This window comes from Physella acuta, unplaced genomic scaffold, assembly GCF_028476545.2.
Source record: "Physella acuta isolate Inbredline_101_S28 unplaced genomic scaffold, ASM2847654v3 ptg000213l, whole genome shotgun sequence".
NCBI classification, from domain to species: domain Eukaryota; kingdom Metazoa; phylum Mollusca; class Gastropoda; family Physidae; genus Physella; species Physella acuta.
The window spans coordinates 84,929-328,587 of NW_026731732.1; the positions used below are offsets into that span (position 1 = coordinate 84,929).

General features: G+C 35.7%; 15 protein-coding genes across 23 annotated transcripts in view; 6 read left to right on the plus strand and 9 right to left on the minus strand.

Annotated features, from left to right (window-relative positions):
* Positions 1-1,891, minus strand: part of LOC131937554 (galactoside 2-alpha-L-fucosyltransferase SEC1-like) — a 2,714-nt gene extending 823 nt beyond the window's left edge. The window contains exons 1-2 of the mRNA XM_059295085.1: positions 1,815-1,891; positions 1,256-1,594 (exon numbers count right to left, since the gene is read on the minus strand). Of these exons, the coding sequence (XP_059151068.1) occupies positions 1,256-1,594; positions 1,815-1,891 (416 nt within the window). The remainder of the gene's footprint in view (positions 1-1,255; positions 1,595-1,814) is intronic.
* Positions 1,892-24,108: 22,217 nt separating this feature from the next.
* Positions 24,109-32,206, plus strand: LOC131937534 (uncharacterized). The gene is made up of 5 exons (XM_059295039.1): positions 24,109-24,242; positions 24,332-24,629; positions 29,012-29,899; positions 30,278-30,387; positions 31,960-32,206. The coding sequence occupies exons 1-5, from the start codon at positions 24,151-24,153 to the stop codon at positions 32,135-32,137; spliced, it is 1,566 nt and encodes a 521-aa protein (XP_059151022.1). The 5' UTR covers positions 24,109-24,150; the 3' UTR covers positions 32,138-32,206.
* A 6,648-nt stretch (positions 32,207-38,854) lies between these two features.
* LOC131937583 (galactoside alpha-(1,2)-fucosyltransferase 2) lies at positions 38,855-40,496 on the minus strand. The gene is made up of 2 exons (XM_059295122.1): positions 40,125-40,496; positions 38,855-39,527 (listed from the first exon to the last, which is right to left on the minus strand). Exons 1-2 carry the CDS (start codon positions 40,397-40,399, stop codon positions 38,897-38,899), a joined length of 906 nt encoding a protein of 301 aa, XP_059151105.1. The 5' UTR covers positions 40,400-40,496; the 3' UTR covers positions 38,855-38,896.
* A 2,835-nt stretch (positions 40,497-43,331) lies between these two features.
* On the plus strand, positions 43,332-48,173 carry LOC131937555 (galactoside 2-alpha-L-fucosyltransferase Sec1-like). Its single transcript, XM_059295086.1, has 4 exons — positions 43,332-43,413; positions 45,633-45,728; positions 46,038-46,298; positions 47,546-48,173. The coding sequence occupies exons 2-4, from the start codon at positions 45,640-45,642 to the stop codon at positions 48,156-48,158; spliced, it is 963 nt and encodes a 320-aa protein (XP_059151069.1). The 5' UTR covers positions 43,332-43,413; positions 45,633-45,639; the 3' UTR covers positions 48,159-48,173.
* Positions 48,174-51,131: 2,958 nt separating this feature from the next.
* On the plus strand, positions 51,132-58,674 carry LOC131937556 (beta-1,3-galactosyl-O-glycosyl-glycoprotein beta-1,6-N-acetylglucosaminyltransferase-like). The gene is made up of 5 exons (XM_059295087.1): positions 51,132-52,042; positions 53,029-53,112; positions 57,433-57,572; positions 58,077-58,187; positions 58,479-58,674. Exons 1-5 carry the CDS (start codon positions 51,132-51,134, stop codon positions 58,667-58,669), a joined length of 1,437 nt encoding a protein of 478 aa, XP_059151070.1. The 3' UTR covers positions 58,670-58,674.
* Positions 58,675-70,726: 12,052 nt separating this feature from the next.
* On the minus strand, positions 70,727-75,822 carry LOC131937582 (uncharacterized). Of its 2 annotated transcripts, XM_059295121.1 has the most exons (9): positions 75,782-75,822; positions 75,513-75,691; positions 74,185-74,310; positions 73,880-73,990; positions 73,317-73,606; positions 72,908-73,012; positions 72,603-72,761; positions 71,807-72,018; positions 70,727-70,902 (listed from the first exon to the last, which is right to left on the minus strand). In XM_059295121.1, the coding sequence occupies exons 2-9, from the start codon at positions 75,526-75,528 to the stop codon at positions 70,731-70,733; spliced, it is 1,191 nt and encodes a 396-aa protein (XP_059151104.1). In that variant the 5' UTR covers positions 75,529-75,691; positions 75,782-75,822; the 3' UTR covers positions 70,727-70,730. The 2 variants fall into 2 exon arrangements, with proteins under 2 accessions (XP_059151104.1, XP_059151103.1); XM_059295120.1 differs by having other exon boundaries at positions 75,513-75,816.
* Positions 75,823-79,335: 3,513 nt separating this feature from the next.
* LOC131937588 (uncharacterized) lies at positions 79,336-82,981 on the minus strand. Its single transcript, XM_059295137.1, has 5 exons — positions 81,751-82,981; positions 80,834-80,938; positions 80,399-80,568; positions 79,865-79,964; positions 79,336-79,717 (listed from the first exon to the last, which is right to left on the minus strand). Exons 1-5 carry the CDS (start codon positions 82,960-82,962, stop codon positions 79,490-79,492), a joined length of 1,815 nt encoding a protein of 604 aa, XP_059151120.1. The 5' UTR covers positions 82,963-82,981; the 3' UTR covers positions 79,336-79,489.
* A 4,977-nt stretch (positions 82,982-87,958) lies between these two features.
* Positions 87,959-92,907, plus strand: LOC131937585 (universal stress protein in QAH/OAS sulfhydrylase 3'region). Its single transcript, XM_059295131.1, has 4 exons — positions 87,959-88,170; positions 90,679-90,759; positions 91,174-91,280; positions 91,404-92,907. The coding sequence occupies exons 1-4, from the start codon at positions 88,110-88,112 to the stop codon at positions 91,602-91,604; spliced, it is 450 nt and encodes a 149-aa protein (XP_059151114.1). The 5' UTR covers positions 87,959-88,109; the 3' UTR covers positions 91,605-92,907.
* Positions 92,908-104,871: 11,964 nt separating this feature from the next.
* LOC131937566 (protein transport protein Sec61 subunit alpha) lies at positions 104,872-110,526 on the plus strand. The gene is made up of 13 exons (XM_059295099.1): positions 104,872-105,020; positions 105,777-105,844; positions 106,193-106,258; positions 106,348-106,426; positions 106,654-106,785; positions 106,869-106,978; positions 107,160-107,313; positions 107,835-107,995; positions 108,099-108,239; positions 108,738-108,794; positions 108,878-109,069; positions 109,189-109,336; positions 109,425-110,526. The coding sequence occupies exons 1-13, from the start codon at positions 105,014-105,016 to the stop codon at positions 109,538-109,540; spliced, it is 1,431 nt and encodes a 476-aa protein (XP_059151082.1). The 5' UTR covers positions 104,872-105,013; the 3' UTR covers positions 109,541-110,526.
* A 1,144-nt stretch (positions 110,527-111,670) lies between these two features.
* Positions 111,671-120,799, minus strand: LOC131937584 (gelsolin-like protein 2). Of its 7 annotated transcripts, none has more exons than XM_059295124.1 (14): positions 120,706-120,799; positions 116,737-116,780; positions 116,513-116,593; positions 116,211-116,284; positions 116,033-116,107; positions 115,837-115,908; positions 115,189-115,319; positions 114,693-114,801; positions 114,409-114,519; positions 114,059-114,142; positions 113,578-113,663; positions 113,377-113,449; positions 113,150-113,245; positions 111,671-112,525 (listed from the first exon to the last, which is right to left on the minus strand). In XM_059295124.1, exons 2-14 carry the CDS (start codon positions 116,741-116,743, stop codon positions 112,430-112,432), a joined length of 1,095 nt encoding a protein of 364 aa, XP_059151107.1. In that variant the 5' UTR covers positions 116,744-116,780; positions 120,706-120,799; the 3' UTR covers positions 111,671-112,429. The 7 variants fall into 7 exon arrangements, with proteins under 7 accessions (XP_059151107.1, XP_059151108.1, XP_059151111.1 ...); XM_059295125.1 differs by having other exon boundaries at positions 120,696-120,786; XM_059295128.1 differs by lacking the exon at positions 120,706-120,799 and adding an exon at positions 117,512-117,533.
* Positions 120,800-125,015: 4,216 nt separating this feature from the next.
* Positions 125,016-135,431, plus strand: LOC131937565 (uncharacterized). Of its 2 annotated transcripts, none has more exons than XM_059295097.1 (5): positions 125,016-125,188; positions 129,412-129,718; positions 130,131-130,320; positions 131,013-131,137; positions 134,719-135,431. In XM_059295097.1, exons 2-4 carry the CDS (start codon positions 129,414-129,416, stop codon positions 131,121-131,123), a joined length of 606 nt encoding a protein of 201 aa, XP_059151080.1. In that variant the 5' UTR covers positions 125,016-125,188; positions 129,412-129,413; the 3' UTR covers positions 131,124-131,137; positions 134,719-135,431. The 2 variants fall into 2 exon arrangements, with proteins under 2 accessions (XP_059151080.1, XP_059151081.1); XM_059295098.1 differs by having other exon boundaries at positions 125,016-125,183.
* Positions 135,432-135,890: 459 nt separating this feature from the next.
* LOC131937564 (transmembrane protein adipocyte-associated 1 homolog) lies at positions 135,891-142,629 on the minus strand. Its single transcript, XM_059295096.1, has 11 exons — positions 142,547-142,629; positions 140,284-140,594; positions 140,016-140,148; positions 139,807-139,896; positions 139,464-139,536; positions 139,274-139,353; positions 138,432-138,569; positions 137,777-137,837; positions 137,175-137,277; positions 136,800-136,880; positions 135,891-136,656 (listed from the first exon to the last, which is right to left on the minus strand). Exons 2-11 carry the CDS (start codon positions 140,460-140,462, stop codon positions 136,395-136,397), a joined length of 1,200 nt encoding a protein of 399 aa, XP_059151079.1. The 5' UTR covers positions 140,463-140,594; positions 142,547-142,629; the 3' UTR covers positions 135,891-136,394.
* Positions 142,630-145,419: 2,790 nt separating this feature from the next.
* On the minus strand, positions 145,420-179,000 carry LOC131937540 (dynein axonemal heavy chain 3). The gene is made up of 65 exons (XM_059295055.1): positions 178,915-179,000; positions 178,625-178,692; positions 177,997-178,225; positions 177,463-177,615; positions 177,030-177,168; positions 176,418-176,616; positions 175,853-175,961; positions 175,438-175,557; positions 175,065-175,235; positions 174,546-174,683; positions 174,314-174,457; positions 174,019-174,183; positions 173,277-173,411; positions 173,023-173,110; positions 172,725-172,855; positions 172,311-172,411; positions 171,765-171,879; positions 171,432-171,565; positions 171,080-171,346; positions 170,623-170,767; positions 167,838-167,981; positions 167,609-167,703; positions 167,195-167,344; positions 166,515-166,731; positions 166,152-166,265; positions 165,852-166,001; positions 165,230-165,409; positions 164,317-164,455; positions 163,997-164,187; positions 163,693-163,788; positions 163,390-163,581; positions 163,002-163,135; positions 162,666-162,828; positions 162,311-162,493; positions 161,857-162,015; positions 161,630-161,701; positions 161,233-161,433; positions 160,939-161,094; positions 160,429-160,524; positions 160,224-160,328; positions 159,676-159,809; positions 158,710-158,881; positions 158,450-158,536; positions 158,122-158,238; positions 157,161-157,346; positions 156,798-156,935; positions 156,402-156,506; positions 155,835-155,995; positions 155,351-155,522; positions 155,115-155,240; positions 154,853-155,030; positions 153,339-153,446; positions 152,046-152,122; positions 151,500-151,586; positions 151,106-151,312; positions 150,236-150,373; positions 148,982-149,242; positions 148,745-148,837; positions 147,798-147,896; positions 147,472-147,654; positions 147,152-147,244; positions 146,725-146,898; positions 146,403-146,513; positions 145,802-145,862; positions 145,420-145,577 (listed from the first exon to the last, which is right to left on the minus strand). The coding sequence occupies exons 1-65, from the start codon at positions 178,993-178,995 to the stop codon at positions 145,432-145,434; spliced, it is 9,183 nt and encodes a 3,060-aa protein (XP_059151038.1). The 5' UTR covers positions 178,996-179,000; the 3' UTR covers positions 145,420-145,431.
* Positions 179,001-179,140: 140 nt separating this feature from the next.
* LOC131937558 (dynein axonemal heavy chain 3) lies at positions 179,141-234,864 on the minus strand. The gene is made up of 25 exons (XM_059295088.1): positions 234,499-234,864; positions 198,344-198,436; positions 197,616-197,784; positions 196,925-197,030; positions 192,821-192,975; positions 187,732-187,926; positions 187,233-187,416; positions 186,930-187,068; positions 185,865-185,969; positions 185,401-185,531; positions 184,955-185,150; positions 184,398-184,604; positions 184,048-184,185; positions 183,556-183,671; positions 183,066-183,270; positions 182,592-182,795; positions 182,168-182,298; positions 181,752-181,947; positions 181,409-181,603; positions 180,826-181,014; positions 180,569-180,628; positions 180,180-180,308; positions 179,654-179,755; positions 179,372-179,470; positions 179,141-179,290 (listed from the first exon to the last, which is right to left on the minus strand). Exons 1-25 carry the CDS (start codon positions 234,514-234,516, stop codon positions 179,141-179,143), a joined length of 3,612 nt encoding a protein of 1,203 aa, XP_059151071.1. The 5' UTR covers positions 234,517-234,864.
* Positions 234,865-236,110: 1,246 nt separating this feature from the next.
* Positions 236,111-238,187, minus strand: LOC131937537 (gastrula zinc finger protein xFG20-1). The gene has a single exon (XM_059295043.1). It carries the CDS (start codon positions 238,165-238,167, stop codon positions 236,398-236,400), a length of 1,770 nt encoding a protein of 589 aa, XP_059151026.1. The 5' UTR covers positions 238,168-238,187; the 3' UTR covers positions 236,111-236,397.
* Positions 238,188-243,659: the final 5,472 nt, after the last annotated feature.

Consider the following 243,659-nt stretch of genomic DNA (forward strand, 5'->3'; position numbering starts at 1 on the left):
TTATGATTAACTTAGACACATTTTTTTCTCTTTTAACTCAATTTTAGGCTTCTAAATAGTTCGTGATCTACTGTATTATCTATCTATCTATCTATCTATCTATCTATATATATATAATTCTCTACGTGGGGAACCGGATCGAATTAGTGACGGCTATTAGGGGCAGATAATTTAGTTTTTAAACGATTTGAAACTTAGGGGAAGTAAGTTCTGGTTTCAAGTGGGTAGGAGGGAAGGGAAAGATAATCGACTTTCACGAGTTACTGATAATGTCTTAAAGCAAAATATTTTTAGTCGCAGAATGAGTAGTTTCGAATACACACATTCTGAATTACTAAAAATAGAAAATAAAACAACTAAATAGCGGCGTATGCTACGTCGCTGGTCGGCTCATTTTATATATTTGACAAAACTGCACCATGGTTAATACGAGAGGGAATGTATTTAAAAATGTTTTCCCGTTCGTGCCTAAGACAAATGGGTCAGATTAATTAAGTTTATCTGTTTCAATGACCTCGTCAAAAAGGATGAAAGTGTGGTCAGCACAATAGATACCTGCCTATTGTCCACCAACGTGAGCCCGGTACCCATCATAGTTGGGTGGACTTATGGATGCTTCTAGATATTCGATACCTGGATCTGAATTTGAAATTTTCAAGTTCGCAGCTGTATCTTTTACCCTTTTGACAAGACCTTCCTTTAGATTTAGAAGTGATTCTATTGAAATTACTTATTTTTGTGTTACATACATCTGCATAGGGGCGTTGCTCCAGAGTAAATAAATTAAATACAAGTGGCTTTAATCTTGTTTATACCAACGTTTATCTCAAACATTTTAACCAATAACCCAAACACTGCTTTAACCAATAAACCAAACACTAACCCAGTGGCTTTAATCTTGTTTATACCAACGTTTATCTCAAACATTTTAACCAATAACCCAAACACTGCTTTAACCAATAAACCAAACACTAACCCAGTGGGTTTAATCTTGTTTATACCAACGTTTATCTCAAACATTTTAACCAATAACCCAAACACTGCTTTAACCAATAAACCAAACACTAACCCAGTGGCTTTAATCTTGTTTATACCAACGTTTATCTCAAACGCTTTAAACAATAACCCAAACACTGCTTTAACCAATAACGCAAACACTAACCCAGTAGCTTTAATCTTGTGTATACCAACGTTTATCTCAAACGCTTTAACCAATAACCCAAACACTGCTTTAATCAATAAACCAAACACTAACCCAGTAGCTTTAATCTTGTTTACACCAACGTTTATCTCAAACGCTTTAACCAAGTCCTTTCCGTCCTCAAGTATCGGGATCCTGTTCTGCTTCCTGGCTATACCTAGCAGGGATGCGCATATAAACAGCTGGTTGCCTAATCTGTGGACGAAGTTTCCAGACGTGACTAGAACATACAGCGCTGGCGTGGCTGGTTGAGTACTAGGAGCGGACGTCAATGGATGGTTTGTGCTGGATATATTTATCAGTGTCACTCTGGCGTCTGTAGAGAACGACCCACGGGCAGTAAGCGATTCCTTCGTAGCTATATGAGAACATGTCTCTTTATCTGAGTTATCCCTAAAAATAGATCGAAGATATACAGCGTTAACGTTTAAACGACAAATTTGACATATTTCAAAAGTAAAACCAAAATCAATCCAAAAAAAAACTATAAGCATTTTTTGTTTCAACCTCAATGTGTTGTGTAATTTTCTTTGTTTAGTTTAAATATGTCCTTTAAGTTAGCTGATCTGTTGAAATTTAAAACACAGTATATACAAACATAAAAATTACTCACTTGAAATGTTTGCAGAAGATGAACACAGATATGAAAAATGTGATGATGACTATTGCTTTGATATGAAGGCTTTTCATGATGTTGATGTCAAGTTGAACTGCAAGTATTTTGGTGAAGCGAAAAGACAGATATTTCACACATGAGTATATATGAGTACATATTACTGAACTATTTGTATTGTATTCATATAAATTATAATATATATATATATATATATATATATATATATATATATATATATATATATATATATATATATATATATATATATATATATATATATATATATATTAATATTCATATACATATATATATATATATATATATATATATATATATATATATATATATATATATATATATATATATATATGGGGCCATCCATAAATGACGTCACGCTTTTTTGACGATTTTTACCTCCCCCTCCCCCGAGTCACACATCATCACAAAAAGCCAGACCCACCCCCCCCCCCCCCCCCTTAAAATGACGTCACACCTCAGCATACTACCTCCCTCAAAATTGCAGTTGAATTTTTCTTAAAAACTGAAATTTTTTTTAAACTGTGACTGAACTCTGTCAACATTGAGTATTTTAATCAATTCCTGTTACAACTTATTAAAACAGTTTTTTAAAACTCGAAATAACGGCTAAAATTTGTTTTCTAACATTTTTTTATGCAAAAGTGTGACGTCACACCATCTGAACCCCCCCCCCCCCCCCCCCCCGTCTCCCCCTCATCACACACTCAAATACTTACAGACCCCCCCTCTCCGCAACGAGTGTGACACGCTTTCCTTGGAGTCCGTGCCCAAAGATAGCCTTTCTTGCATTAAAAATTTGTCACATAAATAGACCCCAGTGACGTAGCTATGGCGGGTGTCACCTGTTGCGGCACTTACTGGTGTCATCCCTCCCCCCCCCCCCCCCCCCAGAGGCGTAGCGACCCTTCCCGGCGCTCAGGGACACACTTTCAATTTTTGATTTGCACCCCACCCCCGTCCCTCAAACTTTCTATGTTCATCCCTCCCCCTCAAACATTCGATTAGCAACCCCCCCCCCCCTCAAACTATCGATTTTCACCCCCCACTCCACTATTGTCGGGATTTGTCAAATTTGCTCTTAAAAGACTTTTTAACACGGTAAATCTTTTTTAAGTGTACCAACTTGGGAACAGAAAAAAAGTAAAACAACACAAACGAACGCAAAAAAAAAACACAAATGAAAAACAAGCACAACACTCACAACATAAAAACAATTTAAATGCAATCATAAAGGCATATTGCTCACAGTCTAGCCTGTTGCGACTAATTGCGCCCTTACCGAGCGTCGGCGGACGCACCTGACTCAGTGAAGGACTCTAAAACAGAGGCGTATCGACCCTTCCCGGCGCCAGGGGACAAACTTTCAATTTGCAACCCCCCCCCCCCCCCCCTCCACTTAAACTTTTGATTTGCACCCCCTCCCCCCTCAAACTTTCGATTTTCACCCGCCGCCGCAAATTTTCAATTTTTCCAACACTTTTTGGGGCCCCCTAAGGTCGGCGCTCGGGGAAATATGTCGTCCCCCCTCGCTACGCCTCTGCTATAAAACCCCTAGCTTGTCTGCAAACCGAAAGATAGAATAATAATTTGTAAACAGTACGTTCAGTGTATAAAATAAATTAATAAAGGCAGTATTTAGAATTTCCGTGTTTTACCGACCATATTGCACTTTATAAATTCATGCATTTTTGCAGTTCTTTTTAAAATTTACAATAAAGTTTCATGACTAAAACTATTGCGCACCTAATGAACTTGATGACTTTATATAATAGTGGGAAATAGTTGATTAAAAATTATAATTAGTAAACAGTACGTTCAGTAAATAAAATAAATAAAAGATAGCCTTTTATCAATCAATGCTAATTATAATATTCCAACAATAATGTACTCTTAAACGTCTGCATAATTTGCATTCACATTTTGCTAATTATATTATTCCAACAATTATTCCGTCTTGGAGATTTTGCATTCACATTTTTACTTTCTCGTATATACAAAGTATAGAGAAAGTCTTGTAATCGTGCAAAAAAAACGAGATTTTTACGAATATCGACGTTTTACACCTCACTGATACGGAAAAACATACTTTTGCAATCTTGTTCGTATGTCTGTGTGTCGGTCTGTGTGTCTGTCTGTGTGTAAACACAATAACTTGAGTACCGTTACAGCTAGATTGATGAAATTTTATATATAAAAATTTTATCAAAATCGTAGATCCGTATCAACTTTTCAGCGATTTCCGATAACCGGAAGTGAAACTTTTTCTACTTTGAATTTTTCAAAAGCCTAAAACTTGCGTACTATTTTAGATAGATGCATGAAATTTCACAATTAAGTAAACGATCTAATTCTCTACCTTCTTTCAAATTTTGAGTGATTTCCGTTGACTGAAAGTACTAATTTACGCTATTTCCGATTTCTCAAAAAACGCATGTAAATTTATAAAGTACTAATAATATCCCACACTTTTATTCGCATTTTATTAGGCGTTCACTTGGTGTGCAATTCTTTTTTTTACGAGATTCTATTCTATTATAAAATGTTTAAGTAATTAAAAATGGATAACAAATATTGTCTATGTCCTGAGTTGCCATCCCTCGTAATTTTATATTAGAATATTCGAGAAAGTTTAGGGAAGATCACTCCCGGTTTATTTAAAATTACTTTCCTTCGCAAAATTACTAAACAGTTTTAATTATATTTTTCTACCCTACTGTTATTATGTTATTAAAATATATCCACCTTTTCTGAGAATCTAAACTTTCTTAATGCGGGGTGGCCCCTTTTATCTAGTTCTAATAATATAAAAATAATTGTAAAAATTATATCAACACTATGATAATGGAGTAGAAGCCTTTTTGTACATTTTTCATTTCACTTCATTTTTATTTGATTTTCCGTGTGTACAGTATGTGTAAAACTAATGTGTGGATATAAGCACAGTATTCTGTTGTATTAAAAGATGGGACTTAAGTGTCGAAGGTAGAGGAGCTTTAGGCGGGCAGGTGTAGAAGACGTCGTAGCAAGATTAATGTGGGAGCTGGGGGAGCGAAAAGTGTGGGGGTAAATTGTATAGAGTAATCTTTCTTTTTTTTTAAAATTAATATGGAATTTAGATTTTTTAAATTATTTTCTTAGAATCTTTTTTTTACAAATAATTGTATATTAAAGAAAACTTGTAAAGCAAATAAGTTTGCTTCAGATTTTATTGCCATACCAATTCCGGGAAGACTAGTCTTCTTATTATAAAAGTTAAAATAAACCGGGAGTGATCTCCCCTAAACTTTCTCGAATATTCTTATATGAAACAACAGGGAATGGCAACTCGGGATATAGACATGACTTTTAATCCATTTTAAATACTTAAACTTTTAAAAATAGAATAAAATCTCGTAGGAAAAAAAATTGCACACCAAGTGAACGTCTTATAAAATGTGCAAAATAGTGCAGAATATTATTTGTACTTTATAAATTCACATGCGATTTTTTGAGAAATCGGAAATAGCGAAAATTATTAATTCAGGTCAACCGAAATTACTCAAAATTTTATAGAAGGCAGAGAATTAGATCTTTTACTTACATGTGAAATCTCATTTATCCATCTGAAATAGTACTTACGCTATAGGCTTTTGAAAAATTCAAAGTAGAAAAAGTTTCACTTCCGGTTATCGGAAATCGCTCAAAAGTTGATACGGATCTACGATTTTGATAAAATACTTATATAAGAAATTTCATCAACCTAGCTGTAACGGTACTCAAGTTATCGTGTTTACACACACACACAGACATATGGACAGAATTGGGTAATCCAGTTTTTCCGACTTCCGACTCCATTACGCATAAAACGTCAAAATTTTTATATATCTAGATTTATAATTTTTGCCCGATTAAAATAAGTCCTCTACATCCCGGATGTGATGAAGGACTGGGGAGTAAAACGGTGAAAACTGTCCAAATTTAATGTGATTTTTGTGCACGATTACAAGACTTTCTCTATACTTCGTAGGCCTATATACGAGAAAGTAAAAATGAAGCAAACTAGAGACACTGCGAAAAGATACGGCCGATATTAGAACACATCATTGCTGGTCGGCGTGGTCGGGTCGGTGAAATGAGACTCGACAGCTGGAGACAGCAACTCATCTAGGAGAGACAACTCGACAGCTGGAGACAGCTACTCATCTAGGAGAGACAACTCGACAGCTGGAGACAGCTACTCATCTAGGAAAGACAACTCGACAGCTGGAGACAGCTACTCATCTAGGAGAGACAACTCGACAGCTGGAGACAGCTACTCATCTAGGAGAGACAACTCGACAGCTGGAGACAGCTACTCATCTAGGAGAGACAACTCGACAGCTGGAGACAGCTACTCATCTAGGAGAGACAACTCGACAGCTGGAGACAGCTACTCATCTAGGAGAGACAACTCGACAGCTGGAGACAGCTACTCATCTAGGAAAGACAACTCGACAGCTGGAGACAGCTACTCATCTAGGAGAGACAACTCGACAGCTGGAGACAGCTACTCATCTAGGAGAGACAACTCGACAGCTGGAGACAGCTACTCATCTAGGAGAGACAACTCGACAGCTGGAGACAGCTACTCATCTAGGAGAGACAACTCGACAGCTGGAGACAGCTACTCATCTAGGAGAGACAACTCGACAGCTGGAGACAGCTACTCATCTAGGAGAGACAACTCGACAGCTGGCGACAGCTACTCATCTAGGAGAGACAACTCGACAGCTGGAGACAGCTACTCATCTAGGAGAGACAACTCGACAGCTGGAGAAAGCTACTCATCTATGAGAGACAACTCGACAGCTGGAGACAGCTACTCATCTAGGAGAGACAACTCGACAGCTGGAGACAGCTACTCATCTAGGAGAGACAACGACAGCTGGAGACAGCAACTCATCTAGGAGAGACAACTCGACAGCTGGAGACAGCTACTCATCTAGGAGAGACAACTCGACAGCTGGAGACAGCTACTCATCTAGGAGAGACAACTCGACAGCTGGAGACAGCTACTCATCTAGGAGAGACAACTCGACAGCTGGAGACAGCTACTCATCTAGGAAAGACAACTCGACAGCTGGAGACAGCTACTCATCTAGGAGAGACAACTCGACAGCTGGAGACAGCTACTCATCTAGGAGAGACAACTCGACAGCTGGAGACAGCTACTCATCTATGAGAGACAACTCGACAGCTGGAGACAGCTACTCATCTAGGAGAGACAACTCGACAGCTGGAGACAGCTACTCAACTAGGAGAGACAACTCGACAGCTGGAGACAGCTACTCATCTAGGAGAGACAACTCGACAGCTGGAGACAGCTACTCAACTAGGAGAGACAACTCGACAGCTGGAGACAGCTACTCATCTAGGAGAGACAACTCGACAGCTGGAGACAGCTACTCATCTAGGAAAGACAACTCGACAGCTGGAGACAGCAACTCATCTAGGAGAGACAACTCGACAGCTGGAGACAGCTACTCATCTAGGAGAGACAACTCGACAGCTGGAGACAGCTACTCATCTAGGAAAGACAACTCAACAGCTGGAGACAGCTACTCATCTAGGAGAGACAACTCGACAGCTGGAGACAGCTACTCATCTAGGAGAGACAACTCGACAGCTGGAGACAGCTACTCATCTAGGAGAGACAACTCGACAGCTGGAGACAGCTACTCATCTATGAGAGACAACTCGACAGCTGGAGACAGCTACTCATCTAGGAAAGACAACTTGACAGCTGGAGACAGCTACTCATCTAGGAGAGACAACTCGACAGCTGGAGACAGCTACTCATCTAGGAAAGACAACTCGACAGCTGGAGACAGCTACTCATCTAGGAGAGACAACTCGATAGCTGGAGACAGCTACTCATCTAGGAAAGACAATTTGTTCTTGGTTGGACAAAGGCAATGGTAAAAAAATCCAAAAAGAAAAGCTGGCTAAAATTGGAGTCAACGGCTTATAAGCCGCATAAGAAGTTTACACGTAATAGTTGTGTTGGAGGGAATCCCTTCCAACACTAAAATTAAGAGCGAAGAAGAAGAACACAGCATTATTTAAAACTGGAAAGCCTCAACAGATTACTATCACCCCACACAAAATTTCAATAGTTTTATTTTTTAATAACATTAATGTCATAATGTGAGGGCGGGGGTGCGATCCGCACATGGTGACACCACTTTGGGGATGACACCAGATTGAAAAATGTAAAATGTAGTTATAAAACAAAGCTTTATCTAGTTAGAATAGTAAATAGCATGGAGAGAGTTGTGGCAAAAAAAATGTTTATTTTGAGGGGCTAGGGTGACACCCCGACCAAGTGACGCCACTGTATGAATGTATTTGAAGTATGTTGAGTGATGGTCTACTGTATAACGTCACATAACAATTTATTACAATTTTGATTCTGCTAAAAGTTCTCACATAACAGACATTGCATTGTGAGATACATTGTATGACGCTTCATGGACCAACATTAATAAAATAGCCTTTTACTAATGTGATATTTATATCTAAATTGTCATATATTTAACATATATGGATGGAGTTCAAGTATAGACCTACTTCAACTAACAAATGTAAGGGAGGAGGGCTAAAAAAAAGTTCAGCTAAAATGAAAATTTGCTCTCATTCTATTTTTTCCTATTCTTACAATGATAAAAAATATTTTTTAATTAATTTTTTTTTTCTTTTAAAATGTTAGTTCAATTAATATCTAATAATATCTAAATTATGGTCGTTTTAATTTAATTTTTTAATTGTAATCTCGTACTTACAGCGTAGTCGTGTTTTCTTTTAAAACATCATGAAGCTCTTCATGATCAAAAGGCTTGGAATTTGCATTAACGACATCTACAATTTCTATTTCGAATTGTCTTCAAATTTATTTACCAACGCAATCATTTACAACGGATAATAATACGACGCGGGACTACTGTAAAAAAAAAACGTACGTATTTTCTGGATAAGCTAAAAAATATTGAACAAAGAGTTTTTCTTTAAGGTTGAACAAGGCTGAAATACCATACATATTGATCCCATTGCTATTTCAAATTCAGCCATGTGTGTAATTATGCGATATGCAACAAATTACTTCTGATCATTAAGAGGTTCAACTGTTATAGCAATATAACAATCAATCATTCCCCCGCTGTTCCCCCAACCCTTCCCCGCCCCTCCCCTTTAACCACACTCAACCGGGCTCCTGCTTGCAACTCAGAGAAAGGTTCTCTTAAACTATACACGGTGACATTTTAAATTACAACTGATTGAAAGGGTAATTTTTTTTAAATTTATTAACTCCTGTGAATGTTAAAGTATGCCTGCCTGCCTGCCTGCCTGACTGCCTGTCTGCCTGCCTTCTGTCTGTCTGTCTGTTTGTCTGTCTGTTGTTGTTTTTTTTAACTGAGGGTGTTCGGAATCCCATGGTTTACTCAAACTGTGTCATTTGTTTGCTAATTTTAGAACCCCTAGGCAAATACCTTATTCTTCAACAAACGCCTAGATAATCGATTAACTTTGACATTGTAGAAATCCTTTAAAAAACTATTTTTATTTAATCTATTGGAAAAAATGTTTACAGACACATGAACAAAACAATTCTAACTAACCACTGCGTAATTACCGCAAGACACAATCAGGGTCAACACAAAAGAACGTTATTCTCTGAGAGGCATGACGTGGAGTGGAGTTCTGCTCGTTCAATGACTTAATAAGACAGAACCAGGTAAGCTCGGTTAGCTAACCAAACCTTTGTTAACCAAACAAGATATTAAAGCTCTTTCGAATTAAATAAAATGAACATATAATGCATTTTACAGACCATTCACCAAAACTCCCAAACACTTGATAACAGGCACAGACACATTTAAAAAAGGGGATAAGGACAAAAGCCGCCAGAGACAAAAGGCCGATAGAGACACAAGACCGACAGGATACTTTTGACAGAATTTATTATATTGTCCGGTCAAAAGGTCCACTCAACTCATAACAGAGGGCCCATTAAAATTATAACAGAGGGTTCACACAAGTTATAACAGAAGGTTCCTCTAAACTTAAAACAGAGGGCTCACTCAACGTATAATAGAGGGTCCTCTAAACTTATAACAAAGGGTCCATTCAACTTGTAACTGTGGGTCCACTCAAAGTATAACAAAGGGTTTATTCAACATATGACAGAGGGTCCACTCAACTTATAACAGAGCGTCCACTCAATTGAAACCAGAATGAGACGCTTATCATTTAACATAAAGTAAATAATACAGAAATAAAGTTAATATCAATTAAATACATTTTTATAAAAGCACCAAACAATTGAAGTATTATAATACTGTCAACTTTAATACAAATGTACTTACATAAAGATATATACATTATATATATGTATATATATATATATATATATATATATATATATATATATATATATATATATATATATATATATATATATTCTTCACGAGCTGACCCGCGACGTTGCATACGCCGCTATGTATTTGTTTTATTTCCTATGTTTTATATTTTGTTTATTTAACACTACCAATGCTGAGACTGAAAATAATTTGCTTTAAAACACTATCAGTAGCTAGTGAAGGACGATTACCATCACCCTCACTTTTCACTCCACTCCCTCCCCCCTGCCCCGCCCCCCCCCTCACCCCCCCCCCCTCCCCCCTCCCACCTCCCTGAAAGCAGCCGTCTGTGACGACAGTTTACAGGCGACATTGAAAAGAGCAAGCAGAACATGTTATTATCTCCCCTTAGTTTCAAATCGTTTAAAAACTAATTATCTGCCCCTAATAGCCGTCACTACGAATGTAAACAGCTCACCAGACTGGTGGGGGTGGCGGTGGTAGCGATATGGTCTTTTGGGCTTATGTCTTAGTGATGTCTCGCATGTTCCCAATGAAGGGAATCTTATATATAGATGCTTTGCTACATTACCATGAAACTTTGGGAAGTTTTTGAGAATGCTCAATGAAATTTTTTTGCGAAAAACAAAAATTAAATTTCAGAGGAGAGGCGCCCCGACAGGATAAGAATAGTTTCTCCGTGAGCACTAAGGCGTCTACTTTCGTTACAAAAGGCGCTATACACTAAGAATACAATGTGCTACTATAACCAATTTACTAAATTGAATGAGGTGTGTGATTAGGCGCCCCAACTCCACATTGAACTTTATGATGTCTATGTTTGATAAGGGGTCATCCATTTATGACGTCCACAAAAATCTCGATTTTAAAGGCTTTTTTACCCGCTATTTCTTATAGAGTCAGAGATTGCAGGCGTTCGTGCAGAGGCGTAGCGACCTCTTTCAATTTGGCGCCTCCCCCCCTCTCATATATTTATATATTTTTTTTATTTATAATTCAAAACTGCAGCTAAAATGAGCTTTTAATTTTTTTTTACAACCCATTTTGGCTCCCCTGGGGTTGGCGCCCGGGGACATATGTACCACCCCCAACCCCTGTCTCTACGCCTCTGCGTTCATGTAGCTTTTTTTTAAATTGAAGATGCTGTAGACCGAACTTTTTACTGTCATGGGTATATGGGTTCGGGTGAATTCGGCTAATCAACGTGACGTTTTTATATTATTCTTACTCAACTTTAAGTTGCATGTGTTTCCATAACCTCTACCTCTCTCCCTTTTTGTGGTCGCGCCGATCGTTAGCCCTACACACCTACACACCTACACACCTACACGCCGCGATTACTGCCCCATCGCCTACGGCTTGTAATTTTTTTTTAAATCGATTTTTTTTTCTTAGGCACGTGGTAAACAGCTGCATGCATTTCTGCTACATTTACCACGAGAACTGACGATTTAATGTATAATCTACATTTTATATGCAGTTTTCAAATGTATTTTTTAAAATTATCAAGTTCAAGTATTTAGTGATTTAATTCCTCATGTTGACGTCCACATTGCCCCGAACCTCCACCCACACCCCCCCCTCCAGTCCACACGCGTTTACAACAGTCGATTTTTTTCGGACCCCCCCCCCCCCCCGTCATCAATGGATGACCCCTACAGAGATCGATAGACTGTGGGGATAATCGATCAATGAATTGAATCATGCGCGTCTTCAGATTCTCGACAGGGTGCTAATTGGCGTACCGGGCTCTCTTGGTGGGCTATTATAATCGTTGGCTAAATCGAAACGGGAGTGTCGTCTGGCACCCCGTAGCTCCATGGCGCCGACATTTGTTTTATAAAATCACTCTAACATAGGGACACGGTGGCAAGCGACATTCAAGAGTTTTAAAACTGTTTCTCTAAATAATAAAGGATTTTTATAAGAGTTATGTGATTATCATTCGTATAGAAGAAGAATGGAGGTTGGCTCATTAAAATGTGTAGTCTATTCAACGAATTACTTCATTTAATTAATAAAATAGAGCGGTCAAGCGGGTCCTTCTTAAAACCTAAAATTCCACTAACAAAACCTACAACTCCACTAACAAAACCTACAATTCCACTAACAAAACCTACAATTCCACTAACAAAACCTACAATTCCACTAACAAAACCTACAATTCCACTAACAAAACCTACAATTCCACTAACAAAACCTATAGAAAAATATATTCTAGAAAATAATAATTTCGTTTCTTCTGCTGCGATTTTCTTTTCTTAAGTTGGTATATTATTAATTATGATCTAATCATTTCTTTTAATTTTATCTCGTACTTACCGTGACGCCACATTATATTACAAAACATCCTCTAGCACCACTTTATCTACAGACTATGGATGTATATTACCAACAATTACATTTTCTATTTTAACACGTCTTATAATTTGAATTTACTAACACACTATATAGGGCTGGTAAGTAGGACACCAACCAGTTCTACGGCTCAATAAAACCTGCATGAGCCATAGAACTGGTTGGTGACCTACTTACCAGCCCTATTATTTATATCCAGATAAAAAGAAATCTGAAAAACAATAAGTCTCTTTTCGGTACAAGTAAAAACAAATCCTCTAAATCACATATGGATAAGATACAATCCTTAACAGAAAAGCACAGATTTCAATGTTTCGGGTTGAACCAAAACTCCAGACATGTTATATCAATTAAAGACGGTCTCAGTCATGCGTATTTTGTTATTCCTGTCTACCTGTAGGGAAACGCATGGCAGGGGGTGACGATGTTCTTAGTCGCGCTTTTAATTCTTGCATAATGTATCAACTCAAACTTAATCGAATCTAACAGTGAATCTGGAGGCATAGAATAGGCGAATGAAGAATGGTTTACTTCGAGACAATTTACTAGAAACTAAGTTTTCCAATTCGTGAGCTTTTTAACTGTAGTTGATCTAAATTTAAGATCTCAGTAAGCATTGAGTCTAAAGCATTTAATACTGAACCTTTAAATTTGTTGGTAACAAAAAACAATAAATATAAAAAAAACTGACCAGGGAGAGATGTGGAATGAGAACGGTTAGAGTCGTTAAACAAATGCGGGATGGGAAGCTACATTAGAAGGTGCCAGAACAATTACAGAGGGGAACCAGCCGCTTTATTTGAACGCTGAAATGGCTGTTGTTTGTAAAACAAACTGCTAAATGTATCCTTACTCTATTCCTCCGTCACTTCAATCCAAAACACATTCTCTTTTCGGCCCCTGCAACTAACAGTGAGGAATTTAAATCTCCTAAATTACCTAAACAGACCTACCTGTGGTTTACAAGTACAATACCATCAAGTCCGTTACCCTAAAGTAATAGTCCCATAACATTGCCTTAAAGATGAACCACCAATCGTACTCATCATAATAATTACCCCCCCCCCCCCACAACTATATACATATTCCTAAACCTAAAATTAAACTTACGGTGAACCCTAACACGCTTACCTAGTCCCTATATATATATATATATATATATATATATATATATATATATATATATATATATATATATATATATATATAATCAAACATAACAATACCTATGAGCCTATCTCTGTAAGTGCCCCTAACCTTAACTCAGTGGCTCTTAACCTGGGTTCAATCCGACCCCAGGGGTTATGTCAAGACACACTCATATAATTTGCGATCGGATTTTGTAAATGTGGATGATAGAACCTTGCGGTCGTGGCCGATGACATATCAAACAAGACAGCGTGACAACACGACAGTAATACAGCGCGCCACAGGGAGGTAACACGTAAAGACAGGTGCGCGTTGATCCTGCTGTGACGAACATACTTTTTATTTCTATATAGTGGCCCAGCGGCTTCTCATGATCGTATGTAGTGTCATTTCGTTCCTAACATTTGAATCCATTCTTGTAATCTGGATAAAAAGGGGAAAATGGTCGGACGAATATGTACAATATGGACTCACATGCATAACAATTCTTCAAAACTTCATTAGAACCTAATTTTAGGCAACGGCTACCTGGTGCAATGAAGTCATACTAGATGGAAATTTAATTGCATTATATGGCATGACCAAATGTACTTCTATCTGTACTTTCACTCAGTTTTTTAAACCATCTTTCCGGAGCGAGGGGGGGGGGGAGAAAATAAATAAATACTCTAAATAGAAAGTATATACTTTAGGGGCGGTAAATTAAAGGCGGCTGGGCATAAAGCTGACCACGCTATACCCTCGTAAGCCGAGTTCGCTGAAACAGGTCAACTCTACTTCACCTGCCCTTGGACAGTAATATTTGAAAGGGTAATTAATTTTTTCAGAGTTCGCCTGCTTCTGTGACCTCGGCACATGAAGGGATAGAGTGGTCAGCACTATATCCAACCGCTTTTATTTTCCCCAAAGTGAGTTAGGTACCCATCAGCGCTGTGTGGACTCATGGGCGTTATACTGACTTGAACCCGGATTCGAACTCGAGACTTTTGATTTAGAATTCGGCAGTCTGTTTTCTATCTTTGACTAAGCATAATGCAGTTTAAAACTGGCTTCTTTTTTTGTATATCTTTCGGCGCGCCCAAAGGGTCGACGTAGGTCACCCGCCCACACGCACTCCCCATGCTACGCCTCTGCCCCGGTCAGAGGCGTAGCGAGGGGGGGCGTAGCGAGGGGGGGAGGACCGCACCGGTTGACACCATTTAGGGGGGTGACACCAAGGCAAAAAATAGCAAAATATATAGAGAAAAATTATAATTCCACTTAATTAAGTGATTCATCCGAGAGTTAACTAGTGTTTTAAGAGGTGCAAATCGAAAGGAGGGGGTGCAAATCGAAAGTTTGCGGGGGGGGGGGGTCTAAATCGAAAGTTTGGGAGGGGTGCAAATCGAAAATTGTAAGTTTGTTGTCCCCGGGAAGGGTCGCTACGCCTCTGGGGGGGGGGGGGGGGTGACACCATTAAGTGCCGCACCGGGTGACACCCGACCTCGCTAAATGTGGCGTAGCGACCCTTCCCGGCGCACCCCCACCTCTCTCGAACTTTTCATTTCCACCCCCCCCCCCCTCAAACTTTCGATTTGCACCCCCCTAGAACTTTTCATTTGCACCCCCCCCCCCTCAAACTTTCAATTTGGCGCCCCCCTAAAGTCGGCGCCCAGGGACATATGTCCCCGCCCCGTCCCCTCCCCCCTCTCGCTACGCCTCTGCCTCGCTACGCGACTGGCCCCGGTGTGTACGTTCACAAAAAAATAACACATTTCTTAAACCGTGTGTTATTCTAATGCAATAACCTGTTGTGTATGAGTAGCTTCCAATGCTAAGCCTCCCCATGTAGAGTATTTATAGTTACGAAATTGATGTTGTTAAATATTCTCGGTAGAATCTATCTGGAACTTGTTGAGAAAAATCAATAAATTATTTTAAAGCACAAAAATACGACGAGCGGTTGTTTTTATCTATATATATAATTCTCTTCTGGGAGACGCTAGAAAACAAGCTGTAAGCGCGCTTCCTACCACCCCCACCCCTACATGGTCTGATGAGCTGTGGTTCACGCTAAATGTTTACAATCATATAGCGGGTTTAGTATCGGCTATTTGGGGCAGATAATTTAGTTTGAAACTATTTTAAACTTAGGGGAGGTAACTAAGAGGAGGCTGCTTTCACGGGGGGGGTGGTTTGTAGAGTAGGGGTTGGGGGAAAGGATGGTGGGGGTAGTAACGTCCTTAACGACCTACTGATAGTTTTTTAAAGCAAATATTTTCAGTAGCAGCATTGGTAGTGTCGAATTCACAAATTATGAATTACTGAAAAGTAGAAAATAAAACAACTAAAAAGCGGCGTATGATACGCCGCGGGTCGGCTCGTATATATATAATTCTCTTCTGGGAGACGCTAGATAAGGAGGGTGGGGGTAGTATCGTCCTTAACGACCTACTGATAGTTTTTTAAAGCAAATATTTTCAGTGACAGCATTGGTACTGTCGAATTCACAAATTATGAATTACTGAAAAGTAGAAAATAAAACAACTAAATAGCGAAGTATGATATGCCTCGGGTCGGCATATTGTAATGATTTTCTTTCATGTCAAACAAGCACTGATGCGGGCTTTTACATTTTTCTCTTTACCTTGAAATTACATAAAATTAAAAAAAAACAATTTTTGCTGCAGTGGTACACGCCGTAAGGCCACACCCAAACGTTTGTCTTCTGTGTCTGTTGTCTTTCCTGTACTTTAGTACTGCAGATGTGTATGTGAATAACGCGAATCAATAACATGATAAATCTGGTTTTCTTTTTGTAAAACTTACACTGCTGTTAAACTGTATATTTTTTGCGTGCAGGTGAAAATCAAAAGACTTGAAGACTTTTGTCTGACCATAAAAATGTGATTCTCGCATTCATCAAGCCGTGTGATGTGAAACTTAAAGTATTTTGATTGTATTTTTCACATGTCGACCACAACAAGGACACCCCCCCCCCCACACACACACACACACACCACACACACACCACACAATCTACACACGTCTACGAAAGTTATTTTCTTTCAGACCTTCCATTCCCCCCCCCCTTTCCACCGCCCCTACCCCCACCCCCATTTGTGTTGACGTCGTATCTTTTTCATGTTTTAAAATCAAACAAAAGAGCGGCTTAGATAACAATCAATCAAAGTGTGCTTGGGATTTGTACCAAAAGACTTTAAGACTTTTGCCTCTCTATAAAAACGTCATTCATACATTCATTAAGCCGTTCCTGTAAAACCAATTTATTTTTTCTCGATCTGGGAGTTTTTTTGTAATTCTTATTGTAATCAGGTTGTTGAGTTATATAGTTCATATTTGCTCTTACAAAACCAATTTGATTTTAGTTGTAAATAAATATAAACGATAACATCGCCAGTCGCAAGAAATTTAGAAATTTTCAAAGACAAACAAAATAATAAATGTTAAGTATTGTGGTGAAAAGATTCATTTTTTAAATTTTCTAGATTTTACTAGATTTCCCCAGATTAAGGATTACATTTTTAGTAGCATAAGTATCAGCAGATGTTCCTTTTGTGTCACCAGCTGTCTATTTAGTGTCACAAGCTCTCCATTTAGTGTCACCGGTTGTCTTTTTAGTGTCACCAGATGTCTATTTAATGTCACCGGCTGTCCATTTAGTGTCACCGACTGTCTATTTAATGTCACCGACTGTCTATTTAGTGTCACAAGTTGTCTATTTAGTGTCACCAGCTGTCTATTTAGTGTCACCGGTTGTCTATTTAGTGTCACCAGCAGTCTTTTTAGTTTTACCAGCTGTCTATTTGTAAGTATATTTTTTAAAACACAATTTCACAGGTTTTGATCGCTTTAAACAAACAATTTAGTAAAACACTGCGTTTTTATCATTGTAAATTTTGTGCGAAAAACATTTGTTTAAAAACATTAAAAATAATTAAAAAACCAATTGCTTAGTTACAAATTAATTAGATATGGTACATACAACGTATTTTTCGGGAAAAGGGAATTATACAAGTATTATATATTTGTTGGTGTCTAGTAATTATAAATAAAGCAAACACGATGCGATTAATAGTTTTCTTTGCCATTTAATTTTTTCGATAGATTTAATCAATACATATCTCAAACAAATTTTACACCAAAAGTATTCAATTATATTAAACTATTGTCAACTTACCACAGTTTTATATTCCCTTGGATAATACAACTTATAATGAACTGAAATTCGTTTAAGACTTGGGACAACAAAAAAAAAAAACTATTGTCTGTCAATTTCAAAGCGAGGCTCAGCAAGTTACGTCAAAAAAAAACAGCTGAAGGTTTTATTTTGTTTGGCTGTTTGTTTTACACTTATGGCCATGTATGGTGATTTATGTAAACTTTTGTTTGGTTGTTTGTTTTACACCCATGGCCATGTATGGTAATTTATGTAAAGTTTTGTTTGGCTATTTGTTTTACACCCCATGGCCATGTATGGTAATTTATGTAAAGTTTTGTTTGGTTGTTTGTTTTACACCCATGACCATGTATGGTAATTTATGTAAAGTTTTGTTTGGTTGTTTGTTTTACACCCATGACCATGTATGGTAATTTATGTAAAGTTTTGTTTGGCTATTTGTTTTACACCCATGACCATGTATGGTAATTTATGTAAAGTTTTGTTTGGCTGTTTGTTTTACACCCATGGCCATGTATGGTAATTTATGTAAAGGGGAAGCGTAACGTTTTTTTATATGTCATACGGTAAAGTTCACAAAACCTCGTAAGCAATTACACTCGCACATACACACTTATTTGAATAAACATATACACAGACTGTAACACACACACACACATACACACACATACACACACGCGCACAAGCTAATACACTCATGAAATTATTTGTATTCATGTGAGGCATGGAAAAAAATGAAAGAAATAAGTGATATGTTTATTTTTATTTTTTTTTTCTCCTAACATTCTTTAAGGCTTTCAAATTAATGCAAGTTCAACAACAAAGGAACAAAAGACAACAATAATTAAAAATTTAAAAAATCGAAAGACTTATTATCCAGCTTTAATTTTTAATAAATTTCTAGTTGGTGAGGTTTGTTTATTTGTCTGTAGTTTATAATAACTGGCGTGCCGGTCCCGCATTGCTGCGGTCTAGTCCTACACACCAGTGTTTTTATAAGGTTTTTATAATTGTTTTAGACGCGCGACCTTATTTTCTAAAGCGGAGTTAATTAAATGTAAACAAGGCCGGCGTTGTATTTCCTGAATCCTAGTGTCGCTGGTTTGTCCACAAAGCGTTGTTTATGAAAGCCTTGATTACACCTTAATGACACTACGTTATAGTGAGGTAGAAAAACCCAAAGTGTCAGCCCAGGTGTCAATGCAGGGCGCACAATCAACGGACACCATGTCCCCAGGTAGCCACACTTAAACCGTACACAACTGTGGGGGCGCCGGATGTCGACCCTGCTGCAATTTAGGTATTCATTATGGTATCCCATCGCATCCATAGCAATGGGCGCGCGTTATAGCGGATGTAGGCGCCATAGAGCTCATATGACACCCCTAGATCCACTGGGTAATATGATCCACAGGGCGCTGGCAGAGGTGTCTGGTTATTTTTTGTCAACGATTAAATTAGCCCACCGTACTCAGAGTGCGTGGCGTTATTTAGGTGTCATCATCGTGCTCAAGGAGGAGCCGGGGGTGCACCGGGTCATACAATCGCTGGGGCGCCGGCTGATGTAGTTTTCTCCAAACAGATCCCCATAATGACGTCCTTTGGTCTGTAGGCTAGCAGTTTACACACCCAACTTCTACAGATCCCCATAATGACGTCCTCTGGTCTGTAGGGTACCAGTTTACACACCCAACTTCTACAGACAGATCCCCATAATGACGTCCTCTGTTCTGTAGGGTACCAGTTTACACACCCAACTTCTACATATCTCCATAACAAACATTGTGCAGGCTGAAAGCTAAATAAGAAAAAAATGTATGCTTTTCTTAATTACTCTCTCAAGTTATGACATCTCTAAAAAAAACCAAATTAAATTTTTCATACAAACTTTTTCCAGGCCAACGAAACATTAAAATGTATTTACGCAGAAGCATTAGGAAGAAATTGTCTACAAGGTTTACATCCGATCTTTACTTACTCTAAAAACTATTTGATTGACTGTGTTGATTTCTAAATTAGGTTTTAAAATGTATCATTCTTATATTTCTACAGGGTATGAAGTGGTTGAGAGACCTCACCGTAACTTTTCTGTATAGATGGCATATGCTTTATATCTATTCTTTGTAAAACAAATGTTACACACAAGTAAATAAATGAACACACAAGTAAAATCTTACAAAAATGCAATCCAACCGTTTAAACTATCTAACATAATATTTTGCAGATATTAAAATGGAAATTTACCGTACAAGAAAAATAAATTTCATTAAATAAAAACATGACGTTGATATTGGGGTTATTGTCTTTTTCACGGAGTAAGGGCAACAACCAGTGTATAGAACTCACTTAAAACTTGGTTATCTCGCTTTACTCATAAACTTTAAATGTACTCCATTAGTCGTTAGAAAGTTATCTCCCTTTGTTCACACAATTGCAAATGCAAACAAGAGTTTCCTTGTTAATGTTATTTTAAAAAACCTTCCACCCATCGCTGAAGGTATGTACAGTAAGGGCGGTTATCAATGTTGACGACAATACAATCCTTACACCAAGAAACTGGTACGTTGTTATTCATTTGAACATTTCAATGTAAAATGGTGCATCAATTGAGATCAGTCATTGAACTTAAGAAAAGCAAACTTTTAATAAGTAATGAAATCAAAGAGCTGTTTACCGGTATGGTCATGAGTAAGGAGATTAATTAGATAATCTATTCTTCTGAGTAAGGTCGAATTAGATAAATTATTGGAAGTAAAGTTTAGGATTAGGTAAATTAGAAAAGAAGGTTTTGGGTTAGGTGAATAAAATATCCTACAGGGAGTAATGTTTGTAGTTAGGTAAATTAAACGTCTCGTTGGGAGTAATGTTTAGGATTAGGTAGATGCTATGGGAAAGAAGGTTTAGGGTTAGGTGATTTAACCATCCAACAGGGAGTAATGTTTAGGGTTAGGTTTGGTTACGTTTGCCTGTCGCCCCTCCTGGGACATAAAACAATCCAGAGTTTTGGGCCACAATAGCGACGAACTTGTCACTTTATATATTCAAACTAAGGCGGACTCACTAATAGTGCTGGGACAATATAGTCAGAAACCATTATGTTAGAAGATTTAAACTAAACACAACACATCAGTAAAGCTAACTTCACCCACAGTCCGCTACTGACCCTTCCCTAACTAATTTATAATACGGCATCAGTGTTACAGAAATAAAGGTTGTGTGACTCTCAAAAATAAAAACAGATAGGTTACAAAAATGTCTAATTAAAAAGATTTGTTGAAATAAAGTTCTAACAGAAAGGGCAACATTTTTTGTAATATTTAAATCGATCAAAAGTCTAAGAATGTATTAATTTTTCAGCAATATAATTAAAACAAATTCAACCTAAAAGTTAAATGAAACGAAAATAAACAGAAGACGTTTGCTGTTGTTGTTTCTGATAGGGCATTGGCGTTTAAGTCAGGATTTTTTTAATGAAACCAATAAAATACTTAAAAAAAACTTTTTAAAAAACCACGTTTTTCTTGTGGACTAAAAAGTAGAAAATAACTATTTACATACATTTGATGACAAAAAACGTGGGTACGTTCACCATCAAATTTCCCGACCCATCTGCCCGACCCACGTTTTTTGTCATCAAATGTATGTAAATAGTTATTTTCTACTTTTTAGTCCACAAGAAAAACGTGGTTTTTTAAAAAGTTTTTTTTAAGTATTTTATTTTCTCCTTTTTAGTCCGTTGCTACACATGAAAAACGTGGTTTTTAAAAAAGTGTTTATAAATACACGGACTAAAAATCTTGAGCGACCAGGATTCGAACCTGGGTTGTCGCGGCCACAACGCGAAGTACTAACAACTATACGATCACGGCCAGCGCGCTCACATCGATTGGGGCCGAAGTAACTGTGTCATTAGGACTCCAGTCTTGTCGGTATCTTTAGAAATCATGTCCTCAATTTTATGGTCCTTGGGGCGTAATTAAATTAAGCTAATTACGGTCACTAATTGCTAGTTTTTATGATTGCATCTGAAATTGTTAGGCGAAAGTAGCATGCATGCCAAATTTCAGGTCTCTAGAGCAATCAGAAGTGGGCTAATTTTCGATGTCAATTTTAACAACAAACATCCAAATAACCAAACAAACAAACGCGAAGCTGAGTTAAGAAAAACGTTTTAAAAAGACTCATTATTATCTCAAGTGGCTTTTAAAAGACAGGTCCGGGTATTGTAATCAGAATTAAAACAATTCACCCCCCCCCCCGCACACACACACACACACACACACACCTTCTACCTGTCCTAGCCCGTGTCGTCACGTGATATCAAACACACGGCCGCCAATAGTTAATACCGTGATAATCCACTTCAGACGTCTAAAGAAAGAAACGTCAACACGGTGTGCTGAACTAACTTTGAGCGTTATCGCGAGGGCTAAATTTAAATGTGTCGAACCGCTGTGCTAAATTTTTTCACACAAAAATCTCGTTGGTGCCAAACGTATTTGTTTTTAATTAATCAAATTAAAAACTTAATATGAGGTAATATTTTTTTCTAATAAAAACCGTGCAGAAAATTGTAAACGACCACTAAATAAAATACTTTCGTTTATTTTTCATATTAACGACGTTGTATTTCAATCTTTGCCTGTCATTATTTTTTTTGTTGATATTTTTTCACATAATTTATGACATTTTTTTTTATTTGCATATTCTCTATATGTTTGTTTACAAAGTATTATAATATCTTACACTCTGAATCTTGCGCGGACTAATCATATAACGCCCATTTCTTTGAGTAATGTGGGAAATATTTCAAAAGCATATTCAAATAGTACAGGTAAATGTAAAATGTTATTAAAATAAATATGGTTATTAAAAAAATCTGGTTTATTTTGGTTTGACTTTACTAAAGATTGGATGCGATGGGTGTTTTTAGTATGTTAGGTAGCTAAACAATTTTTTAAAGCGCCAAACACAATTTAATTGCTTATATTTACCACAGAAATTGAAAACAAAAATGGCTAAACTAGGTCTCGTATCGGTTAAGTTTTCAGTACCAATTACTATGACTTTTTTTTAAAGTGGGGTTTTCCAAATATCGATCACAGAGCTCCTTTAAAGCCAGTCAATGTTTGTCTTAAGAAAGAGAGATATTTAGTTTATAGCTTAGGCTTGGTCGAAATAAATAAAAATCTGGACTCTTAACTCTAAACATTATTTTAGAGTTCTCTGGATTTGCAGCTTCTATAAAATGATTTCTAAAAATATTTTATTTCTGATTTATTCATAGGTTTAAGTGTGTTTTTGTTGTTTTCATAAATTTCCTTTAAAAAAAAATTACAAGAATATATCAAAAACATTTTTTTTAACTCTTCGAAATAGAAAAAATATATAATTTATATTGGCAATATCCCCATCACAATCCCACGAAAATTTACCCCCCCCCCCTAAAGTTTCAATACCCTCCCCGCAACATGAGTAGGGAATTCTCTGAAAGAGAGGGGGGATATAATGTGAGGGCTCTACTGACATAGAGATCACACTTAAACATAGGTTGGGTTATACTTCACATCACCCACCACTCCCCACTCACCACCCACCACACCCATACAACACTCCCCACCCCCCCCCCCCACACTCCCCACCACTCCCCACCCACACACCCCCACGCCACCCGACACTCCGCCACACCACTTACCACCCACTTCACCCCCTCCTTTACATCACCCACCACTCCCCACTCACCACCCACCACACCCATACAACACTCCCCACCCCCCCCCCCCCCCCACACTACCCAACCACTACACCTCCACCCCCACACCACCCACTACACCCCCACACCACTCACCAACCACTTGACCTCCACTCCTCAGTTCATACCACTGTCCTAGATGCCCATCCTACCACTGCTGTGGCCTGATGGTAACGCTGCTCACCTTTATGCTACACCTCCACCCCCACACCACCCACTACACCCCACCCCACACCACTCACCAACCAACACCCCTCCACTCCCCAGTTCACACCGCTGGCCTAGATGCCCATCCTACCATTGCTGTGGCCTGATGGTAACGCTGCTCACCTTTATGCTACACCTCCACCCCCACACCACCCACTACACCCCACCCCACACCACTCACCAACCAACACCCCTCCACTCCCCAGTTCACACCGCTGGCCTAGATGCCCATCCTACCATTGCTGTGGCCTGATGGTAACGCTGCTCACCTTGATCTACCTGTTGCTGCCATACGTCATCAAACTCCGCGTCCAGCTGACCGCGACCTACCTCGCATCTAACAGGTTTGTCTTCGCCCACATTCACAACAAGCTGACCTCTTCGTACCTCCGCCATCTTTATTAACTTATTTTCATTTGATATGTCCATACAGCACCACTAAACTATCTAACGAAACAGAGTCCCCAAACAACCAAGCAGTCAACAGCAGTCAAGAAAGTTTCAGGAAAAAATATTTGATTTATCTGTGCGATGATAAAGTATATTGTTTTGGCCTGGGGGACAGGCAAAGGGGGATAATCAGCGTGTACCTACTGGCAGAGGTCACGAACCGAACGTTTGGCATTGTCATGACGTCACCGGCAGATTTTTCAGACTTCTACAGGCCGGCACAAGTTGACTGGGCTATCCCAGAAATAGAACTTCAGAACAAAAGTACAATAGAACTACAGGTAACTTTCACCTCGGCTTTGTATGACTTCAAGAAAGGTATACGAAAAATTTAAAATGTTAATTTTTTTTTAAGTCGGGGATATTTGCATTATTTTATTTGCATTAGGACTTCAACAGCTTTACATCCAACTACTTGTCTCACACAATTTACGATCAGTTTCCACTTATCATCATCTACATTTTTACTTTCTCGTAAATTCGAAGTATAGAGATAGTCTTGTAATCGTGCAAAAAAAATCGAGATTTTTGCGAATCTCGACGCTATATATCTCCCTGGGTCGGAAAAACATAGTTTTGAAATCTTGTACGAATGTCTGTGTGTGTGTGTGTGCGTGCGTGCGTGCGTACGTGGGTGTGTGGGTGTGTGTGTGGGTGTGGGTGTGCGTATGTGTGTGTGTGTGTTTGTGTGTGTTTGTGTGTGTGTGCGTGCGTGCGTGTGTTTGTGTGTGTGCGTGTGTGTGTGTGTGTTGTGTGTGTAAACACGATAACTTGAGTACCGTTACAGCTAGGTTGATGAAATTTCATATATAAGTATTATATCAAAATCGTAGATCCGTATCAACTTTTGAGCTATTTCCGATAACTGTAGGAAGTAGTAATTGTTCTATTTCCGATTTCTTAAAAAACGCATGTGAATTTATAAAGTACTAATAATATTCCGCACTATTATGCACATTTTATTTGGCGTTCACTTGGTGTGCAATTCTTTTTTCTGCGCGATTTTATTCTATTTTTAAAAGTTTAAGTATTTAAAATCATGTCTATGTGCCGAGGTGCCATACCTTGTTGTTTCATATATGAATATTCGAGAAAGTTTATGGGAGATCACTCCCGGTTTATTGCCATTCAAATTTTGGCTTGCGGAAAATTCAAAATCGTTCCTACATTTTTCCTGGGCAATGTCACTCTCTTTCTTTCCTCAGTTTAAACTGTCCATCTCATCTTGACTATGGCTATCTCTCATGAACTTACACATAGCCTCCATACGGTTCCATGACAAATAATCTCAGGACAAATCTTATAAATATTTTGCTATGAGATATTTTGTTAGGGATATTTTGTCTGAGATCATGTATCCTCAGATCATTTCTCCGTGAAATATTTTGTCCGTGAAATACTTTGTCAGTGAAATATTTTGTCCGTGAAATATTTTGTCCTGAGATCATTTGTCATGTGATTATTTGTCCTGATATATTTTGTCGTGATGTATTTTGTCCTGATATATATTGTCCTGATATATTTTGTCCTGGTATATTTTGTCCTGATATATTTTGTCCTGATGTATTTTGTCCTGATGTATTTTGTCCTGATATATATTGTCCTGATATATTTTGTCCTGATATATTTTGTCCTGATATATTTTGTCCTGAGATCATTTATCCTGTCAACTTCCATACACCTACACTCCATTTACATACACTCCGTACACATACACTCCATACACCTACACTCCATACTCCTACACTCCATACACCTACACTCCATACACAAACACTCCATACACATACACTCCGTACACCTACACTCCATACACAAACACTCCATACACATACACTCCGTACACATACAATCGATCAATATACATTCCATACACATACACTCCATACACATACACTCCGTACACATACAATCGATACACCTACACTCCATACACATACACTCTATACACATACACTCCGTAAATATTCAATCGATACACATACACTCCATACACCTACACTCCATACCCCTACACTCCATACACATACACTCCATACACATACACTCCATACACCTACACTCCATACACATGCACTCCATACACATACACTCCATACACATACAATCCGTATACATACACTCCGTACACATACAATCGATACACCTACACTCCATACACATACACTCCATACACATACACTCCATACACCTACACTCCATACACATACACTCCATACACATACACTCCGTACACATACAATCGATACACATACACTCCATACACATATACTCCATACACCTACACTCCATATACCTACACTCCATACACCAACACTCCATACACCTACACTCCATACACCAACACTCCATACACCAACACTCCATACACCTACACTCCATACCCCTACACTCCATACACATACACTCCATACACATACACTCCATACACCTACACTCCATACACATGCACTCCATACACATACACTCCATACACATACAATCCGTATACATACACTCCGTACACATACAATCGATACACCTACACTCCATACACATACACTCCATACACATACACTCCATACACCTACACTCCATACACATACACTCCATACACATACACTCCATACACATTCACTCCATACACATACACTCCGTACACATACAATCGATACACATACACTCCATACACATATACTCCATACACCTACACTCCATATACCTACACTCCATACACCAACACTCCATACACCTACACTCCATACACCAACACTCCATACACCAACACTCCATACACCTACACTCCATACACCTACACTCCATACACCTACACTCCATACACCAACACTCCATACACCTACACTCCATACACCTACACTCCATACACCAACACTCCATACACCTACACTCCATACACCTACACTCCATACACCTACACTCCATACACCTACACTCCATACACCTACACTCCATAAACCTACACTCCATACACCAACACTCCATACACCTACACTCCATACACCTACACTCCATACACCTACACTCCATACACCTACACTCCATACACCAACACTCCATACACCTACACTCCATACACCTACACTCCATACACCAACACTCCATACACATACACTCTATACACATACACTCCATACACATACACTCCATACACATACACTCCATCCATTCACCTACACTCCATACACATACACTCCATTCACCTACACTCCATACACCTACACTCCATACACCTACACTACCTACACCTACACTCCATACACGTACACTCCATATACCTACACTCCATACACCTACACTCTATACACCTACACTCCATACACATACACTCCATACACCTACACTCCATACACCTACACTCTATACACCTACACTCCATACACGTACACTCCATACACGTACACTCCATACACCTACACTCCATACACCTACACTCTATACACCTACACTCCATACACATACACTCTATACACCTACACTCCATACACCTACACTCTATACACCTACACTCCATACACCTACACTCCATACACCTACACTCTATACACCTACACTCCATACACCTACACTCCATACACCTACACTCCATACACCTACACTCCATGCACCTACACTCCATACACCTACACTCCATACACCTACACTCCATACACCTACACTCTATACACCTACACTCCATACACATACACTCCATACACCTACACTCCATTCTCCTACACTCCATACACATACACTCCATACACCTACACTCCATGCACCTACACTCCATACACCTACACTCCATACACCTACACTCCATACACCTACACTCTATACACCTACACTCCATACACCTACACTCCATACACCTACACTCCATGCACCTACACTCCATACACCTACACTCCATACACCTACACTCCATGCACCTACACTCCATACACATACACTCCATACACCTACACTCCATACACCTACACTCTATACACCTACACTCCATACACGTACACTCCATACACGTACACTCCATACACCTACACTCCATACACCTACACTCTATACACCTACACTCCATACACATACACTCTATACACCTACACTCCATACACCTACACTCTATACACCTACACTCCATACACCTACACTCCATACACCTACACTCTATACACCTACACTCCATACACCTACACTCCATACACCTACACTCCATACACCTACACTCCATGCACCTACACTCCATACACCTACACTCCATACACCTACACTCCATACACCTACACTCTATACACCTACACTCCATACACATACACTCCATACACCTACACTCCATTCTCCTACACTCCATACACATACACTCCATACACCTACACTCCATGCACCTACACTCCATACACCTACACTCCATACACCTACACTCCATACACCTACACTCTATACACCTACACTCCATACACCTACACTCCATATACCTACACTCCATGCACCTACACTCCATACACATACACTCCATACACCTACACTCCGTACACCTACACTCCATACACCTACACTCTATACACCTACACTCCATACACATACACTCCGTACACCTACACTCCGTTCTCCTACACTCCATACACCTACACTACCTACACCTACACTCCATACACATACACTCCATACACCTACACTCTTATAATCTCCACAGGCTCTAGGCACCAGCCAAAACCTACACCTAGAGGTCATTGACTTTAACTCTGTGTACCCACAAGACGTCGTCTTCCTACGAACCAACCACAGGTTCCTGCACAGCTTAAGCAAGAACTACATGTACAAGAGACGATTCCCTCCCTGGGCTCAGGGCACGAGGTGGGAGCTCTACCAGCGGGGGTGGACGCGACTTATGACCCCAACAAAAGAGTTAAGACAAGAGCTGAACAACGCTCTTGTGAACATCGTCACCGTTATTCAAAACGAGGCCAGGGTCTTAAGTCAGTTAGAGAAGTGTTGTAGCTCATATAACAAGACTCATACAAATGGGTCGCATTGTTTCGAGGGAGATAAATCTACTTCGAATAAATCTTTAATTTTTGACGTTAAAGACTATACAAACAACCAATGCCTTAATCAAACTTGCATCAGGAGAGAAATGTGTATATCCAATATCTCTGGTGCCTGTATAAACAGCTCGTGTATAGATTCAAGAACTAAGTTTTGCTACCGTGATTTTTGCATCAATGACTCATATGTTAGTTTTACTCCAAAGACACGCGATCGGATTTGTACAGCTAGCAACGCTACAAATTCTACCACATCAGTTTCTTTAACTCTCTGGTCGGAAGAGATGGTGTGTAACCCGGATGTGAGAACATCTCGTGGAAACAACGTCTCGCTGGACGCGGTCCGAGACCTGAAGAACTATGACGTCATCGACGTGAATCTCGTGTGTGTCCACATCCGGTTGGGCCACAGCTCGTCCTTGCCCTTTGAGAACAACGTCAGGAACAAACCGGAAACTGTCGCAGCCGTCTGGGATTTTCTGGCCGGTTACGTCACCAAGGGATTCCACGTTTATCTGGCCACAGATTCTCAGACGGTCAGTGCTGTAGTTTGGTTTCAACTTTTGCGTTGTGTTTAAACTCTTTACTTTTATCTTTAGTTATAATTTGGTAATTGACGGGGGGGGGTAATTTACAGAGGGGGTAATTTACAGGGGGGGGATAATGCCCTGTTCGCATAAATATACACACACGTATATATATATATATATATATATATATATATATATATATATATATATATATATATATATATTTTATATATATATATATATATATATATATATATATATATATATATTATATATATATATATATATATATATATATATATATATATATATATATATATATATATATATATATATATATATATATATATTAGGCTTGTATATGTAAAACGTGTATATACATAGGTACGGGATGAAGCTAAAACCTTGTTTGGCCATAGACTACATGTCAGTTCCAGTCCAATTGTTCACATCGCCAGCGTACAGAAAGGTCAAGACAAGCGAGAAGGTTTTAGGTAACACAATACGTCTTTGGCTAGGATTATCAAGACAATTAAAACTTAAACTTTTAGTTTCATCTTTTCCAAAAAAAAAAGTAATTTTAATTACACGAATGCCTATCCTAAAGAATATAAAATATTATTTTAAAATATAGGAGTTGTATTTACATACTGCTAAATAATATCCTCTGTTTCTTTTTAAAATTAATTTTTAATTAACGTGAAATATTAAAGGGATAAAATGTAATGAACTTTACGTACTTTTTGCAAGTTCAAATACTTTTTTTTTTCAATATCGAATCTAAAGTTTTAAAAATTGATGTTTCCTTGATAAGCTTAAAACTTGATCTTCCACTGACGCACGTTCTGATATTAAACTAGATGTTTTAGACACACTTATTCTAATAAGTTAAAAACTTGATGTTTGTATGATATAGAAAAGCTTAAAACTTTATATTTAAATGACATATAAAACCTTAAAATTTAATATTTGAATGACATATAAAAGCTTAAAACTTTATATTTGAATGATATTTTGAATAACGTTGAAAAACTTTATTCTGATATTTCAATGACAAGGAAAACCTTAAAACTTGATAAATGAAGGTCACATAAAAGCTTAAATCTTTTTATTTGAATGACAAAGTTTAAATTTTGATATTTGTATGACATATAAAAGCTTAAATCTTGATATTTGAACGACATACAAAAGATAAAATCTTGATGTTTGAATGACATAGCTTAAATCTTGATATTTGAACGATATACAAAAGCTAAAATCTTGATGTTTGAATGACAGCTTAAATCTTGATATTTGAACGACATACAAAAGCTAAAATCTTGATGTTTGAATGACAAAGCTTAAATCTTGATATTTGAACGACATACAAAAACTAAAATCTGGATGTTTGAATGACATAGCTTAAATCTTGATATTTGAACGACATACAAAAGCTAAAATTTTTATATTTGAATGACATAGATTAAATCTTGATATTTGAACTACATACAAAAGCTAAAATCTTGATGTTTGAATAACAGCTTTAATCTTGATATTTGAACGACATACAAAAGCTAAAATCTTGATGTTTGAATGACATAGCTTAAATCTTGATATTTGAACGACATACAAAAGCTAAAATCTGGATGTTTGAATGACATAGCTTAAATCTTGATATTTGAACGACATACAAAACCTAAAATCTTGATGTTTGAATGACATAGATTAAATCTTGATATTTGAACGACATACAAAAGCTAAAATCTTGATGTTTGAATGACAAAGCTTAAATCTTGATATTTGAACGACATACAAAAGCTAAAATCTTGATGTTTGAATGACATAGATTAAATCTTGATATTTGAACGACATACAAAAGCTAAAATTTTGATGTTTGAATGACATAGATTAAATCTTGATATTTGAACGACATACAAAAGCTAAAATTTTGATGTTTGAATGACATAGATTAAATCTTGATATTTGAACGACATACAAAAGCTAAAATTTTGATGTTTGAATGACATAGATTAAATCTTGATATTTGAACGACATACAAAAGCTAAAATCTTGATGCTCCCCCACAGACTGGCCCTGGTGGAGCAGCTACTACTGACCACATCCTGTCGGGTTCTCGTCATCAGCTACAGCGGGTTCAGCATGAAGGCCGCCAAGATCCGGGACTTCCTACAGCCAGCGGCTAAAGAACTGTATATTTACCGTAATGGTCAGGTCACGCCTGCCGGGATGTGGATGTTGCCATAGCAACAAGCGTTAAATTAGAAGACATTAGTTTTAGTCATTTTGATGATGTGATTGTGGTATTAAAATATGTGGGGAAATTGGTGGGGCTTTGTTTTGTTTTGTCACCGTCATATTCAAAACTATTTTTTAATCCACCTTTTTAGCTAATAACTGTAATTATCTGCGTTATAAATGCTACAATGAATATACTATAAGCTGCCACTGTAGTGCCGCCACTAACGTTTTGCCACTCTAGTGCCGCCACTAGCATTTTGCCACTGTAGTGACGCCACTGGCTTTATGCCACTGTAGTGCCGCCACTGACGTTTTTCCACTCTAGTGCCGCCACTGGCTTTATGCCACTGTAGTGCCGCCACTGGCTTTATGCCATTGTAGTGACGCCACTGGCTTTATGCCGTTGTAGTGCCGCCACTGGCTTTATGCCACTGTAGTGTTGCCACTGACGTTTTGCCACTGTAGTGCCGCCACTGCTTTATGCCACTACCATGCCGCCTCTGTAACAGGACGTAGCTGTGTGTAAAACAATGTCTCCCACTCCCACATGTACCAGGACGGCATGTCACCATAAATCTCATCTAACACCAGGACAATGGGGGGGGGGGGGTAATTTCATGCTAAGTTTAATAGCAGGTTGGAGCGTATGTTAATTGAGTTCATGCTAGTGATTTAGAATGAAGGGGCATACAGTGATTAACTTTTATATAGAATGTAAAAGCATGCAGTAATTAAGTTATATAGAATAATGAGGCATACAGTAATTAAGTTATATAGAATGTTGGGGTATATAACATTCATAATCATGTTGATTCGATAGGATAAAGGAACATACAGTAAATATACTTGTGTTAATTTAGATAAGATATGTGCGTATGCACAGGGTGATTTAGATAGATGGTTGAGCATACAGTTATTATTCACAGGTTCATTTAGAATGTAAAGGCATAAAGTAATTAAGTTATATAGAATGTAAGGGCGTAAAATAATTAAGTTATATAGAATGTAAGGGCATAAAGTAATTAAGTTATATAGAATGTAAGGGCATAAAGTAATTAAGTTATATAGAATGTAAGGGCATAAAGTAATTAAGTTATATAGAATGTAAGGGCGTAAAGTAATTAAGTTATATAGAATGTAAGGGCGTAAAGTAATTACTCCCATGCTGGTTTATAATGTTTAGGCATCAAGTAATTGTGCACATTTTGATTGAAGTGGAACGTGGGAGTACCTATGCGGAAGTTGATTTCAATAAATGATCAGGTGTACCGGAGCTGTGTCGGAGTTGACATGCGATGAGACGAGTGAATGTCACCCCGTTCAACTGGATCTTGTTTCATTCCAATCTAATCACACCCCAGTGTGGGGTTCTAAGCACCAGCTCCTGTGGTGCATAAATTACATTTCTATTACGTCGTTGGGTCTAGTAATCTGACACGCCACTTAACAACAGACTTTTGGTAGTCAGCCACCCCCCCCCCCCCCCCACGCTGTGATAAACGCCTGCCGAGCACCTCACCCACACAGCCGTCTTACACTCAGACACCCACGTCCAATTAAAGCCCATCCATGTCCCAAGGTCGCGGGGTCAAGGTTACCGGGATAAAAGGTTCCTAGTGTCCTGGGGAGAGTTGGGACAGTGCCAAAGGGTTAGAGCAGTAAAGTTGCACTGAAGACATGCAGATATACGATGACGTCATTCGCCAAACGAAGAAACTCGAACTGCCGATGTCATAAAAATCCTTTGAATCGAGAAAGGTTTGAGAAATACAGTGTGACTGCAATGTTTTTTTTAAAAAGTAAAACATCCTTATTTAATTTATTCTAGGCAAGAAAAGACATGGGAGTTAGAGATGGTGTGGGTAAAGTTATTTGATGGTGTGGGTAAAGTTATTTGATTGTATGGGTAAAGTTATTTGATGGTAGGGGTAAAGTTATTTGGTGATTTGGGTAGAGTTATTTGATGATGTGGGAAAAGTATTTGATGATTGTTTGATGGTGTGGGTAAAGTTATTTGATGATTATTTGATGGTGTGGGTAAAGTTATTTGATGATTATTTGATGGTGTGGGTAAAGTTATTTGATGATTATTTGATGGTGTGGGTAAAGATATTTGATGATTATTTGATTGTGTGAATATTTGATGGTGTGCGAACCACGCTAACCCCTACAAAACAACCTGAAACGCCTTAAGCGGAAGTAATAGAAGTTGGGTGCCAAATATACTGCACCACCTGATGTAGTCTTATTTTAGAGCATTTCAAAGCCTGTTATCACCAGTTTTAAACCTGTTTTTTTTTTATATATATTTATTCTGATTAAAATAGTACTAAGAAATCTATTGTAACAAAAATTTTAAAGTAATGAAAAAAATTCATTAAAAACGATTTAATAACAAGATTTTATATTATCATGGTATTGAATACCGTGACTAATATCTAAAAAGCGATCCAGGAAACAGAAAATGAATATTACAAACGGTTTTCTGTTTAATTATTTGACTCTGATGCTTATGATATTTGTGTGTATAATATTTTGCTTTTTTAATGTTGGTATTTTACCGTTTTACTATTTCGTTATTGAGTCGTTAAAAATTAAAACCAGGCTTTGGTGGGGAACAAAGGCACAACATAAACTTCATTCTGTGGTTAAGGCCTCTAAAAAAAAAATCTCGGGCCTCTTTGGCATGCCAGTCCACCCCTGGCTTAGTGAGTTCATTGTTGACGTAAGGCCTAAGTTAACATGACTTACTTTGACTTAGTCCTCTTTTCTCCTTATGGAGCATATTGCCTCCACCATTTCCTTCCATTTCTTCCTATCCTCGGCTATTAATTTTGACATCTCCCAAGACATCCCTATTGGCTTCAGTTCTTCAAGAAGACTCCGCCTCCAGGTCTGTCTTGGGCGCCCTCTCTTCCGCTTTCCCTGGGGGTTCCACTCAAGCGCTTGGCGTGTAACATTTGTGTGAGCCTTTCGCAGTGTGTGACCCACCCAGCGCCACTTCCTCCTTCTTATTTGCACACCTATAGGCTCCTGCCTAGCTTTCCTCCATAGTTCCAAGTTCGGCACTTTGTCCTGCCATCTCAGTTTCAGTATCTGTCTAAGGCATCTATTCATGAAGGTCTGTATCTTTGCTGTGCTTGCCTTGGAGACTCTCCATGTCTCTGCTCCATACAGCAGAACTGCCTTGACATTAGAGTTAAATATCCTAATTTTTGTGGTAATGGAGATGGCCGAACTTTTCCATATGGGTCGCAGGACTGTGAAAGCGCAGCGGGCTCTATTAACTCTAGCGCGTATGTCCTCCTCTGTGCCTCCCGTTTTGCTGATCTTGCTGCCAAGGTAGACAAACTCTTGCACATCATTTACCTGTCTTCCGTCTATTGACACTGGAGCCTCCTGTTTATTGTTAATTCTCATCATTTCCGTCTTTTCTTTGTTGATCTTCAGACCTACGCGCTGCTAGATGGCTCCTAATGCATCAACTTTTTCTTGCATGTCCTGTAGCCTGTGCGAGAGTAAGGCAAGATCATCTGCAAACTCCAGATCTTCTAGTTTCCCCGTGAGTGTCCACTGAATACCTTTTCCAGAACTGGCATAGGCTGTGCGTGTCACCCAGTCGAGAACCACCAAGAAGAGGAGGGGCGACAGCAGACATCCTTGTCTCACACCTGTATTGACCTGGAACTCTTTAGACAGTTTCCCTGCATGGCTAACTTGGCATGAAAATCCATTGTAAAGTTGCTGGATTATTTCCACTAACTTAGCAGGTACACCATAGTGTCTCAACAGATTCCATATTGTTTGCCTATCCACACTATCAAAGGCCTTCTCAAAGTCAACAAAGCAGATGTAAAGCGGGGCTTGCCATTCTATCGTCTGTTCTACAATAATTCTAAGAGTGGCTATCTGATCTGTACAAGATCTTTCCTTCCTGAATCCTGCTTGTTCCTCTCTTAGCTTAAGGTCAACCGCCTCTTTCATTCTGTCCAAAATAACTCTGGTAAGGACTTTACTTGGTATGGACAACAAGGTAAAACCCCTCCATTTTCCACACTGAGATAAGTCACCGTTCTTAGGCAACTTCACAAGGGGGCCCCTTTTCCAATCGGTTGGGTTCTGTCCTGTGTTTCAGACCAGGTTAATTAATTTATGAAGTCGATTTACTACTTCTTCCCCACCTTGTTTTAATGCCTCTGCTGGGATATTATCCGGTCCAGCTGCCTTGCCACTCTTCAAACTATTTAAGGCGTTGAGAATTTCCTGTCTGGTGATTTCCTCAGTATTGATGTTAAGGGGTTCCCCTGGCTCCAGGTCTGGTGGATCTTGAGGTGCTGGACCGTTTAGTAATTCCTGGAAGTGCTCTCTCCATCGTGCCAATTGTTCCTCAATTTACGTTAGAAGTTTACCATTTTTGCTCCTCACTGGCCTGTTGGGATTGGTTTTCCTCCCACTCAGAGCTCTGGTTGTTGCATAGAGCGTCTTGAGATCTCCCTTACTGGCAGCTGTTTCGGCCTGCTCTGCCATTTCATTTATAAACAATCTCTTGTCATTTCTTAGTTTCCTTTTCACCTCTTTAGCCTTTTCGTTATATCGAGCGGCTGCTGCTTGTTTTTGTTGCCGTGTTAAGTTAACATAATGAGCTGAAAACGGTTCTGATACAGTCCCGCTAACGAGACTAAGAGATCAACTGATTCTAAATGTGCATTAAGAGGGAGAAAAGCGTTGGTCTCCTCCTAAATATTACTAAAGGTATCCAATAGATAATGTAGTGAAATACGATTTTCTTTAAAGTAATTTAAATACTAGTGTATTATAATATATTTAAAGAAAATGTTTTATTTTCCCTTTTTAGAGCATTATTACAATAAAAACTTGTTATTAAAACGGGTTTTAAGCAATTATTTAAATGTTTTATTTAGCTTGCATTTGCATCATCTGTCGTCAGTCTGTCTATCTGTCGTCATGGATCGAAACGGGCGAGGGAAATTTCGGGTACTTCTAACTGAGAGATTCGTTAAAAAGTTGGCACGTAGGTCAAGACTTGAAAACAATGCAATCTGACATTAAATTTGGCTTAAGTAGATGACTTATTTTTATGAATGAAAAAAAACTTTCTGAAATTAGTAGAATGTCTCACTACTAATATTATGCAATATTATGCGCGTACTGTAATGTTCATTTGGTTCGCAATAGTTTTTATGAATGCAACTCTATTGTATTAAAAAAATCAAAATTCTGAAAAAAAAATGCATATAAACACGTTTTAATGGCAAATACTAGAAAGTAAAGGTATCCAATAGATAATATAGTGACCCACGCTTTTCTTTATAGTAATTTAAATAATAGTGCATTATTTTATTTATTTAAAGAAACTCATTTCTTTTCTCCTTCTTAGTGCATTATTACATAAAAACTTGTTATGCAAACGTTTTCTTATGCAATTTGTTTTGTGTGTAAACTTGAGAAGACCGCTAGTCATAAATGTCACACCACCTGGGATGCCTTTACACATCCTGAAGGGTTGACAAAGCCGTTCTGTTACGGTCGACTCCCTGCAGCTCAGATATTGCACCGGAAAACGCCAGCATTGTTCCACCGGTTGATGGTGGAAACACATACTCCTTTAGCCCGGGGGTGGAGATGGAGCCGGCGGTAAAATGACCTGATATCTGATAGCTTTGAGATTACCCAAGCCTATGTCCCCCGTGATTACGTGATGAGATTTTTACTTTTATTTTGTATCAAGTCTAGAGACGGAAATACATTTTTAATGTCGCTGATTCATGCGCAATTTTTCTCTGTCTTGAAGCCAATTGGAGATTTACACGATGTTATTTGAGACGTAGTCGCGGGATATCGGGGAGACAAACATGGACCGCGACAACTTGGCGGCGACCAAAATTGTTTGGTGGACTCTTTGTTGGGTATTTCAATAAATATTTATGATTTATGAAGCTCGTAAGTCTGAATTTCGAACTGATTTGCATAATCTAATGCAATGCCGACATGTTACCACAATGGATAGATGAGAAAAAAAAAGAAAATTGAAATTTTTTTTCGCTGATTTTGTCCTTGTCGACCTGTTAATCGGCAAGTTAGTTCAGGTTGAACAGACCGGTCCATCTGAGGTCGCTGTCAGGCAAGTGGTACGTTGGTCAGAGATCGGCGTCAGGCAAGTGGTACTTTTGTCAGAGATCGGCATCTTTTCCCGTCAGTGTCTAGGAACAATGGAGCCATCAGTGTCCTAGAAAAATAGCTAACTTTATACCAGTGTGGGTATTTGCCTGTTAAACCCATGTAACAGTTAACTTTACACCAGTGTGGGCGTTTTTCCGTTAAACCCGTGTATCAGTTCACACCAGTGTAAGTTTTTGCCTGTTAAACCCATGTTTAAGTTAACTCTACACTAGTGTGTAATTTGCCCGTTACACCCACAACAGAGCAATGAATAATGCAGGTTGTATTGCCAGTAGCAATCTACACCTAACCAAAAGCATATCGTTAACATTCACATAGCCCTCGACATAATTATACAACACTAACTCTAATTATAACCCTCGCATATTTATCGTGTAAGGCATCACCAAAAACAAAAAACCCCGTGGAATACATTTTCTACACAAGCCAAGTTCGTTTATTTTAACACATATATTTTATAAACGTCCGTATATTATATTTATTAAAATGCAAAAAAAAATTAAAAATGCATAAAATAAATACATAATAAAATGGATTATTATGAAATTACGTTTCAAGATAATTTCAGTCTCCTATTCCAATCCACGTCGGGGGATAGTAATCAGCTTTATTGAAGCCTCTATCAATCTTGGATCCAGCTATTGGGTACCTGTTATAATACACCGTGATCCCATTGGCCAGCCAAGCCGCCCACCACCCGTACGTCCCTGTGGAGATGACCGAGTGAGTTGTGTTCGATAAAATCGCCAGGTGAACCGTCTGGACGTCAGGATTCAGGACGATGACGTCAGTCATATTTAAATTAACCCTGCACCAATCAAGATCGTCGCTGCCGACGATGAAAACAATTTGATTGGTCAATATCGATCTGATTAAGTTGAAAGCTTTTATAAAATACGATCGTGAAGCTGTTACAAAACCTTCCCCCTTGTTTTTAGCAGTTAAAAAATCTCCTCTCCTGACATGGACCCCAACGAACGTACAATTTTGACAATCTTTCAACAGGTTCTTGTAGAAGGCTTCTGATTTTTTCCTTATATGTGGGTGGAATGTAAACTCTCGTCTGATCTCGTCTTGAATGTTAAGAAAATACTTCCACGACTGAAATAATCCTTGGAGAGAAATGTTGGTTTTCGGTAGGTGGAAAACCTCGGGGTCAAAGGTTGCGTAATTTTTCACCGCCTTGACTTGCCAACTGAAATAATTATGTTAATTCTTTGTTGATGAAAGCAACAAAAACGCGTCGTTGTGTGAATATAAAGAAAAAATAATTGTATGTATTAAAAGACTCAGTTGTTTTATGATTGTAATATTACTCTAATGAATGAATGGATTCTAAATTAAGTTACAATATAATTACGATTCGGCTATAGCGGGGAGGACCATACAATAATTTAAAACGTATGGAACAGTGTTTCTTTCAGGTATCTCTTCGGGGGGGGGGGGGGGGGGGGCACGTCTATCAGAAGCACGTCTAGCGCCCCTCCCCCATTCCTCCAAACGAAACAATATATAAAGAAAAAATATACGTTTACCAGTGTCCCCCCCCCCTGCCCCCCCTCCCCCCACCCCTCAACATTAAGACACCCACACATGGTTTTATAAATTATTAATATGAACATTTAAAAAGTGGAAAATTTTTGACGATTAAATTTAAACATGTATTCGAAGATATCATTATATCAGCGTTCAAACGGGGAGATAACAAATGTAAAAACGTTTGCATAGGGGATAAAAAAAAGTGCGGAGAACGTCTGGTCCGATATTCTCGTCTGCGATAAGAAAAACCTACCCGGTCACGTTGACCCGGCTGTTCACGTGACTGACTGCAAACGTCTGCCCCAGGGTCTTCCCGCTCTCAATAAATGCCTCTCTGTGTTGAGCTCGTGCAATGCCCAACATGGCGGCATAAATAAACATCTGGTTGCCTAGGCGATATTTGAGGTTCTCTGTTTTCACAGCTATAAATAATTTCCCACTCTCATCCTCCACAGGATTCGAAGATTTCGTGGGACTGATCTGAGTTTGTGTGTCACTTTTTTGGATATCCTTCACCGTGTTGTTCATGTATATTATCCTGATGGTGTTCAGCGTCAATGCTAAAGTAGGCGATGGAGGAGAGATCGCCAAATGTCGTGAGGTTACTGAAGACGCTGATCTTTTCCACGTCAAACTAAATTAAAAACAAGCAGATACAATCAATAAAAATTCCGTCTGCTTTGATTTGATTATCAACTTCTACCTATAACTAACCCACGTTTTGCTTAAATGAATAAGATTTGCATGAATGTAATTTTTTGATGAATGAGTTTTAAAAATTTTAAAGTGCTTATAATTTTAAAAATTACCGTACTTAGTATAATAAATGGAGGCAGACAGGAATATGACGGTGGTTAAAAACAGGAAAGTGTGTAGTTGTGATCTCATAAGTCGTGACAGATTCATGTTTTACAATGTCGCTGTCTAGCAGGAAGCAGTTCACCGGCAGTCTGTTAAGGTTAGAGGAAGAAAATAGCACGTTAATTTAAAAAGCAACACAACATAATTCACTATCAGTATTTTATGGTTATGTATGCAGCATAGGGTAAGGGCTGGAGCCCAAATCTCCACAACAGCTATCTTAGCGCGTGGGATCCAGAGTTTCTTCCAGGCATCTTCCTGGGGGGGGGGGGGGGGCTCTGCCCCTCCGAAAAAAGTTTACCGCCCCCCCCCCCCTGGACGAAATAAAATTTATATAGAAAATATATACTTTTAACAGTGTCCGCCCCCCTCCCCCAGAAGAAAGTCTACCGCCCCCCCCCCCCCCTGAAAATTTCAAGTGCCCCCCCCCCCCGGAGAAAAAAAGTCTGGAAGAAACACTGGTGGGATCCGTTGATTGGGCGCCTTGCACGGTGGAGCAGGGGTACTACTTTATTCAACGGTCAAACTGTTCCCCAACAAGAACTGTAACACCTAACATCGTTTTAAAGAGCGCCATACAATCGGTCCACGGTAGGCCACAATACTCAGAGACTAAACCCACCCACGGGTTGCACACTGCGCCCCTACAGATATGTAAGTGGTGGCTCTCGAAAGTGTTCGGCGACGCCTCTGACACTTGAGCGGTGATATACTCAATATTACAGAGAACGATTAACGTACTCTCAGGTCTTTCATACAGTACGCCGTAGGGCATCTAAGAGCCAACATAGTGCCAGTGCTGTTTACACTTGGAAAAAAAAGAGATCGCATATCTAAAAACACAAAATTGATAGTATTTATACTTCGTCACTCTGGTGTGTAGGACTAGATCGCAGCAACACACGATGGGTATGCTAGCTCTATATAAATCACAATAGACTTACATTAGTCCTATATGATGTCACGTGCATGTCCATATAAGCATGCAGCAATATTATCCAATTGTGTGCGCACGGATCATATTTTAAATCCACCACCACATCATGTGCAGTTTGTCGCCACACCCTAAGTTATCGCCACCCACACAGCCACACCCTCATGTTGTCACCAGCCACACAGCCACACCTTATGTTGTCACCAGCCACACCCTCCAGTTGTTGACTCCGCCCATGTAGGCCTACATGGTACAACCTACCTAAACAAACACTGAAACAGACTCGATACGTTCATTTGTCTAACCTGTGCACTCGCTAACGTGTCTAACTAAAAGTGTACACGAAGAATTTTACGTTCAAATGAACCTAAAATTACACGTTACATTTCTTATCAACCCTCAATAGTTGGACTACAAAAACAATTACATTTCCTCTAAACCCTCAATAGTGTAACCTTACACAACACATTACATTTCCTCTAAACCCTCAATAGTGTAACCTTAAACAACACATTACATTTCCTCTAAACCCTCAATAGTGTAACCTTAAACAACACATTTCATTTCCTCTAAACCCTCAATAGTGTAACCTTACACAACACATTACATTTCCTCTAAACCCTCACCTTACTTCATTACATTTCCTCAATTCTTTCAATAATTGAAACAAATTACGAGGCCATGAATAGTGAGTTCGTGTGTTAAATGAAACCAGAAAAAAATATTTTAATTATTTTAACAATGTGGGTTTTTTTCGTCGCATATTGTATAAAGCGATCGACTTCATTGTTAATATTTGTTGTGTTATGTATCGTTATCACTGAAGAAAGTTGGCGAAGACTGAAGCAAACCCTGTAGAAATTCATGTACCCTCATCCAATCTTGTCATACACACTTCCATATTACCTCGGTTTTTTTTCTTTTAATTTTATTATTAAATAAACTATAGACATAAAAAATGTCCACAAAACAGAAAAGTTTTAAATCGACAATTGTGGCTGGACATTGGGTGTAGTGATTTATTTATTTATTATTGTTTTCTTTTATTCCTTTATTTTGTTGGTAAATTAACATTGATTTGAAAACCTTATCAAAATGCCTAGAGAAAAAATAAACCATTCACCAATACGATTCATGGTTTGCTGTGCGTCGCATGAATATACGTAACTACAATAGTGTGTGTGTGTCTGCGTGTGTGTGTCTGTGTGTGTGTCTGTGTGTGTGTCTGTGTGTGTGTGTCTGTGTGTGTGTGTCTGTGTGTGTCTGTGTGTGTGTCTGTGTGTGTCTGTGTGTGTGTGTGCGTGTGTGTGTCTGTGTGTGTTCCAGTCAGTAGATGGGTTTGTTCCAGTGCATGTGGAGGTGGGGGGGGGGGGGGTGGCTGAAGGGTGGTGGTGTGATTGCCTCAGTGGGTTTTTTTAAATGCCATACGACGTGTAAAAAAACTGTCTCGATTTCGCAGAATAAAATCATTACCATATATGGCCATAGGTGTAAAATAAGCCAAACTAATCAATCTTTCCTTTTTATGACGTAACTAGCTTAGCCTCGCTTTGAAGTCGACAGACAAAAGTCTGGATTTTTTTTCTTTTATTTCCTATATTCTTTTACATATTTGATTTCATTAGAAAATAGTGCAATCTGTTTTATTTTCGTTGTTAGATAAAGTTCTTACATTGTTAAACTATTTAAAGAACAAACTTACCAAGTAGACCCTTTTTAGTGTAATCCAAAGGAATATAGAATTATGGTAAGTTGGTACTTGTTTAATATACTTGAATACTTTAATTTTCTAAATTGTTTAAGACATGTAATGATCGAATCTAATGATGTTTCTTAATAGCAATATAAATCACTCAATCAATCACAATGTTTTATTTGATTTATTAAAATCGAATTATACCTACAAATATAAAACACGAATATTCTTTAGTAAGTTAGTAAACCAGTATGTGCTTTTATCTTTGTAAATCTTGTGTAAAGCATGAAATACGCTCTCCAGTTTAAGAGATTAAAAAGAATATTCTGACACTAAAAAAACAGCCAACGATATAGGAATTACTTTGGTTTGTTTCGTCGTGTGCACAGATTTACAACTTTAACGCTGCCAAGACTGATCACATTGTATAAGATCTTGTTACAAAAGACATGCGGCTTAAGATTTGTCCCGTAGTCTGGGGTAACTTTATTACATCTTGTTAGCACGAGATTTCTCTAACTGAATAATTTACCTAAACAATTCACGACATCTTAAAATCCTATCAACATTTAATAGTTTAGACTTCAAAAATAGGATACATTTCTTGTAAAAATGGCGATAAAGTCGTTTAAATTACTGCACTATTGACAAAAACGCTTTGTTGCAGTTGTTTGCGTTTAGATAACAAGTCAAGCGTCTTAATTCAACTCTTAAATTCACAGGTTTTTTTGTTTTTTTGTCCAACTTGTCTATTTTTAGATTAAGATTCCAACTGTGAAATAGGATCATACACTTAATACGTCAAGCCAGGTGGGGAGGGGGGGGGGGGGGGGGGGATAGTAGGGAGTGTTCAGCAAAATGTGACTTTTGTGAACTTTTCGTGCGGCGTTGGTGTGAAAAAGTACGCTCACTTGTTAAAAATAACACCAAAATATTTTAAATCACACACAACGTTTTACCTGTACACAACATACGAGCTGTTAAACAACAGTATTCGTTTTTAAAAGAAAAATAAAATTAGCAATGTACAATAAAAACAAGCTTTCATCGTATTTTTGTATTTTTCAAACATTTTGTTTTATTTTCTTCAATATATTTTATATTCTAATTTCAACATTTTAAATAAAGACAATTCGAAAAAAGAATTCACCAACGTGTAAAGATTTGGTGAAGTGCCAGCTACCCACACACAACACGCTATTGAATTGAGAATGTCGTAAACTTTTAGAAAACTTTTCTTTGGACGCTTACATCCGGGACAACGAGTGTCAAAATAAGACATGTGAGGGAAGGTCGAAAATTGTTGGGTGGGGGGGGAGGGGGGGGGATAATCTCTACACACATTTTATTAAAATATCCGTGCAAGTAAAACAAAACTTCAAACAGATCTTGCAAATCCTATTAAAGACTCCTGCTCTTTCATAAATTACTGTATTATAGGCTGTTTTTTTTAGTGTAAGAATAAATTCCTTTATGATTGGATGTTGTTGTTTATTTTTTTTTAATTGTAATAATTAATTCCAGTATTATAGTCTGTTTTTTAATGTCACCGTCAGTGAATTTAGTGTCACTTGCTGTAAATTTAGTGTCACATGGTGTAAATTTAGTGTCACATTCTGTAAACTTAGTGTCACATTCTGTAAATTTAGTGTCACATGCTGTAAATTTAGTGTCACATGCTATAAATTTAGTGTCACATGGTGTAAATTTAGTATCACATGGTGCAAATTTAGTGTCACATGGTGTAAATTTAGTGTCACATGGTGTAAATTTAGTATCACATGGTGCAAATTTAGTGTCACATGGTGTAAATTTAGTGTCACATGCTGTAAATTTAGTGTCACATGCTGTAAATTTAGTGTCACATGGTGTAAATTTAGTATCACTTGCTGTAAATTTAGTGTCACATGGTGTAAATTTAGTGTCACATATTGTAAGTTTAGTGTCACATGCTGTAAATTTAGTGTCACATGCTGTAAATTTAGTGTCTTATGGTGTAAATTTAGTCTGACATGGTGTTTATTTAGTGTCACATGCTGTACAACTATCAACGTGACTTCAGATTTGTTTGATGAAGGTTCCTTTTCTTCTTCAGCGATAACAAATTCAAAAGTCGCTTATTATTTAGGCTACAGATGTGACATATCTCAAATATTTCTTGCTTTGTTTTCAGATAGCTATTGTCTAACATATTTTTTGTTAACAAACATGACATCCCTAAAGCACTTTTGTTTACACATGCCTAAAACATTTTCTGTTTTTATTTACAGACATGATATGCCTATAAGGTCCCTTGTCAAAAGCCGAGTTAAGTTCACATTCATCACTCTCAACCTTTCGGTGTTGGCGTTTTTCTTTCTTCTACTGTAAGTCCTTAAAATTATTCGCTTTATTTTTAAGGCAAGAGAATTTAACGACACGGGTAGATAAAATTAACATTCATAGGGATGTTACGTGTGCTCCTAGAAGTATATAATTTTTACTCCATGTATCAGTTACATTGTCGTTTATTTTGAAAACAGAATTGGGCAACCTGGGAATTTAGCCTCTTATCTTTGTGATCTATTTATACATTAAGATTATTCAGAATTAAAATTATTATCATACTTTCGAGGACGTGAACAATTATTATGGCAGTTGTAGTTCCTGATTAACCGTGTCCTGTTCTCATTTAGGTTCAGCGACAGTGACAAATTTCTGACTGCTAGACTAGCATCTGTAAGAAAATATGGCCCACCAGCCCTCACAAATGAATCTTTGGAAGTTCAGACAAGGGAAGACTATTTGGTGTCTCTCCTGGGTGATCAAATGTTTCTGTACGCTTCACTGCTAGGTATAGCTCGAGCTAAAAATAGACAGCCCTTGATTGAGGGTGGTGAAAATTTACGAAAAATATTCAACATTTCCATTACGAAAAACTACATTCGTGCTTCAGGGTATGTTATGTTTGTGAAAGGGTTTCTTTCAGATATTTTTCTACGAGAGTGAGGGGGGCACTTTAAACTTCTCGGGTGGGAGAAGAGGATGCTTATAAACTATATATTTCCATTAAGTATATAATATATATATATATATATATATATATATATATATATATATATATATATATATATATATATATAATTTCGGAGACACCCCACCCCTTCCTCCGGGAGACAAGTCTGGAAGAAACACTGTGTGAAAATCCAGCTAGACTACATTTAGTTCTCCCACAATCTCCAGTTTTCTATCACCAACCCTAGACCACATTTACTTCTGCCACAATCTCCAGTTTTCTATCACCAACCCTAGACTACATTTAGTTCTCCCACAATCTCCAGTTTTCTATCACCAACACTAGACTACATTTAGTTCTCCCACAATCTCCAGTTTTCTATCACCAACACTAGACTACATTTAGTTCTCCCCCAATCTCCAGTTTTCTATCACCAACCCTAGACCACATTTAGTTCTCCCACAATCTCCAGTTTTCTATCACCAACACTAGACTACATTTAGTTCTCCCAAAATCTCCAGTTTTCTATCACCAACCCTAGACCACATTTACTTCTGCCACAATCTCCAGTTTTCTATCACCAACCCTAGACTACATTTAGTTCTCCCACAATCTCCAGTTTTCTATCACCAACACTAGACTACATTTAGTTCTCCCCCAATCTCCAGTTTTCTATCACCAACACTAGACTACATTTAGTTCTCCCACAATCTCCAGTTTTCTATCACCAACACTAGACTACATTTAGTTCTCCCACAATCTCCAGTTTTCTATCACCAACACTAGACTACATTTAGTTCTCCCACAATCTCCAGTTTTCTATCACCAACCCTAGACTACATTTAGTTCTCCCACAATCTCCAGTTTTCTATCACCAACACTAGACTACATTTAGTTCTCCCACAATCTCCAGTTTTCTATCACCAACACTAGACTACATTTAGTTCTCCCACAATCTCCAGTTTTCTATCACCAACACTAGACTACATTTAGTTCTCCCACAATCTCCAGTTTTCTATCACCAACACTAGACTACATTTAGTTCTCCCCCAATCTCCAGTTTTCTATCACCAACACTAGACTACATTTAGTTCTCCCACAATCTCCAGTTTTCTATCACCAACACTAGACTACATTTAGTTCTCCCACAATCTCCAGTTTTCTATCACTAACGACTTCTCCCTTCAGGTGGCCCGTGTTGAGTACTTGGAGAACTGAAGCTGCTCACGCGGAACTCCCGAGGATAAACCTCACCCTCAGGGGTCAGTATCAGTCGTGGAAATATTTTCATCTCGTCCAGGAGGAGATTCGACGAGAGTTCACGTTTCACCCAGAGATCCAGAATTTCGCCAACCAATTCTACAAAAACCTCAGGAGATTGTATCCATCGTTGACGTTTGTTGTGACGTTTGTTGGTGTACACATCTACAGGGGGAAGGTCCAACGATCGGTAGCCAGGAAGTTAATTATAGCCCCCTTATCTTACTTTACTAAAGCCATCAAATTAATGAGGAGCTTGCTGTCCGGTACAGCTTTGTTTATCATCAGCAGTGACGACCCGCTGTGGTGCAGGGAGAACTTCAGTGACCAACAGGACCTGATTGTCCTAGACTCAGGTCCTGCTGCAGGACATTTGGCCATTTTAGCCAGCACAACTCATCTGATCATCTCGACTGGATCGTTCGGCTGGTGGGCAGCTTGGCTCGCTGATGGAGCTACCATCTATTATAACAACGTAAACAATCAGACGTCAACAGAAAGTGAATATTTCCCTCACAAATGGATTGGTATAAGAGATTAAAAAAATAGTTGAAACAATAAGGTGAATACCACATTTTTAACCTACAGTTATTGAAAGATAACTAACAATCGTATACTTATTTATTAACAATTTTTTTCAAAAGTATTATTAAAATAAGTTATGTTCGTTGAAGAAAACACAAGAATATATTTGACAAATTTATAAATGGTAATTTAAATTATTCCTAAACAGAAAACCAAGTTAGCAGTTAGAACATAAACATAGCTATGAAGGCCTTAAAGGAGTAGGATTTTCCTAGACCATGTATTTTATTCATCATAACGCTATAGACTGTGTCCAATCCAGGGCACAACATAGCAGTTTAAAATGTCTACTATATTAAAGCTGTGTCAAATTAGCTGTGACCATCGATAAGAGAATCTAAAACAATAAGGCTGATGAATTCGAATACTTTTTTTATGGTTTCGCTTTAAACAATTTTCTAGCGGGTTAGAGTCTTTTTGTTTAAGATTTTGATTTAGACTAAAGCATTCGGTTACAACTTGGTTAGTTCTGCATTGGATTTTGCTCAGGGGAAATTTTTTTAACTTGCAATAAAGTTACAGCAACTGTAAACGCAGATCAAAGTAGATAAAAAGAATGTGGGTGTTCTTTCAAACGCTCTCACCCTAAGATTTTAGAAATAAAAATATTGTAAAAGTGAGAATAAAGCAGTGGCATAGTAAAGGCGGGGCGGGGGTGCGGACCGCACCGGATGACGCCATTTAGGGGGGTGACACCAATGCACAATATTACAAAATGTTTTGGAGACAATGCTCTTTTGCCAGTATCATAATGATTAATTAAAATTAAATAGACTTGTAAGTACTAATAGACAATTATTACAAGAGGCTGGGTGTGACACCATGACACCTTAAACATCGTTATTATATATATATATATATATATATATATATATATATATATATATATATATATATATATATATATATATATACTTTGTTTCTTGTGGGGGGGGGGTGACACCACTGAGTGCCGCACCGTGTGACACCCGACCTAGCGTCGCCACTGGAATAAATCATGCGTTTTTACCACTCCGTCGTTGTGGTGTCCTTGTGAATATAGTTCACCGACATTGCTCAATAAAACAAACTCAGACCACTTAAAAAAGAATTTTATGTACCATAAATTTAACGACAGACAACGAGAAAACGTTTTTTTATTTTTTTACAAGCTTTTATTTAACATCACTTCCTCTTCATTTTGCCGTCAGTCTGTCTAGATCGCATTGCCCTAGCGAAATTGCGGGTCCAAATTAGTAGTCTTATCAAGCTATTCCGCGCTATTATACACAAGTTATCACGTTCAATAGGGCGTCTATTAATCATGTAACTGTATTGTAAATAAAACATGTAAAGTACTAAAAAAAATTATAAAAAAGGTTTTAATGACAAGCTTTTATTTAATAATGCACTAAAAAGTAGAACAAAATTATACACTACTATTTAAATAACTATAAAAAAAAATATTAGTAGCGGTATCCAATAGATACTTAAGTGACGCACGCTTTTATTTATAGTTATTTAAATTTTAGTGTATAATTTATTTTCGCCTTTTTAGTGAATTATTACATAAAAGCTTTTTATTAAAACGTTTTTTTATGAATTTTTACATTGTTTTCGTTATGACTTAGATTAGAATTTGAGTGGCGTAATGTCGCAAAATGTTGTATATTGTGCCATCTTTGAGATGTAACATTTTACTGCTATTTTATTAACACTTAAAATGTATAGATAAACAAGTCGGCAGTCAATTTAAAATATTCGCAACTCGTTGTATCGTGGTTTCAGCTTTTAACGCTTTTATTTATTAATGTGTCCTTGACATTTTCAGTGTGGATATATATTTACAGCTAGGCCTATATTTATTTTTATATTTTATTCCTTAGCTCTAAAAATAAATTCGTTTCTTTCGCCAAAAGTTTCACCTTCACAAAAAATACCCACTTACACTCAGAGAAAATTCAGGCCTTGGTATTTGAATAGACAGTTAAAAATTGTAACCTTTGGATGAGAAATCCAAGAAAGCATTCTCAAATACGGTAACTTAAAACCCTTAACGCGGTGTTGATAAAGAAGTCAAACATATTCTCAACTGTATCTTTTTACCCCTTAAGTACATACCTCTCATACCTGCTTTTTTGTGTCTGCCTCATTTGAATCAATACACGCTTTTATGTCCGCTATTATGTCAATTTTCTTGGAAATATTAATTTTATAACAAGTATTTGCAGTTTGTGACTTTTACCCGAATATAACAATGCAGAAATTCAATACACAAAACTTGGAATTAATATGTACGTAAAATGTAATAATCTTATTAAAAGTGTACATGCACCTGCAAAAGTAGATGCACAAGCACGTACACATGTAGAGGGGTCTTCAGTGTATGACGTCCAAGCGGAAGGGGGGGGGGGGGGGTGAATCCAAAACATTGACTAGAAACGACATGAGATACGGCACATATTATTGTTATAATAACACAATATATTGGTTCTAACTCTGTCGTAGGTATGCTCATGAGTGCTTGTGTATGCTAGTGAGTGTGTGTGTATGTGTATATTTATATATGTGTGTGTATCGTTTTGTGTGCTGATTTCACCTTTGTTTTTTTTTCACATTATAACAATATCTGTTCAACATCCCCCGCATCCGGTTGGTTTTTTAACAACAAACTGCCCTAATTCTCAGAGCCAGAAGATGTTTTTTTTATGGTTTTTTTTCTTGTTTCGGGCACAAAATTGTTTACCTGAAAAACAATGAAAAATTTAAGCATCGAGATAATGCAAATCTTACTCACATAAACATGTTATGAGGGGTGTATTTTTAAAATATTTTACCTAATTTAAAAGTAAACTACTGTACATGTTTTAATATTTAATCATTTCTCTATTATAACATCTCGCTATTTTTCTCATGTTTAGTGCTGGTTATTAGTCAATAAGCTGTACAAATGGCGGCTAACCGACTGAATTGGAGGCCAGCTTTAACATACATCAAACTTTTTGCTGTCGTTGCATCGTTCTTAGTCCTGCTGACGCCCTATTTGATGCTGCTACACTTTGTGATGCAAAGTCAAAACAACGTTCAACATCATACAAGTGGGAATCGAACCCACAAGGTTCAACATTATTTAAGTGGGAATCGAACCCACAACGTTCAACATCATACAAGTGGGAATCAAACCCACAGCGTTCAACATCATCTAAGTGGTAACCGAATCCACAACATCATCAAACCGCCACTCGCCACAGCAGCTGAATGGTTACTTAACATGTCCACAATCTACAGCGTTAAGGACACAAACTGTGCTGCACTTATAGCTGGAGACAAGCAAATCTTACATCAGACTTTACAAAACAATCTCACCAAATCGCCAAAAGCTTTCAATGACGATTTCTACATTGATTTAACTAGCGACTGTGTTCACTTCAAGCGATACCGCGGATACATCGATTCCTTTTTATCACAAGAAGAACGGGATTTCCCGTTAGCTTTTTCTATATTGGTCTACAAAGACGTAGAGATGGTCGAGCGCTTGCTCCGATCTATTTATAGACCACAGAACTACTACTGTATCCACGTAGACAAGAAATCACCCATCAAGTTTTATCAGGCTGTATCTGCCATAGCCAAATGTTTCCCTAACGTCTTCATGACGTCACGGCGTATTGACGTTACCTGGGGTAAGTTCAGCGTCCTGGAGCCAGAAATCTTGTGTATGGAGGACCTCTGGCGCTACAAGAAGTGGAGGTACTACATCAACCTGACGGGGCAGGAGTTCCCTCTCAAGACCAACGGTCAGCTGGTCAAGATTCTCAAAGCTTTCAACGGCAGCAACGACATGGCAGGTAGCCTGAAACGGTCAGTTGATACAAAGTTAGCTGGTGAATTCTTGTTACATTTTCAAAAACAAAACATTGGGTACATTAATTCTTGAAAACCGCAAGCGTGTATGGTACCCTTGTAAACTCGCACTTGTATACAACGAAGAAGTGACATTGGAATCACAACATAATTTGATATCTATTTACAGTCACATACAATTAAACGGGTCTAGGACATTACCCCCTCCAGCTGTCAACTACCCCCCGGGCATTCCCCCCCCCCCCCCCCCCACACCGACATCACCACAAGGATCTATTACCCCCTGTGTATTACCCCACTGAGTAATTACCCCCCCCCCCCTCCCACTAGCTCAAGAATCATGACCCTAACCCTAACCAAAACTCCAACCCTATGATTAAACCTAACCCTAAACACAACCCCAAACCAAACTCCAACTTGTAGACCTATATCTTAACTTAATCCTAACCTTAAGAAAAAACCTAAACCAAACATCCATCTCAACCAAATACTAAATCCAAACCCAACCCCAACCCTAGATATTAGCCCTAGCCCTAGCCCTAGCCCTAGCCCTAGCCCTAGCCCTAGCCCTAGCCCTAGCCCTAGCCCTAGCCCTAGCCCTAGCCCTAGCCCTAGCCCTAGCCCTAGCCCTAGCCCTAGCCCTAGCCCTAGCCCTAGCCCTAGCCCTAGCCCTAGCCCTAGCCCTAGCCCTAGCCCTAGCCCTAGCCCTAGCCCTAGCCCTAGCCCTAGCCCTAGCCCTAGCCCTAGCCCTAGCCCTAGCCCTAGCCCTAGCCCTAGCCCTAGCCCTAGCCCTAACCCTAGCCCCAGCCCCAGCCCTAGCCCTAGCCCTAGCCCTAGATCTAGCCCTAGCCCTAGCCCTAGTCCTAGCCCCAGCCCTAGCCCTAGCCCTAAATAATAAATATATGGATCGACTTAACTGTCGCTCAATAAGCCTCTTTTTATTTTAAAAACACAGTTTGTATAAAGTTTAAATCATTCCTCAGCGTCATCCCTGGTCGGTTCTATGGAACAATGCCGCCCTTGGGAATCCGCCCAGTGAAAGGTCAAGTTCATGTGGTAGTAAACAGGTAGTTACTGCTTTTTAAAGTATCCGATTTTCTAGGAAACTTGTCCTCTTTATGTGATCATTACTTTAAAAAAAAAGCAGTACTCGTGCATGATGAAATACTCAACAAAATTTCACACCCTTTGTTGATTACACCCTCATTATTATTACATGCACTTTGTTGATTACATCCACACATTATTACAGACACTTTGTTGATTACATCCACACATTATTACAGACACTTTGTTGATTACATCCACACATTATTACAGACACTTTGTTGATTACATCCTCACATTATTACATGCACTTTGTTGATTATATCCTCACATTATTACAGACACTTTGTTGATTACATCCACACATTATTACAGACACTTTGTTGATTACATCCACACATTATTACAGACACTTTGTTGATTACATCCACACATTATTACAGACACTTTGTTGATTACATCCACACATTATTACAGACACTTTGTTGATTACATCCACACATTATTACAGACACTTTGTTGATTACATCCTCACATTATTACAGACACTTTGTTGATTACATACACACATTATTACAGACACTTTGTTGATTACATCCACACATTATTACAGACACTTTGTTGATTACATCCACACATTATTACAGACACTTTGTTGATTACATCCTCACATTATTACATGCACTTTGTTGATTATATCCTCACATTATTACAGACACTTTGTTGATTACATCCACACATTATTACAGACACTTTGTTGATTACATCCACACATTATTACATGCACTTTGTTGATTACATACACACATTATTACAGACACTTTGTTGATTACATCCACACATTATTATAGACACTTTGTTGATTACATCCACACATTATTACAGACACTTTGTTGATTACATCCACACATTATTACAGACACTTTGTTGATTACATCCACACATTATTACAGACACTTTGTTGATTACATCCACACATTATTACAGACACTTTGTTGATTACATCCACACAATATTACAGACACTTTGTTGATTACATCCACACATTATTACAGACACTTTGTTGATTACATCCACACATTATTACAGACACTTTGTTGATTACATCCACACATTATTACAGACACTTTGTTGATTACATCCACATATTATTACAGACACTTTGTTGATTACATCCACACATTATTACATGCACTTTGTTGATTACATCATCACATTATTACAGACACTTTGTTGATTACATCCTCACATTATTACAGACACTTTGTTGATTACATCCACACATTATTACAGACACTTTGTTGATTACATCCACACATTATTACAGACACTTTGTTGATTACATCCACACATTATTACAGACACTTTGTTGATTACATCCACACATTATTACAGACACTTTGTTGATTACATCCACACATTATTACAGACACTTTGTTGATTACATCCACACATTATTACAGACACTTTGTTGATTACATTCACACATTATTACAGACACTTTGTTGATTACATCCACACATTATTACAGACACTTTGTTGATTACATCCACACATTATTACAGACACTTTTTTGATTACATCCACACATTATTACAGACACTTTGTTGATTACATCCACACATTATTACAGACACTTTGTTGATTACATCCACACATTATTACAGACACTTTGTTGATTACATTCACACATTATTACAGACACTTTGTTGATTACATCCACACATTATTACAGACACTTTGTTGATTACATCCACACATTATTACATGCACTTTGTTGATTACATCCACACATTATTACAGACACTTTGTTGATTACATCCACACATTATTACAGAAACTTTGTTGATTACATCCACACATTATTACACACTTTATTGATTACATCCACACATTATTACAGACACTTTGTTGATTACATCCACACATTATTACAGACACTTTGTTGATTACATCCACACATTATTACAGACACTTTGTTGATTACATCCACATATTATTACAGACACTTTGTTGATTACATCCACACATTATTACATGCACTTTGTTGATTACATCCTCACATTATTACAGACACTTTGTTGATTACATCCTCACATTATTACAGACACTTTGTTGATTACATCCACACATTATTACAGACACTTTGTTGATTACATCCACACATTATTACAGAAACTTTGTTGATTACATCCACACATTATTACAGACACTTTTTTGATTACATCCACACATTATTACAGACACTTTGTTGATTACATCCACACACACATTATTACAGACACTTTGTTGATTACATCCTCACATTATTACAGACACTTTGTTGATTACATTCACACATTATTACAGACACTTTGTTGATTACATCCACACATTATTACAGACACTTTGTTGATTACATCCACACATTATTACAGAAACTTTGTTGATTACATCCACACATTATTACAGAAACTTTGTTGATTACATCCACACATTATTACAGACACTTTTTTGATTACATCCACACATTATTACAGACACTTTGTTGATTACATCCACACATTATTACAGACACTTTGTTGATTACATCCTCACATTATTACAGACACTTTGTTGATTACATTCACACATTATTACAGACACTTTGTTGATTACATCCACACATTATTACAGACACTTTGTTGATTACATCCACACATTATTACATGCACTTTGTTGATTACATCCTCACATTATTACAGACACTTTGTTGATTACATCCACACATTATTACAGACACTTTGTTGATTACATCCACACATTATTACAGACACTTTGTTGATTACATCCACACATTATTACAGACACTTTGTTGATTACATCCACACATTATTACAGACACTTTGTTGATTACATCCACACATTATTACAGACACTTTGTTGATTACATCCACACATTATTACACACTTTATTGATTACATCCACACATTATTACAGACACTTTGTTGATTACATCCACACATTATTACAGACACTTTGTTGATTACATCCACACATTATTACACACTTTATTGATTACATCCACACATTATTACAGACACTTTGTTGATTACATCCACACATTATTACAGACACTTTGTTGATTACATCCACACATTATTACATGCACTTTGTTGATTATATCCTCACATTATTACAGACACTTTGTTGATTACATCCACACATTATTACAGACACTTTGTTGATTACATCCACACATTATTACAGACACTTTGTTGATTACATCCACACATTATTACAGACACTTTGTTGATTACATTCACACATTATTACAGACACTTTGTTGATTACATCCACACATTATTACAGACACTTTGTTGATTACATCCACACATTATTACAGACACTTTGTTGATTACATTCACACATTATTACAGACACTTTGTTGATTACATTCACACATTATTACAGACACTTTGTTGATTACATTCACACATTATTACAGACACTTTGTTGATTACATCCACACACACATTATTACAGATACTTTGTTGATTACATCCTCACATTATTACAGACACTTTGTTGATTACATCCACACATTATTACAGACACTTTGTTGATTACATCCACACATTATTACAGACACTTTGTTGATTACATTCACACATTATTACAGACACTTTGTTGATTACATTCACACATTATTACAGACACTTTGTTGATTACATTCACACATTATTACAGACACTTTGTTGATTACATCCACACATTATTACAGACACTTTGTTGATTACATTCACACATTATTACAGACACTTTGTTGATTACATTCACACATTATTACAGACACTTTGTTGATTACATTCACACATTATTACAGACACTTTGTTGATTACATCCACACATTATTACAGACACTTTGTTGATTACATCCACACATTATTACAGACACTTTGTTGATTACATACCAACAGACACTTTGTTGATTACATACACACATTATTACAGACACTTTGTTGATTACATTCACACATTATTACAGACACTTTGTTGATTACATACACACATTATTACAGACACTTTGTTGATTACATCCACACAATATTACAGACACTTTGTTGATTACATCCACACATTATTACAGACACTTTGTTGATTACATCCTCACATTATTACAGACACTTTGTTGATTACATACACACATTATTACAGACACTTTGTTGATTACATCCACACATTATTACAGACACTTTGTTGATTACATCCACACATTATTACAGACACTTTGTTGATTACATTCACACATTATTACAGACACTTGTTGATTACACCCTCATTATTATTACATGCACTTTGTTGATTACATACCCCACAGATATTTTGTTGATTACATCCTCCACAACGAAACTGCTCACACCTTGCTAAACTGGACACGGTCCACTCACGTGCCAGACGAGACTTTCTTTGTAACGCTCAACTACAACCCCCAGCTGGGCATCAGGGGTACATTTAAAGGTCAGTCTATTCAAGTTCAAGGTCATTCCGTCTTTCTTCACTGTCAGTCCATCTTGGTTAAAGGTCTGGAAATGTCAGTTTCGGTCACTCTATCTTTGTTTTAGGTCAATACCTCTTTGTTCAAAGTAACCCGTTTTTGCTTAAGGTCATTCAATCATTGTAAAAACGAAGCGAGTAAAATATCCTTGTGTTATTACTCAATCATTATAAAAGACCAGTCCACCTCTAGTTAAAATCAATCGATATTTTGAAAAGAACAATTCATATTTGTTAACTGTCCTCAAATCTTTGTGATATGCTATTTGATCTTAACTTGTCATAAGAATTTCGATACATATTACATTAATAAGGTCATTCAAGTATATTACAGTCCGGCCATCTGTTTAAAAGCTCAGTCTAATATTACTTTAGACGAGTTTACTTTTTCCTTCCTCTGTTTTGCTATTTATCCTTTATAATGACGACCTTCCTGCATTAGTTACGTGCAACCACTTTATTTTACAGGAGACCCTGACCACAGTTCTTATGTCAACCGATACAAAGTTTGGCGACAGAACATCAACAATAAAACATGTGCCGGACAATTTGTTCGGGATATTTGTATTTTAACTATAGGTACATCAAAACTACACAGGGCATTTCAGCGGCATAATTTTTCAACAATCGGTTTTAAAAGACTATTTTAGCTAGACTAGTTATTTATTGCTAATAAAACTAGTATTTTTTTTAATTTAATTCAATTATTTTATAATAATTAAAAGTGTAATTTATAAGTAAAAGTATAGACCTATAGCATTTCCATATTATGTTCTACAAACAAAACAAATTTAATTTTTTTTTGTTCATTGTTTCTTCTTTTCGCATTCACAAACCTGACATTTCGTGACAACGTCTTTTCGCCTACAGGTGACCTCCCATCACTGACACAATCGATGCAGCTGTTCGCCAACAAATTCTTCCAGGACGTGGACAGTCTGGTCATCGGTTGCCTGGAGGAAAAACTTTTTAACGAGACCAGAGATGAATATCTGGGACTCAAGACATTTGACGCTTCTGGTTATAAGAAGTTGAGAGCGGTTCTCAATCAGGTCACATAAGACTCCTCGAGGCAAATAAAAAATTGTTTTAAATAAAAATCGTGTTTAAAACTTTGAATAATGTTATTGCTAATGAGAAAAACAATACTTTGATTGCTTAAAAGGACATAGTTTTTTTTTGTTTCCTACAATAGCAATATAAAGTCTTACCAAGTAGACCATTTAATTAATATAAGTGTTATCAGATAAAGGTATGCAAAAACCATTTGCATCAGACAAATTTATGTTTAAAGGATAAAGTAATACATGCCTGCCTTTTTTTTTTTGCTAACCGTGATTTTGGTATGATAGTGAAATGATAGTGAAATCTTCTAATGGATTGTTTGAACGCATATGATCGAAGATTTTAAAATTTTAACCGGGGATTAATAATTAGCTTTAACAATTAATACAACTATAAAATATATTTTTTAATCACTGCTGAAGTTACCTCTATTAAAAACGAGAGATAATTAAATTAATCAATTTAAATTAACGTTTTGTACATGAACGTATTCAATACAACACATTTGGTGATAATTTAGTGAAGATATGTTTCAAAGTGGTTAATTACATGGAGCACGTATTAATGTAAGTGCTCACAAGACTAGTCAGACTGTAATGATGTCTTCACACAACATTTACAAGATTGTAAATTGTGTTGTAGTATTGTAGTAAACTGCTCCCGTCAACATCACATTGTTCCAGCATCAGGGACGAATAACAACCAGTGTTTCTTCCAGACATTTTTCTCCGGGGGGAGGGGGTGCACTTGATAATTTCGGGGGGGGGGGGGCGGACAAAAAATTTCCGGGGGTTGGTCGGACACTGGTAAAAGTATGTTTTCTAAATATATTCCATTTCGTTCGCGGGGAGATGCCTGGAAGAAACTCTTATAACAGCAACACGCAGCTGGCTGAATACACTAATAAACAGATTGAAAAAGCTACACATTTTCTTCATACCACATTTTGGCACTAGACAACAATTTTTTTCTTAAATAGTTAATGCATGTTATTGCTCGAAAACAGACAAAAATGTTTTTGGAAAACCCCGTCAGTACTTAACATATGTTTGTAGACCTGCTGCCCCACCATAAATCTGACACAAGATGTGGTTAAAGAGTATTTTTCTTTATTTTTATATATAAGCCAAACTCCAAGATTAATGTAAGCTCCACTGCAATGATAAACGAAATACTTTCTTATTACATTAGTGTGTATGTATGTGAAGCGTTTCTTTCAGGCGTCTAACGCCCCCCCCCCCCCTCCCACCCCCACCACCCCCTCCCCCCGAACAAAATAAAATTTATATAGAAAGTATATACTTTTACTAATGTAATCTTCCCCTCCCCGGAAATTTTAGACGCCCCCCTGAAAATTGCAAGTGCCCCCCCCACCTCCGGTGTAAAAATGTCTGAAAGAAACACTGTGTCTTTGTGTGTGCGGTCGTGTGTGGTAAGCATTACAGTTTGGTATTTTGATAGTTTTATGTTTAAAGATTGAGTTTGCTTTGGATTCTAAGAAGCGTTAACTAATGTTAGTCCTCCTTTGCATTAACATGTTGGGGGGTTACACGTAAGGTACAATTACGAGTGGGATTATGCTAAATTTTCGTTACGTTTGATTGTGCTAACTACGGTAAAATGTAATGTGTAATGTAATAGCCTATTCATAAATTTTCCGCTCAGCGTGAATTATATGAAGCCATTAAAATAAAAACGTGTCCCCGGCAGCGAAGGGTATTTCAGCTAGTTAACATAACAAAGGCGCTTTGGTTGTGATATGTTCTTAGTGGGGTTTTTTTTTTGTTTAGTAAAAATAAAAGTAAAAGAGAAATTCATATGATTAGACCTAAAATTTTATCAAATAATAATTAGATTTCTTTAAATTTTTACCAACTGGGCATTAAAGCTAGTTAACATAACAAAGGTGCTTTGGTTTTTATATATTCTTAGTGGTAAATCTTTTTTTTTGTTTAGTAAAAATAAAAGTAAAAGAGAAATTCATATGATTAGACCTAAAATTTTATCAAATAATAATTAGATTTCTTTAAATTTTTACCAACTGGGCATTAAAGCTAGTTAGCATAACAAAGGTGCTTTGGTTGTGATATATTCTTAGTGGTAAATCTTTTTTTTTTGTTGTTGTTGTTTAGTAAAAATAAAAGTAAAAGAGAAATTCATATGATTAGACCTATAATTTGATCAATTAATAATTAGATTTCTTTAGGTTTTTTACCAACTGGGCATTAAAGCTAGTTACATAACAAAGTTGCTTTGGTTGTGATATATTCTTAGTGGTAAATCTTTTTTTTTCGTTTAGTAAAAATAAAATTAAAAGAGAAATTCATATGATAAGATCTATAATTTTATCAAATAATAATTAGATTTCTTTAGGTTTTTACCAACTGGACATTAAAGCTAGTTAGCATAACTAAGGCGTTTTGGTTGTGATATATTCTTAGTTGTAAATCTTTTTTTAAGGTAAAAATAAAAGTAAAAGAGAAATTCATATGATTAGACCTACAATTTTATCAAATAATAATTAGATTTCTTTAAATTTTTACCAACTGGGCATTAAGAACAATCCAATGATTGACACACCATTCATACATGTGTTATCTTCTCTGTCCATTACGAAAGGTGTGCTCAAATGGATTGCGCATCAGAAAAACTTTTTATTTCCTTTTTGAAATATAACCTAGTCGTTTTACCTTGAAGAATTATTTTATGTTTCTGGAGCTTTTAGTTATTTGCGGTCAGGGTGGTGGTTATGCTATTTGTAAATGAGATTCTCCCTTTGATAATTTTATGTCAATACTTTTTAAAACAAATATCGTGAGAGACTCGCGTAACGTTGATGCACCTGTACCTATCAAATCTTTAGTAACTGGTGCGGTTTTATTGTCATAGTCAACGAGAAAAACCTCGATTCAACATTTACGCTATTAGTATCTGGTGTGAAAAGCGTCAATGTTGCAGTTTAAAGCTTTTTAATTGCCCCTTCCTTTTTTCAATCGTGTACACATGTTCCGAGAAGAATCTATTTAGAAAGTTGTTTAGAATGTTCGCCCACAACTACGATTTTGTTGTTCTCTTAACCCAACTTACAAAATCAAAAATGTTTAAAACTTGAGAATTTTGGGGAAAAAATTATGTTTAAAGTTTAGAGAGGTAACGAAATGCCCTAAAGTCACGTATTAAGATACGTAGCGTTTCTTAACGTTAAAATGTCAGTTTGATTTTTAGTGTGCGTCATGTACGATGTTTTTATGGGTCAAAGTAGTGCGGTCTGGAGCGTAAAAAATCCGTACTCGTACCCACACTAACACTCACACTCACACTCACACCTACACCTACACCTACACCTACACCTACACTTACACTCACACCCACACCCACACCCACACCCACACCCACACCTACACCTACACCTACACTTACACTCACACCTACACTCACACCTACACTCACACCCACACCCACACCCACACCCACACTTACACTTACACTCACACCCACACTCACACTCACACCCATACCCACACCCGCACCCACACCCGCACCCACACCCACACCCACACCCACACCTACTCTCACACCCACACCCACATCCACACCCACACCCACACCCACACACACACCCACACCCGCAGCTACTCTCACACCCACACCCACATCCACACCCACACCCACACCGGCACCCACACCCACACCCACACCTACACCCACACCCACATCCACATCCACACCCACACCCACACCTACACTCACACCCACACCCACACCTACACTCACATCCACACCCACACCCACACACCCATACCCACACCCACACCCACACCTACACTCACACCTACACGTACACCCCCACCCACACCCAAACCCATACCCATACCCACACACAGACACACTCACACTCACACCCACACCCACACCCACACCTACACTCAGACACTCACATTACAAACCTGTGAATTATTTCAGGACCATTCCCACTCACCTCAACCCGTAAGATACATCCACCATCCCCAACTCAATAGCAACATGTACATAAACCCTCCCAAACAACTGCAGTAGGCCACTACTAGAAAGATGTATGTAAGGGATATGAACAACGATAAGGAAATAGTAATTGAAAAAGGAAATATAAAAGGGAATCTATACGGACAGTATAGGGAAAATAAACCTGGATATGGACAGATACCGGTAAATGGCTAAGTTTAAGATAGACATAGCGAGAGAGATAAGGGCAAGGATAGCTACGAGTATAGGTAAGGGATAGGGATAGGAAAAATGAAATGGGATAGGGAATATATCGGGACATGGATACGTTTTTCTGTTTACGCTTTTTTCCTTTGCGCTTTTTTATTTGCGCTTTTTTCCGTTGCGTTATTTTCCGTCGCGCATCTTTCTGGTTACCGCCTAGCACCGGTCTTCGTTAAATAATATTTTATTGCGCTAGTCTTTATTTTATTTTTAAAATATGCCATCCTCAGAACAACAATAATATTTGAAGATACTTGAATTATTCAGGAACCTTTTTTTTGTGACCAGCTCATAGACGATATGAATAGAATACATATTTGACCATAATTTAAACATATCCACAACTCCAGACAAAACAATACTCAAGATTCTATCTTCTAGAATCTAGATCTAGCTAGATACTAGATCTATATTATTTAAGTACACAACAATGCAAAAACTTGATTTTACAGATGGACTTGTATCGTAAACAAATTATAGAGCAACTGCTTGAGCCACATCCTGCTAAAGAGGTATTAATTGCATTTAATTGCATTTTTCAAATAGAAAAAAAGTATTTTCTTTATCTGGTGTCCGCTCCCCCTCCCAGAAATTTTAAGCTCCGCCCCCCCCCCCCCCCTAAAATTTAAAGTTTGCGTTTGTGTTTCTATTTGTATTTGCGTTTGTGTTTGCATTTTTACGTGCGTTTGTGTTTTTTGTGTTTGCGTTTGTGTTATGTTTGCGGTTTTTTTTTTGGTTTGGTTTTGGTTAGTTGTGGTTAGGGTTCATTCGAAAAGTAATATATTTCCTAAACCTGTGCAATGTCTGGTATATGCTGATTAATAAATACACAAGTCATGGTCCTTTACAGGGCCTGGCGGGGACGGCTAGTAGTAGAATAGTAAGAACATCAAATTGGATAGGGAATAAAAGGTGGATTAAAGGGAAGTTCCCGAATTTAAAATATTAAAAAAAATAAAAACCCAAATAAAGTTATATCAGATTATATCAATTTATCAACGAGAAACATATTCACTTAGTTTTTTAACCACATGGCGTTGAGTGAAACGATTCGTTGATTGACATTTCTATAACTTGCTTCGCCATTGATACGGGAAATATCACCTCGTGTATTAAAAAAAACTAGTTTCCTGCTTGACATGTAACTTTCTTGAATCAACGTTATTAAAACCTGTCATACTTCTGAAGCTATTCACTGTATGCGGTCAGGGCTGGGGTGATATTACGATATAACAGAGCTTCTCTCTGGTCTCATTATATTTCAACACATATTAAAAGGACAGCGAGACAGGACCGTAACGTTGACGCAAGCGGGCCTTACACAATCTTAAGAAACTGCGGCGGTGTTACTGTCAACGAGCAAAGCCACTGTTAGACTTTTCTTTTAACGAATTGTCTTATGTTTAAAAAGTTTCAGTTTGAAGCTTTTTTTAATAGCCCCTTACTTTTTTAACTGGGTGTGAAACTCCGTGAAAAATCTATTTAGAAAGTTATTTAAAACAGTCTCCCACAGCTGCAGTTAGTTTTTTCTCTGTGCGTAACTGTCTCTTTAGAATAACGAATAAAATAATATAGTTATGCACTTAAAAACTCGGATCACAAGACGGAGCGGTGTGCAATATAACGTTAAAAATGAATTATGTACTAAAGACTTGGATGCATGTTTTTATATAGTTTCCTGTGTGAATCATCGATTCAGTTTAGTTATCGTCAGTTTGTCATTGTCAAGTTTATGTCATAAATAAAGTGCAATAAATGAAAAAGGAATTTATAAAACGACTTCGTAGTAATCATTTCCAACGTCGACCATGTCCTATGAGTGATAAAATAAAAATTATACAAGTCAAGTACAATCTCCCCCTCCCTCGTCATAATACTCTAATCAGTTACTCCATGTAAATTACCTAAATATTTTTTTGTGAATTAATAAAAATTTTGACCAAATTAGTAGTCAGTCTTACCAAACTAGTCCACACTATTATACACGCGTCATCACGTTCATTGCAATGGTTTTTAGTCATGCAACTGTAGTGTAAATTTTAAAAATTTAAAGTACTGAAGAAAAATTCATAAAAAACGTTTTAATAACAAGCACTACTAATGCACTTCTTCTTCTTCTTCTTCGTTCTTAATTATTAGTGTTGAAGGGGATCGAGATTTATCTGCCAGTGGGTTTGAACTCGAGACTTTGTTCGAATTTGTCAACCATGAGCTTTTTTGCCGACTCGACCACGCCTCCAACACAATTAAGCGTTACGTGTCAACTGGTTATGCGCCATTGAGGCCATTGACTCCGATTTCAGCCTGCTTTTCTTTTTGGATTTGCTTCCATAGCCTTTGTCCAAACTACAAGGCAGCAGTTGTTTAATTTTGGAGTTGTCTCTCCTAGAAGAGTGGCTGTCCCCAGCTAACGAGCCTCATCTGCCCGTGGGTTCGAACTCGAGACTTTTCGGTTTAGCAACCATGAGCTTTACCGACTCGACCACGCCGACCCCTACTAATGCACTAAAAAGTAGAAAATAAATTATAGATTACTATTTAAATAACTATAAAGAAAAGCGTGGGTCTCTTCCTAAATATTAGTAAGGGTATACAATAGATACTAAAGCGACCCACGCTTTTCTTTATAGTTATTTAAATAGTAGTGTAGAATTTATTTTCTACTTTTTAGTGCATTATTACATTAAAGCTTGTTATTAAAACGTTTTTTATGAATTTTGTTTTTGGTGTAATCGCTGTGAACATCAAGCACAACATAATAAAAGCAAGCAAAACGTGTATTACTTTATTTAATATTGTTAACATACTCAAAAATACTTTAAACTATAGTAAATTGTATATTGCGTTCTACTAAACTAATTTAATTCTTTTTTAGCGCAATTTCCATACTGACAATTGCGATTATTAATTCGTTATTTCTGGATGGATGGATGGATGGATGGATGGATGGATGGATGGATGGATGGATGGATGGATGGATGGATGGATGGATGGATGGATGGATGGATGGATGGATGGATGGATGGATGGATGGATGGATGGATGGATGGATGGATGGATGGATGGATGGATGGATGGATGGATGGATGGATGGATGGATGGATGGATGGATGGATGGATGGATGGATGGATGGATGGATGGATGGATGGATGGATGGATGGATGGATGGATGGATGGATGGATGGATGGATGGATGGATGGATGGATGGATGGATGGATGGATGGATGGATGGATGGATGGATGGATGGATGGATGGATGGATGGATGGATGGATGGATGGATGGATGGATGGATGGATGGATGGATGGATGGATGGATGGATGGATGGATGGATGGATGGATGGATGGATGGATGGATGGATGGATGGATGGATGGATGGATGGATGGATGGATGGATGGATGGATGGATGGATGGATGGATGGATGGATGGATGGATGGATGGATGGATGGATGGATGGATGGATGGATGGATGGATGGATGGATGGATGGATGGATGGATGGATGGATGGATGGATGGATGGATGGATGGATGGATGGATGGATGGATGGATGGATGGATGGATGGATGGATGGATGGATGGATGGATGGATGGATGGATGGATGGATGGATGGATGGATGGATGGATGGATGGATGGGTGGATGGGTGGATGGGTGGGTGGGTGGATGGATGGATGGATGGATGGATGGATGGATGGATGGATGGATGGATGGATGGATGGATGGATGGATGGATGGATGGATGGATGGATGGATGGATGGATGGATGGATGGATGGATGGATGGATGGATGGATGGATGGATGGATGGATGGATGGATAATAATATAATAATAAAACTAAATAGTATTATCTAATCAATAGTGGCTCGCCCAGGACAGGGTGGAATGGCGGAGATTTGTTGTTGCCCTATACTCCACAGGGAGTGATGAGGATTAAGTAAGTAAAGTAATCAATAGTAATATAACTTTTACATCTTGTATTAACAATGACCGATAAAAAACTTTTACTTCGGCGCCCCACGTTTTTCATCGCTTATAGTCGAGTGATCGCTTGCATTATTGTGATGTATAGAATTTATTCTCTACTTTTTAGTTCAATCAGAAAACGTGGGGTTTTTTTAACTTTTTTAAAGATAATTATTTTCTACTTTTTAGTCTTTGTCTGTTTGTTTGCATTCAAATCTTGCTATCCATTTTATCTACTCGCATTCACTTTTTTTTTGGTAACACATAGATTTGAACCCGTGTCGAGTGGGTTAGCAATCGAGTGCCCAACCACTCGACCATATCGTCTCCCCCATACTGGCCACCAGTTGTTACGTTCCGGTTGTTTGTACACAAACACCGCGTGACCACTACTCAGTAAGCCAAAAGAAGGAGAGTACCGAACCTTGTTTTCATCAAATTACAATTACTAGGTTATGTCCCTTTTTCCCACGTTTTTTGTACAAATATATAGGGATCTAAAATGATCAATAAAATGTTTCCATGGATCAATTTAGTAATAATAACAATTGAATATTCTATTGTCATCGGAAACAAAGCTTCCCTGAAAATTTCAGCGCGCTAGCTAACTGGGAAGAGCCCGAAATTTCGATCGCAAGAAAAAAAGAAAAAAGAAAAAATAACTTCATCGAGACAACAGCTAACTAAGCCCGCTTTTTTTGTCCGCCGTGTATTTGAATCGGAAGAAATCTAGCAGACCACACATTTCAAATGAACAGCAGTGAACGGTCAATTGTATCACAACAATACTCTTTAAAAACTGACACCTACCCCCCCCCCCCGTGTCAGTCATTTCATCGTAGCCATTTAAAACAAACGCGTTTTTTTTTTCTTTCACAAATCGTTTTCTAGACTACCGATTTAAATTTGATAATTAAAATAGGTATCGAATTAAAGGTAGATAAATGTAGTTTTTAATTGTGTAATTGATCTTGAACAATAAGGAAGTTAAAAAAGTTAGGGCGACACCCTAACGATAGTGGAACTCGAGCTAAACAAATATAAATACACCTAGCTTTAACATGTTGTCAAAGTTTGCATGTGTTAGATTTCTCAATGGGAGCGGATATTGCTTGTGTATAATTAAGAGCTTAGTGGAGCTCTTTAAGTAAACACCGATTACATAGTGGCAGAAAGGTAGCGAACGAAGCGGAACTTTTTTGTTGGGTGCAGCCTTCCTTGTTAAGACATCGAAAATATACAATTTCTGATAACATTGTTGTAAGGGAAGGATGGGAAAGGTTGCTTGTTAGTTGTTTTTTTATTGGTCGCCAGCTTCCTGGTAACAGCAAGCTACGTGTCACTCCTTGCCAACAGATCTCTCCCAACATTTGAAACTTTTGGGGGAAAGGTTGGGGCACTTAAATTTCATGGTGGGGGGCGGGGGGATGGAACGGGATACTGGTTAAAGTATGCTATATATTTTCTAAATAAATTAGCTATTTTTCTATTTCGTTTGTGGGCTGTGTACGTGTTACGAAAGAGTGGGAAAATGCCCCCCCCCCTCCCTCCCCAAGAGATGTCTGAAAGAACCGCAACATACCAGTAACGCAATGCCAGAAAGACAGAAACAATATTTACCAACCGATAACGTTGTGTTGACAATCACTGGAACTTTACCACCAGCCAGCAACTGCCCACTACTCAAACACTCGGGTGATTGGCCAGAGTCAAGGGTTCTGCCCGTCTTATCTAACTGGGGAGGCTCGCTAACCAGGCTCAAGCAAGACAGAACCGTGCAGGTTGTAACTTCACCCATTTTGGGACGGGCAGGTCTAGAGCCCATGTTTCAAACACTTAATTTTTTTTTCACTCTACTTCTAAACCACGCCATATCCCTGAAGACATGCTTATCTGGTTCAATTAAAAATTCTATCGCGCATCCCCCCCCCCCCTCAGGTAGCTCTGCTCCAGACACTTTCATTATTCATAAAGCACCTGTACGATTGTTTACCGTGGAGTCACTAGGTCAGGTGTCACCCGGTGTGTGAACTAAGGGTGTCACCCGGTGCTTTAACTGAAGGTGTCGCTCGGTGCGTTAACTGAAGGTGTCACCCGGTGCGTTAACTGAAGGTGTCACCCGGTGCGTTAACTGAAGGTGTCACCCGGTGCGTTAACTTAGGGTGTGAGCTGTCAACCCAGTCCCTCTTTAAAAATGTGCATTATTTGTTTGACTTCTCCTCTCTATTCTGCTATTTTTACTTTCCTGTGTAAAGGGTATCGTGCACAAAAATCATAAAATTTTGACAGCTTTCACCCTTTTACTCCTAAGTCTTTCATATTTATCGGGCAAAACTTTTAAGTCCAGATTTATCAAAATCTCTGCGTTTTATGCGTCATCCAGTCGAAAATACCGGGCTGTACAAATCTGCCTGTGTGTGTGTGTGTGTGTCTGTGTGTATGTGTGTGTGTCTGTGTGTGTGTGTCTGTGTGTGTCTGTGTTTGTGTGTCTGTGTGTCTGTGTGTGTGTCTGTGTGTGTGTGTCTGTGTGTCTGTGTGTCTGTGTGTGTGTCTGTGTGTGTGTCTGTTTGTGTGTCTGTGTGTGGCTACAGCCATTGTTTAACACTAACCCCAAACAGAGGCGCCCGGGGCGGACTATCAGTTTTGCGCCCCCACCCTCCTATTTTTATGAAGTTATTCCTGTCTGTGAAAAAAGTGCCCCCCCCCCCCCACCGTAGTTGGAAAGGTTTTTGGCACTTCTTACAAGTTAACTTTTTTTTAATTTCGGTGCCACAAAATTGATAGGCTATAAAAACAGAAAAATCAGTATGTAAAGCCTTATATTCGTTTATTTTCGTAAGTTCGACAGTGTATAATTCTATACTTTAGCTTAAAATGAGCTTTCAAATTAATTTCTCTACCCCTTTTGGCGCCCCCTTAAAGTCGTCGCACGGGCAGCCGCCCCACCCGCCCTCCCCATAACAATAACCAAATCGATACTTTAATGCAGTATGGAATCTATCACGTGGTCAGTGATGCAGATATTTTTTCCAGGGAGTGCTTAAATATTTCTTTATAATAAATTCTATTTATATAGTAGACAATAGACGTGAGCAACTCCCCCCCCCCCTCCCACACCCACCCACCCCGTTCCTAAAAAGATGCCTTGAACAGAAAACCTACCCACACTGCCATCCTATCTCCACCAGAACTTACCGCATTAAAAAATGTGTCTCGGTAAAGCCCCTCCCACTACAGTTCACACAGGTAGACAAACTTAACCCCACCCAACAGGTAGGTAAGTCTGCTGGGCAGGACTGGTGCGACCGGTTATCTGACAAATCCTGCACGGTTGGCGGACCTACTAGAAGAGACCGTGAAGCGCCGCGTTAGTCTATGACGCTCTGTGGTGTGGGGATGGGGAGAAAAGTGGGCGGAGTCGAAAACTTTATAAATTAGAAAACAGAAAACATACGCCTTTTGCGAAGGAGTTTCAAACAAGGTTTCTTTCAGATGTGCTTCTCCGGGGGCGGGGGTGGGAGATTTGAAACACCTCTTTGGACATTCTTTAAATTTTCAGGGTGGTCTGTGGGGGGAGGGAAGCCGGATACTGGTTAAAATGTATTTTTTTCTGTAGAATTTTTTTTTTAAATTCGTCCGGGGTAGTGGTGGTCGTGCACATAAGATTGGGGGGGGGGGGGGCATTGCCGAATAAAACAATTTCTAACAACACGGGAAAACCAAAGATTGTGTGAATAGAGAAAACCCAACATCCTCCTCCCACCACTGCACATCTACACACACACAGAACGACTTGTCTAAAAATAAATCAGGAAAAAAAACGCCTAGATTTCTCTTAGTTTTATTTTGGTGCTATCGCGGTAATAGCTTTATCTATGGTGCTGTTGAAGTAATACGGGTTTTTGACGTTCCTTTTGATGTCAAAAAACTGCGTCATGTTTGGCATGAGGATCTTGTAGATATCACTGCCGTACAGCTTGGCTGTCATAATACCAAGGCTTGACTGGTCAAATCTAAAAACACAAACATCAAGATTTGTGTTCAATTTACAAACAAATAAGATAAAGTATAAAGTATTACAAGTTATTTTTTAATCATTTTTTTTTAAATTCAAGGGAAAAGTTTCACCAACGCATAAAAAAGAATAATTTACCTTTGACATTTGTAATCTTCTCAGAGAAAGTTGTATCTTACCTGTAATATTTGTAGTCTTCTCAGAGACAAGAAGTATCTTACCTGTGGTCATCTCTGAGACAGGTTTATCTTACCTTTGACATTTGTAGCTTTCTCAGAGACAGGTATATTTTACTTGTTAAAAGCTCTGAGACAGCAGTATGTTACCTGTGATCGTCTCTGAGACAAGTGTTTCTTACCTGTGGTCATCTCTGAGACAGTTGTATCTTACCTGTGGTCATCTCTGAGACAGTTGTATCTTACCTGTGATCGTCTCTGAGACACGTGTATCTTACCTGTGGTCATCTCTGAGACAGTTGTATCTTACCTGTGATCGTCTCTGAGACAGTTGTATCTTACCTGTGGTCATCTCTGAGACAGTTGTATCTTACCTGTGATCGTCTCTGAGACACGTGTATCTTACCTGTGGTCATCTCTGAGACAGTTGTATCTTACCTGTGGTCATCTCTGAGACAGGTGTATCTTACCTGTGGTCATCTCTGAAACAGTTGTATCTTACCTGTGGTCATCTCTGAGACAGGTGTATCTTACCTGTGGTCATCTCTGAGAAAGTTGTATCTTACCTGTGGTCATCTCTGAGACAGGTGTATCTTACCTGTGGTCATCTCTGAGACAGGTGTATCTTACCTGTGGTCATCTCTGAGACAGGTGTATCTTACCTGTGGTCATCTCTGAGACAGGTGTATCTTACCTGTGGTCATCTCAGTGACAGGTGTATCTTACCTGTGACATTTATGGTCAGCAGGTGCCACGTTACAGTGTATGACCTGATACGGGTTGACTGGACACATGCACGTGGCCTCTAGAGCACACCTGGCCCACGGGTTTAAAATAGTTTTAATGATGAGATCATCTCGCTTGTATAAACCAGTGTAAGCGTTGATCTCAGGGAATGGAGCGAAGGCACAGACTGTCTCATGGCTGTATTCAAACATCTGGAACAGGGAAACGTGCCAAACAATGGAATCTAGGATATTTTCATTCAGATTTTAATGTCCTAACAGAGAACTAAGCACTGAGTGGTCGGGTGGTAGAGCTTACAGCCGTGAAACCGAAAGTCTCGTGTTTGGGTCCCGGGCTCGAATCTGTAAGACGTCCACCCAGTTCTGATAGGCAAATGACAAACGTTAAGGAAACTAAGCTGGTTTAACATAGTGCAGACCAGAGTATCTCCCCCAAATCCCGAGGATGTTGAAACAAAAAAATGAACTCTATACACCATCCTCCTCATGTGTATTTGACACCGCCGGGGAAAGGTGAACAAAGAAATGCGATGGTAATTATAAAAGTTCCCGAGTTTTATGCTTTTGTCTTCATTTCATAAAAGTTCTGCTTTATAGACATTTTGTATAAATAAAAGAGCTAAGAATTGCATTTTTATTAACTAATTTAAATAGGTGTCAGTTTGTATGCTGCGTCAAAAAATAGATTAAAAGAACATTTTAAAAATATACTGTTACCTATCTATTCAACATATTTGTAAATTAATTTCATTGCTTAAAGATAATACACTGATTACTTCTCTCATAGTGTGCACCGTGATTCTTGCAGAACTTGTGAATCTAGAAAGTTGAAGTCCGTATTTGTCGGCCCGTTTCATTACCACATCAATTTTCTTAGTCCACCGTATGGAAGCGTCCATGTATACCAACATCTTTCTCGCCTTCTCGATAACAGCCTTCGGGAAATTGAAGGAAAATAGTATTTGCAAGCTGGGAGTTATAATCTCTACTGCACATATTTAAAATAAAACTCTACATTTGTAACCCCCAATAAGAGAATCAGTAGGTAAATTATGGCGGATAAACCGTCTATAAATAGTACCCGTATGATGAGCGGCTTCCAGGAGTAGCAGTGCGTGTCTCTCACGTGTTTTGGGAAGTTTTCAAACGGAAATGTGACAACAAGACAGCGGCAATGGTGTTCAGTCTGCGAGTGCGTTCATTTGGTGCATGTAAGAATTTGAATTTGATACTCAAAATTTTTAAATATAAAAAGTGTATACATAGAAATGTGTTTATACATATATGCAGCGATTGCTGAGCCAATATAAATTGCATGATAAGCTAATCTCTATCTGGTACTTTTCTTTTTTTTCACATATTGCAAACAAATATTCAAATATATAGTATACTAGACGACCCGTGTTATCCAATGGTCATGCCAACATACAATGAGTTAAACTCTAAAACGTAGATTTTAATTCTCGGTGAAGAAAAAACACACAACTCACAATATTTCTTTGTTGTTTCGTCAGACCAATATCAACGAGAACAAATGTAAAATTCTCGACTTTTGGATAAACATTTGTGTGAAGGTTCTCAAACATGGCCTGCATTTCCTCATAGTGGTTGGACGAGCTAGCGGACAGGAATATGACGTCACTTTCTGGAATGTGGTCAACCATGACTGACAAAAGGTCACTTTGGTTTCGGTGTAGTGTAAGACTTCTTGAAGATAAGATGTTTTTTATTCTCTCTTTTGTATTGGTACTCAGAGGATTTGAGCAGTTCTGTGTACACGCTAAACGGAAATATTTCAAAAAACTAAAAAAAAAATAATTAAGACAGGGGCACAGAATAACACACAACTTTGTATAATTAAGAAACTTAAGCCTGGGGATACCAAATCTAGTGTAAACTTTCAGTGTACATATCTGTACAAATGTACTTAAACCTTTTTTTTAGGCAGAGTCTTACTTTTTAAAAGCCACTAATAGTTATAGTCAAAACCTAACATAAAATTCTAAAACACCACATTATACAATTGTTGCTGTCAATAAATCAACTCGCCTACCATAGTTGCTGCCGTCACAAGGATTCAAGAACTGTTGTTTGGGTGCATCGTTTTCCAACATAAGAATGGCATCTAATTGTTTCGATAACACCTGCGATTCGTCTTGTATTTCTATGGTTTTAAAAATGCAGCAATAAATAAACAAAATTTACAAAATTTAAACTCACGTTCACATTTAGGTCAACATACAGATAAGTACATTGTTTATTATATATATATATATATATATATATATATATATATATATATATATATATATATATATATATATATATATATATATATATATTTCAAAATTTAATGACCTAAACCAAAGCCTAGTCGTAGATCTATCATATCATGTGAAATTACAGCGTAGCCAACACAAAGGATCAAAACTCCTGCTGCAATATTCAGAACCAATCGGCTTCTTTTTATACCAAATGATGCACCTGTTTAATTGAAACAGCAGCAAAGAGTTAATTGTAAAACAAAACAAAAAGAAAAGAAAAATCAAATTCATACTGCTTGTATTATTTGTAAAAACATACATTTAAAAAGTTTCAGTCAAATAACAGATGACATTAAAAATGTGTAGAAAAATATTGTATACAAAAAAATGTGTAAATAAATATATCAGTTTCTTATTATTTTACATACATAATAATGTCAAATATATTTATAGTTAAACAGGCCTACACTGAAACACCAGCATTGCTCAAGGCCGTACAGAAATAATGACATGCTTTTATTGCCGATCGATTTTTTTACCTCACCTCTGACCTTTGTCACATGACCCATCGTCATAGCACTCAATATGATGTCACACTTCAGCCCATCCACGTCCCTCATTCCCCAATATCAATCATGTCTTTAATTTTAAACGCAATAGTGTGACCCCAGCTGCGCGAATGCGCGGCCGCGCAGTAGTTTTGAGCTGACACGCAGTGATTTTGTAAAATAAATATATCCTTGTATAATACGTTTTGAACAGCGCGCACAGAAAATACATTTTGCACACTAGTTTTTTCTCCTTAGAGGGAATATTGGAAGTCACATCTGGTCATTTCCACATTACACTTCCTCTTCGCCACAGTCACATAAGTAAAAACATTCCTTCATCTAGTAGAGTGACGTCATTTATGGACTACCCCCTCCCCCCCATACCCCATTCCCCCCTTTCGTATAATTTAGTAATTGTTTTAAAAGACTGCAACTTATTTAATCAAATACCCCCTCCCCCCATCCCCCATTCCCCCTTTTCGTATAATTTAGTAATTGTTTTAAAAGACTGTAATATATTTAATCATATAATTCCACGGATATGGAGAGACATACATGTACTATGCATTGACATCATGTATGTGTGTGCTACATTTAGGTAACTCTTCGCACTTTACCCTAACTAGTGACCAGCGTTTATTTCAGACATTTTTTTCCGGGGGGGGGGGGGGGTTCTAAAAACCTGCCGACTGGTAAAATCATATTTCTTATTTAAATTATATATAATTTCATTTCCTATCCCACTCCCTTCCGGCAAAAGCATGGGAAAAAAATCTACTGCGAGTCGCCAGTTTGATGTAAATGACTCGAATAGAATGTTATAGTTTTAAACAGCAGAAAAGTAACTGTAGAAAAAGTATAGAATACTTACAGCTGATTTTCGCCATTTTAAGTCAAATCTTAGAAGTAGTAGATCTAGGTGTAAATAAAAACTGCGATTAAATCTGTACTTGTACGTTGTGCACAGTTCTCTCAACACAACATAGTCTCCCAGCCATCTAAACCTCTTTTGGCCTAGATCTGTATTCGTTTGTGTTTTGTTACGCAATGCTAAATAGTTAGATTACATTGTAAAATTGCATGGCACTGTTATGTTTATAAAACGTTCTATTTTAAAATGTTACACAATTATCGACTCACATTTACAGTGGTGCGGCAATTGCTGGTCTTTTTTTTTTTTTCAATTTGTTTATCAATTAGATATTTGAACCGGCAGTCAAGTCCGTAGTCCGCCTTTTTAGCACTTGGCCTCCATGCTAAACTTGGTGGCTGCGTGCAGCGATTAGACTGGTGTGCTGTAACCTAATGCGTCAAACTAGAAACCTCTACACCCCCCCCCCCCCACGCTACACACGTCAAGCAGTCCTAGCAGAGATAAAAAAAATTAAAACTTAATCCAAGAAATATTTTACCAGAACATTATTAAATTTATATTATTATCATTTTGCTGTGTTTCATGCAACATTCAAAGGGCTGGGTCAAAAAAATGAAACAAATAAAAAACCTTAATAATATCTAGATTCAAATGCTTTTAACGATCTAATATATAAAGCTGAAACGGATTCTGTGGCTCTGTATGTATGTGGCGGCGGACGGAACTCGACATGATCGCTATAGTGTAATACACTTAAAGTGTTTATTATCTAAATTAATAATTTAAAAACTTATTACATAACGGTATGTAAAACAAATTTCATTTCCTAAACGTATACTTTTAATCAAAGTCATGTGGAATAAACAAAGTAAATGAATATGTATCATCCTTAAAAATTAAAAAGTGTACAATTTACTTCACTTAGTTTCTTTATGTCCAATTACTTTTCTTGCCAATGACTTCCCTTGATAGATCAAACAAAAAAATTACTTCTCTTTAAAAAAGTGGAATCCAGGGCGTCCTCCGGCACTCCCACATGGTGCTATTGGCCTTTCCGTGAGCGCTATGGCAACTACGTTCATTTTAAACAGTGCGATAGACTATAGATAAGATTGGGTATTATAGTCATTTACTAAGTTGAATCAGGTAGTTCCGCCGGCGCCCCGGCAGGGTGCGATTTCGCGCCCCGGGCCATACTGTGAGCACTATGCTTTTATGCAATTGCGTTGGTGTTTGCATTTTTGTTTGTGTTTAAGTTGGTGTTTGTTTTTGCTTTTGTGTTTGCGGTTATGTTTGTGCTTATGTTTGTGTTTTTGCTTGCGTTCGCTTATGTTTTTGCGTTTGTTTTTGTGTTTGTGGTTGCGTTTGTTGTTGGGTTTTTTCGTTTGTGTTTGTGTTTGTTTTGTGTTTATGCTTATGGTTATGTTTGTGTTTGCGTTTATATTTGTGTTTTCCTTTTTGTTTGCTTTTATGTCTTGGTTGTTTGTGGTGAAGGTTAATTTGAAAAGTAATATATTTCCAAACCGAGCACTGCCGGGTATATGCTGCTTAATAAACACACATGTCGTGGTCCTTTACAGATTGGTTTTTCCCAGAAGCCAGAGCAGGGCTTGCCGGGTCGGCTAGTATAAAAATAAAATACACTTTCTAGATCTACCTTCTCGACGACAGAGTAGCCTACAGCAACGTGAAAAAATTCGATATCTACGTTTTTACTCATTCTTGAATCGGAAAATACCAGTCTTGCAATCTAGTCCCCTCATGAAAGTTACAAGCACCCCCTCCCCCGCCCCGAAGAAATATGTCTGGAAGAAACATGTGTCTGTATGTCTCTGTATTGTATCTGTGTGTTAACATGATAACTTGAGTATTGTTCCCGAGGAGGGGGGGGGGCAGGACGAGAGTAGCGCTTTTTTGTTTGTGAATTGAATTACTTATTCCTGTGAAGCCTCATAGAGGTAAAGACTGAAACTACACCTCTCCACCGGACTTTGTTTTAGGCAGCTCTCTTTAGTTGTGCGCACCTAAGCCCAACAGCCTTTGCTTCTACTTCTACTTTCCTTCTCCAAGATTGCTTTGGCCGGACTACTTTTGTTTTCACTTGGGCGTTCCAGTACTACGTTTGCCTTGCGATTTTGAAATCTTCTCTTATCAAGGCAGTGCCCTATCCATCCCGAATAGCAGGCTTTAATATCCCTGTCAATCGCTCGTTGCTTTGTAGTTTGCCATAAGTCTTCATTCATTATTCTTGTCAGTCGGTTGTTTATTTTGTTTGTTGTTGTTTTTTTTTGTTGTTGTTTTTGTTGTTGTTGTTGTTGTTGTTTTTTTTTTGTTTTTTTTTTTAATTAGTTTTAAACACGTTCTTACAGGTTCCATTTGAAGCGGGAATTTTTTTTTAACTCTACGTAACAGACTGTACTTTTGTATATTGAGTTTGTACTGAATCGTGTGTGACATTTGAATACCTGGCCAAAGGAAGTGAATGCTGTGCGATCAATCATTGTATTTTCAAGCTGTTTGGATCTGAGAGTGTATAATAATATAACCTGAAGGAATGAGAGGCGCAGGAGGCCACTTAGAGAATGCAGGGGGGGGAGCTTTGTGCCTGTATAGTACAATGTAGGCCATCACTATGTCAGTCCATTTGTGAATTATTCTTATAGTTTACCAACTATGGATATATTATTTGTATCAACTTCAAGGTGTATACAAATTTGAAATAAATTTATAAAGTTAAACAAAGAACTGTTACTGTCACGTTGATATCACAAACACACAAAACCAGTGTTACCAACCATTAAACACTGTTACACTTCACTTTTCAGAAACTATTAACTTGAACCTGCATATTTCTTTTGTTCTGTTAATGTGGCTGTGGGTGGGTAACCATAACAAGAAGCGTGGGTCACTATATTATCTCTTGGAAACCTTCACTAATATTTGGGAAGAGACCCAAGCTTTTCTTTTTGGTTATTTGAATAGTAGAGTATTATTAAATATTTAAAGAAAATAATTTATTATCTCCTTTTTAGTGCATTATTAAATAAAAGCGTGTTATTTAAACGTTTTAATTCATTTTTTTTCAGAACTTTAAAATTTTTAATAGAGTTTCATGACTAAAAACTACTGCACACCAAATCAACATGATAATGCGAGTATAATAATGCGGAATAGTAGTAGGGAACCCTACTAATTTCTGAAAATTATAGTTAGTTCATGAGATAATTATTTAGTGATCCAATTAAGTCAAATTTGATGTCAGATTGCAGTGTTGTTGGGTCTTGACCCAAGTGCCAAGTTTGAAGTGAATCGGTCAGTTTGAAGTGCTCGAAATTTCGCTCTGAAGTTTTAATCTATGACAAATAAAAAGCAAGTTAAATAAAAGCTTTGGAAAAAAAGCGTTTCTGTAGCCCTGAAACTGCTATACTCTTACTGTAATATAAGAATGTACGCTAAAGTTTAGGGGCGATCACTCTCGCTTCATAACTTTCTCGTATAGAGAATATAAAGAAAATATTTAAATCTGGCACAAAAATCACATGCAATGTTGAAAGTTTTCACCGTTTTACTTCTCAGTACTTCATCATGTACGGAGTATAGGCGAATTATTTTAATCGGGCTAAAATTCTAAATCTAGAGGTATCAAAATCTCGGCGTTCTACGCTTCATCAAGTGGAAAAAAACTGGACTTTGCAATTCTGTCTGTGTGGATGTCTGTCGTTCATGCTTTTATACTAGACGTATTATTACTCCATTTTTTTTAGTTAATTAATTGCAAATTTTAGGTATATGATTCACTGATAAACACATCTTAGATTAATAACCAAGGCCTAGTAAACTGATAGAATGCTATGTTTTGACAACCAAGATTATTTGTGGATTTTTATACGATTTTTAAAAAAATATAAAAACACATGATTTTTTTTTTACTTGAGAAAAAAAAATTAAACCTAAATTTTAAAAAACGTTAACATCTATGTTGATACTGGCTTCTGCTCCAGAATATCAAGTCTGCCACTTCTTTCTAAAATCATCCTCCCCAAAGTGCTGAAAATATCGGAGCTGTTTTTGATGGCGTTGGGGGACTCTAGACTCGACACTGGTGTAGGATGTGTAAAATGTAAGGCTAGTCCCTTTTCCCAAAACTTCTCATCAGGACCTGCGTTCCATATGGGATGGCACTTTCCTTTAAAGCAAATTACCTAAAACGAAACAAATTATTTCTGAGAGAGAAACGTAAATGTACATATATTAACTAATGTAAGTATGGAGCTCAGAATGTTTCTATCTACAAAGTTGTATTGAATAAATCACATAAGATACAATGGAGATATGAATTAAGTACAAACTTGTAAATAATCGTCAATGAGTAGCTGATTTGGTTGCTGCTCATATGCTTTGTATGACATCATGATGGCATTTAGAAGCCACTTATCCCCCATATAGTATCTTTAAAAAAATAAAACAATTTAGTTATACAATGTGTATCTTAGTGCAGCGAATATTTCAACCGCTTAAAAATTCTATTATTTTTCCAAACAGTCTATTTTCAAACGATTCCATTTGTTTATGTATAAATAATAATAAATAATCTCTTTTTATAGTTTCCTTACACGTGTAAGTAATTAAAATTTTCTATTATTTTCAATTATACAGGTTTAATACACACGTAAACAATTAGAATTTCTATGATCCAGTTTTCATACACATGTAAATAACTACAATCTCTGTTTTATACAGTTTTTATTCTTATAAAAATATATAATATTGTTTATATAATACTGTTTATTTATACATGTAAATAATTATAATCTCTGTTATACAGTTTCCTCACGCATGTCAATAATAAAGCTATACAGATTCCGTACACACTCCACAAGTACCTGTAGAACTTCAAATGATTCTGTAGGTACATGTTGCCAGCTTTAGCCAGCAAGACGCCCGTGTTCAGACCAGCGGGGTAGACGCCATATTGTGGCCAGTCGATGCTGGACACCGCAGGGTACCAGCGGAGATGCTCTGGTATCTTCTTGACCCATATGACGTCACGGTCCTGTTCGACAAAAGTTAAAAAAAAATAGGCATCTTTCCAGGCCTGACAGTAGAGGTTTTTTTTTGTGAACACGGCATAATAAACGGATACTGTGGTCAGCACTTTCCGAGCTGTCTTTACTTTCCCTGACTTAATATCATGTACCCATCAGAGCTGAGCGCACTCTAGCACTGTTAGGCAAGTGATGTATGCTGATAGATATCTGCTAGGCAAGTGATGTATGCAATAGCCATCTGCTAAACAAATGGTGTATGCTAATAGCTACCTGGTATATGCCACCGTACTTATATAAGATCAAAGCTCTCAGTATATCAGACTGGTGTGAAGCCCCATTGATTACTTGCTGGTAGATCGTCTCCGTTTTATCAATCTGTAATTAAATAAACCGGGAGTGATCTCTCCTAAACTTTCTCGAATATTTTTATATAACTTGAAATATAGACATGATTTTTAATTTCTTAAACTTTTAAAAATAGAATAGAATCTCATAGAAAAAAGAATTGCGCACCAAGCGAACGCCAAAATAAAAATGTGCATAATAGTGCGCAATATTATTAGTACTTTATAAATTTACATGCGTTTTTTGAGAAATCGAAAATAGCGTAAATTAGTACTTCCGGTCAACGGAAATTACTCAAAATTTGACAGAAGGCAGAGGATTAAACCTTTTACTTACATGTGAAATTTTATTTATCTATCTGAAATAGTACTCAAGTTATAGGCTTTTGAAAAATTCAAAGTAGAAAAAGTACCACTTCCGGTTATCGGAAATCACTCAAAAGTTGATCAGGATCTACGATTTTGATAAAATACTTACATATGAAATTTCATCAACCTAGCTGTACGGTACTCAAGTTATCGTGTTTACACACAGACAGACAGACAGACAGACACACAGACATACGGACAAGATTGCAAAATTATGTTTTTCCGTATCAGTGAGGTGTAAAACGTCGAGATTTGTAAAAATCTCGATTTTTTTTTTTTTTTTTTTTTTTGCACGATTACAAGACTTTTTCTATACGAGAAAGTAAAAAACTGATAGTCATTCAAGTGAACCGTTATTTATTCATATAAGTGCGTATAAAAAGAATAAATTGACAATCTTCATTGGCAAAACAATAGCAGTGAGTATTACACAAAGACACTCCCACTTGACATAAGAAACAAGTATTGACTGACCTTAACAAAGACGACATTTTCTCCGTCTAGTTCATCCCACCAAGGCCCGTGCGGCTTTTGGTCTCCGTGTATGTAGACCGTGTGTACCCCAGCGACGTGGAGGGCGGACATAACACTCAGAAAGTGGAGGAACTCGAACGGATCAGACTTGTGTTGTATCCACACGAGATGTGAGATCAGTGGAATTAGGTCCTGGACGTCGGTGGACGGCTCAACAAATTGGCGTTCACGTTTTCCGTAGGTCAGCCATCTTGCAAGCTCCGCAAAATTTGATGAAACGTTCCAAATATCTTTTGGCTGCAGGGAGTACCAGACCACGGCGCATGGTTGAACATCTTTAAGATCTTTGTATCCCAGGGGAAATGGCAGTGCATTCAATTCATCTAAACTAAAACAGTTGTTTTTTGTATTTAAAATATCTTTAAGCTTTGTTTCCATGGTTGTTGTGGGAAAACCCTCTCTGCTAAAAATAACTCCTTGTGTAACGTCCTCGCATATTTCGTTTTTCTTAAAGCTGTAATAAAATGATACATTTTCCACCTCTATTGGGATCCCTGTTAAAATCGTTCTCTCTCCAACATAAACGCCACCACTAACAGAAAGTTTGTCTAAAATAAATCGTAAAACCTCCTCACTTCCACAAGTAAAATTTCCTTTTGTTTCTTTCAGGACAAGATTTGGTACAGACTGCCTCAGCTCCTCAAACCACAAGTGGTACCAGTCCGGGTCAATGTACGGGATTGTTTGGTAATAAAATAAAATTTTCTGTGGTTTTAAAATTCTGACAACACTTAAAATACTGAGATAATCCTCAAATTTAAAAATCTTCTGACCACACCAGAAATAATGAACAACATTGTGGACCTCTCCTGGAGCTATAGAACGATCTTCAACACCCGGCCAAAACTCCTGACTGTAATAGTCTCTAAACAAATGCATGTTCGTAGTTTTGTTGTCATGAACCATCCTTTCATTGTACTTTCTTTTGGAACTCACATAGCTAACTCCGGGCCAAGCTTTTCTAGAATGTTGTGTTGTGGTCATCTTGTCAGATCTAGATTGTTCTGTTGCGTTAATCTGTTGGCCTGATCTAATCACCTCGCCGGTGGTCAATGATTTAAGGTCAAGCACGGCAAACAGCACAAATAAAACACAAACAGACGATATGATAACCCACATTGTTTGATATTTCTTAATTATGGTTGATGCCATAAGTTATTGACGAGATTCCTCATATCTGTTGATTTAAGATAAAAGCTTATAAGAATAAACCGGGAGTGATCTCCCCTAAACTTTCTCGAATATTCTTACATAAAACAACATGGGATGGGAACTCGGTATATAGACATGATTTTAAATCCATTTTTTAAATACTAAAACTTTTTAAAATAGAATAAAATCTCGTGGAAAAAGAATTGCACACCAAGTGAACGTCAAATAAAATGTGCATAATAGTACGCAATATTATTAGTACTTTCAAAATTTACATTAGTTTTTTGAGAAATCGTAAAAAAAATTTGAGAAAGCGTAAATTACTACTTCCGGTCGACGGAAATCAAAATCGAAAGTTCGAGGGGGGTGCAAATCGAAAGTTTGAGGGGGGTGCAAATCGAAAACTGAAAGTTTGTCCCCAGGGAAGAGTCGCCACTCCTCTGGGGGGGGGTGACACCATTAAGTGCAACGGGTGACACCCGACCTCGCTACGCCACTGTTTCATATAGCTTTCGATATCTATGTCGATGTCGATGATGATGTTGAGGTTGGGGTTTTATTATTATGAAGATGAGGCTGTGATTTTATGACGAGGATGAGAGGTTGAGAGTCAAGGTCGAAGCTGAGACTGAGGTTGATGATGTTGATATTGGTGTTGATGTTGATGTTGATGTTGAGGTTGAGGTTGAGGTTGAGGTTGAGGTTGAGGTTGAGGTTGAGGTTGAGGTTGAGGTTGAGGTTGAGGTTGAGGCTAAGGTTAAGGTTAAGGTTAAGGTTAAGGTTGAGGTTGATGTTGATGTTGAGGTTGAGGTTGAGGTTGAGGTTGAGGTTGTGGTTGAGGTTGAGGCTAAGGTTAAAGTTAAGGTTAAGGTTGAGGTTGAGGTTGAGGTTGAGGTTGAGGTTGAGGTTCAACTACCCCACCCTATAAATTAGCTCGCTTTAAATTTTTCCTGGGCAATACCTCTCCGTTTGCAAACACATCATACCGATGCTAAAAGTACCCCTATCCCTTACTATATCCCTTACCCAATCCCTAACTTATCCTTAATATATACCTATCCGTTTCTCTATTTCTATATGACCGGGGTTAATTGACAGGAGGTGGGGGTGGGGGAGTTGGTAGTGCAGCAGTTTTGTTGGACGGGGGTAATGTAGCGTTTGGATATGTCGTAGACCATGTATACACTACGCCTTAACAATTAAACACGTATAATAACAATCATTACTTATAATAGAGTAAGTAAAACAAAATATAAGCCATAAAAACACAAAACTTACATAGTGCAAAACACGAACTTACATGAACGGGGTTAAATTTTTTTTCAAAAAGATAAACCAACGGTAACACATCTTTCAACAAGAGAAAGCAACGCTAAAACATTATCAACAAGATCAGCTAACCAGAGGCGTAGCGACCCTTCCCGGCGCCCGGGGACAAACTTTCAATTTGGTGTGGTCCCCCCCCCCCCCCCCCTCATCTATTTTTACTTGTATAGAGAAAGTCTTGCAATCGTGCAAAAAAAAATCGAGATTTTTGCAAATCTTGACGTTTTACACCGCCCTGAGGCGGAAAAACAAGAAGTTGCAATCACCATAACTTGAGTACCGTTACAGCTAGGTTGATGAAATTTCATATATAAGTATTATATCAAAATCGTAGATCCGTATCAACTTTTGAGCGATTTCCGATAACCGATATTCTACTTTGAATAGTACTTGAGTACTATTTCAAATAGATAAATAAAGTTTCACATAAAAGTAAAAGATCAAATTCTCTAACTTATATCAAATTGTGACTAATTTCCGTTGACCGGGAGAAGTAATTTACGCTATTTCCGATTTCTCAATAAAACGCATGTAAATTTATAAAGTATTAATAATACTCCGCACTATTATGCACATTTTATTTTGCGTTCACTTGGTGTGCAATTCTTTTTCCTTCGAGACTTTATTCTATTTTAAAAAGTTTAAGTATTTAAAATGGATTTAAAATCGTGTCTATATCCCGAGTTCCCATCCCCTGTTGTTTTATATAAGAATATTCGAGAAAGTTTAGGAGAGATCACTCCCGGTTTATTTTATTTATAATGAAAAACTGCAGTTAAAATGAGCTTTTAATTTTTTTCAACTCATTTTGGCGCCTCCTTGGTTCGGCGCCCGGGGACATATCTACCCCGCCCCCCCCCCTCCCCCCCCCCCCTCGCTACGCCTCTGAAGCTAACTCATCATTCAACCAACAAAGTATACTAACGCTAACATTATTCAAAAAGATAAACTAACGCTAACACATTATTAAAAAACTAATACTAACACGTTATTCGACAAGGTGAACTAACGCTAACACATTATTGAACTAGATAAATTAACACTAACACATTATTCCAACAAGATAAACTAACGCTAACACATTATTCAACAAGATAAACTAACGCTAACACATTATTCAACAAGATAAACTAACGCTAACACATTATTCAACAAGATAAACTAACGCTAACACATTATTCAAAAAGATAAACTAACGCTAACACATTATTCAAAAACTAATACTAACACGTTATTCAACACGGTGAACTAACGCTTACACATTATTCAACAAGATAAACTAACGCTAACACATTATTCAAAAAGATAAACTAACGCTAACACATTATTCAAAAACTAATACTAACACGTTATTCAACACGGTGAACTAACGCTAACACATTATTCAAAAATATAAACTAACGCTAACACATTATTCCAACAAGATGAACTAACGCTAACACATCATTCAACACGAGAAACCAATGATTTTAAAAAATTCAACAAGATGAACTAACGCTAACACATTATTCAAAAAGATAACTAAATCTAACACAGTATTTAAAGAGATTAACTAATACTAACACGTTATTCAACTAGATAAATTAACGCTTACACATCGTTCAACAAAATATACATAAGCTAACACTCTTTTTCAACGAAATGGCGTAACCGTGAAACGCACTCAGCCCACTTGTTGAACATAGCGACACAGCGTAATCGCCCCTACCACAACACCAGTCGGCGTATGATAGACACACTTAAGGACTAAACATAGTTTGTACAGACTCGTAGATTTTAGTTTAAAATTTTTTTAGCTCAAATAAAAAATTAAAGTGTTAGCTAAATTACTATTATATAAAACCAGAAGTCATTTTGCACTAATTACACAAATGTTAAAAAAAATATTCAATTATGGTTGAAAAATATGCTTTCTGGCAACAAAAAATTTGAATCATTTGGAGCCACCTTTTCAAGCCCATTGTGAACAAACCATTTACATAACAAAAGGTGTAATCTATAACAACAACAAAGAAACAAAAATGCTAAAATTAAGTTTACTATTTTTATTTTTCATCCCATCAAAAGTAGAATCGTAAATTCATGTAACCCGTTTTTCCAACATTTCACATATTTTGGTTATGGGGCAGGAATCCTAAAATTTTCATATCAGCTAACATGAGGAGATACTGGTCTACTGAACTGTAAGTAATGTCTTATGGGAATTTGATTTGTAACAAATGGCACATTCTTGTCCAACATAATGCGTACACAATCCTTTAAGCATATATTGTTATTTACTCTCGAGAACCCAATCACATCTTCCCACCATCTCCACTACCCCCCCCCCCCCTTTAATCGCAAATGTATCAGAACAGGTATTTTTTTTTTAGTAGGCTTATGTACAACACTCCTTAATTATTTTTTTTTGACAAAATGCTATGATGTAATCATCGTAATAAATAAAAGACCGGGAGATCTCTCTCCCTCTCTCCATCTGTCTCACTCTCTCTCTCTCTCTCTCTCTGTTCATCTCTCTCCATCTCTCCATCTCTATCAATCTATCTTTCCTTTTTGTGTACGAGGCTATGAGATTAGCATCTAATATGTACAGGACGTAATGCAACTGCCTTTTGTTGAGAGCAATATGTTGGTTGTATTGAATGGTATAAACTTAATGCTATTTAATCAAATAAAGTACATATTCGAATGTAGAAACACATTATGCAACCGGAGAAGTAATCCTCATTATTCATCATTATTGGAAATTGTCTACAAAGCAAACAGGCTGTTCATGAGTTATCGATTAAAAAGTTTACTTCTTTATATTTATGTTATAAAGTAGTAAACTTTTAAAGATTGGAAGATCTGTTATAAATATATATAGTTATTATTATATTTCCGCTACAGCTTTAACTATAGGATACATTTATTTTTTATTCCTTTTAGCGAACAACCATATTTTTAAAAAATTCACTATTAACAGATCTTTCAATTCGAGAAAATGAAGAAATTGATTAGCGCTAGACCAATAGTTATATTTTGTCGGATTTTAACTGAGTTATTTAAGGAACTGAATCAGAATGGGCATTTGATAAAATGTTTTGCTGGGGTTTTTTTTTCATATTGGTAGTTTCTCTGATATTGCAGCAACTCTAGTTTTTAAAATCGGCCAAAAAATAATTGTATTTAATAATTTATTGAGAGGGGATAGTAAAGGGAGACAAGCTTTCTTTTTATCATCAGGTTATATTTGTTTTAGTTACCTCTCTTCAGTTGTTTGGCTGTGATGGTAGCAGACATTTGTGAATCGAAATATAAGTAAATTGCGGGAAATAGATTGCTTCGTGAAATTAGCTTTTGCAGAAAAAATGTAATAACTTTTAAATAGTATGTCTCTAAAACAACAGTGTTCAAGAAACTGTTTATTTCAGAAAAAGAAATTAGCGCACTTAATTTCAGAACCACTGTTTTATATGTTTTACGGTAGTCTAAATGTAAACCAACAATGTTTGGAATCTTTGGCTTATGTGTTTAAAGTATCGAAAATAAGATTTTTGTTAATAAACTATAATTATATAAATATTTATTCTCTAATCTTATAGAATGTATGTCTAAAACTCGTTAAATTAATTAGATAATTAGATTATTAATGTAATACGTTCTTCCAGCATGTCAAAAGGGGAAAATCTGGCCAGAGATTAGTATATAATAGACTGAAGTAAAGGCTTTCCTAGACGCTCCAAGTTACCGATATAGATCTAGATTTCAAAGTTTGAATATAAAAAACAGAGTGACTGTATTTTTGTTTAAGAAATTTGTACCTTGGCTAGCTGTAGAAAATGACTCGTAAACATCTGATAGCAGTTGATGGAAGTGATGAAGCCCTGAAGGCTTTCAACTGTACGTATCATTTTAGTAATAGTAATAGTTTAAAATTAAAATTAATTAGGCCCTAGTTAGTTATTAACTTATGACTTAGATCTAATCTATATTAATTTAATAATTAGGCCTAGTTGTTAGTAGTTAAATCTAGAATCTAGATCTTCTAACTAAAGAGTAGAGTCTAGAGGTTTAGAGTAGAGTAGTAATCTATATCAGATTTTCATTATATTATTTATATTATGTACTACTCCTAGGCCTAGATTTAGAGTAAAAGATCGTAGATCTAGATCTATAGAGTATAGATCTAGATACTATTAGTAGGGATTTTGGTAAAAAAGCACTAATCATCATATAAAAATAAAAATTACATATTCTTGTAGAGCTCAACAAAATGAAAACAAAACAAAAAAGATTTTTTGTCTAGCTCAAATAGTTTTTTTTTTGTGAGGGGTGGAATCCCCTTGTTTTTGCATTGGCCAATTGTGACAAGTCATGGTATACCTGAATAAATTGAGCATAGTTAATTTAATTGCAGTTGTATTTTGTTCATATTTGCAGAGTTTAGCTAGAATGATATATAGAACTTGTAAATGCTGTTGAAATGAATAAAAATAATACAGAACTTATATTTTTGTGTTGGCTTCCTCCCATAACCCCAAAAAACTGTGTGCTGCGCAAATATGAAAATGTTTCTAAAGCCATATTTTATATAAATACAGCAAATGAAAGAACTACAAAGTTTGAAATCTAAAGTAAATGACTTGAACACTGTTATGTGCATATAATATTATAATTGCCTCATTATTTTGGGCAGATGAAGTAGAGTCCATCTTTAAGCCATTTTGTTATAAAACTGCTGCGCAAATATGAAAATGTTTCTAAAGCAATAATTTATATAAATACAGTGAATGTAAGAGCTACATAGTCAGAAATCTAAATGACTTGAACACTGTAATGTGTATATAACTGCCTTGTTATTTTGGGCAGGTGAAGTAGAGCCCATATAAGCCATTTTGTAATAATTTAAATGAAATTATCAGATCAATGTTTTTATGTGTGAATTGTGTATGGATTCTGATTTTCAGCATATAACTATATCTAAGGGTAAGTAGAACTTGAATACTTAAAATTACAGTTAGCACTATGCTAGTGTATAGCAACAGACAGGTAACCTAGATCTAGAATCTAGGTCTGATTCTTGTCAGTCTAACTCTGACAAAATTGGATTTTAGGAAAAACATTCTACAAAACTAGAACTAGAGCTTAAAAAATTAAAGATGGGTGTGTAAATATATTATGAAATAAAAAATTAGGAGATGTGTTTGCACATTTCATAAGAATGCTGTTGTTAGTTAATCAAACTTAAAGGCCGGAAGATCGGGATGAAAAAATATAACAATGGTGGCAACGCGACCTACATACAGTGACCACCTCTAAACGAGTATATCTAATGTCAGAGTCAAAATATCCAAAAACAAATATCATTTCCACATATATAAGATATGTCTGCTCAGTAATCTTCACTCATCTAGAATAACCTTTTAAAAAATCGTGATTCCAACGTATTTGAAACTAGCCTTCATACAGGGGGAAGACCAAGGCAGAGACAGCGTGCAATCAGATCGCTAAGCCATCAAAACAATGGGAAAACCATTCTACTTTTCATTTAACATTAGGAAATGACCTTTTAAACTTAATTAATTACCATAAATTAATAACTTATTAGTATGCAAAACCAAATCTCGTGCGCCCGGTATCAGAAAGTAATGGGCGATTTCGGGTCATGTTTTTACCGCGATCTCGGCCGATACCGACAACCCTAACTATATACTAGATACTATATAGTATATAGTATAAGTATAGTAATAGTATAGTATATAGGCCTACTAATAATCTAAAAAAATCTAGATCTAGTGTAGGCTAGATCTTGTAGTAAATTACTAAGTAATATAACATAAAGTCAAGAAGATTAGGCTTAAGTCTAAAAGGTATCACGTTCACTCCTTACTAGAATAGTCATTTTTAGATTTATTAATTTGTAGACAGTAGCTATCTAGTTAAACTACAATATTCGAATATTTGGCATAACCATAAAAGTTATTAAAAGAGGCACAACTGATTTAATTAAAATTAGACCCTATGGATTAAAGTATTTCTTACAACATTTTTGAAAAATAATGCATCCTTATATATAAATAGGAGTTATAGGCATATATATTAAACTATAGGCCCCACTTAAGCCATTATGAGCATTTTAAAGTGATTTCTTGTACTTTGCTTGTTATGGCTGTTTGGTAAAGAAAAATCATCTGGTCAAATGAGACATGTCCACTCTAGCTGTAACAGTATTGATTGCATAACATTGTCAGTCATTGTCGCATAATGATTCAAAAGTAATATTAAAGTGTTTACAAAATAATGTCTCGGGACTAATTCTTAGATAAGACCCACTAATTTCATTCTTCTACCATCTTTTTCCTTTGTTTATTTAAAGTTAATTAGGCCTAATTCACTTTTTTTTCCTAGGGTTTCTGGATAATATGTACAGAAGTGGTGACACTGTCATTCTCGTCCATGTAGCTGAATACAATATTGATATTGGTTTACGTAAGTTATGTTTTGTAATATTGACTGTAATCTTTTGTCAACCTAAGGCAGGAACTTTCACAAATGTTGATGTTGATAAGAAGCCTTTAATTAAGAAGTCCTGTGTGTAGTGTAGTGTACTGAATGAATGAATAACATAAAAAAAAAAGTTGAAATCTGATAACTTGTGTTAGCAGCATTTTATAACTCCATTTTTCTCACATTTAACCCAGCAGTTTTTCATGCAATTGTTTGCTTATCCTTATAGCCACACCAATCTACCTTTTATGATGAATATGAGACGTTGTTTTAAATGTGTGTTGTACCGTACTTCATATTTTCCCCTAGCATAGTGATGTTTCAGCCTGTTTTTCCTGTTTTATTAGTATTTATAGTCTATACAAGTTGTATATGGTCGGTGGTTTTGTTTTCTAGCTGGACGCAATGTTGATGTAAATGCCATTTGTGCCGCTGTTAAAAAGAGGAATGATGAAATTGGCAATCTGACAGATGGTTTCATGAACGTACTAAGAGGAAAACATGTAAGCTGCTGAACTTTTCTTTCATATTTTTAAATCTTACTTCTCTATGCTTTTTACTTTTAAAACCATTGGCTTTAGTTTTTTTTTTTGTTTTTTAATTATGTATTTTACTTTTTTATTTAGATTACATCAAAGCTTTTGACATTGCAAGGTGATAAGCCAGGGGAGGTAATCACAAAGGCAGCCAGGGATGAATTAGCTGATTCCGTTGTCATGGGTACACGTGGACTGGGCACAATTCGACGCACCCTGCTAGGTAGTGTCAGTGAGTACGTGGTTCACCATGCTCACTGTCCAGTCACCATTGTACGTGCTGACCAGTAAACTCACCTGCCTACTTATGTCATTCATGTTTCTTATAGCCACTGTTACTTCGATCTTCCACTGAAATGTTTTAAAAACTTTTTGTTTGTTTTATTGCGCAAGAGTGTTGGTGGTAAAGTTTAATAGACTTTTGCTTGACTTGGAAAATAGATATTTCTATATCAGTTTGTTAAATTTTTCTGTGACTGTGTCAGCTCAAACACTGACTATACTCAGACACATTGTTGTGTTGGCTTGGTATTAGTTTCAGTATATTTTTATTACGTCTTTAAATGTTATCTGCATTTATTCTTGCATTTCTTTTTTACATTTAATTTTATTTACAATCTTGTACTTTATTGCATTTTCAAATGGTTTTCATATATCCGAGGACGATAGTATTTTGTTTTATTAAATTGTCATTGATCATTTAGCTAGCTTTGATATACCAGTTAGGTAATAAGTCTCTTGTTTACAATAATTTCTCATTAAGCATTTATCATTTTATGAATAAGTTTGTTTAAATTTTAACATGAGTATGTATCAAACTATTGTTGTGATGTTGTTTTGGATTGAGAATTAGTTATTATAAACCACAAACTAAAATCTAGGCATTGGATAGCCATATTAAGACAATTTTTAAACTAGTAACACATAAGTAGTCCATTTGATTGTACATTTTTACTACTTAAAACTATATTTGTATATTTAATCAGAATTGTGTTTGTATTTAGCAGTTCACATTTTTACAGCAGATGGCATTTATTAAGTCCAGTTGTATGGTGCTTTTGTTAACAGAATTTCCTTCAAATTGTAAACTGTCTTCAGCTTTTTGTGCAGTCATCTTCTGGTAAAGTCTTCTATGACTTGATTAAGTGCAGTTGGTGCCAGCCCTAGTCTGTATAGATCCACCCCTAGCAGCACATTTTTACACTATTTTTATATTTTTATAAAAAGAGAATTATTATAACTATCTGTGAATCTTACTACCACATATCATGTTTTATTTAAAGAACTGTAGATTTCTTGTACATAAGCAAAACATTCCATTTTGATTTAATTCTCCAAGTGTGATCTAGCGAGGTGTTCAGTTTTCTGTAGGTTACCATGATTTTTGTCCTACACACGTTTAGCATGTTTACAGTAGTTTTGTTTAGTCTAATCAAATGTACTTAGGACTTGCCATACCACTCAAACTATTCTATGTATAAGAGGGCCAGTGTGATATGTTGACTGTTGCTAAAACCAGGTACAAATTGTTTAGTTGATCGCACTGTGATTTCTTCCTCCACAACTTTTTGATAAATAAATCTATTAACATGTATCTCTTTGTGTTTGGTTTCTATTAGACGTCATGTTTGTTAGTTTGTTATTTAACCTGCAGTCTGACATGGATGTAGACAAGAACTTTCCTGGCCACTCAGTTTTGAGTTTGTCTCTCCCATTGGCCAGGGTGGTAGCCCATCTTTCTGGAATATTCTCCACTGAAGTCAACTGGCTTGTGTTGCCGGTCTAAAACAGGCGGCACAACCTAAAACTTAGTGCAAATAGCTGATCAAGAATTGATCAAGTAACATGTCACCTCGGAAAACTTGTTTTACAACTTTATTTTTTTAAGCACCTTATAATGAAAAACACATGTTATGTTAGATATTTTTGTAGTTAACATCCTGCAAACTGGTTACAAACTAGGGAGTTTGAAAAACGTGGGTGGGTTGTATACTATAAAGCTGCTGAACATGTGTTTACTAGGGTCATATAGCTGTATGTGTTCATCGTGTTGGTGAGAAGCACAGACCTACTTGCATTCCACTGATGAATAAGAATATCATTGGCTTCAAGTAAAGAAATCTCAACGTTATGGCCATCATTTTCCCCCCGCCTAAACTATGGTCCAAATCACAGCGATAAAAGGTAATGACGTCAGCACACGTCAGGTCGCCAAGGTGACACCGTTGGCAGGTTAGGGCGTCTGTCTCGGTTCACTGATTTCTGATGAGGTACAAACCCTACAGGCTAACAGCCTTTTCATACCCGACCGTGTTTTTGGCACGTTCGTTTTCTTATTGTCAGCTAGTCGTAAACAAAAGTCACATGATTTCCGTTTTTTTTTTTCAAGAAGGGATCATGATAAAAGTAGAACGCTTAGACTAAAGAAAAAAAAACAACTTTAAAATCTGTAGGCCTGTATATATTTACCTCAAGAAATGACCAGGACTATATAACACGTTGGTCAGCTGATTATTTGGTTGCCTGAAGTAGCGCTTACAGCAGGCCCTACTAGCAGAGTTTCTTCCAGGCATCTCTTCGGGGGGGGGGGGTGGGGGGGGGCTAAGCCCCCTCCCCGAAATTTTTTTATCGCCCCCCCCCCGAACGAAATGAAATTTATATAGAAAATATATACTTTTAACAGTGTCCGCCCCCCCCCCCCCCCCCGAAGAAAGTTTACCCCCCCCCCCCCCGGAGAAAAAAGTCTGGAAGAAACACTGCCTACTAGTACACGGCAACATTCCGGGCAACACGAGCTTACATCAGTAAACTTGTGATCCAGCCTGGGTTAAATATTTATATGATCACCACCACCATGTCTCTATTCCAAAGTCTCACCACCATCCCACTTGCCCCGAATCTAATGTATCACCCCACTTGCCCCAAACCCTATGTATCACCACCACCCCACTTGCCCCGAATCTAATGTATCACCCCACTTGCCCCAAACCTTATGTATCACCACCAACCCGCTTGCCCTAAACCTTATGTATCACCAACAACCCACTTGCCCCAAACCTTATGTATCACCACCACCCCTCATGCCCCAAACCTAATGTATCACCACAACCCCACTTACCCCAAATCTAATGTATTAACCACTATTGCCCCAAATCTAATGTATCACCACCAACCCACTTGCCCCAAATGATCACCACCACCATGTCTCTATTCCAAAGTCTCACCACCACCCCACTTGCCCCGAATCTAATGTATCACCCCACTTGCCCCAAACCTTATGTATCACCACAACCCCACTTGCCCCAAACCTTATGTATCACCAACAACCCACTTGCCCCAAACCTTATGTATCACCACCAACCCACTTGCCCCAAACCTAATGTATCACCACCAACCCACTTGCCCCGAACCTAATGTATCACCACAACCCCACTTACCCCAAATCTAATGTATCACCCCACTTGCCCCAAACCTTATGTATCACCACCAACCCACTTGCCCCAAACCTTATGTATCACCACCAACCCACTTGCCCCGAATCTCATGTATCACCACCAACCCACTTGCCCCAAATCTAATGTATCACCACCACCCCACTTGCCCCACACCTTATGTATCACCACCAACCCACTTGCCCCAAATCTAATGTATCACCACCACCCCACTTGCCCCACACCTTATGTATCACCACCAACCCACTTGCCCCAAATCTAATGTATCACCACCAACCCACTTGCCCCGAACCTTATATATCACCAACAACCCACTTGCCCCAAACCTATGTATCACCACCACCCCACTCGCCCCAAATCTATCACCACCACCCCACTTGCCCTGAACCTTATGTATCACCACCACCCCACTTGCCCCTGAACCTTATGTATCACCACCACCCCACTTGCCCCAAATCTATCACCACCACCCTACATGTATCACCTCCTATAAAACGTGTGTACGTGATATAAAAGTGTCGAGTCAGCCGATCCAACGTTAATCTCAACAACAGATGTGTTAAGACCCTCAACGACGATCATAAATGTATTAAGTTTTAAATATTGCAGTTTCTGTTGTAAAAATTGTATTTTGTAATAATCACTCCTGATTTTAACCGATTATTTTCTTTTAAATTTATGCATAAATTATTGCCGTTGCACTTATTAATTTCCTTATAGCTTTTAAAAAAATCATTCGAGTTTTTTTTTTATCATTTAGACAATCTAAGGTTATTTAAAGCCATTAAAAAAATACATTCTAAGCCTATTTAAAGACATTAAAACACAATGCAAGTCTATTTAAAGCTATCAAATATCAGTTAGCCTAGTCAGCATGACCTACACATGAACTCTGACACATGAACTCTGACACCTGTTTGTGTGATTACCGTAAAGACAATTGAAAAACTTCAAAGTAATGAAGTTCACGGTGTTTTCAATATTTTTAAGTCTGTGCCTTAACTACTGGTGCACAATATTCGGCTAATTATACTTACCATCGGTCCTCACTCTATAAGAGAAGAGGTATACTTTACTTAATATCATTCTTCAGGTAAGGTATACTTTACTTAATATCATTCTTCAGGTAAGGTATACTTTACTTAATATCATCCTTTAGATATATATTAGAACATATTAGAGTTTATCTGAATCATGAATCACCGGCGTCATCCTAGTTCGTGGAAGGGGGGGGGGGTATCAGCCTCACTCAGTACTCTTGGAACCACTGATACCTTATACATAATCTTATGGTGAGGGAAGTTGATCATTATAGCAACATCCACCCCCCCCCCCCTCTTTCCAAAGATAAGCATAAAGAAGTATGTGCTGCCAATAACATCTCAAATTTTACAAAAATTTCTGCCCAACAACAGACGGACAATCTTTTTAAGTTACAAGGGAATAACTATAATATCTAGCAAGCTTTTCTTTTCCGCCGATCTTTGTTTTCTATGTGTTATACAAGTCAGTGACGTAGCCAGGATCGTCACAAGGGGGGGGGGGGGGGGGTTCCAATTTTTACCCGGGGACAAACTTTCGATTTGCACCCCCCCCCCTCATACTTTTTATATAAATACCGAGGGGTCTATGGAGAGGTTATGACCCCCCTAATCCCCCCCCCCTGCCTACGCCACTGATACAAATGCCCAAACATGCCTACACTTGAAACGTTAACAAACACCATCAGTACAATGAAACCATTTGAGATCCGCTGGTCTATTTTCGTTTCCAGCACCTACTTTTGTTCCTGGCACAACGACACGTCTAGCGGTTCATTATGCTGCGACACGACACGACAATCTCCGGTACAGGGCGGTTCAGTTTGTATCCCATACACATTAGTTCAACATTTTCTTTCTAAACTTTTTTTTTTCGTCCTTCAATTTGTCTAACTTACTGATCTCTTCTTTTTTTTTTACCATTAATAAAATATCTTTAGGTAAAGATATTTTTATATAAGCAAAACAACAAGAATCCAGATCTGAAACATAGGCACACTGGTATAGCTAGGGGAGGGCGGGTGGGTCGGACGGGGGGGGGGGGCGCCAATAGGGTAAAAAAAGTAATTTATAAGTTCATTTTAAGCTGAAGTATTGAATTATATAAGTAAAAGTTACGAAAATAAACGGAAATAAGGTTTTACGCGCTGATTAGCTGTTTTCTATATTAATTTTGTCGCACCGAAATAGAAAATGTTACGGGTTAGTAACTGGTAAGAAGCGCCACCAACATTTACAACTGGGGGAGGGGGGGGGAGTGCTTTTTCACAGACTGGAATAACTATAAATAGAAATGGGAGGGAGGGGGCGCAAAATTGAAAGTCTGTCCCGGGCGCCGGAATAGGTGCTACGTCTATAAAAAAAAATTTAGGCAGTATTATAGCTTATAATAGTTAAATCATAGACAAGGCTTTGTTATAGTGTGTGTAAGAAATTATAAATATTAAGAAAATCAATATATAGACCAATACTTGAACGGTATAAAAAGAATTAGGCCTACATTCAGACCAACCACAATCACTACGGTGAAGCTACCCTTTGGTGCCTGGGTAGATGAAGTAGAGTTCACGTTTTTCTGTGACCTCGGCACATCAAGGGATTGTGTGGTCGACACTATGTCCAGTCGCTTGAGTCAGGTACCCATCCGAGCTGGGTGGACTCAGATCCGAACTCGCGGCTATCGGCCGTGCGCTCTATCATCTGACCATGCCTCCAGTGTTTCTTCTAGACTTTTTTCTCCGGGGGGGGGCACTTGATATTTTCGGGGGGGGGGGGGGGGGGGGGGGTGGGGCGGTCAACATTTTCCGGGGGGGGGGGGCGGACTAGTAAAAGTATATGTTTACTATATAAATTCCATCTCGTTGGCGGTAGACTTTCTTCGGGGTGGGGGGGTGTCTCCGTCCCCGTCCCCGTCCCCCCACCCCCGAAGAGATGCCTGGAAGAAACTCTGCATGCCTCCTATACAATTCCCTTATGTTACATTAGAAATTTTTAGTCTATTTATATAGCCATCATTCATCAAACACAGTAGTGTTTATTTCGGCCAACGATAGAAGGAATACGTCGCTGAGCTCATAATTATCTTCTCAGAGTTGAGAGGAAATAATCACAGTGTTTATTTTTGAGACCGGATGTGAGAGGATATAAGCTTATTGCGTATTTCATATACCGTTGGCCGCAATAAGCACTTTCCATAAACATCAGTGTTTCTTTCAGACTTTTTTCTCCAGGGGGGGGGGGGCGAAATTTTCGGGGTGGGGGGGGGGCGGAAACTGTTAAAAGTATATTTTCTATATGAATTCCATTTCGTTCGGGGAGGGGGCAGACTTTCTTCGTTGGGGGGGGGGGAGCCCCCCAAGAGATGCCTGGAAGAAACTCTGATAAAAGCATAGCAGCATGACCTGTAGTTTGTCCTTGCCTTGCTAAGTGCGTACATGAAAGGAAACTATTTTCATGCAGTTTAATTAACATGGCTTAAATACTTCACATTTTTAGATACCCTTTCACCCTTCATTTCAATTTCATCTTTGGAAAACCGACACCTAATCTGGTATTTAGATAGCATGCTGTTAGGGAGATCGGGGTTATGGAATAAGTTAAAATTGGAAAACTGGATTACATCGTAGACTACGAAACAAAACTTGGTAGGCTACATTACATTGTTGTTGAACAATGAGTTTATTCGAAACACCTAAAAGACACATTGTAGTTTAAATCAGAGGCGTAGCGACCCTTCCCGGGGACAAACTTTTCGATTTGCACCCCCCCCCCCTCAAGATTTTGAATTGCACCCCCCTCAACCTTTCAATTTATTTTTCCAACCTATTTTGGCGCCCCCTAAGGTCGGCGCCCGGGGACATATGTCCCGCCCCCCCCCCCCCCCCCCCCCCCCCCTCCCTCGCTACGCTACTGGTTTAAATATAAGCATAACTAATGTCATTCTAGTTTAACTGTAGTAATATATAAGCTTGAAATAAATATGAATCAAACAACTCAGTATAAATTAAATAAATTACAAGTCCCGGCTAACGGCCAAAGTTGGTTGCATCATCAAAAGATATAACAAATTATACCTTTTTATATTCATTAAATTAGGGGTAGAACTCGTATTAATTTGGATAAACACAACACAAATAGACATCTTAATTATTTTTCTAAAAGCTTCCCATTTCCCGAAGTACCTTAATAATACGTGTATTGCCTTGGCACTAGTATAGATTTCTATTCTAAAATAAAGTTTCTAAATTTGCACACTCGGGCCTATGAAACTTGATCCTAATGTAAGCTGTTTCCTGGTTGTGACTTGGTTCACGAAACGCTACCTCGCCATAGCTGTCGTCTAAAAATAATTATCATAAATTACAAGCTAAGCTGGCAAGTGCCCCACCTTTTGACATGTTCAACTTCGCGTTCCCCCCGGACCCTTTTGTCCTCTATTTGACCGAAATATCGGGCCGTATCGAGGTGTTTCATCATCGTTAACGCTGAACTTTATTACTGTAAAACTTAAAATAATTGAAAGCTCGGTTTGTTTATATAAAAAAAACAGGTTTCTTACTTCTGATTTTTTCAATTACCATTGGTAGAAAGTAGAATAGGGTAATATTTAAGTCTAAATAAAATATAATAGAATACAATCAATCAGTTACGACAAGATTGGATCAAATTAAAGTAGGCCTATTATAAATGAACTGGTAATGCTAGTCACCTCACAAAGTAGGGACACATACAGCTGGTAGTTCTACAATGTACAGTAGCGACTTACCACAGTTGTAAAACTTGTAAGTAAGCACAGTAATGAGAAAAAAAACAGACTGAGGAAATTAGTATTACTAATAATAAGTCTTAATAAGCTTATATACTTTTCTTTTATACAAGCTGTCTAGTATTTGATTTTAAATTTTAATTAAGCCTTATTTAAGCAGTTAACACCATCTATTTACGTCCTTAATGTATTACGTATGACAAAAATAAGACTTAATTGCCCCATCCCCCCTACCCTACACAACGTTTCTACAAGCCATCTTTCCTTATATCAAATAACAAATACATCTCCAGGAAGCCTACATCCCCCCTTCCCCCCTCCCACTCACACGAACCACGGTATAAGTTGGTATTACGATTGGTACTGAGATTATTTTATACTAAATATGTAGGCCTATATAATATCACTTAAGCGAAGCTACCCATTCATGTGTGTACGATCCTCTAGGCATATTCTTGTTTATGTCATTATTTTAATATACAGTTTTAAACAATATATTTAAAAACCAACAGGAAAATACGATCATTACTATAGGGCAGTATTGGGGTCTGTCTGTCATATACAGAGTTTCTTCCGGGCATCTCGTCGAGGGGTCTGAGCACCCCCCCCCCCCCCCCCGAAGAAAGTCTACCGCCACGCCGCTTTTTCTTTTTCTTTTTTTTTTTTTTTTTTTTTTTGCGATTTTGTTAACTTTTGTTTACAATTGACCATAACAAAACGAAAGAGTAATGTCTACCATAAAATTTCAGTTAACAAAAAAATTTAAAAATTTAAAAAGTATCTTTTTCAAGTGCAAAATTTTAATGTTTTTTATTAGGTTTTTTCGCCTTGTTACACATCCTCACCAAACTTCGGACAACCCTCCCCCCCCCCCACACACACACACCTCAATTAAAGATAACCGTTACCCTTCTTTTATTTAGTTTAAAGTTAAAATAAATGATGGCTTATTATAATAAGTCCATCGGTAACTGACGGGCACCAAATTACGTTGCAGGGGAATTAACTCTTTAAAAGAACTTACTAATTCTATATTACGTAGTTGTCTTCCATGAGGAAAATTGTTAGCTAGGATTTCAAGTAATATTAAAAAGTTTAAGATATGAGTGATTAACTCGCATTCTAAGTCAGAGGTGACAGAGCTAAGGTGCTTTTTTTAAACTATTCTATTTCAGCCGTGTTATAGTCTTGTTGTTGTAAATAGTTTAAATAATTTTAAAACATTACAAAATTTGATATTAGAAGACTTTCAAACGATCACCATGGCTACTCCTGCGCCGAATAGGGTTCAACCCAAAGTTATGTCATGTTTTTCAGTAAATTATTACCCCTCCCCTCCCCTCATCATCGTCACAAACAGCCAGACCCTCCCACCCTTAGAGAGATGTTTTTTTTAAAAAAGAAATCGATGTTTAAAAAATTGTTTAAGATTTGTTTTGTTGTTTTTTGTTGTTTTTTTTTCTGAGCCCGATAATCGTTGAGTAGGCCTATCAGTATCTATTACAATTTATAAAAACCGTATTTTTTAAAATAAATTAATTTAAAAAAAAAACTTTTTAATAACAAGCTTTAATTTAATAATGTACAATAAGAAGAAAAATAAATGATTTTCTTTTCATATAAAAAAAAAGTACTATAAAAATAAGCTTTAGACGCTTCTTAAATTTTAGTATGTAGACATTTTGTAGGTAGATTACATGTTTTTAATGTGTGCTGTACATGGAGCCGACCCCCCCCCCCCCCCCACCCCCACCCCAGCGCATACGCGTTCACAGGAGTCGATTTTTTTAACCCTCCAGGTTTGCCCCTACCCCCTTCCGCGTGGACATAATGAATGAATCACCCCTAATCAATAGTTTGTTGGACATAAAATGGGGGGGGGGGGGGCACGTGACATTGTGTCAAAGGTCGAGTTTTATTTGGAGAAAGTAAACAGAGCTCTACAGTTTCTTTGTATTTGATGATTACAGGGGGCGGTCGACCAAACAAAGGTATTAAAGGCTCGGGACAAATGGGTCAGAAACAGGAGAACAAGTAGAAAAACTTTTGATAACAACAGGCACAAATAATATGAAAAACGAAAATACTCGCTAACGACAGTAATAGTTAATAGTAGTTATTCTAACATATTTTCACTATAAGAACTATAAACGACATTTTGCAATTAACGCTTTTTATTGATGCTTTGCAAATGGCTATAATCATATTTTAGACTTATTTTTATTTTATTAATTTTTATTTTATTAAAAGCATTGATAATATGATAATATTAGATAACTTGCGGTATAGCCTATTATGTGTCGATTACATCGGGAATTATCCAAGCTATCAAATTTTGATTAGAAAATATTATGAACAAAATTTTAAACTAGAAATAATATGCCAATACTTTGAAAGTGTGCTGAAAATTCAGTGGGACAGTGTAAGCCTGTGTTCGTGTCATACAAGCACAGTACCAGATTATTCATGTATCAACAAGAAGCAAGCAAAAGTGTATCACTAAAAGGCTTATCTATACTAAGCTTTAGGGATTGGATTGGAGGCTCGGAGTCAACGGTAATGGGTTTTCAGATAATGACAGAGTTTCTTCCAGGCTTCTCAAGGAGGAGGAGGGGGGCTTTCCTGAAGAAAGTCTACAGTCTCCCCGAATGAAATCAGAGGCGTAGCGAAGGGGGGGTGTCCCCGGGTGCCGACCCTAGGGGCGCCAAAATGGGTTGGGAAAAAAATTAAAAGCTCATTTTAGCTGCAGATTTGAATTATAAACATAAAAAATATAGGGGGGGGGGGCACACAATTAACGGTTTGTCCCCGGGCGTCGGGAGTGGTTGCTACGCCTCTGAATAAAATGGAATTTATATAGAAAATATATACGTTTAACAGTGTCCGCCCCCCCCCCCCCCCCCGAAAATTTCAAGTGCCCCCCCCTCCGAAGAAAAAAGTCTGGAAGAATGGAAGAAACACTAGATAATGAAGACCAAGTAAAGTGTGGGTTTTTTTATCCGATGTTATATTTATAGTAGGGAAGGTAATGTGTGGTATTTTATCACATAAGCCACACAAAAAATCACGTGTAGCCTAAACTAAATTTTATACCAATCCTGAAAAAAAAAAACCAATAAAATAATGTCACGTCAGTGTTGAGTAACCCTAAGCTAGCAGTAGATGTTGTACAATATACGCTTGCACGATTGGTGGAAAACAGATCAACAGTAAAAAGGCTCAGGAGCCTTAATAATATAAACAATTTCTAGAATCATATGTCAAAAGTCGTTTTGTTTTCTAACTTCAGACCCGCCCATTTTAAAACTCAAATTTTACCAACCCGGAAAGGTATAATCCGGAAAAGTGGTACCCCTGAAAAAAAAATTGGAAATTGTAGTAACGATCGCAAATCGTGGGTGATTATAGTATAGTTTGCTCCACCAATACCATCAGATAAGTTTTGTGCGCATTAACTCTAATCCACGAGAATTGGCGAGACTACATTAGGCTAGGCCTATGCCTAGTCCAAATCTCGCACTATTTTGGGAAATAAAAAAATTCCCGGTTATAATGAAAATTTCACGGCTATTCGTCGGACTCCCGGCTTTCCCGGCCGGGAAATTTTATCCTAAAATTCCCGTTTATTTCCCGGCTCCGTGGGAACCCTTCTTGATTGTAAGGGGTCGGCGTGGTCGAGTCGGTAAAGCTCATGGTGGTTAAACCGAAAGTCTCGAGTTCGAACCCTTGGAGACATGAGGCTCGTTAGCTGTGGGGACAGCCACTCTTCTAGGAGAGACAACTCCAAAATCAAACAACTGCTGCCTTGTTCTTGGTTGGACAAAGGCTATGGAAGAAAATCCAAATAGAAAAGCAGGCTGAAATCGAAGTCAATTGCCTCAATGGCGCGTAACAATTTGACACGTAAACTTCATTGTGTTGGAGTTGAATCCCTTCCAACACTAACATTAAGAACGAAGAAGAAGATGAAATAATTGTAAGGAAAAGCGTGGGTCGCTTCTTAAATTTTTAGTAAAGGTATTCAATAGATAGATCTAGATCTAGTATAGTATATAGATAGTGAATTTAACCATACTTAACATGTGAAAATGCCATTAAATAAAATATCAGTGGAAATTTTGGGAGTGATGTATAGGCCTATACATTCAAATATGAATTTAAGAATTAATATACAAAAGATAGGCCCTACTCAAAACAGTGGACGATCGGGTAGTGGTAAAATGCGAAACCATTCGACAGCCTCGCCATATCCATATTCCCTAAAACTAAATCATATTAAATGAAATAGATGTAGATCTAGGTTAGGTAGTTAAGGTAGTCAAGATAGAGTAGATTCTAGAATCTAACTTAGTAACTAGTTAGTAGTAAAGTGAATGTGGTCGCAAAATGCATTGCAAAATATTTCAAGAATGACCAACACTTTGACCGTTATAGCTTAAGAAAGTGTATAACAGAGTTTCTTCCAGGTATCTCTTCGGGCCCGAATATTTTTTACCGCCCCCCCCCCCCCCGAACGAAATGAAATTTATATAATTTATATAGAAAATATATACTTTTAACAGTGTCCGCCCCCCGAAGAAAGTCTACCCCCCCCCCCCCCCCCCGAAAATTTCAAGTGCCCCCCGGAGAAAAAAGTCTGGAAGAAACACTGGTGTATAATTATTTCTTATTCATAAAGGCAGGGGTGGCCACTCTGCGTAGCAATATCGCCCATTAAAAGTTTGTTATTTTAATTTCTATTGTATAGATCTAGATCTAGGACTAGCTACTAGATCTAGCCAGGGGCGTAGCGAGGGGGGAGGCGGGGGTGCGGACCGCACCGGGTGACACCATTTAGGGGGGTGACACCAAGGCAAAAAAATAGCAAAATATATAGAGAAAAACTTGAGGGGGGTGACACCATTAAGTGTCGCACCGGGTGACACCCGACCTCGCTACGCCACTGGATCTAGCTAGCTCTATCAGTATGATTCATTCTACAGAATTTAGTCTTAGATCTATATTCTAGATCTATCTACTTGGTTAGCCTCGCATAGCCTAGCTACTTGCTAGCGTATCGTTTACTTTTTACTTTACTTTGGTGAGGGGCCAAAAATATAATATTAAAATTAAGCAAAACATTTATTAAAATAATATTTTTTGAAAATACCAAAACGTTCATTAAATTTTAAAATTAAGATCCGTACTAATACAGTTTTTTTTAAAACAAAAAAAAATTCTCTAATCTCTTTTATACGAGAACTAGATTCTACGATTAGATCAGTAAACGTTCATCCTAGAAAGAAAAAAGCGTCCACGTCAACGTTTCGGGACTGTTGTCACGTGACTAATTCTTACACGATTACGGCTAAAGTCTTTCCGGCATCTCCAACTTCAGTACTGAGTTGGGGATTCATTAGTTCCTCACACATTTTCATCATTCAATAAAAACAGGCTAATAAAATGGCGAGTAAGTATCGAGACGTGTTCATTGTTATGTTCGACATCAATTGGTTTTTTAAAGTTATGTTAATTTATAGTAATCTTTACGTGGATGGGCGAATTTTCCTGTTAGCTCTATGTTTTTGACAACGCACCAACTTTACTGTGTTGGGTGCAGATAACATCTGTTTATGTGCCAATGTGTGTCGTTTATACTTTATAGTTTATACTTTATACATCGTTCATCGTTGACCCATCTTTAACATTGTTAAAAATGTAGTATACTTTTGATTCCTCCTAGCCTATTTTAATTTAACTAACATCAACAAGCCCTTGATTATCCAGTAGCTCCCTTTTTTTTTTTACTTCTGACTAGAATACTCACTCAAGTCCTCAAGTGTCTTTTGTGTTGACTGTTAGAATCTAGATATACTCTTCTTGGTGTCTAGACACAAGTCTAGAATCTATAGGTCTATAGGCCTAATAATCTATATTCTGGTATATTCTTATCATGTAGATCCTGCATATTGGAGGGAAGGGGGGGGGGGGGCATTGACAAATATCAACTGTCAAGAATCAGTTGATTAAACTTGGTGTTTTTTCTTAATCAAGTTTTTTTTTAGAGCTTGAATTGTCTTGTAAAACCTGCAATGACTACTTATTAGTATTTATCAAGTGTTGAGAAACAAGTTGTTTTTGATTGTTTCACCTAGACTAGAGAAAATGTGCCATTTCTGAGCCTACACATTTTAATCTACCATAACAATTCCATTTTTTTTTTCAGTCCGATTTCTTGAGTTTGTAAAACCATTCTGCGTTGTTCTTCCTGAAATAGCCAAGCCTGATAGAAAGGTGAGTTGAATAAAATTGTTATGCTCTTCTTTTTACGAAGGATTGTACTTATTGACATTATGGAAGAAATATTCAAATATTCCTACCCAAGCCATGATAAACTGAAAAAATCTCATTATCATTATTGTATTGTCCTGCTCGTGTTTTTATGATAAAACAAAAAAAAAATTATTTTCTTGTGTAACTACGCAAAACTTTTCATTACCTGTAAATGTGCCTAATATTATTGCCACTTTGTGTCTGTTCATTTATTATATTGATTTAGTTATGTTTATTAATAATGTTAATAATTATTTAACCATTTAACTACATGATAGTTTTGTATATTTTTTTAAAAATTTTCATCAGATTCAATTCAGGGAAAAAGTACTATGGACAGCAATAACTCTTTTTGTCTTTCTAATCTGCTGCCAGGTACGGTCTTTCTTCAGCTTTTTATAAAATGAAGTAAGTCAAACATGTTGAAAAATAATACTTACATATGAAATTTTCTTTTCCTAAAGATTCCTTTGTTTGGCATAGTGTCATCAGACTCTGCAGATCCTTTTTATTGGATCCGTGTCATCCTTGCCTCAAACAGAGGTAAAAAACAAAACACCTTTTATTTAAGGGTACTATTAGGGTTGTGGGTCCAATTAAGTATGGTTTTTATTTTTTCTTCGCCTCATCGCTGTCCTAACAGCGATTTAAAAAGAAAATCCTTTTATATGTTAAAGATTATATCGTATTGCATTTTACAAGAACTGGTAAATGCTCTATATGCAACACTTAGTCCCATAGAACTTAACTATTTTGTTAATTTACTACAGGTACCTTGATGGAGCTCGGTATTTCACCTATTGTTACATCTTCACTGATTATGCAACTCCTGGCTGGCGCTAAAATCATAGAAGTTGGTGATACTCCAAAGGACAGAGCTTTGTTTAATGGTGCCCAAAAATGTAAGATAATTAATCATTCAGCTCTATTTTTATATTTTTGTACATATACAATTTTAAACAAACTATACTTTATTATTGAACAGTGTTTGGAATGGTCATAACTGTTGGACAGGCCATTGTCTATGTGATGACTGGCATGTATGGAGACCCAGCTGATATTGGTGCTGGAGTTTGTCTTCTTATCATCATCCAGGTTTGTTTTTGCTTAAAAATTCACTTTTTATCAATGCCTTGCCATTGTTAGTTATTAAACTAATTTGCACATTGAGAAGAAATGAGTTATTAGAAAGCTTTTTTTTTTTTAACCAACTTTAAAACATTTTATTTTAGCTTTGACGTAAACACAAGCTCTAATGTTTTTATTTGATTTTCAGCTTTTTGTTGCTGGCATAGTGGTACTTTTACTTGATGAACTGCTTCAGAAAGGTTATGGGCTTGGTTCTGGTATCTCCCTGTTTATTGCTACCAATATTTGTGAGACCATTGTCTGGAAGGCTTTCAGCCCTGCAACTGTCAACACTGGAAGAGGTTTGTCAATGAAGCTTGGTTTTTCCAAGCTTTTGTTTAACTTGCTTCCTCATTCTTTTGTATGTCACACTTTGTCATGGACCGAAACTGCCAAGTAAAAATTTCGACCACTTCAAACACACCAATAGGTTTCAATTTTGGCAATACCCAATGACAATTCCATCTATCATCCAATTTAACTTAATTAAATGCTTAATTAATTTTTAAAGATTTAATTTAAATTTCCTTAAAAGTACTTTTACCGCGTTATCACTTGTTTTCTCCTTCAATCCAATCCCTAAAGCTTAGTATAACGATAAGCCATTTGGTGATAACACTTCTGCTTCTAGTTGATCCATGACTAATCTTGAACTGTGATTGTATGACACGAACACAGGCTTACACTATTATTTCTATTTTTAATTTTGTTTATGATACTTTCTAATGAAAAGGTTTTTATGCTTTTTTTTTTTCACTAGTTACTTTTATAATGTATTTTTCTATTTATAGTTGCACATACCATTTGTTTTTGTTTCACGCAGGTACTGAGTTTGAGGGAGCTGTGATTGCATTGTTCCATTTGTTGGCCACCAGACAGGATAAAGTACGTGGATTAAGGGAAGCTTTCTACAGACAAAACCTGCCAAATTTGATGAACCTTTTGGCAACTGTTCTTGTTTTCGGGATAGTTATATACTTCCAAGTAAGTAGACATTTTAATTTTACATACTTGCTGCTTGGTCTTTTTAATGTTGTTTTTTTCCATACCTTTAAGAATTTTAAAATGTTTTGTTTTTTATCAACAGGGATTCCGTGTTGACCTTCCCATCAAATCAGCAAGATACAGAGGACAGCAAACTTCTTACCCAATCAAGCTTTTCTATACATCTAATATTCCAATTATTCTCCAGAGTGCTCTGGTGTCTAATTTATACATGATTTCTCAGGTAATCAATCTATTCTTTGTTCTTGTCTTTTTACACTTTTTTAAGGCCAGAAAATCTTTTTCCTTTAAGAAAAGTTGCCTTCAGATATTTCTATGTCTATCAAATTATTTATAATACAAGTGAGCACAGTCAAGCTCAGGGTGTCTCAATTCTAATAATGCTTGAAAATTTAAGTATATATCTTTAAACTGATTTTTTGGAGATTTTTAAAACACATCAGTTATGGTTTGACCCATTAGGAAGCTATTATGATACCCATGAAGGGTGTCATTAAATTATTATTGTAAGATTATTATTGTAGTGTAAGATATAATCCTACTATAATTTTGTTACCACTAGTTATTAGGCCCAAATATTTTTAAATTTAGGGTATATAAAAATAAAATCTAGCATTGTTTTTTAAAAACCTACAAATACTGGAGAGCATTGTATCTCTGTTGGTTTCTTACCTATAGTTTTTTATTCTCCATTATTGATGGGTAAACACCTTTGTTTCAGATGCTGGCTAATAAATTCAGTGGCAACTTTTTCGTCAATCTTTTGGGTGTTTGGGCAGTAAGTACTGTAATTTTTAAAAAGTTAGTTTTGTAATTTTACAATTGTTGAATGTTTTAACATAATTTTTCAAATCTTTATAGGATGTTGGTGGTGGGGGTCCAGCAAGATCTTACCCCATTGGAGGTCTTTGCTACTACTTCTCTCCTCCAGAAACATTAGGACATATATTGGAGGATCCTATACATGCAGTCCTATACATAGTTTTTATGTTAGGTTCTTGCGCCTTTTTCTCAAAGACATGGATTGATGTGTCTGGCTCTAGCGCCAAGGATGTGAGTAATTTGTTCAGCTGGAAATATGTCTATGTATTCATTAATTACTTCGGTTTTACAAAAATATTGAGTCAATAGCAACAGTTTTTTTAATGATGTGAACTGTTGCAAACATTTAGGTTGCCAAGCAACTGAAGGATCAACAGATGGTCATGAGAGGTCATCGTGAGAAATCCATGATCAAGGAACTGAACCGTTACATCCCAACAGCAGCTGCTTTTGGTGGTTTATGCATTGGAGCTCTATCTGTGCTTGCTGATTTCCTGGGTAAATATACAAACAAAAGTTGGATAGTTTCTAGAAACTCCATGCTTTGTTTCACAATGTAACTCATATTTTACTTACTCGCTTTCAGGTGCCATTGGAAGCGGAACTGGAATCTTGTTGGCTGTGACCATCATTTACCAATACTTTGAATATTTCGTTAAGGAACAGAGTGAAATGGGAGGAATGAGCACGCTATTGTTTTAAACTTTTAAACTTTACACCTCATTTGTTTGTTGTCTCTGTGTATTTCTTTCGTTGTTTTTTTTAATGATGAAATTTTGTAGAAAGTTGTCCCACTTTTAAATATGTTAAAGTTTGCTGGTTTTGCAACATAATTCCATTTTGTTAGATAAAAGGTTGGATATTTATTTGATAAGGTGTTAAAATTTGCAGTAACTGTTTAGCTCATTGGATAAGTTTGTTGAATGTGTATTTATAACCTGAAATCAAAGCGTGACAAACTTCCAATGTTTTTTTTTTAAAAAGTGCAATTGCACAATTAGTTATGACAATTTAGTTGTGACTATATGATTTTTAGATGTTGCTTATATCATTGTCTGACTGTTGAGTTTGATTGCTTATTCAGGCATTCTTCATTTCACAGCCTCTTTTACTCATTTTAATACATATAAGCAATGCTGAATCTCATATAGTTTTTGAATTGATAGTGTGATACTCAGTTAGGTAAGAGAATACATACAGCAAACTATTACTAGAAATCTTTAAAAAATGCATTCATTTTTTTCAACATGCTTATTGACTTGTGTGCGAGTTGTGGAATGAGTGTTACATTTTCTTTTCCTTTCATCCTGTTCATTATATATGGTTATGGGTGTAGATCATCTAGCATGTCAGCTGATTGAAAGATGACTGTATTATAATTACTTCCCACCTCCCTTGGTTATCAAAAATTAGTCTTGTTCACCTTTGACTTAATTTTTAAAGCCACACTCTATTGTCACAATACATTTTCCTTCAGTGTAGCTCTATCAAATTGTTTTTTTGTATGGCAGTGCTAATTTACTGAATCTTCAACTGCTGTTAAAGTTTAGTTTTTTGTTTGTAGAATGGTTAACTGCATTTAAGTCATGTTGAATAAATGGATGGTTTTTTGAGGTGTGTTGTTTGGAAGGATAAAATGTTTGCGGCTCATGATAATGTAATTTAATTAAACAAATTATTAACTTGCCTTCTTTTGACTTTTTTAATGTCTTTGGAATGATATTCTGCTATTTTTCCAAAACTACTCAGTTTTAGGAAACTACATCAGGATAGGGTGAACAACTCACCTGTCTCAAGTACAGTGCGCCCTGATATACAACAATATTATTTAGATGCTGCATTAGTTACCTTTACTATTCAAGGCAAAGAAACTCCAAAAAAAGTTTCTTTTTATTGTACATCAGAGCTATTTAATGACGATTACCTCATTTCCTAAACATTCTGATAGGGAAGAATAAACAAGCCTAATTTGACAGGGTTAAAGGCTTGTGAGGAAAGCATGGTGAAAAAGTGAAGACAAGTGAAAGTAACAAAACAGTAAGATCTGGCTTCAATTATGTTCTGTTAAGAGTTCCATTAAGTTTAGAGAGGAAGTGTAGTGTTAAGAATGTAACTAGTAAGTGAAATAAAGTGATGGAGCTTGGCATCAACAGTAAGTGAACGAAGTGAAGCTCCTATGCTTGCATTTTCCATAAGCTCGCATATGAAAAATATACTCAATATAACCAATTTATTTCTTGGCATTATCCCAAATTATTGTGTAACACATGTCATGTTTAAAAATACTTCTTAAGAAATCTTATTGAAAATGGGTGGCTATTAGGGACTGGAACAGATTAAATGGATCTTTTGAAATAAGAGCTATGTTACTGAACAAATAAACTCAAAGTACCATTATGAATATATACATGGCTCCATAGTCTTAATAGACAATTGCACATTGGCAATGCAAGCGCCACGCCTGAGCAATAAGATAAGCAATGAGCCACATATTATCAATGTGTCAGACCCCTCTCTCAACACTACTGATGGACCCAAGGAACAGGGCGTTACCTTACAACATAGAATCAGGACTGCTAAAAGGAAACCACAGTTGGTAATCCTATCATCTAAGGGGGTCTTCTGTTGGATTTAATTTTCTCCTAGATATGTTGCTGTCCCCAGCTGATGAGCCTCATTTGGCAGAGGGTTCGAACTCATGACAATCAGGCTAGCCCTTATCTGCCTGACCACTCCAACCAATGGGGAGGAAAAATTAAATTGATTCACCCAGTAGTCCCACAGAAGCATGCTCAAAAATGTGAGATTAAATAATTAAACAAGTACAATACAATTTTTCCCCATATTTTATTTAATTAGTACAAAAAATTACTAGCTAAAATATCTTTCACCAGCGAGACAAACATTGATACATTATTGGTTACAGTTTTTTGCATAAAAATCACAAGAAAAAATTAATCTAACAAAGTAGTGTAGAAACATGCAAAAAAAAGATCACAATATCAAGCTTTTAAAATAAATTGAACGAAAATTATTTGCGTGTAAAGAAGTATGCTGGTTACCTTAATGTAGAGTTAAAAATAAGTAAAAACAAAGATGAGTATTTGTTTATTTTAAGCACAACTTTAGTACCTGTCTGGTTTTCTTACAAGCCAGCCAAGATTTAATATCACTCAGATACTTGAGAATTATCAGTGATTGTAAACATCTGATCAAAATGTAGGCAGCATACTTTATAGTAAACTTAGGTCTTTATCTTAACAGTTATTTCAAAATGTGGTTTGAATATTTCACTTACAAACAACAAAATATAAGATACTATCTTGGTAAATAGTACAAGTACAGTGTAAAAGTTTAAACAATAAAATAAGCTCACAACTAATTGAGAATGCCAGCCTGTAGATTGCATAGTTTTCACAAATATTTCACATAAATGCAAGTAGTGGTTAATAAGAAAGTTTTTTAGTACAATACAATTGACAAGAAAGTAAATTTTTAAAATGACCAGATCTGCATTTGACTTAAGAGATCAATTTTTTTTGTAAAAAAAAATAAGGCCAAAGTTTTTGAGTTTTGTATCTCAGTAACAAACTAGGCAGCCAGTGCGGAGTCGAACTGAGGACATCTCTGGCCTTCCCTCACAACTGTGATAGATCTCCATGGACGGCCACTCCCTCTCAGGTAGTTCTGGTAAAACAAAAATGGTGAATTAGTTTGGTATCCTAATGGAGCATGATACAGACTTTAATCTAGTTCAAGTAAAGATATGCTTAAGTCCTGTTGATATGGCAGATTATTATGTAAGATGCTGGGATGGCCAGGGCAGTGAACAGCTGTTGTTGGCAACAGTTATATGAGAGGTTTTTTTTAATGGATTTTAGAATATCTCATAGAACAACCAGAAAACACCCCCCCCCCCCCCCCCCCCCATCCCTTAACCAAAAAAAGATAATCAGAAAAAAAAAGACTTAGGAAATAAACCCCTCCCCCCCCCCCCCTCAACAGACAAAAAATAACGAAAATGTGTCTGTCCCATGCCAAATGTACTAATAAATTCCAATTTAAACCAAAATAAAAAGAGAATGTGGCAAATCACTGGGATTTAACAGAAGTTTAGCTGCTGAATAAAAACTTGTTTATCACAAGATAAGGTACAAATACAATGCAAAGATAACACAGAAACTTACTTCTGTCAGTGGCTTGTGATTTTAAAAAAATTTATTCCCATAATATTTAATTTAAATACCTTATTGATTAAACTCATTTAAAAACATTAATAGACAGTACTGGGCAGGAACACAAAGTTCTTACATGAGCATAAGGCAGTCCATTTCTCTTCTCAGCTCCTGAAGCATTGGCACCTACCCAGACAAAGACTGTTTCACCACTATCACAGATGAACACATCCTGGCAGAGTAAGTGATAACTTATATCAAGACACTGCTACACAATAGACTATGAATGATTTGAATTAAGGTAACTGTTATTAGGTCTATTTATTACACGAGAGAGACAAATATTTATAAAAATGGTCTTACATCAGATTTCAGATCATTAAGTGCGAAGTCACCATCCTTAACAAGTTCAGACTGGGCAGTATCTGTGTTGACTCTGTAACAAAGATAAAATTATAGCATTTTCAAAGAGAGCTCAATGCATTTTCTGTGATCTCATATTTAAATTGAGATGAGATAACCAAAATATTGCCAAATGATAGTCTCTGTAGAATGAAAGCGTACCTGAGCAGTTTCTTGTCTTCTATGCCATCGTCATCATCATCAATGTCTTCATCTGCACTTTGGTCAAGTTTTGTCCAGAATTCATGCTAAAAATAAAAAATAAAACATCTTTATTAGCTAAGTAATGGTGTAGTATTGGAATTATGTAGGCATACATGTATTATGTGAGAAAAACTAATACAATATCTGACTTTCTTTTCTCTAATAATTGTATATGTGAAGTAATCCCCTATTTTCATAAAATTGCAAGTTAACAGCATGAAACCCAGAAATTACAAAAGTTGAACAAGAAAACAAGGCCACATAATAATCAGGTATTTTAGAAATGAAACAGTATCTTCAGAACCTAATTTTAAAGGATTCTGCCTTGTTTTTGTATGTATGCAAATTAAAAATGTATTTTACTGCTATTAACTGTAACCACATCTTAACACACAGTGATAGTAATGACAGAATTGTGATAACATTTGGTTGAACTTACAGCTGTGCTAGTTGTAGCACCTTCAAGTACTTGAGAGGTTGCCTCCCCTCTTTCAGATTTAATGGTGCCCACATACTGCATGGCCTAGATAGACGAAAAAAGTTGTAAATTACAAATGTTTAAATGAGGAAATTTTGTTACACAATAATATCTATTGTTTAAAGGTTGAACTTGTAGTGTATCTAAGTATACAAAGTAAAAATATTATGTGAAACTGACATTTCTTGTCTAACAATACTACATGTAATTAAATGTAATTTTTCTTTAAAAAAAAGATATAACAGATGTACGAAAATTTACAGGCATTGGAAACATCCTTAAAACAAATATTTTATGTAATTTGAACTGACCTTTGACCTCTCCATTGGACTGGATTCCTCACCATTGTACTGGTAAATCTTCAGGCCCAAATCAAGGATATACACATCACCAGGCACAACCAGAGCAGGACAGCGAGGAATCTTCATATACAAAATAATGAATGCAATCAGTGAAGGTTAATTAATCTTTAAGCTAATTAGTCTGCATTCATAGCAATACAGAAAATACAAACCTCTTTAATTGATTATCATGCAACATATTGATTGTTACTATAAAAGGCTTCTTAGCTACATTGTTGTTTGTTAAAACTTACCTGTCTAACTACAACATTTCTTTGTTCTTTCACAAACTTGAAAAGTCTGGCCTCATATTCTTCTGGTGCAACATGCGAGAAGCCACTTTCAGCCCCTCCTTCCATGGTACTGGATAAAATATACATTTCAACAGCTTCATCAAATTAGAATTTAATATAGCAATATAATATTTAAAATTCTTACTTGGTAAAATATAAATTGATTTTTACTTTAAAAAAAAAACACTTCAATCAAGTAAACTAATAAATTTCATTTTTAAAATTGTGCATATGAATGTAGTTTTACTGTGCAAAAAGAGTGTGTGCAGCTAAAATAGTAAAGTATACTTCTTTATATTTAAACTATTTTAAATCAACTTTAAAAAAAAAAAATTTTCTCACAGAAATATTCCACTATAGTTTATCACAGTTGTGAAAGGTCACTGTTTTCAAACATTAATCAACTCTTTCTTGGTATTATTTTTTGTACTTTCTACAAAAAAATATATAAACATACGTGATGCCATTAGGAAAATAGGATTTAAACAGGCTGCTTTCATGACCTTGACATTCACGATGTTGAATGGGTACATCATCTAAATAGGTATCAAGCTCAACGGTCTTGTATGCAGCAGTTCCATATTCATCCTATTATGATGGAATTAAAATCATGGTGAAAACTTTCATATAGGAGCTTAAAACAGAAATATTATTACATTGTAAAGTTGAGAACAAGTTTTCAAAACTCATTCCCATATTAAATAGAGCAAAGTGTTATGTTCGAACATTTTTAAAAAATTGGCATTCAAGTCAAATCTAGTCTTCTGGCATTTTATATGTGCGTCCTGGTAGCTTGTTTTATTGCTATTTTAAGTACAAATATATATTGATTTCACACAAAAGTGGATATACAAAATTTATCTCTATATAGTAAAATTGAATCAAATTAAGAAATAACTCAAGTTAGTTTACTTCAGACAAAGTTGATTTAAGTACAATTCTTACTCAGTTTTTATGTTAATTTAAAAAAAAAAAATCTGCATTTGCTAATCTATTAATTGGTGTAATTTTTTAAATGGGATCATTTCATCATCCTTATAAGTATTGTAATAAAAAAAAAACTTAATTTAGATAACATTTAAAGTAATGGCTAAAAAAATCTTACTTGAGTGCTATTTTTGCCAATCCAAAAGTGAACATCATGAAGAAGATTATCACTTTCTTTATCTTTGTAAGTCTGATGACATTAGCATTGAAAAATATAAGGATAAGGTTCATTTTTATTTTTAAATGATAAACTAGTAAATACCAAAGAAAATTGTGTAATTAATTATTAGAATTAATCATTAGAATATGCTTACGTTTAAAACAATGTATGAATCTCCATTGTAGAACTGTCCATATTTTGATGTTGGCCAATCTTTTACTTCAAATTGCTGTTTAAAAAATATATAATTTAAACATAAATACTTGCATTTCTTTTAACAAATTTAAACTATCCCATGTTTAAACAGAGAAATAATATGTTTTATTCATTACCTCAATGCGCCAGATTTTCAGTCCTGGAGCAGATCCAGCACCCTGCCAGGCTGGCTCAGTTTGTGCAGATTCCTCTACAGGATTTAAGAGAACAAAAGAGATTTTAATTAAAAGGAACAAAAGATTGTTCTGGTAAATACTAGAGAAATGGTATACTATAAAATAACAAGGTTTTCAAGAAACTGGTATATTGTTTATCCAATTAAAATAAATAAAAACTAATCTGAACTTACTCCCAAAACCAAGGTGGCAGAATACATCACCCTGTCATATAATTAAAAAATAAATAAAGTAAAACTCACTTTTGACTTGTTTTTCTGTGTCAGAGCCAAACAGAGCCATGTTGCTGTCTGTCCAGTCATATTTCTTGGCTTTAACTAATCCTACAATGTATATGATGACATTTTCAATAACACATAATTTTATTCATCTTTTTTATTTTTAATTTTATAACTATCACGTAATAAAAGTATAAGATGATGAATACATGGGTAAAATGTATAAAATACAAAGAAGTGAAACTTACCAGTCATGGTTGAAAGTGATGATCAACACAAGTTTAACAAAGCTCTAGAAGAATATAAAAAAAAAAAAAAATTCTCTAATTCTCATATAAATAAAACTAAATTTTTTTTTTTTAAATTTTTAACATTAAAACACTGAGCAAGAGCATTAACAATTTTACAACAAACACAGATGTCAGACCTGAATTTGTTACTAGCAATATTTTAAAGAAACATATGCTTCATAGTATTACGCAAAAAAATATTGAATAATGCTTTAACATATGTCTACATGTATATACATTGACAAGTCTAGATATGTCCAAATGCCCAAGTCTAAAATGATGAATTTCTTTTAATTAAGCATTTATAACTATTGCTTTTGAGTTCATTTTTATTCAAAAACCATGTTAGATTTTTTAAAAATGCAAATGCTGATGGCATTTTAACTTATTAGCTAACTTACTTACAACATGTTAAAATATCTCAAACTTAAATTTAAACAACTTATTCACTTTATAACTAGTTGATTAAATACTCTACAACTTCTAAAAAACACAGATTAAACAAGAATATGCTGCCTTCTTTTTGTGATATGAATGGAAAACAACAAGCATAGGTTAAGCCTAGGACTATAACACAAACAAGCCATAAATATCCTGTTGTGTTTAACTTTTAAAAGCAGTCATTCAGGATGTTTTCATAAAAACATGAAACCAGCCAACCTCTCCTACCCCTCAAATGTTCTCTTAAATAGACATTAAATATAAGCTGAACAATAACTCAGTAGTGATTTACAAACAAAACTTCTTTCAAAAATCCATGAAGAGTTCTGTGCAAGTGTAGCTATAATAAGAGGCCTAATTATATCAACAAGCTGGGTGACATCAACAGTTCAGGATGACTAATCACCCTGAGGTGGCCCTCCATCACCACCTGGCACGCCTTACAGAATTATTTCACACCTCAGCACACACAGATTGTGAAAAGAAACACTCCACATAAAGGAATAATCAGCAAGCCTTAAAAAGTTACAATTGCAGTAAACAAGACTTAAAAAAACAACCTTTTAACTTTAACTTCTATTTTGCATGTACAAAAGCCTATACAAATCTATAAAAGTGGGGTTTTATTTTAACTTTTAATTTAAAATAAATAAAAACTGTTATGTATGGCTAATATAGTAACAAAACATGGATAGGATAAAATGATGAAAGAGAATATATTATTAAGTGTAGCAAAGCACACAGACATCTTGCATACCTGCTGCTGACTTAACTAAAACTTTACCTAGACACACCTGGAAATCCCTAAAGGTGTGTGCAAGGTAAAAAAAAAATGTTCACATGCCAAAAATATGCACCAAGCAGAAGCCAAGACAGCTATTTAGTAAAGAAAAAAAAATCTTTTGGCTAATGGCTAAATCAAGTAGCCAAAGCAATTTTCCTTTCTGCACCAGAATGTGGCTACTGAGTGGTCTACCTTTCTGTCTGTTCAAATACCTTGGTTAAGTACAGACATTCATTTAAGGCAGTCTGAGCTAACATTACATATTTCTGTCTGTTCAATACCTTGGTTCAGTTCAGACATTTATTTAAGGCAGTCTGTTCAATACCTTGATTAAGTACAGACATTTATTTAAGGCAGTCTGAGCTAACATTACCTATTTACACGCTGTTCAAAAGAAAGCAATGCTGTAAAAAAAATACTTTAAAATATTCACACCATTCACACACCTCTTCCCATTTGCTATTTCACCAACCAAGAGATCTCATATTGTAAGTGTGCAATAAGCTGAAGAACTACTATTTTATTTGGCACCTAAACTTGTTTCTAACACATTTTAACATGGATACTCTGTTTTGGTCCCTTGTTGGGCTGTCAGTCAAGGGAGAGAATCTTTATATATGATTAGGTCCCCATTTAACTTATGTGAGTGTGCCCACTTTCAGCTTCGTTAGTCACCATCTAACATCATGTGTGGGAGGTTCTACTTCAAGAGTAGTTACACCATCTAACATCATGTGTGGGAGGTTCTACTTCAAGAGTAGTTACACCATCTAACATCATGTGTTGGAGAGTCTACTTCAAGAGTAGTTACACCATCTAACATCATGTGTGGGAGGTTCTACACCATCTAACATCATGTGTGGGAGGTTCTACTTCAAGAGTAGTTACACCATCTAACATCATGTGTTGGAGAGTCTACTTTTAAGATTAGCTGATCACCATCATCAGGTGTGGGAGAGTACTTTTAGAGTAGTTGGTCACCATCTTGGCATCAAAACAAACAATGACAAAACGGCCCGGTCAAACGTCTCCCACCGAGACGTCCTCATTGAGTATGACACCTGCCAGTGGGACAGCTTCATCAATACTCTTTTAGAGTTAGCTAAGCCAACAATCTTAAGTAATACAAAGTATGCTTCTATTGTTCGGTGGGCCTTATTTATGTAATATTTAATCTAGTATAAGAAATAGTATATTTTGAATTAAAGGGTCATCTAGCTATGACTCCCATAAATGAGTTAGTTGTAGGTTGCTCCAACTCAATGTGTGGGGAGAGAGGTCCACGCTTTACATTCCTACCGTATTCTTGTACACTATCAAAACAAAATGTAGTTATCCAGTAAAATGTATATCATACATTTAAACTTCTGTGCTCGCTTTTAAGCAACAGATGTTTACTGTTTTAAATTAAACATCAAAAATTTTTAATTGGTGGAATTTAACTGTTAAGGGCTCAATTTGTTTGTGAAGTGCTGTTGGTTTGTGAAAACTGACTGGACTATTTTGACTGGATCATTTTGTCTGGGGTTGATTTGATGGGGCACCTCTAACATCATATGTAGAAATTTAAGAATTTAGACAATTTAAAATAATTAAAACATCACTGTTTTAAATTTCCCAATTTTTTAACTGTTTTTCACTATGTATCCAGACAAATCATCCCATCAAGAGTGCATTTGAGAGAAAAACATCCCATAAATGATTTTAAATTATGATAGCTCCCATCAATATTATTCAATATGGTTCCTGGCAAATCTTAAACTCCTTGTATCTCATTCTATAGCAGTGTTTCTTCCAGACTCTTTTCTCCGGGGGGCACTTGAGATTTTTGGGGGGGGGGGGGGGACGGTAGACTTTCTTCGGGGGGGGGGGGGGCGGACACTGTTAAAAGTATATATTTTCTATATAAATTATATAAATTTCATTTCATTCGGGGGGGGCGGTAAAATTTTTTCGAGGGGGCTTTGCTCCCCCCCCCCCCCCCCCGAAGAGATGCCTGGAAGAAACTGTGTTCTATAGTATTAGTAATCTATAATCTATAGCCTTGCATTTAATTCATTTATCTTTGGCCTTGTGCTAAGCTTCAGCAAACATTAAGCCTTAATAAAGTTAATACCTAAGCCTTAAGGCTTAAGGCTTAGGTATTAACTTTATTAAGGCTTAAGCTCTTGTTGTTCAATAATTCCTGCCTTGTACATACTACATAACAATGCTTAGTTAGTTAGGCTTAGGCTATGCAGCTAGGCCTAATTTTAATTTATAATTTCTTAAAACTTTTGTCAAAATCATTAGGCCTAAATTCAAAATTGGACTCACTGTAGGCCTATAATATTAAATTAATCATAAATAGGCCTAGCCTATATATTTATATTTATGCAATAGGCCTAATTATTAGTAATTAATTATAGTAGGCCTAGATCTATAATTCTTCTAGAATCTATATACTAAAGTAAGTATATAATAATATATACACTTCCGCATTGACAAAAATGGGCGTGTCTCGCCCGACCCATGATTCAACTAAAAACAAGATAACAGGCTGCCAACATTATCCTTTTTTAATAATAAAATCATAAGAATATAATCCACATATCGTCTCTGATACAATATTAGCTTGTCAAAAAATGATTTGGCTACTTAGTATAAATGGTTGTTATTTACATTTATAACTATTGAGGACTACACTACTTACGGTTACCCACCGTTACACCAAGGCAGTTGACCAAGAATGCTCCCCACAAGAACTTTCACTTAGCCGGTAGATCTATAAGTGTAGGCCTATGAGCTCACTTACCTTTTTTGCAGGCTAAACATTTCCGGGTTGCCCCTTTGTTGTGGGCGTAAGGGCGTAGGCTTTCATTTTTTATAACTTGCTATAAACTGACTGAAAAAAAAAACGTTTTTATAATAAATGTTGGTTGAGACTATTGTATTTATGTATCCATCTATAGATCTAGATATAGATCTAATAGTTTTAAAAGAAATAATTTGAAAATTACAATTATTCGTCCCACCATTCTCAATATAACTTTTTTCAAATTTTAATTAAATCAGAGACAACATATTTATTTGTGATATGGGGTCATCCATAAATGACGTCACGCTTTTTTTGACGATTTTACCTCCCCCCCCCCACCCTCCATCACACGTCGTCACAAAAAGCCATACGCCCCCCCCCCCCCCTAAAATGACCTCACACGCAGAGGCGTAGCGACCCTTCCCGGCGCCCGGGGACATACTTTCAATTTGGCGCCCCCCTCGGGAGCAAATTTTCGATGTGCACCCCCCTCGAACTTTTCATTTGCACCCCCCCCCCCCCCTCAAACTTTCGATTTGCACCCCCCTCGAACTTTTCATTTAAACCCCCCCCCCCCTCAAACTTTCAATTTGGCGCCCCCCCCCCCTAAGGTCGGCGCCCGGGGACATATGTCCCCCCCCCCCTCGCTACGCCTCTGCTCACACGTCAGCTTACAACCCCCCCCCCCCCCTCAATATTGCAGTTGAATTTGTTTTAAACATCGATATTTTTCTAAAATCTTGTCTGAACTCTGTCAAAATAGAGTATTTTAATCAAATCCAAGTACAATTTATTAATACAGTTTTCTAAAACGCGAAATAACGTCTAAAATTCGTTTTCTAACTTTGCTTTTTTATAATGCAAAACTGTGACGTCGCACCATCTGAATCCCCCCCCCCCCCCATCCCCTCATCACACACCGTCACAAAATTACGGACCCCCCCCCCCTCCCCCCTACGAGTGTGACGTCATTTATGGACGACCCTTATAACTTTGTTCTATATATCATTATAACAAAAAGATAAACATTCCTCCCCCTAGTCGCGCTATGGAAATTTTTCTTGTTTTGTGTGGACTGTCTGAACAAGGTAACTAAAGCGATAAAATCCTTTAACTTCAAATAGAGTGCTATTGTAGTGAATCGGCCCCATAGCACGCGAGGAAAGCGATTGTTTGTGTTAAAGAGCTACATATACACACTGGAAAAAATGTCATGAAAGCCATGTGAAGAAAAAAAAACGGGCGGAGGAAAAGGCTACATTTTGACTGATTATAGCTGTTGTCAACAAGTGACGTCACCTACCTTAGTGAGGTTAAAGCGATTTCACAATTCCTCATCATCACAATTGTCCAGACTCCCTCCCCCTCCCTGTCCGGGGTTCCAGCAATTTCTTTCCACGCCCATCCCCTCTTTATGCCCATATTTCTAACAAAAGTGTGAGTTTTCCATTAATTTTGTCTTTAAGATAGTTCTAGGTCCATAGATGGTGGTCACAAACACAAGTCTGCTTCTCACTTCCTGGACTCTATATGTGTTTTATTTAGGATTCAATGGTAGAACGTGCCGGTTATGCAACCTACACGGACTCGGCTCTGGTCACTAGACTGTGGGGTGGAGGTACAGCGAGTTTCTTTCAAGTTTCTATGCGGAGGGGGGAGGGGGAAGTACATCTACCACCCACTATCCCCAATAGTAGAAAAAATGTTTTAAAAACCACTGTGTAGGTGTAAATAAAGTATCCTTCAAACATGACCGTCCATGGGGCTTGTGCAGAGTTTCTTCCAGTAATCTCTTCGGGGTGGGGGGGGGGGGGAGGTCTACCGCACACCCCCCACCCCGAACGAAATGGAATTTATATAGGCAATATATGCTTTTAACGGTGTCCGCCCCCCCCCCCCGGGAGAAAAAAAGTCTGGAAGAAACACTGGCCTTGTGAAGTAGAGTTCCCCTGTTTCTGTGACCTCGGCATGCGAAAGGATATTGTCGGCACTGTGCCCAGGCGCCCCTTTTCTTGCTCCAACATGAGTCAGGTACCCATCAGAGCTGGGTCGTCTCAAAGAAACTTTCGGTTTGTACGCAGGTGTAGTGACACATATTCAGCGCACATTTTATATATATATATATATATATATATATATATATATATATATATATATATATATATATATATATATATATATATATATATATATATATATATATATATTGTGCGCTGAATATTTGTCATTACACCTCCGTACAAACCGTATAGCCTTTATATGAAGAGGTCCAAATAAGTGACCGTATGTAAATGTAATGTTCGCTTTCAATAAGCAACTGTGAATTACTCACGCAATAAACTCACAGCAAAGATAATTAAAAGCCTTCGGTAATTGTGATATTTAATACTTGCCCTTGTAACGTGTTATATTTTTTAGTTTTTTTACATAGTTGAAATACGACTCCACTGTCCTAAAAATGCTTCCAAGGGGTGCGCTTCCCTCCCCACCTCATGGGTGCCCTGTCACTAAACGTTTCCAACAAAACGGCCCTGACTTATTCGTTATTGGCCCTGACAAAACGACCTAGAAGAAAACGACATTGTCAAAATAGACCCGAAAAAAAGGGGTCCTTAAAATAAGGCAAAATGGAGAAAAGTATTGCCGAAAATAGATTTTCAACAAAAAGGTTCTCATCAAAATGACCGCCGACATATTGTCTCCCCACAAAATCAACTCCAACATATTGGACACAGATACATAAACTATCAACTACACGCAGTTCTTGCATCCACTACCAGTGTGACCAAGTGTTGGAATAATTATAAGCTGTGAACAGTTGCGTTCAGATACAGTTTACCAAAGCGTACCTCTCTTATCAAAGCTTAAGTAAACGACGTTGTGTTTTGGATCAAATACAAGCATAAAAATGTAGGTGATAAACTACAAGCATATTGAAAGTACATGCCTTTCGCCCCCAATCCACTGCCACTTACCTAGAATAAAGTCGACCTTAGTTGAACATCCCATCACCTCTTTCTAACGGGACATCATACGGATGAACATTAAAATTTGAATAAAAAATACTATTTTTTAATAGTCTAATTGTTGGGACCGTATTAACGAAGACCCTTTTGTCGGGAGTCGTATTTACTGGAGCCTTTTTGCCGGGAGTCGTATTTACGGGAGCCTTTTTGCCGGTAGTCTAATTATTGGTGAGGTCCGCTTTGGGTGGTTTCTGAAATGACGGAAGCCCATTTGGCTAGTTTATTCCATGCATCTCTTCCGGGTAGGAGGGGGGGGGGGGTGTGACGACGACACACACACACGTCCACTGCCACCCCCCCCCCTCGAGAAAATAGAAGAAAATAAACTTTTACAGAAAATATATAGTTTAGCCAAGGTCGTCCGGAAATTTTAGTTCGCCCACTCCATAATTTCAAGTGCCCTTCCTTCGGAGAAAAATATCTGTGGAAAAAACACTGGATTTAAAGTAGCTATTTTTTTCGGGGCCCCTTCTTTTGTCACGGTGCGTCTTGACGCTCACCCATGTGCCTCCCGTATCTCCGCCTATCTTTACCCCCCCCCCAAAAAAAAAAAAACAGCCGCGTAAGATTTTCGGTTTTGGGGCATACATTTTTGACTGAATTTTCGTTTTATAACTTACAATCTATTTAGCCTTCAAGTAATTTACAATATAGGCTATTTACCTACATCTATATACAGATCAGCACTGACCAGTGTTTCTTCCAGACTTTTTTCTCCGGGGGGGGGGGGGGGGGCGGACTTAAATTTTTGGGGGAGGGAGGCGGGGCGGACACGGTTAAATGTATATATTCTATATAAATTCCATTTCGTAGTCCCCCCCCCCCCCGAAGAGATGCCTGGAAGAAACTGGCACTGACCAACTAAGCACTGGCCGTTGGGTCTTATTGGTAAGTAAGGAATGGTGACTGGTTGCTTTTTTTTCTCTCTAAAAATAAGCAAGCCTATGATTTTATTTATGTCCTCTGTTCCATTTATAACGTCTTTTGCCAGTGTATATATATATATATATAAATAAAATATTGGCCTAGATCTATATGTGGCAGGCAGTTTACAATAGAACTTGTAGTAAAATACAAATCCCTTCCCTTATATTTTATTACCGGTAATTAGATTAGTTCTCGTGGTTATTGATAAACTTAGTTCAAATAACGGATCAAACGAGGCTGAGACGACAAGTAGCCTAAGTAGCCTTAGCGACGCTTACACCACGTGACCTATTTGAAATGGGCTATATTGATAACTGACTCTTAACAGTGGTTTAGTCAGAGAGCTGATAAGAAGTTTGTTTATGGCTGTGTAACAATAAAAGAGCTCGTTGAACAGAGGGGAAGATTAAGTGTGTTCAATATTACACAAGTAAGGTAAAATATTTAAGTTCCTACTGTTTTCATACTTATGAAACTTATTTTAAATTTTACTTTATTTGGTAATCTATCCGACTATCGTTTTAGGTACGTAAAATCGCCCGCGACTAGTAATGTGAAAAACAGGTGACTCCTTAAATTTTAATAATTATTTCACATTTTGAGGAGGATTTATGTTTTGAAAAATACAAAAATGTTTCCTTGTTTCTTTTATGTACCTGTTTTTAAAAAATTGAATTAAAACTTTTCAGTAATAAATGAAGACTAGCGATGTTTACAACAGATGCAACCATGCTCATTTACTATAGTAGCCATCTTGTTTATTTTTTTATAGTAAACTTATAGCGCAAGATTCAGGGGAAGCCACTCTAACTTACAGATGGCCGCTTTTATATAGCAAATCCTGCTCACAAACACTGCTGTTTAAATATAATTTCTTGCCTATATTGATATATTTAGCCATTGATTTAGGTTTATTATTCATTTATCTATAATATTTGACACCAAAAAAAAAATATATATCACAATATACTTCTATTAAAGCCTTGACAATGAGTTAACTTTTTAGCGCAATTTCCATACGGACAATTGCGATTATTAACTCGTCATTTCTGGATGTATGAATGGATGTATGGATGGATGGATGTGTGTCCGCAGCTTTAAGTGGTATCTCCTCCTCAACGAAGCAATATCGAGGACTAGTTCCAAAAGCAAATATGTTAAGCAAGTTCCAAGGATGATTGTGGGCCAAAAAAATTCCCGGAATTCCTTCCTGGATTTCCCGGAAAAGCCAAAAAACCTCAAACAAATGCAGTTTTTGCTCCATATCTCGGCAACCAGACCACTTAGCGACTTGAAACATTTACCAATCGATTCCTGCCATAATTTAAACCAATATTGTCGAAGAAAGTTTTCAAAAATATCCTTTTGTTCGGTCACAAAAATTTTTAAAATATATTTTAAACTGAGCATCTTGTAGGCCTAGTTTTAATTTAAACTGAGCATCGTGTAGGTTTTTAGCGCAAAGTGCTGAGGTTCGAAAGGATTTTACCATAGCGAATGAGCGGAGGTTCGAAAGGATTTTTACGTAGGTCTGTGAATTCTAAAAAATTAATTAAGGAAATTGCGCTTAAATTGTCACTAGACTTTTTATTAACTTGTTTGTACATTACTAGCCGCGGGCGATTTTACATACCTAAAACAATAGATTACCCTTTATTTTAGTCAATTAGTAAAGTGTAAAGTAAAGTTACTTTACTAACTAACTTACTAAATTAATAAAACAAGTAATACTAGATCTATACCTAGAATCTAGTATCTAAGTATATCTACTATATATACTATTACTATAACAGTATTAGATTCGACTGTATTGAGTACTACTATCTATTATTATTGATATTAATAATATATTATTATTATTACTTTATTATTTACTTAAAGACTTGGTAATAGTAATGATAGATGATAATTAATAATTATTAATTAAGCTTACTAAAACTAAAAGTGGGACGGCATGGTCAAATCGTAGAGTGTTTGGCTGCTAGCCTGAAGGTCTCAAAATCAGATAGAGATTCTGGCTTTAGGAAGTCCCCGAATCCACCCAACTGTGATAGGTATGTGACTTACATTGGGAAAAGTAAAGTCGTCTGAGCATAGTGCTGACAACACCATCCCTTCATAAGCCGAGGTCATGAAACATATGTACTCAACATCATCTTTGCAATGGATCACTAGGACGACTAGGTCTCAAGAGTAATCTTTACTTTACTAAAAAGAATAAAATATTAGGCTATTAGCCAATATTAGCTTATGTATAATAACCCGATCTTGTCCAGATAAGCACGTAAAAATGTTAACCCTCATCCATTATAAAAAGAGGATATGAAACTTGTACTTTTAGATTTTATTGAAGAGTATGAAAGTGGGACATGTGATTAATAAATTGCATGAAAAGGTCTGTATGTTGTATCTAACCCTAGATGGATAAGAATTTTTTTTATGCTGTACTTTTCAATATTCAAATCCCTGGACATCAGAAATAGGTCACAAGTGGTGGTCTTAACTTTTCGACAGTGCACTTTATGCATTAGTGGCGGTGCTTATCTGAACAAGATCATAACAACCTAGTCATTAGGATTACATAGCCCTAGCCAGTAATACATCTAGCCAATAATACTAAACTACCACTCTGTAGGCTAAATTGACTTTATGAGGTTACGTACAGTCATACATAAAACAGAGCTAGTTGCAATGCCAGTCTGTTATTTATAAGGAGGGGAATGTTGGAGGAGTTGGGAGCTAGAACCTTCCATGGACCCTCAAAACGCAATGTTGTCTTACTCTAAGGTACAGCAATTATGCATAGCCTACATGATGATTTTAAAGTTTTGAACATCATAAAAACAAGTTTTTAGTCTAATAATTGTTATGAAAGATATAAAAATATAAATAAATTAACATTTATCCTATTTTTGTGTGGGATGACGTGACCTAGCAATAGAGTGCTAGACTGTTAACCTAAAAGTTCTCAAGTTCAAATCCTGGGCTCCAGCAAAGAGCTCATTTGGCATGGTCAATAAACAGATGAACTCTACTTCATCTGCCCTACCCTATGGATTATGTCTCAAAAGGGAGCTTTCCTTTTTTTTTTATCCTCCTTTTATCTATGTACATATAATATTCATGGGAAGCAGAAGCTTGATAGCTTAAAATGAATCCAAATATGCTTGGGAAATGCTGATACTAATTTTTAGCTGGTGGGACTCTGTGGTAAAGTGGCAAAGCACATGACTGTCTTGAAATCAGATTTTGGGCCCAAGTCCCTATAGAATGTCTCTGAGTCCAATAGCTATGTTACTGCTGTGTCTTTACTACTCAATTGCTTTTTTTTAAAATGCTGTTATTACATTGTTTTTTTTTTTAAATGGCCAATGTGAAAAAAGGCCTCTGTGCCTACTGTTGTTACCGTTATTGAATAAATTGAAATTGAATGAATTGAACAAGCATTGATTTGGGGAGATTAAAGGGGGCTGGCCATTAGTGCTGTGTGCTGACCATTGGTGATGACCATAAGTGCTGGCCATTAGTTCTGGCCATTAGTCTGTCATCACTTAAAAGGAAATAACCTAGGTGCATGTCATTTATGGACACTTTCCAAAGCCTAAAAATAACTCAAATGGTTGTTTTTTTAACACATAATAATTTAAAATCATTTCAAATAAATTTGCAGTGATGTTTATGATTAGTAAAATTTGATTAAAATATGTAATTCTAAAGTAGGATTAACATCATATGATTATGATTTTTGTGTGTGTGGCATATACCAGAATTTTTAAACAAACTCTATTATCAACTTCATATAGAAAAATACATCATACACTTTTTATGCGTGTATAATTCTATTAATTGGAATGTGTGTTATCTTAGCTAATACGTTAAAAAATAGCTGCCACTTCTTATTTAACGTAAAATAGCAGACAACATTCCACTTTATCAAAATCCCTGTTTAAACCTGAAGTTATTGAACTCATATCTGTAAGAGCCTTTGGCTGTATTGATTATTTCACTAGGCCTCCTTTGTATGGATTATTGATTTTTACTCAATGAAAAGGAGAGTATTGAGCTAGGGTATAATATTTTCATTAAATGTGCACATGTGTTAATCAATCTATTCTTATTGGTTACAATTCAATGAGTTCATAGCATGAGCAGCATAAGTAATGAAATACTGCATTTTTTACCATAGTAGGACAAATAGCTGCATCTGTTTCTTAGCCAACAAGTTTAAGGCTATTTAATGATTCCATATTTTAAATGCTGCCTATTTAAATAATAGATAACAGTATTATAAAAACACACCAGTAAGTCAAGGTTGCGATTGACAATAACAAAAGATGTGAAATACATCAATTTTATCGACAAATGATAAATCATTATCTAAATTCATCACACAAAACTCTGCAATTTATGTTTGGTTATCTTAGGTTTTAATTTAAATGTTTTTAATTGAGAAAATTGCTTAAATTGAAAATTCACTCAAATTTTGTTGAAAGTTACGTTAGGTGTTTTGATATAGCATACAAATTTAAAATATTGTGATAGTTTTTAATCTAGATTAAGCTCATGATAATGAATTATAACTTGTTACATTTACAAATATAAGATTTCAGTTAAAGTATCTAAATACTAAGAGGTTTTGAAAAACTTTTTTCTTCCAGCCATGTCCAAATTACCCAGAATTACCCCAACTTGCACCCCAAGATCTGTTTCTGCTGCTGCTTCATACGGACCCTACCCACCTCCAGAATTAACATCCACATGGAACCAGATGAAATTCCCCCCAAAAATCAACCCCCTAGCTCCGCCCCCACCTAGGAAGAGGTTGTATGCCAGCTGGGAGACCACCCCACAACACTGGCACAATGACAGGAGGAGACTGATGATGCAGCAGAAGGAGCATGAGAGATATCACTCGGCCTGGTCCACACCTTTCTACGGCCCCCCAGCAGATAAAGAAGCTTACAGGTGAGGTCTTTTTGTTTTTCAATTTGTGTAATAGAAGCTTACAGGTGAGGTCTTTTAGTTTTTAAATTTGTGTAATAGAAGCTTACAGGTGAGGTCTTTTTGTTTTTCAATTTTTGTAATGCCATTTATTTTTATTATCACTGCGCAAGAGTGAATTCAATCAATGTTAATGACTTAGGTAGCTGTTCACTGATTTAAGACAAGTACATTAGGCAAACAGTCAAAACTTTCCTACACTGCAAAAATAATAAAAAAATATTTTGTAGTAAGAAAAACAATGAACAAATCTGCTTTTATAAAGTGAACTGAAATGTTTAAGAAACAAATTAGATGAACTATAGGAAATTATAGCTAAACTTATTTTAAAACTCTAATTTATTAAAAATGTTCAAATTTTAAAATGTTCTTTTAGACGACATTATCGCCAAGTACTAAAACAGCAGATGTCAGATGCTGATGAAAAGAAAAGAACTGACTTACAGTCCAAAGTACATGAAAGTGAGGCTGCTGTAGAATTTGATAGGCAGTGCAAAATGAAAGACTTTCAGGATATAGTTAAAAAGTATAATTACCTCAAAAATTTCAGAGATGACAACAAAATGGTAAGTTCAGTTTTGATACAGAAAATATCCAGTTCTGTGTAGTAGAACATTTTCTTCCATTATTACATAAATAAAAATAAAATATTTAATAAGTTTAGCATGCCGTAAGCTTAAAAATAAGTACATGTTAATATTTTGTTTCAACATCCAAATAGAAAATTCCCTTCTCTCCCCATTCTTTACTACATTTTCTGCATTGATTCACTGTGTTTAAAAAAAACGAACAGTTTTTCAATAGTGCAACTAGTGCTTGTTGTTTTGTTTAGCAGCTGAGGTAATCTCCAATACCAAATTGGTAAAATTATGTTGAGTTTAACATTGTAATAATCATTTATCACATTTAGGAAAGCAGAGAATATATTTTGATGAGGACATTGGGCTTCGATCCTCATGAGTCTATGATAAGCATCATATCAAAATCTTTGTTTATTGACTATTTCATTATTGGTCTCTAATTAGGCTACAATTATATTATTATGAATAGCAGCATCACTCATAAATCAAAAAATTTAATTCAAAATAATTTGTGATGTAAGCCTTTTTTCCTCCTGACCCACTAGGTGCAAAGAAACATTCAATAATGGCTGGTCTTTAAATATTCTAAATAAAAATACCAATATTAACAATACTATGTTTAAAAAAAAAATTTTTTTTAATCCAGATAAATAAAGATTATTTTTTTATGTTAACAGTTCATGGAAGAAAGCTGGGAAAAATCTAGAATAAACAAGATAATGACAGATAGATATGACAGAGAAATGCTGAAGTACAATCCTATCAACTGGAGTGGTACTTTGTCTTAAAAACTGTTTGATAGGTAATTGGTTCTACCATTAAGTGTTATACCTTCAAAGCCACATTGATCAACCAATTCAAAGCCACTTTGATCTGCCAAAACTGTCTTGCTTTTTTGAAGCATGAGAAGAATCTTTTTTTTTTCAAATAGTGATACATTGTTTTCTCAAATGATGTGGTGAATATTAATGCTTAAATGTGTTCATTTTAAAATCATTTTAATGATTATTATTTTAAAGTCTGTGTTTGCTAAGTGTGTAATTGTGCAAAAATAATATGAAAGCTATGCTAAAAATAAGTCTCATGCTTATTAACAAAATTTCATATCAAGTATAATTTTCTGTGTAACATATTATTTAACTATTATAATCCAATTCAAAATATTAAACTGTTACCAAGCTGTATCCTGTGATATATACATTATTTTTATTTTTTAAATCTATTTTTACTATTTGCCAAATGAACCACACAGTATTTTTACTTTTGTTTATCATTCTCTATATAATTCAAAAGATTAAAAATGCTATATTATTTGCACCAAAATTAGTCTTTTATACTTTTTTTTTACAATGTATTTATATATACAGAATAAACCACTAAAGTATTTCCTTGTTATTTCTATTTCAAACTTTTTAATTGCTGTACAGAGCTAAGGAATCTATTTTCGTTTAGCTTACTTTTTGTATTAAAAGTCAACACTGTGTTTTTGTGGATTCAATACATACTCTTCTTTTTAAACATTGTAGCTATCCAAGATTTTGGTGAGAATGATGAGTATCTAAAGGGTATTGGGGGGGGGGGGGGGGTCCCAGACACTATATCATTTATGGCCAACCACTATATTACATACACAATGATAACACATGTCTGCTTCAAAAAATATATGGGAAATTTTAATAATTAACATTTTATGTAATATATACTATAATCACAAACTGTTTGGTGATGGTGAAGCTGTAATTCTGTGATATTTTTAACCTGTTTACATTAAAATTAACTCAAGCTTTTGTTTATCTTGACTTATTAAAACAAAAAGAGATGTAACACATTTAAGCTACGACTTCTATGGTCATAATGGTGTTTGCAGTAAATAAAAGTTAAACAAGTGAAATGCTCTTCCCAGATAGGACTAATGTTGTTTCTCTGCCCATATGGAAAGTTGATTTGTTTTTATGCACAAATGAAAATTGTTATTGCTTTTTCTGCTCCATTATTAGCCAGAAAATATGACCACATTTAATAAACATCAAAATTTCTTGAATCCATTTAAATTTTTATGGAAAACTTATCCCAAGATAGTATTTTAGAGGATAATTAGGTGTGTGCAGGTTAATTATTATAAACTAATTTCTATTAAAAGCCTTGGAGTTGTGTGACAATTATAGTTGTGTGAAAATCTGTACTTATTTTTTTCTACAAAGGTTTGTGCTTATCTTGCATTGAGAATATATTATAATCATACACAACAGTATTATTTTAATAGCACATGTTACATATTTGCAATCATTAACTTAGTTTATTTTTTATCAAATTTAGTTTCTATATTTAGTTAGAAATTCAATTGCATAATGTAGAATATTCCTTGCATTCCAGACTATCAATATGAATAATTTTCATTAATTTTTAAGCTCATTTATCATAATTAACTAGATCAAATTTTATAAAAAACATTTTTAAAAAAAACAATTCGATACAATTAGATATTGTATTCTTGTAAAGATTTTGAAAACTAAAAAAAGGTAAAATCATGATATAGCGAAAAATGTTTTACTTTGCAAATATATAATTAATTGTTTGTAATGTTTGTTTTTTTGTTTACCTTCTAGAAAATGCAAATGTGATGCTTTGTTTAAACTGGGTGTAAAATAAATTTTGTAACTTCTTTTTGTCATTCAAACATGTGTGTTCTAAGTTCTCATATGACGGGTAAAATAGATTAATTGGTTAAACTCTATTTTAGCATAATTTATTTGCTACCAATTTCCCAAAATCAAAAGGGTACAATATTTTTACAAAATGTGTAACTGTGTTTGTGGATATTGATCTTCCAACCCTCAATGTTATAAATATGCTAGTTACAGTATTTCTGAAGATAAATTTCTAAATGTCATGGAGTATTCAATGAAGGGGGAAAAAAATTTCTTTAAGTATATCTGAAAGCTGATTTCGCACACAAACGAGAAACATTTTCATATTTAAGCATTCATTGTTATGATTAAAATTAAATCAAGAACTGGTTTTAATTCTTCTGAAATTGATTATATTTAAATATTTTTATTACAATATTTTTTTATATTATAGTTGTATTAGTTATTTACATGACATGGGGGGATGTTTTCTTAACATTTTGATAGTTTCATGGTTTCCGTGTAATTTTAATAAAACACGTTAAAAGGGAGGTGAATACAAAGCTGTATTTTGAAATGGAATACAAACATTAAATTTTTGAGATAAAATTATCATTAAGAACTATTTATAATCAAAGTTTTTTGTTTTTAATTACAAGTTTACACAGCAAGAGTCAACTTCACTACTAAATAATGTTTAAACATATGCAGATATTTAATATATATAAGTAGATTTTGTATTATTTTGGTCAAGACATCAACAGATAGCTTAAAACTTGTGAGAAATGTATTGATTAAAAACTACATGATTTCATTAAAAAGATATTAAATCAAATTAATATTACTAATCTAAATGACTGATCACACTTGTTTTCCTTTCACTGGTAAGTTCTAGCTAAACAAGATCATAACAAACAAAGTAAGCCATCAATTTATTTATAAGTATAAAAATATAACAGAATTTTGATAGAACAAGGAATGCTTATTATTAATTATTTAAAAAGTACAATTTAAATTGCCACAATACAAATAATTTTAGCATTTGAACTAACCAAACTTAATTTTTTTTAAATATCTATTCAAAAGCTAAATCAAGAACATATTGGATTTCCTTTAGGAAAAAAAATCTTGTATTTCTTAAAGTTAAAGTCAGTTTAAAGAAAATATATAATAAAACAATTTGACAATATATTTTCATGGCTAACTAAACAAATCACAAAATTAGTTTAAATTGGTCTCTTTCTCCTAAATGTTCTTTATTCATGATCATCATAAAAGTAGTTCTTCAAAGGAAGTTAGAATGATATAAAAAAAAAGATCTTTTAAACAATTTTTTTTAAAAAGTACACAACCTAACATATTTATTTTTGTAGTATGGTTTTAATAAAAAGAATAAATGATTATAAATAAAGTATATAAATAATTAGAAACACCAAAAAAAAAAATGAATTCCTTAACTAACACAAACTATATATTATTCTTCATAATTAATTTCCTTTTATTTACTCTATATAACTAACACATAGTTTGGTTAGTAATCTAATTATTATTATACATTTTAAAATATAAAGAGAACTTTGTGATTAAAGAAAAGTTGTTCAAATTACAATTTTAAGGGATAAGTATCTATGCAAAATGTGTTGTATTATTGAGCCAATTTGTAAGCAAAATGCTGAACTCCTTGTTACATTTCACTTTACAATACCTGTCAGGCTGAAAACTAACAACTTATTTTATCTGAAACCAATTTCTTCAGGCTTTCACCTGGTGCTATGTGTGAAAATATCTTCAAGAATGTCCAACAAATGAATGGAAGTGTAAATAGCTTTCAGGCCAATGTCCAGCGCCCACTCCCTACAACAGCCAGGATACAAACATCTTATCTCAATCTACCTTGCTGTCAAACTTACCTTTTGAAGGCTATACTTGTGTTTCTTTGTTAGGTTATTAAAAATGCATTGATCAATTATTATAAAGTGTATGATTTTATTAGAAATGTAAAACAATAGTCTTTTAAGTCATATTTTTAAAGAGAAATTGAAATTGATTTTAAAATTTAACATTTGTAAGATAAGCTGGTATAAAGATGATTTATTATAGACTACTAAAACAAATTACCAATTACCAACACACATTCATAAGGGAAGACAAATTACATAGAAAATATATTAACTAAATTGGAAAGTATAAATAAAAAGGAAAATCAAAAGTTAGGCAGCTAGTTTGATTCTGTATGAAACCCCAGCAACTGAAGTATAAACAAACATTTGTTAACATTCAAGAGGATTGTCAGGGTCATGGAAAGTACAAGTAAAGATGACTCTATAGTGCAATGGGACAATTTTACTGTAGTACAGTGTAAGGTCATTAGCTTGGGCATTTAAAGTAGTGCTTCCAAACCTTGAAAATATTTCATTCACTTATGTTTTCTCATGCTTACAATAAAAATAGTTTTCACTTTTATTTTTGCACCGGTTTCAATAATAAATTTGATTTGTTTTTACACATGGATTATAAGTTTTTAACAATAATAATATGAGAGACGAGGCCAGACCTTAAGGGAGCAACATAAAACTAGCAGTTTAAAAATGGAAACTGTATTAAAAAACAAGTAGATAAATGTGTACCATCCATGTACAATTGAATGACAGAAAGTAAGAAAAATTACAGAGTTTGGAGAATATAAACTGCTTTCTAAGAAGGACAAATTTAAAATATTTTTCTCAGAATTTTATTCACAATATGAAAGTGAAAAATATCACCAAAAATTGCCTGGAAATACAAATTTAATGAAACATTGGGGAATTTAACAAAATTAGAACAGGCCAAACCTTTGTTTAATATCACAGAACCAAATATGCTTGTTATGAAGATGGATGGATGACCCAAATGCAGGACGTTTATAAAAAAATTGAAGTAGAGATAGAAGAATGTTTACAAAGGTAAAGTATAATATATAAAATTAACATATTTTAAAACAAGTGATTTCCATTTTATATCTGAAGCAATCCTGACTGCCGGAAGTATTACAAATACAGAAGGTTAATTAAACCATAAAATAATAAATATTAAAATATTTGTTTATATTAAATAAACAGGACAATGTACAGAATATGATAAATAAAAGCTTATTTACAGTCTGTGTTATGATATAAATAAAAAAAAACTTGAAATGAACACAAAAATAGTTGTCCGTAGCAAAAACAAAAAGCCTCCATGCACATAATCAACTGAAATGTCTAGCATGAAAGCCAAGATTCTTATCCTTCTTTTACACAGAGAAGTAAAGGAACTAAATATTATTTCACTTATTTTTTGTATACACTCCCAAGTATATTTATATTTACACATGCCAAAATGACTGTCTTTAGAAGCTTTTTAGTTTAAAAAAAAGTTTAAAAAATATACACATACATTATTTTCTACAAAACTTTAAGTTTCCACAGAAATGTTATAAAAATCACTATTGACAGAATAGCTATTCCTGAAAGAAGAGTTAGCATCTGAAACTGCGCTACCCCTAGAAGCGGCTCTGCTAAACTGTACATCAAAGTGGGTGCTATCATAGGAATAGATTGGTGACATGTCATCCTGTTTGCCCCCTGCACCATTGCTGTAGGGCAGGCTGACATGCTCATCATCAATCACATCTTCCTGGTGCTTGTAAGAAAACTGTAGTCCTGTTTGGGCAGCTCTGTTAAACAAGGCACACACACAAAATTTAATATGACAGATTTTTGTCCAGGAAATTATGAAGATAAAATGGTCTATTTTTAAGCTGCGCTGCATTAAACTTAGGTAATTAATATTTTTGTTCCTAACTTGATGAATACTCACTTGAAAAATTTCCAAAGAAATACCCCATAAACCAGTGGGATGTAAAATGAGAAATACAGATATGTTGTGGCATCAACAACACTGGAGATAAGACACAGTGTACAAATTAGTAAAAACATTTTCATTTTAAAATGTTAAAATACATTTACTGATTTTTCAGGGGGTGGGAAAATATTCAAATTTAATTTCTAAAACAAAAATAACAAGATGAGGACACTGTTCAGTGGAGAAACCATCACCACTCATCTAGTATTCCCTCATGACAACACTTTCTTTACCTAATAACTTAACAGGTAGCTAGTATGTTTTTTAACCAATCAAATGATTGCAATAAGGATCAAATGACATGTTATTACAAATTACAAGAAAGCTTACCAAAGACTTTGTGGAATCTCCATATAAACAAGCAAACTGGCAACAGCCTGAACCAAGTTCAGAGCAGCCAAACTCAAACAGTAGTAGTAAAACAGGCGCTTTGCTGAAATTTACCATTGGAGTTGTTAGAATTTAATGTAAGCATTTGACAACATTAATCACAGGTAACCATCTGTTTACGGTGTCACAGTAAAGACTTGCTAGATGCTGCATATTATCTATAATCGTGCATTGTGAACTGCTGTAAATTGAACCATCATAAACTGACAGTGGCTTAAGGGCTTTCCTACTAATGACTGCCGGCTGCCTTAAGTTGCAGCTTTGTGTGATACATTTTTAAAACTCACCCCCTGAAAACACCACTGTAAACCAATGTCTGTATGTACTGGTGTCTAATGTATCTTTGACTAAAAGCACTGGACTTGTCTGTCACATTTGTTTATATGAAAATTGAGAGTACAACTAACCATCAAGTGTCAGTTAAAGATGCATTGGAAAAATACCTAGCCACAGGAATTTCTAGAATACATTTTTATAAAATGTGTTCACATTTCTAAAAATAGCTCACAATTAAAAAAAAAACCAACATGGTTTCAGCTTACTTGGCAATAGAAACCTTTCCTTAAGCCTTGTTAATGGCAACAATGCAATGACTGTGTACACCTGAAATAAAGGGACAGGGTGGGTTAGGGTTGAAAGGCAGGTTTAAAAATTTTAATCTGATTACATTCACAGACCATGTAAGTAGTTTACTTTATGTCCATTGGGGAATTGCATACTATATTATATGCATGGAATGGCATGGTCGGGTGGTAGTGCACTCAACTGAAGGACATCCCTGAATCTGCACAGCTCTGATGGGTACCTGGCTTATGTTTGGAAAAATAAAGTCGGCTGGGCATAGTGCTGATCACACCATGTCTTCATAAGCAAATATCAAGAAACCTATGAACTCTACTTCATCTTCCCTATGGATTGTTAGGTCTGAAAGGGGATCTTCACATTCTATATTATATGCATTTATTCTACAACTCAAAAAGTGTTTAAAAAATGTAATAAATAAAAATAAAAAGTTGCTTCCAGCCCAGGTTTTTCAATCCCACACCAATGTGTGTGGATTTATTGGCGGGTTTGTGGTCAAATATTATAACTCAGTTTTAATCTAATTTACCTATTTCCTCCTACTATACAGATCAGTGTATCTCTGATTACACCCAAGAATATCTAGTTTTGCTTCTTGTAATAAAAATGACTCACCAAGAAAAAGAAAATAGACGTGGTGAATAAGAAAATCATGCCACCCTGCGCAAACAGATCATAGCTTATAGTGCTGTTGCTGTTGTTGTTGTCTTTTGATTGGCCTGTGAATGCTGGATACTCCAACTCCAGGGTACCCTGAGAAAACAAAAATTTTCAGTGAAGCTTACAAGATGAGCTCAAGATTCAATTAACACAATGGTTAATAGTACTTTGTTAATGTATTGTTTTGGCTTATAAGCACAAGGATAAATTAAGTCAGTGGCTCAACATTCAACTAACACAATGGTTAATAGTACTCTGTTAATGTATTGCTTTGGCTTATAAACACAAGGATAAATTAAGTCAATGGCTCAAGATACAATTAACACAATGGTTAATAGTACTCTGTTAATGTATTGTTTTGGCTTATAAACACAAGGATAAATTAAGTCAATGGCTCAAGATACAATTAACACAATGGTTAATAGTACTCTGTTAATGTATTGTTTTGGCTTATAAACACAAGGATAAATTAAGTCAGTGGCTCAAGATACAACTAACACAATGGTTAATAGTACTCTGTTAATGTATTGTTTTGGCTTATAAACACAAGGATAAATTAAGTCAATGGCTCAAGATTTAATTAGCACAATAATTAATAGTAGTACTTTGTTAACTTGTTCTTTTGGATAATAAACTGAATGATAAATTATGGCCTAAGTCAAAGTATGTTGCAGCTACCAAAATGAAAAATAGCACTTTATTATGTTGTTTTAGCTAATAAACACCGAGTAAATGAAGTCACAGAATTTTGTATGTTTAGCTTCAGAAACAAAGCATTTTTTTTTTAAAGTCTATACCTGAATGATGGAGTATGCCAAAGCAACTGTAAAAGTGACCATTAAAACTCTTCTAATGCTTGTATGGCTGTCAAGGTGACCTATTGGAATTCAAAGGGGGAAATTATTTCTTATTTAAAGAAATTATCACTGATAAGAAAACTAAAGTAGATTATGAAATTCGAAATGAGTAAGTATAGTCAATATTTACCAAATCCAAGACCAAATATTACAACAGAGAGTTCTGTAGCCAACAGGAAAAATCTTAACACCAGCCACAACACCTGGAAAAAAATTAATTTATTTAAAGTTTACTCATGAGATAAATGAGAGATTTATTTAGTTAATACTAATTTTTCATTTGTTGAACTTTTAATTTATTCTTGTGTGTGTATATTAAAACCATTCAGAGTATATTCAATACTTAACCATATTAGTAGCATGCAAATTTTGTTAACTAAGGGAGATTTTATTAACCTACTGGTGAAGAGTTGGGGGTTTTAGAAATATTTTCTTTTTATATAATTATCAAAGCCATTTAAATGAGTACCAACTTTATCAGTGATATCTCCAGCTGGTAATGATGCATTCACTAACATTGAAACCACACATCTCAGCAAACTAATAACTGGAACAGCAAATATCTGAAATATAAAGATGGACAGTCTCAATCAGAGCAATAAACATTTTAGATGAATGAAATGTTTCTGAAAATGAGATGAGATTTTTAAATTTAAGCTTAAACTACAAAAATGTAACTTACCAGGCCATAAAAGGCTGCAAATATTGGGCTGTTACTTCCCCGTAGTTTTCCAATTGCTACTCGAAAGCTGTACAGCAAAAACAAAATGAAGAGAAAATTTGGGACTAGTATAAAAAGGTCCCACCATCGAACTCTGAAAAAGGAAATGAAAAGATTAATTGAAATTTATAGCAAAATTAGATTTTAGGTCTAACTAAATTTCAGCACAACAAGATATAAATCTTCAATTCAATAGTATTCATGTTATTATGTTTAATTAATTTCTTACCCTGAGTTTAGGATATCTGCTTGCAAAATCCATTTACAAGGTGGCAGGGTTATGTCTATGAATGGAATTGGTGAATTTGGTGGCTCATGATCTGATGTTTTGAACAACCAAGGAGTTGTTATTGGTGATGAATAATTTGATACTGAAGAATTGTTTTCCATAGATGTAAGGTTCGTCATTTTAGAAAATAAACATTATGTTGCTTTTGAAATATACACTTTTCTTTCAAAACAAGCAAAGTTCAACTCTATATCACCCAACTGCAAGCTAGTGTTATTTCCTTAGCAGACATGTACAAATCTCTGGTTCATCTGTGATCAAAAAGCTTGATTAGACAACAACAAAAATGAGTAGGTTTTAAAATAATGAGCAAAAAATAAGAAAAATATCAACAAAACTTTTTAATTCTTAGCAAGAACAACAGAGCTAGAAGCGTGGTTTTTTAAAAAAAATAATTAACTAATTGTCTGAAAACTAACCCTATCTCATTTTCAAAGAAAATTATTAGAAGAACTATATAATTAGGCCCTTCATCAAATATATTAATACTGTATAGGGGCCTAATGGAGATTAACTTTTATATCACTATCACAGAAAAACTTGTAGATTGATAAGAGATGAGTAGGATTAGTTTAGTCACAGTATGAAGAAGTTCAAAAATTAAAAAAAAATGCCATTGTAATGAATGGGTAGTGTAAGGATTTTTCTTTAAACTTTAATGCTTTACAGGCTCTTTGTTAGGTAGCATTAAAATTAATCTGTAATCTCATGTTAGTGTTAAAGCCAAATATCAACTTAGTATTATATTGAAGGTTAGGACAATGGCTATTTGGCAGTAACAATCAATACTACAGTACTACCAAACACTCACTGAAATAACCCCAATCATTAATTATAATACTCTAATTTGACATACTAGGGTGGACATAAAATACGAGACACAAAATGAGGTGATTTTAGAATCAATGTTATAAAAATTGCAAATTCAGAGAACTTAAAAATGATTTTTTTTAAGTTTAAAGGCTACATTTCTATTTATTTTCATCAAGCCCAAGTTACAACCTGATGTTTCACTTTTGTAAGATAAACATTGATTGTCTGTATGGGAACGGAACTCTGTGATTGATAGTCAAGTCATTTGTGTACAAAACTTGGCAGATAAAATTTTTAAATAATATAATGCTATTTTAAACCACATGACCTAGTTCTGCCATTTTGTTTACATTTTGTAAAAGGAAATTTATGCTAGCTTTATCAAATGTCATTGTTTAAGCCGCCATTACCAAATGATAACCAAATAGCTTTTGTTGTTTTTTTAAATTGTGTTTAAGGCTAATTACTGAAAATATTAAAATCTCAAATCATACTCAAATGCATCCACTCTTTTTTAAAGTCCGATCTACTAAGTAAATCTAAGTAATTAGTAATAAGTAAAATTTAAAAATAACTTAAAGCAAAGTTACTCAATAACTCAGTAAGTTGCAGATTGTAGATCTAACTAGAATCTAATTACTAAGTACTAAATAATAATACTAAATAAAAAAAAATTACTAAAATAAGTAGTAGGCCCTAAGTAGATTCGGTAATCTATCGTTTTAGGTACGTAAAATCGCCCGCGGCTAGTAATGTACGAAAAAGTTACCTCATTGTCAAGGCTTTAATAGAAGTATATTGAGATATATTTGTGTCAAATATTATAGATAAATGAATAATAAACCTAAATCAATGGCTAAATATATCAATATAGGCCAGAAATTAACTTTAAACAGCAGTGTTTGCGAGCAAGATTAGCTATATATACAGCAGCCAATTGTAAAATAGAGTGGCTTCCCCTGAATATCGCGCTATAAGTTTACAAAGAAAAACTTAAACAAGATGGCTGCTATATATAGTAAATGAGCATGGTTGCATGTGATGGAAACATTGCTAGTCTTCATTTATTACTGAAAAGTTTTAATTCAATTGTTTAAAAACAGGTACATAAATGCAACTTTGAAACATTTTTTAAAATTTCAAAACATAAATCCTCCTGAAAATGTGAAATAATTATTAAAATTTAAGGAGTCACCTGTTTTTCACATAATTATTAATTTATTAATTATTAATTTACTAACTAAACTATTTTAAAAACTAACGATAGGATAGTGTCTAGGCGTTCATATTCGTTTATTCAACATTAGATCTAGATATCTAGATCTATATCTAAACCCAGATCATCTAGATCTAGATCTAGGTCTAGATCTATTTCTTACAATCGACTTACAAAAAAAATCCAAGTCACAAGTGAATAAGTGTTCTTGTTTATCAACATCACTAAAATAACGGATGAGTCATTACCAACACCATTGGGTCAATCTATTTACCCCCACACCGTGAAATTTTATGAAAACTAAGCTAATTTTTAAAATAAAACATTCATTACTCTATAGTCTATCACCAACTTCCCGCAGAAGTAAATGTAAAAACAAATACCCAGATATATTGACTATATAGAAAAGGCGTCCTGTCACAGGGCATAATATAATAACATTAGGCCTAACATTTTAATTAATATTTTTAACCATAACAAGGCTGAATCGAATGTTAATGACAATGTCAGACAAAATTATTGTACTTTTCTTTTTAGAAATTAAAAATCAATAGGACTGAGTTAAAATAAATAGTAGAAAGGACTAAGCTCTCTTATGATTAAACCATCCTGGAAACAATTTTAAAAGCACCAAAGTAATGCAAACACCAGGCCTATATTGATGATTTAATATTTTAATCACTAAACAAATCACTGACACCATTTTAAATTGAGTATCTGAAAACAAATGTAGCTATTATGATAGGACAATTTACTTGTTTATAGCTTTAGACAAAGATTTTCATTCTTAAAAATATTCCCCATGTCAGTTAAACCTTTCATTCACACTAGATCTAGTAAGTCTGAGTACCCAACACCCCCCCCCTCATTTACACAAGCTGCATCTACCATCTGAATTTGCCTATTCTTGGCCATTGCATATAAATATGAAATAAATTTCAGAATTTCTTAAGTAAAAGACATTATTTTCTTTACTGGAAAGTTGGATTTGTTTTAAATATTTATTAATTAAAATCTTCATTCGTCTTCTTTGTTCTTAATTGTATATTGAAAAGGACTCCCTCCATCACAAGTAGGTACTAAGTTTCAACATGTTATACACCATATGGCCAATTGACTCCAATTTCAGCCTGCTTTTCTTTCTGAGTTTTTTTTGCTTTCATAGCCATTGTCCACCCAAGAACAATCTGCAAGGCAACAGCTGTTTGATTTAGAGTTTTCTCTCCTAGATGTGTTCCTGTCCCCAGGTACCAAGCCAGCTTCATCTGCCCAGGGGTACAAGTTAACCACAGGCTCTCCTGCCTGCCTGTGCTGTCACTAGTTGAAATAAAAAGTCTCTGTCCTGAGCATGGCCTACACATCTGGGTAGATTCTAGGTAAACTAAAGCTGGTATATAATGGATACTTGATTTGAGATAATATAATTAATCCTCTATTTTAAAAAAATTAACAAAAAACTAGTTGATTTGAGAATATTTTAATAACAGCTATTTAATAAATAAGAATATAAATAACAGTTGGCTCTACATGTGTTTTGCATTGTGGAAAGTATTGATGTTTTTGTGCACAAATGTAAAGAAAATTCAAAATAGTACATTGCATAAAATCACAGTAATGCTTGGGAAAGATAAAAAATGTAACATTACATATATGCCATACATGGGTGGCCAGATCAACATGAGTAGTCCTATATTTTATACACATTTTTATATAATTACATAAGTATGGCCACAAAATCAAAAGAGAACAACCATAAATCTGTATGTAAAATGAGAGGCAAAAGTCTGCCAGACAAGTGTGTAGACTGGTTGTAATCACTTCTATTTAAATATTAAAATATAATGGAGTGGATAGGCTACTTGACTAAAAAAATATTTAAGAAAATGAATTTTAAATTCTAGACATAAAAATGTTAAAAAATAAATTGATTCCTTTAAATGTCTTGGTTGATTTCTCAATTTGTTTTCAACAAATTTCTATAAAGAATAAAGATAAAAGTTTATTGTGTTATGTGTTTAAGATCCCTTGTGTGTTTTGTGTATCTGAAACTAGTTAGTCAACTACCGTTTATAATTCAAAGTGAAAGGATAAAAATGTATTCAGACAGTCAACACTTAATTGTGAAGAATACAGGAGTAATTATGTATTATGATTAAACATGTCTGTAAAATATCTTTAATTTTTATTTGATGAGAAAACAGAATAAGAAATAGAATTTAAATATGACCCAGAAAGGAAAAATATGCTTTTAAAAAATTATTTACATTATTATTGACATACTGATAATAAATATATATATATATAACATTTTTTTTTAGGAAAAAACATATTTTACATAACACTGCATTTAACAAAAAACTTAATAACATATAATACTTGGATGATTAAAAAAAACAGTGCTTTCATCAAAGAGCAAAGTGTATATAAAGAAAATAAAATGTCATTGAAATATACATTTTTTATAGTTTAATTATTATTTGAAATAAATGTTATATATTTATTGATTTTTATTGTATTATAAATGCTATACTTGAATTTGTTTAGATACAATTTTAATTTTTTAAAAATGTAATTACGTTAAAATAATGAAGGCAACATATTACAAAATAACTACATTTTAGTAAAACAGATACAAGAAATAATACAAGTGATTTACATCTCAAAATTATCAATTAAAATTATTAGACAAAAACTTCTTCTAAAAGTCTTAGTGAAATTAGTATTGTATTGTATCCAATGTGATATATATATATATATATATATATATATATATATATATATATATATATATATATATGTATATATATATATATATATATACATATATAGGCCTGTACCAATTAATAACAATCTTTATAGATATTAGTCTGCATATATTTATTGTTAAACAACTGTTAACATAAAATTCAGCTTTTAGAAAAAAAATATTACAGACCTATCACAAAATGATACAGCGCTATTTAATATTATTTGTCTCAAACATGTACTAGTTTTTACAAAGCGGGGGGGGGGGGGGGGGGGTGAAGGAGGAGGAGGGGGGAGAGATCCCACACAGGTAATTAATCATCCAACTGACAGAGCATGGCCACTCCCCTATTGATCCAATGGCTTTCAGGTTTGTCACTTAAAAGTGTCATGGTCAGCACATAGTTGGTAGAGTGACCAGTGGTGGACAGTACACCACGCCTTGCACTTGTCTTGTACACTGAAGAATAAATAAATAGTTTAATATATGTAATTGATAAATTGAGGTATGGTAGTAATATAAACCATTTAATATAAGTTATTACATACATTGGGGTAAGCAAATATTGCATCAAATTAAAACAAATGAGCATTGATTATGTATTGATGCAACTTTAAATGAAGAATGATCAACAATGTTTAGTACATTCTATTCACTGTGATATTCAGATTGATACTACTTACCTGGACAATGGTAGTAAGGTTTTTCTTCAAACTTGTTGCGCTCTCCTGGCTTTAGCCAAATCTAGTCAACAATTAAGGTATACCAACGAAAGCACTATAACATATTTCAATACACAATGACAGACAAAACTTCAACCAAAGATATGCCAACAACAACAGTAAAACACTCCAATACACAAGACAAAACTTGAAACAAAGAGAAAAATATGTCCAGAGATAAAAAATAACATTTCCTATCACAGAACTGAATAATTACCAAACAGATTGGAGTAAAAAGATGCATGATTAGAATGTAAGACAAACATTTCCCGCCAAATTAACTGAAGTAACGATCTAACAACTTCCAAAAATCTCAGGTCTGAAGATGCAACTGTAAAATACTACTGAGACCACCACTACTGCTGAATTACAAAAATGAGAACGAATATCATTTAGAAAAATCTGTAAAATGGACTGAGTAGTGCCTCTCAAATGAAAAATAAATTACAATTAAAAACCTAAAAATCATAATTTTGATATCATACACCCAAGTCTGTCATTTTTGTACCATTTTAAAAACTGAATAGCTTATAGATCTAGGTGAAACTTTAAAAAAGGATACTATAGGCACTTGATCATATAGAATTTTAGGCAGGCTTTCAGTAACTACACAGCTTTCACGACACCATCTTGCTCCTTCCATGAACAAACCTTTTATGTAGGCCCCAGTAGCCTGTCAGTTTTACAAATAGGTCAATTTTTTTAAAAACTTAAGATAAATTTTTCACTAAGACATAATTTGCAGACCTCATTTTTCAAAAAAAAAAAAAAAGATCTAAATCAATCTTTTTTAATTATAAAAATCTGAAAAAATATTTTTGAGAACATATTTGTTTTCACTTGACATTTGTATTTTAAAAAGGAAGAACATGTTTTAAGCTCACAGGTTTCTCTGAAACACTTGTTTCAAATTTTGTCACTTCAAATTCAAATGCCAGGTGGTCAATTGGGATTATAAATCTCCTGGCATAATTTTGTAAGACGCCAGTTAAGAAAGACTGAGTGAAGTAGAAGCCAGAAATCCAAAATATTGTTGGGGTGCCTCCCTTTATCCATTCCTTAAATTTAAAAAATATACATGCATTTGTTAACATCCCTTACTTATACATAGATACAGAAGAGTCATGTGTTTGTAAACATAAAATTATCCCTTGTCGTAAATAATTTAATTCTTTAATGTGTATAGGTTAGTAAATATAACATTAAATTATGCCCTGGTCATAAATAATATAATTCATGAAAGTATGAAATTAACAATAATGCATTTCTCAATTAACACTAAATGTAGCAAATTTAAGATATATTATTTACCTTAAAAAAATTTATTCTTGCAAGCAAATCAGTTACATAACTACCTAGAGGCTTCAAGGAAGGGTAGGACTTTGCAGCCCACATTGCAGGTACCTGCAATTTTTCATGACAAAAACAAACATTTCAAGCATTTATTTTATAGTAGAAATTTAAGTCACATAGAGAATAAATTATTCATTACAAACATTACCATTTTTTTTAAATTTATTAACAAAAAGCAAGTGTACCATCCCAACCATCAACAAAAATTAAATGTACCTTTCCAACCATCAACAAAAAACAAACGTACCTTTCCAACCATCAACAAAAAACAAACGTACCTTTCCAACCATCATGCTGTCAAAGACATCCTCCAGTTCACTAGACATGACAACCAGACCCTTTATGGCCTTACATATGTCCTGTAAGCTACTACGTACAACATGTATGAGACGGTCGAACCTGATGAGCTCCTGAATCAACACTGTGTTCATAGACTCCATATAATTGACTTTAAACTTTGTCTACACAGGTAGAACGGTAAAAAACACATTTTTAGAAATTTTTTTACAAAGTTTAAATAAAAAGGTATACGTTCTACAATACACAATTTAAAAAAGAAATTAAAATCTGAGTTGTTTTATTTAAAAAAAATTGTCATAATCACCTGAATTTCTTCAAGATTAAAGTTTTGTGGAATTTTCTGTAAAATGTCACTTGCAAGTTCTTGAATAATATCTTGAGATGACTTGCCTCCCCCTGATGTCTGTCAAACAAGAAACAGAAGTTGATCACACAGAAATATAAGAAGTTGATAAAACTATATTTTATGTTTAACAGGAGTTGATCACACAGAAATATAAGAAGTTGATAAAACTATATTTTATGTTTAACAGGAGTTGATCACACAGAAATATAAGGAGTTGATAAAAATATTTTATTTTATACAGGAGTTGATCACACAGAAATATAAGAAGTTGATAAAAGTATATTTTATGTTTAACAGGAGTTGATCACACAGAAATATAAGGAGTTGATAAAACTATATTTTATGTTTAACAGGAGTTGATCACACAGAAATATAAGAAGTTGATAAAACTATATTTTATGTTTAACAGGAGTTGATCACACAGAAATATAAGAAGTTGATAGAAGTATATTTTATGTTTAACAGGAGTTGATCACACAGAAATATAAGAAGTTGATAAAAGTATATTTTATGTTTAACTGGAGTTGATCACACATAAATATAAGAAGTTGATAAAAGTATATTTTATGTTTAACTGGAGTTGAGCACACAGAAATATAAGAAGTTGATAAAACTATATTTCACATTTTACAAAAACTTTTTACGTGATGTGGTTGAAAGATAGAGCACATGATTGCTAAAACATCATGAGGTCAGTTTCTGGACATCCCTGAGTGTCTGACTTAAGTCAAGGAAAGTCAGCTGGATGTTGTGCAGACCACACAATAACATCATACACCAAAGTTTAAGTAACAGGAGAACTCTATTTGAGAACTTTTTTTGGTCCATCAGTCTGTTAAGGTAATTTTTAATGTGAGCTTATGTTTCAAAAGTCTTGTAAATACATCTTAGTGTTCTAAGCTCACCTGTCGGGGAAGTGTAAGAAGGATTCCTTCAAACAACTGCTGGGTTTCCTGTTGGTCTTTAGAAATATCTGCATTTTCATGCAATCCAAAAACCTGTAGAGAAATGGTTGACAATATATTTGTATAGGTCTAGTCCAAAAAATAAAAGGTTCACATTTAATAGCTCTCTATAGGTTTGTTATTTGTGAGTAAGTAGTGAAAAATGTTGAATAAGGAAGGTATTTTATAACCACATACCTCTGGGTGAGGGACTAAAGGTAAACTTCTGATGTACTCCACAAAGTCTTCAAACTTGCCGCTGGGAGGTGCAAAGTAAACTCCACTAGAAGAGAACCTGTAACTGTCATCTTTGATTGTCTGGTCAGTATAAAATATCTTCAGCAGTGAAAGGATGAGCCTACGATCCAGGTCGTCTGTAACTCTGCCTCCATAGTTACACTCCCCAGTCAAGTAAATCAGAGCTTCCAATGGTGTCTTCTCATACTTATTGATGAACATCTAGGAAAAAAAATTCTTAGCATGTTTAAATATACGCCAATAAAATATTAATTGTTGATTGTTTTAGACTCAATTAGTTATGTGGTCTCATAGTTTTGATGTTAATTAAAGAAAACTAAATAGACTATTTTTTTTGTAAGTTTTATTTTAAAAATTCATAAAATTCTAGATCTAGAAAGAGTTAAATAGCTAGTTAAATAAACCGGTAGTGATCTCCCCTAAACTTTCTCGAATATTCTTATATAAAACAACAGGGGATGGTAACTGGGGATATAGTTATGATTTTTAATCCATTTTAAATACTCAAACTTTTAAAAATAGAATAGAATCTCAGTAAAAAACAATTGCGCACCAAGCGAACGCCTAATAAAGGTGTGTATAATAGTGCGCAATAGTATTAGTACTTAATAAATTTACATTAGTTTTTTGAGAAATCGGAAGTAGCGTAAATTACTACTTCCGGTCAACGGAAATTACTCAAAATTTAACAGAAGGTAGAGAATTAGATCTTTTACTTACATGTGAAATTTCATTTATCTATCTGAAATAGTACTCAAGTTATAGGCTTTTGAAAAATTCAAAGTAGAAAAAGTACCACTTCCGGTTGTCGGAAATCGCACAAAAGTTGATACGGATCTACAATTTTGATATAATACTTATATATGAAATTTCATCAACCTAGCTGTAACGGTACTCAAGTTATCGTGTTTACACACGGACACACAGACATACGGACAAGATTGCAAAATTATGTTTTTCCGTATCAGTGAGGTGTAAAACGTCGAGATTTGTAAAAATCTCGATTTTTTTTTTTTGCACGATTACAATACTTTCTCTATACTACGTATATACGAGAAAGTAAAAATGAAACCAATGTGAGTGGTAGAAAAAAATTATGATAAGAGAGAACCCAGCTGTACTGAAACTCTAAGGTTAGAAGAGAACCCACCTGTAACTGCTGTACTTAAACTCTAAGGTTAGAAGAGAACCCACCTGTAACTGCTGTACTGAAACTCTAAGGTCAGACTCATTAAACTCATATGGAATGTTCCAGCCCAGTGGACCAAACTTTCTTCTCTCCTGGACCAGTGCATGGAAGAAACAGAGGCCAAACAGAAGTTTTTGGAAAACCTGGACACAAATATTGGGGTGTACAATCATTTTATATTGCCACAAAATTAAATGTCATAGAGTAGGAAAACTTTTTAATCCATTCAAAATGTGTGGACAAGTTAAATATTGTGTAGGCCTACCTTATTAGCATCCAATTTTAACAAATAAGTTACAATTCCTAATTTTTTGTGTATTTTTAAAAAAAACATCTGATTAATAGGTTTTCAAAAAATATATTAAGCAATGCAAAATTTTGAGAAATCGGAAAAAGCGTAAATTAGTACTTCCGGTCAACGGAAATTACTCAAAATTTGATAGAAGGTAGAGAATTAGATCTTTTACTTACATTTGAAATTTCATTTATCTATCTGAAATAGTACTCAAGTTATAGGCTTTTTAAGAATTCAAAGTAGAAAAAGTACCACTTCCGGTTGTCGAAAATCGCTCATGAGTTGACACGGATCTACGATTTTGATAAAACACCTATATATGAAATTTCATCAACCTAGCTGTAACGGTACTCAAGTAATCGTGTTTACACACAGACAGACAGACAGACAGACAGATAGACACACACACAGACATACGGACAAGATTGCAAAATTATGTTTTTCCATATCAGTGAGGTGTAAAACGTCGAGATTTGTAAAAATCTTGATTAATTTTTTTTGCATGATTACAATACTTTCTCTATACTTCGTATATACGAGAAAGTAATTATAAAATTTTAAAAATCCCATAAAAACTTACAGCAGGTTTGTTACAGCTGGTAAAAAATTCAGGGTTGGAGATGGGGTCGTTGAGGTATGAACGCAACAAATTGGCTCGCAGCCCTTTAGGAGGCTCATTGGTCATCTTGACTCCATTCTGCAAGACTGAGACAGGGAACACAGGGGAGGGGTAGCTGGTCAGCCACAGCCTGAAACTGTCCTGTGTAACTGTTGGGTCTGATATCACCTGAGGAACAAAATATCACCTGATTCAAGAGGTACAAGAAAAGTTTCGAGCAACAAAAAATTCATTTTTATTTCCATACAAACAGAAACATATCACAAATCTGTATCAGTTAGTGTTTTCCTACTCACACTTTCATACAAACAGAAACATATCACAAATTTGTATCAGTTAGTGTTTTCCTACTCACACTTTCACAGATCCTCTCCAGCTCTGGCAGCCATGATGCTGCTAGATGACAATTCTGTAGGACAACCCACGTGCCAGCCTGTACAGCCTACAGAAAAAGTTGCTCAGGTTTTATAATAACAAAAGCATTTTAACCACCCCACACCCAGGTATTATAACATTTTGTAATATTTCTATACAACACCACCACTCAAATTATACAAACTTGTGTTATCATATTTAATCAACCATACTGAATACAAAGTTTTTTGTAAAATAAGAAAATCAAAGACACAATCAAGTGATATCTCTCTATTCTACCCGTTCTCCTAATAACAAAATGTAACAAAATGATAAACTATTACCACCCGCTATCCTTATCATAAATTATGTACACAATTCCTTATTAAAAACTCGTTTTTACAACAACTTATGGTATAAAACTTATAAATAAAACAATACTATTTTTACAAATTTAAAAGTCATATTAGTTCATTTCAAAGGTCAACAGCATGAAAAATGTTTTCCTAAGCAAAAATTTAAGTAATAAAACTAAACTACAACATACTTCCATCACCATTCTTTCAGCTATTGGCCCTTGTCCTTGACCAAGAGAGATGGTTTGTAATTTACTTTTACTGGTACCTATAAAATAAGGTTTGAAAGAGATTATTCTTTTTTTTTTGGTGAATATATTTTATCTCTGGATGCAAGTTACAAAGACGTGAAATTTTCTTCACAAAAATTAAAGTAATTTCTATGAGTCAAAGGAAACTTAAAGTTTACAAAAATATTTTTAAAGATCTACATAAAACTAAAATTCCATTAATTACATATGTGATTAACTGTTAAGTTTTTTCTTGGAAGTGGGAAGCTTTTTTTAAAGAACTGCAAAATACTTACGTTAAGTATTTAAATATGGATACATACTATATTCATAATTTAAAATACTAACATATATGGGTAGTTGTAGCCACCTGGCTAACAATACTAACTACCTGATTTCCACTTTAAATTGTCAATTATTAACTTTGTTGGTAATGTCCAGCTTTGCTAATAAGTCAATTTAAAGTGAAATAGATTTGCTACATATGTCTTTTGAATATTTATTAATAAATTACATAAGGCCTATAGATAATTAATGAATTAATTTTGATAATGTGTGCTCAGTAAACTATATATATATATATATATATATATATATATATATATATATATATATATATATATATATATATATATATATATATATATGGCTAAATTTTAATGTAAACATAACCAGCCTTTAATAGTTAATTGCTTATATAGGCCTGAATAATATTAATGCCATTAATACCACAACCAGCTTAATAATCTACAGTTAATAAGTTACTAATACAATTTCTAGACATATGAATTGTTAGTGCAGAAGCAAATACATACATTACTTTTAAAATAAACACTTCACTATGTTAATTACCATAGCCTACTCTAATCTGCAAATTTAAAAATAGCAAAATAAAAAAAGGTTACAGAATGACAAAACAATTAACTCATCTTCAGTTGCTGGAATGAAACTGCAAATCTTTGCTATTGTTACATATGTGCAGTGCTTTATTAATGTATTAGTGGTTCACTTAAAATCTAATTCATATTAAGTAATGATCTAGTAAACATTTATTTTAACTGTGAGAAGTTGTTTCACAACAAACAAATGTGTACGGTTTAAATAGTGACAACATGCAAGAATATATGAATATGATAGCTTGATAAGTACAAAAATATACAACATATGGTTATAGTTGGCCCAAGTACAGATCTTGTAAATAATGATTACAGTTATAGCCTACATATGTAACCCAAGGAATACTCATGAACATACTAGCAAACATTTCAGCTGGATTTACTTCCCCTACAATGTTCAACTTCTGATGCTGCACTGTGGTTTTCTCCCCTGGTGCTGGCTGAATGCTAGATGGGGGTAGCATCCCTATATTCAAACAAATTAGTGTTAACCTTTCTCATGCTAAACATTGAATGCTAGATGGGTGTAGCATCCCTATATTCAAACAAATTAGTGTTAACCTTTCTCATGCTAAACATTGAATGCTAGATGGGTGTAGCATCCCTATATTCAAACAAATTAGTGTTAACCTTTCTCATGCTAAACATTGAATGCTAGATGGGTGTAGCATCCCTATATTCAAACAAATTAGTGTTAACCTTTCTCATGCTAAACATTGAATGCTAGATGGGTGTAGCATCCCTATATTCAAACAAATTAGTGTTAACCTTTCTCATGCTAAACATTGAATGCTAGATGGGGGTAGCATCCCTATATTCAAACAAATCAGTGTTAACCTTTCTCATGCTTAACATTGAATATGCTAATTATACACATCTAACAACTGGTGCTTTAAAGAATGCCAAGAAAGTTTAGGTGAAACAACACATTTATACTGCATGGCATAATGCGATCCAAGTAATCAAATTAGTGATAATGATACAACATAAAGTAGATATTATCAGAATGCAAGTTTTGCAGTTAAGTTTGAACACAGCAAGTTTTTTTGCTGTTGTCTCAGTGATTGTACAACACTAGTGACTATTCTAACCTCCCTTATTTAAACACTGATCCCAGGGTAACAAGACATATGAGCGCAATGTTGTAATTGAGAAGTTGACTGATAGATTCATCAATTAAACAAACTTTGTCATATGAAAGACTGCAAGCTTGTGATTTTAAACAGGTTCAATCTACAAATAGTTTGATAAGTCAGTGTGCTTTATGCATTTTTGTTAACCATAACTGCCATCAAAGTTAGCGATAGTACATAAAATTATTTAAGTTTCTTATTTTAACTGACAGCTGTGTATATTTTTTTAAAATACCAGTACAGATTTTTGTGTGGCCTGGACACAAGGGTAAAGATGATGATTTTTTAAAAATGTGCATAATTGTCAAAAGGTAAATTCTAGATGACTACTGCTCACACAGCATGCTCAATAAAAACACATAAATTTTGCTCTCAAACAATGTCAACTGGAAATAAGCTAAGAACATAGAAAAAATACAACAATGTCAAAAAAAATTATTAAAATATTTTAAAACTGTTAGTTAAAACAAATTGTTTTCAAATTCCAAAAAAATCTTTTTTATAAAAAAAAAGAAGTAAAAAAAAAATGTAAAATAAAACTAATCTGCATTATTTTTCAATAACTGTAGTTCAGTAATTTTGTTATAGTGTTTTCTTCATTTTTTTTTTTCTCAAAAGGCCTAGTAGACTTGCTATAAAAGGTTATTTTAAATTATGTTGTTTAAAATTATAAAAAAAAATAAACAAAATCTGGTGTACAAAAAAAGTTTAGTTAGGGGTGTTCATTCATTCCACCTACCTTTCTCCTCAGCAAATCTGTACAAACCAGCCATGGGATCTGCTCCAGGGGAGAGAACAAAAATAAGGGGAGAGAAAAAGTTGGAATCTTCATAACATAAAGACAGATCAAAGGTTGGTGGCTCAATATATTTTGCTCCCATCCTGTCAATTATGTAGCTCTGGACTGCTGGAATCATCTAGAAATTAAAGTAAAAAGTTTATTACATACAGTCGGTATAAATCCAGTTAAAATATTCTAATTAAAAATTTTTAATCCTTACTTTATCAGGTCGTAAACATCTTAAGACTATGAGTTCCTGCATGTTGCTCAAGTTAGTACAGAATGGCTCAGGGCATTTCTCTGTATGAGGTGTAGCAGAATCGTACAATTTTTTCCATTCTTTTGGCTGAAAAATTATTGGTTTCAGTAAGCTCTATCATGCAGGTAATAAATCTATTCTTATTAAGAAAACTGGCAAATACCCAAGAAAAAACAAGTGAATGAAAAAAATCTTACAGCTTTCTGCACCATCTCCATAAAACCTTTCAATGCTGGCAGCTGTGATGCTCTTACAATCTCTGACCATGATTTGTCAGAGAGCCACGAGGGGGCGGGGTTAGCAAATGGATTTTCTAATGCCACTCCCCCTGTCAACAGGAAGCGCCACTCCTGATCATCCACTTCACCTCTAGAAAATTTAAATTAAAAAACACAAAACAATTACTTATTTTGCTATTTAAAATCACGGTCATCCATTTTACCTCTATAAAAACAAAAATCAAACACAGTACAAAACAATAATGTTTATTTAGGTATATAATAATCATGGCCATCCACTAAAATAAAATTCACAAATACAACAGAAAATCTGTTTCAGCTATCTACATAACAGTCATGCAATCTTTTAAATCTTTTTATATAGTTTATAAGCTTCAACCACTCCACAAAAATTACTTTTAGTACAGTAAACTAAAATTCTCAATCTTTAGACCATCATTACCTGCTTTTAGCCAAGCCAACACAAAGTAAAAATGAAAAAAGTAATTTGTCTTTTTCAAAGAGAGATCGACAAACATTTTTGTAGATGCTGTAGGTAAAGTGTTTGTTGAGGTTTTCTATTCTATCCTGAAGAGCTGGAGCTGGATCACTGTGTACAATGGACTGTGAACATGAACATCACAAATCTAATTTTAGTTACTGCATCAGGGTCAATTTTTGTTTTTAAATAAAAATTAATGGCCAGAAAGATAAGCTATGTGTTTAAATAATAATATAAATAATAGTTTTAAAATGTTTTTTGTTTTTTTTTTCCCTATTATTTATGTAATTAATTAAATTGGTTTTTACCAAGTTCTCTCAGAACTCAAAAATTTAAATGGACAAATTAAGAAGAAAATATTTTTATTTTTATTTATTGTAAAATAAATTTACCCATTAATTTATAAAAAGCATTTTGTTTAAATTTAGATTTGAATAATGTTAACCATGACATTTTATCTTCCCCCAAAATACAAAAGCACAAACAAAGAACTCCAACAGAAGTTGTGTGAAATAACTAAAGACTCACCTGCAGATATAAATTGATGAACCAGACAAGAGAGTACTGGTACATTGGATCAATATTTGCTAGATCAGATATTGTAAAGAACAGCATGCTGCCATGTTTTGCTACCTATAATTAACAAGAAAAAAAAAATTGCAAGATTTAAAAAATAGTTCTTGAAAAATAGCTTCAAATACAATCAATAAAACCTTTTTAATAAAACTACTTTGTTTTATTTACAGACATATTTTAGAAAGGAATTGTCCATAATTGATATCATACTATTTTAGCTGACTTTTACCCCACAATTCTCTATTCCACATAGCCCATTGTCACAAGAGTATGAACAAAATACTAAGGCGAATGGACTAATCTAATTTTACATAGATTGAAATAAGCAAGGAATTGTAAACACCATACCGGCTTATAACCATTTCTGGTAACATCAATCTCTTCTTCTGTCTTGGTGGCAATCTTTTGTTTCTCAGAGATTTCCATGGACAGAATTTTACTCGAGGACAAAATCTCTATGGCTGTTTCATCCTCTAAAATGTTACCCTGTAACAAAACAATTGCAATATTTATACAAACAATTTCAGAGCACATATTTTACTTATATTGATTTCATCCACATCTGTAAAACATGGTTTAGAATTATATCTAACTAAGGATTGACTATCTTAATATACTCTATATAAAATTTTAAGGTATTTACAAATTGTTTGATTTTCACACAAGAAAATGAATGTAAACATTTAAGCAGCAAATATAAGAGTTGTTCACCTGGGATGTTGACAACACTTCAAGAATTTTGTCTTCAATGTCTTTCAGCTGATGTTTGTTATGAGCACTCTCTATTATGAGTTTATTTTTCTTTTCTTCTAAAGCTGGTTTTTCTTTAGCAGCAACCAGACCCAGAAGCTGATCCTCCAGGCCCAATGGGGTTATCATGAAGTTTAGGAGGGTAACCTGGGGAGTTAGTGGTAATCATAAAGTTTAAGAGGGTAACCTGGGGAGTTAGTGGTAATCATAAAGTTTAAGAGGGTAACCTGGGGAGGTAGTGGTAATCATAAAGTTTAAGAGGGTAACCTGAGAAGGTAGTGGTAATGATAAAGTTTAAGAGGGTAACCTGAGAAGGTAGTGGTAATGATAAAGTTTAAGAGGGTTACCTGAGAAGGTAGTGGTAATCATAAAGTTTAAGAGGGTAACCTGACAAGGTAGTGGTAATCATAAAGTTTAAGAGGGTAACCTGAGAAGGTAGTGGTAATGATAAAGTTTAAGAGGGTTACCTGAGAAGGTAGTGGTAATCATAAAGTTTAAGAGGGTAACCTGACAAGGTAGTGGTAATCATAAAGTTTAAGAGGGTAACCTGAGAAGGTAGTGGTAATGATAAAGTTTAAGAGGGTAACCTGACAAGGTAGTGGTAATCATAAAGTTTAAGAGGGTAACCTGGGAAGGTAGTGGTAATCATAAAGTTTAAGAGGGTAACCTGAGAAGGTAGTGGTAATGATAAAGTTTAAGAGGGTTACCTGAGAAGGTAGTGGTAATGATAAAGTTTAAGAGGGTTACCTGAGAAGGTAGTGGTAATCATAAAGTTTAAGAGGGTAACCTGACAAGGTAGTGGTAATCATAAAGTTTAAGAGGGTAACCTGAGAAGGTAGTGGTAATCATATAGTTTAAGAGGGTAACCTGCAGTTACAGACATTTGGTAATCATAAAGTTAAAATATAATTTAAAAACTTACCTTAACAGAAACTTCTGGCAGATAGTGTGGGTTTCTTATACAAGTTGTAATGTAAAACTTGAAATCACGGCTGTACTCAATAACTGAATCCCCAAGTCTTATATATTCCATGTTATTCTTGAACAAAATACACAAACATTTATATTAAATTGCAAAGAAATGTATAACGATTGTATTTAATGTTTTAAAAGAATTAAAACAAAATGGTGTACTTTGGAACCTTTGCAAGATCCAATACTGTAAAGAAAAGCATGCTTTGCTACCTTAACTGTACCTATTGTAATGTAAGCTAAACTTATATGTGCTCGAGCAAATGTTCATTGCTTACCTGTTTAAAGGTCTGTTTAAGTAAAATGGACTCCAAAATAGGATCCAGTTCTTCTCCAATATTTTCTAACAGGCAAGGGTTGCCAAACTATCAAATAATTTGAAAATAAGTGATTGATGTCAATGGAAATTTTTTTCAACCATTACAGCATTCATTCAAAAATATTTATATTGCATAGTCTGGTTTAAATTTTCACAAAACTTCAAACAAAAAGAGATTTGATTGATTTAAATGCTTAAAATGTAAAAGTTTTGACTAACCTGGATGCAGTTTTCCAATGATCTGACAAAGTTTGGATTGCTCAATTTAATGATCTCAAGTTTGTTGACCTTTTCCATATTCTTTATCCATTTATTGGCCTGACCTTGAGGGTCAATCATAAGGGGCCAACGGTTTGCACACATCACAATAATGGCATTGTCTATAGAGTATCTGAGAACAAACATCACAATAATGGCATTGTCTATAGAGTATCTGAGAATACACATCACAATAATGGCATTGTCTATAGAGTATCTGAGAATACACATCACAATAATGGCATTGTCTATAGAGTATCTGTTTGAGAACACACATCACAATAATGGCATTGTCTATAGAGTATCTGAGAACACACATCACAATAATGGCATTGTCTATAGAGTATCTGAGAACACACATCACAATAATGGCATTGTCTATAGAGTATCTGAGAATACACATCACAATAATGGCATTGTCTATAGAGTATCTGTTTGAGAACACACATCACAATAATGGCATTGTCTATAGAGTATCTGAGAACACACATCACAATAATGGCATTGTCTATAGAGTATCTGTATGAGAACACATTACAATCATGGCGTTGTCTATTTGTTTATGATTTTACAATTGTTTCACCATTTAATGACAAGATATTTCAAACTATCAACTTTTGAAATAAATACCATTTTTAAGTGGTTAACTGAAGAGCTATAATTATGTTTTAAAAAATTATCTTTTAAAATCAATGTGATGCTCGAACCATTAAAAAATGTGAAATTCAAATGATTACCTTTCTGAATAATTGTGAAATTTAAACGATCATCTTTTAAAAGAATTGTAAAGGTGAAATGATTATTTTTACAAAGAATTGGGAAAATCAAATGATTAGTTTTATAGAGGAGTGTACATGTGAAATGATTATCTTTCAAAAGAATTGTAAAAATGAAATGATCATCTTTAAAAGATCTGAGATAACTCACTGATCAGCAGGGAGTCCAGCAATGAGCCAGTCTCTGATTTTGACAGGGTCGCCCAGTGTGGTAGACAGTGAGAAGGAATCAGACACTGGAATATTTTTCTGTCTACACAGCTGTAGCCATCCTTGTGTGCAGCTCTAGGATCAGATTATACACAAAAATTTTTTTTTAATTCATAGGAAACTACACAGAAAAGATGCTACGATTTTATTAACAGAGTGAGTAATTTTAAATAAAGATTGTGAAGTGCAAGCTCATTGACAGCCAGCGCATACTTGTACATGTCCTAGCTCTAACCATTAGCACATTACCTGTTTAAAGTCAAGTAAAGGACCTACATGACCATTAGTACATTACCTGTCTGAAGTCAAGGATGAAAGGACCCAGTAACCTTTAGCACATTACCTGTCTGAAGTCAAGGACGAAAGGACCCAGTAACCTTTAGCACATTACCTGTCTGAAGTCGAGGATGAAAGGACCTAAGTAACCTTTAGTACATTACCTGCCTGAAGTCGAGGATGAAAGTACCTACATGACCTTTAGTACATTACCTGTCTGAAGTCGAGGATGAAAGGACCCAAGTATGCCACAAGACCAGCGGATATAAGCACATCACCAACAATGTTGTCATAAGTTTCATTTAATTCCTCCACATTCTGGAACAACAGACATTTCACCATGAAAGTTGAATGACTGGCACTAACAGATGTTTGACTTAATGTACTAGTACAGACTTTTTAAATAATGGTAGCCTACCTGTGTCCATCTTTCTTTTTCACCACCCAGTCCACTAATCAATTTATTGGCTCTGTCAATCTTTACTTTGGTCAGCTCAATGTTGTCCTCCAGGTTCTGTGAAAAAAGTACTCACATTATCTTTATCATGAAAATAGCACATACACATTTTTTACATAATGCTACTCACTTATTCTGTTTGTTACTTAATGAATTTAACATACAGCTTAACATAAAGGGGACAGCATGGCAGAATGGTAGAGAAATTTGCTGCTAGTCCAAAGGTCTTGAGTTCAGATCTTGGTATTAGTGATTGTAGGATGCCACTGAGTCCACACAGTTCTGATGGGTACCTAACTTAGGTTGGGTAAAGTAAAGGTGGCTGGGCTTAGTGCTGACCACAATATCCCTTCCTATATTGTGGTATCAACTCAAGCCCAATGGACCACAAGGTCTTAAGAAGAACTTCACTATAACTTTAAGCACAGAAACATGACTGAACATAAAACACAGGAACACTGCTTAAAATACCTTCTTTTCTGTCTGTTTCTGAGCAAGATTATCATTGAGGGCTTGCAGTTTGTCTGTCACAGACTTGAGCTCAGCTTGTTTCACTTTGAGTTTTGCCATCTGTACTGAGAGGGCGGCCTCAGCAGCCATCAAACTTTCTTTCTTTGGTGCTACAACCTGACATGAAATCAAAACTATATTACAAACTATCTGAGTGCTCAGTTAAATATACAGTTTACTGATGAAGACATTTTTTTATTAAATAACTTTTACTTAGATAACAGAACATTAAAACAAATAAAAAAGAAAACTAACCTTCACAACGCTATCATAAACATCAATGGCCTTGACCCATTTACAAAGACCTTCACATGCAGACGATACATTTTTTATAATAGCTGGATCAAATTCCTTGTTGGTGATGTATTTGTCACGAATCTTCTTGATGACAGGAGGTGGGATGTGGTCTTTGTCGTACTCTTTCAGGGACTCTAAAAACTTCATGTCTCCCAGCATCTGACATGTGAACATTTTAATTGATAAACTTTGAATACCAAAGTACATTTATGTTATGGTATAACAAGAATAAGATAAACAAGCTTTCTAAAACAGGATATTACAGAATGATTAGTTATAATAACATGTTTGCGCTTGCTACTGTAAGTGTAAATTATATAGCTAATCACTAGTGTAACTTGAACAGAATAAATACTTTTTTGGCAGCAGGCCAGTAGTCTTCTATTTGTTTCCCACTTGCATCATTCTTCATCACTGGTTTAATACCCTAAAATTATAAAAATTTTCACCAAGGTTTTTTCATAATTAATTTATAAAACTTTATTAACTAAATGAATAAAAATTAAACATTTGTTTTTTATTTGGAAATTTAACAAGGGAATGAACAGATATGAAACTTGTATAAAATGACCTTGTATTTACCTTCATAATACAGATAGACTCCATGACAAGTTTAACACCAGAAGGTGGATTTGTCATTGTTTTCACTATTGTGATGTCATTTTGTTTCAGGGTATCCAAGGCCGATATAGCTGCATTCATGGCTGGCATTGCAATTGATAACTTTTCTTCACAGTCAATCTGATGCAGGATAAATGATCAATGTTAAACTCTCAATCCTTTGTGTTAGGAAGTATCAAAATCTAAACATTATGTCTTTAAATGTAATGTGTTGATCATAATAAAACATTACATTATCTAATTTGTGAATATCATTAATCAAAACAAAACACCATTACGTTCTATGAGTGCATATCTGTTGATCAAAACAAAAATTATGTTGTATAATGTGTATATTTGTTTGGTCAAAACAAAACATTGGTTGTATAGCGTGTGTATGGATGTAGACTTTGCATCCCACTATGTGTGATGATACCTTGATAGCCTCGGCCTCCTGAGCTGCCTTATTGGCCACAGCCTCATCCAGCTCCACAATGCGCTTGATGTCCTCCACCTCAATGGTTTCCTTCTCTATGATGCCTATAAGTTCTTCTGTCTCCTGGCTCGTCTCTATTAGCTTAGGCTGCAAGTCTAACAGTTCAGTCTGCATCACATTGATCTAGTTCATAAATGGAGAAAAATTATTAATATCTAGTAAAAGCTTGTTAAATACATTTTCACCAGAAAAATATATGTATAAAGAAATGTTACAAGATAAACCTTCTATTAGAAGGGTTTTTAATAACGATTCTGATTGTAGATAACAATAAAAGGGTAAGAGCCCAATGAACCTGATTCTCAGAAAACCTGAGCTTCTCCAGTCCAACGTTGTATCTGTTCTTTAGTGTAAGGATCTGTAGACGTTTTTTGCCCAGTAGTGTTTTAAATGTCTTTATCAGCTCCAGGTAGGAGGTTGGAGTGACGTAGTTCACACGACGCATTACATCGTAGTACCTGGTTGTGTAATACAACGTTGCAAACTTTCAAAATGAACATTAATAAACACCATAGAGTGTAACCATTGGAAGATCTGATCTATTGTACAGACTTAGAGGTCTACCATACTAACAGTATATAAGATAGGTCATTTAGACCAGTAAATATATTTTGATGAAAGAAAAACTAACTTTTGTGACAGCGCTCTGACACTTTCATGGAAATGTTTACACATGACAACAGTCTGGTCCCTGATTTCTGTTGACATTTCCACCTCATCCAAGAACTTGTTAGCCACAAGTTCAAGGGCATCTTCTGGCCAGGCCTTTAGTAAATATCAAAATTAAATCAACAATTAGCTATTTGTGACTGTTTTTCATATTTATAGTTTAGATCTAAAATTTAACAAATTTAAATTTTAAAAATGCAAACTTACTTACAACTAACTGATAATATCGAAAGTATCTACTAAGTTGATTTTGTAACAAGCTTTTTAACAGCTGATTTAATAACGGTGAATAATAAAACCCAGTTTTAGTCAGTTAAGTCTAACCTCAAACTCTGCTGTATAATCCTTACCTTAAACCAGTCAATAGTGCAGCAGTTAATCAGAGATGGGAACATGCGCAGCCTGTTCCTGAAAGCTTCTCCTATAGGGCTGAAGGCCAGTACAACGTGAAGGTGCTTGCGAATGCGTTCAATAAATTTGTTGTACATGTTCAGAGGTGTGAACTCCATTTGTATGTTTTCTTTCTGGCAAAGTGTCTGCATCTGTACATCAGTCATGATAAATGTAAACAAATTTTCTTAAACCAAACATTTAGATTTTAGTAAATAAATAGACATGAAATGTAGACATTAATCAAGTAAAATATTTCAAACCTTTTCAATAATTTCAAGTCGTTCTTCATTTTCATACAAGTTTGGGATATCTCCTGTGTTTAACATCATGTTTACATCCTCAAGGAAAGATTCATCCTTCAACAAAAACACCAAGGTTATATTTTTTAAGGTTTAGAATAATGTCTAAATTATTTATTAAACAAACATTAACCAAGAAAATATTTTCTTCTCCAAATTTTTTACCTCAGATAATTTTAAAAACAGTTCATTTTTAAGTTATTGATTAATTAAGCTAAGAAAATGATTTGCCATAATATAACCACAGAAAACAAAAACATTTTACCTTGATTTGATGGTCACCAAACAGGAAAACTATGGACACGCCTAGATCACCTGCTCGGCGCATCATTTTACGCAGGTCATCTCTCCATTCATTGGTTGAATAATTTTTTGTGATCTCAATTTGGAAAAGCTCAAACTCTGACATAAATGCCGCTAGACGGGTGACACTCTGTCTACCACTGCCTCCAATTCCTGAATTTTTTTAAATTAGAAAATTATTATCATTATCAATTTTTTAAATCTAACAGGAGCAAATTTTACAAATTTTATTTTGAAATTAGTTATTGATACAATTTCTGCCAGTTCAAATAGCATACTAACCCACAAGCAAACAGTGACCATTTGGCTGTTTTAATACACGACTTATGCGTGATATATGTTCAATGGCAAAGCGGAACATAACCAGATCCATGGGTGCTTTACTGCTGAGGTTGTAGTCCTCAAGGAAACGTTCAACTGTCTGTGAAACAAAATTGTCTTAAGTAAATAATCAACCGTCTTTTTAAAAAAGTACCATTATTACCATTTATTAAATAAAAAATTCTTAAAGAAAATGCTCAAATGCCTTTAAAGAAATAGTTAAAATGTCTGTAAATTTTAAAAATGTCAACATTCAAAACTACTATCTCTGGGAAAGTTCATATTAAATGATTTGTTGTGTCCCCTTCAATTATTAGTTATCTCCCCTTTGAATTGAGTTTAAAACTGAGATATGATGTGTGTTCACAAGAATTGCGTTCTGTTACAATATGTTTGCTGATAATTAGATGTTCTGCATAACATCGATAAGGAGTGTTCAATAACAAAGAGAAAAAATTTGTCTAATATATTTGTGTGATTTGATTTATTTTTATTATTCATTTAACAAGTAATTATTTTATTACCACCTTAATTAGGTATTAAATATTGTTTGTCTTCAAATATTTAACCAGTTGATAAAACCATCAATATTATGTTATTCAATATAAACTTAGTAAGCTACCAATAGATGAAGGGCAAAGACACCAGTTGTACTGGTTATCACTATACAAAATATTTGATTGTTCAGAAAGAAAAAAAAAGTAAAAATGTAAACCTATATTATCTCAATTAAAAAAAGACAGGATAAAAAATGCCATAATACAAAAATGTCATGATACAAACATGTTCTGATTGAAAAAATGTCAAGATAAAAAAATAACGAAAAAAATTGTCATGATTAAAACTGTCATGATTAAAAAAATGTCACATCTACCTCCCTGAGCTCTGTGAGGTTCTGTATCTCATCATACTGCCGTTCATCCCCTTTGGATTTGGTTATGAAGTCACCAAAGATCAAAGCTCTGATATCCTCATCTACAATCAGTTTTCCTGGTTCTACAATGTGACTAAAGAGAGTGTTCAATTTTTCCTTGAAGTGAATCTCCACTCCATGCTGTAAACAAAAGAAATGTAACAATCCAATCTTTGTTCCTTAATTCTTTTTAAAATACTTTAACAATGAAGCTGCACACTTTCAAAAAGACAGTTGACAACATTACTAAGTGCATTGGAGTGGACCAATAAGGAAAGAGGAAAAAGGGGAGATAAAAAATTACATGGAGGAGATAATTTGAAAGAGAGATTGGGGAGGCTGGATTTCACGGCTTGAACTTTAAAAAGTGGCCAGATATCTTTGGTGAGGTCTCATCCTGACCCTATGCTCCCCATGGAGCTGAGTGACAGGAATAAGAAAGACGTTACATATTTAAAAACAGATTCTTCATTTTATTACTGTTCTTATAAATATATAATATATATGCATAATGCATAATGCAGGAATAAATCAATTTGTTTCGATGAGTCTATAAACAAATTTATTAGCATTAAGTACCCACCTTGACCATTTTAAAGAACTGGTCCCTGTCATCATCATCAACCAGACGGTCATAGAAGACCCTGTAGACCTCGTGGATCCACAGTCTGGTGATCTTCTGGTTACCCTCAACACTTGTGGACACTAGGCCGGGCTTTAGCAGCAAGATGCCCTTCAAAATACAAGACAAAAGTAAAGGTAATTTAAGAAATTTTATGGAGGTTAAAGAAAAATTACAGAATTAAACACAAGCATTATCTAAACCCACTTACCTGCTATTTGTTGAAACTTAATTACCTGAAATTTTTCAAGAAACAATTACCTGAACTACTCTAGCAAAGTCTCGGAGGTTGAACAGGTAGTGAGATTTGGATGGAGTTGGTAAAAAGTTGGCTATAGCATTGAGGTAAACTTCTAGAGTTGCTGCTATAATGATCTGTTGATTAAAAAAAAATTCTATTTATAAGAATTGTTTATTGTGAATATAATAGTTATTTTTTATTGACTTAGCTTATTTTTAAACACACATTTTCCTAATACTTAAAAAAAACATTTAAGTGTGTGGCTCTACAGCTTATAATAGAGTCAAGGCTAATATAAATAACACTTTGTTTCAAGACCAATTTAGTATGTGAAGATCTGTGAATCTGGTCAAGGTATGTGCATCACCCAATGATATATTTACCCTTGAGTATTTCCTCTGTGAGGTCTCATAAGATTTAAAGTGCCAGTCAACAATAGGGGCGAAGATGTTCCTCATGGTGTCCTCACTAAAGCTCTCAATGCCAATCACATTGAAGTGTCGCAGGAAGCGAGGGGTCACAGTGTTTCTTCCTCCACCAGGTGGGCCCATGGCTGACAGCATTACAATGTCAACCAGGTGAAGGACACTTGTGTCTTTTCTGTAAGATTTTTAGACCATCAATAAATATTACTTACTTAAAAGTGTATGTTATATTGGTTACAAAACATAAAGGTTTTTAAATTACTTATCCTGTTCATTAGGTTATTACATTTTTTTTTTTAAACATAGCAACTTAAGATTCTTGCACTGATGTCCTATTGCCTAGGTTAATCTTTTTATTAATTTCTTAAATTAATGTTATTAAATTTTTAAAAATGGTATTTAAAAAAGTAAAGAAATTATTTTACAAGAAGTATTTAATTTTTAAAATGTTGACTGTTAATGAAATTTATTCAGAAAAATTGTGATGTTATGGAATTAATCTTTTCCTTTTAAAAAAGAAAGTTATAAATTTTAAATGAACCTTTATATTCTGAACTCAACATACATAAAGCAACATCTGATAACTGGGTCTCATAATTTAAGATTGTAAATAAACATCTGAAACAAACAGAACTCACCTGTCAAACCAGAACTTGTGATCAATCCACTGTCTGAGGATCTCTATAGGAGGCTGAGCTCCGTACCTTTCTTTGGCTGGCATGTTGAGATCATCAACAAAAACACAGAGTTTTTTACCTAACTGTGGCCCATATGTTCCTTTTTTGCGCCTGGGTGGTATAGACATGTTTAAAATGTAGACACAGTTCATGGGTGAAAATGTTATAAGAAGCTTTATGTATAAAATAATTTAAATTAATTTTTTTATAGAAAAAGTAATAAAAAAAATATTTATAAATTCACATAGAGAAAAATGCTTTAGATTGATCAAAATAATAAAAAATCTATTTAGAAACCTGTGAACAGAAACAATGTATTACATAAATAAGAAAATATATGTAGGCTTATAAATTAATACAAAACACTCCCACTACCTCTCCAGTTTTGAGAAAATAATATCTTGAGTTTGATTGGCTGAAGTCTGAGCTGAGAAGTTTATGTTGTTTATGACATACTTATCTCTTGGTAACTGTTGTAGATATATATTGAAAAATTAATTGATTAAGCTACAAAAACATTTTAAATTAATTTTTTTTATTTAAACCATTTGTGGGAAACTATAGCTATTACACTTGCCAGCTCCAATCAAACACTCATATATACCTCTAGAAGGTAGCTGTTTGTTATTGCACTCTTTCCAGTTCCAGTGGGCCCAACAAACAATAACGGCAAATCTTTCTGAAGAAATAGTGCCAAGAAATAGCGCTGTCGTTCTGTCTCCACTGTGTTAATTATCAATGAGTTGATCTGACAATATTACATCAACAAAAATTAAAACAACATGCTTGAAAGTTTCTTCTAGAATGTTATATCTAGAGGAAATAATATTTAACATAATACAGCAGCATAGAAAAAAAATTAATGAAGTTTTCTTTTCGTACTGGTATTTTTTTATAATTTAAAATATCTAAAATGTTTAAATAATACAAGTGTTTTCATTATGTTTTAATTTATAGAAGTTTAAAAATCTATCTGCAACTACATTTTTTTACATGTTTCTTCCCACAAAAAATGGTTTTATTTTGATAACAGTATCAATATATATTTTATGTAATATATAGTATGTGTATTTTTAAATATTTGATGAATGTGTACAACTAATATGCTCATTTACATTTTATTTGATTAAATAAAAGAATATATTGATATAGGCTGATAGTGATATACAACAATAACAGTGTATACAAACATTAAGTACTGCATAACACACATTTTAAATTTAAGCTAACAATAAATATAAAATTTTAAAGGAAAAAAAATAGGACATAACATTTGAAATTATTCTAAAACTTTTTTGTGGAAAAATTTGAGCAATAAATAAAGAAATAAATCAGTTTAATTTTGATTTACAGGCAATTTAAATCATATTTACACTTCAACACAATACACATTTAAAATTATTTGTAGCAACACAGCAGGGGAAAACACAACATGTAAAAAAAAAAACACAACAGAAAGATAAACAAGCACAGGTTCTTATATTAGCTTTATGTATGGTTATATGATGGTATGTGAACAAAATAGGACTAATGTATGTATGATTTTCCACAATAATTGTTACAAATGATATATTTTATACAGTGAAAATATGTTGAAAGTAACAGGTATGAAAAGATATGATGAACTTATGATGGATCGTTATTAGAAAAGAAATTTAACATGAGATAATTAAAAGGGAAATTTATCACAGTTTACTTACTATCTATTAGCATGACTTATTTTACATTCAACCCTTTACTGATATTATTTAACTTGAATTTAGTTTTCCTCTAACCATAAATACTTATAAAGGGTTGATACCTTTACTAACTAATTAACATTCCTTGATTTTTGAAGCGTATTTAAAACTCAATTTGAGTTTATAACAGGCAGATTAAATTTAGAATGTGTTTAGTCCACACAACTTTAATAGACCCAGAGGCATGTACAGAACAGGTTACTGTGGGATCATTAAAGTACACAAACATCAAAGTGCAGATGGGTTATCCAGGTGAGTTACAACAGACCCTAATCTTACCATAATCCTTAGCTCCTGGCCTTGCTGTGGTGAGAACATACACAATTTTAACTACATTTATACTTGGTGTATTGTAATAAGAGGTGCAGGTTTTTTAGTTTCTTTAATTAATCAGAGTTAACCAACAGAATTAATGAACATAAAAAACATTTTTTTTTCTTTAAGAGAATATTGTAAAAAATAAACTACTTGTTAGTAATACTCCTGATTAGCACATTAAGACTTAAGCAGTTAATCCTAGAATTGTTAACAAAAAAATCTGCTAAGTAACAAGTCATGTAAGGCCTACAGCTATAACTACAGATGCTAAAAATTGTTTAATGGTATTTAGTTTTTTAAAAATTATAACAGTCTTAAAGTAAGATACATGACAAAATAATTTTTTTTTTTGTAGAGCATCTTGTAAGACAGTAAACTCTTTAACTAGTTTTCTTTATTTATATAACCAGCAGAGTGTATGATAAGCATTTCAAGTTATTGGTTATATATAGTGAAAAAAATAAATAAAATCTTTTTCTAGACAAAACAGAATGGTGAAAAACTTATAGATGTGAAATATACAGTGTGGAACATTTGAAAATAAAAAGTAAACTTTTCTAGCATTACCAGATCTCCCGTAGACAGTGAACCTTGAGGCTTGTTCTGTTGATGAGAAAGAAAAAAACAATCAGGTATAAGTTGTCTACTTTTTCTGCATTTTAAATAGAAATATTTTAAAATGTGAATATATGCTGTGTGATTTCCCATAGTTGAGATCAATTAGTTACTTTCTTCTAAGTTGCAAAACTCTTTCTAAAAATGTAATCAATATGGTATACATGGAGTTTATAGCATAACTGCTGACCCCCTTATGATAATAAGTATTATTGAACATATATATATTTTTTTTTTTACATTAGGAAATTACTTTTTGCTAAATCATAAAAAGGATGAGTAGGAGTGGTGTTAGCCATTCATACAGAGCATATTTATCAAACATTTGCAATATTTAATTTAACTTATCTCCTTTTTATCAAAACTATTTCCTGTAGACCAACAGTAAATGTACGAACTAATATATTGGTAGATTCAGTGAAGCCATTACCTTGATGGCCTGTGGAATAGACAAAAAATAAAATTTTACAACTTGCTTTAAATCATTTTCATGTTCCTATAGAGCTAACCTTAATAGTTTTCACAACTTGGTACACTTATATTTTTGTATTGATATCAGAGTAATTCATCATTGTGAATTCAACTTAGTTAATAAATCTCTTAAATAGCCTACAAATAAAATTAAAAATATAGTGTAGTTTAGTTTAATCTTAAATTCCAATTGAAAAATATTTTTCTAATGAAAAGGGAGGGAAATAATAAGGGAGAGAAACCTACCTGAGCTTTATCATCAATGTTTACAGCAGTGACTAAACTTGTCCATGGACTCCAGGAGCCAAACTGTTTTCTAATGAAGACATGATCATACACCAGTCCTTTCTTGGGGATAAGGACAGCTCTAGGAAACTTCAGATCTTTAGGTCTAGGATAACAAGACATGTAACATTTTAGAGAATTTAGAAAAACAGCTCTTCAGATCTTTAGGTAACCATTGACAACTTTACAGATTCTAAGAATATGCTTCATTCATCTCAAAGCAGCCACACATAATGCAGCCTTCATAGTAATAACAAAAAAACAAAATCTTTGTAAGTCTAGTATTTTACTGTATGGTATTGCATAAATAAACTAAAAATTTTACAAGTATTTTAAAGTCTTTTTTTTTAATTGTAGATTTAAATTTCCACAAATGTAAATCAATAATTTTTAAGTAAATAAAAATGTTGCTATTTACTTGGGATATTGGTCCTTAGATCCCTCCATGTCACACAACTCCCTAAAGAACTGGTCAAACATGATGCGTGAGTTGTTGTCTAAGGTGGCCCCAACAGCCCAGACTACAGAGAACATGAAGTAGGCCACTGTCATGTTGGTCCTCTCCTCCTCCAGCTTCTTCTCATTCAATTTTAACCCAGCAGTCCCAGTTGCTTCCCCTTCTACACCTTCCTTGCTTTCTTCATCTAAAAACTCTTCCTCTTCATCCTCATCTTTACCCACTTTCCTGTTTTAGAGTAGTTTAAATCAATCTTTATAATATGAATCAATTAAATGATATTTGCTGTTTCTCATGTGACTGTTAAACTTACTTAACTTCCTCCATGAGACAAGAGTACAACTTCAACAAACTAACTGTGTAGTGCATGGGGTGGAGCTGAAGAATGTGTTTACATGATCTGCTCACAAAATTCAAACATGGAGGAAGAATCCACTCAAATAACAGCTGAAAACAGTTTAAAGAACTGCATAAATCATACAAACAAATCATATTTTAATCTTTTAAAGTGTATAATTACATTAATATTTTAAATTCCTAATAATAACTAAAGAATAAAAGATTTTTAAAAAATCAACGACAAAAAAAAACAATTTATTAGACACAAAAAATGTAGAGACCAATAAAAACAAAAACAATTTCAAACCCTGATCATGTCCTTTTGTTCCTTTTTTAGTGAGTCCGGCAGTTGAGTGGCCATCCATGATGTGACTAGTGGTTCCCAGCCCAACTGCAATGGGTCCATGTAGATCATTCCACACCTGATGGATTACGTAGCACACATTCACAATACCAATATTAAAAAAAAACTACTTAAATACAACAGTAATGCACAGACGTAACTGTACACTTTATAGGAAATATTATGTTAAATTGCTTATATTGTAATGGATCAGTTGTAGGTTAGATTAGAATAGGTTAGAATAGTTTCAAACATAAGGGAGAGGCTTGTGTTAGTTAATGCAATCCCGGGGTGTTTAAGTATTGTTACCCACAGGTGAAGTGTGGGTATAAAAACTGGGTTGAATGATTATGAGGGGGTTGTTTATAGTGGATTGGGTATATGGCTTGTGGTGTAATGGTGAAGATGAGAAGTTAAATAAAGAATTGACCAGTGCCTTGAATCATGTTTGTCGTTGAATGAAAGTTTGAACGTAACATACATCACAAGCATTATTATATCCTTCATTACCTGCTGACTGTGGCAGGTGAGGCTTGTTCCAAGTCCTGAGGTTCAAAGATCATGTTTTGTGTGTTGTTCATTTGTATAATCTCTCCACTCATTAGACAAAGCTAGGGGAAATTAAAAAACAAAAACTTATTTATAGAAGAGAAAGCTAGGAAAAACAAAAAAATATTTACAAAAGACAAAACTAGGGGAAATAAAGAATGTATTTACAATTAAAATTGTCTTAAAGACCCAACATACTTTGACTTTCTTTATGAATTTAACTAGATTAGCCATTTAGTCTTTGCTAATAAATGTTTTCAGTATGAGTAAGGATATAAAAGATGTCAACTAGACATCAATACGTAGACAGATATTTGTAAAATCATCTTGTCCTCAAGTTACTTGTAAACCCCAGCAACATAAACCTAAACCAACCTTCTTATTATCATCCAGCACTGTGTTCATGTTTTCAATCCACACAGCATCTACTGGCCCATCAAAGATGATCCACTTCCTACTCAGGTTTGTGTTGGATGCATGCTCTCTAAAAGTGTTGGCTAAAACACCTACAATCATTCAGGTTTTATTGCATTACTCTCTCAGTCCTCATTTGCTTTTTTTTAAAAACATATTACTTAAAATAATATCTTCAATTTTGAGATTAGAAATACATACAACAATTTTTTTTTTAAATTAAGTAATTTTGAACTTTATCAAGAGATTTTCGATTTACCATCTGTCCATTCATGAGAGACAGGATCAAATCTTCCATACAGCTGACCCATTGTGATAGCTTTAGGATTAATGATGCTGTATATAACCTAGAACATCACATTAAAAAGATGACTTAATAGATAAATCTTCAAATAACAATAGCAACATTTAAATAATAATAAATTTGTAAAAAAAAAAAAAAAAAAAACTTTTATAAAAATTACTTTATGTACATTCCATGAAAAATGTGAGCAACACTGAGTAACGACTTACTGGATTTTCTTCTATGAGACCTGCTTCATGCAGTGAACCCAGCGCTGAGGCTAAAGTTTTAAATGCTGATGTCTTCCCACCTAATGGGTCCCCAACTATCATCAAACCATGCCTCACAAGAATCATCTCATAGATCTAAACAACAATGGTGGAAAAGGTTTATTCTCTTTCTATTCTTCATGTGTTCACTGTTAAAGCTAATGATTGTCTAAAAGTCTAAATAATAAAGCTTGCAGTCAAGTGTGTAATTTATGCTACAATGTTAATTACAACACACATGAATATTTACAAAAATAAACATTTTAAACAAAATCAGGTTATATATAAGCTATTTTATTATATTTGTTATACTTGGTGTTAGGTGGAGTGAAATAAAGATTTCTTGATTGATTTTGTTACTAAATCAAGAGAATCTTACTTGTATAATTTTGTAATGTAATCAAGAGAAGCTTACATGTATAATTTTATTATGTAATCAAGAGAAGCTTACTTGTATAATTTTGTTATGTAATCAAGAGAAGCTTCCTTGTATAATTTTGTTATGTAATCAAGAGAAGCTTCCTTGTATAATTTTGTTATGTAATCAAGAGAAGCTTACTTGTATAATTTTGTAATGTAATCAAGAGAAGCTTACATGTATAATTTTATTATGTAATCAAGAGAAGCTTACTTGCATAATTTTGTTACTAAATCAAGAGAAGCTTACATGTATAATTTTATTATGTAATCAAGAGAAGCTTACTTGAATAATTTTTTTAATAAACCAAGGCACTGGCTGCAAATTTGCCTTCTCCATCTTCTCCACAAGAGCTTTCTCCAGACAAACATAGTCAGGTGTAGGTAGTGTCACACCAGGGAAAAGGTCAGAGGTTATGCCATTAAACAACTCAATGTCATCAGATAAAAACTGAAAATTATTTAAAAAATTCATGTCAGAAATAGTTTTTTAAAGTCTATCTGTATTAATTTTCTAACATAGGGAAGGTTTAATTAAATATCCCATGCCTTTATAAAAAGGCCTAGCATCTACTTTCTACCTTTGGTAAATTAACATCATTGATGGACCTCAAGACAAGAACATCTTCTTCAAGGTCAGGGTATTTCAGCTTCAAGTTGCCTGCAGCAGTAAGCACTGATTTCACAGCTCTCATACCATAATCATAGTGATGTTGAGATGAAAGCTGGATACAGAAAATGTATGTGCATTTTGTAGTTTTTTTGTTTTTTTTTTAAATTCATTATCAATGTAAAAGACATTTTATGTCCTACCTGTTCTGAACACAATCTATAGGTGGCGACAATTTTAGTGGCAAGACTCCGAGAGCTAACAAAGCCATTGGAGTAGAGGGAAATTTCTGCAATCATGGCGTAGTCAGGTACCATCATGGCAACAGTGCGAAACAAAACCTGTCAAGATTCATGTAAAATACGAACATATTAAAAAATGTCAATATTTAGAAGACTTATGTAGGATTAATGTTCTAAAATTATTTTATTATATTTTTTTATTAAAAGCTCAATTATTGCTTTTTTTTTTTTAAATAAATCAACAATTACAGTTATTCATTATTATTATTGTTTAAATTCATTAAAAAATTCCAAAGGCAGATTAAAACATTACACTTTTAAATTTGTATTTTGAAGATTACATCAAACAAGGCAAGAACACATTCAGAAAACCCAAAGAGTCATTATATAAATTAATTACTGTTCTACATTTAAGCCTAGTCTAATTCTAAAGATTGTAGAGAACAATAAATTAAAATGAATTATTAATAAAGATATTACTTTCAAGTTATCTGGCAATTCAGCTCTGCCAGCATAGCCAGGATTCATGGTGATAAAAATAGTGCAGGTTGGATCTAAAGATATCTCTGTACCCTCAAACACAAAGGTTGATGCCTTGTCAATGATGGCTCTCTGAATTGTCTGAACTTGTTGCGCAATTACAGATAACACCTAAGAATTGCAAAATATAAATACCTTACAGATAATTGAAATTCTATAAACAATTGAAAGTTTATTGACTTATTTTAAAATTTTTAAAAATAGACATTTTAATTAAGTTTTAAATCAGGTAAGCTATAATTATATTAATATAAAGAATAACTAGAATTATTATTATTTTAAGAAATTTTACCCAAAAAAAGCCATCACTAACCTCTAGTTCTATTCTGTTGAACTCATCAAAACATGCCCAGGCTCCAGACTGAGCAAGGCCTTTAAAAAATTTACCCATAGCTTTATAGTCCAAACCATCAGAGCAATTAAATACCACACACTGAAAATAGAGCAATTGAATACCACATGTGAAAAACAGCACAATTGAATAACACATGTTAAAAACAGGAATTGAATAACACACACTGAAAACAGAGCAATTGATACCACATACTTAAAAGAGAGCAATTGAATTAAATAGCAATTAAATTAAACAGAATAAATATTCACATGAAATGAAATATTAAATGCAATGTTTTATCTAAATAGTGCATATTTTTTACAATTTTTTAAAATGAAATTTCTAAAATAACCAAACAAATGTATTCTAAAGATGTTAGAGACAATAGACTGACCTGTTTGGCCACTGCTTTAGCCAAGTCTTTAGAAGTCTCAGTCTTGCCTGTACCAGCAGGCCCTTCTGGTGCACCACCAAGGTTAAGGAGGAGGGCACCCATCAGTGTCCTATAACAAAGGTTTCAAACATTTGTAAGGACAGATAGACCAAGTCATACAACCAAGGTTAAGGAGGAGGGAACCCATCAGTGTCCTATAACAAAGGTTTCAAACATTTGTAAGGACAGATAGACCAAGTCATACAACCAAGGTTAAGGAGGAGGGCACCCATCAGTGTCCTATAACAAAGGTTTCAAACATTTGTAAGGACAGATAGACCAAGTCATACAACCAAGGTTAAGGAGGAGGGCACCCATCAGTGTCCTATAACAAAGGTTTCAAACATGTGTAAGGACAGATAGACCAAGTCATACAACCAAGGTTAAGGAGGAGGGGACCCATCAGTGTCCTATGACAAAGATTTCAAACATTTGTAAGGTATATATATACCTACACTTCTAAACTAAATTGCTAGATAACTATGCTTGCCATATATAAACCCATATGTTCCTAGATTTAACAAACCTGTAACATCTGTCTGTAAGGGGAGTGATAACAAGGCGCCCAGAGTTGCCAAGATACTCATAGGCATAAGCAACACTGGTAGTGATCATGCGAACATTGCATAAGGACTCCTCATAATAGTATCTGAGCTGAGAGATCCATGAGAAATCATCAGGACTGGATGTGCCAATAGAGAACAGGTTACTTATCACATCTCTTGCTGCAACAATTGTTCAGAATAGCATCTATTAAGGTATATGTTATTAACAAATTGTTACTTAATAAAAATGGAAACAAATTTATATGACTGAATAAAATGGAAACAGTATTAAATTACTATTTAATAAGGCTTTTTCAAAACACTAAATGTGTGTACAGTTCTAGCCCAAAGGATATCACTGGTACATGACTGAGTATAGTAAAAGCCGCTAGAGTAGAAACTGCTAAGAAACAAATCTCTTCACACGCAAAGGTCAAAAGATACAGAACAAAATATTCTTCAGCTATTTGAGATGGTACTTACACTACTTGACAATATCAGTGTAGTAGAAACTTTAGCAAATAATTTTAACAAAAACTATAGATTTAAGTGTAACAGCATCAAATAATGCATCAAATAATTTCAATTCTCACCATGAACATCAATGACAATTAGAGCTCCTAATGTTATCCTCGCCATCTTAGTCAGTTTTCCTCTAACCATCTCCACAATTTCTTCCACTTGTTTGTTGCTGCGTGCCAAGTAGGCTTTTAATCCTCCAAACCTTATTGCCTGGACAGAACATGGAAGATTTTTTTATGCCAAATACTAAATTATTTAAAATACAGGAGATATAATTTTCTGTAACTCTTTTAAATTACCTTCATCAATTTTATAAAAGTCAATAAATGAATAAAATGACCATGAAATATGTAAAAAGGGCTAAATGAAATTAGATTTTAAGAATGTTTACAATTATGATTTGGTTAATCTCATACAATAAATGAAACGTCGAATATTAATAATAAAATATGTCAGCAAATGTTACTACTACTAATAATGAACGGAATGCTGATGATGAGATACCTGAGTAACTTCTGCTGTCCAATGAATCTGGCTAGCTGCTAAAACAATCTGACCTGGCCACTGCAATACCCAGTCCCCTCTCTTTGTGCTGGGGTAAACTTTGACAGCTTTTCCCATTTCTTCCCTTAAACTCAATTTCATCACTTCCTCAACCTGACGACCAAATATCATTTTATTCAGGAGAGAACACACAGGTTTGCATACAACAGCACTCTATTTTTATAAAATATTTAATTCACGTAAAAAAACAATGTAATTATTCATACAGTGAAGGTAACAATAATCTTACAACATCGTTACATTGGTTGAATAGTTGAGCCAAGTAAAAATATTTTACTCTCAGAGTGGAGAACCCTTAAAGTAGATTTATAGTTGCACACATCACACATCAGGACCACATTTGTTGAATAGTCAAGCCAACTTTAAAACAAAACTAACCTGCTGTAATACAACATATAGTAACTCTTCTGCTGTAAAAAAAAAAAAAAAATAAACTGCTGCAACACAACTTGATGTAATAAAAAAAAAACCCACCTGCTGTAACCATCTTTCCACCAGACCCTGTGCATCAGCTGGAATAATTTTCCTGGAGAACTTGACTCTTTCCTTCTCTGCTGACTCCATAGCTGTTATAACTTTCTCAAGAGTGAAGGTCAAGCATGCGATGCCTTCAAAACATTTCTTTAAGTGAGGCTGTACACGCAGTGGGTCTTTGGTTTCAGACAGTATCTCAAGTAGCTCATCATTGGACAAAAAGAAAAACCTAAAAGTAAAACAAAAAAATATTAAAATTAGTAATCTTATATTAATTCATGAGTTGTTTTTTTTATCAAACATTTTATCAAAGTCATTTATTCAATTCTTTCTACCAAAACCTCACCCTAACCTTACAGCAATACCAGCAGATCAAATTCTTATTGGCATTTTATACAAATCCGTAAACTTTTTTAAACTCACAAAACCAACAAGTTTTATGACACATTAAATATGAATGCAAACATAAACTTTCAAATCAATACATAGATTTTTAAATCTTTGTTTCCTTACACATGTAAAATATGCAATGGTAATAATAAAGTTTGCGATATATTACTAACTCATTGAGGTCTAAATATGTTTGCTTGTATAAATAATTATAGTGATAAAAAAACTGAAGGCTCACCTGGGGAAAAACAGCCTCTTCTTTTCTAAATAGTCATTCAAACCTTTTTGGATGTCATCTAACATTGACTGTAAATACAAATTTATTTTCAAATATTAGATTTTTTTTTTTTTTAAAACAGCTAAAATTATGAATCACTAAAATTTTAACAAGGTCTTATAAATATTGATCTAACGCTATAATAAAACTAAATAGATATTGATGAGAATTTTTTTAAAATGTTTTCTTAATGTATTATGAAGTCTCTAAAAATATTGTTCTAAAGGAAACATTATAAAACTAGCATTAACCTCTGAGTGCTGTAATTTTTCCAACATGGCTTCTTGTGAGACAACAACCAAAGCCTTCGTATTCTCCACTGACTTTAGCATTATCTGGCGCCTTTGGAAAAACAAAGGAAATTACACACAGACCATTTTATACTGCAATTTTGAAACAATGCACAGAAAAACAGACACCTTTATGGAATTTTTACCATCAGATTTCTAAGTCTAACATAAGGTAAGTCTGGTTTAACTAGACTAACCAATGCGCATCCACTTCTTCAAACATCTTCCCTTCCACTGGAATCTGATTGCGGATGTCTTGAGAACCAAAGATAGGCTCCAAGTACAACCAGGCAGACTGAACTCTCAACCAAGAGTCAAGAATACTTTTCATGCGATGCTGAAATAAAAACAAAATTTAAAAAAAAACACCAGCTGAACAAATGTACATGAAAATTGTAGGTATTAGTATTTTAATTACCAATAAATTATCCCATTTGTTGATTTCATCTTCAAATGGCTTGATAAATGGGGAGCCTTTCATGGTCATGGTTTTCACAATGTGATCCTCCAAGAGCACCTGGATGAAACATGGTAATAACAAAACATTAACAACAATGGGTCTAATTTAGAGAAAATAATTGTATTAGGTTACAATATGATTCACTTGTATAATTAAATCATATTAATTTTTTAAAATTATCTACTAACTACTTTATGTTAACTATGTTATCAGGTGAAAATGCCTTAAAAATTCACAAACCTGAATATCATCAAAGGATGCCAGGATGGAAACTCCTGAATCTTTGTAAGTTACAAACTGAAACTGCATCCCTCCCCAATCATCTTTCATCCTTTTCAGAGCCTGGCAAGAAAAAGTAAATATTATAGAAAATATTAAGAGACGGCATGGCCTAGCGGTAGAGAGCTAGACTGCTAACTCGAGAGTCTCAAGTTCAAATCCGGGTTCGAATCAGTGGACCGTCCCTGAGTCCATCCAGCTCTGATTAGGGAAACAAAGGTGGCTGGGCATAGTGCTGGCCACTCTATCCCTTCATATGCTGAGGTCAATGAATCAGATGAACTCTACTTCATCTGCCCTATGTGTCTTGGGCACGAAGAATTAAGAAGAAGAAGATAGTAAATATTAACTGTAATTACATATTACCAATTATGAATTAAAAGCAATAGTATTAAAACAATGGCAGATACATTTAATCCTTATTAGAGTAAAATTTGAAGCAACAAATTTTTTACTGAAGATGTTTTTAACAATATGGTCAATATACCTTCTCCAGAGCATATTCTTTACTGGCCTGAGAGCTGATACCTGTCAAGTCATCCAGATATTTCTCTAAACCAAGCTGTAAAATCTCTTGTAAAGGTGTGTCTGGTTTAGGTGTCACATTAAATCCAACCTACAGAAAACATGTTCAAAATAATTAAAGGTGTGTCTGGTTTAGGTGTCACATTAAATCTAACCTACAAAAAATATTTTCAAAATAATTAAAGGTGTGTCTGGTTTAGGTGTCACATTAAATCCAACCTACAAAAAATATTTTCAAAATAATTAAAGGTGTGTCTGGTTTAGGTGTCACATTAAATCCAACCTACAAAAAATATTTTCAAAATAATTAAAGGTGTGTCTGGTTTAGGTGTCACATTAAATCCAACCTACAAAAAATATTTTCAAAACAATTAAAGGTGTGTCTGGTTTAGGTGTCACATTAAATCCAACCTACAAAAAATATTTTCAAAACAATTAAAGGTGTGTGTGTGTGTATTGAGTGTCATATGAAATCCAACCTGCAAAAATTATTTTCAATCTACTTATATTTCAAATATGCTTAATTGTTGGTTTTTTTAAAGTCCTAAAGAAAAAATTAAAATTATATAAATCTAAAAATATCAAGACTTATAAAACCATCTTTTTACCTTCTCACTCATCAAATTCCAATGTCGCTGTTTGATTCCAGGGTTACATAAAGCAGTGATAAGTGGCATATTGATCTTAAACTTCTCAAGTTTGGCTTTGATTGTTGCTGAGGCTCTCATTGGACCTTTAAACTCAGAATGTGCAAACACTTTGGTCAACTTGTATGCAGTACGCCAGAGGTTTTGAACCTGATAAATTAAAAACATATTTTAATAACTGTTTATATGAATAAAAAACAGTACAGTTTGAGTTATAGCAATATATTTATTGAATGTTAGTTGCAGTACAGTTTCAAACATCCTAAACAAAAAGCTGGAAAAAATTTTTTTTAACACATAGAGATTTTATTTCTTTTGTTTCATATTTCACTTTAGCACCCAATTTTGTTTCTTTTACATAGAAATCAATACTTTAAAATCAATATTACAATCATATTACACTTATCATTTTTTAAATAAACAGGAAAAATTGTGAGTATTTTTGTGGTGTAGGTAGTAAAGAAAAATTGGGGTTAAAAAAGAATTCCAGCAAATAGTGTTTTAAAAAATCAGGGCAGAAACTATAACTTTGAATTGAACTCACCCCTTCCTCCACATCTTCAGCATTGACTTCAAGCAGTGGCCCATTCATCCATTTGTCATGGACCTGGTGGAAAGTCACTGCTGTTGACCACAGCTTTTCATAAGGCTCTTTACGAGCAGCAATATCCTCAATCTGATGATATTCTGTCTGTGTGTCTAGTGCAAGCATCTGCTCCTCCACATTGATTTTTAACTTCTATAAAACAAATGAACTATTTTAATAAAAATATACTATAATGTGTGCAGCATTAATTTAAATAATTTTTTTAAAAATAGTTCAAGTTTTTGTGAATGTTTTTTATAATCTCACATCACTAGATGGTTGTTTACCTGTATAGACTTACCTCTTCTTTAAAAAGTTCAAGTTTCTGTGAAATGTCCTCTAGCTCAGCCACATATTTGTCTGCCTCTGACATGCGATCTTTGGTGCCAAAATCTTTAACTTTCTTCACATATTCCTCAAGTAAACTTTCAAACTGCTTCTTCTTTTCTTTCAACTTATTACATGCCAGATCATGTTCTCTTTGCAGTTTATTCTCTCTAGACAGTCAATAAATAGTTTAGCAACAGTTACAGGGGGATATTTTATTTATACTTTAAATGTTGGGTATTGTTTCAATTTTAGTGTTGAACAAAATGGAGCTTGTACAACAGATAAAATATATAAAATAATTGCAAAACTAGTTGTATTATTTCTGTAGAATATAATGAAAAACTAGATAAGTTTCAAAGTTGATGGTAAAAATAAAACAAAACTTACGCATTCCTGACAATAGGACCAATGCGTCCAGGCCAAGTGAATGTGGTGTTGTTAACAGTGATGTCCTCCTTAGGTAGGTAAGCATACTCCATGAGAAACATCATGTTATCTACTGCTATCTCAAGCTTGTTCTAACAGACAGAAGGTCATTACAATTAACATGTTAAAAATTGTTTTCAACTCTGAAACTTTGTATTCAAGTTAATTTAACTAATTTCAAACACTTTTTTTTTTTACATTTTTTTATGGTTAATTCTGATATTTGTAAAACTAGATAAAATTGAAATAAATTAAAGATTTGTTGATACAAAAACAAAAGATTAAATTAAAAATATGCTATAGTAAAATGTTAAGCACTAAGCATTACAGATAGATGAGTGTTTGCATGAAGTAAAAAATACCAAGTGCAAATGTAGAGCCTGACCTTGAGCTGTAGAAGTTCTCCAACTTTTAAGTTCTCCACATAATCTTGTAGCTGGACAAGCTCATGTGTGTTCTCAGCCTGGTAGGAGCTTTTCTTCACTATAACGTCATACTGGGAGCAAATCTGACGGTTAAACTTGCTGCTCATGTCTGTAATCTTTTTTACCATGGTGTCAATATGTTTCCTCGCTGTTTCAACAAGCCACTATTTGGTTTAAAAATATGGTTGAATAATCAACATTCATTTTTTTTTACTTTGGTAATATTGAAAGAATTAAACTCTAAACAATATAGTATCATTTTTTTTAAAACTTTTATTTTACAAAACCCAAAATTTTATAACAATTTGTCTTTTAGGTATACATAATCAAAATATTTGTACACTGTAATGTAACTTATCTAAGTGTAAATTGATTTTTTCAAAATAAAAATGTACATTACCAATGATAAGAGAAAAAAATGTGCAACTACAAACCTTGTTTACATTTGTACAGTCAAGTAGAAAAAAATGCATAGGTACGTAGACAGGTAAAGATCCCACTTCCCAAGCCATCTTTTTCAACCTCTCAATGGCTTGTACATATTCTTTCAATGGATGCTCCCTACTGATAAATTTCTGTACCTTGCTCTCTGTTTCTTTGGTAAATAAATACTTGTATGGTTCATATACTGATCTGTACCTAAATTTCAAAATAAAGGTTAAAATTTAAATGTTACATGATGTATTATAAAACAAAAACATTATTAAAAAATTATATATATTTAAACATGCGTGTATTTAAAAATTTGAATGTCAGTTTTACATGGTACACGACCCGTCTAATCATTTATTTATGAATTTTAAAAATGATAAACTATCATTATGCCTTTTATGAATTTTGCCAAAAGTATACCAGACAACAAAATACATAGAGTTATTTTAAAAATTCATTGTCATAATCAATTTTGTCTTGGTTTAGGCTTACTTCTTTGGCCCATGGCCATTGGCCAGAACAATAGTTCTAATTTTGTCTTTGGCATTTTCAACCACCTCCTCACCAATCTCAACAGATAAAATCATCTTGGGCTCCAGTTCTTCAACCTATAAAAGTGGTGATCACAAACATTTTCTCAAATAAGCCTGACATTCATAACACATGCTTAATTTTTTGTTCTCCCACTAAGTGGCTTTAAACAACATAGTAATCATCTTAAACAGGATTTCCTCAAGGAAAGAAGGGTTTCACTGTGCTTACTAAAGACATTTATACACAGTACTGTTTAAATTATCATAATAATGTTTTAAATTACAATAATGTTTCAAATGCACTGAACATAATTATATGTATGTAAGCTTCAGGTAGTATAAAGTCAATAAAGAGAAAATGTATGTAAGCTATTTACTTTTAATTTCATGCAGATTATGCTAAGAAAATTAACTCTTTATAAGCTGTATTATATTAGACCAGCTGACTTACACCTTGGAAGAGTTTATGTTCAAGTCGCGTAAGATGTCGGACACTCAGCACCATGGTATCAATGATCAGGGAGAAAAAATCACAAACATCAGGAAAATTTGGAGTAAATTGTAGGGATGAGTTTTCAAGTTCCTCTTCCTGAAAATAAAATATGTAAACACAAAAATTTGTAACTTTGCTTGTAAATAATGACATTTTTGTTTTAAACTGCTTATTGGGGCATTAAATTAAATGAAAAATGTATGTTTATATAAATTTGTATAAATAACATAAATTATGTATTATAGATTTTAAAATTCAGAACTGATTTGCCTTCATCAATCAAAATATTTGTAATAATGCGCAATCACCAGAAAAATAGTGACAGGGTGAATAACATAAGACAGCCCGAGTCCATCCATAATGCTGTAGTCACCCTCATACAGGTTCCCATCATGGTAACACTCAACCAAGTCTACCAGATCCTGGAGTGAGGTCTCCACACACTTTCGCAATAGGCCTGACATCAATGATGCTACACAGTTGAAGAAATGATCCATCATTTGTATTCTGGCCTCCTGCAAAAAGAAAATTAATTAATATTGAAGTTTGACAAAGAAAATACTTGAAGTATTATAGTTATCGGTAATAAAGCTATACTTTTCTATCCATATTTTAGGTGACCAAATAAGTTTTATGGCACAGCAGTAACAGAAAAAGAAAGTTTACAAATTGTGTTTACTCAAACAAGATTTTTTTTTAAAAATTGATTCACATCTTGTCTATCTCTCAGGTTGTAATAAGTAAAAAAAATTTCAGTACTTATGTTTATTGGAATATTGCAAACATTTTTCAACCACAACACTACACCAAACTAAAAATCTATTTTTAAAGAACACAACTTAAGATTTTGTCAAGATATTTGAACCTTGTCTGCTGGCATCCATGCTTCGACTTCATCTCGCAGTTGGTCAATCAACTCACAGCATTCGTTCAGCCAGACATTCTCAAGTACGGCTGCTGCTGCCTTACTGGAGTCTTGCACATGTTTGAGGAAAGTTTCCATGGTAACCGGCATTATGGCACGAAGACCAGGTATATCAACCAATCGCAACGTCTTATATCTTAAATTAATGAAAGAGTTATAGCTACTAATAATATCACCAATTTTTCAAAATACTATTATTTCTTATCATTTTCATAAATGTGATACTTTGGAATAGGTTGTTTCCCTTACCTAGTAGTAAATGAGTTAAATTAAATTTATTTATATCCTTTGACTCGTACTTTATGCCACCAATCCTACCACTTAACCTAAACTAGAAGTAAAAATAAAAAATAAAATAGCTGAAATGCTAAATTATAAACTTTTACCTCTGGTGAAATTCATAGAGTATTCGCCTCATGACTGGATGGGTAATAAATAAATTTTTCCGTAGAAAATTTCTGGACCTGTCCACACTTTCATGCCATGGAAACCCATCTCTGCCTGCCAGATGGGAGGGCTATCAAAGAAGATAATAAGGGGTTAGCACTGCCTTCATTTTGGTCATTTTTTCTTTATTTAGTACTGTTCTTTAAAAAGTAACAAACTACTCTATTTGTTTAACATGGAGCTAATATGTTTACTGTGGAACTACTCTATCTGTTTAATATGGAATTACTCTAATTAATGTGAAACTAATCTATCTGATGTTGACTTACCCTATCTGTTTAATGTGAAACTACTCTATATGTTTAATGTGAAACTACACTATTTGTATAATGTGAAACTACTCTATTTGTTCAATATGAAACTACTCTATCTGTTTAATGTGCAAGTCATTTGGGTTACCTACCTTGTGAGGCATAGGCAAGCCTAACCTCTCTTGTTCAGCTGGGTCTAGAAGAACATAGTCCAATATTGCCCTTCTCACAGAAGCTTTATAATCATTATCTACCTCCTTTTATGTTTTAGGAAAAAATGAAAGAATCATGTCAATATTTAATGGTACATTATATATTCATTAGTAATAGAAACAAAAATAATTTCAAATTCTAATTCCCCATAGAATGCAGTTTATATTAAATTTTTTAGCGCAATTTCCATTCTGGAGAATTGCGTTTATTAACTCGTCATTTCTGGGAATGGATGGATGAATGAATGTATGAATGTATGGATGTATGGATGAATGTGTGTCCGGGCTTTAAGTCGTATCTCCTCCTCAACGAAGCAATATCGATGACTAGTTCCAAAAGCAAATATGTTAAGCAAGTTACGAGGATGAACATAGGCCATAAAAATTACGGGTTTCTTTCATGGATTTCCCGGAAAAGCCAAAAAACCTCGAATAAATGCAGTTTTTGGCCCATATCTCGGCAACCAGACCACTAAGCGACTTGAAACATGTACAAATCGATTCCTGCCATAATTTAGAACAATATTGCCGAAGAAAGTTTTCAAAAATATCCTTTCGTTCGGTCACAAAAAAAATTTTGAATTAATTAAAATTTGGACCGAATTAGTAGGCATTTTTTCCAACCACACCACACGCGTCATCACGTTCAATAGCTGCGCCATCGCGTTCCATGGCTGCGCCATCACGTTCAGTAGGCGCGCAATGGTTTTTAGTCATGTAACTCTATTGTAAATAAAACATGTAAAATACTGAAAAAAATTAATAAAAAACGTTTTAATAACTAACCAATGGTTTTACTAACCCTGCTCTTGATTTACGCTACGACAGAGCTATTTTTAGATAACATAAGGAAATTGCGCTAAAATTGTCACTAGACTTTTTAATTACCTTGTTTTAGAAAAAAAGCATGCAGACCTGCAATCATCAAGGTCAGTTTAATGTGTGTTTAGTTAATGTACATTTATTTCTATAATTACTGCCGATTAAATTCTATATAACTTGTACCTTTAGAAATGAGCGTGTTGTCTGTGGAAAGTCCAATCTTAACTTCCTTGGAACAAAGTGGTAAATGCCTTCAAGAGTTTCCTTAGTAATGGGCCCAACCATACTTGGATCTATTGCTTTTTCTGCTAGTTGGTAATATCTATGGAATATAATGTGACAACAACTACGATTTAAGTAGCTATATTTATTTTATCGAGCAATATGACATAAATTTATAAATCAATATCATGTCCCCAGCTGTAATTTCAAATCTATACTTTTAAAAAAAAAGGTATTAACTCTGGATTAAAGAGACTGGATTACCTTTCTTTGTCTTCTGGTTCTGGGGTTGCAGCTCGCGATAGCCCATGTGTGGAGAAATACCAGGGTGGAAATTCAATTTCTAAACACTCCAAAGTTTCTTTGTCATGAAATGGACTAACTCTGCAGCCTTCTTCATAGCCTGATTCATTCTGATTATCTTTCTCTGAGTTATAAACAGCTGTTTCTATTGATAGAAATATTTTACATAAATTTTAATACTGTTTATTAAAGCAAACATTTTTATTTGAATTGCTAATAACAGTGGGCTTCGTTTTGTATTTAGAGATGGAAAAATTTTAATATTTCTAAAACTGATTCTACAGTAAATATGTCTAAAATTTAAATTACTTATTATTTAATATTTAAACTCATTAAACCCAGCCTTACAAAATTTATAAGGCAACAAAGCATAATTCAACTTTTTAAAAATAATGTAAAAATCTGATTTAATTATTAAATTTGATTAATGCTTGATAATATAAAGAAACAAGATAATAACCTGAAATTTCATGTTCTGATAAATTCTCCATTTCATGTGAAAAACCATTTAAACTTTGTGTCAGGGGAAGAGCACTCTCACTGTTACTACCTAACTCTGATCTCAGATAAGAGCTTTCAACACCATCTTTTTCAACCCAGCTTGCCAATGTTTCATCCTCCTCCTGTATCCTACTCCCTTCATCCACTTCATGCCCTTCAGATTTTTAAAAGATTGATAACATAAAAAAAAATTATTATGAACTAATTTATCAGGGCTTTTGAAAAAATAAGTATTTGTATTTTATTTTTAAAAAAAGCTTTAACGCCCACTGATGGTTCTTTCACATAAAAAATTCTTCAGTTTATCTAAAGAGTAGTATACAATTGTAGAACTTGAAAAATGCAATCCAACAAGTCCAATATTAATATAGCTGAAGTAGTTACAAAAATAAAAATTTAGTGTTGAAAATTTCATACAAAAAAAAACACGAAAAAATATTAAATTTAAAACTTAAATTTTGTCCTTTTTTTCTCAAGCAAAATAGAAAATACATAATTATTAAAACGGTTTTTGTGTGCTTGTTCTTAAATTCATTGTACTACATTGAAATAAAAGTATTTTTATTTGTATGTTTGTTAAATGATAATTATTGTTTGTTTTATGTAATTATAATTACAAGATGCTGTTTTTAGAATTGGAAAGGAAGGTTTTATGCATTAGTATTTTGTCTTTTTGGAAACAATATTGTCTAGATTTCTATATCAAAATATAAGGTATTTCAAGTGCTAATAGAGAATGTACGGGTTAATTTTTTTAAATGGTATGGATATAAATTTTAGACTACAGCCTTAGAAAAATTAGAAAAGGGATGATTTTAGTAACCATAACAGTAAAGCAAAAATAAAATCTGATTACATATCTGAGATAAAAAAAAAATATTATTGCTAATTTGTTTGTACTATGTAATTATTGTTCTATCTTCAGCTAATAGTTACTAATTTAGTTGTATCAGCTTCAGTTTAAAAGCTTTAAAAGATATTTTCATTTATATTACAAACCTAAATACAAATTGAATCCCCATGTATGATGTCAGCAAGTAGTTGCCATTCTCACTCTCTCACTTTCAGCCCAATATGAGATTATATAAATGCTATCCCATTGCTTATTGTTGCTGATTTTTTTGTGTCAAAAACTTGACCCAGTACACAACAGATGTATCATCCTGAATCCTTGTATGTTTCAAAATTTTCTGACACAATGAAGGATCACTCCTCAGTAATAAGTCAACCAGATCTTTCTCTGGGTCTTTTACTGCTTTGAATATTTCCTGTTAGTATCTTATAGATGGATGCTGGATGGAAGCTTTCACTTGCTTTTTTGTTCTCATTTGCAGCTTGTCTTCTACTTTCCTTTTTTTTTGCCTTTTACTAACTTCCTCGGCTATTTTACATTTTTGTATTGTGCTCTCCTTCTGGGCACCTTTTCTGATTGCAAACTGGATAAGTTCTTCCTGTTTTACAATAGGTTACTCATCAAGCCAATCTAGTGTTTATTTACATTGTTGTTTTGCCAAGCTGCATTAGGAGCCCATCTCCAAAGAGCATCAATCATCCCTAGAGCTCTCTCAGATGCTATGTTGTGTGGACCTGTTGATTTGTTGATTTGGTATCATCAAGCTTTTGGGATGTCACCTGTGTAGTCCTTCCCTCAAAGTATGGTTGCTCACAACCCAACAGAGCAAATCTATAAGAATGATAGACAGTGGATAATTTGGAAGATCTTTCCTAATGCTCTGATAAGCTTGCAATAAGCTGTGAAAGGTTTTTCAAGTAAGTCTTTGTTTGAAGTCCAAAGTATATCTACATGTTGGATGTACATTTCAGTGTTGTTGAGGCATTGTTTGAGATAAGGTACAACATCTAGGTTAGACTTGCAGTCCACATTGGCATAGATCTTTGTCATCAATGCTGTGATAGTGATACAACAACAAGGTTCAGGCGTCCTCAGATATGTGTTTGCACCAGTATTTACTCATCAATCAAATGTATTCCTGGAACTTTTCTCTATGCCTCCCATTTGGAAAATGATATGCAGCATGTTGCCTACATATCTAAGGAACATGTTCTGTGCTGCCTTTTGTCCTCGTAGGAAGGTCTTTAACCCTTGTGGGTTTCCTTTATCTTTGTATCTCGTTGGAGATCTGTTGCATGATCTTCACAACAACACTTTTTGCTATACAAGCCCATCCTTGCCCAAAATTTTTCATCAAATTGAACATTATTTGCAACACCATCCAAAGGATGAATGTTGCAGATTAGTTCTTACAGATTGATGTCCAGATGTGTTTCTAAAACCTCAACCATAGCAAGGTTGATTGGTGCTCAGTCTGTTAGGGTACTTTTTTGAGGTTGTCTGCGCAGGTGTCCCTTAGGTTGTTAATTGTATTGATGATTGGGGTTACATAATCAGTTGTTATCCCACCTGGTAACTCACCTGTAACAACAGATACAAGATTTGTTGGAGAAAAGGACAGGTGTATTTGATGTATGTGACTGCCTGCCTTCGTTGTAGCATCCCAGGATAAAGTGGCTCCTTCAAGTTGATTAATTTCTCCCCAGCTTGCAACATACTCAGTGCCCCAATCTCATGCAACATTCTTGCTACTTGATTACACTGAGGCAGACATGATAGTTCTTTCTGCCACAACACCTTCATACTGTACCTTATTAGTTGGCCTACATTTCAAATGGGTTCTTGAGACAAAATTAGATAGTAAATAACTTTCCTAACTGGCAAGCTGTCAGTTTTCTTATCTTTCATTGTATGGATTTTGTCAGGGTATTTTTCATCTCTTTCTGCCATTATAGTCTGGTCTAATTCCATGACTGCAGTATTATTTTAAAGCTCTCCATTTCTGGCTTATAATACTTCCAGCTGCTTTTGTTATTGTCTCATTTGCACGTTTTAGCTGAATTATCAGGTTTTTTATTTTCTGGAATTTTTTTGTTTGTAGGCTGAATTTTTAGGATTGTGTTAGACTTCCTCAGTTGCCTTCTGTCTTGGCATAATTTACTTACCATGTTCTTTTCCAGCTGTAATCTCTTCATCTTCAAATTAAACAAATCCATATTTTGTTCTCGTAGACATGAACCTAAGTTAAATTTGTCTTTAAAATTTTTAGACAGCATTACTCTTACAATTAGGACAATTATGTCTAAAATATTTTTTGCCTTCTGAAGGTAGTTCATCCATTTGGTACATTCAAAGTTCTTTGTTGACTGTGTTAGTTCTAATGCGTTGAATGGGGTCTTATTCATTTTCTTCAGTTGATACATCATGCTCAGGACTGAAACGTTCCTCTGCTGGTAAAGACTTTAATTGTTCACTGCTGGGGAAGTCGTACATTTCTTCCCAGTTACTAGAGTTTTTTCTTCTGTTTCTGAGTTTTTGAAATGGTTTTTGTTGCTGTTACATGAATGTTGTTATCATGGATTTTGAAGCCAATTCTCTCTTCTATCAATCTCTTAATCTTTGCCAATCCTCTTTTTTTGCCTCCTCCTTCTAAAAACAATCTAAAAATATGTCCTTTCTTCCATCAAAATGAACCTTGAGCATAGCTATAAGCATTTGATATATGAAGATCTAGTTATGCTTCTTAATAGTGAAAAACTCCAAGCTATATGTTATTACAACATATTTTTTAGTCAACTAGGCCAGAAAAAAAGTATTAAAACAAGTAGCACAATTACACTTAGGCCAGTTTGGGCCTTAGAGGCTATAAGTACTAGTTTTTAATTTCTTAGCCTTATACACAAATGAACACTAACTAGATCAAGTAATTTATACTAATTTAGGCTATAATGTATGTGTGTGTGTATATATATATATATATATATATATATATATATATATATATATATATATATATATATATATATATATATATATATATATATATATATATATGTATATGTATATGTATGTATATATATATATATATAAATGTATGTATATATATATATATATATATGTATATATATATATATATATGTATATATGTATATATATATATATATATATATATATATATATGTATATATATATATATATATATGTATATATATATATATATATATGTATATATGTATATATATATATATATATATACATATACATATATATATATATATATATATATATATATATATATATATATATATATATATATATATATATATATATATATATATATATATATATATATATATATATATGTATGTATATATGTATATATATTTACTTTAGAAACAGACTAAAATTAAATTATAAAATTAATTATTCCAACAAAACAAAGTGCAAACTTTGAATTAAAACAATCTCAATCTGAACCTCAAAACAGTAACAGGTAACTGAAAAATTAACAAACACTTTGCCCGTTAAAAAATAATGTAACCCTTTGTTAGTGGAAACTGTAGTAACTATCGATGCTTTTTCCGCCGGTTGTTTCTATAGCAGATGAGCAAGTTTAGTGCAATGCTGCTCCTGACCAAGTGACAAATGTTACATAAATTATACTGATACATTTTATTAGTACATTTTAAAAGATAAATGGATGGCACAAATGCAGTTAAAGTATAAATCTAAATTTTGTACAAAAATATAAATGTCTTTTCACAAATAAACGCTGGTTTCACAAAATCACGTCCGCCCATAATTATTTTTAACAACTTATCTGCCATTTCACAATCTATCAAGTACAGCTAACATCAAACTGAGTTACAGGTATGTTTTGGCAAGAAAGCTATTTTAAGTAACAGTGCTGGAAAACAATAGCAAAAAAATTAACTAAGAAGTGGGCTTAAAATGTGTGTCAGAGGTATTAATTAAACTAGCAAGTTGAGACTAACTAGTTCTTAAGCCTTCCTTAAATGTGTACAGAAGTTTAAAACATAACTTTCAAAATATCACATTTTCTTTAAAATGACATCATTCTATTTGTATAGTCAAGGCTGAATAAAGTAGCTAAATCTTCTACTATTGAATACTATTTTATTTGTTTATATGTAAAAACCTACAATAACAAGTTTTGTAAAATAAAGTAATTCACCATTGCTCAATTTATCAGTGCTTGTTGTTAGTCCATTGATGGGTGGTAGGATGAGACTAGGTGTTTGTGATCTGTTACTGGCTGGAACAGCATCTCCATATTCACTCACTACTTTGTAGCTTAAAGCATCCACAAGTATAGAACTGCCTGAACTGCTGTTGGTAAAATGAATAGCCTAAATAATCAAATGTTCATATATATATATATATATATATATATATATATATATATATATATATATATATATATATATATATATATATATATATATATATATATATATATATATATATATATATATATATATAAATAATAATAATAATAATGAAAACACGATCACAACTTAGTCTAGATAGAACATTGGCCAGTACGTCCTGGCCAGTGCTAAGTTCTTCGGGCTTCGGCCAAGAGAGCGGGCTATAGCCAAGAGAGCGAGCTTTGGCCACACTTTGGGCTTTGACAGTAATATATATATATATATATATATATATATATATATATATATATATATATATATATATATATATATATATATATATATATATATATATATATATATATATATATATATATATATATATATATATATATATATATATATATACATATAAGTTTCTATGTATGTGTTTGAGTGTGCATGTGAGTGTGTTTGAGAGTTGAGTGTTAAGTAAATATTTAATATATCCCAGACATGAGAGGGGGACAGTAGTGTAGTTGTTCATCTGATTCTGAGACCTCAACTTCTAAAGGGTGAGTTCTATGCCATCAGGTTCCCTATCAGAGACTATGGCTTTCATTGATAGAAACTATCAAAAACTTAATACATAGAAGAATAGATTATAGATCTAATACATATTAATTATTATCTAAGTTAAGTGCAGTATTAAAAATAAAGTATTATTTTATAAATTATTCAGCTTAATTAATTATTTAATATAACTTTATAACTGATGGAGAAAAAACACATTCTGTCAAAAAAGATCATCATACCATAATGATAATAATGAACATTATGACATAAAGAAATGGCGATCAGCGTATGAAAGCAGAAAACATTATTTACTTACTAGATCTAGATCTGGAAAGAGTTGCTGAGGTGTGAGATGATGAAGGGCTTGGAGAAACGGGCGGGGCTATTGAAGCAAAGGGATCAGGAAATTCAAATGTTTCGCTAATGGAAGGAATGACAGTGAAAGAATTTATCGGGGTGGAGCGAGTTGCTGAGGTGTGAGATGATGAAGGGAGTGGAGAATCAGACAAGACAGTTGACACAGAGGGAGTTTGGCCTTCAAGTGAGTAGTCCGCTAATGGGGCATCACCCGACAAGTAAACTTCACTTGGGCCGAATTTGCCGGACATCAATACTTTGTTGGGGTTGAATGGGTAAATCCCCGCAGCCATAAAACTTTTTGATGCGTTGTTTGGCGTTGCAGCTTTTGTCCACACAGGTTTCAACACCTTCCCGAAGCTTTCAAGGTTGACTCCTTCACCAGTGGCCCACATGTGTTCGCGAGCAGCATCCGTCCAGGAGCGTTTTATTGAACCAAAGAAAGCCTGGTCAAGTGGTTGTATGAGGTGGCTAGTGTGAGGCAGCAGACAATACAGGATTATGCCATTTTCAGCACAGAGCTCCAGTGTTTCCAAAAGAGATGTGTGGCTCGTATGTCCATCGACCAGCAACAAAACCGGCTTTGGTAGGTTGACTATTGAGGGTAAAAAGCAATCCCTTATCCAGATGTGAAAAATGCTGGCAGTAATCCAGCCATTGTCGGAAACCTGTAGGTATGCCTCAGGAAAGTCCTGTAGCAGGTTCTTGTTAGATATCCTTTTATAAGGAAAAATTAACAAAGGCTGGATATATTGCCCAGAGGCACTGGCACATGCTAGCACTGTCACTTGGGTCTTGTTATTGGATGCGACATTGTACACATGTTTAGCCCCTTTGCATGCAACAATTTTTCGACTCTTAACATCGAAGGAAAAACCCTGTCTCATCAGCATTAAAAGTTCTTTCTGGGCTGTCTAGTATTGCTTCGTCTTGTTCCACAATAGACCCCTTTAGGTTTTTAAACCATTTCTCAACAGCTTGAGGGGGTATGACTGCCCTTTCTCTTCCTAAGGACATCGGGGTCCTCCGGGATAGGTTTGGATGGCGCCGAAGAAATCCTGTCAGCCATTTGTATCCCGGCATTTTTACTTCTTTGTCTGTCCTCTTCTGACATATCGCTCGGGCTGTTTCACTCACCTTTTCATTCGTCTTACCAAAGCCTCTATCGGCCAGCTTAATCAACCATTTTTCTAGGTTGGTCTCCTCCTTGCTGGTGAGGAGGGTGTTTTCCTTTAGGACCAATGGGCTTTTCCCATGGACCTTGTCGTGCAGGGTTGTTATTGGAATGCCGAAACTTCTAGCAGCTTGTCTAACTGAAAGTGATCTATTTTTCACACTTTCCACTGCCGCCCTAATTTTTTCTTCACTATGAAAGGTTTTTATTTTACCAGACATATTCAGGATTTTTTGGGCTGATAAATAGGTTTCTAAAAAAACTATTCAAAGATTTTGAAACTGAAGAATAAAAAAATCAAGAAAGGAATATAGTCTAGATTCTAGATATAAAGAATATTATTACAATTAAACACTAGATTCTACATAATAATATAACACCTATTATCATCAATTAGATGGGCCAAATTGATCTTTTTCTATTAAAAAATATTGATAGTCGGAAAACCGACAAAAAAACATAAATCCTCCACCTGAACACCCAAATAAAAAAATAATGGTGAAAGATACAATTTAAACTTTAAACTATACAAAATGTGCTATTTGCTTAAATACTATAAGTATAATATGAATTCAGTTAGCAACTATAGAAAATCCTGGCACAGTTAAAAATAATGTAATTTAGAATCTAGATCTAGATTCTAAATTAGATTTTATTCATTTATAGATTCTAAATTTAGATCTAACTTTCGGTAGATTAGAGCATAGATTTCAGTTTTACACCTAGAATCTAGACTAGATCTGGAAATCTAGATCTAGAATCTAGATCTTATTTTTTTCGCTTTGGTCTTTGGACTCTGCGTAAACCATGTTTATAAAATTCCAACTTCCTCGTTGCATGAAACTTGATCAAACAATTGTATTTCTTAAACTAAAGAGTTCATTTCATGATATGGTCTGCTAGGCCAGGGGTCTCCAAACTTTTCAGTCCGAGGGCCGCATAACCCATCAAATTTCAGTTCGGGGGCCAGTTTCTTCCAGGCATGTCTTTTATTTTTCTGGGCAAAGTTCCTCAGCCATCACCAACAGACGATTTTTCCTTGGACTAAAGGATCTCCGCGGGCCGGATGAGAGGACTTCGCGGGCCGCATCCGGCCCGCGGGCCGTAGTTTGGAGACCCCTGTGCTAGGCTAAAACTCGTAGATCTAGAATCTAGAAGCTTTCATATGCGTAGCTTTAGTCTTCATGTGTTAATTCATTGTATAAAAAAATTAAAAGTAGAATCTAGCTCTAGAATCTAGATCTATATTATTTTCCTTTTTTTAACGCAAGGGCTTCATAACTTGGAAGTGTACTGACCTAGGGAGATGCGGACTAGTGCCACCAGAGAAGGCGAAAAGTTTAGCAGGTTTAGACCTAGAAGCTAGAATATTTTTATTTTTCCTTATTCGGAATATAGAATCTAGAATTAGTATGGGGGAAGGGGGCCTATTATAATCATGCAAAAAAAATCAATATCGAGATTTAGACATCCACCCGAATAGGGAAAATCAAGTTTTCCAATCTTGTCGGTATGTCTTTCTCAGTGGCGTCGCTAGGTCGGGCGTCAACCGGTGCGGCACCTAATAGTGTCAATTCTAGTGTAATTGCCATCCCAACCCATAGTGTTATATACGAATATACGAGATAGTTTTGTGAAGCTTACTTCCGCTTTATTTATCAGGGCAACTGAATGTATGATCTACTTCCTATCCTTATTTTGTCTCAGGTCACGTGAATAGAACTACTTACTATCTTTACATTGCATCGGGTCACGTGAATCTAATGAACAACTTACTATCTTTACATTACATCGGGTCACGTGAATCGAACGAACTACTTACTATCGTCGTTTTTTGTCGGGTGGCAAGCCGCGGTGAGTGTTGGGTGGACTAATTGAACCAGTGGACTTTCTTGGGGTTAGGAAGTAGATTTCTTCAACACTGTAAGCTGGGGAAAATGTTAGAGGAATTTAAAAATAAATCATATACATCCTGGGGGGGGGGGGGGGGGGCTTCCATAAACGACGTCATATTCCAAGGAGTAGGGGGTCGAATTTTTGTGACGATTTGCGACGAAGGGGAGGAGAGGTCATAAAGTATCACGATATACTTTTTTTCTTACAAAGTGAGTATTAGCTGTTATTTCGCGATTTTTTAAAGAAATTGCTGCAAATCTGGGGGGGGGGGGGGGTAGTGGTAAGCTGAGATGTGACGTCTTTGGGTGGATTTCTGGCTTTTCTTGACAATGAGCAGTATGGGGGGGGGGGGGGGCAAAAATCTTTTTAAAAGCGCGACGTCGTTTATTGATGACCCCAATAGAAAAAAATTCATATTCAAATCATACAAATAAACATTTGATATTCGCTTGGTCAAACTGTGTATAAAATGGACAGTAAGCCTACATTAATTTTACAAAATTATATTTTAAATAGCACTATTTCATGTTGTGTTTAGTTTTAGAATCAGTTATAGTTATATCTTTACAGAACACGCAAGTTTAAGTTCTAATTGTTTAACATTTCTCTCTAGTTACCTAGTTTGGTGGACTCGTATATCTGCGAGGTTGTGAAGTTGCGAGCATTAGGGCTGTAGTTGTTCCCTATCGAGTCGCTCACACAGCGCACAAATTTCTTCTCTTTGACCGGAACTGATCTGGTGAACGACCCGTGCTCCACGATCTTTGGTGTGTCGCTAAAGGCAGGCTGGGGGGGAGCAGTTAAATCACATTTGTTAACTCAAATAGAAACAAAATAATAAACGATTAAAGACTTAAAATACAAATAACGATTAGGAATTTTTGTAAACTATTCAAACGATTTAGCAGTTGCAATATAGGCCTGTTTTTAAACAGTGAAATTGGAACAAGCCTAAAGACTGACGCTCAGAGACTTCAAAGAGTTTGCCACACTTCCATGTGTTGTATATCAGATTGAGTTGAAAGTATTGAGCTCCCTTGTTTCCATCTTACAGTCTACAGTTCGTTAAAACTACTAGATTGGTGGCATAATTATTCTACAACGGCAATAAAACACTACCTGTGATACACCGGCGATAAAACTTTACATGGGATACACCGGCGATAAAACTTTACCCGTGATACACCGGCGAAAAAACTTTACCCGTGATACACCGGCGAAAAAACTTTACCCGTGATACACCGGCGAAAAAACTTTACCCGTGATACACCGGAGATAAAACTTTACCTGTGATACACCAGCGATCAAACGTTACACCGACGCTACATAAGAAACCATTTTTTACCTGCGCTGCACTGAGAGGAGGTAGATGTTTGATGGCACTAGGCCGGTGTCTGAGTTCGAATTCATTTGGCTCTGCGATCTTTGTTGCATGGAACTGCAGAAACAAGAGGAGAATAGTTAACAAGTTTTAATTCTTATACAGAGAGGTGACACAAAATAAACATAATGCAGATTGGTGACACAAAATAAACATAACACAGTATTTACACACAATAAACATAATACAGAGAGGTGACACAAAATAAATATAACATAGAGAGGTGACACTAAATAGGCATAATATAGAGGGGTGGCACAAAATAAACATAACACAGTGTTTACACACAATAAACATAATACAGAGTGGTGACACAATATAAACATAATACAGAGAGGTGACACAAAATAAACATAATACATAAGGGTGACACAAAATAAAAAAGAAACTAATGTTATTGTCCAGAAAGACTTTTTTTAAAAATTATTTAGGCCCATTATATCTCAACAAAGCACGTTTCTATACTTTTCACATCGCATTAATGTGTGAGCGATATAACATGTACAGCCATTTCACATGTTTAGCATATTTCACATATCATTTTTAAGTTGTTTGTTAACAAAGCAATCTTTCTTTACAGAAGCTACGTTTTGGATGTTTATAACAAACTTTTTAACACTTTCTCCAATCACTATGAGAAATTGAAATGGTAATTTTTAAAAAAGATGGCGCCGGATGGGCCATGAATTATGTGTGAGACTAGATGACATCAGATGAAGGGCGCTGTATCAGACCCCTCACTGATAATCGAGACTGATAAAGAGAAGGAAACTGCCAGGAAATTTGCCAGAGACAGGACAAAGTAGAAAGAGCTATCTGTGGCGGTCCCCATATATCCTGGGCTTTGAAGGGAAAAGATGATGATGAACAAAATAGAATAATATCAATAAAGAAAATATTTTTTAATTAAACTTTTTTTAAATGTCCAATCTGGCACTGATCTCCTTTAGATAACAACGAGTTTGTTTTTAACCACCAGTGTTTTAATTAAATACCATTCACGCGAAAGTTAGAAAAGCTACTACATATTTAAAAAATTAACATTTAAAAACAACAATTTTAAGGTGTAAATTTTAAAAAGTATCTGACCTCATCCATATTGTTTGTTATTAGCAGATATTTTTCATTTGGGATCATCTATAAATGACGATTTTTACCCCCACCCCCTTCTCCTCCGTCACACATCGTCAAAAAAGCCAGACCCCCTCACCTAAAATAACGTCACCTCAGCCTAGACCCCTCCCCCTCAAAATTGCAGTTGAATTTTTCTTAAAATACGATATTTTTCTAAAATCTTGTCTGAACATAAAGAGTATTTTAATCATGAAAACAGTTATCTAAAAAAAACGCGAAATAACGGCTAAAATTCGTTTTCTAACATTGCTTTTTTACTTTCTCGTATATACGTAGTATAGAGAAAGTATTGTAATCGTGCAAAAAAAAATCGAGATTTTTACAAATCTCGACGTTTTACACCTCACTGATACGGAAAAACATAATTTTGCAATCTTGTCCGTATGTCTGTGTGTGTGTGTGTGTCTGTGTGTCTGTGTGTCCGTGTGTAAACACGATAACTTGAGTACCGTTACAGCTAGGCTGGTGAAATTTCATATATAAGTATTTTATCAAAATCGTAGATCCGTATCAACTTTTGAGCGAATTCCGATAACCGGAAAAGGTACTTTTTCTACTTTGAATTTTTCAAAAGCCTATAACTTGAGTACTATTTCAGATAGATAAATGAAATTTGATATGTAAGTAAAAGAGTTAATTCTCTACCTTCTGTCAAATTTTGAGTAATTTCCGTTGACCGGAAGTACTTATTTACGCTATTTCCGATTTCTCAAAAAACGCATGTAAATTTATAAAGTACTAATAATATTGCGCACTATTATGCGCTTTTTTATTTAGCGTTCACTTGGTGTGCATTTCTTTTTTCTACGAGATTATATTCTATTTTAAGAAATGTGAGTATTTAAAATGGATTAAAAATCATGTCTAGAAGTCTATATCCCGAGTTGCCATCCCCTGTAGTGTTATATTAGAATATTCGAGAAAGTTTAGGGGAGATCACTCCCGGTTTATTTATAATGCAAAAGTGTGGCGCGTCACACCATCTGACCCCCCCCCCCCCTCATGACACACCGTCTCAAAATTACGGACCCCTCACCCCTACGAGTGTTACGTCATTTATGGACGACCCCTTTTAGCTGTTTCCTGTAAATAAAAGGTTCATTATTGGAAGATTTAAAAAGTAGCCCTCTACATTTTTACAATTAAAAAAAAAACCCAAACGTGCTTGCTTTTAATTTTTTTAATGTGTTGTATTCGTGTGTCCCTTTAAAAGGGACACGAGCGTAAACTTAAAAACGTGGGGCACCTATGACATGGTATAATCTTGTCAACTTCCGAGTTGAGATAAGACAACGTCACTAAAGAATTTCTTTTGATAAAGTAATTCCCTTCGCCGCTCCGTGGGCTTACACTGTCAGCCTGTCACGGGTTGCATTTAATATGATTAATTTCTGTCAAACAACTTTTCTAGGCCATATTTGTCTGTTGGGGGTGGTATTAAGTTAGCCAATTATTAAACGTTTATAATTTAAATGAAAGGATTCTTTGACACAATATTTAATACCCTGTCAATTAGCATCACCCATCCAGTGTTTCTTCCAGACTTTTTTCTCCGGGAGGGGGGGGGGGGGCTTGAAATTTCCTGGGGCGGACTAAAATTTCTGGGTGGGGGGGGCGGACACTGTAAAAAGTATATAAATTCAATTTCGTTCGCGGGGGGGGGGGTAGACTTTCTTCGCCCCCCCCCCCCCCCCCCCCCCGCCCTTGAAGAGATGCCTGGAAGAAACTCTGCACCCATCCCAATAAAACCACAATTTTATACTGATTTTTTAGCAGATTCGGACCAAGGCGTGTTCCATTGCTTGATGTGATGAAAAATTTTCAAATACTTAGTCAAACAAATTATCGTTAAAATCAAGTATAAAGATACATTAGAGCAGCTAAATTATAATGTCAGACTTGCTTATATCCCAATGTCCTCCCCTCCGCCTCCCACTCGTCCCACTAGCCCTTCCTCCAACTTTCGTCCGACCATCACCTCCTCAAGAGAGTGGCGTCATCTATGGGAGACAACTTTGTTCGTTAAAAAAGTTAAATTGGTTTTAAACAAATACAAAAACTTTTTTAAAAATAAAACAACGTTTATATTTTATAGTGAAATTCAATGTCGGATTGATGTAATTATTTTAAAAATCTGATCAACAAAATTGATGTTATTGCTTGCGTTAATGCCTGTTAAAAGAAAGACTTCGTGTGTATCGATACCAACCACGAAAGTACCATTTTATTTCAATTAAAAGTAAGGTCACTAGGTTCGACACTTGTTGTGCCGCATACTTCAACCAGCCTTATCTAGTACTCTTGGTCTCAGGAGAAATCTGTCTAAAGTCTGTCTATACGCTAGTCCAATTGTCTAAAGTTTAGTCTATACAATTTCCTAGTCCTATTGTCTAAATTCTGGTCTATACCTTAGTCCAATTGTCTAAAGTTTAGTCTATACAATACCCTAGTCCAATGGTCTAAAGTCTGGTCAATAAATACCCTAGTCCAATTGTCTAAAGTCTAGTCTATACAATACCCTAGTCCAATTGTCTAAAATCTACTCTATTAAATACCTTAGTCCAATTGTCTAAAGTCTGGTCTATACCTTAGTCCCATTGTCTAAAGTCTAGTCCATACATACACTAGTCCAACTGAACTAAGAACTCTATAAATAACTGACTCGACCCAAACAAACAGGTGGAATCCACCGATATTCCTCACCTACCGTGTTGTACCAGCCTGCCCCACCAGTTTAAAAGGTCAATCAATACAAAAGGTTAAGCTTAACTCCCCCACCCGCACCCCTGACCCCCCTTGGCTTGGTATATCAGAGCTTTCTTTACTTCCACTTGAGATTTCTTCCCTATCAATCAATATATATCAATAGATTTTCAGCTATGTCAATGGGTATTGATTTCTTGTATTGGGCGACTCCAAGCCTACTGTTGATCCGTCGTGGTATGGTTGAGTTGGTATTTTAACAAGCCGTTAATGGGTGGGTTTCAGCTGTGTTTGTGATATCCAGCGTTCAAATTCGACTCGGGAACGTCTCTATGATCAATATTTCCCTCTCTTCCCATGGTGTTTTCAATATTTGTCTCTCCTCCCATGGTGCTTTCAATATTTCCCTCTCTTCCCATGGTGCTTTCAATATTTCCCTCTCTTCCCATGGTGCTTTCAATATTTGTCTCTCCTCCCATGGTGCTTTCAATATTTGCATCTCTTCCCATGGTGCTTTCAATATTTGCATCTCTTCCCATGGTGCTTTCAATATTTGCATCTCTTCCCAAGGTGCTTTCAATATTTGCATCTATTCCCATGGTGCTTTCAATATTTGCATCTCTTCCCAAGGTGCTTTCAATATTTGCATCTATTCCCATGGTGCTTTCAATATTTGCATCTCTTCCCATGGTGCTTTCAATATTTGTCTCTCCTCCCATGGTGCTTTCAATATTTCCCTCTCTTCCCATGGTGCTTTCAATATTTCCCTCTCTTCCCATGGTGCTTTCAATATTTGTCTCTCCTCCCATGGTGCTTTCAATATTTGCATCTCTTCCCATGGTGCTTTCAATATTTGCATCTATTCCCATGGTGCTTTCAATATTTGCATCTCTTCCCAAGGTGCTTTCAATATTTGCATCTATTCCCATGGTGCTTTCAATATTTGCATCTCTTCCCATGGTGCTTTCAATATTTGCATCTATTCCCATGGTGCTTTCAATATTTGCATCTATTCCCATGGTGCTTTCAATATTTGCATCTCTTCCCATGGTGCTTTCAATATTTGCATCTATTCCCATGGTGCTTTCAATATTTGCATCTATTCCCATGGTGCTTTCAATATTTGCATCTATTCCCATGGTGCTTTCAATATTTGCATCTCTTCCCATGGTGCTTTCAATATTTGTCTCTCTTCCCATGGTGCTTTCAATATTTGCATCTCTTCCCATGGTGCTTTCAATATTTGCATCTCTTCCCATGGTGCTTTCAATATTTGCATCTCTTCCCATGGTGCTTTCAATATTTGCATCTATTCCCATGGTGCTTTCAATATTTGTCTCTCCTCCCATGGTGCTTTCAATATTTGCATCTCTTCCCATGGTGCTTTCAATATTTGTCTCTCCTCCCATGGTGCTTTCAATATTTGCATCTCTTCCCATGGTGCTTTCAATATTTGCATCTATTCCCATGGTGCTTTCAATATTTGCATCTATTCCCATGGTGCTTTCAATATTTGCATCTATTCCCATGGTGCTTTCAATATTTGCATCTCTTCCCAAGGTGCTTTCAATATTTGCATCTATTCCCATGGTGCTTTCAATATTTGTCTCTCTTCCCATGGTGCTTTCAATATTTGCATCTATTCCCATGGTGCTTTCAATATTTGCATCTCTTCCCAAGGTGCTTTCAATATTTGCATCTATTCCCATGGTGCTTTCAATATTTGTCTCTCTTCCCATGGTGCTTTCAATATTTGCATCTATTCCCATGGTGCTTTCAATATTTGCATCTCTTCCCATGGTGCTTTCAATATTTGCATCTATTCCCATGGTGCTTTCAATATTTGCATCTATTCCCATGGTGCTTTCAATATTTGCATCTATTCCCATGGTGCTTTCAATATTTGCATCTATTCCCATGGTGCTTTCAATATTTGCATCTATTCCCATGGTGCTTTCAATATTTGCATCTATTCCCATGGTGCTTTCAATATTTGTCTCTCTTCCCATGGTGCTTTCAATATTTGTCTCTTCTCCCATGGTGCTTTCAATATTTGCCTCTCCTCCCATGGTGTTTTAAATATTTGTCTCTCCTCCTAATATTTGCCTCTCCTCCCATGGTGTTTTAAATATTTGTCTCTCTTCCCATGGTGTTTTAAATATTTGTCTCTCTTCCCATGGTGCTTTCAATATTTGTCTCTTCTCCCATGGTGCTTTCAATATTTGCCTCTCCTCCCATGGTGTTTTAAATATTTGTCTCTCCTCCTAATATTTGCCTCTCCTCCCATGGTGTTTTAAATATTTGTCTCTTCTCCCATGGTGCTTTCAATATTTGCATCTCTCCCATGGTGCTTTCAATATTTGCCATTGTGCTGCCATTGGTGATTAGTATCAACTACCCCTCCCCCTCCCCACCCCACCCCACTGAAATAAATACAATCAACGCATTTTCAACCCAAAAAAAATCTGCAGAAGAAATAGAAAAAAGCGCAAACAGAAATTTGAGTATGCAGAAATACGCACAAACAGAAACAAGCGCACACAGAAAATTCTTTTTGCGCATATTTCCGAATGCTCACATTTTTGTTTGCGCTCTTTTCAGTTTGCGCATTTTCCGTTGCGCATTTTTCCTTTGCGCTTATTCGTTGCGCATTTTTTCTGGGAACCTTTAGGGGCATCAAAATTAGAAAGAGTACTTCTGAGATAACGATCGTTTTAGCCGATATAAAACCCCATCCCTATAAGAACATTCGATGCCTCCCTAAATTGTCCGGAGCCTCCCTAAGCTGTCATCAGGGGCTCAAACTTTTTAAAAGTAAACAACAATTCCAGCGAACGTATTTTTTTCCCTCCCATTATTTTTTAGTCTCTAAAAAAATTATAATGTGTTACATCTCCTTTTTTTAAAATCATCCAACCTCCCAATTATCACGTCATCACATAAGTGCACCCCCCTCCCCTTAAAAGGGTTCAAATTCTCTTCCCCCCCCCCCCCCCACCCTTGCCCGAGAAGTAAAAGAAACACTCTAAACCGCTGTGTACACCGGGTATACGACTGTTACATAAATAATGATCTTTAAATATCAAACACCAAAACAAACGTAAAACACTGCTGCCGATTCTTGTAACAACGTGACTCGATTCTTCATTAAGATCATCACCAAAGTAGAACCTAATCAACAGCAAGTCCTTCAGTTGCAGTATAAAACCATGATCTGGTGTAAAACCAAATCAACAGCCAGCACTTTGTTGGTGAGAACGCCCACGTCCAAACACTCTACGTGTTCAACCAAATCAACAGATACGTTTCCATCTTAAATGATGTTAAAACAGAGCTCTCATACACCCCCCGGGAGCTGGGCATTACGGTCTAGGTCCTAGGACCTTTGACCACAGGTACTTTGACCATAGGGGTTTTGACCATAGGGGGTTTGACCACAGCGGAGCTTTGACCATAGGGGCTTTGACCATAGGGGTTTTGACCACAGCGGGGCTTTGACCATAGCGGTGCTTTGACCATAGGGGGTTTGATCATAGGGGGTTTGACCATAGGGGGTTTGACCACAGGTGTTTTCTCAGCAGAGGGTCTTTGATCACAGGTGGTCTATCAACTGGTGTTTGATCACAAGCGCTGTGTCCGGCTTTGATCATATGTTTTTTGTCCACATAGGGTCTTTGATCTCAGGTGTTTTGTCCAATGCTGTCCATATATGGTAAGGATTTATTTTAAAAGTTGCTAAATTATATTTTAAATTTCGACATGATGTAATAATATGTTAAATCATCATGTATAAATACAAGTCATCTAAACTACTCTATTTAAAAACCATGGAGAATCTTGCACACGATTGGAGATGGTGTAGCACGAACAAATAACATTTGTGAAGGATGGCATTACAGTCTTCAGTCTCTCCTCCAATGTAGTCACACCAACAATGTGGCGTTTCCTTGAAGGTCTGCAGATGGACTGCACACGGCAAAAGACAACTTTCTTGCAAGGTGTTGCAGGGGCAAGCTTCCCAGCTGAGAAGCTATACAAGATGCTGCACGAAAAAGTACAACGTGCTGTCCAGACATATGGTCAAACAGATGTACTGACATATTTGCGTGCTATAGCACATCTGTCATTTAGTTAACCATTTTATGTATTACATCTTTGACTATATTGTTGGCAAGTTTTGTATCATTTTTTATCCTTTATATATGCTATGTATTTTAAAGTACATCTACATTATTTATTTGTGAAGCTTGTTATATGTCGCATTATTTGTGTTTCATTTATATTTAAAATAAATCTATGAGGCCTAGCACCAGCCTTTATGTGGAGACTAAATTATAGTTCTTGTCTTCTTTTAAATACATGTTAATTTCTATTAGCGTACTCTCAGGAAACATGTATAAAATCGTGTTAATTGTATCACACCTATGATCAAAGCCGGACGCAGCGCTTGTGATCAAACACCAGTTGATAGACCACCTGTGATCAAAGACCCTCTGCTGAGAAAACACATGTGGTCAAACCCCCTATGGTCAAACCCCCTATGATCAAACCCCCTATGGTCAAAGCACCGCTATGGTCAAAGCCCCGCTGTGGTCAAACCCCCTATGGTCAAAGCCCCTATGGTCAAAGCTCCGCTGTGGTCAAACCCCCTATGGTCAAACCCCCTATGGTCAAAGCACCTGTGGTCAAAGGTCCGCGCACCGGCATTACACCCCATCAATTGCCCTCGGTTATTTCCACCGTCATTCCACTTCTCTAAAACCTTGTCCCCTCACACTCCCACATACACACGCCCATATCTTTAAAACTCACATAGCTAACTAAGACACATTAGGTAGGCCTACATTCCTTAATGCTTTATTGTGAAAAGGCCAGCTTTTGATCCTGTATTCAATATTAATGTTGTTGCTTTAATGAAGCAATACGGCAAGAAACATTTTGACATGTTAATCGATGTTTATACGGCATAATATTTTAAGGCTATGGTTACTTGATCTTAATTCTTTAATAGAAAACAAAAGGAAATGCGATGATCGTGGAGACGAATGGTGTGTTTATGGATTAGAGACTTTAAGTAATATACACATTCGTTGAGACCTATGTAGGCAGTTAGGCAAATATTTGAGCAACTGTCTAGTTCAATGGGGTGTATACAATACAAATTTGATCTCAGGTGGATGGGACGACGTGGTCGGGTGGTACAGCGATTAACTGCTCGCCAGAAGGTTCTGAGTTCTGATCTCGGTCCTACTCACCCTGCTCTGATGGGTGCCCGACTCATTTCGAACAAGTAATTGACCACACCATTCCTTCATATGTCGAAGTCAAGAAACATGAACTCTACTTCATCTGCCCTATGGCTCGTTAGACATGAAAGGGGGAATTTACTTTTAATTTATGTTTTGGTGTGTTTAAAACGGGGTTTTAAAAAAATCAAAATTTGAACTCTCGCTTGGGTCAAACAGGAAGTTTAAAAAATGTCAAAGTTCACACTATCTGGACACGATAATCAAAACTAAATCTTCGCTGAAACAGTTCTCGTGGATTGGAAATGACACTTGAAATTTGAGCCTATTGTTGTTCATACAAATCATAAAGGTATTGATCTGGAAATAAAGCTTGCCTTGTGTGACTCAATGCCTGTCTTTGTAAGCAGATCGGTGCACGGCTGGCTGATTAGCATACAATCAAATTATACAAACACACAATGGAATATCCTGCATTTGTATCCTGTTCTGTTGTCATTAGTTGTCAATGGCGGGTTTATCAAAGACGTTTGTCCGGACAATTATTGACACCTCCAACAGCAGAATTGTTGTCTAGACCGGCGGTTCTCAACGTGTGTCGTAAGTAGGGACAGGTTGGGGTGTATGTGTCCATAGGATAGGTTGGGGGTGCATATGTCAGGACAGGTTGGGGGTGTATGTGTCAGGACAGGTTGGGGGTGTATGTGTCATGACAGGTTGGGGGTGTATGTGTCAGGACAGGTTGGAGGTGTATGTGTCATGACAGGTTGGGGGTGTATGTGTCAGGACAGGTTGTGGGTGTATGTGTCAAGACAGGCTGGAGGTGTATGTGTCCATAGGATAGGTTGGGGGTGCATGTGTCAGGACAGGTTGGGGGTGTATGTGTCAGGACAGGTTGGGGGTGTATGTGTCCATAGGATAGGTTGGGGGTGTATGTGTCCATAGGATAGGTTGGGGGTGTATGTGTCCATAGGATAGGTTGGGGGTGTATGTGTCAGGACAGGTTGGGGGTGTATGTGTCCATAGGATAGGTTGGGGGTGTATGTGTCCATAGGATAGGTTGGGGGTGTATGCGTCCATAGGATAGGTTGGGGGTGTATGTGTCCATAGGATAGGTTGGGGGTGTATGTGTCAGGACAGGTTGGGGCTGTATGTGTCCATAGGACAGGTTGGGGGTGCATGTGTCAGGGTAGGCTGGGGGTGCATGTGTGTTTAAAGGATTGGCTGGGAGTGCATGTGTATTTAAAGAATAAGATGGGGGTGCATGTGTCCATATGCAGAAATCAAACTTTATTGATCCTTTTTTATCAAAATTCTAGATTTACTCCGGAAACAGATCAACAATTTTAACCCACTCTAAAAATCGAAAATTAAATTGTGATCGTTATCGGAAAATTAGTTTTTCTGCATTAAGTAAAAAGAAACGAATTTTCTAAAAACGCGAGTAAAATTATTTGATTAATGCGTCTTCTGAATTAATTTTTTCGTTAATATTAGATTACACATTTTTGTTGATAGCTGAACTAAGACAACATTAATAAAATTTCAGACATGCGCAGAGTGTAAAAATCACGAAACCTGAGACGTAGCCAGTCATGTATGGGCCATTAAATCGACATTATTCTATCATAAAATAAAAGGCTGGCATAAGAAACAACGCTGTCCGTGGGGTTGGTGCCTTTATTTAAAAATAATGTCTGCACGGAAATAAGAGAAGTGCACATAACAGGGTTTTTCCGAACCATTAACACGTGGGTTAAAAAATTATGTATGAATCTATTTTTAGAAAGCGATCTGATCAAATCGTACATGAAAACAACTAGTCTAGCTCAAACTTAGAGTGTGGCCCGATTTCATTATGTCAGCTTTATTATTAAGGCAGGGTCGTGATTTAGCGTATGGTAGGATTAGGATTAGAGTTAGGACCAGCGCAAGAGCTAAAGTTAAGATTAAGAAAAAAAAATGCTAAAATAGAACGTCTACCCAAGCCCCAAATCTTGTTTACTATTCACGTTTATAATGATTGCTGTTTTTATATCGCCATTTAATATTGCTGTTTCTTATATTGTTTTTATGTTTGTTCGCTGGTCTCTGAAGCTGTAGGGACACATTAACCCCCTCAGTAGGCCCCTAAGCCAAACTTTACCATGCTGTAACGTGTAGAGACGAGGAGACCCATTCCGGCGCAAAGAGCGAACTATCAATTTTGCCACTCCCCCATATATATATATATATATATATATATATATATATATATATATATATATATATATATATATATATATATATATATATATATATATATATATATATATATGTATAGTTTATCAAATTGACTAAAAAGCGCACCCCTCCCCCTTTTCACCCCTCTCAATTTAGAAAGATTGGGTGCGCATTTTACCAGTCACTATCCTGTACCTGTTTTGATTTCAGTGTCATACAAATTATGTAGAAAACAGTTAAATCCATCTCTCTTCTTAATTTAGACTGTGTATAATCCTGTCACGCATCTCAAAATGAGCTTTATTTTTTCCCCACCACGTTAAGCGCCCCCCATCCGCCCTCCCCTATCTACGCCTCTGGTAACGTGTAGCTTAAAGTTGACTAGAGCCGGTGGAAATTACCGCCGACAATTAGCTCTTGGTGCTGGTTTGCCTTTCACTGGGATAACGGTGTAATATCATCGCCGCACGACAGCTACATTGATCCCTAGAATTCTTTCTCTATTTTTATTTAACGAATAAAAAATGTAAGGATTATTCACATCAGATCCAAAAGGCGTTATCGCATTTCTTCTAAATTTACAGCGTTGTTGATTTCACTTAATTTTCGTCACTTTTTTTCAATTCACTTCTCCCCCCCCCCACTCCCCACGCTTTCCTCTCTTTCCCCTGAGGGCCGTTTCAAAGAAATCTATCCAAAGTATTTCTTAACTTCCTTACGAAATGTTCCAGAAATGAGTTCGCTAAAAGTCTCATTAAATAGCTCCGATGCACGACCAGTTTCGACATTTTTGGGGTGATTCTTAATTCTTCTCCACGAACTGTTAAACGGCTAATCCGCGTTTTCGTATCTCAAATTTACTCGTATTTCAAAGCAAAACATCGCTCGCTCGACGGCCTGTATCTAAAAAAAACATCTCATATGCTAGAGCACTCGTATGTTGAGGTACCTTGTATGTATATATTCCGCTTTGACAAGTCCATAGACCGACCCTGTCCCCCAATCACCGTGCCTACGCCACTGAATGTAACCATGGATGTTATTGGTCTAAATATCCAGGAAGCTAACTTTTCGTGATCAACGATATTTTACGAAGTTATTATTTTACATTTTATATTCGCCATACTGTTCGCGCCTCACCAATGACTGTCAGCTGGTACCATGGTACTCACTGAGACACGCCACCCAGTTTGGGGACCGCTGCTACAGGAAACAGCTGATGTTTGTTATGGTTTAAAGGAATTCATGTCGTCCTGGTACCACGGTGAATAGTTCATGAATAACAAAGGACATCACGTGATACGTGTTGGATAGAAGTGCCAGAATGACGTCACAATCGAAAATATGTAACAAAATGTGAGACGTCAGACAATGTGATGTATTTATAAACCTGTTTTCTACTGACCAATGTGATGTTTGTATAAAACTGTTTTCTGCTGACCAATGTGATGTTTGTATAAAACTGTTTTCTACTAACCAATGTGATGTTTGTATAAACCTGTTTTCTACTGACCAATGTGACGTATTTATAAACCTGCTTTCTACTGACCAATGTGATGTTTGTATAAAACTCACTGATTAACGTGGTTGTTATCTCGCTCTGTGTATACGACAATCAGCTAGAACTTATACGTTTTAAATAGTACTTAGAAAAAAAAGCTTTGTTCAGGTGGATGATAAGTTCATGATTTAGCACAGATTGCCGTCTTCTGACAAGAGGGCGAGGGGGAAATTAACTGGAAAGGTCAAATATTTTTATCACCCTCATCACTGCCCGTCACATCTACTGGGGTATGGGCCCCCAATCAAAGATCTCTAGAGTCCTCTGTCATGTCCATCTTCTCAACCTGACCCAGGTGTAGACCATCTTTGTGGTTTCAGCCTCAATGTTCCAGTCTCCATGTGTTGTTTAGTCGACTCATTTTGCTCTTTCATTAAGGGTTCCACTTCAATGCCTACCTGGTGATGTTGGTTGGAGGTCTGTGCAGCGTATGCCCTACCCAACCCCATCTTCCTTTCAAGTTGTCTTGTTGTTAGCCATAGGTGTATGTTGCTGGTGGTTTTCTGGTCAGCGGATTTGTCTGAGGCAGCTGTTTATAAAGGTCTGGACTTTATCAATGTTTTTCTGTGTCGTCCACAATAGATCAGCCCATATTTTACATTGGAGTTTAAAAGGTGAACCCTGAGTAAAGGCTACTCTTGCTTTGCCTATCCTTGCTTTCAAATCTGCGTCGGTTCCGCAGTCCACAATACTATCTAAGTAGGTAAAGGACTGCCTTCCCTCCAGCAGCACTCCACTAAATGTTCTCAGTTCTGGTAACGTTAATGTTCAATACTTCTGTCTTCTGCTTGTCGATGTCCATCCTACGCCGACTTGTCGGCTACCATATTTGTTTTCTCCTGCATCTGCTGCTGGTGGTGGGAGAAACGGTGAGTCGTCTGCCAAGTCTAAGTCGTCAAGTTGTTCTACACTGAATTCCATTTCTACCTTATCTAAATATATTCAATATTGTACAGAAAAAACACTGTATTTCCGAGTCTGTGGGAGAACAGATTATGACAGTAGATCTACATATACAAGGCTGGCATAACACAAAACACCGAAACGAGTTCGGTGGTAGAGAGACGCCATGTTTGAAAGATACATATCTTATAATTGGTCCTGAGTCAGATTGCTAATTAATGATTATTGCTAACTAAATTATTAAGCGAACACACGCCACAGCCTACTATTGTTAAAAAGTTGAATTGTTTGTTTTTAGCCCTGCGTTGTTTAAACCACCATCTTTTTTACACGCCTTTTTATTAGGTCACAGTGCCCGGATGTCTGTGTGTACATGGTCAAATCTCTGAAGTCACTTAAATTTTTGTCCCATTTCTAGTGCAGCAATTTTTGTGAGGCCTCTAGGGCCTCCGCAGGGAGTCGTGTCTCCCGGTTCGTCACCATCGGTATGATAGTAACCTACATGTAGATCTCGTTTTTAGCGCAATTTCCATTCTGGAGAATTGCGTTTATTAACCCGTCATTTCTGGATGTATGAATGTATGAATGAATGAATGGATGGATGTGTGTCCGCAGCTTTAAGTCGTATCTCCTCCTCAACGAAGCAATATCGATGACTAGTTCCAAAAGCAATTATGTTAAGAAAGTTACGAGGATGAACATAGGCTATAAAAATTCCGGGTTTCTTTCATGGATTTCCCGGAAAAGCCAAAAAACCTCGAAAAAAAGCAGTTTTTAGCCCATATCTCGGCAACCAGACCACTTAGCGACTTGAAACATGTACCAATCGATTCCTGCCATAATTTAGAACAATATTGCCGAAGAAAGTTTTCAAAAATATCCTTTCGTTCGGTCACAAAATTTTTTTTGAATTAATTAAAATTTGGACCGAATTAGTAGGCATTTTTTCCAACCACACCACACGCGTCATCACGTTCAATAGCTGCACCATCACGTTCTATGGCTTCGTCATCACGTTCAGTAGCTAGGCGCGCAATGGTTTTTAGTCATGTAACTCTATTGTAAATAAAACATGTAAAATACTGAAATTTTTTTTAAAATAAAAAACGTTTTAATAACTAACCAATGGTTTTACTAACCCTGCTCTTGATTTACGCTACGACAGAGCTATTTTTAGATAACATAAGGAAATTGCGCTAAAATTGTCACTAGACTTTTTAATTAACTTGTTTTTCATATCTAGCCCATTTATTTTCTAAGATCCTGTATTCAAAAACATGATCATTGAAGCCGTGAACACACAAATCGTTTAGAAAGTGGTTAATGTTTTTATGAATCTTAAATTCAAACGAAACGAAATGTTTCCACTGAAAAGACCTGCCACAGAATCCAAGTTTTCTCTAAAGTTACACGTCACATTCTGTTCATCTATCGCCTCTAGACTGGGAGCAGAGGCGTAGTGCGGACCGCACCGGGTGACACCATTTAGGGGGGTGACACCAAGGCAAAAAAAAGTAAAATATATAGAGAAAAACTTGAGGGGGGGTGCAAATCGAAAGTTTGAGGGGGTTGCAAATCGAAAATTTGAGGGGGAGGGGGCAAATAAAAAAATTGAAAGTTTGTCCCCGGGAAGTGTCGCTACGCCTCTGGGGGGGGGGGGGGGGGGGTGACACCATTAAGTGCCGCACCGCTAAAATATTGTACTCCGTTTACATTGTGGAATTGACAAGTCTAGTTGGTGATCAAGTGTTGGATTGACAAGTCACGTTTGGAGGTCAAGTTTTGGGATGACAAGTCTAGTTGTAGATGTCACGTAGGAGTGACAAGTCTAGTAGGAGATCACGTATTGGGGTGACCTGTCTAGTTAAAATTCTCGAGTAGGAATAACAAGTCTAGCGAAAGATCCCGTGTTGTGTCGATGCCTGGCAAACCGTGCTGGAGAAATCGCGTCCAAATCAAAACAAAGTTACCCAACCAGTTTTACACCTGCGAACAAAAGCCCAACGCACCGCTCCGCACCAGTCATTAACTTTGTCATCATTAATTCACCAGGTCACAGCGCTAACGGCTCACACAATTAACCCTTGACGTAAACAACACCCTAACCGTGTAAACCAACGCCTTGTCTTGATCACGTGTCAGCTCTAGAACAACACTCCAGACCATCGTTAACAAACGTCGGTGAAATGTCAACATTTATTGACAACAACACCCGTTAGCCGATATTGGCCCATTGATCCAAAACAAACATTATTGCACAGAGAGGGGGGGGGGGGGGGGTTAGCCCTGGTTTATAAAGCCAGCCAGTCTATTCATAGGCACAAAGTTCAAACTTTTACAGCCGTCATCGTGCTTAATGAACCCGCGAAGGACCTATTTAAATATGATCGATTGATCGAATGATAGATCGATTGCCGTACCGTGCTAATATAACTCACCGCGTGAGTCGGTGCGTGGCGTTGCTAATTTACCACACGGACCTGAGCACTCAGATACCATCAAACACAAAAGTCAATTTAATCTCAGAGCTGAGCACTCAGATACCATCAAACACAAAAGTCAATTTAATCTTAGAGCTAACCATACAATACCATCAAACACAAAAGTCAATTTAATTTCAGAGCTAACCATAGAGATACCATCAAATTCAAAAGTCAATTTAAGCTCAGAACTAACCAGTGATACCATCAAACACTCGTATATCATAAAACAACAAAACTCTAGCAACAGGCTAGCAACAATGTAACCATTTGAACAAAACGAAACATAAGATCAAATCAGGCTAGCAACAATGTCATCATTTGAACAAAACGAAACATAAGATCAAATCAGGTTAGCAACAATGTAATCATTTGAACAAAACGAAATATAAGATCAAATCAGGTTAGCACCAATGTCATCATTTGAACAAAACGAAACATAAGATCAAGAAAGACTAGCATCAATGTAATCATTTGAACAAAACGAAACATAAGATCAAGTGGACGAAATGTTCAGCACGAGGAAATGAACGTCGAAATTTCAATCAATGTAACGTAACGTTACATAAAACTATCTGCACTGACCGCCTGTTGAAAAAGTGTCATTTTTAAAACAAGAACAGTCTTTGATACAGTATGAACGAAACAATACACCATTAACACAAGAAGGTGGAGTTTTTAAAACGGACTTCTAGGATAGTAAGTTGGGTGGGGGAGGGTAGGGGGTAGAAACACTACACACACGAGTTTTCTAATATCATTCCCTGCATGTGGTCTTGACACGTCTTTTATATTCCCAAACACAGCCAAGATCAAATCACACCTAAACAAGTTTTAAAAGTTTTAACGCCTGTATTTTTTTTTTCTCAACGCAAAGAGCTCTAATGACGCGGTAACAACACTGAAGCAAGAAAGCGACGTAATTTCCGCTTCTTCTTTTTATGTCGTTCAGTTAAGTTGATGGGGGATGCTTAATCCGGTAAAGCAAAAAAAAAGTTTTCTTAAAAATTCAGCTTGTAATGATGATTCCTGCCCCAGTGTAATAACCATATCATTTTTAAAAAATGACATGAGCACCTACTGGACAAAGACTGTTATTTTAATATTGAACCTTCACGCACGGATGGTTTTTCGATCGATGCCTCGACCTTTGACCTGAAGCAATTTTCTTTCCCCAGTGATCCGCGCTACGCCTACATGACGGGCCTCGAGTGCCCCCCCCCCAACAACACCCCGTGGGCGTTAAATGACTCTCAGTCCCACGGGTTACCACTTCTAGGGACTGCTGGGAGGGTCAGGTTCAGACAAGGTGGTCATTTCCTCCTATAGATTCCGTTTTGTATTGTCTCCTTTCACCGTGTTTTGAGAGTTGGAACAAATAATTTTTGTCCTGTTCTGGTTCATTGCCCAGCCTGTTAACGGTGGGATTTATTGTTATTTGCCTCGAGTGTTTTTCAACACCTTACTAAAATCTCGTCTTTGGCTCATTAAATAGCGTTTTAAGCGGCGGCGGGGGGGGGGGGGGGGGGGTAGGGGGGAGAAAGGACGATACCAGGAGCTACAAATCCAGGTGACACTCTCCTAATGGCATCAATGGGCAGCTCTACTGTTATGACTTTTTGCATCCTGTTTTACTTTTGTTAAATTTTCAAATTCCTAAAAAATTAAAGGTAATATTTTTAAAAAAATTTTTTAAAAAATAACAAAAACAAAAACACCATAGTTGTAGAGAATTAGCTTAAACATAAAAGAATGCACTAACATAATTCTAACATATCCAAAAACAAAAACACCATTGATCAATGGAGTATGAGAAATGTATTACAAATATTTCCATTTTATAGCTTTATTTTACTTTTGACTTTTTGGTCAGTGCACAAGCAAATTTTCACTAAAATATAATTAAAAATAAAATATTTTTTTTAGAATTCGTTATATTTGTTATATATATATATATATATATATATATATATATATATATATATATATATATATATATATATATATATATATATATATATATATATATATATATATATATATATATATATATATATATATATGTGTGTGTGTGTGTGTGTGTGTGTGTGTGTACGTATATTTATTTTTAAATATATATAAATAAAGGCTATACATAGTGATTTTCTGCATTTCAAGATTATGAAACTGAAAGGGGTACGAGCTGAATAACTGTAAAAACTAACGTGAGCTTCGGGGTGAGTATGGGTCCTTTCCCAACTCTCCTTCTCCTTTCTCCGCGTGTCGCTTATATCGTCTAACTGCCAACGTACAACCAATTACGCATAGACTAGCACAAATGAAGTGTGAAAACAGCCTGCATGGCATCTAGCTTCAACACGTGTTTACTTTTATTGGTTTCTTATGCTGGCAGTCTTCGCTCAAATTCTCAATTTAATATATATAGGGCATATATATATATATATATATATATATATATATATATATATATATATATATATATATATATATATATATATATATATATATATATATATATATATATATATATATATATATATATATATATATATATATATATATATATATATATATATATATATATATATATATATATATATATACATGAAGCCTACAAATAAAAATATCGAAATAATTCCAAAACTAAATAAGTTTTTTTTTATGAATGTAAATTGTCTGCAATGCAGCACTGACAGTAAAAATTATTTATGTCTTTGTTTTCGATCAACTTGTTATACGAAAAGAAAAAAAAAATATCTTCAGGCTCCTGCGATACCTGGCTACAGCCACGACCCCTGTGGCGGCAAATCCAAACCGTCGCCTCAGTGAAAAGACAACAAGATAAGGGTGTATCGAGGGAGATTAACGCTGTGTTAAGTCACTCATGAGATAAACCGTGGCCCTGAGGGTCAATAAACAATCGCGCATTTCGATCGGATATTGATTTTGTAGGTGATCGAGGCGTTGTGATCTAATACTACAGAGCTGGAGTACATTCTGTGTATCACTTGTGTCTAAAAATAGATTAAATTGCGTGTAGAGTGAATATTTCCGAGGTATCGATTTTAAAAACTTGACAAACTTTTCAACAGACGTATATTATACCCCCCACTGAAACTGTTGATTAGATTCCCCCCCCCACCCCTCCCTAGCCCAGGGGTCGGCAACCTTTTGAGACTGAAGAGCCAAAAGTCACAATTTACCAAATTTACCAATTTTTTAAAGAGCCACTGATATTTTTATTTCAATTTTATGATATTTTATTAGGATTATATATATATATATATATATATATATATATATATATATATATATATATATATATATATATATATATATATATGTAACGAGTCCCCGAGTCTATCCTGCCGACAACGCCAAATGTAACGAGTCTCTGGCTACCCTGGCGACAACGCCAAATGTGACCTTCCCGAGTCCAACCACTCATTCCACACAACATTGACCACAGCATAGATACTCGAAGATGCAGGTTCATTATTGATCCTTTTATTACATGAATCAAAGAATGCTTCACAATAATATAATGAATCAAGAGAGATGTTTCACAATAATAGTCTGAATCAACGGACCCCCAACAGTCCTCACTAGGCTTCATCTAACTGAATACACATGTCTAACGTCCTTCTTAACACAATATAACCAACTTGATACTGCCACACAGACTCACTGAGAGAGAGAGACTGACGGACTGACTGACAGACCTTCTGAGACCGACTTTCTGAGAGACCTTCTGAGAGACTTCGAGCTCAGCCGTCGCCTTCCTTATATATCCCCTTCATAATCGTACTCATATTCGGTCCTATCATAATCGTAATTGTAATCGATTCTAATCGTTACATCAGACTGTTAATTACGCCGCTTCTGTCGTACAGTCCGATTTTAATAAGCCACCTGCATCCTGTCACATCAAAGTTGACAGACCGTCTTTCGTATCGCTTCCCGAGATATTACGCCTTGGCATCAGCCAACACCTGCACTGTGACGTCAGACTGTAACACGTTATGTCTCTTGGTAACTTCCCCTAGTTACATCCACCCCTGCCTTTTTTTGTGTGTTATCAACCACAAACAACGCTTGGCAGGTGCAGTCCTTCAAAGTCCATCGCACCACCGTAAAAAAAATCCATTGTTCCACTCACTGTCAATGTCGTCACATTCGTATAAGATTGACAGTTATCCCTATTTCACATATCCAATGTGTCTACATCATCTTCCTCAGACACAAAACAGTTCTAGAATTCACCTCCACCTTTTTTCGTTTGGTGCCTTCACCAGTTCACTTTTATGACTTTTTGAACAGTCTGTTTTCATACCAGCGCGACCATGAAAGAATTGATGGTTGCTGACAAAAAATTTCGTATTATTTCTGTTTCTTAAACTTCTCCGCGGACCACTTATCTGATGGTCTACTGTCTCTCTGCTTTTGGAGGGACCGGGATCCTCCTTGTTGCCGGTATCCTCCCTTTGTGTGTCGCTGTTGCTCTGTTGATGGTGACATGGTTCCGGGATGGGTATGAGAATTTCCGTTATAGTTTCCGGTTCCCTAATTGTCTTGGGTTTCCTTGTGTGTAACTGCTCTTCTTGACTATGACAATATTTCTTTAATTGAGCAATATTCGCCCACCGATCCGGTTTGGTGTGATCGATGGGTCTTATCTTAAAGGGGCCACCTGCTACTTTAGGCATCTCCACGACTTGCCATATCTCCTGTCTCCAGAGGTCGTGGATTTTGTTTCTGCCTAACGGGTGGCTACGCAGTAATACCCTGTCGTTCAGTTTGAGTGGCGGGTCCTTTGTCTGTACCGGCGGTTCCCTTCGCCGTGCTTCATGTTCTAGTCTTTCCTGTACTACCCTGTACATTTCTCTAATTCGTCTCATATGTTCATTCACATATTCCAGTGCAGTGTATGAGCCAGTCATACTCTCCTTTTTTCCTAGGAACAAGTCAAGAGGGAGTCGAGCCTCCCGTCCGAACAGCAACATGTATGGCGAAAAGCCGGTTGTGGCATGGGGTGTGCAGTTGTATAGATATACCAACTCTGGGAGAAAATCAGGCCAACGTTTTTTCTGTTCAGGTTCTAGAGTACGCAGCAAATCATGCATGCTGCGGTTGAACCGCTCGCACTGTCCGTTTCCTTTCGGATTAAATGTGGTTGTTCTAGATTTGTTGATCCCGTAGTGGCTGCACAGTTGGTTAATTACTTCTGACTCGAAGGCCCTTCCTTGGTCAGAGTGTAATTGTCTTGGTATGCCATATTTGATGAACCAATGTTCTATTAAGACCTTTGCCACTGTTTTGGCAGTCTGATCTCGTGTGGGCACCGCCACAGTCCATTTGGTGAAAACATCAGTCATTACCAACACATGTTCCGTCCCATCCGATGATTGCTCCAACGACGTAAAGTCCATAGCCACAATCTCTAGTGGTTTTGTCGCTAATAGGTGTCCCGATGGCTGTCTCATTTTGACAACTGGCATTTTCGCATGCTGACACCTCACACAAGCCTCACAATGGCGTTTGACCTCCATTTCCATATTGGGCCAGTAACACCTTCGTCGTAATATTTTGTGCGTCCTGTCCTGACCCTGGTGTCCTGCCCTGTCATGTGCCAACCTTAGCACTTCTTCTCGTAATTGTCCAGGCACCACCACCTGGTGTATTGTCCCATCAATTTGGTCATGAATTCTCCGCATGAGAACACCATCCTGTATACTGAGACGGTCCCACTGACTCAGTATTTTCTTTGTTTCTCGACCAAATTGTTCTCTTTCCCTTCTTCCTGGGAATTTTTGTTCCTGGACGTGTTTCAACAGCGGCTGTAAGCCACTATCCGTTCTCTGGGCATTTCTTATCTCTTTGTGATTAAGGCAACTAAAATCACCAATGTCCATATGTCCGGGCTCTGTGGAAATGTGCTCAACCCCGGTCTGTCCGTTCTGCCTCACTTGCACCCCGTGAGGGATATCTGTTGACGCTCTGACCACACATATTCCTGTCAGCGTTTCTTCCTCATCGCCCGGTCTCTCGTAAGGATTCCTTGATAAGGCGTCCGCATTGCCATTGGACCGCCCCGGGCGATATTTTATCTCTAGGTCAAAGAGTGCCAATTCTGCTGCCCATCGCTGTTCGATGGATCCCAACTTTGCTGTCTTTAGGTGACTCAAGGGGTTATTGTCAGTGTATACCACACATTTAGCACCTAATAAATAGTCCCTGAATTTTTCCGTCACAGCCCATTTTAATGTCAAAAGTTCTAGTTTCATGGCGCTGTAATTTGTCATGTTCTTCTCTGATTCCTTCAGAGCTCGACTGGCATAAGCAATAACCCTGAAACCTTGCTTTTGTTGTTGTGATAGCACAGCTCCCAGACCTTTAGAGCTGGCGTCAATTTCTAGCCGAAATGGTTTGTCAAAGTCTGCGTATCCTAATATCGGCGCCTCTGTCAAAGCCTTTTTCAATAGCTTAAACGAGTTCAGGCATTCATCAGTCCATAATTCACCTATCAGTTGTGTTTTACCTTTCTTTTTCTCCTTACTGTGTTTCTTTGTCATTTTGTTTACCAAGTCATGCAATGGTGCGGCAATTTTTGCAAAACCAGGCACAAATTTTCTATAATAGGAAGCAAAGCCCAAGAATGATCTGACCTCTACCGTAGTTGTTGGCTGTTTCCATTCTTTAACAGCTGCAATTTTATCTGGGTCAGTGGCGATGCCATCCGACGAAATCACGTAACCCAAAAAATGTACCGATTTCAGACCGAAGCAGCATTTGTCTGGGTTCAGCTTTACTCCTATCTCCCTAAGACGGAGAAACACTTGTTCTAATCTTTCTAGATGGTCCTCCCAAGTTTTTGAATAAACTAGTATATCATCCAAGTACACCAACATTATTTGAAATAGAAAGTCACTCATAGCACTCTGCATTACTCGCTGGAATGTAGCAGGTGCATTAGTTAGACCAAACGGCATACGGGTCCACTCGTACAGTCCCAGTGGAGAAATAAATGCAGTTTTATGTTGATCGTTGGGGTGCATGGCCACTTGGTGGTAGCCACTAGCCAAATCCAAGGTAGAAAAAAATCTTGCTCCCCCCAACGCATCAAGACATTCATCAATACGAGGCAAGGGGAATGCATCCCTTCTTGTGATATTGTTCAATTTCCGGTAATCACAACACAGTCTTATCTCCCCTGACTTCTTTTTTACCACTACTATCGGTGCCGCATACGGGCTCGTGCTGGTTGTAATAATTCCCTTTTTTAGTAGATCGTTCAGGTGTGCTTTCACCGCAGAGTAGTGACTTGGCGGTAATCTTCGATAAGGTTGCGCCACCGGCTTGTCTTGTAGTAAGGGTATCTGGTGTTTTATTACTTCCGTGTAACCCAAATCACCCTCGTACGAGGCAAATATATCCCTGTACTTATTCAACAATTCATTTAGTTTTGGGTCCTCAGTTTCCGGGAATGTATATGATCGGCCATCCTCTTTCTTCACCTCGGCCGTCACATTGACCGACCTAACTGTTACTTCATTACTGCTGGTATTGCTCAGTTCGATGCACTGTGCCGACTTTTGTACCTCGACGTTCTGTGGTACTCCTACCAGAGTGTTAGGCGGTATAAAAATTTCCTCATCCAAAACATTTGCCACTAGTCCTTGAACTAGTCCATTTTCCGCTGATGTGTATGTCCGCAATAACACGACGCCTGCCCTCAGTGCGGCGCCACATGGTTCTATCATCACATCACCATTCACACTTCTATCCCCAATTTGTAATGTGATTGCCTTGACCGTGTTTGCCGGGACTGATATCCTTCCTCTGGTCTTGGCAAACCTGGCCAACTTGGATCCCCGACCTGGTGTGGTCGATCCGACAATATTTGTAAGAAATTCTGGCAACTGGCCAAGAATATTCATGCCCAACAGGCAAGGTATATTTGACACATTTGTCTCTAGGTTGTGTTTCGTAACGAACACCCCAACCTGCTTCAACCTATGTCCCGCCACCACGACATCCGCCAGAAAATAACCACAGTAAGGAATGGTTAGTCCATTAGCTGCCGTCAGGCGCATGCATGTGTCAGACCTCAACCTATGGTCTTTTCCTTTCATCCATTTGGTGTAAAAATTTTCCGTGATTGTCGTCACCTGGGAGCCTGTATCCACAATTGCCTTCACCGCGATGTCCCCAATCGTAATCACCATTTCGGGACAGACTCCCATCATTTTGCTTCTTGGGCCATAACCTCGCCCCTCTGTAGCCTGGCCCTGCCTTACAGAGGACGACCGTTTCCCTGGCAGTACCGTGCCATATGTCCGGGTTGTGAACAGGACAAACAAATTGGTCGACCGTCAGCCGTCCACCGGAGCGATGGACCGGCGGGTCGCGGCCGTCCAACCTGTCTCTGTTTTGTCCCGTTCTTTTCCTGATTCTCAGCTGTTGACCTGCTTTCCAACCTCTCCAATCTTTGGTCAACCTTATCCAGGTGGGCCAACAGTTGAGCCATCATGGTTTCCACCGTGCCGGTCCCCGTGGGTGGGGATTGTTTCTGTTCCGGCACAGAGACTTTGTCCACCGAACAGTTCGATTGGTCCTCATCCTCGGACCTGCGGATCGCTGAGTTCCTGACCTGAAGGAAGGTCAACTGCGGGTCTTTGTGGACCTCCTCTTTCAACTCTCTCCTTAAGATCGGGGTTGCTAGCCCCTCGATGAACTGGTCCCTCAGTAGGCGTACATCAATGTCAGGTGTTTTGCCCTTTACCGAATCAAAGGCCCTGTTTATTCGGTGTGAATACTCCATCACACTCTCCGCCATTCTCTGCTTTAAGCCTACGAACCCCGTTAGCAGTTGCGATCCCGACCGTCTCTCCCCAAAGGTCTCCATAATTAGATCCAACACCTTATCTGGATCTGATTGGACGGTTTTATCGTGGCATTTGACCTCTGCCCTAACCGTCTCTCCTATACTGCCCATCAGCAGTCTTAATCTTTCCTCTGGTGACATGTTTCTCGAGGCCCAGGCCGCTTTGACCTCCTCACTGAACCTGTTGGTTAAAGTTGGATCACCGTCCCCGTAAAATTTGTTAATGTGGGACTCTCTGGGCAGGACCACAATATGGGTCTGCTTCTCGTCCAGAGTAGACATTTTATTCCTTTAGTAAAAAAAAAAAAGAGTTCTTTCTTACCGTGTGTGTATGAAACAATTTTCCTCGTTCCTCAATTTTCACTGTTCCTGAATGTCCGAATTCACACACACACTAAACACAGTTATGAACTAGGTTGACTATGGGTGCCTAACGCGGCAAGTCTCGTTGAATTCATCCTGATCGCAGCGCCAAATGTAACGAGTCCCCGAGTCTATCCTGCCGACAACGCCAAATGTAACGAGTCTCTGGCTACCCTGGCGACAACGCCAAATGTGACCTTCCCGAGTCCAACCACTCATTCCACACAACATTGACCACAGCATAGATACTCGAAGATGCAGGTTCATTATTGATCCTTTTATTACATGAATCAAAGAATGCTTCACAATAATATAATGAATCAAGAGAGATGTTTCACAATAATAGTCTGAATCAACGGACCCCCAACAGTCCTCACTAGGCTTCATCTAACTGAATACACATGTCTAACGTCCTTCTTAACACAATATAACCAACTTGATACTGCCACACAGACTCACTGAGAGAGAGAGACTGACGGACTGACTGACAGACCTTCTGAGACCGACTTTCTGAGAGACCTTCTGAGAGACTTCGAGCTCAGCCGTCGCCTTCCTTATATATCCCCTTCATAATCGTACTCATATTCGGTCCTATCATAATCGTAATTGTAATCGATTCTAATCGTTACATCAGACTGTTAATTACGCCGCTTCTGTCGTACAGTCCGATTTTAATAAGCCACCTGCATCCTGTCACATCAAAGTTGACAGACCGTCTTTCGTATCGCTTCCCGAGATATTACGCCTTGGCATCAGCCAACACCTGCACTGTGACGTCAGACTGTAACACGTTATGTCTCTTGGTAACTTCCCCTAGTTACATATATATATACAATAGTTTAGCCTTGCATGCCTTTTGAAAGTTTGTTTAAACCTGGCTCATAATTTGTTGTTTTCAGTTTCAAGTACGCCTCTAGATTTCTATTTGTTGTTATTTGACTTCTTACTCATCTTTGTATTATATTCATGCAAGAAAACGCTTGCTCGCATGAATATGTTGACCCGAAGATTGTCAGCACTCTGAATGCCAACTTCTTCACCTTACTGTAGCATCCCGGAAGACTATGGCACTGTGTCATAACCCCCCCCCCCTAGACCCCTCGGTATATATATATAAAGTATGAGGGGGGGTGTAAATCGATAGTTTGATGGGGGGGGGGGGTGCAAATCGAAAGTTTGGGGGGGGGTGCAAATCGAAAGTTTGATGGGAGGGGTGCAAATCGAAAGTTTGTCCCCGGGTAAAAATTGGAACCCCCCCCCCCCTTGAGACGATCCTGGCTACGCCACTGCTATGGCATGTGTCAATATGAGTGCCTCAACTCGCGGCATTTCTTTTAGAGCTGTCCAGGTGTGCAGCGAAATGTTTTTCTGGACCTCTAACTCTTGCAACTTGTTCTTGAGATATGTGAACTTATCACTCCACAAATGTTTGGTTTTTAAATCCAGCAATTTTATTTGTAGAGAACCAGCATCAATTCCAAATAGCCCAAACTTAATGTCTTTTGTTTATGTGTTGAGAGAATCTACACTCTGAACGTCAGTGTACTTGCATTTGTTTTGAATCGCTCAAATCTCTCAGTGAATCTATCCTTCATTTTGTTTATAGTAATGCTCAGGGGCGTAGCGAGGGGGGTGCGGGGGGTGCGGACCGCACCGGGTGACACCATTTAGGGGGGTGACACCAAGGCAAAAAATAGCAAAATATATAGAGAAAAACTTGAGGGGGGGGGGTGCAAATCGAAAGTTTGAGGGAGGGGGTTGCAAATCGAAAACTTGAAAGTTTGTCCCCGGGAAAGGTCGCTACGCCTCTGGGGGGGGGGGGGGGGTGTGACACCATGAGTAGCCGCACCGGGTGACACCCGACCTCGCTACGCCACTGGTAATGCTGAAGTGATTCATGTTAATAGTAGCATTGGTTTTATCACGATACTTTTTTTTCATATTTTTTATAAAATAAAGTAATTTACCGTTCTCCGTGTCTTCAACAAAATGAAGTACTTTTTTTTCGAAACAATCATCTTCAAGCAATGCGTAGGTTGGGTTTTCCTTTCTTTGCAGTTTTACATTTAGCTCGTTTAGTTTTTTTTGTGATTTCCACCATGAAGTTGAATGTTTCAATTTGGGATAGACAAGTTAATAGGAAGTACATTGAAATAGGGAGTAGCTAAAGATTCTAATAGAATAGCGAGTGTTTGTTATTATATCTTTCATTACCGAGTGCTCCAGAACAATATTTTATGAGTTTTGAAAATAAAATAAAATAAATATTAATATTTGTGCATGGTACTGAAGAGCCGCATCCCGATATCAAAAGAGCCGCAGGTTGCTGACCCCTGGTCTAAAACTTGAATCAACCCTATTAATAATAACGAGCCGACCCGGTCAACATTTTTCGGGGGGGGGGGGGGGGGGGAGGGCGGACACTAATAAAAGTGTATGTTTACTATATAAAATCCATCTCGTTCGGGGGGGGGGGGGTAGACTTTCTTCGGGGGGGGGGGGGGCCCCCCCCCCAAGAAGAGATGTCTGGAAGAAACTCTGTATATAACCATTTTGATGTCCCGTCCCCACAACATCACACCATCCTCTAGACTGCCCTATACCATCAACATCATGCTTTGCAATTACTGACACTAAAAGTGAAACGTCTAGATGTTCTAGTTTGGTTTAGATATTTTTAAATTATTTAATAGTACTTGAAGAGCTATGCCCCATGTATAAGTTCAAGAAAAGTAAGGGGATTAATTCGTAACTATTATTGTATATGCTATTTGAAGATTTTTAAAGTAGTAACTTAGAAAACAACAGATAGTTTTGTATTTAATTTATAAAAAGTGTATACAGGTACATTTCTGCAGGTTAGTACCGTTTGTTGAAGTTATGAGTATATTTTTCATTTATATACAAAAATATATAAACTCAAATAAATACGTTTTGTGTTTTGAAGACTAACGACGCTTTGCTTTCAATAACGCTGCCAACAGTTCCACCATTTGCAATATTTCTCAAAAAAATAAATAAATAAATAAATAAATAAATACAAATGTAATAATGCCTCTACATTGTCACTAGTCACTAGCCGAATGACGTAAACCGCATCAATATCTCAGCAGGAAGTTATGGAATCGTTAATCGAAGTCAATGATGTATGGAACTTTTGAAAACGTATACTTTATTTTAAATCTTTTCACTCTATTTTATGACAAAGTAGAATATAGACTACTTTTAAAAATATATATATTTATAAGTAAATCATTACTAAAGAAGTCCGTATCATAAAGTATTTTAAATCTTTTTTGTTTGCTAGACTTGTTGTGAAAACAAAATCCAACTGTGTTAATTGTTAAGGATTAAATTGTCACGCTTTAAATTCTATACCGAGAAAACATACGGGTAAAAGAGGACAGATTTGAAAGGTTTAGTAAAATTGTTATCAAACAAAATATCTAAAATAGAAACAGGCAGAGGCGTAAGGAGGGCGGGGCGGGCCGCACCGGGTGACACCATTTAAGATGGTGACACCAAGGCAAAAAATTGCAAAATGTGCAGAAGAAAAATGCTTTTTGCCAGTTCCTTTAATAATTAATTAAATTTACCTAGTCTTTTAATTACAAATCGTCAAAATTACAAGAGGGTGGGGGTGATACCATGACGTAAACGTGCTAACCATAGAGAAAACAATGCTACATCCAACTGCATTATTAACGTTTTAGCATCGTTGCTATTGAGTCTGCAGTGATTAAAGCTTATACACATATATGTACGAGTATGTAGCATATATTTAAATTATACACCTATGTAGGCCGACACACACACGTACACACACACATAATGATTCTTTAAGGGGGAGGGTGACAGCACGCTTGTAACAAAACGTATTATTATCGTGTATTTCTAAAAATAAAATATATCTTCAATCTAACTGCTCAGTAACAGAGAGCTGGCTATCGATCAACATAATTGTCAAGAAGCTTGTTACTAACAGATTTGAAACGACTGTAAGTCCATCTAGGTTATTGACTACTGTATAACAGCAACTAACATTTGAAACAACTGTAAGTCGATCTAGGTAATTGACTACTGTATAACAGCAACTAACAGATTTGAAACGACTGTAAGTCCATCTAGGTAATTGACTACTGTATAACAGCAACTAACATTTGAAACAACTGTAAGTCGATCTAGGTAATTGACTACTGTACAACAGCAACTAACAGATTTGAAACGACTGTAAGTCGATCTAGGTAACTGACAACTGTATAACAGCAACTAACATTTCAAACGACTGTAAGTCGATCTAGGTAATTGACTACTGTATAACAGCAACTAACAGATTTGAAACGACTGTAAGTCGATCTAGGTAATTGACTACTGTATAACAGCAACTAACAGATTTGAATCGACTGTAAGTCGATCTAGGTAATTGACTGCTGTATAACAGCAACTAACAGATTTGAAACGACTGTGAGTCGATCTAGGTAATTGACTACTGTATAACAGCAACTAACAGATTTGAAACAACTGTAAGTCGATCTAGGTAATTGACTACTGTATAACAGCAACTAACAGATTTGAAACGACTGTAAGTCGATCTAGGTAATTGACTACTGTATAACAGCAACTAACAGATTTCAAACAACTGTAAGTCGATCTAGGTAATTGACTACTGTATAACAGCAACTAACAGATTTTAAACAACTGTAAGTCGATCTAGGCAATTGACTACTGTATAACAGCAACTAACAGATTTCAAACAACTGTAAGTCGATCTAGGCAATTGACTACTGTATAACAGCAACTAACATTTGAAACAACTGTAAGTCGATCTAGGTAATTGACTACTGTATAACAGCAACTAACAGATTTTAAACAACTGTAAGTCGATCTAGGTAATTGACTACTGTATAACAGCAACTAACAGATTTTAAACAACTGTAAGTCGATCTAGGTAATTGACTACTGTATAACAGCAACTAACAGATTTGAAACAACTGTAAGTCGATCTAGGTAATTGACTACTGTATAACAGCAACTAACAGATTTTAAACAACTGTAAGTCGATCTAGGTAATTGACTACTGTATAACAGCAACTAACAGATTTGAAACGACTGTAAGTCGATCTAGGTAATTGACTACTGTATAACAGCAACTAACAGATTTAAAACGACTGTAAGTCGATCTAGGTAATTGACTACTGTATAACAGCAACTAACAGATTTAAAACGACTGCCGCTTTAATGTGATTCTACCCGTTGCACTCGGATCAATAGCCAACATCGATGAGAACTCCCTTGATTTTACTGATTGGTTTTATTGGTTGTAATTGCCCAGCTTAGCTCACGTTTGGCACATTTACAATACATGATATCTGATGATATATAACGTGAGCTCTAATCATATATCAAGATCTTAGCAAAAACTGGAATACATCAAGATCTTAAGAAAAACTGGAATAAATCAAGATCTTAACCAAAACTGGAAAAGATCAAAATCTTAACAAAAAACGGAATAGATCAAGATCTTAACCAAAACTGGAATAGATCAAGATCTTAACGAAAACTGGAATCGATCAAGATCTTAACGAAAACTGGAATAGATCAAGATCTTAACGAAAACTGGAATAGATCAAGATCTTAACGAAAACTGGAATAGATCAAGATCTTAACGAAAACTGGAATAGATCAAGATCTTAACGAAAACTGGAAAAGATCAAGATCTTAACCAAAACTGGAATAGATCAAGGTCTTAACCAAAACTGGAATAGATTAAGATCTAACGAAAACTGGAATAGATCAAGATCTTAACGAAAACTGGAATAGATCAAGATCTTAACGAAAACTAGAATAGATCAAGATCTTAACGAAAACTGGAATAGATCAAGATCTTAACGAAAACTGGAATAGATCAAGATCTTAACGAAAACTGGAATAGATCAAGATCTTAACGAAAACTAGAATAGATCAAGATCTTAACCAAAACTGGAATAGATCAAGATCTTAACGAAAACTGGAATAGATCAAGATCTTAACGAAAACTAGAATAGATCAAGATCTTAACCAAAACTGGAATAGATCAAGATCTTAACGAAAACTGGAATAGATCAAGATCTTAACCAAAACAGGAATCGATCAAGATCTTAACCAAAACTAGAATCGATCAAGATCTTAACCAAAACAGGAATCGATCAAGATCTTAACCAAAACTAGAATCGATCAAGATCTTAACCAAAACTAGAATCGATCAAGATCTTAAAACAAGAACTGGAATTATTTTTCAATAGTCGTACTTTAAAACGCGGTTTGTCTAAATGCGTCAAAATAATGAAACAGATTTTCGGAACAAGCAATCGTAATTAGTAATTAGATCTTGGGCTGTAGCAGACGGCTGAAGGTGTTAGACAGGAGCTAAGCCTTGACTAGCCGTGTACTGCACACGTGAACACACAATAAAGCTTATCCTGAACCCTAACTCATAGTTAACTATGAAGCTCCCTCTCCCTCTTCCCTCCTACCTCCACCCCCCCCCCCCCCTGAAAACAGGTTAGTCTAAGTTACTCGTGCAGCCCTAGTTTGATGTTGACCCCAAACGTCTGTTTGACCCGTGTGATGACGATGCAACAAGTTTGGCTGCCTTGTACTGTCAGACTCGCATTGCCGCGTTTTACTTTGATGCTAAAGACCTGACCGCCCAACGGACAGTTCAACGAGGCCTAAGTTTTATTGATGCACGCCTCACACTTTAAACTGGAAAAAACAATTCAAACGATCCCCCCCCCCCCCCAGCACTTAACAGACTTCTGTGCGATGCTTTAATTTTAAAGAGACTTGCCCATAGATTCGAGCGACAAATTAATTCCCTTTATCGGAAAATAAAAACAACAGTCCAGCAATGGTTCAAATTCAACTACAAAACACCGTTGTTTCCGCCATGTATCCTGTGCGCCACTGGCTGTCTGTGTATTGTGTTCTAGATCTTTCTAAACGTCCCCGTATCTGTGTCGTATTAAAATCAGTCTAGGGGGTCTTCAAGAATATAACATGTTTTGGATCCTGCACTTGCAACTCATATATCAATCCGAGCTAAGCCGTTTAAATTAATACGCTAACATAGACCCGGGAATATCAAGTCAAGTAAACCAATTTTGAAAGTTTGAAATTCTAGGACAATGTAATAGTGGAAATCTTATTGGCATAATCAATAGTTTCCAGTTATCATTGAAAAAATTACCCAACCCGTCTAAATTACAGTATGTACGCATATAAACTTTATATATATATATATATATATATATATATATATATATATATATATATATATATATATATATATATATATATATATAGTCACGTACACATACACAAGTATACATATAGCCTTTATGAATATCTATAGACTATATGTAAATATATGTACAAACAGGCTATGAAAAGAAAGTCATTAAAATATCCAAGACCCAATTAAACGCCAATTGAATCAGCAAGAAAAGCCCATAAATATCACTCGACGAAGGGCCGCAACTCCACTGCACTGAGGTTCAAGAATGGCAAGCAAGTGAAAGGGTAATAACGCAGTAAACACAGTACAAAACGTGAATAGAAAAAGTATCAACAAAACAGACGCACCAGTCGGGTTTAGGCTGACGTGTAGAAATGTGAGCCAATTAGACCAATTAACTTCTAATTATCTCGAACTGGTTTAGTTGGAGTTAAGAAACAAAAAACTTCAAGTATCTAAACATTTTTTTGTAAACACGCTTGTTACGCTAGGGTCTTTATTTTTAAATGCAAGTGAGAGTATTAATGATAGAACAATGTGGAAGAAACACCTTGGTTTCATTTCGCAGCTTTTTTAACTTCGTTTCGCAACTTTCTTTAAAATGTTGTTTAATCAACCAGATTGTCGCCGCTGTGTTGTGTATTTCTTTAATAGGGGCCATCGTCATACTTTTACAGCCTACAACACAGCTATAGCCTACAACACAACTATAGCCTACAACACAACACAACAATAGCCTACTACACAACTATAGCCTACAACACAACACAGCTATAGCCTACAACACAACTATAGCCTACAACACAACACAGCTATAGCCTACAACACAACTATAGCCTACAACACAACACAACTACAGACTACAACACAACACAGCTATAGCCTACAACACAACTATAGCCTACAACACAACACAGCTATAGCCTACAACACAACTATAGCCTACAACACAACACAACTACAGCCTACTACACAACACAACTATAGCCTACAACACAACACAACAATAGCCTACAACACAACACAACTACAGCCTACTACACAACACAACTACAGCCTACAACACAACACAACAATAGCCTACAACACAACACAGCTATAGCCTACAACACAACTATAGCCTACAACACAACACAGCTATAGCCTACAACACAACTATAGCCTACAACACAACACAACTACAGCCTACTACACAACACAACTATAGCCTACAACACAACACAACTACAGATTACAACACAACACAACTACAGCCTACTACACAACACAACAATAGCCTACAACACAACACAACTATAGCCTACAACACAACAAAACTACAGCCTACAACACAACACAACTACAGCCTACAACACAACACAACTATAGCCTACAACACAACACAACTATAGCCTACAACACAACACAACTACAGCCTACTACACAACACAACTATAGCCTACAACACAACACAACAATAGCCAACAACACAACACAACTATAGCCTACAACACAACACAACAATAGCCTACTACACAACACAACAATAGCCTACAACACAACACAACTATAGCCTACAACACAACAAAACTACAGCCTACAACACAACACAACTACAGCCTACAACACAACACAACTACAGCCTACTACACAACACAACTATAGCCTACAACACAACACAACAATAGCCAACAACACAACACAACTATAGCCTACAACACAACACAACAATAGCCTACAACACAACACAACAATAGCCTACAACACAACACAACTATAGCCTACAACACAACACAACTACAGCCTACTACACAACACAACTATAGCCTACAACACAACACAACAATAGCCTACAACACAACACAACTATAGCCTACAACACAACACAACTATAGCCTACAACACAACACAACTACAGCCTACTACACAACACAACTATAGCCTACAACACAACACAACAATAGCCAACAACACAACACAACTATAGCCTACAACACAACACAACAATAGCCAACAACACAACACAACTATAGCCTACAACACAACACAACAATAGCCTACAACACAACACAACTATAGCCTACTACATAACAAAACTATAGCCTACAACACAACTACAGCCTACTACACAACACAACTATAGCCTACAACACAACACAACAATAGCCTACAACACAACACAACTATAGCCTACTTCATAACAAAACTATAGCCTGCTACACAAACTACTACACCTACTACACAACACAAATATTAATATAAACTGTCTTGACGGTCATTGCTCCGTGTGTTTACAGTAATTATAGTCTTAAATTTTAATGTACGTCTTGTCTTGTTGGCGTGGGAGGGGTGGGAAGGGAATTATTTTTTTACGTCATTCTCTAAACTGTCCGAGTTATTCAAGTTATAAGCATAACAAGAATGTGGTTTTACACGTGGTGTACATCAACAACGTCACCAGGCCGGTAAATGTGATCTCACAATTATCTCCTCAGCTGGAGTTCAACAGAAGCCTCGAATGTTATTTGAACTAACACAATTCTTTCGTCCTGCCGCAACAATTAAACTAGAAATCTAGGATAAGAAAGTTTCTTTCATTTGTCTTCGGATTATAGAGCTTAAACTTTTGTTATTGACGTATGTAAAGAGTACACTGTATGTTTAGTAACCCACATCAACATGTGAGGGTGAACGCAGGATATTGGGACTGAAACGATTCTGTTAATTTTGTAGTAATTTAACGCCATATCAAAGCAACTGTAGTATTGTACACAAGTGGTTGAGAAGAAACTTGAACTTGCCGGGATGGGAGAGCAGCCCCGCACCAGAAATTTACCAATTAGGTGCCATATGGAGTTGTCTTCCTGTAAAACTAAACTGGCGATAATTTGTTGAATTTTTCCCCTTACTTGATAGAACTAAAGTTAAGACACGCGTTGTTTAAAACACCCAATGAAATATGTGGTAAGTGTAGGTTTACTCGTCATGTAGCTTGACACAAAGCAAGAAAGTAACATGGAAGTTGCCACAATTATAAACACATAGGCTGGCGGCTGCGCAATGGTGCTGACCACACGATATGAGTTTCTTTCAGACATCTGCACCCCCCCCCCCCTTTCCTTCCACAGCACGCGCAGCGTCCTCCTCCTCCCGACGAAAAAGAAAAAATATATACTTTAACCAGTGTGCCCCCCCCCTCCCCAATTTTTTTAAATAAAGAAGCAGCACAATCCCAGGTCACAGAAGTAGATGAACTCTGCTTCATCTACCTTGTTGACCGTCTCAGTCACTTTGGTGCCTAACTGAAGTTCAATGAACATACACAAGCGCATACTCACATGTTAAACACCTTACCACTCGTACTTACCGATTTGACTGGCATCATTTCTTTTTACTATCCATGTAAGTTCCAGAAAATTATTTGATCAAAATCATTTTTCTTTTTAAAATCCCACCTTTATTTTAGAAAACAAGCGCGAAATTAAAATCCAAAAATGGTATTAGTTACCACAGCAGAAACAAACACACTAAACTACACAGACAATCGCAAGTGGTAGCTAGTCGTTGAACATTTTCCACCGACAACTAACCGAGCTTGCACAATGCCATGTTTACTCGAGTACCCTATCAACACTTGATACGTACACCCGCTAAGCAGGGGATATTTTTTAGGGGGTCTAGCTGTAAGCGAACACCGGTGGTTTGTGTGCTAGCATTGTGTACGGTGCCTTCCTTGACAGGACAGAAAAATTGGAACCGCGTCACCGGCTCAAAAAATCCACCCAGTCAATTTTTCTGTTGGGCACGGCGCGTCCAATCACTACAACCGTTACTTCGCGGCTCACCAAACATGACCTGAGAATCAAGCTGAAATCAAACCGATTCATTCAGCGCGGTATTTCCATTGATGTATCGATAATGGCCCGGGTAAAGCTCGCGGCGAGCCAAATACTCTTCCAGCTACTTTAATCGCGAGAACAGAAATTGTTTTGGCACAATTTAACAAGATATTAAACTTTTGTATCGGTAGAATATCAAACGAATTCCTAAACAGCTATTATAATATATATCAAAATACCCCATAGGCTATACTTTCAGAATCAAATTAGACCCAAGTATTTTTAACAATGAGGCAAGCTAAAGTAATAAGCCTAGAATCTAGAAGTTTTATTACATTTTGTAACCGATGATGCGGACTCAATGGTTAGCAATTTTGTACATACTGGAAGCTTTTTCCAACAGTTAATTAATGAAATAAAGTAATCAAGGTTTTATTTTATCACAGCAGGGGGGCAAATATGTCCTTATCTATAGGCTATAGAATATAGATAGGCCTATAATGGTATAAACTGTATTTAGATTTATATCTTTATACATAGTGGCTATATACATATATTTAGGCCTACATAGTTATTAACAAATTTAAGAACGTGTACTTTTATGACAAAAATTTTGAAAGTGTCACCAACCAACCCTCCACAATAGCTGTTACATAACAAGAGACAGCAGACATTGGGGATCAGACACTCCCCCCCCCCTTCCCCAAGGATTTCTGTCTAACATTTTGCTTCCAGCAGAGGGGTAAATTATAAGAATGGTTAAAGCACATATGTACCATTCAATTTTTTCTTTTATTTTGTTCACCCACCCCCTTAATCCCAGCCAGAAAAATGCCTCACAGAAACACCAGTCCCCATATCCAAGGTCTACTGCATTTAATCCCCTCAACTAGAATCAGCTGATACTTAACAGAGTTGGACTAAAGTACATCCTATAGACTCAAGCCTAGGATACAAATGACATCTATGTGCTCTATAGCTTGACCATCTGGTTCCATACTGATAAAGAGAGTTTAAAACATTCTGCTTACATAGACAAATTTAACCTTTATTTTTTTTTAATCAAGCAAATAAAAAACGGTAAAAATAAATAATAAATTTAGTAACACTTTTACTAAAATTAATAATTGATAACCATGTTAAATACTTGCTAGACAATGACATAAAATTTATTCTTTCTCGATTTAAGCCTAATAATATATGCAAAGAATTAGAAAGTTACTAGTTTAATAATCATGTAACTAATTAATGTGTATAATGAAAGTACATAAGAAAACTCAGCTTCCTGTGTTTCAAATGACCTTTGACATTGTTCTTGTTTTATAATTTGACTTGGGGTTGTATGATGGAAAATATAGCACATAAGAAAATTCAACTCTTTCAACCAAGAAATGCATAAATTTGCATGAAGAATATACAAAATGAAATTAACATTTCCTGTGTGTTTTTATGTGAGTGTCGAGTGCAGCTTTCTGTATGCACCTGTACCTGCACCAGGGGCACGTCCTCTGCATGTCACCTCTGTGTGTGAAGGTGTGGACACGAAGGTTGTAATTGTCTCGAAAACTTTTGCCGCAACCTTCCCATGTGCAAACAAATTTGCTACATTTTCTTTCTTTGTGACCCACCTGATCTTGTGTTGAAGACAGAACTGTTTTTTCTGGCAGTGAACATGTTTTACCCTCCAGCTGCTCTTTGACATTTGTAACATTTGGAGAGTTTTGGTCCATTTTCTTTTCTTCAAGAAATACATCATAGACAAAAATATCCTTCAGGGGTATCTCATGAGATGTTGATGAGCTAGAAATTTCATGTGGTAATGTTAATCTTGAGTTGTCATGAGGTCTTATAACACCAGAATCATCTTGAAGTCTTGATGAGCTAGATTTTTCATGTGATAATGTTAATCTTGAGTTGTCATGAGGTCTTATAACACCAGAATCATCTTGAAGTCTTGATGGGCTAGAATTATCATAAGGTCCTGATGGGTTAGAATCATCATGAGATTTTGATTGGCTAGAATTATTTTGTAATTTTTTAAACTTCTTTAAGAAAGATTCCACCTGATTATTAATTTCCTGCAAGCTACCATTAACCTGACTATTAACTTTTGATACACTGACTTGATCACTGACCTCCACCATATCACAGTGGGCTCTATCATTATCTTGAGAATTTCTATAAACATCTGCTCCTCGTTTCAATAAACCTTTACCATGAACAGCTCTAATGTGGTCCGTTAATCGACTTCTAATTGTAAACTGTTTGTCACACCTGCCCACAGTACAGGGGTAAGATTTTATTTTTCTGTGTGTATGGGCATGCCTTTTCAGTACACACATTGAGTGAAACAACTTGCCACACTGATCACAAGCAAACTTAGGGTCTTCTTCATGTTTCTGAAGATGTAATACTAACGATCGCTTCTGAAGGCAGACAAAGTTACAGCTCTCACAGCTGTACTTCTTACGGCTGCTTGCATGCCTTGCTCTCATGTGATATTTTAACAGTTTCCTTGTTTTGCCAATATACTCACACATCGCACAAGAAAATAAATTTGGAATGTTAGAATTAGTTGCGCTTTTGAAGTTATGGCTTTTACTATGTTGAATTAAACTTTTTTTATACTTAAAACTTTCAGCACAAACTGAGCAAACATGCATTACATTTTCTTTCTTGGCAATGTGTTTATCTGCATAGTGGTGCATATAGGCTTTCTGAGTAGAAAACTGAAAATTACATTTTGTGCAGGCAATTAATTTTGAAACATTCACACAGCTCTTGTTTGGTTCAGCTGTTTTCAAATTATTTTCAGGGAAAGACACCCTAAAGTAAACATTGTTCCCATAGATAGCATGGGATCTGACATCAACTCTTGGAGTCTGCGTAGTTAAACATGTTGTAGCCTCTGGTTTCTTGCCTTCTTCAAACAATAAAGCTGGGCATTTAGGAATAAAATTGTAAATTGTCTTAACACTCTCAAACGTTTTTGTGCTATCTTCATTATCATCATCTTCACATTCTAAATCAAGATCTATATCTGCTAAAAGTGATGCATGAAATGAATGATCGCTTGAGACTGTTGATAAGATATCAAAGAACGTGGATGATGATTCCCCAGCTATAAGGTTTAATGATGAATGTTCTTCTTGGTCTTCAAGACCACTGAGATATAAACACGGAGTCGGCAGATTCATGGTGCTGTATCTTCTGTAACAATGTTCTACATAAACAAAAGAAATAAAAACATATTAATAATGTTGAAAATAGTATAATCATACATATTTATAATTTTTTTAAATGTTTGAGTAATATAATTTTTGTATACTTTATTTTCTTAATATCTCTTGTTAGATATACAGAGGTCCAATAACAGACTCTACTGAAAATAGGTGTGTTACGTTACTAGTAGTAGTATTTTAATACCAAGTCTAGTTTTATGTTTAGAAATTAGGGTTAAGTGTATGACAGGAACAGGGTTGGGGATAGGGATAGCGTTGACATTAGCAAGACATTTGTGTATTTAATTAAATACACCTGCTAGTTGTATTGTTATAGTTAAGCTAGTCTATAGTTGGATTAGACGGTCGTCCATAAACAATGTCAAGCTCTTATGGACAATACCCTCCTCCCTTTCCCACCGTCATAAAATTACGAACCCCTCCTCCCGCAACATCATTTATGGATGACAAACAACACAACATGACAATTTAATTAAATTTAGACTTATTTTAATATTAATGGTGGATTTCTTAGGTTATGGTAGTTAATTAAATACACATATATGACTTGCTAATGTCGATGCTAATCCTATCCCTAACCACAACAAAACTCTTAACCCTAATTTCTAACCATAAATAAACTAGACAAGAATTACAGTCAACACTAATAAGTTCACTAGTACTACTAACAACCTAACCATGTCTGTTATGACATTATTGGACAATGTTATCCTTAATGATCAGTCACCCATATTCTTGACCTAAATTTAGTTTTAGTGAAGTTCAATAATAGTTTAATTTTAATTAGGACCTAATTATTGTAATGTGTGATTTATTATAATAATAATAAATTCAATATGGATGGTTTTAGATACTGATGTCTGATAATAGACTCTTCCATAAAATAGGTGTGTTTGGTTGTTAGTAGTATTGTAATCTCGTCCTAATTTTATGGTTAGAAATAAGGGTTAGGTGTATGGTAGGACTAGGGTCGGGGGTAGGGACAGGGTTAGCATTGACAATAGCCAGCAATGCGTGTACTTAGTTAATATATATTATATAATAGTTAACTACCAGTAGCCTACCACCCGTTTTTACAGAAGATTCTATTTTTTATTATTATGACCGGACACTAGTATAAAAATTCCCCCTTAACAGAGTAATAAATTTACTAAGTAAGAAGTTTCTACTCAATTTGTCAAAGATGAAGTTTGAACAAGTACACACAAAAGACACAGTACAGAGAGTACTACTAGTTATCTAGTAGTAGATCTAGTACAGCACACTCACTCAACTGGACTCACTGTGACTACCTACACCATGGGTTCCCAACCTTTTTTTACTCTAGAGCACATTCTAAAATATCGGTAGGGTGGCGGGTACCACCTATTTTAAATCGACAAACTCCTTCCATAACTTGTCTTTTTCCCATAATTTATTTTCTTATTTTCTTATAGTCATAATGTATTAATAAATAATAAACAAAAAATGTTTCAAAATAATAAAATTATTTGGCATTTTTTTTTCAAATTGCATACACACAGAGAAATGTAGTTACAAAACGTAAAGAAAGGTTTTCTGTGTGTACAAGGCGTGATGTGCAAATGGCACTAGTCGTTCCTGGCTAGCGTAAATAGTGCAGTCTGGCTCGCCGCTAGACAAGTTGGCACAAGTATCGAACATATTTAATAAACCTAGGCAGTCAAAAAAAAAAAAAACTGTAACAAATAATTAAAAATAAATCATATTTTAAAATGTTTATGAAAAAAAATCGGTCTCTGTCGAATAGTGAGAGGCGGGCACATACGAATCGTTCAGCGAGCCCCATGGCGCCCACGGGCGCAGGGTTGGGAACCCCTGACCTACACTAACAACTTAACATTAACAACTTAGTAACAAAAACTAACATTAGGCCTACTCATTATTATTTATTACAGTAAATTACTTTAAAATTACAGTTACACACTATAACTGTATAACACACTCTGTGACCGTCTGTCACTTCGACTCACTTGCCCTCACCTCACTTGACTTTGTCAACTTGGACTTTTCTTACAGAGTACATAACTAATGTAAGCGTACAATATTGTACAGTTACTCAGCAAATATTATCTCAATATTTTTTTTTTAATTTCTAGATATAATACTAACAGTAACATATAATATGTAGATTACTAGATTAGTGATTACTTGTAGTCTGTAGTATATTACTGTGAAAGCGAAAGTAGTATGATGTGCCCAACTTTAGTAAATACTTCTTGTTACAGTTCTAGCGGTTTAAGAATAAACAAACTTGATTGTGTAGCAACAACATATGACTGAAAGTCAGTGAAAGTCAGCTACCTTGTTGGCGTTATAGAAATCTTTTAATGCATGAAAAAATAGAATGAGTTTACAGTAAAATAAACGGTACTATTAATCCACTGCCAAAACTATTTAAATATGCAAACTGTTTTTACTACTTCACGGAGACATATAAAATTATATCACGGACCCGTCAGTTTTGCCTAATTGAAATTGTTATTATTGTTATGATCTCTATACTGAGTCTTGCCTATACTACACTATTGAGACCAGTAAAATGTCAACTACGACCAACGTGGAGCGAGTAGTGAGGTACCATTTCGCCGAAATTGATAACAATCAAGTGTAAGAACCTAGAAAAATATAATATTTTTAGATATAAGATCCATATGTTATGCTTATTTTCAATTAGGCCACCAACAAGCATTTTACCAGTTCAACGTTACTCTTTAAAACCAGATTTTGAATTTGTGTCCAGTGTTACTTCCAGACTTTTTTCTCCGGGGTGGGGGGGGGGGAGGGTTGAAACTTTCGACGGAAAGGGTGGGCAAACTAAAATTTCCGTTAGGGGGGGGGGGGGGGCGGACACAGTTAAAATAATTATATATTTTCTATATAAATTCCGTTTCGTTCAGGTGGGGGGGGGGGGTAGAGGTAGACTGGAAGAAACACTGTGTGTATGATGTAGATCTAGTTCCGTGCAGTCTCAAACCAATCTTTTTTTTTTTTACCATCACAAAGAGATTCTTGAAAAACAGCATTATTTTGAAATAACATTCTGGAAAGGGCAATATAAGTAATAATTAATTATGCCACTTTTTGGAAGCGAGAGTTGATTTCTCTTTCTTGTTATTTCCTGTCCTATAGCTTTCATACTCTATACAATATATTATATATGAAGTGCAGTTTTGCTTTTCTTTCTACTCTTATGATATTCAGTTCAATTTACATCATCATGATCGTCTTTTCCAGTTCGTTACCAAGATACACGATACGTCAAAAATAGAGTTCATCTGTTGAATTACCTCGACATATGGGGTACAGTGTGATCAGCACTATTATACTACTATAAGCCGTCGGTACCCGTTATACGTGAATTATAGGTCATTGTATTTTTAATGTTATATATTTTTTAGAAGAATATTTTATACAATAGCTACTGGTCAAAACGCAATGTGCTTTATTAGTGACAAAGCAAAGAAATAACTAAATAGCTAAAAGTCCGACACATTTAAAATAACATAGGCTACTAATACCTATCAGAAAAAATAAAACCAAATTATATACATAATTAGTCAACACAACACCATATTAAATGCACAATTGATCAAAAGACAAATGATTCCATTTAAAAAACCCGGCTTTTCAATGGTATTTATGTTGTTTTTTAAAGTAATTTGTATTAGTTTTGGCCGAGGCAATTGTATAAATTTCATAAATTACGTCTCGATAAGTAATTCTATAGATCTAAATCAAATTTTAATAAATACTTCATTTCTTCCTATTCTAAAATTGGAAGATGACGCCATAGGTTTTGTGTACTTTCCGTACTTCAAACATATGACGTGTGACGTCATCGATTTCGGCGTTCTTGTCACAACTATAAACATTTTTCCAGTTGCATAATTAAAATTGTTTTTCTACATTCGAATATGCCTTTATTTTTATTTTTTTATGTTGTTTATACATTTAAAGCATCTACCATATTATTTTCAACAAAAGTCCGCATCAAGTTCTCCATATATCGCTGAAGATACTGATATGATAGCCTGTGAAAATATTTTGCGGACAGAGAGAGAGAAGTACGCACATGGACTTCTATATATTAGGATGTCTAGCCGCCTTAAGTTTTTCTAACGTTACACGGGTATTCGTAGATCAATTAATATAAAGAAGAAAAAAAACTCCTTTTATGACGCGATCCATTGGGCAGATGGAGTAAAGCTCATGTGTTTCTTGACCTCGGAAGGTGTGGTCGGCACTTTGTCCAGCCTTGAGTTAGGTAGGCCTACTCATCGGAGCTGGGTGGACTCAGTGACGTTTTACTTACTTCCGGATACGAACTCGAGCTCTAGTGCTTAGGCCAATCCGTCCCATCAAAGAATGTAGTCTAAACTTTATTTCTTTCTCAACTGATCTTCTGCTGCGTCCCACAAGTCCGATGACTGAACTGGTTTTGATTGCAGTTGTGTTTATATCTGACATTAGCGGCCCCGTTATGCGACCTGGACAAAATAATTAGCTGTTCTAAATCTAATGCTTTACTTTTAGGTGCCAAAGTTATCCCCTTACAATAAAATTAGATATCATGAAAACTCGCCTTTTGTTGAACATCTTAGTACAGTGGGGAAAAATTACCCATTTGAACCTGACTGTACACGGATGAGGTTGAATATAATTTGTTTAAAATGTCATTTAACTCAGTGGTCAAAAGTGTCTATTGTCTCATTTTTAATTGCAGAATTCATTGCGTTTTGCATGCTTAGATTTTTTCGAAGGCATTTAGATAATCCATGAGAAAGTCAGAAACAATTTTAATGAGTTGAACAAAATAACAACAACTGTAGTATGAAAGACAGTCAAACCTTTAAACGACTTCCATGACTTTTTACACTCCTTTATCTAGCAAAATAAGAAGGTGGGAAGGGAGGGGGGGGGGGCGACGCGTTCATTTGTTGGCGAAACTATTATGCAGCCGGAATACGTAGAGTGGGTGAACCTGTTAGGCGGCCCAAAATAACAAAAATCCGCACACAAACATTGAAATAGGGCCTAAAAGTTTTATTTTTATACAATTATCTCGAAAATTTCCAAAGATGTTTTTAAAGATCTATATTGGATGAACTTTAGACACAAACTCATAGAGCTTATTGAAAAGAAAATTCAAAGACTATGGCCTGAATGATTGACGTCTTTACGCGCTTTCTATGATACTCAGAAAAAAGCTTAGAATATATTGTTTCACGAGTTTTCAATGAAATAAAAGTGTATTTTCGTCGTTAAAAGCAGTTTTAGATAATAAAAGTTGTAGATCTAGTTACTCCAATTTTATTGATTTATACTGTTGTTAGTTTATACTAGCGATATATTTTTTAAAATTCGTTATACTCATCTCTTTGGAATCTTTCCCATTGTAACTCAACAACGACTTCACTCCCAGAGCT

Excerpts from the sequence above, each read along its gene's own strand:
- LOC131937534 (XM_059295039.1), top strand. The coding sequence starts at position 24,151 with ATGGTAACGCTGCTCACCTTGATCTACCTGTTGCTGCCATACGTCATC. Across the intron at positions 24,243-24,331 it reads ACCTACCTCGCATCTAACAG|CACCACTAAACTATCTAACG; the intron begins GTTTGTCTTCGC and ends ATGTCCATACAG. Across the intron at positions 30,388-31,959 it reads GACAAGCGAGAAGGTTTTAG|ACTGGCCCTGGTGGAGCAGC; the intron begins GTAACACAATAC and ends GCTCCCCCACAG.
- LOC131937583 (XM_059295122.1), bottom strand. The coding sequence starts at position 40,399 with ATGAACAACACGGTGAAGGATATCCAAAAAAGTGACACACAAACTCAG. Across the intron at positions 39,528-40,124 it reads AGCCGGGTCAACGTGACCGG|TTGGCAAGTCAAGGCGGTGA; the intron begins GTAGGTTTTTCT and ends TAATTATTTCAG.
- LOC131937555 (XM_059295086.1), top strand. The coding sequence starts at position 45,640 with ATGCCTATAAGGTCCCTTGTCAAAAGCCGAGTTAAGTTCACATTCATC. Across the intron at positions 45,729-46,037 it reads GCGTTTTTCTTTCTTCTACT|GTTCAGCGACAGTGACAAAT; the intron begins GTAAGTCCTTAA and ends GTTCTCATTTAG. Across the intron at positions 46,299-47,545 it reads AACTACATTCGTGCTTCAGG|GTGGCCCGTGTTGAGTACTT; the intron begins GTATGTTATGTT and ends TTCTCCCTTCAG.
- LOC131937556 (XM_059295087.1), top strand. The coding sequence starts at position 51,132 with ATGGCGGCTAACCGACTGAATTGGAGGCCAGCTTTAACATACATCAAA. Across the intron at positions 52,043-53,028 it reads ATGGCAGGTAGCCTGAAACG|CGTCATCCCTGGTCGGTTCT; the intron begins GTCAGTTGATAC and ends ATCATTCCTCAG. Across the intron at positions 58,188-58,478 it reads TATTTGTATTTTAACTATAG|GTGACCTCCCATCACTGACA; the intron begins GTACATCAAAAC and ends TTTCGCCTACAG.
- LOC131937582 (XM_059295121.1), bottom strand. Across the intron at positions 73,607-73,879 it reads TTGTGACGGCAGCAACTATG|CGTGTACACAGAACTGCTCA; the intron begins GTAGGCGAGTTG and ends ATTTCCGTTTAG. Across the intron at positions 72,762-72,907 it reads GGAAGCCGCTCATCATACGG|GCTGTTATCGAGAAGGCGAG; the intron begins GTACTATTTATA and ends AATTTCCCGAAG.
- LOC131937588 (XM_059295137.1), bottom strand. The coding sequence starts at position 82,962 with ATGGCATCAACCATAATTAAGAAATATCAAACAATGTGGGTTATCATA. Across the intron at positions 80,569-80,833 it reads AGTACGGTGGCATATACCAG|GACCGTGACGTCATATGGGT; the intron begins GTAGCTATTAGC and ends TTTGTCGAACAG. Across the intron at positions 79,965-80,398 it reads AATCATTTGAAGTTCTACAG|ATACTATATGGGGGATAAGT; the intron begins GTACTTGTGGAG and ends ATTTTTTTAAAG.
- LOC131937585 (XM_059295131.1), top strand. The coding sequence starts at position 88,110 with ATGACTCGTAAACATCTGATAGCAGTTGATGGAAGTGATGAAGCCCTG. Across the intron at positions 88,171-90,678 it reads AGCCCTGAAGGCTTTCAACT|GGTTTCTGGATAATATGTAC; the intron begins GTACGTATCATT and ends TTTTTTTCCTAG. Across the intron at positions 91,281-91,403 it reads ACGTACTAAGAGGAAAACAT|ATTACATCAAAGCTTTTGAC; the intron begins GTAAGCTGCTGA and ends TTTTTTATTTAG.
- LOC131937566 (XM_059295099.1), top strand. Across the intron at positions 106,786-106,868 it reads GTTTAATGGTGCCCAAAAAT|TGTTTGGAATGGTCATAACT; the intron begins GTAAGATAATTA and ends ATTATTGAACAG. Across the intron at positions 108,240-108,737 it reads ATTTATACATGATTTCTCAG|ATGCTGGCTAATAAATTCAG; the intron begins GTAATCAATCTA and ends CCTTTGTTTCAG.
- LOC131937584 (XM_059295124.1), bottom strand. Across the intron at positions 114,520-114,692 it reads GAAATGTTGTAGTTAGACAG|ATTCCTCGCTGTCCTGCTCT; the intron begins GTAAGTTTTAAC and ends TTGTATATGAAG. Across the intron at positions 112,526-113,149 it reads ATGGACTGCCTTATGCTCAT|AACTACCTGAGAGGGAGTGG; the intron begins GTAAGAACTTTG and ends TTGTTTTACCAG.
- LOC131937565 (XM_059295097.1), top strand. The coding sequence starts at position 129,414 with ATGTCCAAATTACCCAGAATTACCCCAACTTGCACCCCAAGATCTGTT. Across the intron at positions 129,719-130,130 it reads GCAGATAAAGAAGCTTACAG|ACGACATTATCGCCAAGTAC; the intron begins GTGAGGTCTTTT and ends ATGTTCTTTTAG. Across the intron at positions 130,321-131,012 it reads TCAGAGATGACAACAAAATG|TTCATGGAAGAAAGCTGGGA; the intron begins GTAAGTTCAGTT and ends TTATGTTAACAG.
- LOC131937564 (XM_059295096.1), bottom strand. The coding sequence starts at position 140,462 with ATGACGAACCTTACATCTATGGAAAACAATTCTTCAGTATCAAATTAT. Across the intron at positions 137,278-137,776 it reads GGAAAGGTTTCTATTGCCAA|CAAAGCGCCTGTTTTACTAC; the intron begins GTAAGCTGAAAC and ends GGTAAATTTCAG. Across the intron at positions 136,881-137,174 it reads GAGATTCCACAAAGTCTTTG|TGTTGTTGATGCCACAACAT; the intron begins GTAAGCTTTCTT and ends TCTTATCTCCAG.
- LOC131937540 (XM_059295055.1), bottom strand. The coding sequence starts at position 178,995 with ATGCTAAAGTCAGTGGAGAATACGAAGGCTTTGGTTGTTGTCTCACAA. Across the intron at positions 178,693-178,914 it reads AAAAATTACAGCACTCAGAG|TCAATGTTAGATGACATCCA; the intron begins GTTAATGCTAGT and ends TTGTATTTACAG. Across the intron at positions 160,329-160,428 it reads AAAAAGAAAGATGGACACAG|AATGTGGAGGAATTAAATGA; the intron begins GTAGGCTACCAT and ends CTGTTGTTCCAG.
- LOC131937558 (XM_059295088.1), bottom strand. Across the intron at positions 187,069-187,232 it reads GAACCAGAAGACAAAGAAAG|ATATTACCAACTAGCAGAAA; the intron begins GTAATCCAGTCT and ends TATATTCCATAG. Across the intron at positions 181,948-182,167 it reads GGTCCTATTGTCAGGAATGC|AGAGAATAAACTGCAAAGAG; the intron begins GTAAGTTTTGTT and ends TTGACTGTCTAG.
- LOC131937537 (XM_059295043.1), bottom strand. The coding sequence starts at position 238,167 with ATGAATCTGCCGACTCCGTGTTTATATCTCAGTGGTCTTGAAGACCAA.